Source organism: Lithobates pipiens, unplaced genomic scaffold (assembly GCF_037356315.1).
Source record: "Lithobates pipiens isolate NorthernLeopardFrog02 unplaced genomic scaffold, aLitPip1_a1.2 Scaffold_23, whole genome shotgun sequence".
NCBI classification, from domain to species: Eukaryota; Metazoa; Chordata; class Amphibia; order Anura; family Ranidae; genus Lithobates; species Lithobates pipiens.
In genome coordinates, this window is record NW_027507785.1 from 194,426,951 (window position 1) to 194,715,308 (window position 288,358).

Here is a 288,358-nt window from a genome sequence, read left to right on the forward strand (position 1 = left end):
TCCACTCGTTTCAGATCTACCCAATTTAGAGCGACTGTACTTCCAAGTGCACTTGCAGTGCAAAGTGGATTTGCCTTTCATAAATAACCCCCATTGTGTATATAAATATATATATATATATATATATATATATATATATATATATATATAGAATATAATGTATATTATTCTTGTATATAAGATATAGAAGTATATAGAGAAATCGGTACGTACTTTGCTATAATAGAAGTAAAGATGGCGGATTTCGCAGAGGATTGCTGAAAGATCTGTTCACTTCTAACACTCAGAGAACACTGACTGATGTCAGCTCTGCTCTGCCTAATACCAACTGCCAGCACTGTGACATCACAGTTCACAACACTCAACCAATAGGCATCAAGCTTGAAGCTGATTGGCTGCTGTGCATACTGAATCCTTTTTTTTGTAATGACAGGTCATGTGACACCACTCAACCAATCAGCATCAAGCTTTAAGCTGATTGGCTGCTGTGCATGCTGAGTGCTGTGTGTTTCAAAATGTTTTTTTCCAAATTCTTTTTTCAAAAAAATTTTTCCCCCTTAAATTTTTTTTCATAATGTTTTGGCTGATCATGGGGTTGGGGAAAAAAAGATTTTTTTTGAAAAAAAATTTGGGGGAAAAAAAATTTTTTTTTAAAAAAAAAAATGATTTTTTTTTTGTTTTGTGTTGGCTGATCATGTGGTGGTCATTATTTTTTGGCTGATCATGGGGGATCATAATGTTTTGGCTGATCATGTTTATTTTTTTTTTCAAAATTTTTTTTTTGTTTTTTTCCCCCAACATTTTTTTTCATCATAATGTTTTGGCTGATCATGGGGTTGTCAGCTTTTGTCACCTCCACTCTAATTTTGAACATTTCACCCTTCATTCCTATGGGACCAATTTCGCCGCAAAAACAACAAAATTTTGTGAACCATTCGGTGAAATGTTCCACAAAGTAATAGCACACCAATCGGGAACAATCCGCACATTTTTCGGTATATTACTGTCTAAAAGCTGTGGGAGGATTAGGGTGGTAAATTTGGCTATAATGATAATATAAATGTGAGATAACAGTAAGAATCCATTCACACAGGGCAACACGACTTCCAGCGTGACTTTTGGAGTCAACTTGGATATGACTTGTATATGAATAACAGCGCGACTTGGAGCACTTCAACACTACTTGGGGCAGCCTACAACACGACTTTAAGTCGTGCCAGGCGACTTTGGCCGTGGCCAATCAGAGAATAATCAGCTCTCGAGGGGGAACTCCACGTCAGATTTTAAATAAAAAACGGCATGGGTTCCCCCTCCAGGAGCATACCAGGCCCTTAGGTCTGGTATGGATATTATGGGAACATCCCTACACCGAAAAAACATTGTGGGGGTCCATCCAAAATACATGCCAGACCCTTATCCAAGCATGCAGCCCGGCCAGTCAGAAAGGGTGTGTGGCCCCCCCACCCCAAAGCACCTTGTCCCCATGTTGATGAGTACAAGGGCCTCTTCCGGACAACCCTGGCCGTTGGTTGTCGGGGTTGACGGGCGGGGGGGGCTTATGGGAATCTGGGAGCCCCCTTTATTAAGGGGGCCCCAGATCTGGCCCCCCACCCTATGTGAATGAGTATGGGGTACATCGTACCCCTACCCATTCACCTGGGGAAAAAAGTGTCAATAAAAAAACATACTACAGGTTTTTAAAGTAATTTATTAATCCGCTCCGGGGGTCTTCTTCCGACTTCTCCTCTCGGTTTAGCCTCTTCTCCCGCTCTCCGGTTCTTCTGCTGGCTCCACTATCTTCTTCCAGCTCTTTTGCTAGCAGAGGAGCCCGGTCTCCTCCATCCTTCCCTCTTCTCTCTTCTTTCGATGTTGACACAACGCTCTCTTCTGCTGTAATGGCTTGTGCGACACACGCGGCGACTTATATAGGTATGAGGCGTGGTCACCGGGTGATGTCACTCGGTGACCCCGCCCACTATGACGTCACATCCCCAGCATGCCCTGGGTCTTGATGTCATAAGGGGCGAGGTCACCTGTGACATCACCCGGTGACCACGCCCCATACCTATAACAGTCGCCACGCACGTCGCACAAGCCATTACAGCGGAAGAGAATGTCGTGTCAACATCGGAAGAAGAGAGAAGGACAGAGGAGACCGAGCTCCTCCGCTTTAAAAGAGCTGGAAGAAGATAGTGTAGGAGCCAGCAGAAGAACCGGAGAACGGGAGACGATGCCAAAGAGTGGGAGAAAAGGCCGGACACCGGGAGAAGAGTGCGAACAGAGCGGAGAAGTTGGAAAAGACCCCGGAGCTGATTAATAAATTACTTACTTAATAAATTAAAAACCTGTGTTGTGTTTTTTTTTTTTTAATTGACACTTTTTTCCCCAGGTGAATGGGTAGGGGTACGATGTACCCCATACGCATTCACATAGGGTGGGGGGGCGGGATCTGGGGCCCCTTATTAAAGGTGGCTCCTGGATTCGATAAGCCCCCCGTCTGCAGACTCCGACAACCAATGGCCAGGGTTGTCGGGAAGTGGCCCTTGTCCCTCATCAACATGGGGACAAGGTGCTTTGGGTGGGGGGGGCCTTTTTTGAAGTCGGAGCGACTGCTGTAGTGTACATTAAGACGGCTCCATTCACTTGATTTTCTCAACAGCGTAACTTGGGGCGACTTGGGGAGACCTGAAGTCGGAATCCCGAGTTGCCCCTGTGTGAACCGGCTCTAAGTGGTCTTGCTATGCAAGAACACTTAATAAATAAATTATCAGAGTGGATTTCTGCCAGTAACTGAGCAGGTAACTGACTCCACCCACTGTGATTGTGTCTTGGAAACAGATATGAAGGATATAAAAAAGGGGAGGGGGGATGTTATTGATTATTATGGGATGGTGATGAAGGGTTAATCATACATGTATTGGGAGAGGAGGTGATGTTGTTGATTATTATGGGACTTCCCGCCACTGTCTCTTTAATTACTGAGCAGGTAACTGGCTCCGCCCCTTCACATGTCACTTATCACACAGAATTATAGAGCTGAGCCCCGCAGTGCCGCTCATCTGCCGCTAGGTGTCCTCAGTCAGCGCCGCCCCACCCATTCTAACCGATTACCGACAACAGATACCATGGCAATAAAACCACCCTCTCCTGGGTATCTCTCTCTACTCATTGGCTGAGACAGCAGAGAGAGAGCTGGATGGGTAGATGGGTATGGGTAATGTGTATATAGTAGAAGTATATAGATGTGTATATAATAGAAGTATAGAGATGGGTATAATGTGTGTATATAGTAGAAGTATATAGATGGTATATAGTGTATATAATAGAAGTATATAGCTGGGTATAATGTGTATATAATAGAAGTATATAGATGGGTATATAGTGTATATTATAAAAGTATATAGATGGGTATGTAGTGTATATAATAGAAGTATATAGATGTGTATATAATAGAAGTATATTAGATGGGTATATAGTGTATATAATAGAAGTATATAGATGAGTATAATGTGTATATAATAGAAGTATACAGTTGGGTATATAATGTATATTATATAAGTATATAGATGGGTATAATGTGTATATAGTAGAAGTATATAGATGGTATATAGTATATATAATAGAAGTATATAGCTGGGTTTTATGTGTATATAATAGAAGTATATAGCTTGGTATAATGTGTATATAATAGAAGTATATAGATGGGTATATAGTGTATATAATAGAAGTATATAGATGAGTTTAATGTGGATATAATAGAAGTATACAGATGGGCATATTGTGTATATAATGATTGTGGAGAAGATTTGATGTACAGAATACAGTATGGATAAATTCTGATCTATTAATATGAGAAATATGAGGAAATGCTCAGAGTGATGAGAGACTTTTATAAATAAATTAGAGCGGATTTCCCGCCACTGTCTCTTTAATTATTAAGCAAATAACTGGCTCCGCCCCTTCACATCATCACTTATCACACAGAATTATAGAGCTGAGCCCCGCCGTGCCGCTCATCTGCCGATAGGGTGTCCTCAGTTAGCGCCGCCCCACCCATTCTAACCGATTACCGACAACAGATACCATGGCAGCAGTTCTGCCCTCACCTTGGTCTCTCTCTCTCTACTTATTGGCTGACAGCAGAGAGAGCCGTTTGCTCCCGCTGCAGTCAATCAAAGCCAAATGAGGAGAGAGAGAGGGGACGGAGCACAGCCGCTGCTCCGTGGGTGAATGGGAGGAGCCTGCAGGGGTGTACTTAGCATGGGGGGAGGGGCCAGAAAGAGGGCGGTCGGTGCTGCTCTGTGCAGTAGGGGAGTATAGAGATGTTTTCCTTCTACAATCAATCTGCATATGATGGGCACAGAGGTGGGAATTTATGTATTTTTTGCAGTATTTTTCAGTTTGCACCCCCCACCCACATTTTTTTTAGCACCAGACGTCACTGATATTGTGTATATATTATAAGGTATATAGAGGGTATACAGTATATATAATATAAGTATATAGATGGGTATAATATAGATGGTATATAGTATATATAATAGAAGTATATTGATGGGTATATAGTGTATATAATAATATATAGATGTGTATATAATAGAAGTATATAGATTAAGGTTGTCACCTGTCCAGGATTCACCCGGACAGTTCGGGTTTGGAATCATGTGTCCAGGTTTCAAACTGCCTGAAACCCGGACACATTATTCAGACTGACTATGGCCTCCCAGCAGGGTTGTTGACTCTAGTTGCCTAAGCTGAGAGTGTCTGTTACACTCTTTCACACTGCCCAAAGCCAACACTAACAGATCCCCAACATACAGACGGGAGAGGAGAGAGGGCTCCATCTTCTCCTCTTCCCTCCACGCCTACCCTGCTGTGTCTGCCCCACACTCCAATCCCCGGCACTGTGCCTCAGGAAAGGAAAGTGGGGCCTGTAAATTTGAAGTCTAGCAGCCTCAGATACATCAGGATGAGAGGTGCTGACTGTCAAGGGGTGAGTGAGCTCACCATCCATCTCTGTCTGTGACTGAAGTCCCACGTTATCTCTCCTGCCTATGAGTGAGTACACAAAGGTAAATCAGGGTTCTCAGAGCACCCCTTATATCACAGTTCCCCTTTACACCAGAGGCCAACAGAGTTCCCCCTTACATCAGAGTCCTCTCCGTACATCAGAGTACTCAGTGTTCCCGCTTACATCAGAGTCCTCTCTGTACATCAGAGTACTCAGTGTTCCCCCTTACATCAGAGTCCTCTCCGTACATCAGAGTACTCAGTGTTCCCCCTTACATCAGAGTCCTCTCCGTACATCAGAGTACTCAGTGTTCCCCCTTACATCATGGTTCCCAGAGCATCCCTTATTTTGGAGTCCCCAGAGTTCTCCCTTACATTAGAGTCTGCAGTGTCCTTCCTTACAGTGTAAGGGAAGTGTTCGGGTTTGACTTGAAGAAAAGGTGGCAACTCTAATTGCAGGGTAGGCGGCACTCTGACCCTAACCCTAAGGGAAAGGGGGGTGCAGTTTGGCATCTTTGCCCTGGGAGCTGGGTGGACCTTGTCCCAGCACTTCTAGTAGGGCCAATGTCTGATCCTGTCATGCTTAGGCTTCTCCCCCCAAAAGGCCTGCTGCTGATATGCCTGAGAGCTTCCTCATGGCAGCAGTTGGATTCTGGGGAGGCCTGCTGCTTTAGGTTGCACCAGGGCTTTGGTGAATTCCTCCATGCCATCTTCATAGGTTTGCCGAGCCTGCGCGGCTCTGAGACCAGCCCCCCCCCCCCCCCCCCCCCCCAGGACATGTAAAAACAGTAGCTGGCCTTTCTAAATGTCACTTTTACTTTTACAAAAATGTTATTGACAGGAAGCAAACTGTACATACAGAGAAAGCCAACAGGGGACCACGTCAAAATTCCAAGTAGTAGCAAACGTATACATCAACTGGGTGAGGGATCGGTTTTCCTTCACATGGCTTTTCATGGCTAGTTTGCCCAATCACCAAAAAAAAAATAAGTCTTTATTGACATTTCAAAACAAGCAAAACAAATACAACAAATACAGCTTTTGCTCAGCAAAGGAAAAAAACAAACAGTCCATCATTCTGGTTAACGAAAAAAAAAAAAAAAAGAATGGCTCACCATCGATATACCAGTCCCACACTAGGGTTTGGGGGTTCCCGCCGGTACTGCAAAGGCCACAAGAGGTGAAAAATAAAAAATAAAAATGGGGATGATTTACTAAAGGCAAATAGACTGTTCAGTTTGCAAGTACAGTTGCACTCTGCAAGGGAATTTGCTCCAAGCTTCACTTTGCAATGAATACCCAATAACACGCAAGGGGGGAAAAAAAACTGTGTTTTGCATATGCATGATTGGATGATAGAGGTAGGGTTGCCACCTGTCCAGGATTCACCCGGACAGTTCGGGTGTGGAATCATGCGTCCGGGTTTCAGACTGCCTGAAACCCGGAAACATTAGCTAGACTGGACTATGGCCTCCCAGCAGGGTTGCTGACTGCAGTTGTCTAAGCTGAAAGTGTCTGTTACACTCTTTCACACTGCTCAAAGCCAGCACTAACCCCCCCAAACACACACAGATGGGAGAGGAGAGAGGGCTCAATCAGAACCTCTTCCCCCCCACCCCTACCCCTCTGTGTCTGCCCACACTCCAATCCCTGGCGCTGTGCCTCAGAAAAGGAAAGTTGGGGCCGGAAAAATTGGAATTCAGCAGCCTCAGATACATCAGGATGAGAGGTGCTGACTGCCAAGGGGTGAGTGAACTCACCATCCATCCTTGTCTGTGACTGAAGTCTCTCCCCTTCTCTCTTCTGCCTCTGAGTGAGTACACTTAGGTAAATCAGGGTTCTCAGAGCACCCCTTACATCAGATTTCCCCTTTAAACCAGAGGCCAGTGTTCCCCCTTTACATTAGAGTCCTCTCTGTACATCAGAGTTCTCAGTGTTCCCCCTTACATCAGGCTTCCCAGAGCATCCCTTATGTTAGAGTCCCCAGAGTTCTCCCTTACATCAGAGTCTGCAGAGTCCCCCCTTACAGTGAAAGGGAACTCAGCGAGTTCAGATGTAAAAAGGGGAACTCTGTGGGCTCTGATGTAAAGGGGGACTCTTGTTATTAACTTCATATGATTAGAGATGTCATTTAAAAAGCAAAATATATGTATAGTTTTTACTATAAAACAAAAAATTGGCGTGCTCCGCTAAAGTGTTCGGGTTTGACTTGAAGAAAAGGTGGCAACCCTAATATAGATGAGTATAATGTGTATATAGATGGGTATATAGTTTATATAATAGAAGTATATAGATGGGTATAATGTGTATATAATAGAAGTATATTATTATTATACAGGATTTATATAGCGCCGACAGTTTACGCAGCGCTTTACAACACTGGGGTAGACATTACAATACAATACAATTCAAGACAAGGGGAATCAGAAGGCCCTGCTCGTTAGAGCTTACAATCTAGGAGGGAGGGAATATATAGATGGTATATAATAGAAGTATATAGATGAGTATAATGTGTATATAATAGAAGTATATAGATGGTATATAGTGTATATAATAGAAGTATATAGATGGTATAATGTGTGTATAATAGAAGTATATAGATGAGTTTAATGTGTATATAATAGAAATATATAGATGGGTATATAGTGTATATTATATAAGTATATAGATGGGTATGTAGTGTATATAATAGAAGTATATAGATGGGTATGTAGTGTATATAATAGAAGTATATAGATGGGTATGTAGTGTATATAATAGAAGTATATAGATGGGTATGTAGTGTATATAATAGAAGTATATAGATGTGTATATAATAGAAGTATATAGATGGGTATATAATGTATATTATATAAGTATATATATGGGTATAATGTGTATATAATAGAAGCATATAGATGGGTATTGTGTATATAATAGAAGTATACAGATGGGTATTGTGTATATAATAGAAGTATATAGATGGGTATTGTGTATATAATAGAAGTATATAGATGGGTATTGTGTATATAATAGACGTATATTAAAGTTAATAAAGTGGTTAAAGTGGAAGTGAAGTCCACGTTTTACTTGTACCTAGAGGTAAGCCTATAAAGGGGTTTACATGTAGGTAGAGTGATTATCTCCTATACTGGCACTGTTTATGAGATATTCACACAGCATGCAGTCAGTGATGTTACTGGCGCATGTGCTCCGAAGGGATCGCACATCGCGACCCTGGACATTCATACAGCTGGGGTCTGCAAACCTAGAAGGAAGACCGGGTGAAGATGGAAGCTCCTGGGGGGCCATGACAGTGCTGTGCTGGTGGGTTCCATGTCCAGATAATGCGGTGCATACTAGCACAACCTGCAAGGTGACAGATTTTTTTTTTCTGGCGGTTTACTACCGCTTTAACCACTTAAGGACCAAGCCTATTTTTTTACACTTGTTGTTTAACCACTTGCAGACCGGACCATTTTGCTGGTCAAAGACCAGACCACTTTTTGCGATTCGGCACTGCGTCGCTTTAACTGGCAATTGCGCGATCGTGCGACATGGCTCCCAAACAAAATTGACGTCCTTTTTTTCCCACAAATAGAGCTTTCTTTTGGTGGTATTTGATCACCTCTGCGATTTTAATTTTTTGCGCTATAAACAAAAATAGAGCGACAATTTTGAAAAAAACGCATTATTTTTTACTTTTTGTTATAATAAATATCCCCCAAAAATATATAAAAAAACATTTTTTTCCCTCAGTTTAGGCCGATACATATTCTTCTACATATTTTTGGTAAAAAAAATCGCAATAAGCGATTGATTGGTTTGCGCAAAAGTTATAGCGTTTTCAAAATAGGGATAGTTTTATAGCATTTTTATTAATAATTTTTTATTTTTTTTTACTAGTAATGGCGGCGATCTGCGATTTTTATTGTGACTGCGATATTGTGGGGGACCCATCGGACATCTTTGACACATTTTTGGGACCATTGTCATTTATACAGTAATCACTGCTATATAAATGCAGTGATTCCTGTGTAAATGACACTGGCAGTGAAAGGGTTAACCAGTGGGTGGCAGTGTAGGGGTTAAGTGTTCCTAGGGGTGTGTTACTAACTGTGGGGGGGTTGGGCTTTCATTTAGTGTACACTGATCTCTGCTCCAATCACATGGAGCAGAGATCAGCGTCACTAGTTGCTAGGCAGAATGGAGAAATGTTGTTTATACAGCATTTCCTCCATTTGGCCGCTCCGTGAGACGATCGCGGCGATCGAGTCCGCGGGTCCCGCGACCGGACTCACGGGGGTCCCGACCAGCGCGGGAGCGCGCCGCCGGCGGCGCGCTCCCGATGGCAGGGCGGCATCGAATATTGGACGTACCTGTACGCCAATATGCCTGCCCGTGCCATTCTGTCGACGTACATCGTCGTGCGCTGGTCGGGAAGTGGTTAAAAGTTAAAAAAAAATTTTTTGCTAGAAAATTACTTAGAACGTCCAAACATTATATATATTTTTTTCAAACACCCTAGAGAATAAAATGGCGGTTGTTGCAATAATTTATGTCACATCGTATTTGCGCAGCGGTCTTACAAGTACAATTTTTTTTTTAAAGAATACATTTAAATAAAAAAATAAGACAACGGTAAAGTTAGCCCATTTTTTTTTTATATTGTGAAAGATAATGTTATGCTGCGTATATTGATACCCAACATGTCATGCTTCAAAATTGCACCCGCTTGTGGAATGGCGACAAACTTTGACCCTTAATCTCCATGGGCGAGGTTTAAAAATTTCTACTGGTTACCAGTTTTGAGTTACAGAGGACTTATTTTGCTAGAATTATGGCTCTCACTCTAACGATCGCGGCAATACCTCACATGTGTGGTTTGAACACCATTTTTATATGCTGGCACGACGTATGCCTTTGCTTCTGCGCGCGAGCTTGGCAGGACAGGGCACTTTGAATATTTTTTTATTTTATTTTTTTCTTAAACTGTCCTTTTAAAAAAAAAAATGGTTCACTTTTATTCCTATTACAAGCAATGTAAACACCCCTTGTAATAGAAAAAAAGCATGACAGGACCTCTTTAATTGGTTCCCAACCGGCACACCCCGATGCACGTTGGCCTGCCAGCGGGCTTAGGCCAGGAGTTCCACGAGTCGGGTTGCAGGGCCCGCAGACTCTATGTCCGCAGGGATACCCGCAATGGTCTCACTGCCTAGTGCCACTGATCATAGCTCCCTGTGATCGGGAGCTATGATCAGTGATGTGTCACAGCTAGCCCATCCCCCTACAGTTAGAAACACTCCCCAGGACACACTCAACCCCTACAGCGCCACCTAGTGTTAACTCCTTCACTGCCAGTCATATTTACACAGTAATCAATGCAATTTTAATCGCACTGATCACTGTATAAATGTGACTGGTCCCAAAATCGCACCAAAATTGTCCGACGTTTCCACCATAATGTCGCAGTCACGATAAAAATTGATGATCGCCACCATTACTAATAAAAAAAAATATTAATCAAACTGCCATAAAACTATCCCCTATTTTGTAGACGTTATAACTTTTGTGCAAACCAATCAATAAACGATTATTGCGATTTTTTTTTTTTACCAAAAATATGTAGAAGAATACGTATCAACCTAAACTGAGGAAGAACATTTTTTTATATATTTTTGGGGGATATTTATTATAGTAAAAAGCAAAAAATAATGCGTTTTTCTTTTTCAAAATTGTCGCTCTTTTTTTCGTTTATATCGCAAAAAATGAAAACCGCAGAGGTGATCAAATACCACCAAAAGAAAGCTCTATTTGTGGGGGGAAAAAATACGTCAATTTTGTTTGGGAGCCATGTCGTACGACTGCGCAATTGTCAGTTAAAACGACGCAGTGCCAAATCGCAAAAAGTGCTATGGTCAGGAAGGGGGCAAATTCTTCCAGGGCTGAAGTGGTTAACAAACACCCCCTTAAGTTTACATAATACCCTTCGGTTCACCCATCACTTTTATATCAAAATTGGCATAGTATATCGATTTATATAACATATAAAAAGGGGGGGGGGCAGGTTTTGTTATATGCAGGAGAAGGGACCACTTTACCCTTCATTTTGTAACATTTCTTTCCCTTATCCTCTCATCCAGCCTTCCCATATTTTTTTAAACATTTTGACATTCCCCTTTTATTGCAGACAAATCTTTCCATTATTATTGTTTTGTTAACCTCATCCTCCCATTCTATCTGGTTTGGTAGACTCACTGCCAGCCATCTTCTTGCTATCAGTTTCCGTGCAAGAAAAAGACATCTAATTATTGCTATTTGTTTCCCCCCTAGGCTCCTATTTTTCTCCATACAGCTCAATAAACATATTTTAGGGTCCAAACGGAGAGATACTCCAAATATCTTATTTATTTTATCCACAACCTCGCTCCAGTATCTATTCAATTTGGGGCACCTCCACATCATGCCAACTAAATGTCCCTTTGGGGCTCTGCATCTTGGACATTTAGCATCTATCCTCCACCCATAAAGATATAGTTTCTGAGATGTTTTGTATGCTCTATGTAGTAACATCAAATGGGCCACTGATTGTGATGGTGACAAAGTGCTTAAGGGGCCTATCTCCAAAATATGCTTCCATTGTTCATTTGATATGTCCCCCGAGTCTTCCTCCCAACCCCTCCTATAGGGGGAGCTCCTCATTCCCCTTTATCACTCTGTCACAAATACTATCATATATAAATGAGATCAAACCTCTAGATACATCAGCATCAATTATTTTCCAAAGGAAATTTGCATATGAAGATTTTTAAGTGTCAAAGTTTGTCGCCATTCCACGAGCAGGCACAATTTTGAAGCATGACATGTTGGGTATCAATTTACTCGGCATAACATCTTTCCCAATATAGAAAAAATTAGGCTAACTTTACTGTTTTCTTATTTTTTTCATTCAAAAATGTGTATTTTTTCCAAAAACAATTGCATTGGTAAGACCGCCACGCAAATACGGTGTGACAAAGTATTGCAACGAGCGTAATTTTATTCTCTAGGGTGTCCGAAGAAAAAAATATAATGTTTGGGGGTTCCAAGTTTAAAAAATAGGATCGGTCCTTGAATTCCTTACAGCCAACCGGGCTATACTGGCACAAAAATGTGGCCCTGGACTTCATCCAGACCGGCCCACTTTAATTTAGAAAACACGCACAAAAACAGTATATAAACTATACGCAATTGCACAAAAAAAATAAAATAAGTAAAAACATTCCACTATTGGGCATAGGACAGGGCATAGCCACACCAGTGCCCATTAATGCAGCCTGAACAGTGCCCATCAGCGCAGCCACCACACCAGTGCCCATTAATGCAGCCTGATCAGTGGCTATCAGCGCAGCCATATCAGTGCCCATTAATACAGCCTGATCAGTGCCCATCAGCGCAGCCTTACCAGTGCCCATTAATGCAGCCCAATCAGTGCCCATCAGCGCAGCCACACCGGTGCCCATTGTTGCAACCATACCAGTGCCCATTAATACAGCCTGATCAGTGCAAATCAGCGCAGCCACACCAGTGCCCATTAATGCAGCCTGATCAGTGCCCATCAGCACAGCCACACCAGTGCCCATTAATACAGCCTGATCAGTGCCCCTTCAGCACAGCCACACCAGTGGCCATTAATGCAACCTGATCAGTGCCCATTATTGCAGCCACACCAGTGCCCATCAGTGCAGCCTGATCAGTACCCAACAGCGCAGACACTCCAGTGCAGATTAATGCCTCATAAGTGCCCATCAATGTTTATAACCCCAGTACCTGCTCTGTACAGGTTCTTCTACCTAGGTCCCGGGTGCAGTCCTTGTCTTGCAGGTGGTTACTTTTGAGCTGGGAGCCTGGGCTGTGCACGGCTGGTACATCTGGTCCTCTTCCTTCATCCTCGGCACCACAGAGCTGGGTAACTAGGCCTGGAGGAAACTGAGGGGAGGGGGCAAGGTGAGCAAGCGGGAACTCCCAAATCATGTCCACCAATCAGCTAATCTCCTGACTCCCGCTGTGTAGCTGTTTAGATATAAAAACTTCCCCTGGGTCTCTTTTGTGTGTAGTGGGGGCCAGGGGACAGAAAGTGGACTATTTGCTCACTTTTGGCTTTGGGCAGCGCACTACACAGCTGAAGGCCGGCCTGTACTCTATAAGTACACTGTAACCGGCTGGGAGTGCTGCTGCGGATTAATCTTAACTAAAGCGAAAGTGATCAAATAATCCGCTTTCTGTCCCCTGGCCCCCACTGAACACAAAAGAGACCCGGGGGAAGTTTTTTTTTCTAAACAGCTACACAGCGGGAGATTAGCTTATTGGTGGACAGGGTTTGGGAGTCCCCGCCTGCTCTACTACCGCTGTCACTGAAACCAGCCCACTGAGCCATCGGCCCACCAGGAAACTCCTGGTAGTCCTGATGGCCAGTACATGCCTGAATGCCACAGATTGCAAAATGCTACAATGGCTACTAATCTCACTTCAGGAATTTATCATCTTATCTGATGAGGAGCTGATGCTTCTCTAAAAGTGGATGACTGATATCTTTTCTATAGTAGCCGGCTTTGAGCTTGCCTAAAGTATTCAGTTATTAATTCAACTGAATTAACCAGCTGACAGCTTGTCTATAATACTCAGTAGAAGGGCTGGAATGCATCAAAAACACACCGGACCCCAGTACAGGGAAAAAAAATAGGAAGGAAGAAGAAAAAAAGCTTCTGGAATACATCGGGAAAACGCATCAAAAATGCACATAAACACGGCAAAACGCGTTTTTGTGGTGTGTACTAGCCCTCAAAGTGGAAAACTGTGCCGGAGATTGTGCAGTTATTTTCAGACTCAGAGCTCCCAGCCGGGATGTCCCATCTTTCTCCCGGTCTCTGCTCACTGTCCAAAAAAAAGTTATAACATTTTGGGTACAATGATTCATGAATGAGTAAGGCTAGCCATACATTATGCAAATTTTCTTGTACAAAAAAGTTACCAAAATCATATAATATGTGGTCAAACCTAGACATTTCCAATTTGCATGCAATCAGGCAGGCCCTTGCACTACAGCTATGACACCACAGCCATTTGATGTATTTGCAGTTCAGTTGAGAGCTGACATAAGCACAGTAAATGTAACAGTTATCATTCAAGGCATGCCCTAAATGTAACTGTTTTTGGAAATGGATACACTGTTGGTTTTAGTTCCACTTTAAAAAAGTCAAAGTGGAACTAAGTCAAAGAGGACATCCTATCCTTTACAGACAAGGAAGATGCCATTTAGCCTCTATTTTTATTTGATCATTTGCCATGGTGCTGCACATGTGATCAGTTATGACAGTTATTTGATCAGTGGCAACTGGTGCTCTATCGGTCGGGGGGGGGGGGCAAACAAGCCTGAGAAATCTACCCCCCGGTCGCTCAGTGGAGGCTGCGGCTTCCCCCCTCTGTCTCCTCCACCCAGGTCGCAGCTGCAGCTTCCCCCCTTCTTCTGCTCCATGTCCTGGCAGTTTCTGCTTCTCCTCCCTGCCAATCGAGTCTTCAGACAATGAGGTCTTAGGACCTGCCGCCTGATTGGCCAGGAGGAGAAACAGGAAGACAGTAGCGAATATTAATTTACTAATGTCACACAAGTGGGTGGACTCGGGGCTCAGTGCTCTGCCCTTTTTTAAAGCCAGTTAGAGCCTCAGGCTCTAATCACGTGCTTCAAAAAAAAAAAAATCCATGCATACGTGCCCTACATTGTAGATTATGGTTGGGCACATGGATTAGGGGGGCAGCATCCCTGCACCCTGCATTACGGGCCGCCACTGTATTTGATGGCTTAAAGTGGAACAATACTCACCTCAGCTTCATCTGTGGGGCATCACCAAGCTCCCCACCCAGCCGCTGACATCTTAGGATGGCAGGCTTCTCGGTCTCGATCATCGGCTGCTGTCATTGTTCAGGCGGGGGGATTGTCACTCCCACACATGCGCGGGAGTTCAGTTCGATTTGGCATTGCTGAATTTGTACAGTGAACTGCACATGCGTGGCTCACTGTACAAGGGCCGACAGGCAGGTAAGTAGCTTTAATGCAGAAGAGACAAACATGTCAAAGAAACATCATATACAGAACAGTGTACAGACTGCAGTGGTCAGGAACATGTCAGAAACAGCACAATGTACAGAATGCAGTGGTAAGGAACAAGGTGCAATGGATCGTCACCGATCCGTGATTTGAACGGGTCACCCCGTTCGGATCGGCACACGCCGCGATACGCGAAGCGCTCCGAGGTCTCGGCCTTAGGAAAGGCCGTGGCTTCGGCCTAGTTCTGAAGCGGCGGCCATCTTGGTGCACCCATCGGCGTTTACAATGTGATCCACTTGTAAACAAACCGGCATTGTGATGACGCCAGTTCCTTTCTCCCCTTTGTGTACTGATCTGTACAGTGGAGGGGAGAGATCGGATGGCAGCAGCGCTGTGGGCTGGATCTGTAGAGCCCACAGCGCTGCTCTGTGACAAGTGCAGTCACAGCCATCCCTCCATACTCTTCCAATACTCTGCAATACCCTGCCATACTCTCCTATCCTACTCCTACCCTACTTGTTAACATAATCAATGTTTTTTTATAACTCACTCTATTATCCATGTGTCGTTGAATATTGTAATTTTTTCTATAGAAGCTTAACCTCTTGCTTACTGGACACTTAAACCCCCATCCTGCCCATGCCAATTTTCAGCGCTGTCACACTTTGAATGACAATTGCGCAGTCATGCTACACTGTACTCAAATTAAATTTTTATCATTTTTTTCACACAAATGAAGCTTTCATTTGGTGGTATTTAATCACCACTTGGGTTTTTATTTTTTGCTAAACAAAAAAAGACAGAAATTTAAAAAAAAAAAAAAACATGTTTCATAATTTGTTGTAAAATTTAGCAAACTGGTAAAGACGACACTGATAGGTAAAGATAAGACGACACTGATATGACAGCACTGATAGATGTCACTGATGGGCACTGGTAGGCAGCACTGGTAATGACGATTTATTGGTGATTTATAGGTGGCACTGTGGGCACTGATAAGCGACACTGAGGGCACCCATAGGTGACACTGTGGGCACTGATAGGCAGCACCATAGGCACTGATAAGTGACACTGTGGGCACTGGTAGGCCATGCTGGTTGGCACTGGTAGGTGATGATGGTGACTTTCCATGATTGGGACCGATGTCCCTCTCGCAGCTGCCGGTGATCAGCTTATTTTTCCTCCTCATGCTACCAGTGTGAGGAGGAAAAATAGCGAATTACAGACTCTATTTACATCACATGATCAGCTGTCATTGGCTGACAGCTGATCACGTGGTAAGGGGTCGGGATCGATCTGCGATCAGGTGAGTCTCATAGACTAAGGTAACCCCCCTCCCTGGGAGAGCGCTTTTCCTAGGGGGCTATCTGATGTGAGGAAGAGCTGCCGAGGGACCCCAGAAGAGGACGAACGGGGCCACTCTGTGCAAAATGAGCTGCACAGTGGAGGTAAGTATGACATGTTTGTTCTTTTAAATAAAAACAAAACAAAAACAAAGGTTTACAATCACTTTAAAGTTATTTTTGGGATTGAACCGGTCATATGTCATTTGCAGATTTGTAATGGTCTACAGTTCTCTTATTTTTGATACAATAAATTTAAGATTGAACCAAAAACATGTCATATATTTTGCAGTGCACAGATTGCAGTGGTTAGGAACATAACATGTACAGTGCAATTACAGATTGCAGTGGTCAGGAACATGGCATATGCAGTGAAGTGTACAGATTGGAGCGATCAGGAACATGTCATAAATACGCAATGTACAGATTGCAGTGATCAGAAACATGTCATCTACATTGTAGTGCACAGATTGAGGTGGTCAAGATCATGTCATATGCTGTGCAGTGTACAGATTGCAGTGGTTAGGAGCAAGTCCTACACAGCTTAATGCATAGAGCACAGTGATCAGGATTATATAATATACAGCTTACTATATAGCGTGCGGTGATAAGAAACATGTCATATGAAATGCAGTGTACAGAGTGCAGTGGTCAGGAACAAGTCATATACAGTGCAGTGGTAAGAAACATGACATATACAGCACAGTATACAGAGTGCAGTGGTTAATTAAAGTAGCCTGTACAAACCATGACAGTCATATAATGCATCAGGTATAGAGCAATAACAATCTACATAAAATCATATATCATGGTGGGATCTAGGGGGGGGTGGTGCCCCCCCATTTCATTTGCGCCCCCTTAATGCCATCAGCTTCCCCCTCCCGCCTCTACCACTGACACTGTTCCCAGGCACTGAATTTATTTTCTCAGGGATGGGACAAGGAGGGTGCAGAAGATGCATATGCCCTGGGCACAGCATCTACATGTAAAGGCAGTGGTACATTTGGAGCTCCAGCAGCTCCTTTCTGCCTCTTGTAAGGTTAGAGAAGCAAAAAAAAGGCACAGAAGTAGTGTTAAATTGAAGTACGGTAAATCTTCTCACCTTATAATAAAACTTCCACTGCACATAGCCTTATTCACTATCAGTCTGATTGTGTATGTCAAATCTTGAACTCCAGTCTATGCGGACAGGTCTGACAAGAGGTGAACATTCACTGCACTTTCCGACTCAGCCTTATTTACTGCCTGGCTGACTGTATATCTTGATCTCCAGTCTATGCTGAATGTTGGCTGTACACTGACAGTCAGCCTGGCAGTAAATAAGACTGCCCTACAAACTGCTGACTCTATCCTCTGCTCTCTTGACCCCCTACCCTCTGATTTTTTTCACCGAATTCCCACATTAGACAGACTAGATCTGGCCCTGTCATGTATAAAATACTGCTCTATCAAGTGGGTTTGGACCCCACTATCCCCTCCCTTATTTTCACCCCTGCTTTTAGCTATAGGTTTTCAGTTTTTATCTTGTTGGAAGACCTATGAGCTGCAACTGAAATAGAGCTTTCTTACACTGGGCAGTGCCTTCCACTCCAGAATTGCTTTATTGTTATAAAATTTTATTGCGCTCTGCGCAGATTTAAACCACCTTATGCCAAACATAGCAAAGCAGCCCAGACATGTTTCACAGTAGATACCATGTTCCTTTCTTTTAAAGTTTTGCTTTTATCATCTGTGAACATATAGCTGATGTGACTTGCAAAAAAATCTCATCTGTTGACATTCTCTCAGAAGCATTATAGCTTGTCAATACATGCAATTTAGCACATTTAAGGGTGGCGTTATTCTATTAACCTTTGGGATCTTCTTCATTTGAGTGCACTCTTGCTCAAAACGAGGATAGTATCATCAAACACTGATGTGCTTTGACTTTGGAGTTCAGCTTTTACCTCTTTGGAAGATTTTCTTTGCTCTTATTTTCACTACCCTCCTGTTCAATCTGGGGTTGATTTTTTGCAGCCATGTCCAGGGAGGCTGGCTATACTCCCATGGACCTTAAACTTCCCAATAATATTTACAACTGTAGGCACAGAAATGTCAAGCTGCTTAGAGAAGGTCTTATAGCTTTTACCTTTGACTTGCTGGTCTTTCTTGATCCCCTCAGACAACTCTCTCATTTGCTTTCTCGGGTCCATGTTCAAGGTGGTGCACATGATGATACCAAACAAGAGTGGCTATTTTTCTCTGTTTAAACAGTTCCCAGGTAGCACTGGCAGGCTGGATCATATATACCGTATATACTCGAGTATAGGCCGACCCGAATATAAGCCGAGGTCCCCAATTTACCCCCAAAAAACTGGAAAAAATTATTGACTCGTGTATAAGCCGAGGGTGAGACATGCCTGTCCATCCCTGTGTGTCGTCCATCCCTGTGTGTGTCCATGCATCCGTGTGTGTGTGTGTCCATGCATCCGTGTGTGTGTGTGTGTGTGTCCATGCATCCGTGTGTGTGTGTGTCCATGCATCCGTGTGTGTGTGTGTCCATCCATCCCTGTGTGTGTGCATGCATCCGTGTGTGTGTGTGTGTGTGTGTGTGTCCATGCATCCGTGTGTGTCCATCCATCCCTGTGTGTGCATGCATCCGTGTGTGTGTGTGTGTGTGTGTGTGTGTGTGTGTGTGTCCGTGCAGCCTACCTGTGTCCAGCCTGCCTGTGTCCGTCCAGCCTGTGTCCGTCCCGGCCTGCGTCCCGTCCCGGCCTGCGTCCCGTCCCGGCCTGCGTCCCGGCCTGCGTCCCGTCCCGGCCTGCGTCCCGGCCCGTCCCGCAGCTCTTCGTCGGTGGCCATTCTAGGATTCAAAAGCCGCGCCTCCGTCGGTGATAGGCGGAACACTCAATTTCCCACTGACTGCTGGGAAATTGAGTGTTCCGCCTATCGGATGTCCGTGATAGGCGGAACACTCAATTTCCCAGCAGTCAGTGGTCCGCCTATCATGGACGTCCGCTCATCCTCATACTACGGACGAGGATGAGAGGACGTCCGTGATAGGCGGAACACAGACTGCTGGGAAATTCAGTGTTCCGCCTATCACAGGCGAAGGCGGAGACGGAGGCGCGGCCTTTGAATCCTAGAATGGCCGCTGTCTGTCTGCTCGACACGCTGATCGGGCAGACAGACAGCGATGACTCGAGTATAAGCCGAGGGGGGCACTTTCAGCCTCAAAAAAGAGGCTGAAAATCTCGGCTTATACTCGAGTATATACGGTATGTAAGTCATCAGCTTAGGGGTGTGCCACCAGACAGTGTATTGCGGCTTTTGGTACAGACGGGGTATCACATCGTCGCTATACAATCACATGGTCACAATGTAAACACAACTGGTATGAATAGGTTCAATTCATAACAGCTGTGCTTAGTATTGTGATGCTATGATTGACCCACAGCTATCACATGGTTCCTATGCCAATCACAGCACCCTGTATCATATGATAGCTGTGCACCTATTACAGCACACAATAGCAACCACTGCTGTTATGAATGTGACCCATTAAGGACAGATCATCACTAACAGCAATCAAAGAGTAAAAAAAAAAAATCCCTGATCAACACCACCCACCCCCACCAGTGTCGTACAGTATCACCATGATGACACTACTCTGGTGAAAGTATGTAAAAATATTTATACCATTTAAAGAAGTGAGGTTCCACATTTCTGCCTCCTCTGCAACTTTTGGCACATTATATTTTTTTTTTGGTGGGGGGCAGGTACCTAGTACCGATAGGTACACGCTCCCACTTCTGCCTAGGCAATCTGAGAGGAAGTTCACCCCTCCCCCCTCATCTGCCCGCAGTCTCTTGGAACATGTTACAGGTCCCAGGCTGCTGGACCATTCACAAAGTGCAGTGTGGCTCTCACATGTATAGTGGGAAGCCAGCGATGAAGCCGCACGGAGTGTGGATTCCCACACTAAAAATGCCAGTCCCAGGGACCAAACAACAATGAAGAACCAGCCAGAGTGAGGATGGTGCTGGATGCTCAATAAATATATTTGCCAGCACATCACAGATTTTGAGTCCAAATGTTTTTTTTATTCGTCCATGATCACATCACAAGGAAGAAACAACATCATGCAGGACCCCTTCGTCATGCATGTGATAAGTGTAAAGTAATAGTGCAACATATTTAAAAAAAAAAAAAACATCCACCAATCAAAAAGTGTCACAAGGCCAGTGTAAGCCAGCAACAGTGTGCCTGATCACTGCCACACCAATCCCAATGTCACTGGACCAGTGTAACTCATCAAGAGAGTTCTCGATTGCTAGGCAAACCAGTGACAAGGCCACCAGACCGATGCAGCCAGCAACAGTGTTCCTGATTGCTAGCCACATTAGTGCCAGTGTCACCAGAGCCAGTCAACATCAACTGTGCTCCTGATCACCACCATACCAGTGCAGTGTTGTCTCTGCCTGCCACCTGTACTGTGCCTGACCTGTTTATTGACCACGTTTCTGCCTGCTGCCAAGACTGAGCCTTTGCCTGTTTGCTGACCCTGTCTCTGCCTGTTGCCTGAACTGACCCATCTGCTCGTCCTGCCTGCTTTATTTCTCTGAGACACCAGTCTCAGCCATCTCCTGCAAACAACTGCATTCCTGAAGCCACAGAAACTCTACTGTTTTTGCAGACCCTTCGTTCTGCCTTCTGTACTTCCTGGCCAGTAAACATGATATTCCTGGGGGCATGCACATACCAGTAAGCTTGGCTTGTAGAAATGGGGACTGCTATAGGTGACACTACACTAAGCTATATTCCCTGACCATTCATGCAGAGGGGAGCAATTAAAAAAAAAAAAAAAAAAATACTATTTTTGATACAATTAGAAAAGTTGGGAGCCTGATTCCCAGTTAGGCTACCTCAAAAGTATAGAGAGAGCGATTGGACTATCACGGTACAGCAAAAGACAATACAATTGAAAATTATAACAAAAATATACAAAAATTCACAGATTTTATTTATGCCAAAAGAACAATCATCATTTATAAAAAAACTTAGTAGCGGTACATGAATTATCACCAGTGAGCGATCACAATCACAGCAGTTGATCACAGATGTCATTTTGCTCGACTAGTTTCGCAGACAATAACCGCTTCATCAGGAGGTTATCTGTGATTGGATCAAAAAGCATCATCATAATCAAGAAGTAAAAAGCATCAAACATAAAGAGAATCATAGAAATAAAAAGGGGGGAAAAAGAGCTGAGCTGCTTACCCTTGCCCCAGCGGGAGCCCAGCTCAGAGCGCTGACACCTAAAATACGGTCTCCCGTGGCGACTCGGGGGAGCCACAACAATGAAGACTGGAGTCTGGGGAAAAAAAAAAGGTAAAATAAATGGGTATATTGTAGACTATAGACCCAAATTGTGAAAATGGGTGTAAAGTGAATTTTAAATATGAAAGTGAGGGTGAAAAACATGATGAAAGAATTATATATCAAAAAGGGGGGAATTGCTAAAAATGGGCATATGCAGAGTGAACAAGAAAAAATTATACATAAAGTGTAATGGATAAGTGAGTGGAAAAAGGTTTTAACAAAAGTGATCCGGGTAGGGACAAGGGAAGGGATGAAGGTGAGGAAGGCAAAGTGGTGGGTGGCAATGTGGTTGATATTTGTGGTACAAGATACCTGGTACATAACCAGTCCAATCATTTAAGAAGTAGCACATGTTATCCCCATACCTGTAAGGAGTAGCAGAATGTGCTTTGGGGTGAATTTCTAAGGATGACCATGCTGTTTCTATGAAACGTCTTGTTAGATTCCCATCTTTGTGGGAAAAAAAAATTAATGTTCATTTTCTTTCTGTATTTTTCAAAATTTTGTGGCAAAAAATTAAATCATCAAACGTCCCATTATGCCTCTTAGAATATACCTTGGAGTGCTTGCTTTTAAAAATGTGGTAATTTTCTACTAGATACCTTCCCGCAATTCAAAAGAATTTTGAATCCCTGGATACAATATCTTCATTCCCCTACAGGGCTTTTGCTTTGGTGGCAACTGGGATGAGTGGCCAGGTAGGCTATAGCTCTCTTTCCCCCTTTCCTCCTCTCACTTCCCTTTTTTCTTCACTTTCTTTTCTGTTGCTATTTTTACACGTCTTCTACAACATGTTAACCATCCATCTAGCTGGTGGTTACCAGGTTAGTGGTGCTTTCTGAGCCTTAATAGGCACTTCAAGGTTTTTTTTCTGCTGGGACTCGTTTCCCTCAACTGGAATGCACTCGCAATTTACGTTTCACTTTTCTTCATTACATATTATATAAGCGCTGTTCTACATCCATATGTTGGATTATGTAAAATTGCAACTACATATAATTTTTGTTGTTCTTATTTGCTTTCCTGTTTGACCAATGCCATGGCGCCTGTTGTGGTTTGTGACTTTTATTTTTTATTTTTATTGAACTTTCTAATAAAAATATTGAAACAGAAAAATGTGGTCACATTGTAGGTACTTCTACTGTCCTGGTGCTCCAGGCCCTTCTAAATGTGATTGGTATTCAGGAAATTAGATGCATGATTTATGCCCCTTGAAAGCCTAAATGTGCGCATTGGATATTAAGCCTATGTGACTAGGCAGCAAAAAAAGTCTCACATGTGGAATCTCCATACTTGAGAGATGTAGAAAATATGTTTAATCCAAGGTGTTCCATGGATTTTGGTCCCCTCTATCCAGATAGGCTCCCCAAAAAAGTCTTACACGTGGCATCCCCATACTCAGGAATAGCAGAATGTATTTTGGGGCATAATTCTAAGTGTGCCCATGATGTGTGGTAGAAATATCTTATTCATTTACAACTTGTGTGAAAAAAAAAGAAGAGCTTTCTGCATTGATCCCAAAGGTTGCTGACCCCTGGCCTAGGCTTTATGTTCTCCCTTTCACAGGAAGCATGAGTTATCTTCACTCTGCCCACCTTTGGTTCACTATAAAGGGGTTGCCTTACACTTTCCTGACATGGTTAGAGCCATCAGGGTGTACTTGAATGTTGCCTCTTCCCTTCTGTGAGACTTCTTGTCATCAGAGATAGCTCACAGCTTCTTGTCATTTTCTTGGCCCATATCTTCTCAATTGTATTTCCCTGTCGAGGAAAAGTGGAGTAGAGGCCTGTGGCATTTGCAAAGGATATCTTTTTTTTTTTTTTAACTTTATATCTTTATTAATTTCTTTTCAGTTTAAACATAACATACAACATTCCCATATAAAACAAGCAAAGACACAATACAGGTATTATACAACCCTTTTACACCCTTCCATTCCCCACATTCACCTCCTTCCTCCACTCACACAAACCCACTCCTCACATTGTTTCTTAACCAGCATCCCTTCTACTTTTAAATATAAACACCATCATTCATTTTCTCACACCACAACTTCCATATCTTGTCGAATTTTTTAATACCTCCCTACCTTATATATGCTACCCTTTCTTTAAGGATAACCCTATTCATATTTTGTACCCACTCTCCACTAGTAGGGGGTGTACAGGACTGCCATTTCTGGGCTATAAGTTTCCTAGCTTGGAAGAGGCACCTTAGTTTTGCTAATTTACTGTCTTTGGGGTCACTACCTCCCTCAATCCAACCCAGTACACACCCCAAAGGTTCCATTTCTACTACCATCTCAAATACTTGAGTGATTATCGCCAATACCTCCCTCCAATACCGGTATAGCTTAGGACATCTTCAGAACATATGTATCATATCTCCTTCTGTCCTTCCACACCTGGGGTAAGCAGCATCACTCCTTCTACCAAACTGAAAGAGTCTCTTAGGGGTATAATATGCTCTATACAGCAAAAATAAATGAGAAAGCCTTTGAGATGGAGAGATGGTGCCCATGGTGCCAGCTCAAGAATCCTCTCCCACTGTTCATCCGAAATGCTTCCCACATCCATTTCCCATTTTTTCTTATTTATTTGCACCTGCGTTCTTACCTGGGACTTCTTGCACAAATTTACATAGACTTTGGATATTAACCTATTCCCCGATTCTACTGGGAGTTTCATAGTTTCATAGTTTGTTAGGTTGAATAAAGACACCAGTCCATCCAGTTCAACCTGAGTGAGTGTCTACAATTGTCCCTATCCCTGTATATTGTACACTCACATCGGTCCCTACCCTCAAGCAGCCCACAATCCAAGGTCCCCATTCATATACTAGTGCCAATTTTGGACAGAAGCCAATTAACCTACCTGCATGTCTTTGGATTGTGGGAGGAAACCGGAGTACCCGGAGGAAACCCACACAGGCACAGGGAGAACATGCAAACTCCAGGCAGGTAGTGTCATGGTTGGGATTTGAACCAGTGACCCTTCTTACTGCTAGGTGAGAGTGCTAACCACTACACCACTGTGCTGCCCAAGTATATACTTGATTACTGGCATATCGCACCATTCTATTGCTACCTCTCCAATCTGTTTTTCCAGAGCATGCCTAACCTGCAGATATCTAAAAAAGGACTTTCTCGGGATTGCAAACTGGTCTCTTAACTCTTGGAATTGTTTCAACTTGCCATTCTAGTAAATCTGATGGATAAACTTTATACCACTTCTTTCCCATTCCCTTATTTGTCCTATTTTTAGTACCTCATCCAACTTATTATTAGCCCAAAGAGGGGAGTACTCCGTAAATCCCCTGTATACCAGTATTCTTTTAGTTGTTTCCCACACCTTTATCATCAACCCCAGAGTAGGAATACCTCGCATAGAGATCCCCGACTCTAATGCCACTACCAACGATCTACCAAGAAGTTGTTTAAGGGGGGGCACCATTTTTCCGTCCATCCCCCTCTAAGTCCTCCCCCGCCAAATGTTGTAGCTGAGCCACTAAAAAATAGTTAAATGGGTGTGGGAGTGCAACTCCCCCCCCCCCCCCCATTACTTGGAAGTTGTAAAGTCTTTAAACTGATACGTGGTTGGCCCCCTTTCCAAATCAATTCTCTGAATAAGGAATCCACCTTATAAAACCAGTTCTTGTAGATCCATACTGGAGAATTATGTAAAACATACAAAAGTTGCGGCAGGAATATCATTTTAATTAAGTTACATCGGCCCGCTGCCGATAAAGGTAATTTCTTCCAAATATTAATTTTATGTTTAAATTTAAGTAACAATGGAACCAGATTATTCGCAATGTACTGTTTGGGGTCTTTAGTGATACAAATCCCCAGATATTTCATTTGACTCACTATCTGGATATGTGCAGCTTCACAAGGTAAGGGGCTGTCCAAAGGATCAATAGGCAATATACAGGATTTATCCCAATTTATCTTTAATCCCGCGAGATGTCCAAAGTTTTTAATTCTGTACATTACTTCCCCTATTGAATGCTGTACATCTCCGAGAAGGAGAAGGAGGTCATCTGCAAATAATACTATTTTTTCTACCTCCTCCCTTCTCCTAAAACCTTTTATCCCCATGTTTGATCTAAGGGACACGGCCAAGGGTTCGATCGCCATAGCAAAGAGGGGAGACAAAGGGCATCCCTGCCTCGTACCTCTCTTCAATCGAATCCCGGCCGAATTATTTATTCTTATCTTTGTTTCCGGAGATCTATACAGCATTTTTACCCATTTTATAAATACTGGACCTACATGAAGTTCCTTCAAGACTCTCCACAAATAGCTCCATTCTAGAGTATCAAAGGCCTTAGCGGCATCCAAAAAGAGAACAGCTCTCTGGCCATCTCCATCCGCTGGTATTTTAAGATTTAAAAAGACCCGCCTTATGTTTATACTTGTGGATCTACCAGGAATAAAACCTGATTGATCAGGGTGAATAAGCTTTTCTATCACTCTATTTAATCTAACCGCCAAGACCTTTGCTAAGATCTTTACGTCCAGATTCAACAAGGAGATAGGTCTATATAATGAGGGGTTAAGGGGGTCCTTGTTTTCTTTCGGTATCACTATTATAGTTGATTCCATCATTGAGGACGGAAGCTCCCCTGTTCTTATCGCCCAGTTAACAACTTTTAGCAGTTCCGGGATTAACACCTCACCAAAATGGCGATAAACCTCCACAGGGAGGCCATCTGGCCCTGAGGCTTTTTGTCCTGCCATTTCCTGCACAATACGCTGGATCTCTTCTAGCGTTATAGAACCATCCAGGATATCCCTAGCTTCCTTAGAGAGGCGGGGAATTGTCAATGCTCTAAAAAAATGCATCCATTTCTACCCTCTTCTCGGCCTGGTTAGAATGATATAAATCCTCGTAATAAGCTCCAAATCTCTCTAATATATCTAGCTTATTTGTGGATATCCTTCCCTCTGCCATACTAATCCTTGGTACCATAGATGGTGTTGAATTTAATTTTCACCAGATGCGCTAGCATCCGGCCAACCCTTTCACCTTCCCCAAATTCTAGTTGTTTCTGGAATATATATTTGTTTTCAGCTTTCTCTAATATTATATGACGATATTCCTGCTGCTCTTTTAACCAATGTCCCTGATTATCAGGTGTTGGGGCCTTTATATACTGGGTCTCTGAGTTTACCACTCTCTTTGAGGCAAGTTCTTCCCTTTCCCCAGTCTGTTTTTTAATTTTGGAGATCTGTTGTATCAAAAGGCCTTGAAGATAGGCTTTTAATGTATCCCATACAATCCCCGGCGAGGCCGTACCTGAATTCAAATCTACATATTCTTTTAATGCATCTAGTACTTCCTTTGGTTCTCTCATAAGCTCCAACCATGGGGGGCTAAATCTCCACCCTCGTTGCTGATTTCCCTCCCCTATATCCAAGGAGGCCATCATTGCTGAATGATCAGATAGGCTTCTTGGCATATATTTTATTTTACTTACTAATGCTACTGCCTCATCATTCCCCAAAATGATGTCTATTCTTGACAAGGTTGAGTGTGTGGTGGAAAAGCACGAGAAAGACCGGGCTTTTGGGTTCTGAATTCTCCACAGGTCCTTCAGACCCATTTCTCCCATAAACTGCGATAGGCGGCTTTCAGTTATATCCCCTTGTTGTATCCTCCCATTAGGGAACCTATCCATTATTTTATCAATAAACATATTAAAATCCCCTATTACTATCAATGGGACTCCCGGCTTGCCCAACACAAACTCAACCAATGCATATAAAATATCCATATAAGAGGGTGGTGGTATATAAACATTGGCCAAAATCATAAACTTTTCCTCTATTTTACCATATAGAAAAATATACCTCCCCTGCTCGTTGATCTTAACCTGGAAACAGTTGAAGGGAGTCCCACCTTTGATCAAAATACTAACCCCCCTAGAAAAGGAGGTGTAGACTGAATGGTATTGAATAGGGTACTCCCCCCAGCCCAACTGTACAATAGAAGCTTTTGCGAAGTGTGTCTCCTGTAGACAAAGGAGCGATACCCCATAAGACCTAGCCATTAGCCTGACCGCTGTCCTCTTCTTCAAATCTCCCAAACCTCTAACATTCCAAGAATATAGGGTGAAGCTTCTCCCTTTTAACCCTGTAAATTCACTAATTAATACTTATAGTGCCAATACCTATAATAAAGTTTGTGTAACTCTTCTTTGTTATTTTGTTATTCAGTTTTGTGTGGCTATCTTTTACCCATTGTTTCATTGTGGTTAAATGTGCTTTGTATTGTGCTCTTCTAGTTAAGATGTGCTTCTTCCACACTTCTCAACATGCTACATACCAACCAACCCTTCTATACCCTACCCTCCCTTCTTTCCAATCATATCCATCACCCAGCTCACACCCTTCTCCCATTGCCTCCCTAGGCACCTCCGGGGGCCTTCTACTGTGACCTTCCCATACACACATTAACTGTAAATCTTTCCACCTCGTTCTTCCGTGAATTCATTCCTTACCTCGCTCCCTCCCCTCCACCCCCCCAAAAACCCCCAAACCCAAAATGTACCCCATACAACAAACATCAAAGGAGAGCAACCCGCTAGTCTCCCCATCAAAAAGGGGTATCCGGAGTGCCGCTCCCCTCCTTCTCCATCTCGTCCTCCCCTCTCCCCCCCACCAGTAATAGAAACAACATCATACCAATTATCCCCCCCTCCCCCCCACCAAAGCAAAAAATTAACCCATATTTTTCTCCCCCCCAAAACAGGGAAATGAGGGGGAGGGTGAACCCGAAGAAGAGAACAGACACAGCCGTCCGCCATTACTATAGTCTCTGAGAATGGGACTCCAACCACTCCTCAACACCTCTAGGGTTATCAAATATTATAGTTCCTTCCGGGGCATTTAACCGTAATCTTGCTGGATATAATAAAGCATAAGTCACGTTTGCTTGACGAAGTTTCCGCTTTACTTCCCCAAATTTGGCTCTTCTTGTTTGGAGATCCGGAGAAAAGTCCGGAAAAATCGATACTCGAGAACCATTGTATACAATCTTGCCCATTTCTCTAGCTTTACGAGTAATAGTCTCTTTATCTTTATAAAACAATAGCTTGGCCAAAAATGGTCTTGGGGGAGCCCCAGTTTGTGGAGATCTTGCAGGACCTCTATGTGCCCTTTCAAGAGCAAAGAGTGGTGAAAAAGTATCCTGACCAAACATATCTCTAAGCCATTTCTCTAGAAAAGCTAGAGGGTCTGGTCCTTCGCAATATTCTGGCAAACCCACTATCCGGATTTTCTTCCTCCTCATCTTGTTCTCCATTTCATCCAATTTATTTTCCTGTTTGGTTAGCTGTTCTTGCATCTACCTGATTTCCCATACCAAAGGAGCCAGGTTGTCTTCAACCCGCCCCTCTAGGGCTGTAGTCCTTTCCTGAACTTTTTGAATATCCTGTCTGACATAGGATAATTCCTCCTGGATGGTAATAAGTTGAGTACTCATTCCTCCCAGGGATTCTCTGCATAAATTGACTGCCATCAGAACCTCTTAACGTTGGCTCAGGATCGGGTTCCAATACTCCTTGAGGCCCCTCCTCGAGTGGCCCAAATGCCCCCCTCCAAACTTATACCAGTGATCTGGCCCTGGGTGTTTACCATATCTTCACCTCCTTCTGATGTCATCAAGGGATGATTTAACCCGTGGCTTTTCCTAGTGCCCTTAGCACCTGATAGCCTGCTGGTTTGATTTTGCTGACCTTGAGGACCCTTCGCGGAAGTCTGGCTAAACCCCTGACCAGGGTTATGCACATATTTCTCTAACTTTGCAGCCGCAGCAGCTTGGCTTGCTTTGGTCGCACGATGCGACGGCATAGTGGCTTTACCTTTATTCAGCAATTATAATATATATATATATATATATATATATACATACATATATACACACATATACATACACACACTTGGTTTTCTTCTTAAACCCCCCCCCCCCCCCCCCGAATCCAGCCAGGTAAAATACCAACTGTCCAAAAAGGAAAAAAAGGGAAGGGGGAGGGAGGGAGAAGGGAGGGCATACACAACACGGCAGATATCTCTTCCTCGCCTTTATCTTCTCCAAGCAAGTAATAGCTTGTCTATTTAGCCCGTAGTGGCTTTAATAGCCTGCCTTTTTGTCCCACAATGGATCAAGCCCTAGGGGAGGACAATGTCTCTATAAGTTCAAATGAGTCCAGTTAAAAGACATCTCCAGCCAAAAAAATACAGATGAGCTTTTTAAATCGGGTTCGCATCCCTTCCAAAAAATATAGTTCACAATATTATCTCAGACTAATCTCTTGGAAAAATTCTTATATGTCAGAGTTGGGACAGAGGAGAGGCACCAAGCAAGCAGCTGTATAGGGTGGGAGTTTATGAATCAATTCAACCTCCTTCCACAGCATGTAGTATCACAATTCACAATGCACAGTTCACTAGTTGATGCATACTCACCACCCTGCTTAAGCATTCCGATTCGCTCAGCTCCTTCTCACCGCAATTTCTCATAATTTCCTGTATGCTTCTCTGGTCTCAACATTCAGGTCCCAGGTCTCCTCGATTCCCAGATCTAGCAGCTCAGCGGGAGACAAGGAAAGAGCTATACCGTTCCGCCCGCTGCCGCCGAATCCCGATCACCGCCGCACGGCGGGGTGACAGGCGGGGGGGAGAGAAGGTATCTGCTCGGCGAGGGTCCGCTTCTCAAGCTGTTATCTGTCAGCGTGGAGACTGGGGTGAAGGGGAAAAACTGCTCATGACGGTAACATGGAGGGGAGAGCGAGACGCCAGCTCGCTCACACACACACACACAGCCTCCTCCTCCATCCGGTCACACCCCCCTGCCCAATATTCATCTGCAAAGGATATCTTACTGTGGAATCTTAGGCAGATGTTGCACAAAAGGCTTCTTTTATGAAAAGCAGCCACCATGAGTTCTCAGCACCCTCATGCAACAGTGCAGAAAGAACTACTGACATGTCAAGAACTGTTCGATCTGAGTATGAAGCTTTAAAAACATTTCCGATCTGGATTCAAAGCTGTCTGCTGAAGCAAGCCATCAAGGTATCCCATAATTAGAATGCCCCTAAAGGCATATAGAGGCTTGCATAGGGGCCAGTACCTTGGTAAAAACCTGAAGGACTGACAACAGCCCAAATGTACCACAAACTGTTACTGGTCTTCCAAACTACAAACTGAATAAGCATTGGTGACCGGGACAAAACATAATATGGAGGTAAGCATCTTTAGGTCTATGAAAGCCAAGAAGTCCTCCAGGTGGAAGACAGAGCCTTTAAGTCCAGGATGAATATCCTTTTTCAGACCTATAAAGGAGGATGGAATAGAATCCTCTGAATCTTTCCACATATGGTACTGAAACGATCACTCGGTCATAGGAGTCCATTGACTGCTAATCACAGATCAGCCAAACCTTGGGGGTCAAGAATTTGAGATGAAGATCTGCTCTGGACGAGGGAAGTTAAATTCAAACTTATACCCAGTTGCTAGAATTTTGAAAACCCAAATGACTTAAATATATCTAATCCAGAAATTGATGAGCAACAGAACAAGTCCTCCTACCTTTTTAGAAACCAGTAAGGGCAGACCTTTATGCTCAGGTGGATTTGTTAGCTGACTTGACATGCTTTGGAGCCCTTGGTGGTGTTTCCTTTGGTAATGTAAAGAGTGCCTGTGTAATTGGACTTGAATCCCTGTACTATTTGACTTGTGAATCTAGTCACTTTCTGACTATTGGTATTGGGTGGTGAGGGCTGTAGTCCAGCTCACTGCAGAAGGCATAAAGGCCTGTGGCGTAATTTGCAGGGATGCTGTAAAGAGGTTCCACCCATTTTTTGCATCAAGTGTGAGCGTTTTAAAGAAGCCAGGAACTGATGCATTAAAGACAAGATTCCCTTAAATAAAAAAAAAAGCCATGGTAATTGAGGCCCAGTATGTAGACACTGTGCTAAGGTCCCTGTGGCCAAAAAATACGACTACCACACAAAATGCCAAAGGCTGTAACCCATGACTGAAGAAGGCACTCTAAAAAACTAATAATGTATTTATTTTAATATACAGGAATTTTTGACTTGCCTGTAAATTCCTTATATTGGAGTACAGTGCAGGACACAGGTCTGCAGTTGTAGACCATAGTTTATATGCAGACTACCTTCAGGTGATTGGACACTGGCTAAAAACTTTTCTAGGGCCGCCTATAGTGTATTCTTATATACGCCACCCACACTGTTAAACTCCAGATTTTTTTAGCAAGCAATATGGAATGACCACAGGAAACAGAGGGGACAGTCCTGTACATCAGGGGCCACCCAACCCATGGATTGATGCCAGTCTGTGGCCTAGCCACGCAGCAGGGGTATTTGCAGAAGGGAAGTGAGGCTCGATCTGTATTGGTGGCCGCTAGCTTGCTGCCTGAGCTCCGCTTCTTACCTGGTCAGCGGGGGCGCCCTGTTGTGGGGGTACAGGCAGGGCTATTATGTTCAATTGCCATACAGCAGGAGGTGATCGGTGGGCAAGCGAGTGAAGCTCCACCCTCTGCCAATCAATGACAGCTACTATTCTCCTTCTAAAGCCCCTAGACACAACACCTAAGTAACTGTTATAACCACCCCTTGTGACTGAAGCTGTTGCACAGTAGCCAGTAAATCTGTTCGTTTTTGATCTGATACAGTCAGGTTGGAGGATAAGCGAGGAGGGGGCAGAGTCAGGAAATTGTATTTTTGAGATGACAGATTGGACCCAGAGCTCCAGGATGTCTCAGATCCAGACTAGTGCAAATGGCAATGAAATTCCCCCTACTCTGAAGAGTGGGAAGGCTCCTTCGTTATGAGGAAAGCTTCTGGGTAGGCTTGGTGGACTCAGTGGGCCAGGGCTTGTAACAATAGGAAGGACTATGTCTTGGCATAGCATGAAAAGGAGCCCCTTACACGCTGTTTCAGCAGACCAAGCATTTAACTATAAATCCTGTGCACATGCATAAGATAAGAGACTTTCTTTGAACATGAATTACATTCTCTATCCGCATCCACACAAAACAAAGGCTGAGGGCATCAGCACCAATTGTTCAAGAGAATCACATCAAAGACAGGCTTGGTGTTCTCATAAGTCTCCTCCAGTTTGCAATAGTTTGGCCAATAGATGTGGCGGCAATAGCCGACTGCAGGGCTGGACCTGCTAGGGCAAATGGAGGCTTTTAAGAGGCTTCAAAATGCCCATCAATAGAATCCTTTAAAAAAGTGAACATTCACGTGACGTCATCGTGCCCAGAAGTGAGCAAGCTGCCATCTTAGCTGTTCTGGTCTATGGATGTCCATGCTAAAGCGGGTAATTCCCATGCAATTTAAACAGGCGATCTGTATTCAGTGCACTGGATTATAGAGTGCACCTCCTTTGCGAGTAAATATTAATTTTAATAAAATAGGAAAGTGGTTTTACTTAGTACACTATCAGAGTTTTTATTTTATTTATCCCTGGCTGAGTTGAAAGGCAATGGGATTGTAAAGTGCAGTGTAACCTGGTTCTGGAGCTCTTGAATTGTCTTTTGGAGTATTACTGCGGTGTTTATACACAGGGAACTGGGAAGGCTATGTCTGACCCTACCATTTTCATGGGGGAAGAGGCAGCTTGAAAAGGCTAAAACGATCAGAAAAAATACTCAGGCTTCCATAAATTGGCCACTCAGCGTCCAGTGCACAGACGGAAAACACAGGGGGAAAAAAAGCTGTGAGAGCACATGAGCCATGCTGCTGTCAGGAAACACTAAAATATGTTCAGGCTTCCAGAAAATGGCCGCCAGTGCCTTGAATAGGAATCACATAGAAAATGGCTGCTGAAGCCCAGACAGTCAGCCTGCTCTGCCCACACCTAAAATGGCCGCCAAACATAGTTATGAGGTAGATATAAAAAAAAAAAAAAACCTGCAAAGCCACAGCGCTGCACCATTCACAGCAGACCCTCACAGGCTCCTTCCATGGGCATACCATACAGGTCCCAGTGCCACCGCTATTCAGCCAGCCCCCCCATGTCAGGTGAGAGCCCACAGAGAGCCCCTATATAGACACACACACACAATGCTCAGCCACATACAGCATTCCCCCCGAAGGGGGGAGGAAGGGAAGATAGGGACAGGGGAGAGAAGATAGGGAGGTGAGTGGGCCCCCCCCCCCCCCCCGAATCGACCTCCCAGGGAATGCCCAGCTGCTCAGTCCCATCAGAACAGGGAGAGCTTACCAGTGGCTGGGAGACATTCCATTGTAGATCTACTCCTGATCAGTGCAGGGTAGCTACTGGCCTCGGCATACTGTGACGCAGACATCAGTAGCCCAGTCATATGTATGCCCCGGAGCATAAAAGCTCACGACCACCTCTGGAGCTGAGGTATGTCATGGCCTGCTGAGCCGTAGCTGCAACCTGCACATGCTCGATGGCTGGACTGGGGAGACTACAAGGATAAGTGAACCAGACTGTCACCCAGCCAGCTGTTGATAGAAGATCGCAGGATCATTCATCTTGCGCAAAAACCGAAGCTTCTGCAAAAAAAAAACAAAAAAACACAGACCTATGGGCCCGCAGGGTTCCTAGGTCTGTCTCCTTCACTAGGCAAAATAAAACTGATTACTACAAGGCAGGGTGGAGGGTTGATACCTAGGGGACTGCCCCCTGGGCGGAACTGAAAGTTCTGAGTGTTGTGTTACAACTTTGCCTAGTGTCTCCTAAAAGGGAAAGGTATACAACCAATGGTCTAAGAGAGGAGCTGTGTCGGTCGGTGAATATAAGAGAAACAGTTTTTTTTGTGCAATATGATGGGCTCCCTTAACTCAGTGCATCTTGGTGCATACAGTTGCACATCTGAAAGTATAGAGGGAGGCTAGAGTATTTTTCTGTACTTGCAGAAAATATACTTTGCCTAAAAAACAAACAACCAAACAAAAGAAAAACAAATGTAGCCACCTAATTGAAGGACTGCAATATATTTAATTTTTGGTCTGGGGTTTGGATACACTTCAGATATGGGTATAAGGTATTCTCGCGCCAAACTACGTGCCCTAAAGTAAAAAAATATAATTAAAAGTGAAAGCTATGGTTGCAGCAAAACACCGGTAGGGGTGATAACCCTCCCCAAAATAAGTGATAATAGATTAGTAATTGGTGTTGCGCTCCAAATGAACAGAAAAAATAACAATAAAGCTAAATAAACTAGCTGTAGTGCCTAGGTGTCAATAAATATATATATTTATTTATATTTATATACTATTTATTGACACCTAGGCACTACAGCTAGTTTATTTAGCTTTATTGTTATTTTTTCTGTTCATTTGGAGCGCAACACCAATTACTAATCTATTAACACTTCAGATATGGTTGAAAAGCTGGTGCAATGTCAAATGCCTATGTTGCAAGATGCAAAAAGAATCTTAGCTGAAGCAAAATACTTAACAGTTTTAGATGTTAGTTCAAGGTAATGGCACAATAAAGCAAGTAACTTGGGCACTCCAATGTAAACCCAGTTTCCCATGTGGAGACATGCATTCCAGGCAGAAGCTACTAGAAAACAAAAAGATAATTGCATTTACTAATCATACCAACGTTCTATGCAAGTAGAAAACCATTCACCTGTGCAATAACTTAGACATTTTAATTCATGTGACATGCTTTTATTGAAATAAAATAACTACAATTTACCATGAAAATTTGCATTATGACAATATTTTACAGCTTAGCATCATAAAAAATAAAATAAAAGTTGCATTGCTAAACTCAAGTTGAAATTTAAGCACACAATAGTCTATAGAACAATCAACAGTACTCCATCCAACTGAAATGAAATAGCTCCTTTAGCTTCAAACAGCCAAATAAATGAAATGTAACAGTCAGATAAAAATATCTCAATACGAAACTTTAGAGAGACACACAATGTTGTTGATGAAAATATATTTTAATTAAAACATTTGATGGACATATGAAAAATGGTTGCAAAATTTTTAACATCCAAAAGTGAGTATGTTCATTAGGCTCATTCAGTAAAAAGATGCACAAATATAATGATGTCCAAAGCGAGTGAGCCACACAGACCAGAAACCATCTCTGCCCCATCACCTAAATTGGTTTACTACACCTTGTACATCAATGTTCAGTGCAGCGCTGTATTAAATACACCCAATCCTGTTCAGAAAAACATCCTGCATGTAAAACCTTTATAAAACGTTTTATATAATTGTATGTCTAAGTAAGACTTCTTGTTATAAACCCATATTAAGTATAAGATTTGACTAATCATTCTTTACAAATTTATACACGTTCTGTATCACATTCAAGTTATACTGAAACAGGTTTATTCTGTGTAAAAACACAATGCGAGTGTTATCCTGCAAATAAATAACCCCCCCCAAAGAACATCCATCATATATGCACAGTTGGGGCAGCAACATTGTCAGTAGGCTCACTTTTTTTTATTGTTTATAGGCTCACTTCTGAGCACTAGGAACTTTTGAGATTCATGAAAGATATCCCTAGACATAAGATGTCACTTGATCTGGTCAATTACTATAGATTCTCTGCAGACTCTTCCTGGTCAACTGGTTTCAGGAGAAGAATCTATCATCTGAGTTTTCCCAGCTGATAACTATACTTCAGCCAAGATAAGGCTGGCACCATGGTAGTATGCATGGTCAGCAGGAACAAGCATGTGTGTGCATACATGAATCATTGAGGTTGTATCCCATTTCTATGGACATCTTAAGGAAATAAAAGTTTGCTGAGGCTCCCTTAGAAACAAAATGACAAAGTTTAGTGTTTTTTTTTTTTTTAACGAAAGCAACAGATTATTTGCAGATTGCTAGGGGCAATACAGACACTTATTTTAGATCCATTTTATATACCAGACCCTTTGTTATACAATATCATGAACATTTATTCAACCAAGCAATTATTAGTTGATTGAGTTGGGTTTAGGGTAGATCAACAATTCTTTTCTTTAGTTTTGGAGTGGTAAATTATATGATTCCTTGTCAAATTTGTATTCTTGTCTGTGTCATGCCACCTTTCCCGCCACAGAGACCACCAGGGCATTTTTGGGAGTCAAACGTCTTGTTCCCGGGTCTCAAATGCATTTTTTATACATTCCTATATAGAATTTGTAAGGGGCTTGAGACAGTGCAATTTGCCCTCTAGTGGATTCCCCGCATAAATATACAGAGAATGCATTACAGAGATGGGAAACAGAATTTCTACTTATAACAATGCCTTGCAGGTTAGTAGGAGAGGAAGGGAAGACATGTAAATGAGAACACACACAGTAATAAAAACAAAACAGACTATCTACCTCTCTCACACTCTGGAGGTTTACTTTAAGTGTTAAAACAAAAAAAAAACAACAACTGTGCATTAAAATACCTTTATTGTCATCTCTGAAATAAAAAAATCAGATAGCTATCCCTGTTTTTTTTAAATAAACAGCGATGACTATTTGGCATATTGTTTATACACTTATACAAATGTACAAACTTCAAAAGTGGCCTTAGAAAAATAAAGGAGAATGGGAGAGGAAATGTTTGATGTTTTACTACTAGCCATTGCCAGCTACTCTGCCCAAGAATATATGCAGCTGCACTGATAAGCTAGATCACCACAAAAGTTTGCATCATGAAGATATCCTGCACAAATAAACCCAGCAAGATGCACTTAAGACGTTCCATACAAAGTCTAAGGCCGCGTACACACGCGCGGACTGTTCGCCCAACCTTGTTCATCAAACAGTTTCGGCAAACAGTCCGCTCAAAATTAGCATGGACGGACATGGCCACACACGACGAACGAACAGTTTGCTGAAACCGTGCGCGATGACGTGAACGGCACGTACGACGGGACGAAAAATACGACGTCCTATACACTGCATTATAACTTTCGGCGTGTAAATCCTTTCTGAGCATGCGCGGAACTTTGTTTGACGAACAAGCCTACACACGAGCGAAAACAAGGTTTCAGCGGACAGTTTTACGGAAATTCCGAAAAACCTTGTTCGTCAAACTGTCCGCTGAAACTGTCCGCTGAAAGCCCACACACGAGCGGACTGTCCGCCCAAACACTGTTCAGCGGACAAAGTTGGGCGAACAGTCCGCCCGTGTGTACGCGGCCTAAGGGTTTCACACGGACGATGCGTTCAGGTCCGCCTGTCAGTTTTTCATGCGGACCTGAACGGATGCTCCATAGATGTCATGTCCGCTGACATCCGAGCCGCTCCGATCCAAAAAAGTGCGACGGAGGGAAAAGCTATTTTCTATCCATCATCGGATCGGATGACGACGGTCTGTCGTCACCCGATCTCCCATAGGGGAGAGCGGCACTGTGACAGGTCCATCCCTGAGCAGTGTGCAGAGATGGACCTGTCCTCTGCCTGCTCAGTGGAGATCGCTCCGGCGATCACTGCTGTGCAAGCGGATATCCACGGGGCGGATCATCACTGATCCGCCCCGTGTGAAAGGACCCTTAGACACCTTTCACACAGGTGATCTGATCAGGTCTACCTGTCAGTTTTTCAGGCAGACTTGATAAGTAGGTCCATGCATTCCTATGGATGAGCAGGTATAAATGGGTTTATGACTGTTTACAACTACCTCCAGCAGGTATGAAAAACAAAATGGAAGGGGATTTGTCCTCTTCCATTTAGGTGAATCAGAGCAGAGGGGAGTCAGATGTAAAAGGGACAGCGGAGTCCATTTACTACCAGGCCACACATAGACCAGAGCGGACTCTGTGTCTGCTCTGCAGAAGCAGAGTGGACACAGATGTGTCATGCACCTGCTATGCTGCAATCAGCAGGGGCTTGAAGAGCTGACCCCCTGCTGATCAGAACAGAATCTGCCCCAATGGAAAAGGGCTTAAACTGGCTCATTTCATATAAGCATCTATGATGGAAGCTAGTAGTAAGCTTTTAGGTTGCTCTTGATACATTACTTTAGTGTCATTATATAGTTACTAAAAATTATTCATCAGTTGGTGTGAACGTGGTGAAATTAATGTGAAAGGTCTGTGTCATACAGTACATCTTCCTATGCCACTCCAAACACTTATCAATCCCATTAGCCTTTAACACCCTCTAATACAGGCTAATGAATATTGTGGGCAATACTGCAAAGGAGGAGTAAAACCAGATATTTGGCTGCATCTATTCTCAAAGTAACACTATCAAAAAATCAGGACAGTAACCAAGCAGCAACTCCTGACATTTCCCAGGTGAAAGTCACTGTAAAATGGTCAAATAAATGACAAGTACACAAACATTATTCAGTCTCCATCATTCCTGGCAATAGTACAAGAGGCCCACACAACTAGTATCTGCACAATTCCCTAATATAGATATATATTTTTTTTTTACATAACAATATACAAGCTCATTCAATAAGACAGTATACAAAGGCAATGATAATGTTTCATGTCATGTAACCCATAGCAACTAAAATACCTACATTCAATAAAAGACAGATGATTTTTGATTGGATGCCATAAATTACTGCATGTTGTACATCATCACTGCGTTTTGCACTACCTTGCTGAAAAAAGTATAATAGTGTCTATTCAATGGATTTTTTAAGTAATTTACAGGCACTAAAACACAGACTCATGACTTTCTTGTAGTCATTCCAAGTTCTGTCTAGCTTTGGATTTACTAAAAGTCAGTTAGCATTAATACTGGACAGTCTGGTTAAATTATACATAGACATTACCTGGGTCTAAAAACCCATTCTAAGCTTTGCATATTTAACACCTCAATATCTGTTTCTTGCTCTGTTAATACAAAGTATTTGAAAGCCTGACAAAGATTGTGTATTGCTGTTGGAAGCTCCAATAGTTCTAAAATAAAACCAAAGTACATATACAGTATAGTAAACGAATGTAAACAGGCAGTGAACATTAAAAGTGTATTGAAAATGTTTAGAAAAAAAAGAAAGAAATGGTTTTAATACTTTGAGAAATCACTCCACCTAAAACTGGAAAATTGCAGTATGATGTAGATACTAATCAATTGTTGTAAAGCAATGCACCTGTATTTCTCAAAACAAAAATATTGGCTTACTGGATACTGAAATGATCAACTCTAAAAGCTTCTACTCCTCAGCACTAGGACTAAACACAATCACGTCCAAGATATTTCGCCAAATTCTCACATACATTTGTCAGATTTGCTATTTTGATATGCATATAAAATGTAGTTTAATTAGAAAAGCAAGCAGGATGGCCATATTTGATTAAGTGTTTGCTGAGATCCATCAGACATCTATCAGAAGTCCATAGTCATCCTTCCATCTATCAGTAGGCAATACGAAGTACAATTCTTCTAAAAATGTGCACACTTAGGTCAACTCCTGAAACACGCTAAACTGCAGCTAGAAGGTAAAAAAAAATTCCCAGCCTAAAGTTGACCATACATTATACAATTAGACTGCAGAATCTCCTTTAGATGTATGTGATATGAGGAGAAACCTAAACGGTCCATTACATTAGTAACAGATCAGGCAGGCTCCAGCATTACATAGATGATGGTAGATGTAAAGCAGATGGTAAAAATCAAATGTCAGTATATGGTCAGTTTTCAGATACTCCGAATACAGAACTGTTTACAATCTGGTCAGATTATACAGGCATCAGATACCCACATGTACCTCAACCTAAAAAAAAGATTTAACACATTTTAAAGACAGCACATAGTGAGAAATATGTGGTCAAGTCCAAAAGGTTAAAATATTTGCCCTTCGTTCTTTGGAATTTACATTCATCAATAAAATGTTTGATATTCTTAAAAGTCAATTATTTCCATTTATGTTTTGGATTTTGTGAGTTGATTCACCCTGTAGTTTTTTTTAGATCAATCAAAGACGAGATCTACCTGCAGTTATGCGTTTCTTCATCTCCTACAAGACCTTGCTAGTGAGGAATACAGCTGGGATTGCCCCTCTTTTTTTGGACACCAGGGAAAATCTAACTTAAAAGCTTGCTCCATTACCTTACTGTCCTATGGCTGCAGTGGTTAGGCAACACTGATAGTTTGAAAGGAAGGATCTTGACAGCAATCCCTCTGTTTTAAAAGATGAGAAAGAAATTAAATTTGCCAGAAACCATCTCAGTTTTGGGAGGAGGTATCTTTTGGATACTCTCAGTGTGAAATTCTACCCCCTTCTTCTGTATAAGTTTTGAGCCAAAACATTTAAGGGGCTACCTATAGGAATGATAAAATGGCAGCGAACGTAGCTTAATTCCCTTAGGAAAAAGTCATCAGTAGTACGGCTGGCCTGCAAAGTCAGGCAGGAGATTTGTTTTGTCTATAGAGGGACATAAATAATTTAGCATTTATTATGTTGAGATTGCAAATGATTTTCCGAAATACTATACAGAAAGAGACATTTTAGTTGAAACATTAGGAAGCAAAAATAGCCAATCACACCAATGCTAAGTGGGCTAAATGGTTTACAGTAGCACCAAGATCACATCCTCTTTTTAATTTTCAGTTAAAGTTAGGTGCTAAATTTCTGAGAATAAAGTGCATGTCCCTTTCCCATATACAAAGTAATATTTACTACTGGGTACATATGAAATACACATTGATGTGTCTAGGAATGCATAGCATCTCATTCCAAAAGTGGCAGCCTGATTAAATAAGGCAACACAAAATTGGTAAATAAGCCGCATTTAAAAATGAAAAAAATGCCATTCATGAGTGCTTTCACTTATACCTCTGTAACAACTTAAAAAAAGGTAATTAATATTTAAATGTTTCCAACATGCAGTTTAAACATTAACACCAGATACATAACCTTAAGTGCAGACCCCTTTAATGTCCCCCTCTAAGGTGCTTGGTCATTTGTCTAGGATATTTATACAATAGCAACTAGGTTCAGAAGTGCCATCATTCATATAATCGCTTTAGTGCACAAGGTCAATCCAGAAACCTCTGGGAGGGGATACCTACTACAAATACTGATCTTTTGTATGGATTGTAAAGCCCATAAGAGCTCCCAAGCAACACAAAATGCCAAATGGGGATAAAATTAGGAGTCTATATCAGTAACACATGCAAAATAATGTGGTGTGTGAATATCAAAATTTCTCTGAGATTTATGCCTGACAATGAGATTAACACTGCAGTACCACTATTAAAAATGGAAGAATACTTTTGTAATACTAGCTGAAAATAACAGCCAAGTGTTTGGCAAGAGAATGGAAGCCAACTTTAATGTAACGTATAGTGTTATGTGCTAAATCCACTGTCCAAACTCAAGCATACGTGGAAATGCTTATGACCATATAATTTTTCTGCTCTGCAGACGGCTTTTAATAGCTAAACATGATTTGTGTGTAAATATGATAAAAATAGCCAACAATACTTCTTAACTGCAGTCATACCCAGTTTTAAAAACCTGAATAAAAATACAATCACACTTTTCTTTCATCCTTGAAAGTGCATACACTGAAGACAAGATGGCGGCTTCCTGTCTTGCAGCATTAGTGTTATTCTTTGCAGTCTAATACTCTCATCACTCATAACACTCTTAAGCCTTTCTTTTCAATGGAAGTCAGATGTAATGGCTGGATTCTCCCAATATGTTTAGCATATGTATATTTGTCTAAGTAGAGATTCTACCGTTATATTGAGTGGCATATCTGTCTCCCAAGAGTAGCCAATGGTGTGTTACTCCAATTCATCCAGCAGTGCCCACACCTCAGTAACTTCTCCATGGAGGGCAGCCTTACCTTCCAAATATACAAATAAATTGAATTGCAATTAAGTACTTTGAAATGCTAAACTCCACTAAAATCTTACAAAATTATGTGAAAATATTAAAGTGACAGCAGCAAAAGGTTAAGACTTTTTTTCCTGTGTGAAGGCTCTGGTTCTACATCTAATATAAAATTTTAAACAAAACCAAATGAGAAAAATAATAATAATAATAATAATGTAGTACAATGACACAAGTAGTAGAAAAAAACATATACAGTCACTTTCAGTCATGTCATTTGAATACAAATGCAGAGCATAAATGATAACACTATGCACAATGCATACTGGGAATGTCAGCCAGGACAGTACTTAAATAGTCAGTTCTTTGTAACAATTCACCCTAAAAACAAGTATAATATTAGTGATGCTTTTATCCAAACACATGCTTACTGGCTTTACAATTTTGAGGTAAGCTGGTCCATTTCTCGAGCCTCTCACTGCCATAGAGCTCAGCAACCCTTGCTGAGTAGACGACTGATCCATTCTGGCAGTAAACGGCTAGCATTTTAAACTGGTTACACACTTCCCCAATCAGCAAAACAGAAATCAAATCCAATTGACTCATTGAGCTCAACATCATCTTGCACACACTCAAACACAATTAAAAAAGAAAAAGAAAATAAAAAACATATAAGCCTGGAGATGTCAAGTCATTCCACTCATCGACGATGGACAAAGGTCAGTGCTTCATTGTCAAAAGTTAAAACCGCACGTGCGCTTTAAATGCAAATAAACATACAGCTTACCCTCCAATATACGCGAATGAAAAAGTTTTGTGATAAATAACCTCCCTCCCGCATCCCTTTTCTTTCCCCACCCTTGCCCACCCCTTGTCAATACTGTCCTACATTCCAGTTGTGTGTAGACAGCCATTGGAAGAGTCTGTGTTCATCCAAGAGTCTCATTGGCAATAAATAATGACTCATGTCATCAAAATGTCAGGTGGGTTTTTTCTTTGCCCGTCATTGCTATGCCTTAGGGGAGAGAAGTTTTTTGGGGGTGACAGGTCTCTTAGCCTGCCATAGATGGCTGTGGATGGTCACCGCATCAACACTAGCAGACATGGTTTTGGCTGGAATGTGGCTGAACTGCTTGCGATCAGAATTGTACTTGTAGAGGCCGTCAATCATTTTCCGGGATATGGAGCGTGGCCCAATTCCCACCAGCTTATTAATCTCTTCCGTTTCTGGATAATAGGTGTACACTGATCGGAACTGGCACCCTGAGTCACGAAAGAGGATCAGGAAATTATGGGCGTTTGATTTCTCCATTTCCTGTAATAGCAAGATAAAAAAGGTTACATGAAGTGAAACATAACTGCTAACACAAGTGTCTATATACAATGGTAAAAACTGCAAGTTGATACTGATGCCTAAAAAAGTTTTACCTTAATGCATTCCATTTCAAAACTGCATTAGAACCACTTTAACTGATTGTCACCTGCCCACCATCAAAGGAAAGAGGGATGGTGCGGCTCTCATTCACACTGTGTTGCTAGCACACTGTGCGACCTCAATCTCTGTAAAGAGCCGCCACCCTTTAACCATGTGATCGGCTGGGTCCAATCACAGCCGGTCACAAGTAAACACAGAAGTGCCATGATTCGGCTCTCCTCGTCTCACCCTGACAGAGTGTGTGGCAAGGAGTGCTGATCAGCTGCATCTCCTCACAGAGGAGACCTGGGCAGGTAATCAGGGCACTGATCATCAGTGTCCTGATTACAGGAAAGCCCCAGCAGTGCCCATCAGTGCCTCCCCATCAGTGGCCACCAGTGCAGCATATTACTGCTGCATCAGTGTCACATAATCAGTGCCCATAAGTGCTACCTCATCTGTGCAGCCTCATCGGTGAGTGAAAAAAATTATTTACAAAGTTTACTGACAGAAAATAAGATTTTTTTCAAATTTTTCAGTCTTTTTGATTAAAAACCACCAAAAGAATTTGTGTGAAGAAAAAGATAAAAAGAAAAAATTAATTTGGGTACAGTATTGCATGACCGCACAATCGTCATTCAAAGTGCGACAGCGCTGAAAGCTAAAATATGGCCTGGGCAGGAAGGGGGTGAAAGTGCCTTGTACTGAGATGATTAAGTATTACATTCTATTCTACCTCTATGGCAGGGGTGCTCAACCTTTTGAAGAGTGAGGGCCACTTAAGCGATTTGGTAACCGATTGTGGGCCACAATGAACAGAGCAGGCAGATGACAGGTCCGTGCAGAGTGGACATGGCTACAGCCCACTCTACTCTATGAGTCCTCTAATCCGCCCAGACGGAAGGGGATTGACCCCCCCTTTTTTTTTAAACGAATCAGATTGGAGGTAGGCGGGTGTAAAAGGACACAAATCTGTTTACAGCTGCCATTTCATAGAGGTGAATGTAGGGTCCGATTGGGTCAGACCGATTGTGTGAAAGGGGCTTGTCACACTAATGCAGTGCAGTGCACCTGTGTCTTTCCTGCGGGTTACCTATACTTTGCCATAGACTTCTATTATATCCTGCAGGTGTGGGCAACTGAAAGCTCACCAAACCCGCGGGTAATAACAGGAGCCTATGCCTCAGTGCAGGTAACCTGAAGGTGCACTGCACCTGCGGATCAGTTTGAAAGCAGCCCAGTAAGCACTGCGCAGATATGCCCATATATACACTGTAATTTTAGTAATAAACTGACCTTTAATAACAGTCTTCCATTCTGATATCGCCTGCTGTTGCTGTTCCAGGCAGAGTATTACTCTGCCTGTGGCAAGAGACGGCGCTATACAGGAAGCATCAGCTTATACAGCTCTGCTCCACAGCTGCTTGCTTTGCCGTCTTCATTAACAACACAGATGCTCTGGGATGGAGAGTCTGCAACCCAAGATCTGGGCTTGCCAAACCGCCATCCAAGCCACTGGTTGGGCACCCCTGCTCTATGGATTCCAACACACCCTCTTCCATTGCTTTTTTTTAACCCCCCCCCCGGGGGGTTTGCACCCTCCCAACCTCGCTCTCTGGTTAAACTTTGAAATGCTTTAAAAATATTGTGCATTACAATAAAGCAATACTCTTCCTGGCGATTTGTGCCTGCAAGACTGATATAATACTGCACTTGATGGTTTGCATCACTATAACATCTTTGTTCAGAAATGTGACTTTTTCCATTGTACCCTTTTTTCAATATAAACTATTAAATAAAAATAAAGAAATAAAGCCTTAGATTTATTTTTAAATTTACAATGTGCTGACCACCAATTCTCTGCCATCACCACTGGATGTTCGCAAGAGCTCGCGGATCTTGCTCCTGGCTTTAGTTGCTGTAGTAAGCAGATGGAAGATGAGTTGGTCATTTTGATTTCAAGGATCATTTATGCCCTTCTAAAAAAAACTATGCTGTGATGTTGTGTTATTTGAAGCTATGCATCCTTATATAGTAACCGAATGCATAATATTCATTAAAACCGGACCTTTTCTAAAATATATTAGCTCAAATATGCTAGAATTTTTTTTAAAAGAACCAGTGTTTCAGTTTTCGGCACTGCATATGCTGGAGAGTTATACTCTCTGACAATGCCTTATATTTATTTCTTTGATATTCGATTGGTGCAATTTCGGAAAATGCGCATTGATCATTATGAAGGGGTTCTCACTCTCCCAGTTGGATTTTTAATCTATTTACTAAGGTAAATGAAGGAAATAATGGAATAGGCACAAAGGGATCTAAACTCTCAGGTCTAAAAAAAAAAAAAAAAAAAGAATGGAGGTGAAATGTATGGTGAAGGGTCTAAAAGCAGTATTAAACCCAGAATAATGCAATATATATCAGAGCTTACCAATTATTCAATGTTTTATTTTCTTAGGTTTTTTTCACCTGGTGATCTGGCCAATGACATAACTCCTGAATTAGAGTGCCCCCACTCTGAATGAATGAATACAGGGACACCATTGGACAGTGGCATTGTCAGTCTGGGGGGGGGGGGGGGGGAGTGGAGTGCTAGATGTACTAGAAGATTTAAATAGGCTAACAGAATCTCTGGATGCCATAGTTAATTACATATTATTAAATTATGAAAAGACAATTCTGTATGTGGAAATGTAGTTGGCTTTTCCCTGAGATCGTACTCTGTTAGTCAGGGCCATGCTGGCCACTTGTGCTGTTGTATGATTCTTATGGCTTTTGTGTCATGTTTGTACAATGTTTAAAACTTCAATTAAAAAAGCTATGGGTCAAAGTAGCACCTGATTCTTTCTCTCCCCCCACCCCCATATCCAGAAGTGTCAAAAGTCATGGAGTAACAGGAATCTTAGCAGAACCATTGAGTGCATTCACCAGATTAAGGGTATAACAAAATGAAGGCATTTTGAGGGCTTGCTCAAAAGTCTGCATGTCAGCCAAAGAAAAGGAACCCATCTCCAGGTAGACAGGCCTCGCGCTGACAGGCATATACAAATAAAGTCTTTTGGCGCTAGAATATGCAGTCCATGTACGATCAGATTCAGATCATATCGGAACGTTAATAGGAATGTTAGGTATCTAGTGTAGCTGCCGACCAGTTAGGAGCAAATGGATAAATGAAAAAACAAAAGCAGCGCTCAGATAAAACCAATACTGAATTTGTGCCGTCCAATGCCTTGGACTTGGCAATACCAGGCCTCCCGCCTCTCTCGGCCTCCGCAGTGTCTGTAGGCGGATCCTGGCCGCTCCGTTCTCCCAAATTAACTCCCTGAAAACACTGTCTAGTTTTTCAAACCAATGTTTTGGAAAGAAAGACATTTAATATTGCATATGTTGTATTTCTTTTATATATATTTTTTATTTTTCATTTATTGCCGATATGTAAAAAAATTTTTCACATTGTTTCAATTTTTAATTTTTATATGTATGACATTATATATTGTATTTTTATTCTTTTTTTCTTCTTTGATTTTTATTTGTATTTTTAATTTTATTTATATTTATTTTTATTCTTATTTTTTTAGGCTTAGGGTAGATATGCAATTGCTGACAGTGCTTACATCCATATGCTTATCCTGTGTATAAGGGATTAACATAATTTTGTGCTGTTCCCCTCCCACAGTTATAGAGGTGCCTTTATAACCTATGTTGCCATAAGCTCTCATGACTTTGAGAAGGCGCATGTGCGCGAAACATGTCAGCCACGGTTGTTATGACAACAACAAGCTTTACCATCCAGCCACATCTGAGATGACCTCCATTCTTCTGGGTTCCCTGGCTCTGATTGATCTCGGCTTCCGGTTTTTGGCATGAGTGCTCAGCGGGTCCAGCAGCTGCACTTTTTCCATCGAGGGCTCTCTGTGGGACGCCGTCATAGCCCCAGCCGCCAAACCGGCCTTAGTGTGTTATACACATCCATACCTCGCAACTTACAGCGGGACGGAATACTTTGTAACCAAAGCCATTACCAGGAGCTTAGCCCTTTGTGAGCCAGATCAGAATTTGAAGTCAGCTCATGATGTTAACCCTTTTGTCATCTGGCAGTATCATATATAATCTATGTTAAAGTGGTTCAATTCACACAATGATTGGTGTATCATCTTGAGAATACTTGTCACACTGACAATCGTGTGTTTTTAGACTTAACTTTTTAGAGCATTCAATAAATGAATTTGAACATATTTATTTGAACACTTTTTTTATTGGTTTTATCCGAGTGCTGCTTTTGTTAATTGGTTTCTCGCGCAGACAGGCATTGCGCAGTGTTCATTTAGTTAACTAAAAAAGGCTAAAACATTTTAGTCGACTAAATGAATATTTTAATTGACTAAAATAAAAACTAAAACAATTGAGATGACTAAAATACAACTAAGACTAAAAGCCATTTTAGTCAAAAGACTATGACTTTTCCTAGCAGGGACTAGCTGTTGAGGAGAGCCAGTTTAAAAGGCATTGTTTTAAGGGGAGGATAGTGTGAATAAGACTAATACCCTTAGTATAGTCCAGAGCAGTGACAAGGTTATTTTGCCTGTCAGAGGGAGGACTCCTACCTTGTCCTGTAGGTAAAGGCACTCTAACACCTAGATCGGTGAAAAAACGGAGTCCAGCTCCAGAAATTTGCTCAAGGCAGGATCATCTGGTATTAAAGGAACTATCTGTTCTAAAGATGAGAATCCCCAACATCTCCATGTACATGAAGGAGGAACTACCCCAGTCAACTTGAAGAGGCTGAAGGATCACACCAGGTACCACCTAGTCCATACAGACAGGCCTATTGCTCTGCTCAGAACCTAAGCCAGTAAACCCAGAGAAGGTGGGCTGAAAAGGGCTGGGGGGGAAAAAAACGGAGAGGAGGCAACCACCTTGAGGTGCCAGTGATGGAGGAGAATGGGTGAACTAGTGGAGCCTGGATGGGGCACAGTTCCAGAAACCAAGTAGATATAAGGACTGGAGCAAAGGATTTGAGAGGGAGAAACCCTAGAAAAACTGGGAAGATGCAATAAGGTAAAAAGACACAATTGAAGGGGAGCAGCAGAGGGATAGGATTAGCCTGCGGCTCTGAAGGGCCTCTTTCTACATACAAATAGCAGAGAGGTGATTACGCAAAGACCCACCTTTCCAACTGTAGAAGTGGTGATGTACCTTCATGCGTAATCATTTTTAATGGTGTTAACTTATTTCAGCAAGTAGGGCAGCCTACTGAAATGAATGGACTGCCCTACACGCAGTGTGCAGTCACACAAATGTGAACCGATGGTTTGTTCACATGTGAGGTTAGAGGGGTTGTAAACCCATGTGGTTGATCTGTTTTTACCACTCCCAACTCCTCCTCCTTTAGCTGCAGAAGTAGCAGCTGGGGGTTGTACACATGCTGTAACTGAAGCTGGAAGTATACTCCCAGGTGAATGGGGCTGCACTGCAATCATCCCACCACTGTGTGCACTGAACGTGGTGTGGTAATGCTGCATTTACAGTAGGGGTGCAACAGATCAAAAAAACTCACGGATCGGATCGTTCCTCAGATCAGAGTCACGGATCAGATCATTTTTCGGATCAGCAAATAATAATGGAATTTGCAAAAACCTGTGAAAAATCCACCACCATATAGTCCCCACTGTAATATCAAAGTCATCTCCCCTACTGTAATACTGGCTGGGTAATGGAGTATGGCTGGGTATGGCAAAGGTATGGCTGGGTATGGCAGAGTATAGCTGGGTATGGCAGAGTATGGCTGGGTATGGCAGAGTATGGCTGGGTATGGCAGAGTATGGCTGGGTATGGCAGAGTATGGCTGGGTATGGCAGAGTATGGCTGGGTATGGCAGAGTATGGCTGGGTATGGCAGAGTATGGCGTTGCAGAGTATTGGCAGGGTATTGTACATTGTAAACGGCCACCGGGTGTACCAAGATGGCCATTGCTCCGGAGCTAGGCCGAACCCATGGCCTTTCCTAGGTTGACCCGTTCGGATCACGGATCAGTGACGATCCGTTGCACCCCTAATTTACAGGGTTAAAACAGGCGGCGAGGAGGCATCACATTGTCGCTTTACCACCTGTCAAATGCTTTTGAAAAGAGGTCTGAGCATGGATTACTTTTCAGAAGAGCAGCAGTCCTTGCTGCGATTATGAACAAGCAGTTCTGACAGTACAGGAACAGGGGGTCAGGATTAAAAGTAGCATACATGTACACATACACACACACACACACAGACACAGACACATACAGACACACGTACAAACAGACATGTACACACACACACACACACACACACACACACACACAGATACATACAGGAATGGGGGTCAAGATTAAAAGTAACACACACAAACACACGCATACAGACACGTACACACATATGTAAAAACACACACACACACACACACACACACACACACACACACACACACACACACACACACACACACGACAGGAATGTGGGTCAGGATTAAAATTAGCATACACACACATGCATACAGACAGGTACACACACACACACAGCAGGAATGTGGGTCAGGATTAAAAGTAACATACATACAGACATGTACACACACACACACAGACACAATTACGTACGCACACATACAGAGACATGTACACACACATATACATACAGACACATGTAAAGGACAAGAATGGAGGTCAAGATTAAAAGTAACATACACACACGCACATGTAAAACACACAAACACACAGACACACGATAGGAATGTGGGCTCGGATTAAAAGTAACATCAATACACACATCTAATAAAATATATTAGTGCGCTAAATTCAATCCTAAGCATTCAGATCCAATCAAATATTATTGTGTCTATACTCAATATAAATTCACAATGATCCGAATCTTCACAATAAAATATTATATCCCTGTGCATATATATGCCTTAATAAATAAACCAAATTAATACCTGTGATTAATTTATATATAATGATGCCACTATAAAGTGCTTACGTCCATAAGGATATGTGCAAAAACAAATGAATCCATATAAAGTGCTTGCGTGCACAGGGATATGTGCAAACCAAATTAATCCTCGTAATTAGCTGCATAAACTTCATGCAAATATAAAGTGCTATGAGTGCTTGAAAGGTGGTAAATAACACCCAAAATTAATCCACATACAGACACATGTGCACACGTACATACACACATACAAACACATGTGACCAGCCCTTTAAAACACTGCAGTACAAAACCTTCCCTCACACAGCCGGATACTGAACTCTAGGGGGAGGCAGTGAGCACATTACATTCCTCCTCCCTTTACTTTTACTTTGCCGAGTCTCACAGAGCTCCCGTTGCTGATGTACAGTTTGGCTGGGGATCGGGAGCTCAGGCTCATCTGACAACCTTTCTCTACCATGATCCTGCAGAACCCCTGATTTCCTCTGGTAGCACTCAAATTGAGAAACTCTGAGCAAACCTAGGACTTTGAGCCTTAAAGACCAAGGGAGTCAGGTGCTCTTTGGATGTGTTATCAGTGTTCCAGCAGCGTAATTGGCTTAAGCCTGGTGCTTGTAACAAGCCACAACTGAAGAAAAAGACTATAGACATTTGTTTTGCACTCTGAATTTAACAGGGGTCTACCCCAGAGGTGGAGAGATCCCTTTTGATAGATCTGCCCTAATTTGGCAGATTAGGGACACTGACAACACAAAATGTAGGGCAGAAGTAGCCAGGTAAAACTGGCACTCAGACCCCTTTCACACCACACCGCCCATTGCGTCGCCGGTAAATCTCCGCTAAAAAAAGTTTTACCACCGGATTCTACCCCCCGCTAGCGGCCACGAAAGGGTTAAAACCGCTGGCAATACGCTGCAATAGCGCCGTTTTGCCGGCGGTATTACAGCGCTACCCCATTGATTTCAATGGGGAGCAGCGGTGGAGGAGCGGTAAACACACCGCTCCAAAGAAGCTGCTGGCAGGACTTTTTTCTGACGTCCTTCCAGCGCACCGCTGTAGTGTGAAAGCCCTCGGGGCTTTCACACTACACACAATGGTGCAGCTTCTTTAGGGCGGATTGCAGGCGCTATTTCTAACGCTATAGCGCCTGCAAAACGCCTTGGTGTGAAAGGGGTGTCAAGGAAGAATTCTAGCTATCAGTTAACAGTAGAGCTGAATGATCAATCGTTAAGAATCGAGATTGTGATTCTTTCCCCCTTGTGATCTTAAAGAATTTTCTTGATTCTATGCAGAGTTCTCTGCTCAAGCCGACAGCTTGGCAAAAAAATAAATAAATAAAACAGCCAAGTTCCACAACATTCCTCAGCCACTGAGCAAACTATATACATTGTAACATTTTGTTCTTTAGGTCAAAGGAATGAACTTTGTTCTGTAAATGAGGGAAGATTAACCACTTAAAGATTCAGGCTGGAAACACTATCTTCACATGTGGCTCACAGCAGGTGCGTCCTCGTTCACTGTTTGGGGTCTGATTTCAGCACAAATTTTGGGCTCAATTCGGACATAAAATGAACCAAAAGACAAACAGGGCTCCCACGCAAATTCGCACTGGAGCCGCAGCGGAGATATGTGAACCCGCTCCATAGAGAGCCTGACAAAATCTCCTGCTATTGCGAATTGGATGCGGCTAATCCACATCCAATTCGCAATAGTGTGAACCCAGCCTAAACGTTTTTCTGACACTTGTTTCAAGTTCAAATCATAATTTTTTGCTAGAAAATTACTTAGAACTCCCAAACAATATATATATATATATATATATACACACACACACACACACACACACACACACATATATACACACACACACATATATATACATATATACACACACACATATATATATATATATATATATATATACAGAGACCCTAGAGAATAAAATGGTGGTTGTTGCAATATTTTATGTCACACTGTATTTGCGCAATGTTTTTTCAAACGCAATTTTTTGGAAAAAAAATACACCAATAAATAAAAAAACAAAAAAAACATAGTAAAAACAGTAAAGTTGGCCAAATCTTTTTGCATAACGTGAAAGATGTTGTTACGCCACGAGAATCATGATGCTTATTCTAAGCAAAAAAAAATTGTGATATTCTTTTGACTCTAGTCAATATTTTTCTTAAAGATAAGCACACTTTCCAAGTAGTGGGTGGGTCATCGGCAGAACCAGGTATAGACCAGCATTTAACAGATTGGCTCTCAAAAGGGACCCATTCCAACACAATCTGAGGGGCACTTCCACTCCAAATAGAGTAATACCTTGCATAGCAGGTGTACTGAAAAGGTATTGTTGAGTGCCAGGGCTCTGAAAGACCTGATGAAGGAGCATGCATGCTCCGAAGCGCCGCTTTGCCCAGCCCATCTCCTGAGGACACCGACTCCTTGAACATCGGACTAAAGGCACTACAGCTACCAGCACTACCCTGTCTGCTCTGACCATTCCGAGGAACACAAGGAATAGACCAAAACACCAACCATCGGTCATAAAGTCAGATGCCTGAAACCCTGCCTTACAGCCCTGCGAGTCGCCCCCATGGACATACGGATGAAACATTACATCCCTGATGTGCCTGTACACCACTAATTTAATGTGAGTGTTTTTTAACCATTTTTAATAAATTTTAGCAACTTTATTGCTGCACTTAGAGGGCGCCGTCTCTTTCTCTATTCCATTGTTTCCTAGAGCTACTTCTTGCTTTAAGACTGGCAGCCCTTTAAGGTACAGCCTGTACTGCTGATCCTCCTTATGGACCACTTTGATGATCTACAAAGACCCTGAACTTCTCTTCGAAGATACTGGTGTGTGGATATACCCAAAACTCACACAAAAATCGATATACTTTGGCGATATAAAGACGACCAATACATACAATCTTTATATTAACATTTTGTGATCATATTACAATATATTTTTTGGGATCCCCAGCGAGCGCCATAATACCCTCCTCTGCTCTGAAAGACCCAAGGCTGGGGAGAGCAGGTCGATTCCTCCAAACACAGGGTAGAACACACTGCAACGATAAGGTCTGGAAGTAATTTTGAGCTGATGTGGACTCAAAAACAGTTTCTTCAAAGATGGCACCTCCTCTGCTACCCTATGAACACGGCCAGTGCTGGGACAAAGTCATTTGGTGCCCAGGGCAAAGATGGCAAATTTCCCTCTATGAAAAGCCCTGTATTGTGCTTGTCACCATCACCTGCTGCCAGATGCAACATGTCACTTTACACCTTCACCTGCTGCCAGATGCCACATGTCACTTGCTGCCACAAGTCACTTGCCAGCGTCACCTGCTGCCAGATGCCACCACCATCAACACACTCTTGCATGAGGATTGAGTATTTTGTCAGCCTCCAATCTTAAATGACTTGAGACTTGAGTTATATATATATATACACACACACACACACACACACACACACGTGTGCATATATAAAATTGGTGTGGTAGAGATAAAAGGTTGCATGTAATGGTGCCTAAAAATCCATCCACATTGTTTTGTTTTGGTTGGTTTACTGTTTTGGAATGTTGACACATTCCTCCATATATGTGGCATTTAAAGGAGAAGTCCAGCCTGAGCCTAGGCTGGGCTTCTCCTCTGGGTTACAGGAGTGCAAAACTAATTGCACTCCTGTAACCCAGAGGAGAAGCCCAGCCTAGGCTCACGTTTTCAGCAGAGAGCCATCTGAAGTTAGCTCTTCTCTGACGTAACTGCCATCAGTCGAGGCAGCGCGTCATCCCAACTTCCCAAGTCTGGACCCGCCAGCTGCCTTTATTGATGCCCAGATGCTTAGACGACCGCTCCCCGCCCCTCCACAGCTCATCGCTCCAATGAGCGTGGAGGATGCTGACTAACAGGCAGCATCTCTCTACTCAGCGGTGTTTGGTGGCTCAGTTCTCAGTGCAGAGTCTTTGAATCTCAGTCAGGGTTCACTGGTGACCCAACCTGTTCTAAGGCCCTAAAAAAAAGTCAAGGAAAGACTGTGCAGGGATTGTGCTGAAATTCGCTTAGAGCCTGTGTGATCATTTTCTGCAGAGAATTTGGTGAATTTGGGCAAAAAGTGGTCTTAATCCTACAATATGCACAGTATGTTTTATGATATTTTTTATATTTCTTCATTTCAATCTCACTTTTACAATGGTTACAGCTTTTATAATGTCAAGTGTTTTTGCCACGCTCCCCTGATTGATTCTAAATAAATAAAAATTCTATAATTCGAATAAAAAAACAAACAAAAAAAAAAAAAAACATAACTTGGCTAACCGGGCCAATGCTAGTAAAAGAGCTGGAAGAAGAAAGCAGAGGCCCGGCAAGAAGAAGCGAAGAGCGGGACAAGACCCCCGAAGTCGGAAGAAGACCACCGGACGCGGCGATGACTAAAGAGAAAGCCGGGCTCCTCCACTAGTAAAAGAGCTAGAAAAAGAGCAGAAGATAGCGGAGGAGTCCGGCGAGAACACACCCGAAGACGGAAGAAGACCCCGGAGCTGTCTAATAAAGTATTTTAAAAACCGGTGTTTTTTTTATGTACACTTTTTTCCCCAGGTGAATGGGTAGGGGTACATCGTACCCCATACTCATTCACATAGGGTAGGGGGCCGGAATCTGGGAGCCCCCTTATTAAAGGGGGCTCCCGGATTCTGATAAGCCCCCCGCCCGCAGAGCCTGACAACCAATGGCCAGGGTTGTCGGGAAGAGGCCCTTGTCCTCATCATCATGGGGACAAGGTGCTTTGGGGTGGGGGGGCCGCAGGGCCCCCCTTCCCCAAAACACCCCCCCCCCATGTTGAAGGTACGCGGCCTGGCACGGCTCAGGAGGGGGGGGGGCGCTTGCTCGTCCCCACCCCCTTTTCTGACTGGCCGGGCTGCATGCTCGGATAAGGGTCTGCTATGGACCTTCGGGGGACCCCCACGCCGTTTTTTCGGTGTGAGGGTCCCCATTTAAATCCATACCAGGTGACGTGGCTCGCGAGGCGTCAATCTCGCCGATGGAGACGGCGACATTGACTTCCTTCGCTAGTTCCTTCTACCTGTGTGGGCAAGTCCGTTCATTTCAAAAGTGCGGCGGGTTGTCCGCCGGACTAAGTCCGCTGGATAGACTGATCGTGTGTATGCGGCATAAGACAAAAAAGCTGGACCTGAACGCAAAACAGATCCATGTCCGTAATTCCCCATCTTTGACTTATTAACAGAAAGATATCGGGGTGAAAGACAATTTTCCCGGGAACAACTGTTGGTGACTCAAGTAGTCCCCCTACCAATTCTCTATTCCTGGAATGAAGACTGCTGATAGACAAGGAATGTTGTCTTCTGCCCAAGATAGGATACGATTCACCTCTCTGGGCCACACGACTTCTCGTGCCCCCTTGGTGATTAATACAGGCCACTGTTGTGGGATTGTCGGATCGGATTTTGACAGGACAATTCCATAATTTGAGCGTCCATGCCTTCAGGGCCAGATGTGCTGCCCAAATCGCTAGAATATTGATGGGCAAGGTCATTTGTGATTTGGACCATTTTCCTTGGACAGACGGTTCTTCTAGGACTGCTTCCCAGCCCAGAAGGTTAGCATCTGTTGTTACCACCTTCCAGGTAACTGGTAGAAAGGATTTTCCTTTTTGAAGATTCTTGGATATCAACCACCAACTGAGGCTTTGACGCACTTTGGAGGATAAATGCATTGGGAAGTCCAGAGCCTGGACCTTCTTGTTCCAAGTTGACAGGATACTGTTTTGCAGAAGTCTCGATTGAAACTGCGCATAAGCAACCTCGAATGAAGCCACCATCTTTCCCAACCATTTCATGCAAAGTCAAAAAGAAGGATTCTTCTTTGCTTTGACCAACTGAATCAGTTCCCTTATGGAACTGATTCTTGCCTGGGGCAAAAACACCCTCTTTGGAGCTGTATCTATGATCAGACCCAAGTACTGCAATCTCCTTGATGGTTTTAAAGGAGGATTTCTCTAGGTTGAGAATCCAAACTAGGTATTCCAGGTAGCTGACTGCAGTGACCAAACTTTGGTTTAAGTGGCTGCTGATCGATCTATCAAGAGTAGATCATCTAAGTAGGCTAGCATCATTATGTCTTGAGTCATTATTCTGGATAGAGGAGGGGCCAGGACCTTTGTAAACACTTGAGGTGCAGTAACTAGACCGAAAGGCAGAGCTACAAACTCAAAATGAAGATTTTCTATCTCGAAGTGTAGATATTTCTGGTGAGCGGGAAAAATAAGCACATGGAGATAAGCATCCTTGATGTTGATTGACATTAGAAGCTCTCCACCTTGTAGAATGGAGGCCACTGATCGGATTGACTCCATGCGAAAAAAGAGCGGATATTCAAAAACCATCCCTGCTTGGTTTTGGTACCGTGAAAAGGCTTGAATAAAACCCTAATCTTCGCTCTTCCAAGGGGACCACCGATATCACTTTTTGAGACAAGAGATGATCCAAAGCTAGAAAGAGACTTATTTTTTTCTGGATCTCGGGAAACGTTTGAGAAAACGAGGAGACAGGAATTCTTGGAACTCTAGTTTGTAACCTAGAGATATTGAGGAAGCCACCCATCTGTCGACACTGTTCCTGCCAGACCCTTGAGAACTGCAGAAGTCTTCCCCCCCACTCGACTGAGCAGGGGGGAGCCCCTTCATAAGGATGTTTTAGTATTTTGTTTTGTGGGTTTTCTCCCCCAAGGCCTCTTTTGACCCTGAGGTTAACCTCTTGAACCGGACGGTGGAGGCCGTCTTGACTGCCTGGAGGCTGATGCTCCTGGTACTGGAGAAGAAGCTTGTTTAAAAGAAAAATGCTTAAACTTCTTCTTAACTGGTAAAAGGGAACTTTTTCCATTAGAAATTCTTTGGATGTATTTATCCAGATCGTCCCCAAATAACCGTTCACTGTGAAATGGAAAACTAGCCAAGAGCTTTTTGCATGGCGCTTCAGCTGACCAATTTTTCAACCATAAAATTCTATGCACATGTACCAGCCCTAGCATAAGCCGTGAGTCCTGGAGAATAGAATCTCTCATAGCGCATATTGGAAAACATAACAACCTCTGATATCCCGGCAAATCTTGGGCCTGCTGCTCAGGAATAATCTTGAGTACCTCTTTAAACTGGTCCTTTAAGAAATGAGATAACCCGATCGCGGCTAGCGCAGGCTGAAGCAGCCAGCGAAATATTGTTTTTAAAAAGGAATTCCAACTTCTTATCTGTTGGATCCTTCAGCATTTGAGCATTGTCTACTGGACAAGTCGAGTTTTTGTTCACCGAGGATATAGCAGTGTCAATTGTGGGAATCCCCCATTTCTTATTAAACTCTTTCGCCATAGGATAGTGTCGAAAAAGTTTTTTGAGGCAAAAACTGTTTATCTGGGTGCTCCCACTCAGAATACATAAGCTTTTTTAGCAATGAATGGAAAGGAAAAGCATGAATAGTTTGGGGAGGCTTTAGCGAATCCAAAACAAAGTTGGTCTCATCGACTGACTCTGCTACTAGCAGCAAAAATGTGGAGCGGACCAACTTAGTGAGAGACTGTACCAACAACCTTTCTTGTGAGCCTGATCCTTCCGTATTAGACTCTTCGGAAGAGGAGTCACCAGCCACTTCCTGGTCCCTGCAGCTAGCAGCAGTAACAATGGTGCTTTTTAAAACACAATCTCCCGCACTGGACACCCCCTCCTCTCTTTTTAAAAAGATCTTTCCCGCATGAGTGTGGCCCTCTGATCCTATGAAACAGTGAGGGGGAAAAATGGCGAAGGGCGAGCCTGGAAGCCGCCGAGAAGGGTGGCGTGTCGTTTGTTTTTTCCCCTCATAAAGAGGGAGAGAAAAAAACAGCACAGATTTACCGGAGGTCTGCTGCTGGCTGGAGGAAAGGAAGTTGGTGTACCGGACACAACGTGAGCTCTCTGAGGAAGCATGAGACGGTATGATCTCTATACAGCCTCCAGTTGTGACACATAGGCAAGACAACATTCACTAAATTAAAAGGAGACATTCATAACAAAAATTTCTTAGAAAACTCCACCCGTGTACCATTCAATTCAGCCCAAATGACACCTTTAATGGATCCGTCTGCATAGCTAGCCCCAGCAAGGATTGCTCCAGGTGAGCTCAGCACAGCACACTTTTGCTTGTGACTAACACCTTAGACACTGGCGAAAAAACTGATGTACTCCCAGTAGTGGGAGTGATTATATAGGGAGTGGACTTCTTGTCTTAGGGTGTGCCAGTGTCCATCACCTGAAGGTGGCCTATAACCCACATAGTAACTACTATGACTCTGTGTCCCATGATGTACGATAAGAAAATAGCTTTAACACATGTTACTGTGTCCAGGCCAGGACAGTGGTGTCTAACCGCAGGAAATCGATTGGTGTACAGATGCATGCGAACTGCAATGTCTGCTGTCAGCCTTCCATTGAACATTGTACTGGCTGAGTGTCTGGCACTATTCGCATACATCATTCCAGCCAAAAGTACCCACTGGAATCTGGTGGATGCAAGTAATCGGCCATGTGAAGGAGACTTTAAAGCGGAGCCCCAGCCCCCCACTAAAAAAATTTAAGTCAGCAGCTACAAATACTGTAGCTGCTGACTATTACTATTAGGGCACTTAACTTGTCCAGGGATCCCTTGCAGCTTCACAGCTGGTTTCCTACTGCGCATGCGCGAGTAGCGCTGCACTTTCTCAATAGGCCTGCTGCGGCGAGGGCCGAACTTCCGGCTGACTTCTACCTCTCAAAACCAGAATGTGGAAGAGAGGAGCCAGACAAGTGGAAGCTCTGATTTAAGATAATTGGAAACTTTTTTCTTTTTTATAAAGTCACTTTGTAGATAAGGTGCTGCATATACAATTTAGATAATTTGCTGCGCATACAATGTATTAGTCTTCTTGTTAGTTTCAGGCTTAACATAAGTTTTAATATTTACCTGTCATCTGCACCAATGATATTTACTGTTTTACCACCTGTGAATGTTACACTAACTGCTTCATTAATATCTCTTTAATTGGGAAATCCCCATATAGCCTTTTTAAACTTAAATACATTATCAAACATCCATCCAAATCTATCAGATGTGCATGTGTCAAGACAAACGTTATTTCAACAAAATAAGGCATGCCTCTTTAACTGTGATGTAAAAAAAAAAAAAAAAGATCAACTATACATAACAATGTTATATTAGTTCCTCGCTTATCAAACATCTTCTACATACTGACCTCCAATATCTTATTCTTTTGACCTTCATTCACTTTGCCAGCCAGGCAACAGTGAGAGATAGCATTCTGGATGATATATTTATTGGATTTAGCACTGGGCTCTTTGTATAATTTTGGTCCTGTAGGCAAGAGATAACTGGTATTAACAGAATATATAGAACAAAGAGAAAATCCACATATTCTGTGTATACACATTCCTCACCTGTATATTCTGTTGCTGATGCTACTGAAGAAGTAGTAGAGGCATTCTCCCAATCTTTTTCACCATTACGACTGCCACAGCGGCCAGGAGACAGGAATCCTTCGACAGACTCTGACCTAAATGGGCTGAATAACAATGCATGCCAGTTAGGAGTGTAAGCTGAAAGTGCAATTATTTTCATTTTTTATTTTTGCAGTGTAAGCTTTATGACTAAAAACATAAGAAAAATCAAGCAATCCATCTTTGTCATGCTTTTTTCTAAAAGTATAATTTTGGGATAGTAAAAGGAACAAAATCACAGAATAAAAATCAATATTTTAATAGATACTAGGAGTAAAACTAGTTTTAAAATTATCACAGGTCCAAACTGGAAGTTTATTTTACAACTTGCTTAAGAAAAAAAAAAACCCTTCTTGCAAGAGCAAAAATACTTACCTGCCCATGCCACCCATTTTCACTTTCCTGAATAGATTAGATTGCTAGAGAATTATTATTATCTGACACTTCCTTGTGTGTTGAATGTCTGGCTCCTCACTGTAGATCATTCTGCCAGCCCATGTCTCTACCGTGTCCTACATAAATGGTACTGTACAATCCAGAAGTGTCAGATGCTAAAAAATATTTGAGCAAGTGTAGCTCTTCAAAAGAAGAACCAGCTTTGTCCTACTAAAAGTATTATACATACTTCTCTAGCACACTCCTAGATTTCAGCAGCAGTTGCACTTTATTTGGTTTATTACACTGGTGTGCGCAAGGGTACTTGTTTTCTATACTAATAGAGGTGTTTTAAACGCTGTGAAAAATTGTTACCTTGGTGTTCTTTTCTCTGAGTTCACACTTTCATTGTCACCTGCATTCAGCGAGGCCAGGGAAAAAGCAGACACTGCACAAAAGAAGAAAATTTCATTAAACTTACATAGTATAAATAAATCTTAAGATAAAACCGAAAAAAAAGCTCCAGTGGAAGCGCTATAAATGACCCCAAATGGAAAAATGAAAAAGTATATATATATATATATATAAAAACAAAGATATGGAATAATAAAACTGAGCCCTGTCCGGGAAAAATTCTGGTGAGAGATAAAAATAGACCAAATGAGGGGTAAGACCTTCTCCAGTCAAACCCTTGAACTCTCTAAATTGCCCCAAATAGGAAATAAGCACAGTCTGTGTGGTCAGGAGTAGAGTTTGCAAACCCAAACAAGGGTTAAACACCACTAGTGCACAGGAACATGGAGCTCCATCAGCCAGGACACTGGAAGCTGTAGAAACATAAGAAAAAAGGCAGAGTGCACCGGCTTCTTGTGCAATACAGTTTTATGGGATGACTAAACACAATTAAAAATGTTTTGAATGGAGCAGAGCATTCATGTGGATGGCCACGGCCAGCCTACGAGATGTAATCCTCCGGCCGGGGGAGAGAAGGGATCCAGCTTGCAGCAGCAGACAGGCTGCATGTGACTCACTCCTTTTGGCCAGGAGTCCCAATCCTTGGTGGATCCCGCCTCCACGATCATGTGACTCGGAGCTGTGCCAGCTGACAAATGATGCTTTGAGGTTGCTATGACAATGCGGCGTGGCCACCTTCAAGCCCTGAGACCTTGGGCAGCACAGTGGTGTAGTGGTTAGCACTCTCACCTAGCAGTAAGAAGAGTCGCTGGTTCGAATCCCAACCACGACACTACCTGCCTGGAGTTTGCATGTTCTCCCTGTGCGGGTTTCCTCCGGGTACTCCGGTTTCCTCCCACACTCCAAAGACATGCCGGTAGGTTAATTGGCTTCTGTCCAAAATTGGCCCTAGTATATGAATGGGGGCCTTGGATTGTGGGCTCCTTGAGGGTAGGGACCAATGTGAGTGTGCAATGTACAGGGATAGGGACAATTGTAGACACTCAGGTTGAACTGGATGGACTGGTGTCTTTATATAACCTTACTAACTATGAAACCTCTCCTCAGCCCTTGCACCATCCAGAGGATTACAGCGCATATGCTGGTCGTGCCCATTTACACGAACGTGCTGCTTCATACAACCTTTGCGAGCGTTAATTGCTTTTAACTTAACCTTTAGTCATCCAATAAAACTATTGCACAAGGAGCCAGTGTGCTCTATATATATATATATAGCCCCCCCCCCCCAGTTAGTAACACGCCCCTAGGACACACTTAACCCCTACACTGACACCCCCTGGTTAACCCCTTCACTGCCAGTGTCATTTACACAGGAATCAGTGCATTTGCATATATATATGCAATATATGTTAGTATATGCTATAAATATTGCGCAAACTAATTAATCGCTTATTGTGATTTTTTTTTACCAAAAATATGTAGAAGAATTGGCCTAAACTGAGGAAAACATTTTTTTAATATATATTTTTGGGGGATATTTATTATAGCAAAAAGTAAAAAATAACGCGTTTTTTCAAAATTGTCACTCTTTTTTTGTTTATAGCGCAAAAAATAACCACAGGGGTGATCAAATACCACCAAAAGAAAGCTCTATTTGTGGGAAAAAAGGACAGCAATTTTGTTTGGGAGCCACGTTGCACGACCGCGCAATTGTCAGTTAAAGCGACGCAGGGCCGAATCACAAAAAGTGGTCTGGTCTTAAGCCAGCAAAATGGTCCGGTCTGTAAGTGGTTAAACATCTCAATAGCATAGTTCACTCTTGCAGTTTATGTACCTGGAGGGCCTCCAGTGGGTGTTCTAGGTGATTCAGCCTGATGGTCTCTATGGATAGATTTAGGTCGAGGCTTTTTAGTCTTGCCATGGTTCATTCGAGGTTTTATAACAGAATCCATATCTTGCATTAACTTGAGCTGCTTCCTGCGCATGTATTCCTGTTTGATATACTCCCGTCTGGCCTTCTCATCTTCCTTCTTATTGCGCTCTTCTTCTGATTTTCGCCTGTAGAAATAAAACCTTTTGTCACTTTTGGAACTGTATAAATAATGACCAGCTCAACAGTATATATTACAATGGGAAGAAGGGTTAAGGTGCATCTAAACCTGAGAACACATATCTTTTTTCAAAATGTATTTCAGCTTACCAACTCTTAGATGTGGTGGCTGCAATAGCTTCCCCCCCCCCCCCCCTTTAGTTTCATTTGGTGATCCTGCCAGTAACACACTTATTGTCCTATAGAGGAGCCATGTTGTCACACTAGAACATGAAGTGTGTTAGGACTAAGGAACATATCCCCCACCCCTCATGTAAACTTCATAACATGAGTGGCGTTGTGCAGTCCACAAAGAACTAGGAACAACAGTACAACAGTGACACAGGAAATTACAAGCCAACCAGATTTCTGCAAGGAGCAATGGGTTTTTTTTTTCCTTCAACTTACTGAAAAGGTATAACAAAACACTTTAGATGTTTTATTTCACAGACTAAAAGGAAGCAAATAAGAGAAGTACTCTGTTTAACTGTGTATATAGTTTAAGTCCATACATATCAAAGCACAAATTTGTGTGGTGTACATTAACCACCTCAATACAGGGCACTTACACCCCCTTCCTGACCAGACCAATTTTCAGCTTTCAGCGCTCTCACAGTTTGAATAACAATCACTCAGTCATACAACACTGTACCCATATGAAACTTGCGTCCTTTTTTCCACACAAATAGAGCTTTCTTTTAGTGGTATTTAATCACTAGTGGGGTTTTTTATTTTTTGTGCTATAAATAAAATAAAACGTAAATTTTGTGAAAAAATTCCTTTTTCTTTGTTTTTGTCATAAGTTTTGCTAATTAGTAATTTTTCTTCATAAATTTTGGCCAAAATTTATACTGCTACATATCTTTGGTAAAAATAACCCACATTAGTGTATATTTGGTCTTTGTGAAATTTATGGAGTCTACAAACTATGGTGCCAATCACTGAAAATTGATTACATCTGATCAGATTACATCAGGTGTATCTCATTTCTTGAGACACCAACAAGTCAGGAAAATATAAATACCCCCCAAATGACCCCCTTTTAAAAAGTAGACATTCCAATGTATTAAGTAAGTAGCATGGTGAGTTTTTTTAAGTTGTCATTTTTTCCAACAATTCTTTGCAAAATGAAGATTTTTTTTACAAAATTGTCATATTATCAGGTTATTTCTCACACACAGCATATGCATACAACAAATTACAATCCAAAATACATTCTGCTATTCTTCCAGAGTATGGCGATACCACACTTGTGAGACTTTTACACAACATGGCCACATACAGAACACCAACATTGAAGTAGTATCTTCAGACGTTCTACGAGCAAAAATTACGCATCTCATTTCTCAACCAGCTATTACACTTTTGAAGCCCCTGGAGTACCAGGACAATGGGATTTCCCATAAAATGACCCCATTTTGGAAAGCAAACAGCCCAACGTATAATCTGTGAGGCATAATGAGTCTTTTGAATGGTTTATTTTTTTCCAGAAGTTTTTGGAATATGTGGAAAAATTAAAATGCATTTTTTTTACACAAAGTTGTCAATTTATAACATATTTCTAACACATAGCATGTATATAGCAAAAATGACACCCCAAAACACATTCTGCTACTCCTCCCGAGTATGGCGATAACACATGTAGGACTTTTACACAGCCTGGTCACAAAGAGAGGCCGAACATTGAAGTAGTACCTTCAGGCGTGCTAGGAGCATAAATGACACATCTCATTTCATTCCTACCTATCACAATTTTGAAGGTCCTGGAGCACCAGGACAGTGCAATCACCCACAAAATGACCCCATTTTGGAAAGCAAACACATCAACGTATATTCTATGAGGCATGGGCTGCAAATAGGTACTCGTGTACTCTGGACTGGGACAGGTACTCGGGTACACTGAAGGACCGTGACGAATACTCGGGTACTCTGATGGACCGTGACGAATACTCGGGTACTCTGATGGACCGTGACGGGTACTCGGGTACTCTGATGGACCGTGACGGGTACTCGGGTACTCTGATGGACCGTGACGGGTACTCGGGTACTCTGATGGACCGTGACGGGTACTCGGGTACTCTGATGGACCGTGACGGGTACTCGGGTACTCTGATGGACCGTGACGGGTACTCGGGTACTCTGATGGACCGTGACGGGTACTCGGGTACTCTGATGGACCGTGACGGGTACTCGGGTACTCTGATGGACCGTGACGGGTACTCGGGTACTCTGATGGACCGTGACGGGTACTCTGATTGACATGTACTATGAGGGGTGGTGACAGGTCCTCTTTATTGGGGGGGAGGGAACAGTGTGATTGGTGTACACTGTAAGCGGTAACGAGATGTTACCGCAATCTCCTCCTCACACGCCGCCACCGAAGAAACAGGGATGAGCGCACACGATCACACGCATTCCCCGTTTAAAACGGGAGGACGTCATATGACTCCCTCCCGCCACAATAGGTCCGCCGCCTGCCCGTCATTTGATAGCCGGCGGTCGGGAAGAAGTTAAAGGATATTTTGCTATGAAAGAAAAAAAAAGTTTTATTATTATATTAGTTTAAATATTTTTTTTTTTTTACTAGGAGTCTGCAAAGCATTGTACCTGCGATCAGCAGATTGTGGGTGCAATGCAGGACTCCTGCAGACTGTCCATGTAAGCAGTTTGCTCATACATCATACAGGCAAGAAGTTACAAAATTACAGGAACAAACAAACAAAAAAAAAAAAAACTACCTAGGAGCGCTCAACAGCACCCAACAGCGCCCTAGTAGGTCATTGAGAATTACAAGCTGACAGAATTCTGTGAACAAATGATGTGGCTGGGTGGGCAGTGCCCCGCGTGACCACAATTTTGTAAAAAATGGTGACAGCGAGTTCGAGGAGAAGATCCACAGCTTGCTGTCACTAGAAGCAGCAGTTCAGGGAGAGGCTGCAGCAGTGGGAACTGTAAAAAAATTGAATTTTATAACACCTTACCTGTAAAATACTTTTCTTTGAAGTACATCACAGGACAAAGAGCCATAGTGGTTACTATATGGGTTATAGGCCACCTTCAGGTGATGAACACTGGCACGCCCTAAATTAAAAAGTGCATTCCCTACATAACCCCTCCCACTGGTGGGAGTACCTCAGTTTTGTAGCATAGCAATGCACGTGTATACCAAAGAAGGGAGGGACCTCTGTGTCCCATGATGTACTTCAAAGAAAAGGATTTTACAGCTAAGCTGTTATAAAAATCCTATTTTCTTATCGTACATCACGGGACACAGAGCCATAGTAGTTACTATGTGGTATGTCCCATAGAAATGCCAACTGAAGGAAGGGAGACACAACAAAAGTAGAGCACCAAGACACTAGAGGACTCATACTGCAACCTGCAGTACATAGTGCCCAAAGGCGATATCCTCATGATCTACTACATCTACTTGACATAATCTGTACTAAAGACCAAGTTGTGGCCTTGCAGATCTGAGCCATGGAGGCTTGGTGATGCACTTCCCAAGAAGCACTAACAGCCCTGGAGAAGTGCGCTTTAATATGAAAAGGAGGAATTTGCCTCTTTAAACCATAAGCTTGAACAATCACTTGACAAATCCATTTTGAAATAGCAGATTTCGATGCTGCCTGTCCTCTTTTTAGGACCATCTGGCAACACAAATAAAACATCTGTTTTATAAATGTGAGCAGTCATTATCAAATAGATCTTGACCACTCTCACCACATCAAGAGAATGTAGTGACCTTCTTCCACAGAACAAGGTTCTGGAAAAAATTAAGGCAGAACAATATCCTGGTTTAAATGAAAAATCAATACTACCTTTGGTAGGAATACAGGATGAGGCCGCAATACAACCTCATCCTTAAGAATAAACCAATATGGCTCTTTACAAGAAAGAGCAGCCACCTCAGATACTCTTCCTGCAGAAGATATGACAACCAAGAAAATTATTTTTCCTCGTCAAGAGGATCAAGGAAATATCTCGTATTGCCTTAATAGGCTGGCTTTGTAAAGCCGACAGGACTAACTTAAGTCCTAAGGGTGCGGGGGAGACATAACTGGAAGATTAATCTGCGTTACCCCCTGAATAAAGTTACGAACCAGAGAGTGTGAAGCAAGTGGTCGTAGAAAAAAAACAAAAAACGATTAAGGCCGACATCTGGCCTTTGATAGCACTCAAGGCCAGGTTTATTTCTAATACTATCTGTAGGAATACAAGGATCCTACCTATTACATATTTCCTGGGGTGCCAACCCCTGGATTCACGCCAGGAGACGTATGCCTTCCAGATTCTATAGAATATGACTCGGGAGGCCAGCTTCCTAGCATTCACCAAAAGAAAAAACTACTGAAGCTAACTGCCCAAGATCTTTCAGAATGTGGGTCTCATTAGTCGAACCGCAAATTTTAGCTTTTGTAAGGTAGGATGGAATACCGGACCTTGCGAGAGAAGGTCTGACCATAGCAGCAGGGTCCAAGGTTCCCCTACTGGCATTTTTATGATCTCGGCAAACCAAGATCTCCTGGTCCACAAGAATCACCTCCTTCCCTTCTTACTTGATCCTGCGAGAAGACACGGAAGTAGCAGAACGGGTGGGAATGCATAGATCAATGAAAAACTGATCCCACAGAAAAACCAAGGCATCCATTTCATATGCCATCGGATCCCTTGTCCTTGACACAAAGTTGTTGATCTTGTTGAACCTGGATGCAAGCAGATCCACATCTGGAACGCCCCATTTTTGGCATATTGAAAAAAAAAATGTCAGGATGAAGGGACCATTCTCCCTGGAACAATCGTGGGTGACTCAAGTAGTGCGCCTGCCAATTCTCTATCCGTGGAATGTTAAAATTGCTGATAGGTAAAAAATGTTTTCCCCAAGATATAATATAATCCACCTCTCTCTGGGCCGCATGACTTCTCGTGCCCCCTTGGTGATTGACATAGGTCACAGCTGTGGCATTATTGGATTGGATCCTGATAGCGCAATTCTGTAGTCTGAGCGCCCAGGCCTCCAGGGCCAGGCGTACTGCCCGAATCTCTAGAATTGTGATGGGCAAGGTCATCTCTGATTTGGACCATTTCCCTTGGACAGACGCTTCTTCCAGGACTGCTCCCCAGCCCAGAAGGCTGGCATCTGTTACCACCTTCCAGGTAACTGGTAGAAAGGATTTTCCTTTCTGAAGACTCTTGGATATATGAACCATTCATTGAGGCTCCAATGTACTCTGGGGGATAAACGCATTTAAGTTGACAGGATACCGTTTTGCAGCAGTCTTGGATGAAACTGCGCATAAGAAACCACCTCAAAACCACCATCTTTCCCAACAATTTCATGCAAAGTCAAATAGAAGGATTCTTCTTTGTCTTGATCAACTGAATGAGTTCCTTTAGGGAACTGATCCTTTCCTGGGGCAAAAACACCCTCTTCTTGAGCTATATCTACAATCAGCTGCCATCTCCTTGGTGGTTTTAAGGAGGATTTATCTAGGTTGAGAATCCAACCTAGGTATTCCAGGTAACTGACTGTGGAGACCAAATTCTGGATTTAAGCAGGCTACCGATTGATCTATCTAGAGTAGATCGTATAAGTAGGCTAGTATTGTTATACCTTGAGCCCTTAACATGGCTAAAGGAGAAGCCAGGACCTCTATAAACACTTGAAGTGCAGTAGATAGACCGAAGGCAGAGCTACAAACTGAAAAAGAAGAAAGAAAAACTGCGCTTAAGGTTAAAAATATGTGAATATGTGAAATATATAAAGATGTATAAGGATTTCCTATATACAAGGATGTTCAGCTGCGGCTTCACTATGTCACATACATGCAAATAGGTAAACGAAAAATCATAAGCCGCGCTAAACAGATACAAAAGCAAATACAACCAACTACTTGTGCAGTAATACAAGAATAAATATTGAAATAGATATTATATAGGGTATAACAACCCTATATGTATATACGTGAAACAGGACACATAGGTGTTAAAATTTCTAACCCCAAAATCCCACCACCGCTATTAAACACATGTAATAAGAGTCCATGACATATACCTGTAAAAAAAAATATATATATAAAATATAAACACCCAGTGTATGAACAATGAATCCGTATAAAAAACAGGAAGGGGTTAACATGAGACTGAGTGAAAGTCCTCTGGATATAAACCACAATATTCCTGGGAATCCAAATATGGGAGCAGTTATGTTCAATCCACCACCAACAAACGATAAGATTTACTGCTTACCGGATATAAATGACCCCCCACTACAGAGGGTCACACGGGGCTTTATAAGAATGTACACCACTTCCAACCACAAAGGAAAGGGATTCCTCGATGTCTTCCTGGCCTCGCTGTTTTAGGAAATCTTGGGAAGGAAACTCACTCCCGGACACTCAACTCAAGAGTCCAAAAGGACTCAGAGCCAGGGGCATCAAAACCATAGAGGAAAAATAAACTCAAAATAGTGTAAAACCCTTTTTATTTTAAGGATAAAAATATAAAAATACACTTACAAGTGTGTAAAAGAAAAAGCGCCTTAAGTCCGTGGCGCCGGCCGGACGCACACGGACAGACTCGTTCTCCTGGAACCCGTCACAAACACGAGGTGATAAGTAGCGCACCGCTCAGCCCTACGCGTTTCGCAACAAAATTGTGTCATCCAGGGGCAGCTACAAACTGGAAATGAAGATTTTCTACCTGGAAGCGTCAAAATTTCTGGTGAGCGGGGAAAATAGTCACCTGGAGATAAGCATTCTTGATGTCGATTGACGCAAGAAGTTCTCCCCCTTGTAGGATGGAGACTACTGATCGGATCGACTCCATGCGAAAAGAACGGATACTCAAAAACTGGTTTAGATCTTTGAGATCTAAAATGGGTCCGACATCCCTGTTTGGTTTTGGAACCGTGAACAGGTTTGAATAAAACCCCAAACTTTGCTCCTCCAATGGGACCACTGATATTACTCTTTGAGACAAGAGATGATCCAAAGCTATAAAGAGACTTCTTTTTCACTGGATCTCTGGGAATGTTTGATCTGAGAAAACAAGGAGACAGGCACTCACGGAACTCTAGTTTGTAACCTAGAGAAATTGAGGAAGCCACCCATCTGTCTAGACATTGTTCCTGCCAGACCTTTGAAAACTGTAGAAGCCCCCCCGCCCCCCCCCCCCCCACTTGAGCGAGCGGGGGTGCACCATCATAAGGAGGCTTTAGTATTCTGTGGGTTTCTTTTACCCTGGTCCTTTTTTGGCTATGGGACCACGGACTGCCTGGAGGAAGATGACCCTGGCACTGGAGAAGAAGCACATTTAAAAGAAAAATACTTAAACTTCTTAACCGGAAAAAAAGGGAACTTTCCCGTTAGAAATTCCTTGGATATACTGATCCAGATTGTCTCCAAATAACCGTTCACCATAAAAAGGGAAACTGGCCAAGAACTTTTGTATGGCGCTTCGGCTGACAATTTTTCAACTATAGGATTCTATGCACATGTACCAGCCTTAGCATGAGCTGTGAGGCCTGGAGAATAGAATCTTTCATAGTGATAACTGTAAAACACACTGGGCCTGCTGATCAGGAATAACTTTGGAGTACCTCTATAAACTGGTCCTTGAAGCCTACGGCACATGGAACTCCCAGGCGGTCTCCCATGCAGGTACTAACTAGGCCTGACCCTGCTTAGCCTCCAAGATCAGATGACATTGGGCACTTTCAGGGTGATGTGGTCGTAGGCCTCTGAACGTCAGTGCAGGTTTGAATAACTTAACCTGCGGGCAAAATATATTTTTAAAACGGGAACTCCAACTTGTCTACTGAACAAGTCAGGTTTTTTGTTTACAGAGGATATAGCAGAGTTATTGCTGGAATTCCTTATAAATTCCTTTTTCCATAGAATAAAGTGTTGAGAACTTTTTCAGAGGAAAAAATAGGATTTTTATAACAGCTTAACTGTAAAATCATTTTCTTTGATGTACATGAGCGTACACAGAGCCATAGTAATAACTATGTGGGTTATATCGGACCATCAGGTGCTGGACACTGGCATGCCCCTTAAGGTGTGAACTTCCCCCATATAACCCCTCCCACTACTGGGAGTCCTCAGTTTTGTAGCCAAGCAATCAAAGTGTATAAGAAAAAGGGAGGGACCTCTGTGTCCCTTGATGTACATCAAAGAAAAGGATTTTAAAAAATCCTATTTTCTTTTCTTACATCAGGGGACACAGAGCCATAGTAATAACTATGTGGGATGTCCCATAGCAATGGCAACTGAAGGGGGGGGGGGCAGAATCAAGGAAACAGGAGGCCAGAGGACTCATCCTGCAGCCTGCAGTATATGCTGTGCCCAAAGGCAATATCCTCATGACCTTTAATATCGATTTGATAAAATCGGATAAACGTCTGAACCAAAGACCAAGTCTTACAGATCTGAGCCATAGAGGCCTGATGATGCACCACCCAAGAGGCACTAATCTCCCTGGATGAGTGTGCTCTTAACCTGAAAAGGAAGAGTTTTCTTCTTTAAGCTGGAGCTTGAACAATCACTTGACATATCCATTTGGAAAATAGTGGATCTTGACGCTGCCTGCCCACATCTTCTTGGACCCTCTGGCAGTAAAAACAAAACCTGTGTTTTGCGAACCCGAGTGGTCGCCTTTAAATAGATACTGATCGCTCTTACTACATCAAGAAACTGTAGCAGACACTACCGAAGGTAAAGTAGGATGAAATACCAGACCTTGTTCAAGAAGGTCTGGCTATAATGGCAGAGTCCAAAGGACTCCTACTGCCATCTTTATGATCTCAATCAATTCTTCTGGGACCACCAGAATCACCTTCTGTTTCTGCTTAATCCTGTGGAGAAGGTGCGGAAGTAGCAGAGCTGGAGGAAATGCATAGATCAGTGAAAATTGATCCCCTGGGAAGACTAATGCGTCTGTTCTGCCTGCTAGCGGACCTCTTGTATGACAAAGTTGTCAACCTTATTAATGAATCTGCATGCAAATAGGTCCATGTCCGGAGTACCCCATCTGACATATTGTTGGAAGATGTTGGGGTGAAGTGATCATTTTCCCAGAAATAATTGTTGGTATCCCAAGTAGTACGCCTGAAATATTAAAATTGCCGATAGGCCAGGAGTGTTGTGTTCTGCCAAAGCTAGAACATTATTCACCTCTTTTTTTGGGCTGCATGACTTCTCGTGCCTCCCCTGGTGATCAATGTAAGCCACCGCTGTGGCTCTGTCAGACTGAATCCTGTGAGCACAGTCCCGTAATCTGACCGCCAACATTCTATGGCCAGGTGTACTGCCTGAAACTTTAAACAAAGTTGATAGGCAAGGTCCTCTAACCTGGACCATCTCCCCTGGACAGAATCTTCTTCCAGGGTTGCTGCCCAGCCTAGAAGGCTGGCATCTGTTGTTAACACCTTGCAGGATAAAGATTTTCCCTCCTGCTGGATAACAACCACCAATTTAGGCTCTGACCTATATGTCTGGAGACAAGCGTATTGGAAACAAACAAGGTCTGAATCCTCTTTATTGGAGACCGACAGAATGGTGTCTTGAAGCAGTCTTTGAATAAAACTGTGAGTAAGGGCGGCCCTGAAGGAGGCCACCATTTCCCCTAAAAATCTCCTGCAGCCGAATGAAGGAATTTTCCTTTATCCTGATAAGTTGAATTAGTCCTAAAATGGAACTTATTCATGACTGGGGTAAGAATACATTCTTCTGTATGGTATCTATAACCAGCCCCCAAGTAACCTCGTTGATGTTTTTAAGGAGAATCTTCCTAGGTTGAGAATCCAACCTAGAGATTTCAGATATCTACAGCTGAGATCAAACTCTGGTTTTAGACCTGAGACTGAATGATCTATTAAAAGTAGATCTTCTAATAGGTTAGGACCGTTATGCCTTGAGCCCTTAACCTGGCTAAAGGAGGTGCCGAATGGCAGTGCCACGACTGAAAAAATTATTTTATATTTTAAACCACAGAAATTTCTGGTCAGCAGGAAACGTTGGCACATGGAGATATCCAACTCCCCTCCATGCATGATGGACACAGCCGATCGAATTATGAAAGGATCGGATTTTCAAGTGCCGATTCAGATCTCTGAGATCTAGAATGGGTCTTACCTCTCGGTTTGGCTCTGGGACCTTAAAAAGTTTGAGCCAAAAAAAACCTGTTCCACAAAGGGAATCTCTGATATCACTGACTGGGATAACAGCTGATCCAGAGGCCAGAAAAAGACTTCTCTTCTTTCTTTAGGAGCATTCTTTGAGGAGACGGACGCTCTTGCATAAAGACTGCCGCATCAGCAGCCCCAAGGACCCCACAGGCAGCACCCAAACAGAACCAAAAATAAATAAATAAATCGCAGAAATCCCTCTGCTCTTAACATTGTTCCTGCCAGACTGAGAATCACAGGACCTTTCCCCTCATCCAAACGAGTGGGGGTGCCATTTCATGAGAAGGCCTTAGCATAGGAGAGGCTGCAGGATTAAAAAGGAGAACTGTTTGAACTTCCTTTTACTGGTAAAAAGAGCTTTACCCCTTTTGGATGCATTTATCCGCTCTAAATAGTCATACCTCAGGAAGGGACACAGACTGGCTAAGGGTTTTCCCCTGGTGCTTCGGCTGATCAATATTTCAGCCACGGACCTCTGCAAAAATGCACTAGTCCAAGTAAAAGCCATAGGGCTTAAACGATCAACTAGTGCATTCTGTGAGACACAGTGCGTCAAGTACACCAGCCCCTTGCCGGGCCTGCTGATTGGGCAGAACTTTCAGGTATCTCACACCTGTTCCTTAACCCCTTGGAGTCCACATTCCAATGCATTGGCATGACACAAAATGTGCTCCACCAAAACAGTGGAGCAGACGTTAAAGGGTTAATGGACTGAGCCACTCCAATTTCAGCCAGAACTGCAAAAGACATCTTGTCTTTAAAAGGAAAATCCAACCTTAACTTGCTGGATCCTTTAACATCAGTGCATTATCCACTGGACATGTGAGACTCTGCTCACTGGGGTGATTTCAGCATTAATAGCTGGAACCCACTCCCCCCCCCACCCCCATTTCATTCATAGAAATGTTCCCATTCAGAATGCATAGCTATGCATGAATAGGAAAAACATCCCCAGGTGGGGAAAGTTCAAATGAACCCTATTAGAGGTAGATACCTCAAGAGCCCGTGCTGCAGGAAAAAAAGGGTTAAGTAAGGGAGTAGACAAACACCTGACTTGTGCGGCTACTCCGTCCCTGTTAGCGAGTGCTGGCATCAGTAAATCCTCCGCTCAGCAAGTGGCCGGCCAAAAAAATACTTTTTTTTTTGGTGAAAGAAAAAAAAAAAAGCCAGCTGGCTAGCATTCAGACAAAAATTGCCAATCTGGGGGTCCAGGAAGTGATCAGACCCCACTTCATACCTGAGGGTCTGAGCTGGCTTGAACGGAGAGTAGAGGAGAGTGGAGCTTCTGCTGTTTCCAGCGTTAGAATGGCGAGTACTCAATACAGCCTCCAGTGGTGACACAGACATGACATGACAACACAATACATGGAAGGAGAGATTCCTGAGAAAATCTCCCCTAACTTATCTCGCAGCAGGGTTTATCAGAGACAAAAAAAAAAACCCACAAACAATCTTCGCCCTTCATGGTAGGCTCAGAGACCTTAAAAGGAAACCTTCAGGAACTGGGGAACACTCAGGTTATCCCACAATCCCGGACCTGCGAGAAGACTCTGCCAATAAACTTATATTGACCTTACTACCAAAAAAGTACTAGATCCCAGGGCCCAGCTCTTAAAGCATTCACAAATAAAACCTTGCGTCTTTGGATGAACCATTTAGTCCATTATGGAGACATCAGAACGGATCTGGTCAGGATGGCTGGCTCTCAAAGGATTACTGCCCGCAGAGCTCAGTACAAAACATCCTTACACGTGCCCAACACCTTAGACACTGGCAAAAAAAACTGAGGACTCCCAGTAGTGGGAGGGGTTATATGGGTGAAGTTCACGCCTTAAGGTGCATGCCAGTGTCCAGCACCTGATGGTCCGATATAACCCACAGTTATTACTATGGCTCTGTGTCCCCTGATGTAAGAAAATAAAAAATGTTTATCTGGGTGCTCTCACTCAGAAATACATAAGCTTTCTTAGCCATGAATGGATAGAAAAAGCATGAACAGATTGGGGAAGCTTTTAATGAACCCACAGCAGAAGTGGGCTCATTGACTGACTGCGTTACTGGCAGAAAAAAAATGTGGAGTGGACCAATTCAGTGAGTGACTGAAAACAACCTTTCCTGTAAGCTTGATACTTCGCATCAGGTTCTACGGAAGAGGAGACATCAGCCTTTTCGTGGTCCTAGAGAGAATATTGGCCATCTCTCGCTCCTTGTTCCTCAATATGACGGTCCTGAGCAATGGACGGGGACCTGTTACGCTTTGTCCCACTCTGGGATGTGATTAAAGCATCAAACCTTTACTTTAAGCTTAAAATGGTTGAAGAAAAAAACCTTCTTAGCAATATACAAAGGGCCTCCAGTGTTTAAGAGCAATTTGCAACAATTGACCCTCTATCTCCCCCCTGACGGCTCACCGTGACCAGCCATATTACTCTCAGGGGAGGATGCCAGTCTTACTGGGATGGATTTAGGCTTTTGTGTGACTAGAGAAGTCTTTTTAGAGCCCTTTATTGAGGTGTTTTTACCCCCCTTCTACCATAGCCCGATGCACAAAGCAGAGGTACAAGAAGGAATGCATATAATGCTTGAGCTATAGTTCAGCACCGTTGCTATCAATGCCAGGCCTGATGCAGCAGTTACAACGTGTCAAAAGGAAATGTCTGTGTCACCAAACCAGATACTTTTGTGTCCCTCCACAGCCTGCAGTAGCACACAGTGTGCTTTTGCCTCCACATGCACCTGGTGTTGGAGAATGCGGACGCCATTAGCCCCGGCCCCCCGCGTTGCCTGCAGCTCCACCCCCTATTTCAAAAGGAAGGGTTTTCCCGCGCAAGCTACAGGTCCTCTCAGACCCAGAGCGGGGGGAATTACAAAGCCACCAAGCAGCCGCTGATCTCTCGATTTCCCCCCCTTTTTTTTATGGATCCAAGCGCTTTTACCCTATGGTGGGGGGGGGAATTCCAGCATAGGGGGGAAACAGGTGGGGAGACAAACCCCCCGCTTAGGCTTACCGGAGAATCTGCTGCTCGGCTGGTGGAGGAGGAGGAAGTGTTTGGCTCTTGACACAGCGCTGTTTCCAGTATGAGGCAGTGAGTGCTCAATACAGCCCCCAGTGGTGACATGTAGGCATGACAACATTGTTATTTTTAAAGGAGACATTCATAAGAAAGTTCAAAAGATTTCTTAGAAGATTTCACTTACCTTTCCCGCCACAGGGTTTTCTGTGGTAAACCAACAGACAGATCTTCTCCCTTCACGGTGGGTTCTGTTCTCTTCAGGAGCAGGGGATCCTAGAGGAAACCCACAATCTCGGACCTGTAACAGCACCCTGCCAGTAAAAACTTTATGGCCTCACTGCCAGAAAGTACTGGATCCCAGGGTCCAGCTCTCTAAAAAGAGAAGTATTCACAGGCAAAACCTTGTTTCTACAAGGCCCGGGTACCATTCAACCTGGCCAAATATAAGAAACTTTGAATAGATCCTGTCAGCATGGCTAGCCCCAGCAAGGATTGCTCCAGTGGAGCTCAGCACGGCACATTTTTACTGGTGACCAACACCTTAGACACTGGCGAAAAAACTGAGGTACTCCCACCAGTGGGGGGGGGGGGGGGGGGGGGGTGGTTTATATAGAAAGTGCACTTTTTAATTTAGGGCGTGCCAGTGTCCATCACTTGAAGGTGGCCTATAACCCATATAGTAACTACTATGGCCCTGTGTCTCGTGATGTACAATAAGAAACGGGTAATATGTTCCCAAAGCTGAACTTCTCCTTTAAATATAGTTAAGCCAGCCAAAACTTTAGGTTTTTATGTAGGTTTTGGTTTTGAAACCAACAGTTTTGTTTGTCTTAAATTGCTCTATGCAAGAACTTCTGCCTAGGTGATCGGAGCAGAAGTGGGAGCAGGTACCTGTCAAAATCAGGTACCCTCCTCCCCAAAAGCTCAATTTCACAAACAGGAGCAGGGTAGAAGGTCTAAAGTGGTTGTAAAGCCTAAACATTTTTTACCTTAATGCATTCCTTACATTAAGGTAAAAAGAAAAATGTTTAGGTGCCAGCATCCCCCCTCACCTCCCCTTTTACTTACCTGAGCCCTCATTCTTCAGCTCTACTCTCCCCTCACTTCCGGATCTTGCTGGCTTTGCTGGGGCATTGGGAGCCATTGGCTTCCAGTGCTGTTAATCAAAGCCAGAAAACAAGGGAGAAAGCCGAGTCCAGCTCTCTGTCAATGGACGCAGCAGCGGGATTGGGTGCAGCCACTAGACAGAAGGTAAGGGCCAGGAGTGCCAGCAGGGGACCTGAAAAGAGGAGGTTAGCGGCCACTCTGTGTAATTCCTTTGCACACAGCAAGTATAGACATGTTTGTTTGTTTTCTAAATTTACCTTTACAATCACTTTAAAGTGGAACTTACCCCTTTTGGGTGGAGTTCCACTTTATCTCCAGTCAAAAATTCAATTCAGGAACTGGAATGTCTATATATGAAATTACATACCCAAGGTGTTTGTTTCATTCACACATTATTCCAAAACCTTTGGTGAGAATGTTATGCATGCTTATGTGGTTCCCATCCCTACCTATTGTAGCCAAAGCCATAGAGTATGTACAGAACGGAATCATGGCCAGAGTCATCCAATCAGAAACTCCTTCATTGGTGTGCTAAATCTGGCAGCAATTGCTTATGATATGGATAATAAAGAAAATCTCCTGACCTTAATGCATTCTGCAGTGTTCACTGGACAGTATTAGTATTTCACTGACTTTCTTTGCTTAAATTGGCCCATTTCATTAGAATTGTTAGTCTGCCACAGTCAGAGGTTTTTCAGCAATTCTCAGTAGTCCACTATGCTTGACACTCTAGAGTAGATTACCTGCAAGGGTCTCTAAGGTCTTTAATGTTGTTATGGTGTTGTAACCATAAGGAAAGAGTTACGTTTTTCAAGAAATACAAAGTATATAGAAGTTTAGAGTTTCTGGTCATGTTGTAGAGCAATGGTAATAATTTATATTATATTGCAGGTGCAGGAATGTGTGGAAATCATACACGTTCCAGCACCCACAGCCAAAATGTGCTGCTTTTTAACAGCTCCACGCATTGGAAAATGTGCCACATCTTTTGGTGCATGACACCACGGTGTGGCTGCAACTTAAAATTCAGGATTTTGCCTACTTTCATCGCCAATGATGAGGGCCATTAAAATACAAAGAGAGACAGCCATATAGAACCCCGACTGCAATAAAATGGCACCTGTTTATACACTGCCTCGGCGTATAGTGACTTCCCTGTTTTGTACATACGATTCCGTTCTGCACATACGATTAAGACTATACTGGGCAAACATGTTGGGAGGGGGTTCTCCCACTGGTAGGAGACCAAGCTAAAGCTGTTTCTTTACTAAGAGGAGCTCAGTATATGTGGAGGCAGTGTGAGGACAGGCACTATTTTTTTGTTTTTGTACTCTTCGATACGTCCAACGAGCCAGTAGTCAACCTGATCAGCACCAGCAAACATTGTGACCAGTTGGCTTGGATAACAGATTGAGCGGTATCAATTGTATTTGGTTTTTGATAAAACCTAACTGGGTTGATAAATCCACCCTACTCGTGATGCTTAAAAAAAATAAAAAAGTTTTGGCTGTAAATGCATTTTAATATTTAATGTAGGTAGGAGCCTTTTTTGATGGACATTTACCACATGTAAGGGTCCTCTACACTTACCTGGCCTCCTCTTTCTTCAGCTCTTGCTCCATTTCCTGCTCCAGTTTCTTCTGTTGATTTTCACGCTCTCTCCGCAGTCTCTTCTCCAGTAGAGCAGCACGTTTGGCAGCCATGTCATTTTCTTCTTGGCGATCATCCTATGGCACAGTAACAACTGTTTTATGAGTCCATGCAGCTCTCAAAAATAAATGGTTCACATTTACTGTACTACAAAAACCACACCAGTTTTACATATTTAAAATATGCTAAACAAATGTAAAAATGTCTCCCTTGCATGAAAACTTACATACATTCATGCAGAATACACATTAATATCCTCAATCCCTTTCTTATTTTACTTGTGGAGCATAGTGGCTACATAGTTAGCACTTTTGCCTCGTATCATTGCTTTCTGGCAGGGACACTGTCCTTGTTCTTTCCACGCCTGTTTGGGGTTCCTCGTACCATTTCAAAACATGCTGGAGGGTTACTGTCTCTCACCTAAAACTGGCACTAGTGAGTGTCTTCCAGACTATATTAGTAATACATAAAAAGTGTATATAAAGCCCATAACTTAAAGTTGAAGAATAAAGCCGAGGAATAAAATGACACAAGATCATAATACAGTATATATTTTCATTCCATGCACCACCATATTTTCAATAACCCCAAAAATTATAATTTATGATAATTGTGCCACAGAGTGCATCTAACATAGAAATAATTTACAGAGTATTCTCTGTAAAATAAACACATGCATTCTATGCATTAAGGTGAAAAACCTGGGTGCAGCCATCCCACCCCCACAGCCCCCTTATACTCACCTGAGCACTATTTAGATCTAGTGATGTGCATGAGAGCAGCAGCTCTCCTGGGTGTCTCTCTCCTCATTGGCTCACACAACATGTTATCAATCACAGCCAGTGAGTCAATGAGGAAAGAGCGGGGGGGGGGGGGGGGGCGGACCATGCTGTGTGTGTGAATCGACAATGTCCAAACACCGGAACTTGAGTCAGGAGCGAGCCTGCGTGGTTGCCCCCATAGCAAGAAGCTTGCTTCTGGGGGCACTCAGGAGGGGGGATGAGCCAGGACCACCATTGGGGCACCCAAATAGAAGATGATCTGGGCTGCTCTGTGCAAAACCATTGCACAGAGCAGGCAAGTATAACCGGTTCATTCATAGTTTTTTATTTGTTTCTTTAGAATCACTTTAACCACTTCCACCCAGCCAATGCAAATAAAACGGGTGTGCAGCAATGTGATCTGTAACTGTGTCCACCAGACAGGAGGGCCAATTACCACTTATGGTAGCGGGACACTGAGCAGTCCTGCTTACTTGCTTACTACGGTGTGGTCACAGCAATCACATGGTACCAGCTAGGGCCAGTCACAGAAGCCCTGTTCCGTGCGATAACTAACCGATCAGTAGTAAGCAACGAATTAAACCTTTGAACAGTGTTGAAGATTACTTATTATAGTGATACTCACTTTAATAAGCAAGTGTAACCCCCCCCCCCCCCCACACACACACACACACAAAAAAACACTACTTAGCTACTATGCAACAAAAAAATTCTATATATAAAAAAAATCATATAATATATTATATATACATACATACACACACACATATACATACATGTCTCTATCTATATATCTCTATATTTATCTACACACACACACACACACACAATATTACCAAAAGTATTGGGATGCCTGCCTTTGCACACACACTTAATGGCATCCCAGTTTTATTCCATAGAGTTCAATATTGAGTTGACCCACCCTTTGCAGGTATGACAGCTTCAACATCTTCTGGGAAGGTTGTTCACAAGGTTTAGGAGCGTGTCTATGGGAATGTTTGACCATTCTTCCAGAAGCGTATATGTGAGGTCAGGCACTGATGTGGACGAGGCAGCCTGGCCAGTATCCACTCCAATTCATCTCAAAGGTGTTCTATCGGGTTGTGGTCACCAGACCAGTGCGGTCAGTTAGTATCCCTAATCACCGCCTGAACAGTCATATTATACCTGATCACTGCCACACCAGTCATATTGTCTCTAGGTGTTTCCTTGGATTTTGGGACTCTCTATATGGCTAGGCTTTGAAAAAGCCTCACACATGATATCATCATAATCAGGAGGAGTAGCAGAATGCGTTTTGGGGCAACTCAATATGCCTTTTAGAAAATACCTTGCTTTCCAAAATGGGTTAATTTTGTGGGTGATTCCACCGATTCCAAAAATGTGTTAGGTAGTCAGGAAATTAGATGCATAATTTATGCTCCCTGAAAGCCCTCCTTGGATTTTGGGCACCTGTATGCATCTGGGCTATGAAAAAGTTTCACACATCTAGTATCCCCATACTTGGGATACATAGCAGAATGTGTTTTGGGTGTAAGTGCGCCAATGTTGTGTGTGAGAAATAACTTGTTAAATGCTTGACAACCGTATACTGTACATATATGGCAACAAGGCTGCTTTCCCGTGCAGGATCATGTGCATAGTACATGATCTTGCACTTCCCGGGTCTGGGGTTAGACACAGCGGGAACTGATCTGTGGGTACCACAGACTCGAAGTCTGCCGATACATGCAGATCGTTAGGCAGAGAGTCAGAAGTGTAATCTGCCTATGTAGACAAGGCAGATTACCTTTCTGTCAGTAGGTAAGGCATCACTGCTGTGTTTCTGCAAAGCAGGAACATGGATCAATGCCTTCCCATAAGTAAAAGTAACTCCCCCACAGTGAGAAAACACATTGTTAGGCACACAATTAACCCTTTGATCGCCCGCGATGTGAAACCCTTCCCAGCCAGTGTTAGTACAGTGACAGTGCATATTTTTAGCACTTGTCTGCCGCAATATCACAGTCCCACTATAAGTCGCTGATCGACTTTTGTGCACACCAATCAATTTACGCTTATTGGGATTTATTTTAACCAAAAATATGTAGCAGAATACATATTGTCCTAAATCAATGAAGAAACTTGATTATTATTGGATAGGTTTTATAGCAGAACATAAAACATGTTTATTTTTTTTCAAAATGGTTTTTGGTTACAGCACAATAATAAAAATCGCAGAAGTGATCAAATGTCTCCAAAAGAAAGTTCTATTTGCAGGAAAATAATAAATTTTTTTGGGTACTGCGTAGCACAACTGCGCAATTGGCAGTTAAAAAAAACAGTGCCGTATTGCAAAAAATGGCCTGGTCACAAAGGGGGGTAAATCTTCTGGGTGTCAAGTGGTTAAAATAGAAACTTTGTGGAAAAAATACAAAATAAAAATGTGTTAATTTTTCAAAAATAAGTAACAAAAAATAATCACCATGCCTCTTACTAAATACCTTGGACAGTCTACTTTCCAAAAAGTGGTCATTTGGGTTGCTTTGTACTGTCCTGGCTATTTGGGGCCTGAGATAGGCGGTCAGGACTGATCAATTTTCAAATATAGATAGCATACTTTGTAAACACTAACTCTCATATGAATAATATACACTGATTTCGTTTTTGCCAAAGAAATGTAGCAGAATACATTTGGCCTAATGTTATGAACAAAGATTTATTTGCAAACTTTTATAACAAAAATTAAGAAAATTGTGTTTTGTTTTAAAAATGGTCTGTATTTAGCAAAAAATAAAAACCCAGTGATGAATACCATCAAAAGAAAGCTGTCTAAAAAATAAATAAAAAAATGTAATTTGGATACAGTTTTGCATGACTGAGTAACGGTCACTCAAAGTGTGCTAAAATCTGAAAACTGACCTGTCCAGAAAACAGGTACCGTATTTAATCGGCATATAACACGCACTTTTTCCCACTAAAATCAGGGGGGGGGATCAGGGGTGCGTGTTATACGCTGATCCCCTGCTGTTGCTACCCCTTTCTGCCGTTCTCTGCGGCTTCCGGCCGTTCTCGGCTATCTTCGGCCACACTCGGCCGTTCTCGGCTATCTTTGGCCACACTCGGCCGTTCTCAGCGGCTTTTGGAAAGCCGAAAGCCGCCAATAACGGCCGAGTTTGGCTGAAAATAGCCGAGTGCGGCCGAAAATAGACAAAAGCCGCCGGCAAACACACTGACAAGGCTGCAAATGACACTGATAAGGCTGCATTGATGGGCTTTTAAATGTAAGTTTTTTTTTCCTTAAATTTCCCTCCTAAAAGTTTTTTTCTTTTAAATCCCTCCTGAACTTGGGGTGCGTGTTATACACCGATAAATACGGTAATTACATTATATGAAAAGGCAAAACTTTTTTTTTTGTTTTGGATAGAGTGGAGAGGAAATATAACACCCGTCAGGATTTTATAGCTGTCTGTGCCTGTTAAGGATATTTAAATTCTCCGTTTGGCCTGTGTACAAATATCAGCAAGAGTTAAAGTGAAAAAGTCCCACATTTTGGGTTGTCACCAGAACATAATAAAGGGGAAATTTTCATATGGGGACACTAGTTCTGACAATCCTGGTGACAACTATAGATTTCCTAATTTTGGAAGGCTTTCCTCTCACTTTCTGAGCTGGCTTTGGAACAAAAAGTGAAGGAAAATCTCCTCAATGGGACACAGATGGAAAAAAAACAAAAAACTGACAGGGGTTATAATCCTACCTTGTGCTGCCAAAAATAGAAAAAAGGGATTTTGCTTTAGTTCCATTTTAATATATTGTATTAGACAAGCTACCCTGTGTCACTCAAATCACTTCTCTATAAAGAATGCTGTGTCCCTCTGTCAACTATGTACTCCTTTCATTTTCTGTTAAGCTGGCCATACACCTATAGATTATCTGCAGATTTTCAATGGTTAGATTGAAAAAGTGGGAGATTCCTCCATCCACACAGTTTAGCGAACATGGAGAAATCTGTTGCACTTTTTCCATCTAACCATAGAAAATCTGCAGATAATCTATAGGTGTATGGCCAGCTTTACTCAGTTATCAATCACCACTTTTTTACCCAGACAACCTCTTGGAAAAGGGATCAACAACACATATACTGCTTAAATCTTAAGATCTTTTCCAGTGTTTTGCAGATTAACAAAGAAAAAAAAAAAAAAAAAGGTAACAATATATAGATCCCTCACCTTTACTTTGAGAGAGCACAACAACTGTGCCAGGAGAAATTTGAAGCCCTATATACTGCTGACATCTCCTGAAAATGCTAAATGCCTACCTACCTTGTTGTAAGTGGCTTCAATACTTTCCAGTAACCCAAACCCAGAACAAGTATGTAAATAATGTGAACTGACTTTAACAGCTGCTCTAGGCTTGTTTCAGGTTAGTAGTTCTTGATATCACAGGATCAGTACAGCTACCAGACACCTAGCATTTTTAAACAAAGTCAACAATGACAATCTTCCAATTTCTCTTTGCACATCATAAAAACAATACTGACCTCCAAACAAATTTCCGCAACATGTAATATGACAAGAGATATGAACATAAAAAATATATTTAAAAAGTAAGCCTACTAACCTTAAAAAAGAAGCCACAGCAAACTTTCTGGTCTTCAGTGATGAGATCTTTCTCAGGTTCCTCAGGTGCCTCATCTGGGGGTTGTAATTTTGAGAGTGGGACTTCAATCAGACTTGCATTTTTGGAGGTGGAGAAGCTTCTCTGGCTGAATGTTTCATCATTTGGTGTTACACATACAGTTTCTACAATAGGCTGGGATAATACTTCTGACACTGTTGATTCAATTGGTTTTTTCTTTACTCCTACACGTTTCTCAGTCTGATCAGTATCCAATTCCTTCTCAGATTCCTCATTTCTGGAACTGTCACTAGCAGTTTCCAGATCATCCTTAGCCTCCTGTTCTTGTGAATTAGGACTGTGATCATCTCCAAAGCATACAAATGATCTTGTCTGGGTCTGGCTTGGGGAAAACCTTCGCAGACGAGGAAGACTATCTACAGATTGCGGAGGTGTTAAAGTACGGTTTAAAGGTGTTATTTTAAGTTCATTGGGTCGAGGAGTTCTCTGTGGCTTTGAAGAGAAGGACACAGTCCTTTTAACTGAAGTCTGGGGTGATCTGTGAGTTTGGCGCGGTGACTCCATAGTAAAACAAGGGACTGGAGACCATGTAACAGAGGGTTTTGTGGCTGGTTTTGTCTCTCGCGGTAACTGCTTTTGTGGAGAAGGTTGAGGTGGGGAGATAACCCAGGCCTGTTTCTCCCTCATCTGCATCAACATGTCCTGCTGCAAAGCTAATCTCTGCATTTCCTGCTGAAGAAAGTTCAAGGAGAAATTTAGTTTTTCAATAGATCGTGTATATTCCACTACATCCACCTCAGCCATATTTTCCTCACTTGGACTTGCAAAATTCCAAGCGTTTTCAGTATCTACAGGCGTTGTTGGGGATTTTGGCCATCTAGGTGATTGATCACTGTTTACTTTTAGTCTTACACGCTTTTCATCAGAAGTTCTTGCTTCCTTTGTTTCAAATGTTTCCTGAGTAACCTTCTCATTTTCTGAACATCCTGCTTCCTCTTGTAAGGGAGAGATCCCATCTCCCTTCTTTTTAACCACTGTGAGAAATGCAGTTCTACCCATTTTTTGTCTCCGACGAGTAAATGCAGCCTCTACTTTCTTCTTCTGTGCTTCAATAGCCCTTCTTTTTTCCTCCAATTTCATTCTCAGCTGAACAACTTCAGATGCCAACAGTTGTGTGGTGTCTCTGCCCTGCGGCAAAGAGTTTTCCTCTTGAATTTGGTCAAATGTAACCACCTGAGGTATGTTTAATTCAGAACCTTCAGGGGTAGTTTTTTGGGAACTGCTTCCACTACTCCTGCCATCAGCATTATTCCGCTTTCTAAACTTCTGCTCTGCAAAGCTGGTCATTTTGATTCCAGAACTCGAAGAGGCTGAACTGCCTGCCTGCGATTTGCCACTCACTGAGCTAGGACAGGGACTAACTGCTTCCCTAAGATTGGAGTTGAGATTAACATAGTCCTGGTGAACTTTCACAGGGTCTTCCATGTCAGAATCTAAACTTACAGTGTAATCTTTCAAAGAAGAATCTTCATCCATGGTTTCTGGAATATCTTCTGAAGGAACATGAATTCCAGTATCTACTTCTGTATTGTCCGTAACATCACTAAATGCTTCTTTTTTCTCAAAGAGGTCTATATTAGGGTCTGTAAAACCTTGTGGTGATAGTTGCAGACCTAAATTTACATCATTGCTATGAAGAAAAAACCCATTGTTCATCTGATCTCCTATAATAGATGCCTTTTCTGGGTTGTGAATGATTTCAAGTGCTTCTTCTATGCTTGGGGGTTCTACCGGAGAGTCTAGCTGATCTACATTAACCCTATTTTCAACAGGTCCATTTGGCCTTTTGTTTTGATCACTATCATCGGAGTCCAAGTGGCTGCTGGTTGGTGACAAATCATGGTTTTGTGGAGTATGAATCCATTCTTCACTAATGCCAACTGACTCTCCTTGGCCATTAATTGGCTGGAAGGAAAGATTTTTACGGATGTGTCTGGGTACCCGAGTAAGATTGAGAGAAAAGCCTTCATTGCTAATTGACCTCCGGATTGGTCCACTTGGGGTTGTGACTTTCATTCCATCCTCTTTATCAAAAGATATGTCAAAAGATACACCATGCATTGAAGATCTAAAATGGGAAACATATTTGGAAGATCATAAGCCAATTTTCCGGTAAAAGGTGAACTACAGCTGTATGACAGAACTGGTATGCATCAATCTTCAGTAAGGAAGCAAGTCAACTCTTAACCTGGGATGAAACACCAACTACAAAGTTATCCTGGACTATTAAGCGTAATGTCAGAGTAATCTGATTGCATTAATTGTGATATGTACCAGTGGTAAATTAGACATCTTTTTTCTGAAACCAGTTAATGCCAGTGTTTTAGGTTATAGATCTAAAAGGATTTTTCTTTGCCAATTTGTATGCATAGATACAGTTAGCTTACCAAGGAGGTAATCTCTGGAAGATGTACACCAGTTTGTGAAATTACCATTAATATTGAGTACCTATACAGGCATACCCTGCTTTAAGTACACTCACTTTATGTACACTCTCGAGTAGACATTCCCACGCCGCGCAGCGGAAGTATAGCTTGGAAGAGGCGGAGTTGTCGCCAGTGAACAGGCCACAGGTGAAGAGGCATAGCTCCCACCAGACAGCCCAGAGTTGCTGCCTAAAACGTAAGTGGATTACTGTACAGTACTATAAACGTCACTCCCTGACCCCCCCCCCACTACTGCCCATAGCCCTCCACTATAGGCCACGACCCTCCCCCCCCCCCCCCCCCCGCCTACTACAGCCACTGACCTCCCCCATATCTTTAAGATCTAGAATGGGTCTGACATTTCTGTTTGGCTTTGGTACTGTGAAAAGGTTTGAATAAAACCCCAATCCCTGCTCTTGCATGGGAACTACCACGATAACTTTTTGCGACAATAGTCGCTCCAACACTAGAAAGAGAGACTTCTTTTTCTCTGGGTTTCTGGGTACATTTGATCTGAGGAAAAGAGAAGGGGGGAATTCTCTGAATTCTAGTTTGTAACCTAGAGTTATTGTGGAGACCACCCATTTGTCCCAAAATTCCTCCTGCCAGAGCCCTGAGAACTTTAGCAGTCTTCCCCCACTCGAGCTAGCGGGGGCGTCCCTTCATAAGGAGGCATTAGCGTTTTGTTTTGAAGACCTTCTCCCTCAGGACTACTTCTGTCCCTGGGGTTGACTGAGTTTCAACCTTTGAGCCTGACGGAGCAGATCGTCGTGACTGTCTGGAGGCTGATGCCCCTGGCACTGGAGAAAGAGCCTGTTTAAAGGAGGGGCGTTTACTTCTTTTCTTGACTGGTAAAAGGGTGCGTTTCCCACTAGAGATACTTTGGATATAATTGTCCAAATCCTCTCCAGTCTTGCATCACGCAAGGGAAATCCAGCTTTGAGCAAACTTTGAGCACCGGTTTAACATGGTCTCTCAAATATCGACAGACTACAATTGCTGCCACTGCACGTTGAGCTACTGAACCTGCCAAGGCGAAAACTTTTTTTTATAGAAATTCCAATTTTTTATCAGTTGGATCCTTAAGCATCTGAGCGTTGTCAACAGGACAAGTCAGGCTTTTATTTACGGAGGATATGGCGGCGTCAACCACCGGTATACTGCCACTCAGAATAAATAAGCTTTTCCAGTAAACTATGAGCAGGAAAGGCATGTGCGGTTTGAAGAGGCTTCAGTGAACCCAGGCAAGATGTGGGTTCTTTAACTGACTCAGGTATGGGTAACTTAAATGTGGAGCGGACCAATCCAGCAAGAATTTGCACCAACATCTTCTCATCCTGAGAAGCTGAAGAGAGCCCTTCTCCATCAGATTCCTTAGAAGTGGAATCATCAGTCTCATCCCGATCCTCTGAGGGAGACTCCTCTCCTTTATTAGAGTTCCGCAGTTTGAGGGTCCTGGGTAACAGAGGGTGATCTAGTGTATTTTCTTCCACTGAGCGAAGGTGCGATTAAGGCCATTAATCTGTCCTCTAATCCATTTATGGTTGAGAAAAAAACCTCCTGTGTAATGTATACAGGGGCTGAAGTGCCAGAAGCAGTTGCAGCCCCTGATGGCTCACCCTGGCCAGCCTCCCCGGGTCCTGCGGGGGGGAGCTGCTGCGGGGGGGGGGGGGGGGAATTGCTGCAGGGGGGGTCCTCAGAGCCTGAAGGGGACCCCTTTGAGCCCCTACTCTTCGGGGTATTTGTACCCCTTCTACCAACAGTGCAAAGCAACAAAGGATAGAGGTACCACAAAAAAATGCACTGCTGAGCACTGTAGTTCAGCAACTGCCCCTGCTACCAAGACTCAGTCTGGCGCTTATGTAAATGTTGCCTGGGAATGCCTGTGTCCTCCACACTCACATGCGCCTGTGTTCAGCACTTTGTACTGTATTAGCATGTAAATTCAGTTTTTGGTAAAAAAAAATAAAAAATTGTTGATATGAAACAGGGGTGAAATATTTCCCAAATGGTGCCCTATGGTCAGTGACATTGAACATCTCATAATGACCACTGTTTATACACAGTCAAATATAACATAAAGATTTTTTTTAAAGAGAAGTATGGCTTTACAAAAAAATTTACATTTATTTTCACCCCCGCCACTTAAGACTGAGAAAGGAGTGATAAAAGACCACCGATTGCTCAGTTCTCCCCTCCATTCTGCCACTCCAGACCTCACTAGAGCACCAGGCTGCAGAGTGGTGGGAATGGCTGGCTCAGTCCCCCAGCGGCTAGCTGAGAGGCTGATCTAGGCTTCTGAGCCTGAGGCATTTTCTGAGCCTGGACCAACTCAGCGACGTCAGCCGACAGTGAACTTTAGCCCGCTGTTGGCTGAAAATGGGTCAACGAAGTGTAGAATAAAATGCACTCCTGTGATCCCCAAGAGAAGAATAGCCAGAAAAGCTTTGGCTATACTGCTCCTTTAAATATTAATCCAAATAGAAAACAACCTACAACAAAGTTTGAAGAAAACCCCATGTACATATAAATTAATTAGAAATTTTCTAATTTCTTACCGCTTTTCTTTGGGCCATGTTCCAACCTGTCCATCCACATATGACATAGATGACGATCTTCGAATGACAGCTGAAAATGCAAATATTGAAAACAAAACTGTTACGTGGATTCGAGTGTGTTCTCAAACATTTAAACCTCAAAGTAACCATTCTTTTTCTTCCCTTCACACAAACGCACACAGTTAACACTAAATAAATCTAAAGCTCTTCATACACAACAACCTAGTCATTTGAAATGAGATAACCAGGCTCCATCATATTTCTTTGGTCACACAATAAGCTCAGCCATCATTTAGTGCATCTCGAATGCTAAACTCATTACTGCCATGAGTCAGCACCACCTGCCCCATCAAATCTCCCTCTCTACGTATCAAGACAAATGAATAGAACATATAGAACATTTTTCAAAACTGGCAATTTATTTATTTTTGTAGATGCCACTACAATTATATCATCATATATCATGTAGTTACCTATATCAACCAGAACTCACTTCCTGGAATTATGGGATCAGTTCTGACTGGTCACTTTGGGTGCGTTTTATCTTGCCATCTACTAACATTGCTGAATAGAATATGATCATAATTCTGCCCCTTACGTCCATGAAAAAAATAAACTAATGAACTAGAGCTGCACGATTCTGGCTTAAATGAGAATCACGATTTTTCTGCTTAGAACAAAAATCACGATTCTCATGGCATAACATTATACAAAAAAATTGGGCTAGCTTTATTGCTTCGTTTTTTTTTTTTCATTAAAGTGTATTTTTTCCCAAAAAATTGCATTTGAAAAAACGCTGTGCAGATACAGTGCAACATAAAATATTGCAACAACCGCCATTTTATTCTCTAGGGTCACTGTGTATTATGTAATATATATATATATATATATATATATATATATATGTATACACACACACACACACACATACATACATACATACATACAACAAAGGGACACATTTTCCAATGCAAAAATCGTATATATTATATCAGTTGCTTTCAAGGCATAAAAAGGTTACAAATAGCAGCTATTTGCAACTAAGTTTTTATGCCTTGAAAGCAACTGATACAATATACGATTTTTGCATTGGAAAATGTGTCCCTTTGTTTTTTCCTATTGAAAATTGGTGGAAGTTTGAGAGGCCCCCCTGGCATTGATCTCCACACAAATCATCATAGAAACAGTACAAGTAACCCACCCAAAGATTATATATATAACGTTTGGAGGTTCTAAGTATATTTCTAGCAAAAAATACAGATTTTAACAAATGTCAGAAAAAGGTTTAGTCCAAGTGGTTAGACGGACCTCATTTAGAGAGGGAAGTTGATACTTTTGATCTATTCTAAAAGAACTAAGAGATACTTTGTTTATAGCCATCTCTCAGCTGGCAATTTTGTGAAACTTGTCAGGCTGCCTGTTTTTTTTTTTTGTTTTTTTTTACAGCTGTTAGCCGTGAGCAGAGAACTCTCTGCACTGAAGCAAAGAATTGCTGCGTTAGGATGGGGAAGAGGGGTTGAATCAAGATCGCTTTTTTTTTTTTTAACTATTAATCGTGCAACATTAAATGAGCCTAAAAGAAAAAAAAAATTCAAACTGATAGTCATTCTTGAACTAGCTGATCTGCAATCAAATTAATCAAGCTGGATCCTTACCTTGACCAGGTGATGATGGTACAGCTTGTGGGTTTCTGAAAAATAACAGTGAATATTAGAGGTTTTGTTAAAAGAAGACACAAATTTTCCTTCTTTTAAAATATTCTAGTTCTTTGTATTTTTTTATTGACATAGAAATTACATAAGTATCAAGGGCTATATGTGATTTGGGAGTGATGAATACTGTTATCACTGAGAAGATGGTATTCTAATCGGAAAATCAAAACGGGAACATTACAACTCCATACCCTGCAATGACAGCCCTTGTAAGTAAAATGTTAGCCCATTCGGTGTATAGACTTGTATACCTCAGTGGCAGTTAGGAATATGGAAATTATAATACAGCAGATGCAGTAGGCTATGTCAATGACCCTCTTAAAATCCTGGCATGCAAAACACAGCATTGCTCAGAAAACCTCATGAAACCAAGGAAACGTTCCCTTCGATTTTCTCTACCAACACTATGGGCCTGTTATATAATGGAGCGCATATATTTCTTTGCAGAGGTCACCAGAGGGTTTACTCCACACTGCACCCGCATTTTAGGAGTCATTCATAAAGGTGGTCAGTGGTTATCCCCAAGTCCTCCCCTTACTTTTTTCTTCTCAATTGCCTCTTCCCACCTTCCCCTTTTATTACTTCTCTCTATTTCTTCTATTTATGCACCTTTTTTCTACCTCCACCTGCCCTGGTGCTTACACTGAGGTATTTCACGTCTTGTCAAGTTGAACATTTAAATGTAAAAGTTGGATACCTAGCTAATCCCACAGGGCTTTGTTTAAAATATGCATTTTCATTGGCCACAGAGATCCCCGAGTAATTTTCACTTGCCACCCACTTATTTTACCAATTTTGGTGCTCACTTCCCACTGAAACACTGAATATTGTACATCCCCCATGGGTGTCCATTCTTTTATACTGAATACTGTACTATAGCTCCAATACTATGCTACTTTATTCTCTTTGAAACAGGCTGTAGCAAGGGTATTTCTTTGCTTTATAAACTGGTGCCTACTCTAGAGGGTGCTATACATGCCGACCAAAACTGCCAGCTCTGTGCTGATAAGGCACAGAAAGCCTACACAGTACTGTTCATGGGGGCAGGGGAGATTATTCAGTAATTAACCACTTCAATACCAGGCACTTATACATCTTCCTGCCCAGACGAATTTTGAGCTTTTAGCGCTGTCGCACTTTGAACGACAATTGCTACATGCTACATTGTACCCAAACTAAATTTTTATCATTTTGTTCCCACAAATAGAGCTTTCTTTTGGTGGTATTTGATTGCCTCTGGGATTTTTTTTTCTACTAAACAAATAAAAAAAATTTTGAAAAAAAAAATACATGTTTTTTTGTTTCAGTTACAAAACATTGTAAATACGCAAGTTTCCTCCTTCACTGATGGGCACTGACGGCGCTGCAGTGACAGGCACTGATGGGCACTGATGATGTGGCATCAATGAAGTGGCACTGATAGGTGGCACGGATGGACACCGATAGGCGGCACAGATGGACACCGATAGGCGGCATTGTACTGTACAGTATTGTAGGGATGGATGCCAGTGCCAAACAATGATGCATGGCAATCAGTGATGCTCATTGTGGGTACTGACTGGCATCCCTGGTGGTCTAGGGGGCATACCTGGTGCTGGGCATCCCTGGTGGTATCCCTGGTAGTCCAGTGTGGGCCTCCTCGGGGGGGCTGCAATGATAATCGATCAGCACAGACCCCCCCATGAGAGGAGCAGCCGATCAGCTCTCCTCTACTCGCCTCTGACAGACACGAGTGAGGAAAAGCCGATCACCGGCTCTTCCTATTTACACTGTGATCAGCCGTCTCCGTCAGAGACTCTTTACCGAGATAATAGTTGTGGTGTGTCAGACTGATACCCCACAACAACGATCACCGCTATGCGTGCCCCCGGGACGCGCAGCAGCTTAATATCATGATCATGTCATATGTCAGGTCAGGATATTAAAACCACTTTGCCACCGTCATTTTGCTATATGGCGGGCGGCAAGTGGTTAAATGAAAAAAAAAAAAAAAAAAAAAAAAAAACACAACAGAGTAGAAGGAGATCAAAGGAAAGGCGAGTATATCCTGCAGGGAAGGGGGCATTATTTATATATTTATTTCAGGTATTTATACAGCACTGTCAATTTGCGTAGCGCTATACATACAGTATGTATTATACATTCACATCAGTTCCTGCCCTCAAGGAGCTTACAATCTAAGGTCCCCAACTCACAGTCATACTAGAGCCAATTTAAACACTCAGAAAAACCAATTTCTTTGCCCTACATGGTAAATATACAGGCTTGCTTTAAGGGCAAGCTGCCCATTTAGCAGGCCGAAAGGCTGTAACACACACAGCCAAGGATACATTTGAGTGATTTAAAACAAAAAGCCACAATGTTGTAAAATGGCCCTCTGCAAAGGTGAAGACCAATTCCATGTCTTAATGTTACAAAAATGTGGAAACCTCCACAGGGGTAATAAATTCTGCAAAGCACTAGATTTGAAAATTATTGGCTTGAGCAGCTCAAGGCATTACTAACAGGTATACACCAATCTAATCTGTGATTTTCTTATCCACGCACTATAAGCATATGCAGTATATGTGATATGTACCTGGCATTTGAGGAACTTCCAAGTGTATGCCTCCTGTTAAAGTGCGATGATTTTGAAGACAACTTAGAGGGGTCTGAAAACAAAATAGAAATGTAAAAACCTTAATGAAGCCAAGTTTATTTTAATTCACATAAAAATAACATCCAGAATTACTACCTGCAAAATTTTAAATTTGGTAGATTTCAATAAATTTACGTGTAAAATTAACTTGTCTGTCTGAAGCTCAGATAAAATGGGTCAAACAGCAGCATTATAATAAATACATTAATTAGAACAAATAAAATAAATAATAAAATGTATTATAATAAATTAAATTCCCGCAACTGAAGAAAACTGTATAATTCATAATTTCCTAGTACACAGTGGGTCCCCCTTTATTACCTAGGTAAATGTTTGTAAAATCTGCTGCAACCCGCACCAGAGGTTCTATTTCTCGACTTCTAGCCAAAATACTCTGCCACTCTCTCCTCCTCGCTTTGAAGGTCTGGTCTGTGGCTGGAACCTCAGAGTGCTCACATACAGTGCAGTGCTATTCACCCTCTATGATCTGTGGTGGACACGAGCGTGTGACTATGGCTTGGAGAAGCTCACAAAAAGGAGGCTGTGGTGGACCAGTTGCATGCACTGAGTAGCCTGCTGGAGGATGGAGACGGGAAAGTAATACAACCTCTTCTGCAACCAACTAGACTTAATGAGAATACCCCTTGCTGTGTGTGTGTGTGTGTATGTGTGTGTGTGTGTGTGTGTGTGTGTGTGTGTGGGGGGGGGGGGGGGGTGCCCAGAGTTGGGCTTTAAGCTCATAATAATGAAAGGGGTTACAAGACAAAAAAATATCTAATCCACTAATAAAACATTGTTGCCCGTTTGCCAAATATCACCTGTATGTTCCACAGAACTACGGAAACAAGCGAGAAGTGTGAAGAAAGCACCATGATGAGCTGTTCTTCATTCCCGGAACCTAGCCTTTTTGTATTATTGAGGAATTAATGAATAGATTGTAACAGAAGATTATACAACACAATATTACGGTATTTGAGCTAAAATCAAAAGAATTTGAACATGAAAATAACTCAACACATGGAAGTAAAATGACAGATTTGTCAAAACACTAGAAATTACATTTTTGAGAGTGAGTTCTCAATTACAGTCCAATAAAATGCAACAGTAAACAGCTAGCCAAGCAAAAAATCCCAAAACAAGTAATTTAATTAGAGTGTATATTAAGCTACCCCACCCTCTCACCACAGTGCTAGGTTTGATCAGCAGACACAGAAAGCTGTAGTGTTAAGAATCTAGCCAATAAAGTTGTATAAAAGTTCACCTATTTTTTCATAATGGCAGCATTGTTTCAGCATTGTTCAGATTACATTGGAGACATTCAAGCACAAATCCAAACATTTCTAAAAGGATAAATATCTCACAATTATTTTATTTTTGGACAAGCGCACAAATTGTCAGATGAGATCGAAATGCAGTGCTATTTCTGACCACCTGGGTGGCAAATGTTTGTGTAACTGCCTCACCATCACACCCTGTATGTATTCTGCTCTGCCTTACAGGAGGACCTTTCCAACTTTTCCAACATGAACATGCATACCAGCCCATAGATGTTTATGAAAATTCAAAACAACCAAACATTACTTGGGTTTGATGACTGTTCTACAAGATCTTTTTTTTTTTTTTTTGTATGCAGAAACATTACCTTGAAGATTGAGAACTCTTGGTTGTACAAATGAAGGCTTTACCACTTCGAACCACCAGAAAAGCTCAGCCATGAACACCAAGTAATTGGCCTGTCAAAAAAAAAAAAACATCAGATAGAAGCATGATCAGAAATATGGAAATTAAGTCTAGGATCAATAAGGAAATAAGGCTCTCAAGAAGTCGCTAGTAAGCTGTACAGTCCCTTCAGATCACAAGATGCACTTACTATTGACAGTAAACAATTTTGTAAATATTTAAAGTGCAAGTCCACCATAAAACTAAAATCCATGCATCTACAGACATCCACATTCTAAGACTAACCTATCTAGCCCTGTAAAGAAGAAATCAGAATACATACCTTTTCTGAAGCCGATCCAATTTCCAGCGGTGGAAGCTCTGCAGAGCACACAGCAAACTACGGCTGTGAAATAAATGGGGAGTGACATCACTCATAGACTTACTATGGGGCCTTTGTTGTTGGTTGTGTCCTCTGCACCCGTCTCCACAGCTCATCGTGGGATCAGGTTGGGTCGGATCGGCTGAAGAAAAGGTATGTATACCGATTTCTTCTTTACAGGGCTAGAAAGGTTAGTGTTAGATAGTGGATGTCTTTATATTCAGGGATTTTAGTATTAAAGGTGGACTTCCACTTTAAGTACCATTTAAATGTATTGTAATAATCAGAACCTCTCATACCACACACCTGTGTTAGGCAAAAGTGCAATGTTAATTAAACTGGGGCCACTGCCAGCACTGCTTCAGATGTATTCAGTTAGCAGCACATTCCTTACATGTTGGCTGGAGATAAAAGTCCATTCATTCAGGTATTGAAATTCTCCTAGGAGTAGCAATGAAAAGCATAAAAGCTGGCTGCACTTTCAGCACTGAGATTCCAGGAAGTGCTGCCACCTGGAGAAGGAGGGGGAGAAGCAGCATTCACTTCCACTGTCTAAAGCAGGGGTCTCAAACTGGTGGCCCTACAGCTGTTGCAAAACTACAAGTCCCATGAGGCATTGCAGGGCTAACAATTACAAGACACACACATGACTCCAACAGTCAGAGGCATGATGGGACTTGTAGTTTTGTAACAGCTGGAGGGCCGCCACTTTGAGACCCCTGGTCTAAAGCATCCCAATTTTCATCAACTAGGGTTTCTTTTAACCCTTTCCCTTTCAGGTCTGTAAGCCGTATGGACCTACAGAAGTGCCTGCAGGTGGCCAAGTTGGTACGGACCTATATTCCTGCTCGGTTATAAGCTCATGGTCACTTCAATGACCATAAACTTATATCAGAAATGTTCAGCAGACTTTGCTGAACAAAAAAATACCTCAGATTAGCATCTAACAAGCCACTGAACAGAGTTATTCAGCCAAAATGACACCTCCACCGCCACCTCTCTACCTGTAATTCGCTGCTTCCTCCCCTCCTGCGCTGCCTAAAGTGCCTTCTCTGTCCCCCCAACACTGTCCTCTGCCCAGTACATCTGTCCCCCAGCACTATTTTTTACCCCCCAGCTTCAGTGTCCCCCCGCTAGCACGGATCACCGTGGATCCGTTGCAATTGCCGGCTCCCTCCACTGCCACTCCCACCGGCATTAGTCGCGTTAAAAAATGTTTTTCTTGACTGATGTCCCGCTCCGCTGGCACCACCTTCAGTGCCTCCCCCCGCCTCACTCACTTATCCCTGGCAACCACTCCATGCAGCTCTGCAAGCAGAGGCATTCTCGGCAGCTGCTGCCTGGGAGATTGCAGTGTGTCAAGATGGAGACCGCAGGGGATAGCAGACCCCACCCCTTTCAAGGTGAACATAGTGACCGTTCGGTACTGATCGCTCACTATGTTCAGCTGTCACTGGGGCATAGTAAACAGTGTTTTAATATGGCACTGTTTATGAATGAATGAGAGACGCTATTCAGAGGCTTCCATACATTCAGAAGTATTGCAGCTGAGCCTACAGAGAAAGGGACTAAACTCTTCAGTCCCTTTCTCTGTATAAAAAAAAGAAAAACATTAGATGCCTTTCCAAAGAAACCACCCCCCCCCCACCCAATTAAAAAAGTGTAAAATGTAAAAATAAAAATCATAGCAAGGCCCCTCACACAGGTATCTCCATAGGACGAAATCTGCTTGTCCAGCGGGGGGAACGGTCTGCTAATCCCCCGCGAATGACAGGTCAGAACACAGTCCCGCTCTCCTCTCCTCTATGGGCAGATTGGGTGAAAATGGACCGATCCGTCAGACAGATGGAAAATAGGACCTCCATCTGTCTGTTTTTTGAAGGCAGGATTAAATAGCGTCAGATGCCAACGGACTTGTCAACACTGACATGCGCCGCTCCATAGGAGAGACTGGAGTGTCCGATCAAGTCCACCTGAGAAACGGACAGGCGGACCTGATCGGACAGCTGGTGTGAAAGGGCCCCAAGGGTAAATTTAGACATGCATCTAAATTGCCCTTGCCTCTAAAGCCCAAGGCTACACTCCAGAGGGCTACTGACAGGCTGTGAGGGAGCGATGTGATGCCTCCCCACCACCTGTTTTAATCCCATTTTTGCAAATACACCGCAACTGCTTGCCGCCACCCCCCCCCCCCCCTCCACAACTGCAAGTCTAAACAAAGCCTAAGGCCTTGTTCATGCAGGGCATACCACTACAGGGCCGTGTTTAGCTGCAGAGGGATGCACACGTGTTCTGTTCATCCCCATGCAGGTAGTCCCATGGATGTCAATTTGGACACAATTTGGACACAGCAGCTGCATGGGAATGCACAGGTGTTCCGTGGATTCCTGTGCAGGCAGTCCCATTCATGTCAATTGAAATACAGCAGCTGCAAGGACACGGCCACTGCTCCCAACCTGACATCCGTGTGAGTGCATGTCCCTGAACTCACTGTCTGCATTTGGGTCCATGCACCTACACCCACATGGATGTCAGACTTGTCCTTGCAGTTGCTGTGTCCCATTTGACATGGATAGGACTGCCTGCACAGAATACCTGTGTATCCTCACGCAGGTAAACGTGGCCCTCCATTGGCGTACGCTTTAGCACACCCTACTGAACGAGGCATTAGTAGGAATTTAGCAGGAATTACATATCTATTGTGTTTGTGTGTGCATATAAGGATTTTAGTGTTTTTTCTTTGTGAAAATAGCGAATTGATAAACATTTGTGAAAAAACTGCAGGGCCTTAAAAATCAGTAGCACCTTCTTTTTATTCTACTGGTCAAAAATATATGGATTGGGTGGTCTTTCACAAATTCTGAAAGCTGTAATGGAAAAAATGAAAAACTTCTGATTTTTCGAAAAATTTGGATATTTAAATTTTTGCGTACATTTGATTTTCACCATTTTGTAAAAAGGAGCAATGTAAAAATATTTTTTTTTTTGCTATTTATTAACTTCATACAGGTTAAAGCGGACCTCCACCCTAAAGTGGAAGGTCCGCTCATCTGATCCCTCCCCCCCCTCCGGTGCCACAATTGGCACCTTTCAGGGGGGAGGGGGGTGCAGATACCTGGATAATCTAGGTATCTGCACCCACTTCCAGGACAAGCTAGCTGCAGATGCCGCCCCTGCCCCCGTTGTGTTCTGGGAAACACAGTTCCCAGGACACAGCGGGGACCAGTGGAGACGGGCGCATGCGCAGTAGGGAACCGGGCAGTGAAGCCGCAACGCTTCACTTCCCGATTCCTTGACAGAGGATGGCATTGGGGGCAGAGGAGAGACAAGCGATTGCTCGTCATCTGCCGCCGACATCGCTGGACCCTGGAACAGGTAATTGTCCATTTATTAAAAGTCAGCAGCTGCAATATTTGTTGCTGCTGGTTTTTATTTATTTTTTTAAAGGTGCAGCTCCTCTTTAAGCTTTTATATTTAGTATTTTTTGCGAATATGTTTTGATAAACATTTGTGCAAATACTGCAGGGTTTAGAAAGTCAGTAGCACCTTTTTATTCTATAGGTTATGTGCTTTCAGAAAATATATGGCTTTGGAGGGGGGGGGGGGGGGGGGGGGGGGTCTTTTACAAATTCTTAAAGCTGTTAGGGGACAATAAAAACCTTCAGATTTTTTGAGAAATGTTGATATTTACACTTTGGCGTCTGTTCGATTTTCACCATTCTGCAAAAAGGCACAATTTAAAACATACAAATATTTGCCATTTATTAAAATTTGCTGCGTTTTTATCTGCCAATAATGATTTTAGTGTATTTTTAACGAAAATATTGATTTGATAAACATTTGCACAAATATCATTGTGCTCTAAGAATCAGTAGCACCGTATGTGTATGCTACTAGTTAGGTGGGGGTCCTTAACTGCTTGCCTACAGGGCACTTTCAGCCCCTTCCTGCCCAAGCCATTTTTCAGCTTTCAACGCTGTCACACTTTGACAATTGCGCGGTCATGCTACACGGTATCCAAACAAATCTTTTATTATTTTCTTCACACAAATAAAGCTTTCTTTTGGTGGTATTTAATCACTGCTGGGTTTTTTATTTTTTACAAAAAAATAAATAAAAAAAGACCAAAAATGTTGAAAAAAAATGTTTTTCACTTTTTTTCTGTCAGAAAATTTTGTAACTAAGTAATTTTTCGCCTTCACTGTTGTGTGCTGATGAGGCGGCACCGGTGGGCATTGATGAGGTGGCACTTACGGGCACTGATGAGGAGGCACTAATATGCCGCAATTATGGGCACTGACAGGTGGCACTAATATGTGGCACTGATGGTACTGATAGGCGGCACGGATAGGCGATACTGATGGACACTGATGGGCATTGATGGGTGGCACTGATGGGCGACACTGATGGGCATTGACTGCAGTAATGGGCATTGATGGGCAGCACTGATAGGCAGCATTGATTGCCAGCATTGACTGGCATCGCTAATGGGCACTGATTGGTGGCACTTCTGAGCAGTGGTGGGCACTGATTGCTGCCACTGGTGGGCACTGTTTTTTAGACTTTTTTTTACTATTGTAATCAGGGCACTGATGATCAGTGCCCTGATTATATTCCTAAATGTTCACTTGTGAGGAGATGCCGCTGATCGCCTCTCCTCGCCACACACTCTGTCAGTGTGAGGCGAGGAGTGCCGATTATCGGCACTTCCTTGTTTACATGTGACCAGCTGTGATTGGACACATCCGATGACATGTTTAAAGAGCCGAGGACTCTCGGCCCAAAACAAGCGCTGCACCGCTCCGCTGTCATATGAAGGTGGGCGGGCAGCAAGCAGTTAAACTCAGAAAGTCTGTAAGGGGAAAAATAAAAAAGCAATGGAAAAACTGCAAAAATAGCCTGGCCACCTGAGTGTAAAAATGGAATGCAGGGCCTGGAATTGAAAGGGTTAATGTGTATTTCCACCTTTGAAGTCAAATTGGGATAACACCCATTTTATATTTGTTACATGTTCCCAGTCACACAGTATAACTTTTAAAAAATATTTTAAAACTGCTGTTTACCACTCGCTGACCGCCTAACTGTAAATGTACGTCATTACATTGGATAGCTGTCATAATTATTATTTACAGCAGATAAAAATGGTACAGCGGCACGAGATCACTTTTATAAGGCCGAGAGAGAGGTGCCCCTCCCTCACCTCTTCCCGGTGTTTCCCCGAGCTTACAGTACCTGTCTGTAACCTAGGCAGGAAGCCCAGTGAGGGCAAGATAGCCCCCACTCGGCTATATGCCCTTGGAGGACCGGAGCAACTTCAGACGTTACTTCATTCTCTCAGCCATGAAGGGATGTTTTTTTCTCCCTCTTTTCCCTCTTAAAAGGCAAAATGTCTTTTTTTTTTTATTATTTGTTTTTAAGGTCTCATATGCATCTCAGATGTTTTTGGATGTTTTTACAGCTGCTGTTATTGGCTTCAGACGTTTTTTTCTAGTCGAACTCTCCAGCATGTTATCCTATGTGTCTATGCACACATAGGCTGTTATCAACTATTTTGGGCTGGGGTTTTTTTTTTTTGGTTTTAAAAAACCCCCAAAACTAGTGGGTTCCAAGAGTTTTTCTTCTGTAAAAACATTCCGCCAAAAAACAACTATAATGCTAAAAAAACACTTAAAAACTCACTGTAAAGCTACTAGCGTCTTTATAATGTTAATATAACGTCCAGTGTGCATGAGGCCTGACAGAGCGAGAATGGGGATGTGTGTGTGTAAACACACAAATCCCCGTTCTATCAGGGGTGAGGAGACTCATCTGTTGTTCCTAGTATATAGGACCAATGATCGGTCTCCTTCCCAAGTCAGCCCCCCCACAATTAGAACACACACTGAGGAAACACATTTAACCCCTTGATCATCCCCTAGTGTTAACCCCTTCCCTGCCAGTGACATTTATACAGTAATTCCTGCATTTTTATAGCACTGGTCCCTGTATAAATGTCAATGGTCCCAAAAATGTGTCAAAAGTGTCCGATCTGTCCGCTGCAATGTCGTAGTCCCAATAAAAAATGCAGATCGCCACTATTACTAGTAAAAATAAATAAAAATGCCATAAATCCATCCCCTATTTTGTAGATGCTATAACTTTTGCACAAAGCAATCAATATACGCTTATTGCGATTTTAACCAAAAATATGTGTAATATATATTGGCCTAAACTGATGAAGAAAAGCGTATTCTGTTTATTCAATGAGGAGCTGTGTCAGTCGGTGAATATAAGAGAAAACATTTCTAAATTGACGCTCTTCTTTTGTTTATAGCGCAAAAAGTAAAAAACCGCAGAGGTGATCAAATACTGCCAAAAGAAAGCTCTATTTGTGGGAAATTGTCAATTAACGTAGTGCCGTATCGCGAAAAATGGCTTGGTCAGGAAGGGGGTAAATCCTTTTGGGGCTGAAGTGGTTAAAACGTCGCCTATGGAGATTTTTTAAGTACAGTAGTTTGTCGCCATTCCAAGAGGATATGCAATTTTAAAGCATAACATGTTAGGTATCTATTTAATCAGCGTAACATCGTCTTTCACATTATAGAAAAAAAATTGGGCTAACTTTATGGTTTCGTTTTTGTTTAATCCATTATATTATATATATATATATATACACACACACACACACACACACACACACACACACACATATATATATATATATATATATATATATATACACACACACATACACACATTATATATATATATATATATATATATATATATATATATATATATATATATATATATTATACACATATTATACACACACTCTAGGAACGGTGTATACACTGCTCCTACAGTGCTACAAAGATGCTGCTTGTAGGACTTTTTCTTTTACCGTCCTGCAAGCGCACTGATCCAGTGTGAAAGCACTTGGGCTTTCACACTGGAGTGAGAGGAAAGGCTCTTTAAAGGCGCTATTTTAAGTGCTGTAGTGCCTGTAAAGCGCCTCGGTGTGAAAGCAGTCTTAGTATTCTGCTATATTATTAGGAATTACACCTGTGCGAAGTACCATCTTCGTCCACTTGTGATGCACAGGTTTTCTGTGCATCCTCATGCAGACAGTCCCATTCATGTCTATCAGGTAGTATGGGTTTTGCCGATAAAGAAGCTATAGGTATGACTTAGCAGGGAGCTTGATAAGAAGGGTCTTTATTTACAGAATGCTGGCAGAGGACAGGACAGGCTTTTCTATGCAGGCTGAAGCTGCTTTCTAAAGCAAAACTTGGAACACCCTTTGTTTTGATTTACTTGGAATCTATTTAGCAGATGTAAACTGACAGTTCAATTAGGGTTTTAATACATAAATGTAAGTACTGACCTTAATTGAGGATGAAACATATAACATGTCTTCCAAACTAAAATGACAGCATCCATTCAAGTACTCCTGGCAGAATTCCTGAATTAACTGGAGGTTATAAAGACTGTCAGCCAGGGACATAGATTCTTTGAAGCAGATATCTAAGAGAAAAAAAAAAAAAAAATTGTTAAAAAGGTATTACTGTTAAGATTTGTGTAATTTAGTAACCAAAATCCAATGTGAAAAAGTTTTCTAAATGCAAGTACAGTAAAACTTTGATTTGAGAGCGTTTTGCAAAACAAGCAAAATTTTTAAATAAATGTTGACTTGATATACAAGCGATTTCTTGGTAGCATCAAGTCACAACTGAGTATAAGAGAGAAGAGAGGTGCCTCTAAGTGCAGCAATACAATTACATTTAATGAAGGTAAAACATTTAGAAACTCTCATAGTTGATGATTAAAACAGGCACAAGTCTACAGGCATCCGGGGTAAATCTGTCCACAAAGACCATCCTCCTCACCACTATTGACGTTCACCCTTCCATGCTGCGCTCCATGAGCTGTTTAAGCTGTGCTTTCAGATTGCTCTACTGCAGGGTAGTATTCCCGGTCGTGATTGCAGACTAATAGCGGTGAGAGCCGGTAGTCTATGTGGAGCGCTTTAGCCCGGATGCCTGCATGCTTTATATGTGCATCTTTTAATCATCAACCACGTGAGTTGCTAAATGTTGGACCTTCATTAAATGTAACCATATTGCTATACTTAGACCCACTCTCTTCTCTTTTATACGCTCTAGCTTCACCGTTGCTTCTAATCCCCTAGTGGAGGTTTCCATTTGTGGATGGACATTTTATGGTTACACAACCAATCACAATGCTATAATATTTTTATATGGACTATAAACTGAAGGAATTATGAATAAATAAACTGCATTGCTCACCAGTAAGTGTTACAGCAAACTACCACACTGCCTGCTTATTTGAACCCTAGATGGATGGTGAGGAAATATAGTGACATTGTGGCACTATTGGTGGTGTTGTGTTAGGTCATCACTGAACGTGTGGCTCCTTTTTAGGGCTGCCTGAATACATTTTTTCTGCCACAGCACATAGTAGTCCAAAACTAAACATGTTAATCGAAAAACACATTGGCCACATTTCTTTGACATCTCATACCAGATCCTGCACATCCTGAACCAAAGAAACAGTCAACTGTACTCTTCTTTAGACTGTATTATGTTTTAAGAATTTCCATCCACGGATGGCAAATAAAAGTTTTTCTACAAACCTTTTTTAAAACTGTTACAAATTATTATTCAACTCCATAAGGCTCCGTTCACACAGGGGCAACTTGTCCAGGCGACTTCGCCGCCTGACAAGTCGCGATCCGTTCTGTACTATGGAACCGTGCTAATAGGAGCGACTCAAGTCGCTCCGACTTAGAAAAAAGGTTCCTGTACCACTTTTGGGGCGACTTCAGGCGACTTGCATTGACTTCTATACAGAAGTCGTTTTGCAAGACGCCGCTGAAGTCGTGTGCAGGTCGCGCCCTGTGTGAACCGAGCCTAAAGACACATGTAAAGTCCAACTTTGCTTGTTCTTGAATTTACTAGGTACGGTGCCTCTTTGGAGTCATAATTGTTTCACACCCACCCCCACCCCTATATATAAATATGGCATTGCCTGTCTTTCTCCACCTGTAGGATTCCTACATAGACTCAGTCACTAACCAGATATACCGCTCCATTTATTTGGATATTTCCTACGAAGAATAAATAGTATAGGAATTCACATAAGTATAACATACACCGACCACCAATAACATTGAGACCACTGACAGGTAAAGTGAATAACATTGATTATATTGTTACAATGGCACCTGGAAGTGGGTGGGTTATATTAGGCAGCAAGTGAACATGTTATCCCTGAAAATATTGTGTTTGTAAACAGGCAAAATGGACAAGTGTAAAGATATGAGAGATTTTAACAAGGACAAAATTGTAATGGCTAGATGACTGGGTTAGATCAACCCTAAAACTGCAGCTCTTGTGGGATGTGGTCCAAGGAGGAAAAAGAAACTGAGAACCAAGGACAGGGTCATGGGTGGCCAAGGCTCATTGGTGCATGTAGGGTGCGTATGCTCACATATGTATGCTGAAGAGTATAGAAGTGACTAGAAGAGTTACTGTAGCTCAAACTGCTGAAAAAGTTAATGCTGGTTCTGATAGAAAGGTGTCAGAACACACAGTGCATCGCAGTTTGCCGTGTATGGGGCTATGCTGCCGCAGACTGGTATGGGTGCCCACACCCAAAAGTGCCCACACTGGTAATGTGAGCATCAGAACTGGACCACTGAGAAATGGAAGATGGTGGTCTGGTCTGCTGAATCACGTTTTCCTTTACATCATTTGGTTGGCCAGATGCGTGCATGTCACTTACCTGACGAAGGGATGGCACCAGGATGCACTATGGGAAGAAGGCAAGCTAGCAGAAACTTAAACTATCTGTTACAGCAAGCTTGGTGCCAGATACCACAGAACACCTTCATTGGTCTAGTGGACCTGAGAACTACAGACCAGTTAGCCTAACATCAATAGTATGCAAGGGATGATATATACACAAGATTTTAGTAATGAAATATTAGCAGCAATCAACATGGATTCATGAAAAATCGTTCTTGCCAAAAAAAAATCTACTAACCTTCTATGAGGAGGGGAGCTGACATCTACATGAAGGCAGGCTTATAAATGTAGTGTATCTGGATTCTGCAAAGGCATTTGATATAGTTCCCCACAAACGTTTACTATACAAGCTAAGGTCTGTCAGCATGGACCAAAGGGTGAGTACCTGGATTGAAAACTGGCTACCTGGGCGATAATCTCGGTATTTGCAGATGATCACTAAGCCAAGCAGGGCAATAGCTTCTCTGCAGGATGTGGAAACCTTGCAAGAAGATCTGAACAAATTAATGGGGTGGGCAACTATATGGGCAAATGAGGTTTAATGTGGAAAAACTTAAAATAATGCATTTAGTTGGCAAAAACATGAATGTAATCTGCTCACTGGGGGGGGGGGGGGGGGGTTGAGAACCTCTGAGGCAATCAAGGACAGAAAAGAACCTGGGGGGCCCTAGCAGATGACAGGCTCAGCAACAGCATGCAATGCCAAGCTTCTGTAAGCAAAGCTAACATAATATTGGCATGCATTAAAAAGGGCATTAACTCCAGAGATAAAATGATAATTCTCCCACTCTACAAGACTCTGGTCCGGCCGCACATGGAGTATGCCATCCAGTTCTGGGCTCCAGTCCTCAGAAAGGATGTGCTGGAAATGGAGAGAGTACAGAGAAGGGCAACAAAGCTAGTAAAGGAACTGGAGGATCTCAGATATGAGGAAAGCTTACAAGCACTAAACTTATTCTCTGAAGAGACACTTGAGAGGGGATAGGATTTCAATGTACAAATAATGTACTGGTGATCCCACAATAGAGATAAAACTTTTCAGTGAAAGGGCATTTAAAAAGACTCACTGCCATCCACTAAAATTAAAGTGATTTAAGCAGAAACAGCGTAGAGGGTTCTTTAAGGTAAGAGTGGTAAGAATGTGGAATTCTCTTCCACAAGCTGTGTTTTCAGCAGGGAGCATAGATAATTTCAAAAAACTTTTAGATAGACACCTAAACAACCACAACATACAGGGTTATACAATGTAATATTGACCTAAAAGCACGCATGTATGAAGTACCGTATATACTCGAGTATAGGCCGACCCGAATATAAGCCGAGGTCCCCAATTTACCCCCAAAAAACTGGAAAAAATTATTGACTCGTGTATAAGCCGAGGGTGAGACATGCCTGTCCATCCCTGTGTGTCCGTCCATCCCTGTGGGTCCATCCATCCCTGTGTGTGTCCATGCATCCGTGTGTGTGTGTGTGTGTCCATGCATCCGTGTGTGTGTGTGTGTGTCCATGCATCCGTGTGTGTGTGTGTCCATGCATCCGTGTGTGTGTGTGTGTGTGTGTCCATGCATCCGTGTGTGTGTGTGTGTCCATGCATCCGTGTGTGTGTGTGTGTGTGTCCATGCATCCGTGTGTGTGTGTGTGTGTGTCCATGCATCCGTGTGTGTGTGTGTGTCCATGCATCCGTGTGTGTGTGTGTGTCCATCCATCCCTGTGTGTGTGTGTGTGTGTGTGTGTGTGTGTGTGCATGCATCCGTGTGTGTGTGTGTGCTTTTTCCCACCTTAGTTTGATTGGTTCATTAATATATCAAAATTGCCCTAAGGAATTAGAAACAACTGTCAAATAGGCTACTAAGGAATAAACCAGTAACACCAGTAATAGAAAGGTTTTACATTGCTGTTGTTACAAAAGCACTATAATAAGCATATGTGTATGTATATTATTTGCTAAACATTGTTTGATCATCATAAACACCAGTCAGAGGAAGTAGCCATTGAAGTAATGGGTTCCATATGGTACAAACTGAAAGAAAAATGGAATAGGGCACATGCATTGATTTCTTCATTTCCAGGAGAGGCACAGTAAAGACACAGTAGAGCCTACCTGTGTCCGTCCAGCCTGTGTCCGTCCCGGCCTGCGTCCCGTCCCGGCCTGCGTCCCGGCCCGGCCTGCGTCCCGGCCCGGCCTGCGTCCCGGCCCGGCCTGCGTCCCGGCCCGTCCCGGCCCGTCCCGAGCCGAGCCTCCGTCCTTCAGCTCTTCGTCGGTGGCCATTCTAGGATTCAAAAGCCGCGCCTCCGTCGGTGATAGGCGGAACACTCAATTTCCCACTGACTGCTGGGAAATTGAGTGTTCCGCCTATCGGATGTCCGTGATAGGCGGAACACTCAATTTCCCAGCAGTCAGTGGTCCGCCTATCATGGACGTCCGCTCATCTTCATACTACGGACGAGGATGAGAGGATGTCCGTGATAGGCGGAACACAGACTGCTGGGAAATTCAGTGTTCCGCCTATCACAGGCGAAGGCGGAGAGGGAGGCGCGGCCTTTGAATCCTAGAATGGCCGCTGTCTGTCTGCTCGACACGCTGATCGGGCAGACAGACAGCGATGACTCGAGTATAAGCCGAGGGGGGCACTTTCAGCCTCAAAAAAGAGGCTGAAAATCTCGGCTTATACTCGAGTATATACGGTAGTTGTTCAATTCACAAAGCAGTGTACTGCCTACAGTGTGTTTATTAGTGATATATGCTCCACACTTTAGAAATACAGTATTAGGCACATACTCAATGAAAAAAAAAATGTAAATAAAGTTAGGGGATTGAAAAGTATTACTCGGAGGAGGAAAATGGACTAAACATATTTATCGTGTTAAAAAAGCATGATCACACATTCGATACCAATGGTACAGTAAGCTTATGGAAGTCAAGAGTTACTGTATATGACGGTGACAAATGATAAAGTGTTCTAATACTTTAATACTGTATGGTTGTAGGATTACAGTGGATATAAAAGGCCTACACACCCCTCTTAAAATGGGGGGGGGGGGGGGGGGGAATAAAAACAAAAAAATGGAAATAATGTGGTTGCATAAGTGTGCACACCCTCCTATAACTGGGGATGTAGCAGTGTTCAGAATTAAGCAAGCAATAACTCATAATAAATAGGAGTCAGTACACACCTGGGATAATTTAAAATGCCTCTGATAAACCCCAAATAAAAGTTTAGCTGTTCTAGTAGGTCTTTCCTGACATTTTCTTAGTTGCATCCTACAGCAAAAGCCATGGTCCACAGAGAGCTTCCAAAGCATCAGAGGGATCTCATTGTTAAAAAGGCATCAGTCAGGAGAAGGGTAAAAAAGAATTGCCAAGGCATTAGATATACCATGGAACACTGTGAAGACAGTCATCAAGTGGAGAAAATATGACAACAGCGGCATTATGAAGAACTATACATCCCTCCAAAATTGATGAAAGGACTAGAAGAAAACTGGTCAGGGAGGCTGCCAAGAGGCCTACAGCAACATTAATGGAACTGGCAAGTACTGGCTGTGTGGTACATGTGACAACAATATCCTATATTTTTCATATGTCTGTGTGGTAGAGTGGCAAGACTGAAGCCTTTTCTTATGGAAAAAAAAACATCCAAGCCTGGCTAAATTTTGCAAAAAAATGGAATTACGTACCGGTAATGTCCTTTTCCAGGAGTCTTTCAGGACAGCCACCTTAGAGAGACACCGGCTCCTCCCCTCTGAGGAAACACCGCCTTCAATTTCATAATTTAAGCCTCCTCCTCCCTTCGTTCCTCAGTTCTTCCAGAGTACCTCCGGCCAAACTGGGGAGACACAAGAACACGTCAAACAAATAAACTTTTTAAGTCTTACCTGACGGTCTCATGTAATGAGTTCCCGATGATCTGCAACAATTTGGGTGGGAACCGGTGCTGTCCTGAAAGACTCCTGGAAAAGGACATTACCGGTACGTAATTCCATTTTTCCCCAATCGTCTTTCAGGACAGCCACCTTAGAAAGGATAAGCGAGTATATTACCTTAGGGTGGGACTACTGCCTGTAGCACCTTACGACCAAAGGCTTGGTCTTTGGCTGACAGAAGATCCAGTCTATAGTGTCTCACAAACGTAGAAAAACTGGACCACGTTGCAGCTCTACAGATCTGTTCCGGAGATGCACCAGCCCACTCTGCCTGAGAAGTTGCCACGGCCCTGGTTGAGTGTGCTCTAATCCCAGCTGGAGGATCTAATCCCCCTGCCACGTATGCCTGCCCAATGGCTAACCTTAACCATCTAGCTATGGTACGTCTAGAGGCTTTGGAACCCTTCCTGGCCCCTGAAAATAAAACAAAAAGTGAATCAGTCTTTCTGAACTGACTTGTGCAGTCTAAATAATAAAGAACACATCTTCTAACATCTAGTCTGTGAAACATGTGTTCCTGTTCTCTAACTGGATTTGAACAAAATGTAGGTAGCACAATCTCCTGCATCCTGTGGAAACTAGAGGCTACCTTAGGCAAAAAGGCCGGATCTATCTTCAAAACCAGACGATCCGGAAAAACCTGAAAAAAGGGAGCCCTGATAGAAAGGGCTTCGAGTTCACTTACTCTTCTTGCTGTAGTGATCGCCACCAAAAACACAGTTTTGAGAGTGATCAGCTTTAATGAGCAAGATTCTAACGGCTCAAAAGGTTCCCCTGTGAGAACCTGTAAAACTAAAGAAAGATCCCAAACTGGGAAGGGGGAGCTTGAAGCCGGCCTCTGCCTACCTAGGGCCCTGAAGAACCTTACGACCCAAGGATCTGATGCTAGATGTTTCTCTAAAAACACGCTCAAAGCGGAAACCTGAGCCTTTAGTGTTCCAAGCGCTAACCCCTTATCTGCCCCTGCCTGTAGGAACTCTAGAACGGCTACAGGGCTGTGCACGTTGAAGGAACCCTCTGAACACCAGCTGTTAAACCGTTTCCATACCTTTAAGTAAATGGACTGGGTTTCCTTTTTCCTACAGTTTAGAAGAGTGGCTACCAACCGGTCTGAGAAGCCCTTGGCTTTCAGCAATTCTTCCTCAGAAGCCACGCTGCCAGGTTCCATCGTCCTACCTGAGGACAGAACACCGGACCTTGAGACAGGAGATCCTCCTGCACTGGGAGAATCCAGGGGGGTTCTACAGACAGGCCCTTCAGGATCGAGAACCACGGCCTCCTGGGCCAGTGAGGTGCAATTAGAATGAGGGTAGTGTTCTCCACTTGAAATTTCCTTAATACTGCTGGAATGAGCACGGGAGGGGGGAAGGCATAGCACCTGGAGAAACCCCAACTCTGTGCTAGTGCGTCCACCGCCAATGCCCCGTCCCCCCTGTTTATGGAGAAGAAAGTGGCTACCTTCGCGTTTTCCCTTGCGGCAAAGAGATCTATTGCAGGAATCCCCCATCTCCGGGTGATCATTTCGAATATTTCCTGCTTGAGAACCCAATTGCCTTCTCTCAGAGTTCTCCTGCTGAGAAAATCTGCCACCTGATTTTGTTCTCCCTTCAAGTGGATTGCTGAGAGGGACAGGATATTTGCTTCGGCCCATCTGAGGATGGCTTCCGCTAGGGCCCATAAGGACTTGCTCCTGGTGCCCCCCTGTCTGTTGATGTAAGCTACCACCGAGGAGTTGTCCGACCTTACCCTTACGTGGTTCCCCCGGAGCTCCTTCTGAAAGGTTCTGAGAGCTAGATCTACTGCCCTCAGCTCCCTCCAATTCGAGGATCTCCTCGAGTCCCTCTTTTCCCAAATACCCTGTATTAATCGGGAGTTTAGGTGTGCCCCCCAACCTGAGCTGCTTGCATCGGTCGTGACCACCCTGGAGGTTGGCATGACCCACTCTAGACCTTGGGACAAATTTGCTCCCTTCCTCCACCACCATAGGGACCTCTTTACCTGATCTGGAATTGAAACCAGAGAATCCAAAGATCCCTGGCTGTGATCCCAAATTTTCAGCACAAATAATTGTAGAGGGCGGTAATGTAACCCTGCCCACTGAACCGCTGGAAGAGCGGATGTCAGCAACCCTAGCGCTGACATGATCTTCCTTATGGAGATCTGGTGGTTGTCCTGAAGAAACAACAGAGCCCTGTCTATCTTTTGAATTTTCTCCAAAGGAAGAAAGACCCTTTGTACTGTTGAGTCCAACTCGTACCCTAGGAAAGTGACCCTCTGGGAAGGGATTAAGTTGGATTTCTCCAGGTTCAGGAGCCAACCCAGGCTTACTAACAGGTTTCTTGTGACCTGTAAATCCTGAATTAACTGTGCTGGGGAAGGGGCAAACAGAAGGAGATCGTCGAGATATGCGATCACCGAGATTCCCCTGAGACGCAGAAATGCCAGAACTTCTGCCATCACTTTGGTGAAGATTCGGGGGGAAGAGGATAGCCTGAAAGGAAGCGCTCTGAACTGAAGGTGTAGTACTTCAATTGGAGTTCTCACTGCCAGTCTGAGAAAACGCTGGTGGGACTCTGCGATGGGAATATGCAGGTATGCATCTTTCAGATCTATTGATGCCATGAAGCAGTTCGGAGGAAGGAGTGCTTTTACTGAGTAAACCGAATCCATCCGAAACCTTTTGTAGGTAACTGAGACATTCAGGGGCTTCAGGTTCAGGATGAGCCTGAATTTCCCCGAAGGCTTGCGAACCACGAAGACGTGAGAGTAGAAGCCTCTGCCTGTCTCTCCTACTGGAACCCGTACTACCACCTCCTGTTCTTCCAACTCCTGAAGAGAGGAAAGAAGGGCAGATGATTTTTCTGCGCATTTTGGCAGCTCGGTGAAAAGGAACCTCAGAGGAGGGAGTTCCGAGAACTCCAAATGGTAACCTCCTCTGACGATCCCCAAGACAAACTGATTGGAGGAAATCATTTCCCACTGTGGGAGGAAGGCCCCCAATCTTCCTCCCACCGTGACCCTGTCACTGAGATTTTTTGGGCTGTTCAGGAGGGCGAAAAATTGCTCCCCCGGGGCCCTTGCTTTTGAGTCCCCAACTTTTCTTCTGCTGAACAGTACGGGGTGGTACAACCCTTTTCTGGGGACGAGTCTTTCTTTTGGCTTGTTCCCCAAATTTCCTTTTAACAGGAAAGGCCTTTCTTTTGTCTGCTGTGCGATATAGCACTGCTTCAAGACCTGGTCCAAACAGTAGATCTCCTGTAAAGGGGATTCCACAAAGTTTAAGTTTGGATGCATTGTCTCCAGGCCAGGTCTTCAGCCATAAGGCTCTCCTGGCAGAGTTGGTCAAGGCCAAGGACATTGCCGACATTCTCACGGATTTCGCCGAAGCGTCCGCTATGTAGGCTATCCCTTTAAGAAGCATGGAGGATAGAATAGTCTCCTTTGCTGTCCCTGCTTCAATGTGTGCGCTAATCTGGGTGAGCCAATACTCCATGTTGCGGGCCACCACCGTGGTTGCCATGGCTGGCTTAAGATTTCCCTGTGATGAATCCCAGGCCTTCTTAGGAAGGTAATCCATCCTTCGATCCATAGGGTTAGAAAGTACCCCCATATCCTCAAAGGATAGATCAGTGTGTCTGGACACCTGGGAAAAAGCAGCGTCTAGTCTGGGAGATTTATTCCAGACGAGAGTCTCCTCCTCCGAAAAAGGAAACCTACGTCTTAATGCCCCAGAAAAGAAAGGTTTCCTTTCGGGATCCCGCCATTCCTTCTTGATGGTATCGATCAAGACGTTATGCACTGGGAACACCCGCTTCTTTTGTTCCCCCATGCCCTTGTACATCCGATCATGGAGTGACAATGTCTTAGTTTCTTCTTGAATGCCTAAAGTGGTATGAATCGCTCCCAAGAGCTCATCCACATCCTCCAGGGAAAGCTTATACCGCGAGATTCTGTTGGATTCCCTGGGAGTCTGAAACGACACTGTCAATTTCTTCCTCAGCTTCCTCCCTGGGACCCTCTGGATTCTCTCCCCTTGCAGGAGGAACGTCCACAGGGCTGGATGGTACACTCTGCTGCGCTGGTGTAGGAGTGCTCGGAGGCTGGGGCCACTGAAAACTGGAAAAAAAGTTTTGGAAGGACTGAAAGGTACCAGAGAGTTCCTTCATAGAAGCTACCAGATCTGCACCCTGCTCTGCTGCCTGTTCCTTAAGTAAATCCTCAATACATTGTTTGCAAATAGCTTTAGACCAAGAGTCTCCCATAGACGTTCTACATGAAGGGCACTTCTTCTTAGAACCATGGGGGGACTTGCTCGTGGCTTTCTGAAAGACACAAAACACAGGAAGGGGCAGCATGAGCCTAAAAAAAAAAACAGCAACACCAGCGCTACATAGAGGACCACCGGGAGTGCCCCCCCTAGGATCAACCATCACCAGGATCCCAGACACACTACCCTTCCCCCCGACCACCAAGGAGGAACACCAGTGGAGCTACTGGATACAAGTAAGGGAACACCTCCCCAGGTTTCCTCTTACCTTCGAGTGGCTGGTGCTGTTATCTCCAGGAGTTTTTGAAGCCTCTGCTTCGGACATTCTCACATTGAGGAAGCGTGGTACGAACGTGCCTCTAACAGCTACCTGTGCAACTGTGAAAAGAGAGGCTGCAACAGCCGAACGCTAGGTTCCCCTTCACGTGCCGCGTCCGGAACCGGAAGACGCGGATCGAACGAAGGGGTCCGCCCCCACCGGAACTGACGTCGCCCGCCTACCGGTCCGGCTTCCAGCTCCCAGCCGGCTGCATACAAAGGGGGGCCCTGGACGCCTTCGTTCAGTGCCCCACTGGGCGAAACGCAGGGATGAACCTCCCCAAAGACTTCCTGCTTTCCCCAAGCGAAGATTGGAGTGCGTGTAAAGGTCAGTCGAGTATTCAGCTTCCCCAGCCGACTGGACTGTTTGTTCTGTTGAAACACCCGCGGGTGAACGAACGGACGACCCCATAAACTTCCTGCTTTCCCCAAGCGGAGTTTAGGGTATATGGACAGTACGAACACTTCAGCTCCCCGCTGATAGGACTGTCCTGGACCGACCGGTGAATGGTCGGATAGCCGAACAGGGCCGGGGCTCCGCTCGGATGGCTTCAGTTTCACCAACCGAATTCAGCCTTAAGGTTCCTTGGCGGTGTCTCCCCGTCGGAGGAAACACCATAACTGAGGAACGAAGGGAGGAGGAGGCTTAAATTATGAAATTGAAGGCGGTGTTTCCTCAGAGGGGAGGAGCCGGTGTCTCTCTAAGGTGGCTGTCCTGAAAGACGATTGGGGAAACACATCTGAAGTTTACCAAAAGCACGTGGGAAAATGTGGTATTTCCAAATTCCAAAAGATATGTTTGGAGGAAAAACACCACTGCACATCACCAAAAGATCACTATATCCACAGTGAAGCATGGTGGTGGCAGGATCATGCTTTGGGGCTGTTTTTCTTCAGCTGGAACAGGGACCATAGTTAAGGTAGAGGGAATTATGAACAGTTCCAAATATCATTCAATATTGGAACAACACCTTCAGGCTTCTGCTAGAAAGCTGAACATGAATAGAAACTTCATATTTCAGTATGACAACGACCCAAAGCATACATCCAAATCAACAAAGGAATGGCTTCACCAGAAGAAGATTAAAGTTTTGGAATGGCTCAACCAGAGCCCAGACCTGAATCCAATTATAAATCTGTGGGGTTGTGCACAGGAGATGCCCTCGCAATCTCACAGATTTGGAGTGTTTTTGCAAAGAAGAGTGGGCAAATATTGCCACGTTAAGATGTGCCATGCTGATAGACTCAAAAAGACTGAGTGCCGTAATAAAATCAAAGGTGCTGCCACAAAGTAGTAGTTTGAGGGTGTGCATACTTATGCAACTATATTATATTGTTTTTTGTGTTTACTTCCCTCCGCCAAAACTATTTCAGTTTGTTGTTTTAACTGAGTTGTACCGTTCATAGGTCACATTAAAAAGGTGGAAAAAGTTTTGAAATCATTTAGCTTTGTCTCATTTTTTTACATCATTGAAACCGGACAAGGGTGAGTACACTTTATATAAAATAATCGTCAACAGCCTGCATTCCCTCTACTGTCATAGAACTGCTCTCTCATCCCCTGGCTGCCTAATGGTAACTTCAATACAAACCAATCCTATTACCAAAAGAGCTTTCATACACACTTGAATAATATTCTACAGGCTGTAAAAAGGGGAGATTGAGCTCATCTGTGTAGTTAAAATTGGGGGAAACTGATGCATTTCCGGCCAAATGCTAACTGCCTTGCGTATGCTTTGTCCTTAAAGGGTAAGTTTGGATTCATTAAAAGGGAGCCCTCAGACTAGTACAGGGCTAAGATACATCCTTAGCATCTCCAACTTCAGAACAAAGCCCCATACAAAAGTCTATGAGGACCTAATGCTGTCAAACTCAGTAAGCAGGAGTAAGCATACATTATTACTCCCTTTAAGCCGGCCATAGATGGCTAAAATCTTGGCCGGTTCAGTAAGGACCGGCTGAGATGTCCGATTGTACCCAAGTTGATCCATTGATTGACTTGTGTACAACCAGCATACTGGATTTAACATGCAATTATTGCCAGCTACTATAGCTGCTAGCAATAATTACTGTATTCTCCTGGCAGGGACTGCTCCCTGCATCAGAAGTACACAATAGCACAATTATTAGTGATATTCCCCCATCAACACAGTCAATGCTGAATTGACCTGCCTTAGAGGTCAGTCTCTTGCCTGCTACAAAAACGAATAATACACACATTTTCTCTGATTTTCCTTTGCTGCATTTGATGGGAGTACTATGTATGCATAGGGAAATAGCATTTGTCAGGGGGAACAGGTGATGGAACAACATATTTCTCTCATGATAGGTGTAGTTTAAAATGGAATGTTCAGATTACAGCATAAATGACTTGTGTTGGGCTGCATTGCACATTCCAGGCTCAATGCAATAAACAAGCCAAAATCCCTTAGATACATTTTGTTGTATGTATACAATGAGAATAAAAGTATATCTACTACAATTTAAATTAATTGTAAATAAAAGCCAACTACTGTAAGCACCTATCAGTGTTAGTACCCTTAAAAAATATAAATATATAATATATATATATATATATATATATATATATATATATATATATATATATATATATATATATATATATATATATATATATATATATATATATATATATATATATATATATATATATATATATGGATCCTGTTCCTTTAAAGCATGAACAGCACAGCACTTGTGCTGTTTAATTTGACCCCTGTATCACCTGAAATACCTGGCTCATCCTGCCTGGTTCTGCTTTCCCCTTTGTAAACTGAACACAGTTTATTATGGCTGCTGAGCAGACACCATGGTCAGTTTACGTGCCTCAGTCATCCGCAGCCCTCCTCTGTGCTCTCCTCCCCTCTTTGCCTGTCAGCTCCGTGTCCGTATCCACCCCCACCCTTCCTGCTGCTGAAATTATTGTTCATTTTCCACACTATCCTCTGTTTATGAATTTAACCCCAGTGCCTGTGCCTTATAAAAAATAAAAATAAATGCAGCTATATACCTATTTTCAGAGTGCCACTCACGTGACTGGCTGCGTCTGGCTCTCTTCTCCCCTCCTCCTGACTAATGTCAGCGTGGGATCCTCGGCCCAGCCCAGTGCAACTGTCAAGCTGAGATAGGAGAGGCAGCGGGTCAGGTGAGTGCTGAGCAGCGCTCTGAAAACAGGTATATAGCTGCATTTTTTTATAAGGCACAGACACTGCGACAGATTACATTAATAAACAGAGAGGATAGTGTAAGTTTTACATAACGGGTTAACAACCACTTTAACCACCTCAATACAGTGCACTTGCACCCCCTTCCTGACCAGGCCAATTTTCATCTTTCAGCGCTCTCACAGTTTGAATGGCAATTACGCAGTCATGCAACACTGTACCCATATGAAACTTGCGTCCTTTTTTCCCACACAAGTAGAGCTTTCTTTTAGTGGTATTTTATCACTAGTGGGTTTATTTTTTGTGCTATATATAAAATAAAAAAAATGTAAATTGTGAAAAAAAAATGCCTTTTTCTTTGTTTCTGTCATAAAATGTTGCCAATTAGTAATTTTTATTCATAAATTTTGGCCAAAATGTATACTGCTACACATCGTTGGTAAAAATAACCCACATTAGTGTATATTATTTGGTCTTTGTGAAAGTTATACAGTCTAAATACTATGGTGCCAATCACTGAAAATTGATCACATCTGATCAGGCCTTCAGTACATCAGGTGTATCTCATTTCTTGAGACACTAACAAGTCAGGAAAGTACAAATACCCCCCAAATGACCCCTTTTTAGAAAGTAGACATTAGATATTAAGTAAGTAGGACAAGGTATTAAGTAAGTAGCATGGTGAGTTTTTTTAAGTTGTAATTGTTTTTCCCACAATTCTTTTAAGATTTTTTTTTATTATTTTCATTTTGTTTTACAAAATTGTCATATTATCAGGTTATTTCTCAAACACAGCATATGCATACAACAAATTACACCCCAAAATACATTCTGCTACTCTTCCCGAGTATGGCGATAACACATGTGTGAGACTTTTACACAGACTGGCCACATACAGAGCATCAACATTGAAGTAGTACCTTCAGGCATTCTACGAGCAAAAATGACACATCTCATTTCACAGCCACCTATTACACTTTTGAAGGGCCTGGAGTACCAGGACAATGGAATTGCCCATAAAATGAACCCATTTTGGAAAGCTAACACCTCAATGTATAATCTGTGAGGCATAATGAGTCTTTTGAATGGTTCATTTTTTTCCAAAAGTTTTTGGAAAATGTGGAAAAAAAATGAAAATGCATTTTTTTTTTTTACACAAAGTTGTCAATTTGTAAGATATTTCTAACACATAGCACGTATATAGCAAAAATGACAACCCAAAACACATTCTGCTACTGCTCCAGAGTATGGCAATACCACATGTGTAGGACTTTTACACAGTCTGGCCACATACAGAGGCCAAACATTGAAGTAGTACCTTCAGGCGTTCTAGGAGCATAAATGACACATCTCATTTCATTCCTACCCATCACACTTTTGAAGGTTCTGGAGCACCAGGACAGTGGAACTGCCCACAAAATGACCCCATTTTGGAAAGCAAACACCCCAAAGTATATTCTATGAGGCATGGGCTGCAAATAGGTACTCGGGGACCCTGATGGCCTGGGTGACAGGGATCCTGATGGCCTGGGTGACCCTGATGGCCTGGGTGACAGGGATCCTGATGGCCTGGGTGACAGGGATCCTGATGGCCTGGGTGACCCTGATGGCCTGGGTGACAGGGATCCTGATGGCCTGGGTGACCCTGATGGCCTGGTGACAGGGACCCTGGTACTCTGATGGCCTGGTGACAGGGACTCTGGTACTCTGATGGCCTGGTGACAGGGACCCTGGTACTCTGATGCCCCCCCCCCCCCCCCACACACACACACACACACACACGTAAACTGGCCCTTTGTTTGGAAACCCCTGGTCTAAATCTTAAAAAATAAAACTAACAATCAGTCACCCCATCTAAAAATTGGAAAATTGCAATTAGACATGTGCAATTTGTTTAGTTCAGATTTCATACAAATACGTTAATTCAGAAATATCAGAATTTCTCCAAATATTCATTTATTTGAAAAAAATCTGAAAGTTGAATCCGTAAATCCAAAAATTTGAATGAAAATTTGAAAATTCAAAAAACTGAAATAACTAAAAATAACCAATACTATTAAATTATAGGTATTGGAATTTGCTTTCAAATTTAGCTGTTAGTGAGCATAACAAATACGAATTTACGAATTATCCATAGTAACGAATGCCATATCTAAACGAATGGAATGTAACAAAATAATAATAATAAAAAACGTATTATTATTTTGTTCTGTTCCATTTGTTTCGATGCAGCATTCGTTATTTCAGATCATTTGTAACTTCAGATAAATCTGTATTCATTACATTCACCAAGCCAAATTTTAAAAGGAAATTCCAATACCTATATGATAATATATTATAATTTAATAATTATTATAATCAGAAAATTCAAAATAACTAATATTAGTCAGTTATTATTTAGAATTTTCCTTTCTTATTTCCAAATTCAGAATTTTTGAATTCCGGGGGAAAAAAAAAAAAACCCGAAAAACGAAACACATTTTTCAGGATTGCACAATGTCTAATTGCAATATAATAGATTTTTGTTTTTGTGTTTAATGCCGCTTGAAAAACAGGGTGGCACGTTCTGGTGGACAAAACTGCTCTTAGTACCTTCTAATCTGATCACATCTGGGCAGTAGAAATGGATGAGAGCAGCTATTGCACAACCATCAGTTGCATCCTTTAGGAGGTTCTCCATTAGAGGAATATATGGTAATTGCTTGTATAGAGACTGTTCCTTCCTGTATCTTGCCTGTAGAGGGAGAGAAAAGGAGAAATTTAACAAAACATCTGAAATAAGCTGGCAGAAAAATATATGTTGTTTACATAGACTGTCTGAACTTTCTAGACCACCACTTTCAAAACTAGATTAGTAAAATGTGTTTTTCGCATGCCACAGACTACCACAAAAAAAGGGGAACCTTAGATGTAAAAAGCATGCAGTAGTATCTTACAAATATTCAGGAAACATTGAAAAATGTAATATTTTTCCCCAGTAAGAAACCCAAGGCAACCAATTAAAAAGTTCCAAAATCCACAACAAAACTGAGGATTGTCAACAGGGCCTGTACTCTGTGATATCTGGTGTTCTCAATCCAGGCTTCACTAGTAATGTATTGAATTGAGCAGATTCTACCACTTGGAATTCTAACTTGGAATAACTGAGACTCCGTTTAATAGTTGGTGTTTAGAAAATGTTAAATACATTATCAGTACACAGGGCTCTCAAAAACATTAGATAACTGCTCAGCCTGACAAATTCAGTGTCTATGGGTACATTGCATCAGTAGCAGGCACTTCCAGCCGACTGTACTTAAAGCGATCTTCAGTCATTTTTTCAACTTTCCATTAGAGCTGCACAATTAATCGAGATAAGATCGTGATCTTGTTTCCCCCCCCCCCCCCCCCCTCTGCGATCTCCAGGCTGGATGACCCGTGATTTTCGGATATCACGTAACCAGCGTGGAACTCAAATGGCGGATATTGGAACCGATGTCAGCAACCAGAACTGACATCAGTCATCAGATAGCATGATGCGGCTCGCAGCTGGATGTCGATGATGCCTGGGTGGTACAGTGGACATATTCGGCGACCCATCGTAGTTTGCTATGGAAGGGACGTTCCTTCGCCGCAATCTTGCTATACCCCACACTTGTCCACAGTAAGGATACACTAAGAAAGGGGAAAGCGGACATGTTGTTACACCCACCAGAGTTTTGCATTTTACACGTATAACAGTAAAGTCAGTTTATATAGTGAAATACAGGACTTAGAACTCTGTATGACTACTTAGATCTTGAATTTTAAAAGCAGCGCCAACCCTGCTCATTCCACATGTTAGCTCATCTGAATGAAGTTTGCTGCTTTTAAAATTCAACACCTAAGCCGTCAGAGTTGCAAGTCCTGTATTTCACTATATAAACTAACTTTACTGTTATAAATACATGTAAAGATTCAAAAATCCGGTGGGTGTAACAACATTAGTGTATACTTACTGTGGACGAGTGTGGGGTGTAGTAAGATGGTGGTGAAGGAACATGACTTCCGTAGCAAACTGCGATGGGTTGCCGAATATGCCGTTACACTGGGAAACAAACACACACACAGCACTGCGTGAGTGTGCACAGATCTGATTTCCAACACGTGAGTGAGGTTCCTTCCTTCCGCCACTAACTGCTGTCCCATATATATATATATATTTTTTTTTATTATGAATATTACCCACCACAGTCTGTCTGAGTCAGCTTGCTAGTGCTATCGTACCCATATTATGAATATTACCACAGTAAAATTTTGAGAATCGCGATTTTCATTCTAAGCAAAAGAATCGCGATTCTCATTTTTCCCCAGAATAGTGCAGCTCTACTTTCCATCCATTAAATCTTCTGCCTGTGTTGTTTTAACTTTGGATAGTAAAACATTTTTTTTTCTGCCAGTAAATAACTTATACGGCCCACTTCCTGTTTCTTGTCTGGTCATTAGCCTATGCTTATGACATCATGCACAGCTCTCTCTCTCAGGCTTGTGAAAGTTTGCCAGGAAGGGAGGAGGGGCGAGTCATAAGAGGGCCAATGAGAGCTGGAGGTGTGCCTCTGTGTAAATCCAGGAAGTGAACAGGCAGTAGTTTCAGCTGCCCACAGTTAAAATGGTTGTAGCCAAACTGAGTAGAGGGAGATTTCTGCAGCATATTTGAAAAGTACAGAATCACAGTATTATATTATACCCGTACGTGCCTGCCTTCCAGCGGGTGGGGGGTCCGATCGGACCCCCTCCCGCTGGCTGCGGCGGTCCATTTCGCTTCAGGAGCGATCCGGGATGAGGGGATGGCCGTTGGTTTCTGGCCATCCCCTCTCGATCGCTCCTGGTGAATGAGAAGCTTCCCATGCCTGTGTAGTGTAAACACAGGCAGGGGGGAAGTAATGCCACTCTCCTTGGGGCGGTCTTTTTGACCGAACGGCGAGGAGAGAAGTCATCACAGTAAGTGCACCAACACTACACTGACATGTGGGTACACATAGGCACACTTAAACCCCCAGTCACCCCCTGATCACGCCCCGCCCCCTCCCAGTCACAGTGTCACCGGCGGGTGATATCAATTAGGTTTTAGGGTCAGATAGGGTATGCGTCGCCCCAGGCAGCGCAAGGTTAGTGCCAGTACCAATAACATCCACGCGCAAAGCATACACCTCCCGTAGTGGTATAGTATCTGAACAGAACAATATCTGATCTATACTAGCGTCCCCAGCAGTTTAGGGTTCCAAAAAAATGCATTAGCGGGATCAGCCCAGATACCTGCTAGCACCTGCATTTTGCCCCTCCGCCCAGCCCACCCAAGTGCAGTATCGATCGATCACTGTCACTTACCAAACACTAAACACATAACTGCAGCGTTTGCAGAGTCGGGCCTGATCCCTGCTATCGCTAACAGTTTTTTTTGGTAGCGTTTTATATTTAAATCCTGAAGGCGGTGCTTGGTTTTGGGGTCCCGTACGTGGCTAGGCTCCCAAAAAGTCCCCCATATGTGGTATCCCCGTACTCAGGAGAAGCAGAATGTATTTTGGGGTATAATTTCACATATGCCAATAGCATGTGTGAGCAATACATCATTTAGTGACAACTTTGTGCAAAAAAAAAAAAAGTTTGTAATATTCCCGCAAAATGGCAAAATATAAAATATTCCATGGACTCAACATGCCTCTCAGTAAATGGCTTGGGGTGTCTACTTCCCAAAATGGGGTAATTGGGGGGGGGGGGGGTTTGTGTTATTTTGGCATTTTATGGCCTTCGAAACTGTGATAGGTAGTGAGGAGTGAAATCAAAAATTTTCACCCTTAGAAATCCTGAAGGCGGTGATTGGTTTTCGGGGTGCCGTATGCAGCTAGACTCCCAAAAAGTCCCACATATGTGGTATCCCCGTACTCAGGAGAAGCAGCAGAATATATTTTGGGGTGCAAGTCCACATATACAGTGCCTTGCGAAAGTATTCGGCCCCCTTGAACTTTTCAACCTTTTGCCACATTTCAGGCTTCAAACATAAAGATATAAAATTTTTATTTTTGTGAAGAATCACCAACAAGTGGGACACAATTGTGAAGTGGAACAAAATCTATTGGATATTTTAAACTTTTTTAGCAAATAAACTGAAAAGTGCGTGCAAAATTATTCGGCCCCTTTACTTTCAGTGCAGCAAACTCACTCCAGAAGTTCAGCGAGGATCTCTGAATGATCCAATGTTGTCCTAAATGACTGATGGTGATAAATATAATCCACCTGTGTGTAATCAAGTCTCTGTATAAATGCACTTGCTCTGTGATAGTCTCAGGGTTCTGTTGAAAGCCCAGAGAGCATCATGAAGACCAAGGAACGCACCAGGCAGGTCCGTAATACTGTTGGAGAAGTTTAAAGCCGGATTTGGATACAAAAAGATTTCCCAAGCTTTAAACATCCCAAGGAGCACTGTGCAAGCGATCATTTTGAAATGGAAGGAGTATCAGACCACTGCAAATCTACCAAGACCTGGCCGTCCCTCTAAACTTTCAGCTCAGACAAGGAGAAGACTGATCAGAGATGCAGCCAAGAGGCCCATGATCACTCTGGATGAACTGCAGAGAACTACAGCTGAGGTGGGAGAGTCTGTCCATAGGACAACAATCAGTCGTACACTGCACAAATCTGGCCTTTATGGAAGAGTGGCAAGAAGAAAGCCATTTCTCAAAGATATCCATAAAAAGTCTCGTCTAAAGTTTGCCACAAGCCACCTGGGAGACACACCAAACATGTGGAAGAAGGTGCTCTGGTCAGATGAAACCAAAATCAAACTTTTTGCCCACAATGCAAAACGATATGTTTGGCGTAAAAGCAACACAGCTCATCACCCTCAACACACACTGTCAAACATGGTGGTGGCAGCATCATGGTTTGGGCCTGCTTTTCTTCAGCAGGGACAGGGAAGATGGTTAAAATTGAGGGGAAGATGGATGCAGCCAAATACAGGACCATTCTGGATGAAAACCTGTTGGAGTCTGCAAAAGACCTGAAACTGGGACGGAGATTTATCTTCCAACAAGACAATGATCCCAAACATACAGCAAAATCTACAAAGGAATGGTTCACAAATAAACGTATCCAGGTGTTAGAATGGCCAAGTCAAAGTCCAGACCTGAATTCAATCGAGAATCTGTGGAAAGAGCTGAAAACTGCTGTTCACAAACGCTTTCCATCCAACCTCATTGAGCTCGAGCTGTTTTGCAAGGAAGAACGGCCAAGAATTTTAGTCTCTCGATGTGCAAAACTGATAGAGACATACCCCAAGCGACTTGCAGCTGTAATCGCAGCAAAAGGTGGCTCTACAAAGTATTAACGCAAGGGGGGCGAATAAATTTGCACGCCCCACTTTTCATTTTTTTATTAGTTAAAAAAGTTTCAAAAATCCAATAGATTTCGTTCCACTTCACAATTGTGTCCCACTTGTTAGTGATTCTTCACAAAAAATAAAAATTTTATATCTTTATGTTTGAAGCCTGAAATGTGGCAAAAGGTTGAAAAGTTCAAGGGGGCAGAATACTTTCGCAAGGCACTAACTATGGCATGTGTGAGCAATATATCATGTAGTGACAACTTTTTGTAAACTTTTTTTTTTTTGGTCATTATTCAATGACTTGGGACAAAAAAAAAAATATTCAATGGGCTCAACATGCCCCTCAGCAATTTCCTCGGGGTGTCTACTTTCCAAAATGGGGTCATTTGGGGGGGGGGGGGGTTTGTACTGCTCTGCCATTTTAGTACCTCAAGAAATGAGATAGGCAATCATAAATTAAAAGCTGTGTAAATTCCAAAAAATTTACTCTAGTTTGTAGACGCTATAAGTTTTGCGCAAACCAATAAATATACACTTATTGACATTTTTTTTTTTTACTAAAGACATGTGGCTGAATACATTTTGGCCTAAATGTAGGACTAAAATTGAGGTTATTGATTTTTTTATAACAAAGTAGAAAATATCTTTTTTTTTCCAAATTTTCAGTCTTTTGCCAGTTATATCGTAAAAAATTTAAATCGCAGAGGCAATCAAATATCATCAAAAGAAAGCTCTATTTGTGGGAAGAAAAGGACGCAAATTTTGTTTGGGTAGGACATTGCATGACTGAGCAATTACCAGTTAAAGCAGTGCAGTGCCAAATTGTAAAAAGACCTCTAGTCCTTAGGTTGACAATTGGTCCGGGGCTTAAGTGGTTAAATAGTTTGTTTTGACAAAGCTGTCCAAATGAACCATTTCCTTCACCAATTGATGCAACAGCTGTCAGCACTGTATGAAATTTATGTGGCCTCAGCTACATACAGTATACAGCGCTGCGTTTCGGCAATTGGATTTCCCATCCTACTCCTGAAACAAAATCGTGTTGGCTGATTGCTGCTCAGCAATAAGCAGAAAGTTTTGTATTTAATGAATACAAGCTTTCATCTGACTGGCTGAGGCAGCAGACAGGCATGCATGATCTCAAACTCTGCCAATCATAGGCAGCTTGCGTGCCAATAAAACAGACAGGCAACACACGTGTTTAGAAGGGGTAAGTAATGACAGTCCCTCCTTTTCACATGACAGGATTTTGTTACAGCAGTTCTAGAGTCAAAAGGTTTTTTACTTTAATGAATTATATGCATTAAGGTAAAAAAAAATGTTTTAAAAATTTCACTACCTGCTCCTTTCCCCTGTCCCTAAACACCTACACAAGTCCTCTCTCAATTAAGTCAGGTTGTAGTATCCTTTAGTCCCCATCTGCAGTACTGCTGCTCTCTTCCTGATCCCGCAGGAGACGTCAATGGATGCACACCGCCCAGCTCAGGAGCATGCCTGTACAGGTGCTCCTTTGGTACACTGCTTACTGAGGGGTAATCGCAGGGAAGAGAGGAGCAAAAAGTGCAGGCAGGGGACTCTAGAAAGAGCAAGTGAGGGAAGTAAGGAAGTGAGTGCAATATCGCCACACAGCGCAGGTAAGTACAACATATTTTTTATTGTAGCTAAAAAAATAAAATAAAATAGAGCTATAGATAGAGCTATATACATACATACATACATACATACATTATATATATATATATATATATATATATATATATATATATATATATATATATATATATATATATATATATATATACACACTATATATATATATATATATATATATATACACACACACACATATATATACACACACACACACAATATACATATATATATATATATACACATATACACACACACACACACACACACACACACACACACACACACACACACACACACACACACACATATATATATATATATATATATATATATATATATATATATATATATCTCCTTTAATATTTCTTAACACCATTCTGTTTTTAAAAACGATAGAGCCTAGGTTCAGACTAGTGAGATGCGGGAACCAGCGCCGGTTCCAGCATCACTCCTCTCCCACAGGCGGTTCACACGGCCTTCTGCGAACTACATTGTTAATGACACCCCCAGATTGGTTCACAGATCGCAGTGCGAAATGCGACCTTGCACAAAAATCCAATTCTGTGCAAAGAAGAACACCCATGCGATCCGATTTCAGTGTGGCGAAAAAAGTGCCCGCACTTTTTTTCTTGCGAATTTAATGCGAGTTCAGCCATACAACTGTATGCTAGTGTGAACCTGGGCTTACGGTAAAAAAACACCTGCCATTAATTAGTAAATTTGTGCCAATAATTATGCATCTCTTGCACAAAATTGCTCCCTTGATGGTATTTTAAATAAAAATATCAGGATTAGATGCTGTACTTAGCAAAGAGACAACAAGAAAATATTTCTCTCTTTGGTTTTTCATGGGCATTAAGACATTTGCCTTATCAAGTCTCTCTCACCATCAACATACTCCTGGTTTGTATCCAGCTTGGCATTTTCTATTTATTTTTATGGACTGAAGCTCTTCTAGACTGTCACTACCGATGTACTATTCGTTAACGTGCATTCTTTTCAAACACTGGTTGCCGCTGACTGGCTGGCTGCCTTTTTGCAGATGGACCACTTCAGGGCTTACATTGGATGCGCCTGTACATGAAAACCACAGACACATTTTCATTCATGACACGTTTCAGAGAACTAGTATGACAGCACACACCTTTCCACTCCAGTCCCTTACATACACAATGCATGGGTCAGCTGTCTGCAGGCTTGGAAATCCTTCTTCTACCTCACTGACAAAGGATTTACAAGTGAAATCAATTGGATAACACAGCTTTCACCCGATTTCACCTGGTCATTCTATTTCCAGAAAAGAACATGCATCCTTAATGCCATGTACAATGAGGGTAAGTTTAGCCCACACCTTCTGTAAGAACATGACCCAAGCCAGACATACAGCAAGTCTAAATTTAATTTCTCAGAAATCCTAAGATTCAAGGCCGACTCGGGTACATCTGTGAACTGCCAATCCTACTGCCTATAGACAGGACACCATTTTATACACATCTGCCAAAGTTAGGAAACTGTGACCATGTCATCTGAACTTTAACACAAGGTTGTATGCTACTGCATTTGTGCTCTGCAGTCTAACAGCATTATAGTAGCTAGGGAGCACCTCAATTCCTGATCAATGGACTGACCTAAACAATAGGCCATAAAAAAATGTGTTTATGTGCAACTGTCTGCATAAGTCCAATATATTTCAAGTCTGGGTTCGGAAACAATGCATTTAATTTATGAGGATATATATACACCAGTATAAAGAGGTGTGTGTGTATATATATATATATATATATATATATATATATATATATATATATATATATATATATACACACACACATACACACACACACAGTATTGGGCCTGCCTTTACACACACAAACTTTAATGGCATCCCAGTCTTAGCCCGTAGGATTCAATATTGACACCTTGATATACTGACAGTCTACCTAATTTCCTGAGAACTTAAAAAATGCCTGCACAATACAAATACCACCTTAACCACTTGCTGACCAGGCCATAGCCATCTACAGTGCAGTCAGCTAGTTCTGGGAGAGTGTCCAAAGATGTCCTCCCAAACTCGCGCTTCCCGCACGCCCCCTGGTGTGCGCACCTAGAAGCATCCACGATCGCCAGGTTCTCTTGACCAGGCGCATCACGGATCAGGGTAAAGGGCCAATGACAGCAGCCCTTTACCATGCGATCGCTCCAATGATGGAGAGATCTTTTGTCAACAAACCGGCACATGTCCAGTTGAGCTCTCTCCCCTCTCCTCACACTAATCGGTACAGAGTTTAAGGAGAGGAGGGAGCCGATGCAGCAGCGCTGTGGGGTGGGTCTGAAGTGCCCACAGTGCTGATCTGTGCCAATTCATGCCTCATCCGTGCCCAATATGTACCTCATACGTGCCCATTTGTGCCCACCCATGCCACATCAGTGCTCACCCGTGCCTTCTAGATTATATGTTGGAGTATTTTCTTTCCAATATAGGGTCATTTTGTGGGCGTTTCCATTGTCCTGGTGCTTCGCGGCCTTCAAAAGGTTCAAAATGTGTCATATATGTCCCTAGAACACCTGACTATGCCCCCTGCATTTTGGGCCTCTGCATGTGGCCTGGCTGTCAAAAAGTCTCACACATGTGGTATTGCCATACTCAGGAGGAGTATCAGAATGTGTTTTGGGGTGTAGTTGCAAGAATGCATATATCATGTGAGAGAAATAACCTGTTAATATGACAATTTTATGGAAGAATCAAAAAAGAAAGAATTTGAATTTTGCAAACAATTGCAAAAATTACAACTTCAAAAAACTCACCATGTCTCTTACTAAATACCTTGGAATGTCTACTTTCCAAAAGGGGTCATCTGGGGGGGTATTTGTACTTTCTTTGTTGGCTTGTTAGTGTCTCAAGCAATGAGAAAGGCCGTCAGTGATCAATTTTCAGTGACTGGCACCATAGCTTGTAGACTAACTTTTACACAGACCAAATAATATGCACGGATTTTGGTTATATTTACCAAAGATATGTAAGCAGTATACATTTTTCCCAAAATTTATGAAGAAAAATTACTAAAAGTTGCTAAATTTTATAACAAAAGAAAAAAAAATGTTAAACTAAATGTTGTCTTTTTTCATTTATAGCGCAAAAAAACAGGTGGTGATTAAATACCACCAAAAGAAAGCTCTATTTGTGTGAAAAAAAAGGACAAAAATTTCATATGGGTACAGTGTTGCTTGACTGAGTAATTGTCATTCAAAATGTGAGAGCACTGAAAGCTGAAAATTGGCCTGGTTAGGAAGGGGGTATAAGTGCCCAGTGGGGGGGGGGGGGGGTCAAGTGGTTAATCACCATGTTAAAATGCATAGATATGAACTGTTGGGGAATGGCATACATGTAAAAAGAGACAGATATTCAGCCTTAACTTTATTACCAACTCTAACATACCCCAGTAAGGAGGAAGCTGCAGCTTCCAGCTTGACCATAATCTGGGACAGGCATGGCATGCACTACATGAAAATTAGATGAACATCTAAGGCATATAGGACGATGGTCTGCTGTAAAATGGGGTGAATGGTGAGGACAAAAGAGCACGATATGGTAGACAAGCCACTATAAAAACATCCACTACACATTAGAAGCTGAGCGGCACTTACAGGGACCAGTTTCCAAAACCATTTGGAAGAAGACTTCATAGGGAGCAGTGGGAATTACAGAGAAAGCAAGGCAAGGAAAAAGCAAACAGAGAAAGAATGAATTAGATTTAGCTACATGAAGCAGCCTGAGCCTGAAATGTCAACAATCTGTATCACATGTAGTAATTATGCAAAAACTTAAAAAGTCTATCTCTAGATAAAGCCTGTTTTTTGTTTTTGGCTAAAGTGGGTAAGGGTCAGACCCTCTGTCAAACTCAAGTTTTTACTGCTGTCTGTGTTCCCTTTGCAGAGGTTCGCTCCCCCTCTATTTGCACTGGTGACCTTGGTCACTGAGAAAGAGTGGGGGGAAACCAAAATTTTAGAGTTGTCCCTGGATCAAGAGGTAAAAGGAAATCTTTCAGTACAGGGACCTGTTCCTGGGACGTGTCTAACGGGGCAGTATCCCTCATTTTGGGAGATTTCCTCTAACATCCCGTTGTGTCACTAGGACAAGAAGTGAAAGGAAATTCCTCAAAAAGGTACAGACACAGAAAAAAAAAAATACCCTGGCAGATGTGTTAACGCTTTCCTACTCTAAATTAAAAACGGTTTTGGCTAAACACTTCATAACTAACCTTCATAAAGCGGAACGTCAAACAGAAATTAAAGTATGCATATATTTATTTCTTTCATTACCCACTCAGATTCAAGAGTTTTCTCCTTAAAGCTCTCAGCACATCCTGTAAAGAATCTGGAAACTCTTAGCATGGCAATATGCTATGAGTGGTTCTCGATTTTGGTTTAATGTTGTCTATTAATCAACCACCATTAGGGTACAGTCCCAAAAACGCTGTGCACCAAAGCTCCAATGATATGTTTCATCACACAAAATTCTACAGTCCATTGCAGAGAAAAATAAATATGTAGGCAGGTTCGAATTCCTGGAGGACAGCACACAATCAACATGGCCTCAGATTCTCACAGGAGAGCAGAGGAATGCAGATAGGCTGTGCAAGCTAATGAGGTTTGTGTGTGTCCTCAAGGTGTACTGAATAAAGAATGGATGTCTTTAAGGTCTGGTTTAACAATCAACTATCCAGCACTCAACTGAGGGCTGAAACTAAGGAGGTTGATTTACTAAAACTGGACAGTACAGTATTACTTAATATTACTTAATAGTAATATTTGGTGCAGCTGTGCATAGACACCAATCAGCTTCCAGGTTTATTTGTCGAAGCTTAATTGAACAAGCTGAAGTTAGCAGCTGATTGGCTACCATGCACTACTGCACCAGATTTTGCACTCTCCACTTTTAGTAAATCAACCCATATGTTTCATTATATACCCAGTTACCAGTAACTGAAATATCCAGTGTTCAATTTCTTTTGTTTAGCATATATAAGGCTGGGTTCATATCTATGCGTTCTATTTGTAGAACATTTTAATGTGCTCATTGATGCAAAGTAACATATGTCACTGTGAGCTTGCATGAATATTCTTGCACTTTCTTTTGATTTCAGTGGGCTACGCAAGCTGTATCAACATACATAACACACAGGTGTGAAGCCAGCCTACATGAGACCTTGTGATCTCCGGTGGGAAGATTTTAAACCCATTATTCACTACTAAGGATGAGCTCAGGCGTGTTCCCAGTCCATATTTCCGCACCCACTAGGAAGCTGACACTGCAGCGCTAATCACAGGTAGTGAGCCATTTCCCGAGCTGTGCAGCCGTGGAGCGGGAAATGTCTCCCTGCCTGCGATTAGCGCTGCACAGTGTCAGCCTCCTGTCGAGCATGGGCACGTGGACTTGCAAACACACCTGAGCTCATCTTTATTCACTACCACTATATACAGAAACACAAAGCCAAAAAATGCAAAACAAAAAGCAATTAAGTTGTTGGGAGGAGATTCCGATAAACAGTGTGTTCAAAACTCAACCAGGTCTGTTTATTTGTAATACACTTTAAAAATTCAGAATCCCAGCATACCTTCTGTGTAGTGTTTAGGTCAAGATCCTGCTGCTCTTTTATTCGTTGCTCTTGCTCCAGAATTCCTTTCAGGTGTCCATTTACCTACAATAGACAGAAAAGATTTAACACTCCCATTATAGTAGGTGTTATGGTATACTCGCATACAAAATCTCAATCAAGGTATAGCGTAACGTGCAAATACATCCTTGGCAACTAATGAGAATTTTTTTCTACATTAAACATCATCTCTGATTTCAGACCTGCGAGGGCTTCAGCCAGGCAGATATCTTACAGGGAACAAAGGGTCCAAGATCTGCTATTAAATAAGGACCTGATGTAGAGTCCGCCATAGCAGAGGAAAGAGCGGAGTGCACATTCAAACAGTGTACAACCATTAAGGGTGGGCTCAGGCGTGTTTGCAACTCCACGTGCCCGCACCCGCCAGGAAGCCGACACTGCGCAAAGCTAATCACAGGTACGGAACATGCTTGAGCCCATCCTTAAAGACCATCTGTTAGCTCTCTTGAGCTCACACATGGGCTAATAATTTTAAACAATGCTCAAAACTGGGAGCAGGATTTGAAATTATTGAACCATTAATGACAGTGGCCACATATGGGTTTGGGGGTTGGGTTTTATGGGTTCGACGCCTCTGCATTGAGAACCAAGTGATCGGACATCGCCGTTGGCTCAGTTCTCAAAGCTCCCCAAGGGGAGAGCTGCTGACTGTCAATCAGCAGCTCTCCGCTCCTCCATGCTCACTGGAGCGCTGAGGTGTGGAGGGGCAGGGATCTGCCATTTCAGCCGCTCAGTGGCTCACCGAGAGGCTAAGACGGGCATCAGTCCAGGCACATTGCAGATCCAGGCTTCCATTTTTGGGATGATGTGGTGCCTGGACTGATTCCTTTGACATCAGCAGAGAGCGGACTTCAGTCCACTCTCTGCTGAAAGAGTCACAGGATTGCAAAATGAATTGCACTCCTGTGACTCGTAGGAGAATTCCAACCAAATGAGCTTAGGCTGGACTTCTCCTTTAAGCTTCAGTTAATTTAAGCTTATGTACAATATACTAAAGGAACTTGGGAAGGAAAATGACATACAATACAGCATGAGTTTTAATTAAGTGTACCCCCACAGGTTTCCTACCTTATTAATCCAGTACATGACAGCATCTTCAATGTCATAAGGCAGGTCAGCAGTCTGAAAGAAGGGGGAATATTTGTGGACACATGCAATGACCTTTTCAATGCTGACCATCTCCACTGTGTACGCCATCATCAAAGTGTCAAGCATTGCCAGATGAGCACTCTGCAAAAAATCAACAGATAAAAGTATTACTAACTAACCATAAAGACAGTAGTATGCAACTCAATATTCATGACATTCTGAGAGTAATAGTTCAGAGCTTATATATTTTAACAATTTTACCAATAATGTTAGATTGGCTGCACATCACCAACTATTCAGCTTTAGGGTTGAAGAGATATTTCCCTTATTAAATACCACCCAGTAAGCAGTCAGAGAGACCCTTACATTTACTTTATTATTTATGCGGCCAAAAGAGACTGGAAATCAATTCACAGAACATCACTATAATTAGACTGGCGACAAAATACTGAGCTTCATCTTTAACCAGTTTCTGGAAATGGCAAAAACAGAAGTCAGATTCTTATCAAAGCAGATACAATGTGACCTTGCAATGTAAAATAATATTGTTAAATTATTTTGGGTCCATTCACACTTGTGGCCTGTGGCAATGCGCACCGTAACACACGTTCTCACAACGTATGGCAAAAACTGCTCTGTGGGGTGCATTGCGGAGCTGATATATTGTGAATGGCGGCCCAACTAATTGACGAGTACAGAGCAATGCATTACTGTATGCTGTGGTGTACTGCCTTGTTACAAAAGGGTTGTGCACTTATGTCAGCCATAATGAATAGGCTGCCTTAAAGCAAGGTATAGGAAAATGTACATTACCGTACTGAACTAATCTCATAAATATGAATAGGCCCTAAATGTCTTCAGAGTTTTCACTAGGCTGAGCTATTGTAAATCTTCATGTGTCTGGACAAGATGATTAAAGCATAATCTCACTAATACTTTTGTTAGGGTTTTAAGTACATGTCAAAGCAGTACATAGGACAATCTTTCTCTCACCTCCCAGTAATCTGCCTGGTTGTCCTGACACTGCTCTAGAAACAACCATATTTAAGAAGAAAACTAAACGAGTAAGTGGCCTTAAACCTAACATTCAAGTTGCACAAAAATGAGGAAATAAGCATGTATTAAGCATTAAGAGATGTATTGCATTAATTTTAATATGGCCAAATACTTTAAAATACAACGTTTAAAATTTTTCAGATTTGATCAAAGTATAATGAAAAAAACAAAAAATAAATAACTTTCAGCCAAAAGTTGTGTTAAAGTTATGACTGCGTTTTTAGTTTAATTTAATTGCAAAGCTGCAAATTTTAGTAGTTTTCTGTCCAACACAATTAGAGGCTCAGGCAGACTAGAAAACATTAATTATAGTTATTATAGGGTCTTGCTGCACAGAATAAGTATAACTCCAGACAATTAAACAATGGTAATATGTCTGAGAGATTCATGCATTTATCAGGAGCTGTGAAAACACAGACATATAAATTACAAATTACCTTGTCTGAAATATAGATTCTCCACAACATGCATAAAAAGATAAAACATTATGGGGTTGATTTACTATAAAAAGTAGAGGCTGTTCACTTAGAAGGTGAACAATCATTTTGTAAAGTGTAGGTTCACAGTTAACAGTTTATTAAATAAAGAGAAATTGTGTTCACTTCCACTTATGTGCAAGGGAAAACATGATTTGCTTACACTTGACTGGACAACTGAAGTAGCCTTTCATTTTGCAATGTAAAGTATTTATACTTCTAGTAAACCAAAAAGGTAGAATGAAGGAAGGTGAAGAAAACACCATCAACAAAGGAAAAGAGTCAATTTAAAATATTAGTTAAAGAGGCTGTAAAGACTAGATTTAAAAAAAATAACATGCACGTTATACTTTTTTTTAGTTTAACGTAAAGTTTAGTCAAAACGTAAAAGAAAAAAATACAGTAACAGAAAATTCACGAACAATAATGGCAGGCACAGAGATTGGCAATGAGAAATTACAACAAAATCTATAGGTCACATTTACATGTCAACAGAACCACAGTATTAGAAAGGGGAATATACCAGTATACAAACATAGCCTACAGTCTAAACCAGGGGTTCTGAAGAGCGAGGCCCTCTTAAAGTGGCTGTATAGTCAAAATTTGAACTTTTACCTACAGGTAAGCCTATAATAAGGCTTACCTGTAGGTAAAAAAAAAAAATCTCCTAAACCTGTATGGTTTAGGAGATATTCCCCTCGCAATGAGCCGCTGACTGCAGCGGCGCATGCGCAAAGGGGATTCTCGGCTGAAAGACTCTGCCAGAGAGAAATCTCCCGACGACGTCGCAGCTCCGGCCACTCACAGCACCGGAGCCGCGATACCCGGAAGACACGCCGAGGGAACATGTCAGCTCCCTCGGCGTGGATCGCGTGAGATGTCAGGGCCTCGTTCTAAGCCAAGTATTTCATGAGCTAATATGCGGTGCATACTAAGCTCATTATGCCTTTCAGGTGTGTGTGTATATATATATATATATATATATATATATATATATATATATATATATAAAAAACGTCAGCGGGTATACAACCGCTTTAAGTGATTCGATAACTGATCGAGGGCCACAATGAACTATTGGATTTTACCACCCCCAAAAAACACAAATTTTAACAAACCCTTTTGTCCTGAGCTCCCTAGAAGGCTGCTTTCACACTAACGAGCTGCAGTATACCAGCACTGCGGGTGCAGCACAGTGCACCTGGGGCTTAACTGCACTGAGCCATAGACTTTCTATTTTTTTCATATAATTTATGGTGCACTGCCTGAAAGCACACCAAAACTCCTGCATTTGGTGCACCTGTGGATCAGTGTGAAAGCACCTTAATAATCTATTAGTGTTAATATGCCAATTGCAAAAGTGCAGTGTATGTGACGTTTAATACACTGACCTTTTTCTCAAACAGCATCTGTTGACATCGCTCTCCAGGCTGCTAGATAGGTCCCAGGCGAAGTGCACTAAGTATCACCCCGCCTGAAGAAGGGAAGAGAGAAAGAAAAGGGAGTGGGAAGTGGTATGATTGAAAATGGGGGGCAGGCCAAGGGTAAGTGAGGATGAGACCAACGGAGCTCCAGCTACCGAGGGGGCACAGCATAAAGGAAACACCAAACAGCTTGACTCCACTAGCTCTATAGTGTTAAATCTCTGGCTTTAACCAATGCCTCCCAAACTTTATGGAATTTCTGAGGGCAATTGCAGCCACCATAGGTAAGCTTATACAAAAAGGCAATTCACGATTAACCAGGGACTGACACTACTGCACCGGGGGGGAACACCTTCCAATTGAGAAGGATGAATTTTTTGGCATAGTACAGCGCATAGAAAAGAAAATCTTTTGTGGTGGGGGGTATAAATTGTATCACATATCCCCAGTAGTAAAGAAAAAGAGAAAAAGATTCCACAGGTACCACCAAACCACTAATAGCCCCAACCTCAGCCACCACATCCTTCCAAAATGTCTGTAGAGGAGGGCAAGGCCAAACCATGTGAATAAAAGTGCCAATTTCGTTATGGCATGTAGGGCAGGTTGAGTCAACAGTAGTGTATATATTAGATAATCTCCAGGGAGAGTAATATGCTCTTTGCAAGAATTTCAGATGTATCCACCTATCTCTAGCCGAGATCATCTGAGGAAGATACTGTTGGATACAAAGATGACAAAGTGATAAGTCAATGCATCAAATAGTGAATAAAGTTGGATTTTTGTCACTCTTTCTTGAAAAACACCACTGTGCACTACCCTGTGGAAGAATACAGGTATCAGTTGTCTTCCAAACCAAACAGAGCTTTAGCCCAGATCAATTATCTCTCAAAGGTCAACCTCGTGGATCATACAGCCATTCCAGCTCAAGGGAATTAATCCCATATAACAGCTCAAAGGGAAAACAGAAACATCCAAAGTGTTCATACATTTTATTCCATAAAATAAAATTTAGGATTAAAAAAGCAGTACAATCACTTGCATATACAATCCTTTGCTGTTTATGCAATGGATGATACACATTCAAATTACATGTCCCTCCACGCAGTCATAGCAATACCCCTCCCTTAAAAACACCAAGCTCAGCCCAAAGAGTTTCCTCCTTACTAACGTCATCAGGGATATGATGTCAGGCGAAACATGTTGGGCAGAGCTTGGTACCTAGGTATTTCTTTACGCAAGTGTCTCCATTTGGGTTGTAGGGGTTTCCCTCTATAGAATATTTGGACATTTTCATCTTTTATTTATAGTACCTGATATTTATCATCATGGTTCTCTTTGACCCAACTGCTATTGACAGACAGTATATGGATTTAAGTTAGTCTGCTGGATTGATTTTTTTTATCCCTTTTTATCCCATTTTCTATGACTTTCACTTTACTTGCTTTTGCTAATAATCCCCATTTTGAGTTTTGTTAGACTATTTAGAAGGATGCAATGTTATTCAAAAATTGTGTCTCTCTGCCCTAGAGTCTCCCCAGTGGCAGTTTTGAGTTTGCTTGACTCCTCCTCCCCATCTGGCATTGGTTGGGGGGCCATTTTAAGAAGAAACACTTCTATTTTTCTGGTATGACATCAAGTGGAAGGAAAATGCTAAAATGGTTGTCAATTTTTTTTTTACAAATAAATATCTGAAAAGTGTGGCGTGCATTTGTATTCAGCCCCCGAGTCAATACTTTGTGGAACCACTTTTCGCTGCAATTACAGCTGCAAGTCTTTTTGGGTACCTCTATCAGCTTTGCACATCTAGAGAGTGAAGTTTTTGACCATTCTTCTTTGCAAAACAGCTCAAGCTCTGTCAGATTGGATGGAGAGTATCTGTGAACAGAAATTTTCAAGTCTTACCACAGATTTTCAATTGGATTTAGGTCTGGACTTTGACTGGGCCATTCTAACAATATGCTTTGATCTAAACCATTCATTGTAGCTCTGGCTGTATGTTTAGGGTCGTTGTCCTGCTGGAAGGTGAACCTCCGCCCCAGTCTCAAGTCTTTTGCCAATTTTAACAGGTTTTCTTCTAAGATTGCCCTGTATATGGCTCCATCTTCCCATCAACTCTGACTAGCTTCCCTGTTCTCGCTGAAGAAAAGCATTCCCACAACATGATGCTGCCACTACCATGTTTTACAGTGGGGATGGTGTGTTCAGGGTGATGTGCAGTGTTAATTTTGCACCACACATAGCATTTTGCTTAGAGGTTAAAAAGTAAAATTTTGGTCTCATCTGACTAAAGCACAATCTTCTATGTCCCCCACGTGGCTTCTTGCAAACTGTAAACGGGATTTCTTATGGCTTTCTTTCAACAATGAACCAGTTGAAGAGAAAATACCAACCAGTCACACCACCTCTGTCCAGGGAGCCTCCAGAGTTGTCACCCCACAGGGGAGGGAGCTAAGACACCAGCTTCACAAACTCCTCAGAGTTGAAGAATTTGTGCCAGTAAAAACCACTTTGAGGAATTTCTCACGTAATCCTCTCTGTGGCCACCAAGTGCACCATTACATTAATGTCCGCTACTTTCTTCAATCAGATGGCTACCAATGGCTGTGTCTGCTTCCAGAGTACGGGGATGCAGCTTTTTGCAGGTGCATGCAGGAGACGCAGTATGGATCTCCTATAAATCTTAATAAGAATCCCATGATGATGCAGAAGGCAGAATTCGGGGGTCCATGGTAACCGATCAGTGAACTTTTGAACTATGTGATGCACCTCCGTCCAAAAGGACTGAAGGATGCGGCAAGACCAGAAGATGTGGAGAAGCAAACCAGTCGCCTCCCCACATCTCCAGCACAAGTCCATACTCTGAGGGAACATCTTTTGGAGCTTTTCCAGTGTGTAGTATCACCGAGTAAACACTTTATATCCCACCTCTTCGTGTCCAGCGCAGATAGAGGTTTTGTGGGAAAAAAGGGAGGAACCGGTCGACCTGTGTCTGTAAATTGTAATCCCAGCTTGCACTCCCACTTGGCAATATAGGGAGGTCTCAAGTCCGGAGGATATCAATAGTTGGTAAGTCAAGGAAATCGCATGTCTCAATGGAGACTGCTCCAGGCTGATCAACTCAAAGGAGGTTAGATGACTTGTGAAGGCCTCCAGGGAGGGCAAAGCAGCAATAAAATTAACGAACTGTAATTTTTGCCAGAATGAGAGCCCTGCCAGGGCTCGGTCGCTTGATTGCCTATTCTTCCACTGTCCAGTCGTGAGGAAGTGTCGGACCTGTGACCTCTCGACCGACTTCAATTTCAGAAATCTACAATCGTTGATCATATATTTTGGCAGTGCCCACAGATTAAAGACTTTTGGAGGGGAGTGACGGACACCATACAAACAGTCCTTTTGGTGCCGATTCCTCTTACGGTCGCGGTTTGTTTGCTGGGGCTGGTGGAGGAGTTGGCTCCTAGAAGGGCACAAAGGACTATGATATCTCTGTCTTTGTTCTATGCGCGTAAAGCCATCCTGTAATGTTGGAAAAAACCTGAACCACCTACTGTGTCATATTGGAAAAGCCTGATTAACAAAGCACTTCCACTTTACAAGGCCACGTACCTAAGTAGGGGATGCTCCAAGAAATTTGAGAAAGTGTGGCAGGGCTGGCTAGACGCCAAAGATACTTTGAATTAGTTTGCTGAGTGGGGAGAGGATTCCTTGATAGCCAATAGGTGCACGGGGCAGGTTGATGCTATGAGCTCTATGGGTCTTTCTGTTGTGCCTTCAGTCAGGGTACATCATTACTTTTTGGGGAGCTAGTTTTTATCTGTGGGTTACGGCTGATGAACATGCTCTGAGATCTGATATCGACTGGGGGGCTGCACAGGGGTATGGGAGGGGGGGGGGCTCTGGGTCATGTGTTTGTATGTGTTGTTTGTGTTGAAAATCTGTTAATAAAAACAAATTTACAAAAAATTGACAAAAAAAATAAAAAATCTACAATCGTTGAGTCCAGGACTGAAAGCCAGATTTCCAACAATAGAAGTGAGCAAGGACGGGATTGGTGCGACAAATAAATTGTGCAATGCCTTCTGGGAGATCCGCAACGTTTCCCCCACCATGGGGTGATCCAATATCCTACTTGGCCAGGGCAATACATCCAACTGGGCCCCCGCCAGGGTTTGCCCTACTTGCAACCATCGTTTCAGAGAACCGTGCCAACACCAGTCCAGGGTACGTGTTAGATGACATGCTATGTGGTAGAGATTAGCATTCGGCAAGGAAATCCTGCCCCGCAGTTTTGGAAGTCTCAGAATAATTGAGCATACCAGGGGGTTTCTGGGCCCAAATTTTCCCTATGCCACAACGCCCAACCCAAGAGAACAGACCATGCTGCCAGTTCTGGAGATCCTTCTTTATGGCTGTCAAAAGGGTCCATCAGACGTATGGAAAGGATTTTGGTGAATATTTTTAAGATCCACATTTAACAGGGAGATCGGCAAGTAGTTATGGCAATATAAGGGATCCCTACCCTCCTTTGGAATCACTGTGATATACGCAAGCAATGCGTCCCCTGGGAGGACAGTCCCTTCTCCCGCTGCATTATCAGTAGAAAGTGTGGAATCAAAAGATCTCCGAAGGTCTTGTAATGAAGGAGAGAGTAGCCATCCGGCCCGAGGCCTTGCCCAGTTGCACTTGTGCCATCGCCAGGGCCACATCATCTGCTGAGATGGGTTTCTCTAAGTCGGTCAGCTCCTCATCTGAAAGATGAGCAAGTCCGACCTTTTCAAATAGTCCTGAATGGTCTTTCTTCTGGAGGATTTCTCCCGCTCAGTTGTCGTTACACTTATATTGTAAGATCCTTGAGGGCAGGGACTGATGTGAATGTACAATATATGTACAGCACTGCGTACATTGACGGTGCTATACAAGTATCTGAAATAAATAATTTTATGAAAGGGTCAGATTGCGCAAGAGCTTTTTCATTAAAATAAGAGATATACCATATGTATACCGTATACACTACATCTGTGCTCTGTTAAAATAAATCCATCAAGAGAAAAATAAGTAGAGTCGCTTAAAAATAAAAAATGACTTGGCTGTCATGCTGAATCCCTGGCTTTAATAGTTTGAGTCAAACAGGAGCCAAAACTATAGATCAGGAGTTTCAACTTCACATGCTGCATTTCTGTACTAAAGCCAAGAACTAGGATTTTGAAAACAAGGCCAGCAATGGAAACCCATGTACTCATTAGAAAAAAAATGTATTAAAAGAAAAACAGAACTTTGCCTGAAAGTTTTCAGTTTGGCTGATCAGACTTGGGGGTGTTGGCGGTGTCACAAAATCATCCTGTCATATGACAAAGGAAAAAAAAAAAAAAAAAGGTAAAAACAACTACAAGAAAGGCATGAATCACGAAGATGGAAAATTAGATGACTTGTCCATACAGCAATGTAAAAGGTCACTCATGGACAACACAGGCAGAAAGCAGTATAACAGAAGGGGTTATATAAAAAACTGCCAAGTACTGCATTTAATCTCCTTTTATACATTCCAGTTTCAATGCAGAACATATAAAATGGAGATAGGATGTTTTAAAACGAATGCAAGAGATTAAAAATGGCACTTCTGTAAAAGCAGAAGTCTTGCGTTCTCATCAAAACGACCAGCGAGATGGGTGTTACTGACGATTCCAAACATACCACTGTGCCTGCCCAGGATCTTACAAACAAGCTCCCTCCGGCTGTTCCACAATCAGCAGAACTCTGCTTATTAACCCATTAGTGGGCAAAACTGTATCCAACCTTTTATTTTCCCAACTGCATCTCGACTAAAGATTAGGAAGCTGCGTCATGCACAGCATATTCTTGCTGACATGGGAAATCATTTGCATATTTTAGAATTGAAATAAAACATTCTATTACATGTACCAACGCCTTTGAAATCTCTCAACACGTCAACTTTTATAGAGGTTATAGCTTCGGCACTTTTCAAGATAGTGCTTATTAAATTAAAAACACAAAAATTACTATATATACTATATAAATAGTAAAATTATAAAATAGTATACAACACTAGCGTCTGATTTCGTCTATAAAATCTTAACTCAGCCCTCAGTCCTGTATATTCTTGCCTAAAAATCCTGTATATTCTTGCTGCACTGAATATTCACCCCAGGCCATCTAAAAAGCGGTTATTTCACATTCTCTTCTGTGACAGGTCAGCGTTTCCATCTAATCAGCAATACTACTGTGCACATCTGTCTGTCTAAACATAGTGGGCAGGAAACATACAGACCAACTCAGTAATTCTACAGATCAGACTGAACTCCACAGAGGGAACGGGATATGTCTAACACGTAATCATGGAACTTCGCAGCCTCAGTAATAAATTTCAGATTATAAATCTTTCTCTCTCTAATTTCTGTGTTTGTAATGCAAGTTATCTGAAGATAATCTTTATGGCTAATACTTAGAGTACTATAAATGAAAACATGGCCTAATAAAAATTAGCAATATTAATCCACACAAGCAAATAGTTAAAAATAAGGAAAACCACAAACCCTGAAGCTGGAACCAGCTGTGCGTCCCTGTTCCGTTTCAGGGCCGAATCTATGCCTGAATTTGGCCCTGAAATGGAGCTAAAGATGCAGTGCGCTCCGCAGCCGCAAGAGATATGTGAACCGGCTCCATAGGGAGCCAGTCACATTCTCCTGCTATGGGAATTGGATGTGGGGAATCCCGCATGTAATTTGCATAGGTGTGAACTTGAGCTGCCACGACGCGGCGACGTAATCGACTACGTCGACTAAGAAAATACATCGACGTGCTTGAATGGCGTCAACGTGTCACGCACGTGTTATCTCAGGGGTAAATGGTGGTAATGGCGGCGGCGGCAGCTGCTGCTCCCGGGAATGGGGAAAAAAGTTCCGGTGCAGCACGAAAATCCAGACCACGACTTTCAAAAAGGTATGGGAATTCTTTAAATAGAGGCCAGATAAAATGGTCCTTTGTTCCCTCTGCAAAACCGAACTGGCGTACCACGGCAGCACTATTGCGATGCACAAGCACCTCAGAAGAAAACATCCTGGCGCACTACGGCCTCAAACGGACGAGCCATCTTTGTAAGTACTTACTACTTACTTACTAGCATTTTGTTCATTTTGGGAGACAATGGGAGTAATTTGTGGTCAATCTTTATTAATATATTTGATATGCTCATGCTGCTACTGCTAGTAAGTAAGATACATCATTATTAGTGCATGCTCAGGGGCCAGGGGTACATATTTGTTGCTGTGCTGCTTTGCTAATTTCTTTTTTTTAGTGGCCATCTCATGTTTTTTTTTTTTATGTTTCACATTCACAAGGCACTTTTTGCACTGTAGCCCTCTTGCTGATCTGGGGATCCTTCAGGGCATGGTTGACATTGACAACGACATTGAATTTGACATGTCATGCTTTTCTTCCAATACACAGAGCAGCAACAATATAATATTAATTTAATTGCAGACAGACATTTACTACACTACCCGTACCCTCTTTTAAATATGCAGTACAAGTACATTATTAGCAGCATTGAGCATTCATGTTGGTTAAACTTGGTTCAGGTTCCTAAATGTTAATTATTATTGTGTGTCTTTTTTGTTTTTTTTTCTCAGGAAGAGGCAAAGCTGTGTACAGGAGTTCTTCTTCCATAAAAAGGATGTCACTGTTTGCACACCCCAAATGGCCGTTGCATATACCAATAGCATACTCAACATGATTGTAAAAAAGATATGAGACCTCTTTCCATTGTAGATGGTCAAGGATTTTGTGAGATGATCAACACGTTTTACCCAAGATACACACTTCCCTCCAGGTCCCATTTCACTAAGCTGATGGAGAAGAAATATGAGGAGAATTTTGAAGGATTGAAAGCATCACTCAAAGATGTGAAATCAAAAATAGCTCTCACCACAGACGCATGGACCAGCATTGCCACAGAGGCATACTTGGGTGTCACATGCCACTTCATCAATTTAGACTGGAATCTTACATCGTACAATCTGACCACTATGCCACATGAAGATCGGCACACAGCTGAAAACATTGCTAACTAGGTGGAAAAAGCAGCTGAAAAGTTTGAGATATCCATGGCCAATGTAAATGTAGTTGTCCATGATAATGCTGCAAATGTTGTCTCTGCTCTGCGTATTTTGGAAGAAAAGCATGGCATCTCTTCTCTCAGGTGTGCTGGTCATACATTGCAGTTAGTTGTCAACCTGAGGGATCCCCAGATCAGCAAGACCCTGAGGGCTGCAAAGTGCCTTGTGGAACATTTAAAAAAAAAAAGCTGGCCACTACAAAGCTTAAAGCAAAGCAACAACAAATGGGTACCCCTGAGCATGCCCTAATAAATGATGTATCCGTAAGATGGAACAGTACTTTACACATGATCAGCTGCCTGCATGAACAGAGGTGGCCGGTGACTGCAAATCTTTCCAATCCTGATGTCACACCATGAGGGAAGCGTTTCCTAGATTTAAAACATGATCAGTGGAGCTTACTTGAGGAAGTGGAACAAGTCCTGAAGCCATTTGAGTATGCTACTGTTTTCTTGAGTGGAGAGTCCTATGTGACTGCTTCCGCTCTACCTCCTCTGGTAAAGGGCCTCCAGAAATCCATACAGAGCACAATTTGCGAGACAGCAGCAATCAAAGCTTTCCAAAGTGTTGCTGCACAGGAGAGGACATCAAGATGGGAGCGCGAAACTAAATTCAGAGATGATGGTGGAGAAAATATATGTCTTATTGCAGCAGCCCTGGACCCCAGATTCCGCAAACTAAAATTCCTGCCAGCAGAGGACAGTTTAAAAGTTCACCTCAAGGTCCAAGCTCTTGCTCTTGAAGTGAAAAGAAGATATGAGGAAGAGCAAACGCAACATCGATGTGAGGAACAACGGTCAACCAGTGCAGACATGAAATTTTCTGAGAAGAGGCAAGTGTCTCTATTAGACACTTTGCTCAGTTCTTCAGATTCAGATGACCACCACAGTAATGGCGAGGATGACACTGGTCACATCCAAGATCAAGAAACCCACAGTGAAGTTGTGCGGAATGAGATACACATGTATTTCAGTGAGCAGGCTATTCTAAAGGAAGAAAATCCGCTGAAATGGTGGAAGGAAAATGAAAAGAGGTTTCCCATCTTGGCCATGCTGGCAAAGAGTTACTTGCCTGTGCCTGCAACATCAACCCCATGTGAAAGGCTTTTCTCAGTTGCTGGCAACATTGTGACTAAAAAAATAGCAAGCCTAACATGTTGATATGCTAACCTTCCTCCATTGCAATGCTAAAATATAGCATTGTAATGGAGGCAGTAACACAGGCCCCCAACCTTTTGCACTTGTCATGACTGTGTTGTGTTCTGTTGGGCTGTATTAGTGTATTTAGTGTGTTGAGATGGCTCATGGCTGCCTTCAGTGTTGTATTGGCCATATTTTTGCACAGCCACAGTGTTGAGCAGTACTTTTGGTGGGCTTGGTTCCTCCTTGCTTCCTTCCTTGAAAACGGTTACCTCCTTTTACATTACAATTAAAGTAACACACCACAAAAATACTTCTCAATCAGCACTCTGACTCTACAATAACACTATGTATTCAATCATCAAGGATTACAATTACATAGTGTTATTGTATGTTGACCAGCATTTTTGTGGTGTTAAACAACAACACTTTAGGTCAAGAGGCATAATGCCATATACATTTTGCCTAACACTTTGCAAAAGATGCATTCTGAAGGCATTATGTGTGGTTGAGTAGTAAGGTTACCACACAGTACAATGCCTTCCGAATTCATCTTTTGCAAAGTGTTAGGCAGAATTTATATGGCATTTTCATGCCTCATGCCCTAAAGCATTACCTTTTTATTTTTGGGCACTTTATTTTGGTATATTATGTCTTTCATGTGTTTTGTACACAGTGTTGAGCATGAGCAGCAGTGCAGAGCAGCAGTGCTTTTGTAGCATTTTTATATGGCATTTTTTTAATGCTTCAGGCTCTGAATTAATGGCAATGCCATAACCATTATTCGTGACCTGATGATAAAGTGTTGTTTACATTTTATTTTTGGCACTTTTTTATACTGTAAAAACTTTACCACATTGAAGTACTTTTTGGAAAAAAATTTAATAAGAGTTGAAATATTATATTTAGAAGTTGTACGTATCATTTTTTTGTAAAGTTACCCAAAGGATTATTATCTAATCACAAAAAGAACACACTAGATTCATTAAAAAAATAAAAATAAAATAATAATCGGATAGTCGTTGACTAATCGAAAAAATAATCGATAGATTAGTCGACAGACAAATTAATAGTTAGTTGCAGCTCTAGTGTGAACCCAGCCTAAAGAGAGACAAAAGTAGCATACTGCAAGGCAATTCATTAATTAAATCTTCACTTTACAGTGACACTTTGAAATAGCAATGGTCTTTGCTACAGAAGCCTTTTTGTAAATTAAAGTGGATGCCTGGGCTCGATCCAGCGATGTGCACGAGAGCCGAGGATCCCTCGGTTCTCTCCCTCCTTATTGACTCCTGTCAATCACAGCTAGTGACCAGGGAGTGGGGGCGAGCCTCACACTGTCCCTTATTGACACACAGAGCAGGGCTTGGGAGCGAGCACGCACCGGTGTACCCATAGCAAGTGGCTTGCTACGGGTGCACTCAGCAGGGGAAAAGAGCACTGGTCAGGGGACCTGAAAAAAAGGAGGTTTGGGGCTGCTCTGTGCGAAATCATTGCAGAGAACAGGCGTGTAAAAATGTTTTTTTTTATTAAAATAACAAGCTAAAACGTTTTATTAAAAGTTTGATTTAAAAAAAAAAACAAACAAAAAAAAACATGTCATACTTAACTTTCTGTGCAGTGATTTTGCAAAGAGCACCCCCGATCCTCTTCTCGGGTCCCCCGCCAGCGCTCCTGGCTCCTCCACTTTTGCCATTGCCCACAATAGTAAGCTGCTTGTTATGGGGGCAATAGTGCTTGCTCACTTCCGAGTCCTGACCTTTGCGACTAGAAGATAAGGAGCCGCGGTTCAGCCCTGCCCTCCACTCGCTCCTCATTGGCTCACTGGTTGTGATTGAGAACAGTAGGAGCCAATGCCTGCCACGGCTGTCTCAGTCAATGAGGAGGAGGCGGCAGTCGAGGCTCCTGTGCACATTGCTGGATCGAGAGGATGCTCAGGGGAGTATTAGAGGGGTTGTGGAGGGGAGCAGAACACAGAAGGTTTTTTACCTTTATGAATAGAATTCATGAAGGTAAAAAACCTTTACAACCACTTAAAAAAAAAAAAAAAAAAAAAAAACTTTCTGCCTTTACAACCACTTTATCTAAATGGATTTTTTGCATTAAGATGAAAAACCTTGTGTGCAGCAGCCCCTCTCAGACTTACCCGAGCCCCATCTAGATCCAGCGATGTTGTAGGAGTGACTTGGCTGCCGGGGTCTCCCCTGCGCATTGGCTGAGACAGCAGTGCATCGCCATTGGTTCCTGCTGCTGTCAAAGTCAGTCAGCCAATGAGGAGAGAAAGGGGGCAGGACCGGGCAATGGCTCCGTGTCTGAATGGACACAGGGAGCTACGGTTTGGCTCTGGTGCCCCCATAGCAAGCCCTTTGCTGTGAGGGCACTCAACAGGAGGGAGGGGGGCCAGGAGCACGAAAGAGGGACCCAAGAAGAGGAGGATACAGGCTGCGGTTTGTAAATCCACTGCACAGGGCAGGCAAGTATAAAAATAGTTTTTCTTTTTTTGTTAAAAACTAACAAGGAAAAGTAAACTTTTGAATCACTTTAAGCTTTACAATCACCTTAAAGAATATCTAAACTCAAAACTAAAGCACATAATATTTTGTAGATAAAAATTAATTAGATGTATTTGCTGCATTTATTTATTTTGGGCTCGCTCTGTATTTTCACCTGCTAATCGTGTGAACTTCCTGTTCCTGGGTTGCTACATTCACTCATCCACTGTATCTATGGACGAAGCCATGGTTGTCATCTAGGTAGCACTTCAAACTTGTCGACCTTTGTTCAACTGCATTGCATGGAGGCAGATGTGATTAGTAGTTTACATAAACGAATGAAGCCACTACAACTAAGGACTGGCAAGCTGCTATATGTATATATATTACTAAGAGGCACGCTAGACCCCTTTTGTCAGAAAGCAAAGGAGTCCAACCCATCTAGCGAGTTTGGATTTCTACACTACTCCCAGGAGGTAGATACAACAGGGAGCACTTTAGCACCAAAGACTGTTTACTTGCACCAAGTTATGCACTTTAATGTCACTTAATATTGTTTACTACAATGTCTCATTTGGTTCACAATTATGTATGTAAGCAATGACTTGGTTAACATGATACATAGCTACGTGCTACACTAATCCATCCCAGGTATTAATTATCTAGAAATTCTATACGGGTATATTCATTAGAGAAATTAATGCTAAGGAGGAGCAAGCGCTGTCTGTCCACCATTCATATAATATATTGGTTCTTGAATTTAAATATATGTTAATGTTATAGAAAATACCTTACCATTACTATCAGCAAACCAATCCAGGTTGTCAAAAAAATTCTAACGTGGCTTCCTTGTAACCATGATATCAATGGGAATGTTCTGTACACATTCTGTGTAAAGAGCTGATCCATAAGAGCCCTTTCACACTGAAAGCATCCGACTGTAAAGCATGCTATTTTTAGCATAGTTTTAGCTGCACTATTCGGCTGCTAGCCGAATTTTAACCACCTGCTAGCAGCCGAAAAAAGGTTAAAAACACCCACAAAACGCCGCTGCAGCAGCGCTGTGCTGGCGGATCAGCGGCACTGCCCATTGATTTCAATGGGCAGTGGTGAATTTAGGAGCGCAGTATACAGCGCTACAAAGAAGCTGCTTGCAGGACTTTGTGACGCCCTGCCAGCTCAACACCTCAGCGTGAAAGCACTCATGCTTTCACACTGGAATTGCAGCTGATGCTTTTTTCAGGTGCTACTTTTAGCGCTAAATCGCCTGAAAAACTCCTCCAGTCTGAAAAGGGTCTTAATGTAATTTCCTGTTCATCTGATCTGTGCACTGCTTTTCTCAGCAGCTCTTCTCTTAGGCCCCTTTCACACTGGGGTGGGAGGTGTGTCGGCGGTAAAGCGCCGCTATTTTTAGTAGCGATTTACCAGCTCCATTCGGCCACTAGCGAAGTGGTTTTAACCCCTGCTAGTGGCCGAAAAAGGGTTAAAACCCTCCTGCAAACATACTGCTCCAGTGTGAAAGCCCTCAGGCTTTCACACTAGAGACAGCAGTTGTTTCAGGGCGCTTTGCGGGCAGTATTTTTAGCTCTGTGGTGCCTGCAAAGTGTCCCAGTGTGGATGGGGCCTTACTACAATACTGGGACTGAATTGTGCCTATAAAGCAGGCAGACTCATTGGTAGGATGTGACTGCAAGAAGTAGGGGGGTCAGTGCCAAATAAAACTGAAATAATCTGCAATAAAGTTTGGTAAAATCCAACGTATTTGATTGACTGGGAGAGAATTTTTTCGCCAGAAGCATGTGAAAGTTATAGTGGTTCTAAAAAGGTAGAAGTTTTTTTTTTACCTTAATGCATTCTATGGGGGCACTCGGTATGGGGAGGAGCCAGGACCACCAGCAGGGGACTCAAAGATGAGGATTGGGGCTGCTCTGTGCAAAACCATTACACAGAGCAGTTAAAGCATTTGTTAACCCAAAAAAAAAAAAAAAAAAAAAAAAAAAAAAACCCCTAAAAAAAAAAAAAAAAATACAGATCCTGTTCCCTTAAAGCATGTTATACAGCACAGTGCTTTTGCTGCATCGTTTGGCCCCCCTATCACCTGAAATACCTGGCTGATCCTGCCTAGCTATGCCCTCCCAAACAGACCACGATAATCGTGGCTGCTGAGCCCCTGATATCGTGGTCTATTTGCATAATTTCCGTCAGCCACAGCCTGCTCTTCTGTGTCTGTCTCTCGTGTCCTTCTCCCCCCTCTCTGCTCCTACAATGTGCCCCCCCCCCCATTTCCTGCTGCTCTATTTGCTAGTTTTTTTACCTTAATGCATAGTATATGTGTGTGTGTGTGTGTGTGTGTGTGTGTGTGTGTGTGTGTGTGTGTGTGTGTGTGTGTGTGTGTGTGTGTGTGTGTGTGTGTGTCTCTCTAAAATTATTGTGTGTGTTTTATTTTTACATTACTTTATCGCTCCCAACAATGGGACACAATTCCTACCAATGACACCAAACAGTGGGGCACAGTTACCCCCAATGACACCAATAATGGAGCCCAGTTACGCCAGTGATGGGGCACAATCTTTCCCAATGACACAAACGATAGGGCAAAATTCCTCTCACTGACACCAAAGATCAGGCTTTTTTTTACCCCACTGATGGTGGGTCATTTTCTACTCCCAATGGCCACAGTCCAGCTCCACCTGAAGAACAGTAAACTGGCTTTTTTTTTTAAAGAAAGTTTTCTCCAAGTTAATATTGCGAGTTCAAACAGATGACACGCTTATGCTTAAAAAAAAAAAAGCTCAATAAAAACATGCAATTTGAGCTGCAGTGTGCAACGGTGCATGACCTCTTAGGGCATTGCCCCTTCACAGATTTCTGTGACCGAATACATCTCACATTGGTGGTAAAGGCTTTATTTATTTTTTTTTTCTATGACAAAACCAAGAATATAAGCCTTTCACTAAATTTCAGTGCATGGGAAATGTGATTTCCCCTTGCTCAGCACAATATAATTTAAAAGCATGTAAATTAGTGTTATATTACAAGTGTTATTGTTGGCGTACAGGTTGCAAATTAAAGTGTTACTATACCCACAACAGTAAAATCAGTCTGTATATGAAGGCATGCTGGTTGTACGAACCTAAGGGGTTAATCATCTGCATTGTGTAAAAAAGCTGTTTGATCCTGTATACACAGATGATCCTCTTCTTCCACTGACTCCAGAACATGTCCGGATAAGACAGAGCCCATGGAGTCAGGATGCACATGCTCAGTTTGGTGTGTATTGCTAAAAAGTTTTTTTTTTCCTTCTTGGGATGTGATCAGCACAGAGACAATCAGCACTGTCCAGAAATGTCCAGACAGGGGGGTCAGGAGCCACGCAGCCTTATAGGACGGCTAGGTGCTGTATGAAAACTCATCCTACAAGCTTCACCAAGAACTGATAGAAATTACAAGACTGCTATATACTACAGATCAGAAAAGGTATTTAGCAAAATAATTGCATTTTTCATGTTTTGTGTACTGTGGGAGACCACATATAGTGAATGCAGGCTTCTCGTTTTTTTTTTTTTTTTTTTAACTAAAAGACGAAAGATACATTGTATAGGCGGGAATAAGATTACATAGCAAAATGCACAAAATGAAATGTCTTGAAAGGTAAACTGTGCATCTCTGAACGTGTACACAGGAATGATAGGTTTGGGAAACCCTGATCGATAAAGTTATGAAGGTTGGAATTTCCTGATACTAGCAAAGATTATGTAATGGAAATACAGGTGAAAAATAAAAAAGTAATTAAAAAGCCAGAGACTTGAAGCACACCCTCACAAGGCCACCCACACCAGGCAATGGAAAAGCAGAGCAGAGTCCAGTTTCCATGGAAACAGGGCAGAAAAGGGAATCCTGCGAATAATTGGTGTGACGGGTAGCCAGGACGCAGAGTAACAGAATGTCCGTACTGATGATATATTGATTAGTGCAAGGACAGCAATGTTTAAAGTAATCCTAAAGGATTTTTTTTTTTTTTTTTTTAAAACACAACAAAACATGTTATACTTACCTCTTCTGTGCAAGGGTTTTGCACAGAGCAGCCCAGATCCTCCTCTTCTAGGGTCCCTCAGCAGTGCTCCTGGCTCCTCCCCTTCTTGAGTGCCCCCACAGAGAGCCGCTTTCCATGGGGGCACTTGTGCAGGCATGCGCCAGAGTCCTGCTGCTGCATCCATTGACACAGACAGCAGGACTCGGCCCCGCCCCCCATGTCACTGAATTTGATTTACAGCATTTTACCGCTGCTATTAGTCTATCCAATGAGGCCCTGAGACAGGGGCTGGAGCTGCTGTGCTCGTTCTCTTCATTGGAAAAATCGGGCTCAGGTAAGTAAAAGGGGGGTTCTGCAGCATGGAAGGTTTTTCGCCTTAATGCATAGCATTAAAGGTGAAAAACACAGACTTTACAACCCCTTTAAGATGTAAGCTAAAGACCAAAACAAACCATCAGGGTATTCAACATAGAGATATACAGCATATCTGCCTGAAAAACGTGGGGCTCTCGTAGGTCAGCTTTAATTGACTATGTGCTACATATCTGATTAATCTACACATTAAAAACACCATTGCTATTGTAAAGTCACCCAAGAAAGAAAAATGTGTAAAAAGAACAGAGTACACATTTATCATTCCTGCCACCCATGCTGCCAAACTCTACTCAATCCCACAAAGTCTGCTAGGAGCACAACATATCCCAGCAGTGTCAACCACCTGGGTCGCCCGGCACTCACTGGTTCCTTCTGTGGACATTGATGTCTCCAACGTCTTCTGGAATGATACGAAGGTCAGCAGGAGGAAAGAGCTGAAAAGGACCCAGGAGGTCAGTACGCTCATAAGGGTCAGTCTCTTAGCTGACTTTGGGGGACCATTCCTCATTAATCTACTGAAAACCAGTTCGACTGAAAATCTTTTAAAACATTTTGCTACTGGGTCCTCAACAGCTTTCACCCATGCCTTTTGCAGGCCTCCATGTACCTGGGCACATACTTCCTCAATATGTTAATACCACTTGGTGCACTTTCCAGCCCCATCCAGCTGAAGCAGCTTTCAGCCTCTCCAAGTTTCAGGCTCCATGCACACTAGATGCTCAAAAGCCACATAAAAAATGCTGGAAAAAAAATGTTAATATTAGCATTTTTTTTGCCAGAAATTTTTGCAGTAGTTTTTTTTGTTGAGAGGTAAATTGTGGCCACTTGCTTGTAATCACTATGCATGATCAACTGTGAGCGATCGGCCCTGGAACAGACAGTCTGCATCTTGGGCCAATCACTCACAGATGATCGCCACTTATCGATTCCATGCGAGCGGCAACAAATAGCTGCAGGAGTCAGCACTCTCCCACTGCCTTCAAAAGGGCTGCCTACCGCAGCTAATTGTTGGGAACGCCTGCTGGGGTTCTTACATGTACACACTGTCAGGAAAAAAACTCAGGTGTAAACGTGGCCAAAATTAATCAAATGCAGGAGGCTAGTGTCAATGTAGCTTTAGGCCCCTTTCACACTGGGGCGGTGGGGGGCGCCAGCGGTAAAACAGCGCTACTTTTAGCGGCACTTTACCGTCGTTTTAGTGGCGGTATGCAGCCACTAGTGGGGGCGGTTCTACCCCCCTGCTAGCACTGTGAAAGGGTTAAGACCACCGCAAAGCGCTGCTGCAGCGGTGCTTTGCCGGCGGTATAGCCATGCTGCCGCATTCATTTCAATGGGCAAGAGCGGTAAAGAAGTGGTATACATGCCGCTCCTTCACTGCTCCAAAGATGCGGCTAGCAGGACTTTTTTTTACCATCCTGCCAGCGCACCGCTCCAGTGCAAAAGTCCTCGGGCGTTCACACTGGAGTGTGAGGGGTGGCTCTTTCAGGGCGCTTTGCCGGCGCTATTTTTAGCGCTGTAGCATCTGCAAAGCACTCCAGTGTGAAAGGGATCTTATAGTTTTTTGTAAAGAACACTTATTATTTAAGGAAGCTTACAGGAATCATTTTAGCATATACTTTCTATCTAGGTGACAGGGTCACTTTAAAATAAAGACAAAGGCTAAGGGCCAGTTCACACCAGACGCAGTTCCGTTCGGTTCTGTGAGCTTTTTTCCTGCACTAAAAATGCATGCACAGTTTTTATGTATTCCAATGGCTCTAGTTCACACCATGCATTCAGTTTCTGGTCAATTTCCGGTCAGTTTCTGGTGCAGAAACTGACCGGAACTGACTGTATTGGTTCAGAAAAAACGGAACTGCATCTGGTGTGAACTGGCCCTAAGGCTGGGTTCACACTGCAGCGGTTAGGAGAACCGGATGTGATTCGCACCGCACTGCAGTGCAAATCACATCCAATCTCTGTGCGATGCGAGTTCAGCCATACAGATAGTATGGCTGAATTCGCAACGCACACGGCCCAAACTCGCACAGGACCCTTTTTTTGGTCCGCAGCAGAATCGGATCGGTGTTCACACCATGCGATCCGATTCCTGTCCGAGTTTGCAGATCGCACTGCGATATGCGAACTGATCTGGGGGTGTCATTAATGTTTCACTGACACGCCCAGCAGTTTGCATAGGGCAGTGTGAACTGCCGCCGGGAGGTATGCGATGCGGGAACCCGCCGCGGATTTGCGGCGTTCCCGCATCGCTTTAATGTGAACCTAGCCTAAAGGTACATTGAAACTAGCCTCCTGCATTTTGGTCATTTAGGCCCTGTTCACTCCTGTGTTTTTGTATTTACATCTGCTAGTACTTCTAACCCCCTCTCAGACTGACAATGCTGCTGTCCAAATGTTCCCCCTGTGCACATTCATCCAGTGTGGGTATACTACAAGTGGTGTGTTACAGACCAGATCATCAGGTGAAAACAGAGAGGATAAAATACTAAAAAATAAAACAAATGCAGCCACCATATCTAATGACTGATAAGCTGCAATATATGACATTTTTGGTTTTAGGTTTAATACTGCTTTAAAATCATTGAATGCATTTATACGTGTTTAGCAACATCCAAAAAAGAGACGCAAGTTATTGCGCCTTTGAATGAGGCCTAAGGCTCCATTCACATTTGGCATCTCGGCCAGAATTGAGGCTCCCTTTTGGAGCTGACAAACTTGGTGCTCCATAAATTTTTCTGCTGGACCACTGACGACATCACCAACAAGTCATGTGCTTTGTTATTGTTAACGCTGCCATCCCTACAGCATTAAAAAAGTGTCATAATACTAAAGGACATTTACATTGCTGAAAGCTAAGGCAACAAACATTTTACAGTTAAGGTGGTGATGTAGCCTTCCCAGGGGGCAGCTGCGAGGCCCTAGCTATATCACAAATGCCTCAGTAAAAGAGAATTGACTATACGATATTTTGATATTAGCATGCAGGGATTCGTGCACCAATGATTTATTCTGTCGGAGAGAAAGGTCCACTTAAGCAAAACAAAAAAAAAACCTATTTACTTTTTGGGGTTAAAGCAGCTATAAAACCTAAAAAGGCGGGTGGGGGGGGGCCTCACCAGCTTGTTGGCACAGAGAAAGTAAAATTACAAATGATATAGAAATTTGTTTCCAGTTCACCATCTATTGAATAGCTCTACAGTACAAGCGTAAATTTGAGAGATAAAATGGACTACAGTGAGAGCAAACGTTAGGTCTTCGCCTGCCTCCCTTAATTACACTGCAGTTTGTGTTGGTATGCAAGACAGAAAGAAAAGAGCCCATTTATCTTGTAGCTTCACCCGTCACACAGCCTGCCCTTACTGTGCCAGCAGGCGGCTGAATTCAGAGGATTCCCACTAAATGGTTACAACGAGCCGTGCCAGCTCTTACTCACTGCATTCAAAGCTGTCTTTGTAACTGCGGCCCAGCTCATATTTTCCAGCCTCACTCGAAACTGACTTCTCGGCAGAATTAAAGGGCAAACCCCTTTATTTACATGAACTCCTTTCTTCAAACGACTGTACAGTGAACTGCTTCTTCTGCGGTCACACTGGCAAACTAGCGTAAATAGCGAAAAAATATTGATGCTCAAAGAAGCTCCTCCTTTCACTCATTAAATATAAGCATTTCAAGTCTTATTCCTTTTTTTGTGTGGTCGTTGGCAGAGCCAAGGTTTTTTTTTTTTTCATTTTTTTTTTTGTACAAATGCAGACTTTAAACAGGCAACAGATATATATTTATTATAGGTACTTATATAGCACTGTCAATTTACGCAGAGCTTTACATATATAATGTACATTCACATCAGTCCCTGCCCTCAAGGAGCTTACAGTCTTCTAAAGTATATACTGCATTGCTATCAATATTTAAGGCCTATGTCCATCTTTTGGACCACGATGTATGAATACATAAGCTAAAAATTCCACTGTGGCAGACAGATTTAGTCTATTGACACTTCCTCCAGCTCTCCAAGACCCTTTTCACACTGAGCCGCCCTGGGCGTCAACGGTAAAGCGACACTATTTTTAGTACCGCTTTACTGTCGTTTTATCGGTGCTATTCAGCTGCTAGTAGAGCGGTTTTAACCCCCCGCTAGCGGCCAAAAAGGGGTTAAATCCACCCGCAAAATGCTGCTGCAGTGGTGTTTTGCCGGTGGTATAGAAGCGCTGCCCCATTGCTTTCAATGGGCAGAGGCGCTTTAGGAGAGGCGAGTTCACCGCTCCTAAGGCGCTCCAAAGAATCTGCTGGCAGGACTTTTTCTGACAGTGTGGAGTGAATGGGCACGATTTTTAACGCTATAGCACCTGCAAAGCGCCTCAGTGTGAAAAGGGTCCAATTGAACCTTGACATGGACAAAGAGGAGTCTTATGCCCTGTACACACGGTCAGACATTCCGACCACAAAATCCGCTGGATTTTTTCCAGTGGATTTTGGCCATAACTTGTGCTGCATACACACAGTCGCACAAAGTTGTCGGAAAATCCGATCATTCGGAACGAGGCGACGTACAAAAACATACGACGGGACTACGTAGGGGCCAGTAGCCAATAGCTTTCGTCTCCAAATTTTTTCTGAGCATGCATGGCCCTTTATGCGTCGGAATTCTCTACACACAATCGGAAAAAGTCCGATTGGATTTTGTTGTCCGAAATTTTTAGATCCAGCTCTCAAACTTTTTCCTGTCAGAAATTCCGACAGGAAAAAATCCGATAGAGTCCACACACGATCGGATTTTCCGACAACATAATCCAATTGGACTTTTTCCATCTGAATTTCCGACCGTGTGTATAGGGCATAAGAGAGTCTTCAGGAGCCTGGCTTTGCACCCGATAATTTGCGGATTACGGTTGCAATGCTTTTCAGGCTCAATTTTGCTATAAATATACGTGCATGTATTATTTTTGTATAAAAAGGTGGACTAACCCTTTAAAGTATATGTGAACCCTCACCTTGTAAAACAACCCCTTCAGTCTAAAATAGAAAGTCAAAAGATGTGTGTGTGTGTGTGTGTGTGTGTGTGTGTGTGTGTGTGTGTGTGTGTGTGTGTGTGTGTGTGTGTGTTCACACAATAGATTTATTCTTTTTGTAAAAGTCAGGGTGCCAAGCTCAGTTTCTTGGAGGGCGGCATCAGCATTATGGTTGCCCTCAAATGGCCAGTTGTATCTGTAAGACCTTACCTCCTAAGAGCCCTTTCACATTGCAGCCGCTAGCGGTGCTTCAACGTCATTTTAGCAGTGCTTTTCACCCCACTAGCAGCCAAGGAAAGGGTTAATGGCACCCGTGTAGCTCCGTTGCCAAATCGTTTTTGCAGCAGTGCCCATTAATTTCAATGGGCAGGAGCGGTGTATATACAGCACCAAAAGGTGCTGCTAACGTCCTGCCCGCGTAGCGCCCCAGTTTGAAAGCACTCAGGCTTTCAAACTGGGACTGCAGATGAGGCATTTTTAGGCACTTTACAGGAGCTATTTATAACGCTAAAGCACCTGAAAAACACTTCCAGTGTGAAAGGGGTATTACATCAGATGTCAAAAGCCCCCACTATCAGAAGTCAAGAGTCACCCACCCTCCCTTACCTTGCACTGCTGTTGGGAAGAAGTTGGGGGCGGACTGGGAAGGAAAAAGTACAAGGTCTGGAAAAGGACTAGAGGAGGACTGGAGTCAGCTGTCAGAGTCTGCTGAATGCAGAGACCAGCAGAGGTAGAAATGAGGGAGTGCTGCGGCTGTACAAGAGATGCAGGATCTGGTGGAGGATATCCGTCACCCTCTCTGCTCAAGACTGCTGAGACAAGGCGGGGTGAAAAGGCCACATTAAATGGCCTGGTGGGCCAGTTTAAGTGCATGGGCCTTGCGTTTGACACATGTGGTATAAGTGATCATATGACCTCTGTTCCCAGCTGCATAAGGGTCTTAGAGAGGTAGGGTTGGAGACTGCAGGCGGGCGTGTCAGCAGAGAAAGCTGTGCGAAGGGGGCATGTCAGCACAAGTCAGATTATTGGAGGACAGACAGGCTGTGCTCCCAGTACAGACAGAAAACTGACCATGCGGAGATGGACATGCTCTCACGCCGAGGGACTGGCTGGATCATCAAAAGAAGAAAATACAAAGAGAGAACAAGATACCTTACATACATACACACTTACTGAGGAACACATTCCGTCTCTAAAAAGCCATAAAATATATCTACTAAACTATATATGTTAGGGAGCAGGAATATTTGCTTTGCCAATTATTGTATACAGACACCTTGCCCTGATCTAGTAACATGTCACCACTTATCTTCAAATGTGTTTCAAGGTGTTTACTATTCAGCTTTTTCTTCATACCCAGGAACAGTGTTTTCAGTGGACAGCATGCTGTGATGGGATGGGGGAGTCATGGATACATGCTGGTTGTTGTGTGTGCTGCAGTTGGTGGCAGAGACAAGCTGTGCTAACACTAGGAGTCCAGATGGCTCAAATGCTGTCACTGAGAAGGCCATAAAACTCTGCATCTCCAGGGTTACCATGGTAACAGGGGCAATACATTACATCTCTAATCTGTGTAGTAGCAGGAGGACTGTGAAGAGCCAGCTGATTGCAGCAATTTGTTGTGGGATTATTGTGAGGACTACAGTGCAAAAAAAAAAAAAAAAAAGTAAAAAACACAGAAAATGTTTGTGTATATATATATATATATATATATATATATATATATATATATATATATATATATATATATATACACATATATATACACACACACACACACACACACACACACACACACACACACAAACTGAAAATAGGCTCACAAAAAACAAAACTAAAAACAAACACACACACACACAAAAAGGGGTCTGCCAATTATTCAGGGTCCACGGCAGACCCCTTTGACCAATGGGCTGCCACTGACAAAGCACCACCCGTACCCGTACTTAAGAAGTTCTATCTACCCAGGTACCTGGGCCACTTCCCGCAGAGCCATGAAAGTACGCTTCATGAACCTTACAGCATACACAGAAAAATCCCCAACTCCAAGCAATTTTTTATTTTTACAGTTTACTTCCACTTAAAGTACTTGCTGGCAGCTGCCTCATTAAGCTACTTAGGAGATTTGAATTAACTCCATCATTATACTAGTGAATAATCCCAAAAAGAAAAATGAATTAGATTATATGAATTAGATAGACGTCACACTACTTCAATTGGCCGGCATTGGACCAGTGTGCAGTCCATCATAGGAGCCGGTCCAGGAGGTGGGACTTTGTTTGACAGTGGAGATCTGTGTGATCAGGCGGCACTCCTCATCCTCTCCTTTCCCGGCAGATTGCAGAATCGTCTTCCATTTAACCCCACTTCCGATATGCTGCTCACTCAACTAATTTCCACTCGCCAAATGTGACCAGGCAAGTGGTAATTTTGAGGGCTGCTGTTATGATACACAGTATAGTATTTTTCATAGATGTAAGCATTTGTGAACTTGAAAACAATTGCTCTGCATCCAAGACCTGAAGAACCGTTCTACCCGTGAAAAGCGCTGACTCTTGTGGACGCATGTGATTGCAAGTCCTTTGCTGTAACATACTTAATTATTTTTTAGAAGTATGCTTAATAACAGTGGTCAATTTTAACATTGTTTGTAAAATATGTTTACACTCAGTATAGTTTGGTAACATTAATGACAGCACTGTGCAGTGACATCCAGTGTGGTGTGCTATAATGCAGACATGCAGGGGTTAAATACACTGCTCTGTCCTTTCCTAGCCACTTGACACCAAATCATGTACCTGGTACTTAATTTGACTTCAAGTGGTTGTACAGGGGTGATGTCCTCCAGGCATCACCCAGGTTCAATTTTTTAGAGCCGACAGTCAGCTATTTTGTAATAGCAATTGAAGCGGCTTAACTAGGCGCTCGATTGTGATTACAATCAGCAGGTGGGGAGTCCCCCCTCTCCTGCGGCTTGCTTGGGTTCTCCTTTCCCACTGCACAGAGCAGGCAAGTATGACAGGTTTATTTAAAACATTTAAAAACATGGGTTTACAATTACTTTAATGGGTGCATGCATGTACTTTAAGCAGTTAAAACAAGGCCAGAAAATATCTGGGTCTTTGCTCACAGGAGATAAGATCTACATCATTATTTACTTAAAAGAATATTTTCTAGAGAGCATGTTGGGGACCTCGGGAGCAGACCGCAGAAATTGAGAAAGAATTACAGGAGTTTTTTCAGGTCAAGAAGTCGGACACGTCCCCTACAACAAATTGGGCAGTGCACAAAGCCACTATACGGGGTAAACTTATTCAAATGGCAGCCAGGGCCAAACAAATCCGGGAACAAACGATCAAACAATTTGAAGCAGATCTACATAAACTCATAAAAAGAACAACATATGGCCACACGGACTGACATTAGGCATAAAATAGATGAGGCAAGATCGGCACTAAATCTAAGCCTGACCACACAGGTAGAAAAACATATTCGCTGGTCTAAACATAAGTACTAAACAATGGGAGATAAACCAACAAAAATGCTAGCTAGAAAAATTAGCACCCAGAACATATACGCCAACATTGCCTAAACTGAGACCAAATAGGGGACACCGCACACAAAACCCTGAATTTATAATTTGGGAATTCCACAAATTCTACGGCAAACTGTATACTGCACCAATTCAATTCTCACTCACAAATGCGGACGCATTCTTCCAAGACATTATATTGTTGCCCCAACTTAGACAAACTCACAAGGAACTTATGGATAAGGAATTCACAGAATTAGAGAGCAGAATGGCCATAACAACTATCCATCCCTCTAAAGCCCCAGGTCCAGGTGGCTTCTCACGACACTGTTATAGAACATGGCAAGAAATCCTAGTCCCTCATTTGCGTTCCTATTTTAATGATCTGAGACGGGGAAACACTCCTAAACACGAGAACGCAGCATACCTACATGTTATACTAATACCGTGTAAAGATCATGGGGATTGCACCAACTATCACTCAATCTCCTTGATTGACGTGGATTTAAAAATAATGACAAAAGTACTCGACCTAAGATTAAACGCTTTTCTCTCACAATATATCCATCTTGACCAAGCGGCCTTTGTCCCAAATTGCCAAGCATCAGATCAGACCCATAGAATCATAAATTTAATCTCAACAATTCAATCAGACTGGAACTGTAGAGGACTCAGACAGGGCATGCTGCTCTCGGACATCCGGAAGGCGTTTGATTCCCTATCCTGGGAATATTTAATGTGTTACACCGATTTGGATTCGGCGAACGCTTTCTGACTCTCCTTTCGAACGCTGTATAACACCTCGACTGCATCACTGATGGTTAGGGGATACTCCTCCCGACCTCTTGATATTCAAAGGGGAACCAGGCAGGGATGCCTACTATCCCCGTGGCTATTCGTTCTAGCAATGGAAATACTATCAATAAAGATCCGCTCCTGTCCAGACGTTAAGGGCATAGAATGTGGAGACAAAGAACACAAATGCTTACTTTTTGCCAATGACCTCCTGCTGACTTTATCTTCACCCATCATCTCCCTCTCCAAACTATATGCAATTTTATGACCGTTCTCAAAAATATCAGGTCTTAAAATTAACCATGGCAAATCAAGAGCATTGAATATCTCTCTATAGAGCTCCACTCAGAGCGCTCAAACAAACTTATCAATTTAAATGGAAGCCAGAAGCCCTTCCTTACTTAGAAATATGCCTGACCCCCTCCATATAAACCCTATATACCCATAATTACCGTGCTTTGTTTGGGCGCTTAACTGGGGACCTAGCTAGATGGCAAACTCATCCTCTATCGTGGTTCGGCAGATTACATTCCATAAAAATGAATATCCTTCCAAAAATCCCCCCCACCCACCCTTTGAGTGGTGGTCCAACAAGGGCTTCATATGGATAGCAGATCTCTGCGACCACAAAGGTATGCTATTCAAAAGGTTACTAATAACGAAACATCAGCCACCAAACTCTGAATACTATAGATCCACCCAAATACACCTTTATGTACAAACCTTAGCATGCAAGGGAGACTTAGCAACAATGTCTCCCATGGAACACATGAGTCGACAATATGATAAAATTAGAAGTCACACATCAGCAATATATGCAATTTTGACATATGTCTCGGTAAAATTGACCTATATGGCTTAATGGGAACAGGACTTACAAGAAACCCTGGACCTGGAGGAATGGCACGCAATAGCAATGGCTATTCTCATTAAGTTTAGTTAATGAGAAGTGTGAAGCGTTCTATAGATTTGCTCAACTGGGGCTGCTGTCTTTCCATTCAGGTGAAGAAAACTAGTACCGTGTGCTCTGGTGTTATGGTGTGGGGTTTGCTATTTTTAAAGTTGACCTCTCAATAATAATTGATGTAATATATCAATAAAAATTGTCTTTTGAGCTCCAGTGAAGTGACATTGTCTAGGCTGGGATATCAGCCTCTTGTCCTGCTGATCACGCAGCAACATTGTTGCTTTGTAGCAAGTCGCCAGCAAAAGGCTGTAGCAAGGGGCTGATTTGTGTCAGACATGGCTGTCCCCTCTAAGCCAGCATCTCAGTCTAGGTGGAGGCTTACTGTTAATGATACCTGTACAACTATGGAGCTGTTAGGTAATGTTTTCTTTGGTTCTGTAAACACAACTGCGGCACCTGCTTACTATCACTGATGTGTGTTTAGTCCTTTTCATTTTAGATTGTATGGTCATCAAAAGGTTCTTCATGACTAGTTCAATACTAGCTTTGGGTATCTCTTAAAGACTTGTGCTGTGAAATCTCCCTAGCTAATTTTTGTTCTTCACCTCGGTGTCTTGCTCATGCTACAATGTAGAATCTGACGTTCCTGATGCATTTACATTAACAGAAAATATTTTTTACATTTTCAATGTTTTTTATTGAAGTTTTTTCACAGTACAGGAAAAGACCTTGGCATCATTTTTAACAACTTACAGTTTGCATAATTTTTCAAACACATAATATAGGTATGAACCGTATATATTTTTTTTCTTTTTAAGGCAATTTTTACTAAGGTTCTGGTAACAACTTTCTTATCTACTTCATCTGTTGTGGTTTATATAACAGACTATACTGTGGGTTCTCTACCTTGAGCAGTATATTATATTCTTGTAGGCTTATGTCAGTTTCATGATGTAGGTCCTAGTGCACCCCCTCCGAGCCAGGAGACGCTCATCCCCAGTAATCATCTGGGTGGGCCCGGTTCACCCAACTACGGAGGGACGCCCTCCAGATCCCACAATGCCAGGGTCCTACGGAGGGTAAAAGGGAATAGATAATAGGAGGGAGGAAAGATGAAGTTGGAGGGGATGAGAGACAGGATTGGGGGGGGGGACTCCACGCTCCTGGTCATGTTATTCAGGAAGGGTCATGGTTGGTAACTGTCCGGGGTTATATGTCAAGTATCTAATCCATGGGTCCCATATTTTATTAAACATCTTCATGTTATCCTGCATGATTGCCGTTAGTCTTTCATTTAGCCTAAGCCAGGACATATTGTGATCATTTAGACACTGCAGCACTGTGGTCATCTCCTTTCCATAATCTAACAGAAAAATACTAAGTCTTTGTACTGCAGCTTGTCTGGGAATACTTGGCATTCTGTGAGCCAAGAAATATGAAAGCTGCAGGTGCAAACTATCTTAATATCTGTGCTGAAAGAATGAAAATGTATTACCAAAAACAACGGCTTAGCATTATGCATTTTGTTTTACTATTTAAGAGACAAAAATGTCAGTACAAATGGAGAAATACATGATTTTATATAATGCTCTTGAAATGATTATGCATCTCTTTTATGGTTAGATGTTATACATCCCAAATAAGACAACCCTTGCAAAAGAGCAATCAAACAGATGATTTTTGTTACTGAAACAATGACAGTGACTATCAATTCAAAATAATTATCTGACTTACTTACTAGGTATTGTTGCTGCATCTTAACAGCTGAACTCAGTCCAGCATTCAATGTAGTCACTGCCTTCCCGCTGACAAACTGTCCATTATGTAGCCAGTCCATAAGCACTAGAGGACACGTTGTGCATTCATCTGTCACCCAACAGTGCTCTGTGCTGACTAATGTATTGCAGCAATAAATATTACACCTATGGGGTGCCTTCCTGCCTGTTCTCAGACATGGATCTTCACTCATTGTCTGTAATTATTATAGCTACATTGTTCCCAAGGGCCCACTTCATCATTCATTATTACTTATTAATATTTAATAAATAACTTTCCCTATGCAGCTATAAATAACCTATTTAGCCCACATTCACATCGGGTCTTTTTTACGTGTGATTTGGCACGTCAAACCGCCAATGGCATTGTCTGAAACGATGCGATGCCGACTTTGCAGCGACGCACTGATTCCCAAAAGTAGTTCCTGCACTACTTTTGCCAACTTTGGGGGGCAATTTGAATAGACATCTTAGCATGTGAATGGGCCCATAGACTTTAATAGAAATAAAAACAGTGCTACGCAATTCATTAAATGTCAATATGACAGTCCGAAATGGTGCACGTAGAGACAGGATAGTTAACTGATTGGTGCGGTAAAACACAGTAAAGAATGATAGGTCCGGTGACTGTGATCCCTCCACCACAAATAAAGATGGCCTCTTACCTAAAGCATTCGACCCGAAGCGGGTCACTGTGCAGTGTATATAGATTGCTGAACACACAGATCCTCATTCCCAAAATTGTCCTCAGATCAAAGTCAATGGGCAATTCAATCACATCTTGTAATGATGGGCCCACATGTTGTGGCTACAGTTTGTACTGTCATGGCTGACATTACAATGCCTGCTTGTGTATGTGTCAGATCCAAATACTGTTAAGCTCTCACTTTTTGTCTCGGATTCTCTTCATAACCCTAAAATTTGAAGTTAATGCTGATACAAGCACTGCTGCTATAGCAGTGCTTGCATCAGCATTAACTTCAAATTTTAGGGTTACGAAGAGAATCCGAGACGAAAGACAAAAAGGTGTGAGCTTAACAGTATTTGGATCTGACACATACACAAGCAGGCATTGTAATGTCAGCCGTGACACTGACATTAACCTTGAGTGTCTGCTGGCAGTTTAATTATTTTATTTGTGTGTCAGCGCTGAATATTTGCCTATTTTATTGATTCTTATTTACTTCAATAGAAATGCCTGACTGGAGTAGAAAAACACTAGTAAAATATGCGTAATATGCTCAAATAGCAACTCTCCACACCTAATTTCCTCTTCCTCACCTCCCACCTAGTGCTTTATATTACTTAAAAAAAAAAACACCTGAAGCTGTAAAAAGGCTTGTAATACACTTCTAAATCGCTTTAAAAAAAAAAAAAATAAAAAAAAAAAAAAACGCAGGTGTGAATGGAGCTTTAGCCTTTACAACCACTTTAAGTGGGCCTGAAAATTGAAGAACAATCAGACGACCTGTAAAAAAGCAAGCTGAATGCCATTGTTACCTCTGTGATAAATCTTCACCAGAAAAGTCCACAGTGCATCTCCCCTGTCTCCATCTATAGCCTATACATAAACAGTCTCATATTGCACTTGTTTTTCTCTATGGATCCAGTAGTTGGCATAGTTTGTCTCAGGATGATGGGATTGTGCCTGTATAAGGATCCATACACACCATCCGCTGCACTGTAACGCAGCCACTGCTGTGTGCAGTGTGGTCCAGCAGGATCGCTGCACTGTTCATTTTTTAACAAACTTCATTAAAGCGGGAGTTCCGCCGTTTTTTGTTTTTAAAAGTCAGCAGCTACAAATACTGCAGCTGCTGACTTTTAAAATATGGACACTTACCCGCCCAGCGTGCCCACGATGTAGGCACCCGAAGCCGATCTCTCGATCGGCTCTCGGGTGCTGCCGCCGCCATCTTCAGTATGGGAATCAGGAAGTGAAGCCTTGCGGCTTCACTTCCCGGTTCCCTACTGCGCAAGTCGTGCTGTGCAATAAGGATGATCCCCGCTGTCTCTGGGATCCGTGTGTTTCCCAGCAGACAGCGGGGGCTCCGCAGGAAGTGGCGTAAATACCTGCAGAATCTGCGGCTATCTATATCGGAAGTGGGTGCAAATACCTGTATTATACAGGTATCTGCACCCCCCTCCCCCTGAAAAGGTGCCAATTGTGGCACTGGAGGGGGGGAGGGTTCCAATGAGCGGAAGTTCCACTTTAGGGTGGAGCTCCGCTTTAAAATGCCACACAGACATAACATAAAATGTAACTGGCTGCTGTGTGGTGCGGCATGCTCTCTTTCTTTCAGTGCACACTGCCCGCACACTATTGCAACGCAGTGGTGTGAACCAGGAACACAAGAGACAAGGCATCTCGCCTGGTCATGTGGTGGGACTGCGCTGGAATAGCCGCCCCACACAGTCCCACCTCTTCTGGTGTGAATCGATCCTAAAAAATAATATAATATATGTTTACCTATCCAAAAACATTCCTACTGACTGACCAAAATAAATTTAGCGAGTATCTGTGAATCTTACCATCTGAATAGGCTTCTTTCTCAGGTCTCTCTCTGTAACAAGCTTTTCACGATCAGTAACATAGAGGCCACGCTGTGCCAAGGCTTGGATGACTGCATCATGGCCCAGAAGAGGCTTGGCGGTGTCACTCTTAAGAATAAGGCTACCAGCTCGGCAGTACAAGTCAGCAGAAAGCAGAAGGTTCACTACTGGAGGCTTCATATGCTCCTGGTCATACTGATCTGTGTAGAAAGGTTCCTGAAGTTCTTTTGGGACATTTTCTGCAAAACAGCAAAAAAAAAGTAATCAGATTTATTTTTAATAAAAAAATAAAAAAAAGAAGGTTAAAGTGACTGCAAACGTCAGACATGAAACTTTAACAAAGCACATCCTACTATAGTGTGCATTAATCTGAATCCAAAGTACAGAGTCTGGATTAGGGCTGAAACAATGAATCGATTAATCGACAACTAATCAATTATTAATCGATTACTATTTTCATAATCAATTAATCGGCCGGTAACAAAATGGGGTTATTTTGCCCCTATAATAGTATATGCAGTATATATCCCCTCTAATAGTATTTACAGTATATCTCTTCTGTCTGTTATTCACAGAGTGGGTTAGATATTTCGCTCCATAACCATACAGTTGGTTATTTATATTTATCACTGCATATAGAGATATTTAAGAATAAATTGCCTTTTTTTTTTTAAAACTTTACATATTAACTAAATTATACACCACACCTTTTTTTACGGTTATTAACCGATTAATCTAAACAATAATCGGCCAACTAATCGATTATCAAAATAATCGTTAGTTGCAGCCCTAGTCTGGATCCTCTCCGTAGTATCTGCATGACTCATTCCTAATATAATAAGGGGGCATCGCACAGTGACTGGTGTGAATTAGCCCTCAATATAACAACTCTACCTACTGCAAAACGCATATTATGTTATAAAGGGCAGCAGGGGCAACTATCACAGGGTCCAAAAGCTTGTTTTTTTTTTTGTTTTTTTTTTTATGCAACATAAGAGTGCATAATCGTTTAACACATGACAAAGGATTACCAGGGCACTACAGGTTATCTAAAAAAGCAGCAGATTGCCTTTGTCCCATTGTATCTACAACTTTGGACTGAGCTGCCCTGCTGGCTGGATGGAAGACTACAATATGAATATGTAATGTTTTACAGAGCTGAAAAAAAAAAAAAAAAAGTCTTAAAATTATCTTTATATTATAAATCATATTAAAAGCAACAAATACAGAAACTATAGCTGGAGTTCAACTTTAATTATGCCTTTATCTAAAAGGATTCAAAAACCCACTGTAAAATTTAAAATATACGAGGAATTCAGCCGATGTGAAAGGTATAGAATCATACATGCCAACCAACTAAATACAAGCCACAGTGCCCCTCACGTGTTATCTGGAATAGAAAAGAACATCTGTGTGTGCATGTGGAAAATAAACAGTGAATGCACAGAGCATGTACAGTATATTCTGAGTCCTATTACCCTACATGTTATGCATTAAACGTTTACAGACAAAGTGAACATTTCCCTTTAAATGGAAATTAATTATAGAAAATTAATAAATAAATGCTTGCAGGCTTTTTAAGGCTGATTTCTGGAAATCCGGATAACTTTTCTAACAGAAGTAAGTCTGATTTGCAGACATGGGCACCCGCTTTAAATATTCCCAGTAATTACACATATCTGTCAGAGAAGATTAAGAAAGCCGTGAAGCCTTACACAGCTCCTGGTTGCACAGTAGTCTGACTTATTCACAGTAAAATAACCTCAGCAGATATTTCCGCTCTTCAGTTCAAATTTCTGAACTGCTTTCGGCAGTGAAAGCAATCCAGTGAGGACATGCCAATGCAGGCCTTTAGAACCTGCAGGTCAAGGCCTAAATGCAAGTCACCAAACTGTTCTGAAAAATTCAAGTGCAGCAACAGACGTATTTTGTGCAAGTCCTATTTTCTACTATTTATGGTTTAATAGTAAGTACACCTAGGCAACATGAGCGTATGAAAGCGCCAAAAACATGGGTTACTCAAAACAGGGATTATGGCCATTTGCCAGTTCCACTGAACTGCTCCCTTCTCCCAGACTTGTATTTCTTAAAATGCCATATACTTCTCTTTTTTCAACAAAGTCTAGTTGGCCATCTGGTGATAGCAAATAAGCTTCTTCAGCTTTCTTGGTAGCAGTGAGCCTTCCTCCTGCATGGGGCAGTGATCACGTAGCGACACGTAAGCACTGCTCAGCCCTACAGTACTTTGAGCCCAGCCTGCATGATGACATATGGCCCGGGGGTGTGTCAATGACAGGCTGCGAAAATGGGCAAAATGACATGACAATCATTCTGCCTAAAGAAGATCGAAGGTGCTACACTCAGGAGGAAGGATGGAGTAGCACTAGAGCATGGAGAGGGTAAAAATAAATAAATCCAGTTACTGAATTTGACATATCAGACTTTAGTCATAACCAGGGTTATAACCATTTTACTATAGAATCCTGGATATTAAATAAAGACATTTTTACTATTTTGGACAATGATGGTGGGTGCTGGTGTTTGGAGATTGTGAAACTGCATGGGGAGAGATGTTATCTGAGCACCCAACCACAATGGCCTGGATATATGAAGGTGTGATTTATCCAGACATTGATGGACGCAGCAGAATGTGTTAAACAGTTGTACACTAGTAATCTGAGATCACCCAGGTCCCACAAGCATCTGGTAGTAAACATCCCCTAAAGCGGACTTTATCGGTACCAGGGAAACTCCAACATTTAAAAAATCACAAAAAAAAAAAAATGCAAAAAAAAAAAAAAAGGAGTAAAAATACCTTGAGTCAACAATCCCTAGTTGTTTTTTTTTTTTCGCCTTTCTCTGGATCAACTGTGGGTGAAAAATGATGTATTATATGATAGTATGGATTCATCTTTTAATTGGTTGAACTAGATGGACTTTTTTCAACCTATAACTATATAAAAAGAGTCACATCTCTCATGGTAACAATATATAGTGTGAATAGTTCAACACATAATTTCATAACACAGCAATCCAAGTAAAAGGTTGACGAGTTTTGCATAAATGCCTCCCCAGGGCTTTTTCAATATGTTCACAAAAGATTGATATCGTACATGAAAGACTGAAATCGCACAGGACTTCCTTTAAAAATCGCACTGCAGCTGGCTTGCACATATGTGAACAGGCTGTAAAAACGTATGGGAAACGGAGGTCTCTGCAAGTGAAATCTGTGCAGTTTTCATGTATGTATGGTGTGAACGGGCGCTAAAAAAATTATTTTATTTTTTTTAACTGTCACATGACAATAAAAATAGGTATCGATAATTGGAATCGGCGAGCACTTGAGAAAAACTATTAGTACTTGTTCTCGGTCTTAAAAAAAAAAAAAATAAACTGGTATCAGTGCATACCTAGTTTAGATAGAATGGTTAATACTAGTGTGTCATTCTGGAGGGTTGGAAGTTATAGATTGTTTATTTTATCATACTCAAATTGGCCTATTTGATTAGGTAAAAATATATGTGCACTGTCCATTACTCTGTAAAGACCAATCAGAAGTTACGTTTTACTGATCAACTATACTCTCCAATTACAAATAAAATGATTGATAAAAGTTTACCCAATTAAGTCAGTATTAACTAAAACTTGGGATGACAGTGCTGTCTCCTTATTTACATCCTGATGACGACGTCCAAGTGTTATGCCTGCTACATATGGGCCAAAAATCCTCCAGTTCAACAGAACTGTTCAGTTTCTGCAGAATGGGCATGGCAGAAAAACATCTGCTGACTAGCATTCAATCAGCGCTAGTAGCCAGAATGAAAAAGAAAAAAAACTCAGTGTGTACCAGGCATAAGTTTTATTTGCATCCCCGGAGATCAGTTCTTTACAGGGTCTCACAACAAACAGATAACCTTAAAGTGGTTGTAAACCCTTACAAACCACTTTGACCTACAGGTAAGCCTAGATTAAGGCTTACCTGTAGGTCCGAGAAATATCTCCTAAGCCTACACGGTATAGGAGATATTTACTAAAAGACCGCGACAGCTGTCTATGGCGCATGCGCCGTAGACAGCGACGAGCAGGCGCACTATCGCCGTTAGCAGCATGCCGCTGCTAACGGTGATATGCCGTTAGTGGCGGATCCCATGCGCATGAGTGACGTCATCGCTGCTCCGGTGCTGTGAGTGGCCGGAGCAGCGATACCCGAAAGAAGATGGATGCTCCGGACTACAGGGGACAGCGGTGACATCGCTCGCTCCTGTGTCAGGTAAGCGACACATATTGGGCTACTATGCAATGCATAGTAGCCCATTATGCTTTACCTTTGCAGGCAGACAAAGAGGAAGTAAACCCATCAGGGTTTACTTCCTCTTTAATTAGGACTGCAAATCTAACCACCAAACCTAACCCTTAGGAAAGAAGAACTCCATGCTTACTGTGACTTTAGGATGTTTGTTTGGACCAGCTTTATTCAAATGAATGCTCATCTTTGAGGAATGGTCCAGCCGCTGCAGCAGCTTGTGCTAAATAAGGTGAGCTGCACTGGTTCCTGCTGGGGTACTAGATGCTTTCCTTCTGCTCCCACTAAGAATTGTTGGTCATATGGCATCACAGCCATTCAGGCGGCTTGAATTTCATAAAACAACACTAGGTGCCCTCTGACTGGCACGAGGTGGAGGTCATCCGCATGCCTCACCTTGGCCAATCTGGGAATGCCTTTGTACTTTTATCAACTAATACAAGGTTTCTCCTGAATTGCTAAGATGCCGTATGATCATCCATTTCTTTTTGCGCACAAAGAAAAGGTCTTGTCCTTGTACAGGAAGGCAGCACCAGCTCCAGTGTATCTATAATGGCCAGTCCATTCTTCAAAAAAGTCATTTGAACAAAACTGGCCCAAACAAAAAACTTTTAAAGTCACAGAAAATCCCCTTCCTGCCCAGGCCAATTTTCATCTTTCAGGGTTGTAGCACACTTTGAATGACAATTGCGCAGTCATGCAACACTGTACCCATATGACATTTTTATACGTTTCTTTTCACACAATTCAAGCTCTTTTATTGGTATTTAATCACTGCTGTGTTTTTTTTATTGTTTTTAAACAAAAAAAGACAGAATTTTTTATTTTTTTTTGAGTTGGTTGCAAACAGGTAATATTTCTCCGTCACTGATGGGAACCGGTAAGGAGGCACTGATGAGGCTGTACTGATGGGCACGGATAGGTAGCACTGATGGGCACTGTTGGGAGTGCATTGATAATCAGTGTCAAGGTACCTTTAACACAAGCTGGTTATTGTCTCTCTTTCTCTGTCAGCATAAGGAAAGAAAAGACGATAAGCAGCTTGTTTACTTCGGTCATCAGCTGTCTTAGGACGCAGCTGATCACGTGGTAAAGGGCCATTGTGATTGGCCCGTTATCCCATTCTGGGATCTGAAGAACTCCATGATCACAGAGCGTGAGGGCAGTGCGATTAAGGTAGGACTTCTATGTACACTCTCCCAGCAAATTAAGCCAACATTGTAGCCGTCTTTCAGCTATAGCGTGGGCGGGAAGGGGTTAACTGCATAAATTCTGACCCTAACCTACTAAACTAAAGTGCCAGTCAATGTCTGTCGGAAAACTGTCAGTCAATATTCGAGTTACTGGAAGACAGTTCTGTCCTACACAGATACTGTGCTCATAAGTTTATATACCCTAGCAGAAATAATTTCTTGGCCATTTTTCAGAGAAAATGAATGATCACACAAAAACTTTTCTTTCACTCAAGGTTAGTGTTTGGCTGAAGCCATTTATTATCAACTGTGTTTACTCCAAGTCATAATCACAAAAGAAACTACCCAAATCACCCTGATCAAAGGTTTACATACCCTGGCGATTTTGGCTTGATAACATGCACACAAATGGGTTTAAATGATTATTTAAAAAAAAGGTAACCATCCTCACCTGTGACCCGTTTGCTTGTAGTCAGTGTGTGTGTGTCTGTATAAGGCTCCTTTCATACAGGAAGGATCATCAATTATCCGCCCCGTGATGATCTGCTTGCTCAGTGGGGAATCGCTGAGCCGGCGGATAACAGGGCGGTCCCTGCACACTGCAGGGACCGCCCTGTCAGCTCTCCTCTATGGGGGAATCGGATGAGCACGGACCGTCCGTGGTCATCCGATCCGCTCTGCAGACGGATAGAAAAATAGGATTTTCCTCCGTCTGCAGAATCGGACAATTGCGGAGGCGGATGATATCGGGTGTCTGCGGATGCTCATCCGCAGACACCCGCTATCCCATAGGCTTGCATGTATGTCCGTATTTCATCCGCAAACGGATGGATGAAATACGGACATAATGTCCGCATGTGTGAAAGGGGCCTAAACAGTCAATTCATTTCTGGACTCCTGACAGACCCTTGCATCTTTCATCCAGTGCTGCACTGATTATTCTGAGTCATGGGGGAAAGCAAAAGAATTGTCAAAGGACCTGCAGGAAAAGGTAGTTGAACTCTATAAAAACGGGAAAGGAATATAAAAAGATATCCAAGGACTTGACAAAATGCCAATCAGCAGTGCTCAAACTATAATCAAGAAGTGGAAAAACGAGGGGTTCTGTTGAAACCAAACCAAATCACGGTCAGGTAGACCAACTAAAAGTGCCAGGAAAATTGATCAGGATGCAAAGAAAAACCCACAAATAACTTCAGGCGAAATACAGAACTCTCTGAAAACATGTGGTCTGGCTGTTTTAAGGTGTACAAAAAGGAGACACTTAAAGATGGGCTGCATGGTCGAGTAGCCAGAAGAAAGCCATTACTACGCAAATGCCACACAGTATTCCACTTACTAAATAGGCCAAACAGCACAGAGACAAGCCTCAAAGCTTCTGCCACAAAATAATTTGTAGTGATGAGACCAAAACTGAGCTTTTTAGCCACAACCATAAACACTATATTTGGAGAAGAGTAAACAAAGCCTATGATGAATATGTACACCATTCCTACTGTGAAACACGGAGGTGGATCGCAGATTTTTTGGGGATGTGTAAGCTACAAAGGCACATGAAATTTGGTCAAAATTGATGGCAAGATGAATGCAGTATGTTATAAAAAAAATACTGGAGGAATACTTGCATTCATCAGCCAGGAAGCTGCGCATGGGTCGTACGTGGACATTCCAACATGACAATGATCCAAAACAAGGCCAAGTCGACCTGTCATTGGCTACAGCAGAATAAAGTGAAAGCTCTGGAGTGGCCATCTCAGTCTCCTGACCTCAATATCATTGAGCCACTCTGGGGAGATCTCAAAACGTGCATTTCATGCAAGACGGCCCAAGAATTTCCAGGAACTGGAGGCTTTTTGCCAAGGGGAATGGGCTGCTTTACCATCTCAGAAGATGAAGAGCCCCATCCACAAATATCACAAAAGACTTCAAGCTGTCATTAATGTTAAAGTGGGCAATACACTGTATTAAGAACTGTGGTATGAAAACTTTTGATCAGGGTCATTTGGGTAGTTTCTGTTGAGATAATGATTTAAAAAGAGTAAGACACAGTTGATTGATAATAAATGGCTTCAGCCAAACACTAACCATGAGTGAAAGAAAAGTTTTTGTCTCATCATTCATATGCTCTAAAAAATGGGCAATAAATAAATGATAAAAAACAAAAGTTCTTGGCGCACAAATGGAAGAAACCTTTTGTAGAGAACACTTTATCCAAATATTAGGTTAATTGTTGTCATAGAGGGCCTATAATTAGTCTCAATGTGCAGCTGCTAGACCACTTTGGACATGGTGGAAGAAAGCAGAAATTGAACCATCACAAGAACAGCGCATCAGAGAGACTCATAGTCTGATGTGAAAAGCATAGAAACAATTTATTAAAATGAAAAAGAAAAAAACTCGATAAAAGACGTCTGATCCTCCAGGGATCTTAAAACCTTTACATCAGTCAATCACGACAATAAAACAACAGTTGCTTGATGATAAATTAACCCTGGGATCTTCTACTCGTAACTTTGAGATGTTGGTAAAAACAGGGCTGTGTTGCTAGTGTAGTCTATTGTACACGTAGATTGAATGATTGTGGGTGATTATCTCCCAGAGGCAGGGGGAACCAGTGAAGTTCGTATATAGGTGTAAATAAATGATTGGAACAGAGTTCCCAAAAGACACTCACTTTTGTTAATGGCTGGACTGTAGGGCTGGGGCGCCGTCACGCTGAGCTGGAGGAGTGGAAGAAAAAGGGTCAATCCTGCTCCCTGTGCTCCGGGACGGATGTGCAGTAAGCGCTGAAGGATGTTAATCCAAGTTGGACACAAGGTGGCGTCCACCTTGTGTGTTGGAGAGGCTTGGAGCGCAGCGCTTCGCTTGCCCGAACGGTTGCGGGTCACTATTGGTCACGTGGAAGGCTCCGTAGCGAGGGGGGTTGTCATGCCGACCGGCCTGCTAACATGTTTCGCGCGCATGCGCTTTATCAAAGCTGAGGCGGCATGTGGTACACATAGGGATATATAGCATCGGGTTGTATGGAGGGGCGGGGAGTACCGGAGTGCACTAAATTAACCCCTCATGTGTCAAAACGTATGTTTTGCTTGAGACTTGTGGAACAATGATATCTATTGGTGTGTAGACTTAAGGGACACCGATAACAATGGATTCGGATTCGATTGAGATATTGAGTGGGTGAAAAGGGATATGAAAATCTAAGGAGAAGTGTGGGGATGGGGAAAAAGAGAGAAAATTATGTGAAAAAAAGGGGGAGGGGGGGGGGGGGGGGAATGTATAGGAAAGATGTATATTGGATATAGCGACATATCTTTGGTAAAAAATTGTAAATATATGGAACGTAAAAAATGTAAAAAATGTGAAAATAAAAAGAAAGATGAATAAAAAAATATATAGAAATATATAATAAAATAAAAAAATAATAAAAAATAAAAATAAAAATAAAAATGAAATGTAAAATGTATATGTACATATGTATTCACCCACTCAGATACATGATACAATGGGGGGGGGGGGGGGGGTGGGAAGGGGAAAAAAAAAAAAAAAAAAAAGTATAATAATATATTGGGGGATAGCGGGCAATGGGTTATGTTTATGTCTGACAGATGTGTATCAGGAGGTTATGCTGAGGATATCGATGTCTTCGTTGAGGCCTTCTGGTGAGAGGGTACCCATGAGATATATCCAAAAGGTCTCTCTACGACACAGAAGGGAAAATCTTTCGTTATCCGTTAGGGTACCCTTTGGGATAGACTCAATTGCAAGAACCTCCATTTTTTTAAAATCTTTATCATGGAACTGGCGAAAATGGCGCGGGATGCTGTGTTTAATGCAACCCTTTTTGATTAGGCGGCGATGTTCGCCCACCCTAATACGTAAGGCCCGTATAGTACGGCCTACATAAAGGAGGCCACAGGGACAACGTAGGACGTAGATCACATATTCGGTGGAGCATGTAATGAACTGTTTTATCTCAAAAGTTTTTCCTTGAGGTGTGATAATGGTGGATTGGCCATTAGGGATGGATTGGCAGGTAAAACAGCCTCTTTTGCGACATTTATATATCCCATGTCTATTGTCGAAATACATCCTGATATCGGAGAATGTTTTATTGCAATTTTTACCTGATTTAGTAAGTTTGCTAGGGGCGATAATATTTTTTATTGTACGGGAACGTCTGAAGGTAATTTGTGGTCTAGGCGGAAGGGAAGAAGCCAGGATAGGATCTAGCTTAAGGATATCATAATGTTTGAGAATTATTTTTGAAATATGTTTATACTGTGTATTAAAAGTGGAAATGAACCTGACTGTGGGGCTGTCGTTTGTGGAGTCTTTGGGACGCTTTTTGGTGGGTGAGTGCTTGGTTGTGTATTTCCTGAAGGCCTGTGTGATTAGGTCATCTGGGTAGCCTTTTTCTAAAAACTTTTTAGCCATCTGCTGGCCTTGTTGTATGTAATCATCAGTTAGGGTGCAGTTTCTACGTAGCCTCTGGAATTGGCCGCTGGGGATGTTTTTCTTCCAAACTGGGTGATGACAACTCTTATAATGTAGATAAGAGTTGCCTGACGTGGGTTTGGAATGGTTGCTAGTGGTGACATTTTGCTCATTATGGGATAAGACAAGATCCAAAAAGACTAACTGGTTTTGGTCAATAACTGATGTAAAGGATAAGCCCATAGGGTTGTTGTTACAGAAGCTGACGAAGGAGGCAAAACTGTCCACGCCTCCACTCCATATGAGCAAAATGTCATCTATATATCGACCATAAAATACGATGAATTCGGCAAAGGGATTGTTTGTCCAAATGTTTTGTTTTTCCCAGAACCCCATGGTAAGATTTGCGTATACTGGGGCAAAACTCGTTCCCATGGCTGTGCCTTGGAGCTGAAGATAAAATTGATCAAGGAAAGTAAAATAATTATGTCTCAGACAAAATTCTATGCTTGATAATAAGAATTCGATTTGTCTAGAGTTCATGCCTTCATTGATACTCAGGAAATGTTGAACTGCGGTTAGTCCAATTTCATGGGGTATGGAAGTGTAGAGAGAATTAACATCCAGAGAAGCCCACATGTATTCATCAGACCATCTGTAGTTGTCCATGATCTCGATCACGTGGCTGGAATCCTTGATATACGAGGGAAGTTGTACTACCAGGGGCTGTAAGATGTGATCTATGTAAGCAGATAGTCCACTGGTAAAGCTGTTGGTACTAGCCACTATGGGTCTTCCTGGGGGATTGGTGGGGGACTTGTGGATCTTGGGGAGATGGTAGAAGTAAGGAGTGCTACAGACTTTAGGCAAGAGAAAACGCTTTTCTTTGGAATTGAGCACCCCATCTTTATGGGCTTTCTCAACCATGGAGGTTAGGTCACACTGGTACGTAGGGAGGGGGTCGGTTGTAAGTTTTTGGTAAGTGGTCGTGTCAGATAACAACCGAATGGCTTCGCCAAGGTAGTCACCCATGTCCTGTATGACTAGACTGCCTCCTTTGTCAGCTTGTTTGACTACGATATTTTTGTTGGTGGTGAGATTTGTAAGGGCCTGTTGTTCTGGTTTGGTTAAATTGGTTTGTTTTTTATTCTTGTTAGTGATATTACATAGCTCGATAAAATCTTTATAGACTGCTTGATAGAAAGTTTCAATATAGGGTCCCTTGGATTGGGTTGGGTTAAAGGTAGACACAGGTTTCAGATGGGTGTGTATAACCGCAGGCTCTGTAAAGGGATATTGTGTCTGACTGGAGATGTTGCTCTCACTCCACAGCTCTTCGAGAATTCCTAGGATATCGTCGTGTGGGGTGACATTTATATTAATTTTATCTAGTTCTGGTGTCGGATCACATTTTGTGTTGTTAGTTGTTATTTTTGTAAAATGTCTGTTTAAGGTGAGGGATCGGACGAATTTGTTTAAATCTTTGAAGAGGCCAAATTTGTTGGGTCCTGTGGATGGTGAAAAGCTTAGACCTTTTTTCAATAATGTTAATTCGTAGGGAGTTAGGGTATGTGTTGATAGATTGAAGATTTTTATGGTGCTATCTTCTACTAGATCTCTACCCGTTCCTTTTTGTTTTGTCTTGAGTTTTTGTCCTCCTCTACAACCTCTTCTAGTTTTCTCTTTTCTTTTGCAAACGTGACTCCCTTTGGAGAAAGGACTAAAAAACCTTCCTCAAAATTGGGAGGGGTAACTATAGTCCTATCTTTTGTCTTACTTACATCAGGGGCACTTATGCTGTCATTCAATTTGGGGCGAGCTCCTTCTTTGATATACTTGTCAAGGTCCTTTGCTAAGGGGCTATACTTATTTGCTGTGGCTACTGAAAAGGTCGGTAATTCACAATCAATCACATCCGATTGCTCAGGGGGCCTGTTGGAGACTGTGGGCACCCTGGGTGGGGTGCCTATTGTGGGGGGGTTGGTCAACGTGTGTGGGTTAAGATTTACACCCTTCGTTGTGTCCTGAATGATTGGACGTTCCTTTGAGCCCCAACAGGGGGCAGAGGTGTTGTGTGTCTCATTATGGTACCCGAATTTAGCATTCCTGGCCGGATTGGGTCCCCCATTCCTGTTCGCTCCCTTCTTGGTAGTGGGGTTCTTTGTTTTGTGGGGCCTATTTTTCTTGTTATTTCTAAAATTGGTCCTGGTGGTATTATATGAAACTTCAGTGTTTTGATGTGTATGGATAGGGTCCAATCCCAACTGATGTTGGGTATGATGTGTAGGGGGGGTTGAGTTTTTCTTTTTCCATTCGAATATGTGACCTGATCTATAGTCCCTGATGTCCCTATCTAGTTTGCTGTTTTTTTTACTAATCATTGCATCTTCATCTTTCCTGATATTTTTGTCCTGGACTTCCATCCATTTGGTAAAGAGACAGGATGTACTGAAATCCTGAATCGCCTGTTCTCTTACCCTGACTGTTTCTTCCGCTGATCTAAGTTTACGTTCACGTTGTAGTACTAGTATTTTTATCCATTTAGTCGTGCAAAATTCGGAAATCATTTGCCATTCCTTTAGGAGGTCTTCGTCTAAGAAACTACATTGTTTCTTTATTCGCAGGCCCCTAGGGGTGATGCCTAGTTCCAAGTATTTTTGTAAGAATGCTAAATCCCACAATCATTCAATCTACGTGTACAATAGACTACACTAGCAACACAGCCCTGTTTTTACCAACATCTCAAAGTTACGAGTAGAAGATCCCAGGGTTAATTTATCATCAAGCAACTGTTGTTTTATTGTCGTGATTGACTGATGTAAAGGTTTTAAGATCCCTGGAGGATCAGACGTCTTTTATCGAGTTTTTTTCTTTTTCATTTTAATAAATTGTTTCTATGCTTTTCACATCAGACTATGAGTCTCTCTGATGCGCTGTTCTTGTGATGGTTCAATAAATAAATGATGACAGGGTATGTAAACTTATGAACACAACTGTATATAGTGTTATATTTTAATAATCAGACACTCGCCTGTCTCACGGCCCAGCGATGCGGGTGAAAGAAGCCTCGCTCCCCCCCCCCCCCCGCTCTCCAGCGCCAGCATTCTGACTGTGGGCGCCCGCCTGTGTCTTCACAGCCGGGTACGCACCGCATGTATACACACACACACACACACACACACACACACACACACGATTTTTTGCATAGTATATTTACAAAAAAAAAAAAAAAAGTTTTGACAATTGTTTGCAAGCAGTGTGTTTTAAGCTTCAATTCTCCTTTAATTTTTTCTTTTTGGGGACCTGATGCAATATTTGCTGGACCTAAAAATGACAAGTCCTGCTCAGGTTTCCAGTTATCAGTTTGTTCAGTTTGCAGAGTAACATATGTGGCATAAACCAACATATGAAGGGATAAAAAAAAAAAAAAAATGAATGGTTGTATGCCAAGGGAAGAAATTGTGTCTGTTTGATCTGATATTGGCAGGATCTGACCAAGCATAACACAAGCAGTGTCAATGTTAATACTCAGACAAAACTCAGGACTCAGCAACAAGAAAGATGAGGATATGTGGATGCAGAAAGTTTGAAATGAGAAATCAAACACAGCTGAGCTTGCTAACTGTATAAGCAGCCAAAAAGCCATTCTCTGAATAAAGGCGACATGGTTCCCTTCAAAAGGGAAGCTGCGGGCAGGAGTTTTTTTTAAGTGAGGCCGCAGCTTCGGCCTAGTCCGCGGCGTCTGGCCACGCAGACTAGGCCACAGCCTCACTTAAAAAACTCCTGCTCGCAGCTGCTCAGGACCGGCGCAGTGTCAAAAAAAAAAAAAAAAAAGGAAAAAATTGATTTGCTGAAAATTTGAATCGATTTGACCTCTCGACTCAAGATTCAAATCGATTTTTTCCCCAGCCCTTCCCATAACCTGTTCTCAGCTAAAGCCTGCTGCCGGCTGATGTCACACAGCCAGCCAAGGCTCTGCAATGATCCTGACAATAATATCTGGATCTGCCCAGAAGACTGACAGGCAGCTGGCTTGGCCTCCCAGTGCACCTGTGAGCGCTAGAAGGGCAGGGCAGAGCAGAGAGCCGGTGAGTGACTCTCTGCTCAATGAAGACTGAGAACTGAGCGATTAGCGGCCTTTGATCACTCAGTTCTCAGTGCAGAGGCAACAGGGGACAGATGCAGCTGGGATTGGTACTGCAACCATCTAGGTGAGTATGATTATTTCCACACTAGAAATAAGTAAAATAAATATAATGTGAAAAATATAGGATTTGAATTTTTTACCATAAATAAGCTGAGTTTGGAAGTATTACATGTGTCATAAAAGAAGCTAAACCAATAAGCAGGTCAATGCTACTGAACAGCAATGAGAACAAAACATTCATTAGAAAACACAAGCGAAAACAACATTACTTTTTCAATTTACTATAGTCTTGAGTCATGCGACATTTAGAGTATAAAGGAACATGGATTGTAACGTGTTCTTTCCGCTGGTAAAATAAATGATGTCAAGACAATATGCAGCGAGGGCTGCAAGAGAGGCAGTGAAATGACCAGTCATCAATTCCAGTCCACAGTCACCAACATGTCAGTGGGCGGATTTGCTATAAAGTCAAAAGCAGCAAACCATAGCAAATAGTTGAATGTACAAGGATTATATATATACACACATATATATATATATATATATATATATATATATATATATATATACACACACACACACACACACACACACACATATACATATACATACACACACACACACAGCTCCTAAAGCGTCCCAAAGATGCTGCTTGCAGGACTTATCTACCGCCAGTGCCCCAGTGTGAATGCACTTGGGCTTTTACACTGGGACTGCAGATGGCGCATTTTTCAGGCGCTATTTTTAACATAAAAGCGCCTGAAAAACGCCTCCAGTGTGAAAGGGGTCTTACTGTAACAGGTTTAATTCATTAGTCAAGTCTATCTAAATCTGCTAGTGCATCTAAAGCTGGGTACACATTGCTCAAAAGCCAGCTGGTTAGGCAGGGACCAGTCGAATTTCGATCTGTGTGTAGCTCTCCTGGTTCGACAGAACCGATTGATAGATGGCTTATGTTGAACAATTGGCTTCAGTCGAATGGTCACGCTGGAAAACCTCCTACGATCAGCGGTCTGCAGTGCATTCTGATCGCGGCAGAGTCCCTGCTGTCAGGATACAACAGTAAGGGTGCAATGGATCAAAAAATAAAAATAAAAAAAACTCACGGATTGGATCATTTTTCAGATCAGAAAAAAAAAAAAAAAAAAAAAGGGGGAGAAGCCCCTACCCATTCACCTGGGGGAAAAAAAGGTTTTTAAAGTAATTAGTCAGCTCCGGGGGTCTCTTTAGACTTCTCCCGTTCTCTGATTCTTCTGCCGGCTCCTCTGCCATCTTCTTCCAGCTCGTTTGCTAGCAGTGGCCCAGTCTTCTGCATCGTCTTCTTTAGAGGTCGACCGATATGGGTTTTTCTCTGGCCGATGCCGATGCCGATATTTAGAAATCATGGCGGCCGATAGCCGATATATGATGCCGATTTTTTTGGGCCGATATGTTAGGCCGATTTTATTTTATTTATTTTTAATCCCCCTTGATCTAACACACCTTTCCCACTGGGGCGTTTTTTAAGGCGCTTTTGGGCTAAAAATAGCCTGTAAAGTGCCTGCAAAATGGCTCCCCTGCAGTCTGTGTGAAAGACAGAGTGCTTTCACACTGAGGCGATGCGCTGGCAGGATCTTAAAAAAAAAGTCCTGCAAGCAGCACGTTTGGAGTGGTGTATACCGCTCCTCCACCACTCCTGCCCATTGATATGAATGGGCACCACTGCCGAAGCGCATGCAATGCGATTTGGCAGCGGTGCTTCATGGGCACATTTAACCTCTTCCTTGGCCGCTAGCTGGGTTATATGTGCCCCACTAGCAGCCAAATAGCACCGCTAAAATGATGGTAAAGAGCCGCTAAAACTTGCGTTTTACCATCAACGTCTGCCCGCTCCAGTGTGAAAGCAGTCTTCATAAGTGATACAGAAAATTTCTTACACTTAAAGCGGAGGTCCACCCTAAAATGGACCTTCCGCTCATCGGATTCCTCCCCCCCTCCGGCGCCACAATTGGCACCTTCAGGGGGGAGGGGGTGCAGTTACCTGGATAATCCAGGTAACTGCACCCACTTCCGGGCTAGCTCTCTGTGGAAAGGGGCGTACATTACGCCCCTTTCCGCAAGTGCCCGCCTCCTTCCGCAAGTGCCCCGCTGCCTGCTGGGAAACACACAGATCCCAGAGGCAGCGGGGACCGTCCTCATTGCGCAGCGCGGCTCGCGCATGCGCAGTAGGGAACCGGGAAATGAAGCCGAAAGGCTCCATTTCCTGATTCCCATACCCAAGATGGCGGCGGCAGCACTCGAGTGTCGATCTAGAGATCGGCTTCGGGTCCCGACATCGCGGGCGCGCTGGACAGGTAAGTGTCACTATTTTAAAAGTCAGCAGCTGCAGTATTTGTAGCTGCTGGCTTTAAAAAAAAAAAAAAAACGCGGAGTCCCGGCGGACTCCCGCTTTAAACATTTATTAAACAAAACAAACCTCCAATCAGTTTACTTGTATGTATGATCTAGATTAAAAAAAAATAAAAAAAAACCTATATATTAAATAAAAACGGGTAGTCAAAACTTTTGGACAAAAAAAATAAATAAAAATGGGCTAACTTTACTGTTTTTATTTTATTTTTATTTTTTAAATGGTGTATTTTTTTCCCAAAAAAATGCATTTGAAAGACCTCTGTGCAAATGCCGTGTGACATAAAATATTGCAACAACCGCTATTTTATTCCCTAGGATCTCTGCTAAAAAAATATATATAATTTTTGGGGGGTCTAAGTGATTTTCTGGCAGAAAATACAGGATTTTTACTTGTAAGCAACAAGTGTCAGAAAAGATTTAGTCTTTAAATGGTTAAACTGAGAACTTATACACAGAGATGACTTCATTCATTCAGAAGTGTAAACATTGTATCATTTAGTTCTTTTCTTGGCAGTCTGCCCAGAGAGGAGGAAAGTGTTGCTATGACGACTCAGGCAACTCACACTGACTTCTTACAGAAGTCATTTCAAAGTCCCGCTGTAGAATCGTCAACACAATCGGCCAATGCCGATTATTTAAAAAACGGCAAATATCGGCCGATATATCAGCCGGCCGATATATCGGTCGACCTCTAGTCTTCTTCCTGCGATGTTGACACGACGCTCTCTCCCGCTGTAATGCCGTGTGAACGGTGTGCAGCGACTTATATTAGGCATGGGGCAGTCACTGGGTGATGTCCCACCATGCCCCAGGACTGTGACGTCATACGGGCGGGGTCACCATGTGATATCACCCAGTGACCACGCCCCATGCCTATATAAGTTGCCACGCACCTCGCACGTGGCATTACAGCGGGAGAGAGCGTCGCGTCAACATCCGAAGAAGAGGGAAGAAGGACGGAGAAGACCGGGCCACCGCTAGCAAAAGAGCTGGAAGAAGATAGCGGAGGAGCCCGGCAGAAGAACTGGAGAGCGGGAGAAGAGGCCGGAGAGAGCAGTGGAGTCGGAAGAGACCCCCGAAGTCGGAACAAGACCCCCAGAGCTGACTAATAATTTACTTTAAAAACCTGTAGTGTGTTTTTTCGTTGACACTTTTTTCCCCAGGTGAATGGATAGGGGTACGCTGTACCAAATACTCATTCACATAGGGTGAGGGGCTGGGATCTGGGGGCCCCCTTATCCCGATAAGTCCCCCGCCCGTAGACCCCAACAACCAACGGCCAGGGTTGTTGGGAAGAGGCCCTTGTTCACATCAACATGGGGAAAAGGTGCTTTGGGGTGGGGGAGGCCGCAGGGCATGTTGAGGGCATGCGGCCTGGTACGGTTCAGGAGGGGAGAGGGGCGCTCACTCGTCCCCATCCCTTTTCCTAACCGGCCAGGCTGCATGCTCGGATAAGGGTCTGGTATGGATTTTGGAGGGATCCCCACACCATTTTTTTTTGGCATAGGGGGTTCCCCTTAAAAGCCATACCAGACCTAAGGGTCTGGTTTGCCTTTGGAGGGGGAACCCATGCCGGTTTTTAATATTAGAGAGGCGACATTGTCACTTCAGTATAGATGGAGATCCAGCTCAGAGGCGACTTCCATTGAAATCAATGGGTACAAGTCGCCTAGAAGTCGTTTTGAAGTCGTACAGGAACCTTTTTTGAAGTTGGTGCGACTGCTTTAGTGTACATTAACCACCTTCAGACCGGACCATTTTGCTGGTAAATGACCAGAGGTCTTTTTACAATTTGGCACTGCGCTGCTTTAACTGGTAATTGCGCGGTCATGCAATGTTGTACCCAAACAAAATTTGCGTCCTTTTCTTCCCACAAATAGAGCTTTCTTTTGATGGTATTTGATTGCCTCTGCGATTTTTATTTTTTGCGATATAAATGTAAAAAGACCGCAAATTTTGAAAAAAAATGATATTTTCTACTTTTTGTTATTAGAAAAATCCAATAAACTCAATTTTAGTCATACATTTAGGCCAAAATGTATTCAGCCACATGTCTTTGGTAAAAAAAAAGTCTATAATTGTATATTTATTGGTTTGCGCAAAAGTTGTCACATCTACAAACTAAGGTACGTTTTCTGGAATTTACGCAGCTTTTAGTTTACGACTGCCTATCTCATTTCTTGAGGTGCTAAAATGGCAGGGCAGTACAAAACCCCCCCAAATGACCCCATTTTGGAAAGTAGACACCCTAAGGAAATTGATAAGTGGCATGTTGAGCCCATTGAATATTTTATTTTTTTGCCTCAAGCGATTGAATAATGACAAAAAAATTTTTTTTTTTTTTTATTTTTTTTTTTTTACACAAAGTTGTCACTAAATGATATATTGCTCACACATGCTATGGGCATATGTGAAATGACACCCCAAAATAAATTCTGCTGCTTCTCCTGAGTACGGGGATACCACATATGTGGGACTTTTTGGGAGCCTAGCCGCGTACGGGGCCCCGAAAGCCAAGAACCGCCTTCAGGTTTTCTAAGGGCGTAAATATTTGACTTCACTCCTCACTACCTATTACAGTTTTGAAGCCCATAAAATGCCAAGATGGCACAAAACCCCCACAAATGACCCCATTTTAGAAAGTAGACACCCCAAGCTATTTGCTGAGAGGCATGTTGAGTCCATGGAATATTTTATATTTTGCCACAAGTTGCGGGAAAATTACAAACTTTTTTTTTTCACAAAGTTGTCATTAAATGATATATTGCTCACGCATGCCATGGGCATATGTGAAATGACACCCCAAAATAAATTCTGCTGCTTCTCCTGAGTACGGGGATACCACATATGTGGGACTTTTTGGGAGCCTAGCCGCGTACGGGGCCCGAAAACCAAGCACCGCCTTCAGGCTTTCTAAGGGCGTTACAGTTTTGAAGGCCATAAAATGCCAAGATGGCACAAACCCCCCCCCCCCCAAATGACCCCATTTTGGAAAGTAGACACCCCTAAATTTAGGGGTACACTAGTGAGACTAGGTAATAAATGGCGGGTGCCCTGAAACTATAAAAAAAAATAACTAACCAACCAGCGTCACCTGTAACAGTTATATGGTGATCACTGGTGAAAGGGTTAACTAGGGGGCAATCAGGGGGCTTTATGCGGTAGTATATGGGGGTCCCTGGCGCTATAAAAAGCTGCGGCGAACCTAAATACCTACCTGCCTAACTAGCGTCACCTGTGACACTAATACAGTGATCAGAAAAACGATCGCTTATTAGGCTGGGTTCACACTGGAGCGATGCGGGAACGCCACGAATCCGCGGCGGGTTCCCGCATCACATGCCTCCCGGCGGCAGTTCACACTGCCCTATGCGAACTGCTGGGAGTGTCAGTGAAATGTTAATGACACCCCCAGATCAGTTCGCATATCGCAGTGCGATCTGCAAACTCGGATCGCATGGTGTGAACACCCATGCGATCCGATTCTGCTGCGGACCAAAAAAAAGGGTCCCGTGCGAGTTTGCGGCGGGTGCGGCGGGTGCGACACGAATTCAGCCATACTATCTGTATGGCTGAACTCGAATCGCACAGAGATCGGATGTGATTTGCACTGCAGTGCGGTGCGAATCACATCCGTTCTCATAAACCGCTGTAATGTGAACCCAGCCTTAGTGACACTGGCGACGGGGGGTGATCACGGGGTTAAACCTTTATTGGGGGGGGTTAGGGGGGTACCTTAGAACTAAAGGGGGCTAACCCTAACTGCCCTAACAGTTACTACAGTCACAAATGACACCAATGCAAAAAAAAAAAAAAAAAAAGCAATTGGTGTCACTGTGACTGGGGGGGCAGGGGTAATTGGGGGGTGATCGGGGGGTAAAGGGGGGGTGTGAGTGTGCCTGGCATGTTCTACTGTATGTGGGGTGTGTTGGTGCAACTCACCGAACCTCTCTCCTCGGTGCCGGAACGAAAACTACCGACACGGAGGAGAGAATACATCACTTCCTCTCCTGTGTTTACATTACAGGAGAGGAAGTGATGTCACCGGACATTTTCATTCGCCGGGAGCGATCGCGAGGGGGTGGCCATGAATGAATGGCCGTCCCCTCGTCCGGGATCGCTCCCGAACGAATACCGACCGCCGCAGGCACCGGGCGGGGGCCCGATCGGGCCCCCGACCGGCGGGCAGGCAAGGACGTACATGTAAGCCCTTATGCCTGCCCGTGCCATTCTGCCGACGTACATCGGCGTGCGGCGGTCGGCAAGTGGTTAAGACGGCTCCATTCACTACAATTGATTTTTTTCAACAGCGCAACTTAGGGCGACCTGAAGTTGGATCCGGGGTTGCCCCTGTGTGAACCGGCTCTAAATACAGTATTTGTAAATCCGACGGACTGTTTAGATATTAAATTTTAAAAGCTGCAGCAAACCTGCTGACCTTACATGGTTGCTAATGTGACAAAACACCTCTGATTTTCTTCAATTTCTTTATTTTAAACTTGGCCAGTATGCAAATACATAACAATTCATTAATCATATATTTCGGACATATAGAGACCAATGAGATCCAATAGTAATCAAAAATACAGAATAATCCCATCTTAAGTACACCAACAACTTTTATATTAAAGTAAACTAAAACACCTCTGATTTTCACATTTAACCATTAGCAACCATGTAAGGTCAGCAGGTTTACTGTTGCTTTTAAAATTTAACATCTAAACGGTCCATCGGATTTACAAATACTGTATTTAAACATATAAGCTCCGTTGTGTGTTGAAAATAACTGTGAAATCTAAAACTCCTGTGGGTGTAACAAGATGTCCGCTTGCCCCCTTCTCACTATCATTACTGTGCAGGAGTGTGGGGTGTGGCAAGATGGAGGTGACGAAATGTCACTTCCTGACGAGACAGTGGCCGCCGGTTGTGCCAAGATGGCCGCCGCTCCAGAGCCAAGTCGAAGCCTTTACTAAACCACGAGATCGGTCCGCAGATTGCGTGGTGTGCCGATCCGAACAGGGTGATCCGTTTAGATCACAGATCGGTGACGATCCGATGCACCCGTATACAACAGCACACCTTACTTGTGTGGATGCAGGAATGTTTTTTTTTTTTTTATTGTTCAGCCCGATGAATGAGCCTGGGTTCACACTAGAGCAATCGCAGAGATTGCATTTGAGTGTCACCCGCACCGCAGGTGCCTATCACATGATCTCTGAGTAATGCGAGTTCAGCCATACAGTTGTATGGCTGAACTCGCATTGGATTCGCACAGTGCAGGGTCTTGTTTTCCCCCACACTAGAATAGGATCACATGGGTGTTCTCACTTATGTGATATGATTCCTCTGCAAGTTCATAGTTCGCACTGCGATCTGTGAACTGGGGGCGTCATTAACTTTGTTAATGACACCCGAAGCAGTTCGCAGAAGACAGTGTGAACTGCCTGCGGGAGAGGAATGATGCGGGAACCAGTAATCGCACTGGTTTCTGCATCGCACATATGTGAATCCAGGGTGAATGAAAAAAGAAGAAAAAAAAAAAAACACGAACTGTGTACCCAGCTTTAAACTACCATCTCACCATGTTGACAATGCTGCTGTCCATAAGGGTTCTCTGTTGCTCCTCCTTCCAGAGTGGAGACACCCTATGACAGAAAGTATAGTAAAGGCTGGATCAGTAGTAGAGCTGCACAATTAATCGTTAAAAAAAATCGTGATCTCAATTCACCCCACAATCTATTTTGCTGATTCTTTCATATAACAAGTGGAGAGACTATCTGCTCACTCAGCTGTCAAAAGAAAACATCCAGGTCAGTCCGCCAAGTTTACAATATGAAACATTGTAAATAACCTTCCTTCTTGGATCAAAGGGATACACTTGTTTGTAAAAAAAAAAATAAATAAATAAAAAAAATCCAGGCAGTCTGCCAAGTTTTAAAACAACATGTAAAATGCAGGAAATTTAACCACTTAAAGTCCAAATTTTTTTCTGACACTTCTTTCTTAAGTTAAAATCTATATTTTTTGCTATAGAAAATCACTTGGAACAGAAAACAGAAAATCCCCAAAACATTATATATTTTAGCAGAGACCCTAGGGAATAAAATGGCAATTTCTGCAATATTTTATGCCACACTGTATTTGCCCAGCGGTCTTTCAAATGCAATTTTTTGGGAAAAAATACACTTCAATGAAAACGCTGCGAGAATCGTGAGAGAATTGGATTTACCTTCTAAAGCAAAAAAATTGTGATTCTCATTTTGGCCAGAATTCTGCAGCTCTAATCAGTAGGAGGAAATAAATGCAAAAAAAAAATAAAAAGCCTAAATGAAAAGGAATCAAGCCAGAACATTAAAGATTGGTAATCTGCAATAGTCAATGTAAATACCGTATTCACATAAATATAAAAGTCAATATAAAGCTGCAATGTAAAGTCAGCTACATATACAATGCTTGTAACATTATTTCTTTCAGAAAGCTAGTTCTGGCAAGATACAGTACATAGCGATTTTCAGTTTCCTAAACCTTTATTTTAAGCATTGAGGTTAAAATGGTCTGTGAACAACTTTATTTATTGAGAAACAAAGAAGCAATATATGTAACATTCACAAGTCACAAGTAACAGAATTGTACGAAGAAACACTTAGAATTGGACATTCTGTAACAAAGCAGTCCAGTGTTTCCAGAGCAGTTTATTAGGAATCTTCTCTTTTCTTATAGCCAGTCTGACAGCAGTATGTCATATAGCAGACCTGAATTTACACTGGTGGTCTCATCTATTTCAAGGGTAGACAAATGATTGTATATCTCTGGAACCTAAGGCCTGTACATACGATACGAAAATCGGAAGGTAAATTGTGTCCGACGAACGACGTGCCGATTTTCAGATCGGTCGTATGGTGCTTTCGACAGCAGATTCCGATATTTCGTAAGACAAAAGCTGGACGTGCAGCCTTTGTTTAATTACTACGGTTTTCATCCAAAAAAAAATCGTAAGAGCAAGACTACGCATGCTCAGAAACTAAAGAGTACATACAAAACCAATGCAACACATGACATCACTTCTGAAGTTGAATTCTGTCATACAAGAATTTTCGTATGGTAAGTAAATCCTTCACTTTTGACACAAGACTACCAGGCAACAAAAAAACGGATGATCGGATGAGTTTTTATTGCTGCCTGTGTCCCCATTAACCACTTGCCTACCGGGTACTTTTACCCCCTTCCTGCCCTGACCAATTTTTCAGCTGTCACACTTTGAATGATAATTGCGCAGTCATGCAATGCCGCATGACCGGGCAATTATTTTTTTCCCCCCACAAAAATAGAACCTTCTTTTGGTGGTATTTAATCATCACTGGGTATTTTTAATTTTTTTTGCTAAAAGAAAAACAAAAAAACTACTGATAATTAAAAAAAAAAAATAAAAAAAAAAAAAGAAGAACCTTTTTCTAAGGCCCCTTAAAACACTGGGGCGGTGCGGGCGTCGGCGGTAAAGCGGCACTACATTTAGCGCCGTTTTACCGTCATTTTAGCGGCAGTATTCAGGCACAACGGGGCAGTTTTAACCCCAGCTTGCGGCTGAAAAGGGGTTAAAAACGCTCGCAAAGAGTCGCTTTGCCAGCGGTATAGCCGCTCTTCCCCATCGATTTCAATATTTGAATACACTGCTCCAAAGATGCTGCTAGCAGGACTTTTCTCACCGTCCTGCTAGCGCACCGCTCCAGTGTGAAAGCCCTCCGGCTTTTACACTGGAGTGAAAGGGGCCTTTTTTTCAGGCGCTATTTTTAGCAATGTAGTGCCTGAAAAGCCCCTCAGTGTGAAAGGGGCCTTAGTTTCTATTATAAATTTTGCAAACAGGTAATTTTCCCCTTTTTCAGGTAGCACTGGCTGCAGTGGTGGGCACTAATTTTCAGCACCGATGAGTACTGTTGGGGCTGCACTGATAAGTGCAAGTGTCCCCTTTAACACCAGCTGGTTACTGGCTCTCTTCTCAAGCTGTGACAGCATGAGGAAAGGAATGCTGATAACAAGTGTGTTTACACCGTGATCAGCTGTGATTGGACACAACAGACCACACTGGAGGACATAGCGAACACAGAAGGACGTCATAACACCCTCCCAGAACTGGCCGACCGCATTGTAGCCATCAGTCAGCTATAGCGCAAACAGCAAGTGGTTAAAGAGATTCGCCCTCTCTATTTGTCCTGATTACCATCATCAAGAAAAGTGAATGTAAAAGAAAAAAAAAAGATTTTTTTTTTCCCGCACATTTTGGGTTGTCCCCAAATAATTAATATTGTGTAGCAGAGCATCCCAGAGAGAGCCAGGAAAAGCCATGTTCGGGGTTTATACCTCTCCCAGGCTCCTGTCATACACATTCAGGAATCTGTGATCCGTGATCCAGTTCGGGTCTTGCTCCTCTTCCCCAGGCCAATTTAGGCTCACCTGAGCAGACAGCCTTTGCTCTCTGCCTGGGACATTCACACGAAGTTGGTCTGTGAAGAGAGTGAGGTTGGTAGAACCTGTAAAGCAGTTCTGTGTAGAGACTGACAAGCGTTAGCCCCTGTACAAACGGTCGGAGATTTTGCCAACCAAATCCGTCGGATTTAGTCCGACGGATTGTGTCCGAAACTGTTGCATACACACGGTCGGGCCAAGTTGGCGAAAAATCCGATCTTTCAGAACGTGATGGCGTAATTTCTTTACGATGGGACTACATTCAGGCTAGTAGCCAATAGCTTTGATGTAGGAATTTGATCTGAGCATGTGTGGCACTTGGTCCGATCAAAATTCTCTACACATGATCGGAATATGTCCGACCAGCCCAGTTGGTCAGGAAATATTTCCAACATGTTGGAAAATTGGGTCAGACGGAATCAGTCCGATGCATACCACACACAGTCGGATTATCCGACGACACGTTCCGATAGGACACATTCCGACGGATTCTCCAACCGTGTGTACAAGGGCTTAGGCTTGTTCAGCCTGGTAGTGAGGGCCTGCAGATTGTATAGCTAGAGCCGTGACACTGCTAGGTCTTTTGTGTTTTGCTACTTTGCCGTTTATTTTGTTTTTCTGGAGCACTGTACAGCACCTGTATATGGACTTGTATATAGCACAAATAAACACAGCACTGTTGGTCACTTCATCTCTGATTTGGTATCTGTGCCTGAGAAACTGCTCATCCCAGGGAGCTTTGTACCTGTTACCTGTCCCCCAGGTTACAATTGGGGAAATCTTCCAATGGGGATACTAAATCTGGTGATTTGGGGGTCCCCAAGGAAATTCCCTTAGCTTGCAAGGATTTCCTCTCACTTCCTGTTTGGCTATGGGACAGGAAGTGAAGGAAAATCTCTACAATGGGACAGAGATGGTGAAAAAAAAAAAAAAAATCAAAAAAAATCTGACGGGTTATAAATTGAGATGCTTTTATTGACAGCGAGAATACCCAATCAAAAGGTTGTCTCAATCGTGATGTTTTTGACATGAATAACCTGGCTACTGAATCTAGTACAACACTGTCGTCCACCACCCCCCCCCCCCCCCCCCACCCATATGTTTTACCCAGGATTATAGGACAATTTCTTTATTGTAGTACATCAACAGCTGATCAACTGGGGGGGGGGGGGGGGGGGGAGGAGGTTTCTAATAATTAGCAAAAGCACACAGGCTGCAATAACGGATTTAACTGAGGCCTGTGTATACTTTTGCTGCCCTTCTGACATGGCTTCAATTTCATCCTATTTCTGCTGAATCAGTCGAAATTACAACTGTGGTTGGCTCTGTCGGTACCATCCAGCTCAACAAACTTTGATCCCAAAACCAAAAAGGAGCTGGGCAGAAAATTTGAACAGTGAATGCAGTCACTGTTTGGATGTTTTGATGGCAGTGAAAACCGTGACTGTCAGAATACAAAGGCCGGCAGGGGAGATTCCTCCAACCACACGGTGTAGCGTGGATGGGGAAATCTATTGATTTTGCATGTTAAGCCTGTGGGGCTGAACATGAGAAATTTTGAATGTGTATGGCTAGCCTTACTTACACAAAGGCTAAATTTACACAAGTGCAGGCGTACATTCCGCATTCGCTCGGGTATGGCAGCCTAGTCTAATGAATGGGCTGCTGTGCCACGTGAAGTACAAAAAAAAAAAAAAAAAAAAGTGTAAGCACCTTTTTAAAAACATGGCTGCAGGGAAAACGCATGGTCTTTTTGACCATGCGCTCTCTCTGCAGTTCCCACATCCATGATCACGCTGCTGGCCGAGATGCGTGCGGATGCCATTCCAGCGTGTCTCGCAAGACTAGTGTGAACCGAGCCCAAGTGTTAGCACAGGGTCATTGAAAACTAACCAGAGCCTATAAAATAAAAGACTATACTTACTTTTCCTGCAGCCCATCTTGAACTCTGGTGGGGGTAGGTATTCAATACCTGGAAATGTCAAATACCTGCAGTGAGCAAGGAAAGGCAGAGCACTGGGCACAGGCTCAGTTTAGTTTAGTTTACAAATAGCCCTGTAGGTCACCTTAAAGCAGAACTAATGTCCCGCTCTTAAAGAGAACAGGGAGGCTTTTCTATGGCAGACAAGGCATGCAAAAGATGCTAAAGCAAACTTGTTGCTTCACTCTACAGTTGCAAGGTGGAGTTTACACAGAGCTTATTTTCTTCATTTGGGACAGCTGAATGCAGCAGAGTGTTGTTTTTTTTATTGCACCTCATTAGCACTTCACATGTTCACTTTAAGGCCGGGTTCACACCGCTGCGATGCGGGAACGCCGCGAATCCGCGGCGTTTTCCCGCATCGCATTACTCCCGCCGGCAGTTCACACTGCCCTATGCGGACGGCTGGGAGTGTCAATGATATGTTAATGACACCCCCAGATCCGTCCGCATATCGCAGTGCGATCTGCCAACTTGCACAGGAATCGGATCGCATGGTGTGAACCCCCATGCGATCCGATTCTGTTGCGGACCAAAAAAAGGGTCCCGTGCGAGTTTGCTGCGGGAGCGATGCGAATTCAGCCATACTATCTGTATGGCTGAACTCGCATCGCTACGGAGATCGGATGTGATTTGCGGTGCGAATCACATCCGGATCTCCCCCCGCAGCAGTGTGAACCCAGCCTCAAAGTGGAAATAAACTGTATCTGAGCACCACAAAACCAAAAACACAATTCAAAAGTTGTTCTAAAGGCTGAAGGTTTTTTGAGGAAGGTGAAAAATCTACCAAAGCTCCCTCTAGGGCTGAAACAACTAATCGATTAATCGACAACTAATCGATTATGAAATTAATCGATTACCATTTTCATAATCGATTAATCGGCCAGTAACATAATGGGGTTAAAAAAAAAAAAAAAAAACTAAAATGAGCCCTTTATAGTACAAAGAGTAAATAATCACTACTGTAAATATTACTTTCATCGTTCTACAGTAAAAAAATGAACCCCTTACAGTAGTGATTATCTCCTTTTTTGTTTTTTACTATAAAGGGCTAATTTTAGTTTTTTTTAACCCCATTATGTTACTAAACATTTTAGGCCTAATTCACATCTATGTGTTTATTGGTGCTTTTTGCAGGAAATGCAATACAGTTCATTTACATGGCTTCCTATGGGACACGTTCACATCTGAAAGGGTCAGGGACTTAACGCAAAATGGTCCTTTATTGGTTCAATATACTTCAATGGAGAAGCTGCAGAAAAGCGTGTGATGCATTTTTGCAGCAATTTGTGTTTTTCAATCTGCCCAAAAAAATGCAAATTGCAGTAAAATCGTGAGAGCAAAAATCAAAACGTACAGCAAAAAGCACTGCAGAAACAGATCAAAAGCAAACTGTATAGGTGTGACCCCGAGCCTTATGCTGGTCACACAGATCCGTTTTCAGATGAGAATATTCAGACGAAAAGTCTTTGTACATTCGCTGAATGAAAGAATTTTGTTTGAAATTTTCACTTGTTTTTAAAATGAATGTCATTTCTAAAAGAAAACCACATACACTGTCTGAAAATTACTTTGACTAAGAAGTTTTCTATCATTTCCAAATATTCCCGTCACTGTGGTTGAAAATGAACGTCAATTTGACCCACTTATTTTTTTTTTTAAGGTTATTAACCGATTAATCGGCCAACTAATCGATTATGAAAATAATCGTTAGTTGCAGCCCTAGCTCCCTCCCATCCAGCCGATAACCTCTATAGGGACTCTCCCCCCTCATTGACTGAGACATCCAGTGAGCCAAGGAAGAAGAGAAAGCAGGGGGAGGGGCCTGAACCGCCACTGTATGTGTCTTATGGACGCAAAGAACAGCAGTTCAGGAGCGAGCACGCAGTGGTGCCCCCAGGGCAAGCGGCATTCTCTGGGGGCACTGCTCGGGGGGGAGGAACCATGAACACCTGCAGGGGACCCGAAAAGAGGATTGGAGCTGCTCTGTGCAAAACCACTGCACAGAACGGGTAAGGATAATATGTTTGTTATTTAAAAAGAAAACAAAACTAAGCTTTAATATCAATTCATTTTTTTTTTTATATTCATTACACTCATCATCCATCCATGTCTTCATGCTTTATTTAGTTGACAAATCATTTAAAAAATAAGAAAACCCCATCTCCTCTCCTCTCCTCCAGATGAAAAGAAAAAAAATGCCCATTGAGACTCTTGGGGTGTATGACATCATTTTAGCCTAGGCCAAAAAACAACTAAATATATGTAAAAAAATAAAATAAACAAAAGAAAACCCACACTACACACTTTAACTGGCACTCCTACAATTAGATTTTTTTAAAGCGGGAGTAAACCCAGTTTCAAAAAAACACTTACATTCCCGGCATGCCGGAAATGCTAACTTTCACATTGGTTGTGCTCTCAACCAAACTTTCAAACTATCCAATGGCTGGTGTCATAACTGATCACATGTGCAGCATTATGGCAGTTGAATAATCATTAGAGGCCAAGATGGCAGCTTCCTTGACTGAAAATTATAGAAGGGTTTAGTTCCACTTTAAAGAGGAAATGCAGTCTGCTCACATCATTTGTAATAAAACCATCTTTGCCATTCTGAAGCTTCCCTCCAACCACTTTGTATATTATTTTATATATACTTTTATTCTGTACTTTCCAAATATGCTGCATAAATCTCCCTACACCAAGTATGTCTGCATCCAATTTAACTGTGGGCAGCTGAAGCTGCTGCCTGTTCACTTCCTGGATTTACACAAACACAAAGGTCACACCTCTGGCTCTGCAGCTCTCATTGGCCCTCTTATGATTCATTCCCCTCCCTTCCTGGCAAACTAATGAGAGTGAGAGAAAGATCTGTGCATGATGTCATACGCCTAGGCTTATTACCCGACAAACGGTAAGTGGGCTGTAGAAGATATTTACTGGCAGAAAAAAAGTTTTACTCTTCAAAGTTAACTGGTTCCCAACTGGCTCATGCCACTATATGGTGGCAGAATGGCACCACTGGGCAAAACCCCATACCCATACGTTGTGTGCTCCCACAGGCAGGGGGCGTATTTGTGCCCCTGATGATTGATTCCTTCCAGAAGTGATCAATCTTCAGGTCCAGGCCAATGATTTCTGGCCTGGACCTGCTGATAGGTTCTGGTTAATGAAATGTTTCCCCTGCCTGTAAGTGTAAACACAGGCAATGGAAGTGATGTCATCTTCCCTCCTGGAATTATTTTCAGTTCCAGAGAGAGGAGAAAGGACATCTAACTGAGTTGCACTAACACTACACTAACAGAGTACATGAAGGCACACTTTTCACCCCCTTATAGCCCCCCAATTAACCCTTTATCCCCGTCGCCAATGATCACCGTATTAGTGTCACGAGTGGTTAGTTTTTTACAGCATCGGAGTACCCGCTGTATATTACCCAATAAAGGTTTAGCCCCCTGATCACCCGCCGGGTTTTAGCATCAGTTAGGTTCAGCGTTAGCTCCAGGCAGTGTCAGGTTAGTGCCAGTAACGCCTATGCACGTACCATACACCTCCCTTAGTAGTATAGAGTCTAAACGGATCAATATCTTTGATCTGATCAGAACTACATTAGCGTCCCCAGTAGTTTAGGGTTCCCAAAAAAACGGCGTTTGGGGGGGGGGGGGGGCGCTGGGGGAATCAGACAAGATACCTGATAGTGCCTGCGTTTAGCCCCTCCGCCCAGCCCAACATCAATTGATCACCGTCACTTACAAAACACAACACACATAACTGCAGCATTCGCACAGTCAGGCATGATCCCTGCGAACGCTAACAGTTTTTTTTTGGAAGCGATTGAAGCAGGCTCTGACAATCAGGTTCTCTTTTTGCCTGTGAGTCACACTAGTTGTACTAATAAATTTAGAGGCCACAATGTCCAATCAGAGGTACACTAGTGAAGAGGCCTACACTTTTCTGAGCATGACAGATGAGAGTAAAGTGGAAGTCACCCATCTATCAGATTCAGGCTTAGAATACGAACCGGTAGACAGCAGCGGCACCCTGACAGATAGCAGGGACCACTACTCTGTCGGAGCCAAGGTCAGGCGTACCCGACCTCCTCCTTCTGTTGAGGTGCAAGAACCGCAGGCCTCTCGTATGGAGCAGAGCCAGTACTAGTGCCGCTCATCCTTCTGGTGAACTGGCAAGCACCAGCGGTCTAGTACATCCGTGTCATACATCCAGCACTGCAGTAACACGTGGTGATGTGGAGAGTCCCATAAGTGCAGTGGCTAGCACAAGAAGTGTACCACAGCCACCAAGATGATAAACACAGGCCCGTTGAGCTCATAGTACCCTTGTCGCTATATATGCCAATCCTAATTGGGAGCCCACCACTTCTGCAGCACCTGCACTTACCCCATTCACTGGCCAACCCAGAATTTAGGTGGAAACTGTTGATTTTACGTCAATTGATTTTTATTCTCTGTTTTTCACGGAAGATTTCTATAGATCTATTGTGGACCAAAGCAATTTGTATGCTGGTCAATTCATCACCGCTAATTCCCAGCTGACCCTTGCCAGGGATTGGAAACCAATTACGGTTTCCAAATTTAAGACCTTCCTGGGCCCATCCCTCCTCATGGGCATAACTAAAAAAAGTGAGGTGTGGTCATATTGGTCCACTGACCCAATTCACCATATGTCCGTGTTCCCTGCCTCCATGACCAGGACACAATACGAGCATACCTTGTGGTTCACGCATTTTAATGAAAATTAACTCTGTCGTTCTCAGGGTGACCCCGGATACAATCGGCTCCGCAAAATTCGGCCCCTTGTAAACCATTGCAACCGGTTTGCAGCCTTGTTTACTCCTGATCAAGTTGCCTGCATTGACGAGTCCCTGATTGGGACAGTCCCTGATAAAGTTTTCTGACTGCTTATCATTTAAAAATTATCTTCCCAGCATGCGTGCCAGATATGAGGTCAAGATATATAAGCTCTGTGACAGGGCAACAGGCTATACATACAGTTTTATGTTTTACAAGAGGAAAAGACAGTCAGTTACACGGAGCCCGAGAACTGCTCAGACTACATAGGGAGGGCTGGCAAGTTTGTTTGGGACAAACACTGGGGTTTACCCCAGTGGCTTGTAGAGTGCCGACTTGCTTGAGAAGTAATAATTTGCTAGTAGTGAAGTGAAGGGATAATCGGAATGTTTCCGTTCTGTCCTCCCTTCACTCAGAACAGTTCCAATTCCAACAGTGACTGGTGCTATGGAGGAACCCCTGTGTCCACAAATATAACCTTAATATGGAAAGGGTGGACCTCAACGTCCAGTTGATGGCGCCGTACTTAAGTGCCAGTAAGGCCAGACACTGGTAAAAAAAAAACAAAAAAAAAACACGTGTGTCTGTATACCCATTTCAATTGGCCCTGCTGAATGCTTATGTGCTATACAAAGCATCAGGACAAACTGGAATCTTCCTTAAATTCCAGGAAGAGATCATCACAGCCCTTCTGTTTCCAGGTGGTGCTGTGCCCCAACTTCCCAATCCAAATGCAGAGAGCCTGCTGCATGAGAGGTATTTTCCGTATGTCCTCCCTGGTACCGCTACCAATCGATCACCCCAAAGATGATGTCATGTCTGTGGAAAAAGCAGATAAGCATGATACTCGCTATTATTGTCCTGGCCAATCTGGTTTTTGCATCGGTGAATGTTATGAACGCTACCACACACTAGTGGAGTATTAGCATAGGGTACAGCACTGCACAGACCACGGCATATTTTCACAGGGTCTCCAAAGATGTCATCGCATTTTGAGAGACCCAAACCTGAAAACGTTAGTTACAAATAAAAGCGTTTAAAAAAAAAATTCAATAAAAAAGCCAAAAATAGTTGTCAATTTACTGTTCTCTCTCAAATGTTCTGCTCCGTTTTACCGTATTTTTTTTAACTGAAAAGTTTTGTTGTTATTTGTTTTCATGTTTGCTTTTCAGGTATGCAATACTTTTATACTTTAAGGTTTACTGTGTTTTATTGTTCCATTACTTTCTTTTCAAGTATGCCATTCAGCTGTAGCTCTAATTTATATATCTTGACAGCAACAGCGTTTGCTCTCACGATACATAAATCAGCGACTCCAGCGATGTAATTAAAATGTGCATGAAAAAAAAAAAAAAAAGGAAGAAAGAACATTACAATATATGCCCAGCAAGGACCAGCAACAAACTGGTATGTTGCTGGACTTTGAGTGGTTACACCAGAATGATGCCTGCAGGTTTAGTTATCATCTTGGTATTGTTCTTTTCAGCCAGCAGTCAGCTTTCATGTAAAAGCAATCCTAGTGGCTGATTAGCTGCTAGACTGCTTTTACAAGCAGTGGGAGGGAACGTCCCCTCCCGCCGTCTTTCACAGTTTTCTCAGGCTCTCCTGTCCCACTGGGAACCTAAGAATGCAGCCGGTGGTTCCACCAGCTGACCATAGAGCTGACTGAAGACCAGAACGGCTCCAATCATCTCTCTGGCCTAAGAAACCGGAAGCTACAAGCATTTCATTACTTCGTTTTCGCTGCATATAAACAGGACCATTGGGAAATTGATCTTGGTGTGGTCAGATGCTTTGAGGGCAGGAGAGATCCAGAGTCTAATAGACCCCAAAAAAATAAAAAAAATAAAAAAAAAAAAAAAAAAAAAAAAACGAAAGGAGCAGTGTAGAAATAAAATAAAAAAAAGCTAAATAAAAATTTAAAGCACCCCTGCCCCACGTGCTTGCACGCAATGGCGAGCGCAAGCATCGGTCTCCTGTCATGTGTAAACAGAAATTGCACCATGCATGCGAGGTACCACAACGAACGTCAGATCAAGGGCAGTAATTTTAGCAGTAGACCTCCTCTGTAAATCTAAAGTGGTAACCTGTAAAGGCTTTTAAAAATGTATGTAGTTTGTTGTCGCTGCACGGTTGTGCGCAATTTTAAAGCATGTCGTGTTTGGTATCGATGTACTCCGCATACGATCATCTTTTATATTTTACCAAACATTTTTTTTTATGAAAATGAAGAAAGAAAAGAAAAACTTTTTTTCTTTTTTCAATTTTCAACATTTTGTGACAAAAAGCGAGATCTGTAAAATACTCAACATGCCTCTCAGCAAATAGCTTGCGGTGTTTCATTTTCAAAATAGGGCCTTTTGGGGGGGGGGGGGTGCTATCTGTACATTTCATGGCCTCTGAAACAGTGATAGGCAGTGAAGAGTGAAATCAAACCTTTACGTCCTTAGAAAGTCCAAAAGGCGGGGATTGGTTTTGGGTCCTGTACGCGGCTAGACTGCCAAAAAGTCCCACACATGTGGTATCCCTGTATTTAGGAAAAGCAGCAGAATGTATTTTGGGGTGCAATTTCAAATATGCCTATGGCATGTTTGAGCAATATATCATTTTAGTGATGACTTTTGTAATTTTTTTTTTGGGCTACTTTCAAAAATGCGCTCATTTGGGGGGGGGGGGGGGGGGTGTTGTACTGCCCTGCCATTTTAGCACCTCAAGAAATGGGATAGGCAGTCAAACGAAAAGCTGCGTGAATTCCAGAAAATGGACCCTAGTTTGTAGATGCTATAACTTTTTTGCGCAAACCAATAAATATACGCTTACTGAATTTTGGAGAGGTAAAAATATAATATTACACATACACACACACACACATTATATAACAAAAACACGCAACATGCACCACACACAGTTTTCTCTAGAGGTCGACCGATATATCGGCCGGCCGATATTTGCCGTTTTTTAAATAATCGGCATCGGCCGATTTGTGCTGATAAAAAGCCGATTTAGAACTACAGCAGGACTTTGAAATGACTTCTGTATAGAAGTCAGTGTGAGTTGACTGAGTCTTCATAGAAACCCTTTCCTCCTCTCTGGGCAGACTGCCAAGAAAAGAACAGAAAGATACAATGTTTACACTTCAATGAATGAAGTCATCTCTGTGTGTAGAAGTTCTCAGTTTAACCATTTAAAGACTAAATCTTTTCTGACACTTGTTGCTTACAAGTAAAAATCCTGTATTTTCTGCCAGAAAATCACTTAGACCCCCCAAAAATGATATATATTTTTTTAGCAGAGATCCTAGGGAATAAAATAGCGGTTGTTGCAATATTTTATGTCACATGGTATTTGCACAGAGGTCTTTCAAATGCATTTTTTTGGGAAAAAAATACACCATTTAAAAAATAAAAATAAAATAAAAACAGTAAAGTTAGCCCATTTTTTTTTTTGTCCAAAAGTTTCGACTACCTGTTTTTATTTAATATACACACATTATATATATATATTTTTTTTTTTTTTTTTTTTTTTTTATCTAAATCATACATACAAGTAAACGGATTGGAGGTTTGTTTTGTTTAATAAATGTTTAAGGCCTCTTTCACACTGATGTCCCGTTCAGGCCCGCCTGTCAGTTTTTCAGGCGGACCTGAACGGGTGCTCCATAGAGGTCTATGGAGCGTCGGATGTCAGCGGTGACATGTCCGCTGACATCCGACCCGCTCCGATCCGAAAAAGTGTAACGGAGGAAAAAGCTATTTTTCCATCCGTGATCGGATCGGGTGACGACGGGCACTGCGGTCCGTCGTCATCCGATCTCCCATAGGGGAGAGCGGCGCTGTGACAGGTCCGTCCCTGCGCAGTGTGCAGAGACGGAGCTGTCATCTCCCTGCTCAGCGGGGATCGGCGGAGTGATCCCCGCTGAGCAAACGGACATCCACGGGGCGGATCAGAACTGATCCGCCCCGTGTGAAAGGACCCTTAGTGTAAGAAATTTTCTGTATCACTTATGAAGGCCGCTTTCACACTGGAGCGGGCAGGCGTTGAGGGTAAAACGCAAGTTTTAGCGGCTCTTTACCATCATTTTATCGGTGCTATTTGGCTGCTAGTGGGGCACATATAACCCAGCTAGCGGCCAAGGAAGAGGTTAAATGCGCCCATGAAGCACTGCTGCCAAATCGCATTGCATGCGCTTCGGCAGTGGTGCCCATTCATATCAATGGGCAGGAGTGGTGGAGGAGCGGTATACACCACTCCAAACGTGCTGCTTGCAGGACTTTTTTTTAAGATCCTGCCAGCGCATCGCCTCAGTGTGAAAGCACTCTGTCTTTCACACAGACTGCAGGGGAGCCATTTTACAGGCACTTTACAGGCGCTATTTTTAGGCCAAAAGCGCATTAAAACGCCCCAGTGGGAAAGGTGTGTTAGATCAAGGGGGATTAAAAATAAATAAATAAAATAAAATCGGCCTAACATATCGGCCCAAAAAAAAAATCGGCATCATATATCGGCTATCGGCCGCCATGATTTCTAAATATCGGCATCGGCCAGAGAAAAACCCATATCGGTCGACCTCTAGTTTTCTCCATACGTTTTTTCTCTGGTTCAAGGAAGTCTACCCTTTTTATAGCAGTCTCTAAAATAGCATAAGACATTTTAGAAAACACATGCAAAGAAAACACATGCAAAAAACAAAACAAAAAAAAAAAACAAAAAAAAGGAAAGCAATATGTGTGTGCTACTATTGACTTTCTTCTGAAAATGCTAGCTACCTGGTTGTCTCTTCAATACTTTTATCACTGACCTGGATTTATAAGTGAAGTCAGCACTCTTGAATTGCATGTTTGTTCTGGATCAATGACAGTCAAGTCAACTAGCATTTTCAGAAAAAAAGTTGAGCAAAAATGTCCTGCAGACTTTCCTCTGCACGAGGATCTATTGTTTAGCTTCATGCACCAGATAGGAACCAGCTGAAAGGCTGCCACAAAAAAAAAAAAAAAAATTCATAACAGAAAGCCACATGTTGCAAACTAATAGCTGGGACTTGCAGACCTAGCTGGAGCCAGCAACTTCCTAAAAATGATTTATTAGGACTATGTAAGGATAACGAAATGATAGCCACTTGCAATAGTATATAGGCAACACCACCCAACTGAGAATATTAGCCAACACTGATCTGTACACCATGAGCATAACGTGTGCAATGACAGGGGTAGTAAGTGTGGTGTCATTTAGAAATAAAATGACTTTTTCTTCTTCTTTTTACATTGTTTTGTCATTAGTATAAAATGCAAGGTTTGATTTTTAAGATTAGATTGTGTTTTTGTTAATATACAAAATTTCAAAATGAATTGAATAAAAAAAAAAAAAATAAATAAAAAATAAATCAAGAACACTGTATTTGACTATATCAGCTGCTCCAGTGAGAGGTCTTTCAACAGCAATGCTTTCCCTTGATGCTGCAAAGAATGTGTTGTTGCCTGAGGCATGTGAATGGAATACACAACGCCACTCAATATATTCCCATCGCCCACGTTCCTGGAGAAGGCCCGGAGTAAGTGGGTGCTGTAGCAACGGCCAGCATGTTGGCCGCTGTCAGCACATGAAAAAAAACAATACATATGTCACCAGCACACTGCGGATCCATAGTAATTGGTCCAAACGTTTATTGCAGCAATTTTATCAGAAACAGTGTCAGTGCGACATTTCAACGCCATGCCTGACAAAGAGGTCCTGCACTGATACCACTGCTTAACGTTTGCATCAGCTACTACGGATACATGGGGTGCTTGATATGCTCTTTTCTGAACACAACACCACACCTAAGTGGTAGCATATCCATCCACATGCTTGGGACACTCATACCAGGTACTAATATGGAGCCCTCCACTGCTGATCTTTCTCTTTGATGCAAATGCTTTTATCCTTTTTTAAATCACCAGCATGGAACAAGCAGGCAGATTGGAGATTCTGGCTTTCCTTAGACCTCACTAGCTGTACGCTTGTTCCAAGTCAGTGATCCAAAGTTTGGAGGCATTTCCAGAAGGAGGTCAGCACCTCTGTATTGCTCTCTAAATAGGTTTCCTTTAAAGTGGTAAATCACCTTTGAAAGCCAAAACCTACATTTTACATGAAAGTAACAAGGGTACCTGCATATTTCCATTGCACATAGTTTATATTCTTTAGATGCTCCCGATTTCCCCCAGTCTGCATATCAATCTCCTAGATACCATGGCATTGCTCTGTTATCCTCCTGCATACAACATGCTTTGATTGACAGCACAAGGGAAGGATGGAAGTCCACTGGACTTTAAGGTCAGGCTTTGCAAAAGGTAAGCAAGCCAGTGCAGTGCGTGCCTCCTAGAAGGTCCAGCACATGTCCATTTTTAAAGGTACATTCACACTCGCAAATGCACCTACAGTTCAATTACGTGCGAGAACCCCAGCAGGGGTTCCCATGATTAGCTACTAGAGGCTCCCCTACTGAAAGCAATGGGAAGTTGCTGGTTCCTGAAGCTAATCGTGCCCACTTACATGTAATCGCTCATGCAGCGATCACATGCGGTGATCAGCCCTGGACAGAGGCTGTAAAAAAAACAGTAGTGCAGCGCTTAATACAATAAAATAATATTGAATGTCCATATAATTCATATGAAGAGCAATCGGTGAGATGTTCAGTGACAAACTGATAAATCACGCAAGTGACTTTGTGGGAAAAACCTCCACCAATGGTTAAAATGGCTGCTCACCTAACGAAATTGGACCCTTTAATTATGGAGGGTCAGACACACTTTCTTAAAACAGGGTATAAACCCGGTGGCACATCCAAAATAATCCTTCTAAAAGGTGGTTATTACCATCGGCATCACAGATCTCATAGCATATGGATCATGCAAACAAAATGCAATGCACAGTGCTCTCCGTAGAAACAATATATTTTTTTTTCAAAAAGTTTTATTAGTTTCAAAAGAACAAAATACAGAGAATTACATCCTCATGTCATACATTCATTATGAAAAGTTGACAAGTATCTTATTGTTGCTCTGCTTGCAAACATTCCAACATAACATAATTGCCGATATGAGTAATGCAAAGTACAAGCAAGATCAATCTATTGTTCTGCATAAAGACGGGGTATGAACTCTATTAGTATGTCCATTGATATGCTGTTTTGTTTAAATTGATAAAATCAAACATATATATATATATATGTATGAAGGGCAGAGATGAAAGGGAGGTAAGGTAAGATGGATGTTTGGGGCTCCCATTCAGGATGCGTTCACATCGTTTGAGGAAGGGGGGGGGGGGGGGAATAGGTAGGGAAAGGGTGGGCGTGATGTTTACAGAGAAAGAGAGAGGATTGGATGAAACCATATAGTAATTTAGGAACTGGGATAGGGACATAGACACTCCGCCACTCGCCGTCCACAGAATCTGGCTTATGTGATATGGCTATCTATAATTCCTTAGGGGAAAGCAGATGTATCAAGTACTGAGGGGTAAACTATTTTCTCTGATAGGAATAAAAAGGTAGTAGGTGTATCCAGACATTACTGACAAACTATGCAATTAGGTATATTGTTGTGTCATGGCGTGGAAGGCATCAGTGGTCACGAAGAGTTGCCAAGGAGCCCAGTTCGAGCCAAATTTAGTCGGCGTGTCTTTATTGATATGGATTCGTTTTTCCAGATTTGCAATTTTGTCTACTCTTTGTAGCCATTCTTTAGCGGAGGGAACATTAGGAGACTTCGAGTGGGTCGGAATGCACTGCTTGGCAGCACTGATGAGATGGAGCGTTAATGATTTGCGGTTAGAGGTTTTAAGGGAAATATTGTGGTGTAAAAGGTATTGGGCTGGAGTAAAGGGTACGTCTGTGCCTGAAATCTTTTTAATTCATTCATGTATTTTCTGCCAAAAGAGTTGTATGGCTGGGCAGGACCACCACAGGTGTAGGAGTGTGCCGCGGTGGCTTTGGCATCTCCAACAGGTATCAGGGGTTTGAGGGTCCCAAGTGTGAAGTAAAACAGGCGTTCGGTACCAGCGACATTGAATTTTGTACCCGTTTTCCTGTGTGGAAACATTTAGTGTGCCTTTATGAATGTTGAGAAATATATTTTCCCATTCTTCACTGGAGAAGGATGTTTCCAGGTCTTTTTCCCAAGCCAAAGAGTTCGTAGGGTTGTATTCTTGAAATAGGAGAGAGTGTGTCAAGGAAATGAGATGGGTTATGGGTGTCTTGGAAGAGCAAAGTTTCTCAAAGGGAGTTAGTGGTCTAGAATAAACTAAGTGTTTTGCAGAGTGTTGTATAAAGTGTTGAATCTGTTGGTAGATCCACATGGGTATAGGAGGTGACCGCATATCTATCGCTAGCTGGTTAGCCGTGAGCATTCGTCCATTTTTGTAAAGGGATTTCCCCAATATTGGTTCTTGTGACCAATGTTTAATAAGGAAGGACTCGCGCATGCCTGGTGGAAAGTTAGGATTCATTTTTAGTGGAGTCATGGGTCCTGCTATGGATGAGATGTGATTTTGCATGCATGTAGTATAGAAGCACTATAGAGTGGGAGCAATAAGCGGGTGGGATTTAACCGCAGGAGATAGATTAGAGTGTTGTATCCAAGGCAGAGATTGCAGTGGAGAATCTGTGAATGAAGCTTCCAGGTCCACCCAGTCTTTAAAGGGCGAATGAATATTCCAGTCAATTATCCTGGTCATATGAGTGGCTTTATAATCATTTTTGATATCTGGGAGGCCTATGCCCCCTTTGTCTTTAGGAAGAGAAAGTTGGGAGAAACTGATTCTGGGTCTGCGCATACTCCAAAGAAAGTTGGTACATGTCTGCTTGTATGATGTAAAGAAGGCTAGTGGAAGTTTTATTGGCATGGCCTGTAAGAGATATAGGATGCGTGGGAGAACATTCATTTTTAAAATGGATGCTCTGTCAAACCAGGAAAACATTGGTTTATTCCACAGTTTTAGGTCCAATATGATCTTATGCAAGATAGGTAGATCATTTTTTGCATATAAGTCATCTAAATTTTTTGTAATTTGAACGCCCAAATATGTGATGGCCTCATCAGTCCATTGAAATGGGAAATCAATTTTACATTGTTCAGCCACGGCAGAAGGTAGAGAGATGTTGAGGGTGTAAGATTTACCAAAGTTTATTTTGAGGTTAGAAAAGTGTATTGAATAGACGGAATTGTTTTAATAGAGAAGGGATCGTTATAAGGGGGTTAGTGAGGAACAGTAAAATATCATCCGCGTATGCGGCAATTTTATATTCTTTCCATTTGGATTGGACACCATTGATATCTGGGTTCTTCCGTAAACTATCTAAAAAAGGTTCCAGAGTAAGGATGTATAGTATTGGAGACAGAGAACAACCTTGTCGGGTCCCGTTTTGTATGGAGAAGGCATTCGATAGGGTGTTGTTCACTCTGATCCTCGCTCTTGGGTTTAGGTATAAAGAATTAACGAAGCAAAGTATCTGAGGTCCCAAACCAATGGTTTGGAGAACACATTGCATGTAGTCCCATGCTACCCTATCGAATGCCTTCTCCGCGTCAAGTGAAAGGAAGAAGCCTTTCTGTTCAGTAGAAACAATATTTACTGATAAAATAGGTAAATTAAAAACTTACAAGTATGGCACTTGAAACCAAGTGTATACACTGAACACAAACAACGATGGCCATGGGTGACGTCACGTGACTTCCGTCCGGACGGAATTCTTTTATCAAAAAACGTGACACTTAGGCAACATTCACACCTATTCGTCACATTTTCAAGCTTTTTTTGGAGCACAATTGCACATTTTTGCAGCTTTTGTCAGGACTTTTTACGGGCATTTTTCAAATGAAGGTGTGGAGTGTTGATAAAAAAGTGGTAGAGAGCTGCTGTCTATACAGAAAATGCTAGGAAAAAAAAACACTCAAAGAAATCTCATGTCGCGCTTTTCAGGCGATTCCATTGAAGTCTACGAGGAGAAAAAACGCTCAATTCTGACAAAAAAAAAAAAATAAAAAAAAAAAAGTGTATCTCATGTACTGAGTGACGCGTTTTGCTGCAAAATGACAGGATGTCCAGACTTCAGTGAGGGCTATTGAAAATAGGTTTTTGATTATTGAGCATTTTCTAAATCAATAATGGAAGAACCGTGCAAGAAAATTTAAAGTCAAGGAAAGAAAAGAAGATTCCCAGCCACGAAAATTCTTTTCTGTACCAACATGAGGTGAAATTAAAGGCTTGATTGGTCAGATTTCAAAATCAAATGGTGGCACCATCAGATCGCAAAACGCTCAACATTTCCGATTTTCAAAAGAAAGTGCTTTTAAAATTTGACCATGTATGCTTTAGGTGCGAATGTAGCCTCAACCAGGAGCCCTGAGCAGAAAGTTGTTACATTTATTAGAAGTAGTAGTGATACGGCTACTAAACGTTTCAACTCGTAAGCCTCTTACACACGGTACGATTGTTGGCCAACCGAACGTCTGATTTTTGTTAAAAGGGAGTGTGCCAGGATCTCGTCTTGCATAACAATGGTACACAATTGTCGTGCAACAAACATGAACGCAGTGACGTACTGCGAGCTCTAGAGCACCACCCTTTGGGCCCCTTCTGCTAATTTTGTGTTTGGTGAGCATTGATTCCAAGCAAGCGCGTTTGTACTTTCGACTTGCATGTTGTGTACTGATCATACAAAAATCTGACGTCAAACCGTTGTCTGTCGAAAACTTACTAGGCTGCCATCCAGAATTTTTTGGACGAAAGTTGGACAACAACAATTGTAAAAAAGGAGCTTACTAAAAAAAAGGTAAAATTTTAGGACAACCGTCTTAACAGACAATCCCCTGCCAACAATCGCACTGTGTGTACGAGGCTTTAGGCTAGCCATACATGGTCGAATTTCGAAAAATCTGAAATTGTGTGATCCAATGGTGCCACCATTGATTTCGAAATTCAACCAACCAAGCCTTCAATTTCACCTCCTGTTGCTACAGAAAAGAATTTCCGTGGCTGGGAATCTTTTCATTGTGGGGGGACTTTCTTTTGTACATGTACATTTCTTTTTCGATTACATTTGTCGCACGATTCCCATCATTTATTAGAAAATTGTTTGTTTTTCAAAAAATTTCTCAACGTGTCCGATTACTCAAATTTCTATGGTCAAACAAAAATCGACTGTTGCTGCAGCCCACTAAAATCCTTAGATAAGATTTTCAAAAGAAAATTATTTCGACGTTTGACCCATGGACCTGGAAGCTCCCGCAGCTGAACACCAATTCATTGGGCGGTTTGCACAGGAATCTCCATACATTTTGTACACAGTGCAAAGGCTTCCCTCATTTCCCTGTATGTAGAATATTTTTAGCGTATTGTGTAGAGGCCCATACACATGATATGAAAGTCAGATGGAAAAATTCATACGACGAGCTGACGATTTTTGGATCGTTAGTACGGAACTTTGACAGCCAATTTTGCTTTTTCTTCAGACAAAAGCTGGATGTGCAAGTTATAAAGTTTTTGTCAGATGTGAAGTTAACGTCCGATTTTCGTACGAAAAAAATCGTAAAAGCAAGACTACTATGCATGCTCAGAAACGAAAAAAATACATACAAAACTTCTGATGTATTCTGTCATCTGAAAATTTTCGTAAGGTTAGTAATCTCTTGACTTTCAACACGAGACTAGCATGCCACAAAAAATGGACGTTCGGTCGTCCAAAAATCTAAGCGTGTGTACGAAGCCATAGCCGATTTTCTCTTTTGATTAATGCTCTTCAACTCCTCTGGATGAATGTTTGAACATTCCTGTGTTATTCCTGTGAATAAATGTTAGGGAATGCTACATTGACATTATAAATTAAATTGGTATTATTCATGACTTTTGTGCAAATGCAGAGCCATTCATAAAGCACTTTTTTTTTTTTATATATACATAAGCCCCATAGTATAGATGGATATGTCCATTTCTTCAGTCAGAATATCCTTGCCCTCGAAATTTGATATGGTGGGATGTGAAAGTTTATTTTCACGTCAAAACAATGTTGCCGATTCTAAACCTGTAACATTACATAGAACAGAGTTCATTACTTAAATCAGGCTCACTTTTGCATAGAAACCAATCAGCTTCCAGCTTTTATAACCAAAGCTTAATTGAACAAGCTGAGGTTTGAAGCAGATTGGTTTCTATGCAGAAGTGAGCCCGATTTTGCACTCTCCAGCTTTAGTAAATAAACCCCAATGAAGGTCTGAAAAATCCCAGTCACAGCATTTAAGGTTCTTGAGATATACACAAATCTGGATGAACACAACCCTGGGAAGCTAGTAGTGAATTCAGACTGGAACAAACAGACTGGATTGGTTTACAAAAACATTCCTGCATTTGTTTACCGTCTAACTGAGGGCATTACAAGAACCGCTAAACCACAAGCCTTGTAATTGATGCCAAGCCATATATAGAATATCTAATAAGGAGCAGCAATATGTGTTTAACACATACACGTGTGGATGCAGCACTACATATGGTGACTTGACTGTCTCCCAAATTTTCTGTGCGGGAGCAATCAACTATATTATTATTACACCTGCCAGTAGAAAACCACTGAGGCTGCCACTGCAATACTTTCTTCAGAAAATGCTATTTGCCTGGTTAGATTTTAGTTCTATGCCAGCAACTATGGAGCAGATGAAAGAATAACATTTATCTCTAAATTTATTCCAGGTCAGTGACTAATGGCACAAAATCTAAAGAATCAGCTTACCAGCCAGGGAAATGGCATTATCATAAGGATTTAGCAATGGTAGTCTACAGGTTTCTCTTATGAGAGATTGAAAGTAATTGTAAACCCTTAAGTTGTACCCGTTTACCTGCAGTCTTCTGTACGTGTGTTCAAAGTGCAGTATTTAGTTTGTCTGAGTTGTGAGGGTGGAGAGCTGAATTTATACTCCTCAGAGCTCTCCTCACTGAGCTCTGCAAGCTGATTGGAGGAGAGGGACACATCTCTCTTCACACAGCACACAAGAACAGGCCGTCAATCAGCTGGAGGCCCCTCCTCATCGCCTTTTTTTCTCTTGGGTGTCAGGAAAACTTGTCAAAAGTGACTCATTGCAGATAGCAGAGGAACAAAGCAGCAAACAGAAATGATACTTGGTGCTCTTAATATATTTCATATATGAGGTTTACTTTCAAGCTGATCTCTGGCTATAAACTATTTTTGTCCATTTGCACCGTCACAATATATTAACATGAATGAAGCCAGTGCAATGTGCTGCTGCATTCCCCCCATACAGTACAGTCAACGCCAACATACAATTACAGCTGGAAAACAGTTTGTTCTGCAGCTCATCCATTCCAAAAACGTCTAGCATTGTTTTTAGGGACTGCAAGAAGTTGATTAAAGACCAGTACACACCGTAGACATGCAGTCCAGATGCTTTTCTGCATGCATGTTTTTGATGCGTTCCAGTGCATTTTTTTCCCCCTTTTCTTAACCTTTAATAAGAAGTGCGTTTTAGTACAGTCCAGTACAGGAAAATGCAGCATGTTCTACTTCTTTTTCTGGAACTGGAACTGCAAGCACTGGTGTGAACTATGCCATTGAAAACCATATAAATTACTTTCCATGTGTTTTTGATACAGAAAAAAAAAATGCACTGGACTGCATGTGGTGTGAACTGGCCCTGAAGAAGGGAAGATTACTATGTGCATCCACCCTACACCAATCACAGCATGGCTTGCATTTATTGATGAGAATGCAAGATGTTGTTTTTGGAATGGTCGAGGTGCAGAGTGAGCTGTATACTTCAGCTTGAACGTTAAAGCGGTTCTTCACCCTAAAGGGGAAGTTCCGCTAGTATTATCCCTCCCCCCCCTCCGGTGCCACAATCGGCACCTTTCGGGGGGGAGGGGGTGCAGTTACCTGGATAATCCAGGTAACTGCACCCACTTACGGCCAGACCGCCGCATGGCTCCGCCCCCCCCCGTTGTGTTCTGGGAAACACACAGTTCCCAGAGACACAGCGGGGAACCAGCGCAGCGCGACTCGCGCATGCGCAGTAGGGAACCGGGCAGTGAAGCCCTCTTGCTTCACTTCCCGATTCCCTGACAGAGGATGGCGGCGGTGGCTGCAGCGAGACGAGCGATCGCTCGTCATCTGCCGCCGACATCGCTGGAACCTGGGACAGGTAAGTGTGATATTATTAAAAGTCAGCAGCTGCAATATTAGTAGCTGCTGGCTTTTAATATTTTTTTTTTTTTGTGCAGCTCCTCTTTAAGTTTCAGTGCCTGGAAACTGGCACTGACTGTACAAGGGAGTATTACATTACCCAGCAGTGGCAGAATATTGCACACACCTTATTAGTGTTGATTTTTTATAGGGCAAATAGCCAAAAATTGTTTTTGGATAGAATTCAGCTTTAATTGAATTTATGTTAACAAAAAAAGTGCTCTGTAAAAGATGAGAAGTATTTGTATGTCTGCCAAGCAATGATGCCAATCTTCACGTTCTTGCACAGCCATGGCCACTGCAGGACAATGAAGTGACGTAGCAGACAGTGGATGGAACCACAGCATACAGAGGGGGACATGGCACCCAACACACCGAGACCTCGGTTCACATATGTATGAACATTGCCATCTTTCAAAGTCCAGTGCGGTTTGTTTGGTTCACCAGTTCAGATGCAAATTTTGTTAAAGAGGAAGTCCAGCCCCCCCACAAAAAATGTTAAGTCAGCAGCTACAAATACTGCAGATGCTGACTTCATATATGGACACTTACTTGTTCAGGGAGCCCCGTGATGTCAGGTGCAGGCGCCGCCATTCCTGGTAAGGAGAACCCAGAAGTGAAGCCTTTCAGCTTCACAGCCGGTTCCCTGCTGCGCATGCACGAAGCGATCTGTGCTTTCTAATTGGTCCGTGGCGGAGGAAGGAGCTGAACTTCCAGGAGACTAGGTCACGGTCCGGTCTCTAGAAAGTGGGGAACAGTAACTGTCAAAAACAGGTACCTGTTCCCCCCTAAAGGTGACAAATCAGGGGGGGGGGGGGGGGAAATCAGATAAACAGAAGTTCCCACTTTGAGTGGGACTCTACTTTAAGTATAGGACACTTGAAATTACACCTGAACGGGACCTATAATTGTACAGGACTCTTTTAAAAAACGCACTGTGGGTCGGCCTGCAGATATGTGAACTGGCTCCAAAGAAAGATGGTTTTGTTCACATCATGCAAATTGGATGTGGTTCATGATGCATCCAATTTGCATATGTGTGACCCAAGCCTTATGTCCCGTACACACGATCAGAAAATTGTACTAAATATACCGAATGCGAATCGACCATACAATCTGATTTGTCAATGCACAGCTTTCGAGAGCCCATCGTGACAGTTCATGATCCGATTGGACGAGCACAAAAAAAAAAATAAAAAAACATTTCGGACGATACCAGATTGTACGTTTCTCATTTAATCAGTACAGTTGTCATTCAGCAATACGAATACACTACAACACATTACATCACTTCCACATTTTTATTTTGTCGTACAAGAACTTTAGTAAACTCTTCATTTTCAATGAGACTAGCATTCAAAAATAACAAAAACAAAACCCACAGACGATCATTTGTCCGATAATCTCATCGTGTGTACCAGGCACTAGAATCACTGGAATCAAATGACAATGAGTAGTAACCAATTAGAAGGCATATTTAGGTGGTCGGCTTCAGCGACTGGTTGTTCTAGATTTCAATTGTAACCATCATTAGGATTTACATTTTTGTTCCCTGAATTACCACTTGGGCTCATCCACACCTGTGTGTTTGTGACGTAGTTGTGTTTTATTTGCAATTTTCAATGTGCGTTGTAATGCAGTCGGCATTCTCATTTTCTTGTATTTCAATATGGAGTATTTATCAGTCAGCTTGACACATCTGGCAACAAATCACAACACACAAATGTTTTTTTTTCCAAGCATTACTACAGACCTCACAACACAGTAGATCAGAAAACAAAAACAAAAGAAAGAAAAAGCCCCAAAAAAATAAAAAAATAAAAGAAAAATGGAAAGAAAAATCAGACAGGTCACATTTTCCAAATTGCACTGCAAATGTGGACATCACTAATTGATAATGTGTTGCAATGATATAGTGTGAACAGGGCTCATGAGCAAGTAACCAATGAGAAAGGGCTCATTGACACCAGTCCCATTGAGCTGCATGCGGCAGCGTCCCCAAACGCATAGCAAAAAGGTCATTTGCCCTACATCCTACGGTTTCATTTCACACCAAAATGTGTTGGTGTTCTGAAAAAAAAAAAAACGTAGGATAGGATGCATTTTTACGCATGTTGTAAACAAACCACACTGACATGCTTCAGGTAATGAAGTTGAATGAAATTTCATTTTTGGACATTTCAATAAAGAAAAAAAAAAAAAAAAGTTGTGTTGAATCATCACATGCCCTACCACAGTGCATACCAGCGGGCATACGCTATACAAAACATAATGAGCACCTGCTGTTGTGAATTGGCCCTTACATGTACAAAGCAAATAATCACCGTCATACAAATTTGTGACAAGAACAAAAAAAAAAAAACATACCTGCCCCATACGCCTTGGCGACCAGCCAAGCCAGATTACTGGCCACCTTGGCCCTGTTGAAGTCATAGTGATCGAAAGGTTTGATGGCGGGGACTATGAAGGTCTTCTTCACCTGTGCGTTTTCTGCAACGTCTACCATGGCTGAATCTTTGCGTCTTCCGCAATTTACATGATTCGCACAACGAACGGCGGTTAGTGGAACATTCTATAACACCACGCCAGGCTATGTACCATTGTTGGCACCCCACATGGAATCCCCTCGCCCTTAGCTCACCCCTCTACCGGTCTCCTACGGCTGAACGATATTTACATCCTATTCTTCCAATATCGGGTGGTTGATCAGCATCCTCAGCCAAGTGCCTTAAAGAGTCTTAAAGGAAGCAGCAGCCAAATGATGGATAGGCAGTAGGAGTTGCAATATTGTAGTGTTTGGCTGTAAATCACATGAGTACAATGATAAAACACAATGTTTGTGGTCTTTGTGGGTGCAGGATTGTGGAATGTAGTGCTGATCGGATTGCAGAGCTCAGGTGATCATGTGATAAGTGAAGACCCCAATCCTGCCTGTCATCAGCATGCATAGTGTCTCCATGTCATCCTTACTATGATCAGTGCAATGGGGGGTGACCGCCTGTCACTGTCAGTGGCAGCAAGAAGATCCAGATCCCGTGCACTTATCCCCCCAGCAGTAGATCCCCGGTGATCCGGTGAGTAGTGTCCGGTGAGTAGTGTCCGATGATCCGATGTGTAGTGATCCGGTGAATAGTGTTCGGTGAGGATGCGCACACAGATGATGATTCAGCCGTCATGGGGGCTCCGCTGTGTCTCATTCAATCAGCGCCATGCACACACCGCTCCGGGCTCTTCCCAATGCGCGGTGTCCTCTCGGTGTGCAGGCCCTGCCGGCGCTGGAGTTCTGGTTCCGTTTGAATGTATGAGCACTCCCTCCTCTTCCCCTGTTTATTCCTATGTTCTTTATCAGCCCCCTCCACCCTCTTCCCCGTCTCCCTCCCCCGTTTCCTCTCCTCCCCGCCCGCCGCCGCTGCGGGTTTTCCTGCCGCACTGGATAGCAGCTAGGTGTCACTGCAGCGCATGCGCGGACTGCAGGAGGCGGAGTGGTGCGCCTACGTAACTCGGCGGCCCAGAGGGCTGGTTGTACGCATGCGCTCGCAACGAGGAGGAGACGGTGGAAGGGGGTCTGTGAGGATCTCGTGGAAGAGCTTGTAAAAGTAGAGCACTAAAGCAGATGTTTATGTAGCGCAGTACTCAGAACTGCTGTTTGTTAGGGATGAGCTGAACACCCCCCTGGGTCGGTTCGCAGGAGAACATGCGAACAGGAAAAAAAATGTGTGCGAACACCGTTAACCACTTGCTTACTGGGCACTTAAACCCCCCTCCTGCCCAGACCAATTTTCAGCTTTCGGCGCTGACGCACTTTGAATGAAAATTGCGCGGTCATACAACACTGTACCCAAATTAAATTTTTATCATTTTTTTTCCCCACAAATAGAGTTTTCATTTGGTGGTATTTAATCACACCTGGGGTTTTTATTTTTTGCTAAACAAACCAAAAAAAAATGGCAAATTTGGAAAAAATCATGTTTAATAGTGTGTTATAAAATTTTGCAAACAGGTAATTTTTCTGCTTCATTGATATGCACTGATGAGGCTGCACTGGTGGTCACCGATAGGCTGCACTGATGGGCACTGATAGGCACAGATAAGGTGGTACTGATGGGGACAGATAAGGCGGCACTGATGGGCACAGATAAGGTGGTACTGATGGGGACAGATAAGGTGGCACTGATAGGCACAGATAAGGTGGTACTGATGGGGACAGATAAGGCGGCACTGATAGATGGCACTGATGAGCACTGGTAGGTGACACTGATAGATGGCACTGATGTGCAGCACTGTCCAGGCACTGATTGTGGGCATTGATAGGTGGTACTGTGGGCACTGACATGATAATGTGGGCACTGACAGGTGGCACTGAGAGCACTGACAGGTGGTGCTGTTGGGCACCAGGTGGCACAGGTGGACACTGAGGATCCGGGATTAATGTCCTGCTCACTGCCGCCGGTGATCAGCTTTTTTTTTCTCCTCACGCTGTCAGTGAGAGTAGAAAAAATAGCCGATTACCGGCTGTGTTGACATCATGTGATCAGCTGTCATTGGCTGACAGCTGATCATGTGGTAAGGGATTGAGATCGACCCCTTACTCCAATCTGTGATCCAGCGAGTCTCATAGACTCGCTGATCACAGAGCATGCTGCGCTCGGCCTTCAGTGGGCGCGCAGGCCGCTCGTGCACGGGACAACGTCAATAGACGTCATCCCGGCAATGCAGGTCCGTGCTGTAGCTGTCATTTGGCTATAGCAGGGATTATTAGAGGTTAAAGTCTATGGGACGCAAACGTGAAAAAATCAAAAGTGCTTATTTTAAAGGCTTATATGCAAGTTATTGCCATAAAAAGTGTTTGGGGACCCGGGTCCTGCCCAGGGGACATCAATGCAAAAATACGTTTTAAAAATTGAAGTTTTTTCGGGAGGAGTGATTGCAATAATGCTTAAAGCGGAGTTCTGCTTAAAAAAAAGAAGTCAGCAGCTACAAATACTTCAGCTGTTGACTTTTAATAATTGGACACTTGCCTGTCCCAGGGTCCAGTGATGCAGGGGATCGAAGCCCCATTGATCACCGCGTCTGCTTGGCGGTGCCGGCATTGTAACTCTGAAGCCACAGCCGGGCACCCACTGCGCATGTGCGAGCCGCGCAATCATCTGGGACCTGTGACGTGTCCCGGATGATCTTCCTTCCGGCGCCAAAGGAATTGACGTAAGGACCCGAGGTGAGTAAGGAGGCAGATTATGAAGGACCCCCCTAGCAACAGGTATTAAGAGGTCAATAAAAAAAAAAGTTTGTTTACAAATTTTATTAATCGTTTTTAATGCAGCTGAAAAATGGTAAAAAAAATTTAGGAGTGGAACTCCACTTTTAACTCCTTCAGATCCGCGATATAGCCAAATGACGGCTACAGCATGGATCTCCTTTGCCGGCAGGGCATCAATAGACGTCCGCCCCTTTGCATGCTCGCCACGCCCCCCTGAAGGGCGTGCGTGGCATGCGCTGTGATCACCCGAGTCAATGAGACTCGGGTGATCACAGATCGGAGTAAGGGGTCGATCCCAACCCCTTACCACGTGATCAGCTGCCAGCCAATGACAGCTGATTAAATTATGTAAACAGAAGATTGGTAATCTGTTTTTTTTTCTTCTCACGCTGACAGCGAGGAGAAAAAAAAGCCAATCACTGGCTTCTGTTGAAGGGACATCAGTCCCGAAGAGGAAGAGGCGAAGCCGCCTGATATGTGCCTACCAGTACTGCCTGCCAGTGCCACAAATCAGTGCCCATCAGTGCCATCTATCAGTGCCCACCAGGGCCACCTATCAATGCCCACCAGTGGTGCCAATCAGTGCCACCTAGCAGTGCTGCCTATCAATGTCACCTACCAGTGCCCATCACTGCCACCCATCAGTGCCCATCACTGCCACCCATCAGTGCCAGCTATCAGTGCCACCTACCAATGCCCTTCAGTTACCGACTATTAGTGCCCATCAGTGTCCACCAGTACATCAGTGGTGTCTCATCAGTGCCGCCTATCAGTGTCACCTACCAGTGCCCATTAGTGCCAGCTATCAGTGCCACCTATTAGTGCCCTTCAGTGCCACCTATCAATGCCCTTCAGTGCCACCTCTCAGTGCCCACCAGTGACACCTCATCAGTGCCCATCAGTGTCGCCTTATCAGTGCCCATCAATGCAGCCTATTGGTGCCCATCATTGTAGCCTCATCAGCGTACATCAATGAGGGAGAAAAATTACCTGTTTGCAAAATTTATTAACAAAGTATAAAACGGTTTTGTATTTTTTTTTTAATTCATCTCTTTTAATTGTTTTTAACAAAGATATAAAAAAAAAACCCAGAGGTGATAAAAGACCACCAAAAGAAAGCTCTATTTGCGGGAAAAAATGATAAAAATGTAATTTGGGTACAGTGTGACAGCTCTAAAAGCTGGAAATTGGTCTGGGCAGGAGGGAGGTTTAGGTGCCCAGTAAGCAAGTGGTTAAAGTGCAACAATAAAAATGAAATATTCTTTTAACCACCTGCCATCCGCGCTATAGCTGAAAGTCGTCTGCAGCGCGGACTTAATTTGACAGGAGGGCGTCCATGGATGTCCTCCCGCCACCCCACCGCATCTATGAGACTCGGCTAATCACAGATTGGAGTAAGGGGTCAATCCCGACCCCCTTACCACGTGATCAGCTGTCAGCCAATGACAGTTGATCATGTGTTGTAAACAGAGCCAACTGGTAGTGTGAGGAGAGAAAAAAAGGCGATCACTGTCGGCTGTGAGAGGGACATCAGTCTTAATCGTGGAGAGCCTCTGCGGAGGCTTCTGTGCCACCTACCAGTGCCCACCAGCACCACCCATCAGTGCCCACAGGGCCACCCATCAGTGCCCACAGTGTCACCTATCAGAGTCCACAGTGCCACCTATAAAAGTCACCAAAGTGCCTCATCACCAGTGCTGCCTATCAATACTACCTACCAGTGCCCATCAGTGACATCTATCAGTGCCACTCATCAGTGCTGTCTTATCAGTGCCTATCAGTGTTGATTTATCTTTGCCTATCAGTGTCGCCTTATCTGTGCCTATCAGTGCAGCCTCATCAGCGAATATCAATGAAGGAGAAAAATGACCCATTTGCAAAAATTTTATAACAAACTATGAAACATGTTTTTTTTTTTCAAAACTGTCTGTCTTTTTGTGTTTGTTTAGCAAAAAATAAATAAAAAAAACCCCAAGTGGTGATTAAATACCACCAAAACAAAGCTCCATTTGTGTGAAAATGATGAAAATGTCATTTGAGTACAGAGTAGCATGACCGCGCAATTGTCATTGAAAGTTTTACAGCGCTGAAAGCTAAAAATTGGTCTGGGCAGGTTTAAGTGCCCAGTAAGCAAGAGGTTAAATATCTGTCTGGGGGTGTCCTTAGTATGCCTGTAGAATAGCGCATCTTTCTCATGTTTATAACAGTGCCACAGCAAAATGACATTTCTAAAGGAAAATCAAAATATGTATTATTCAGATGGGCGATTAAAGTATGCTTTTGGCTTTTAAAGCAGCTTTTTTTGGTTCTACTTCTCCTGTAGGTCACAGGAGTGAAGATCATTCTGCACTCCTGTGACCCGTTTTCAGATGACAGCAGGCTAAAGCTAGCTATCAGCTGACGTCACTCAGCCAGTCCAGGCTCAGAAAAGCCTGATCCGGCAGATAGATTGTTGAGCCAGCCACTCTCACCCCTTCACAGCCTGGTCCTGGAAGGGCAGAGCACAGAGCTGGCGATTGATAATCACTGGCTCTCTGCTCAGAGAAGACCAAAAACTGAGCAATCAGCGTTCTTTGATCACTCAGTTTTCGGTCTTAGAAGCGGCTGTGGACAGATGCAGCATTGGATCAATGCTGTATCCACATCACGTTTAAAATGACACCCGAACATTTCTTTTAAGCCCGTCCTCCATGCAGAGCTGCTGGCAGATACCTTTGCATCCACCTTGGAGCTGCATGCAGGCAGCCCATAGAAATAGATGCATGGGATCTGCATTCCGATCTGTGCACCGGCTCTTTGACATGCAAATTAGTTTGTGCAGCCACTGCGCTTCCATTCAGTTCTAAGAGATCCCTGCATAGAGCTCAAAAGTGGATGCACTCGCATCTGATGTAAACTCAGACCCTTAGGGCCCTTTCATACGGTAACGCTCTGCTTCATTCAGCAGGGGATCCATGAGCAGTTCAAAGCTGAACAGGGCAGATGTCAGATTTTTACATCTGTGCCCATTCAATTTGTGCCCGTATGTGCAAGCAGACAGGGGCAAGCCCAAGGGGCATGAAACAGTCCTGTTTCCATTTACATCAGGCTACCTCCAGTCCATTAAGTATAGGCTTGGAAAAAGAAATAGGGTTGTATTTTTTTTCCAGACCTCGATGAACTCAGGTGGGTGGGTGTAAACCTGCCCATAGACTCACATGGAGCGTCAAGTCAGGTCTGCCATTTGCCAGAAAAACGAACAGGCAAACCTCATCAGAAAGCCTGTGTGAAAGGGCCATTAAGCTTTGAAAATAAAAGATAGAAGTTGATTGGTTGCCATGTACAACTTCTCTGGTTTTGATAAATCTCCCTTTTATTTAAAAAAAAAAAAAACTTCCTAAGCAATTGTGGAACTGTTGTATGCTTTCCAACCCCTCTCAGCATCTCTGATGCTAGATTTTCGGTAAATATGTCATTTACAGACCCCTTCATTTTCTGAATCACCACAGTGAGTGATCAGTACCAATCACCTCTGTGTCCATGCATTACTGAAGCATAGTAAATTGTGTTTATTATGCTTTAGTTTCTGAATGAACAGGAATCTGCTCAGTCCAGAGCTTTCCCATTTATTTGCAGTTCAGCTGAGGCTGCGGAGAAAGGGATCGGGGAATCTGGGGAAAATAATAATCCTGCCCCCTAATTACACACTGCCATTTAGTTCAGCACAGCTCAAATTTTATTCTTATTTTTTTTCTTATAATTGACAATTTTGTATTGAATTTTTTTATATTTTTCAATACAAAAAAAGAAAAAGATAACTTTCACTGGATAGCATGCAAGCTTCCATTAACAAACTGAGGGAGGATAGAAACAGCCAAAACAATATACGAAGATCTTAGGTATAACTCAAGAGACGATTACATAACACTGTAGTCAAAAAGGTGTGAATACCACAACCTAAAGCATGGTATCAGTATACTGACAGTTTGCATTATCATAGCCAAAGAATCCATGGAAAACAAAGATAAAAAGGACAAAAAAGAAGAAAAGCAAAAAGTATAGAGAGTAGGTCAACAAACAGGCTTGCCATTCCTGGGCCAGAAGGCTCTACTTTTTGCACAGAGAAAGAGCCCGAGGTGTTCATGGGGGATCTATCCTGAGGTTCCAGGGCTGGTGGGGTAAAATGCACTTTCACATGTGTAGAAAAAATATCCTTAAATATTCCCATTCAGGTTATGAAAGGAGGCATTTTGCCCACATTTTGAACAAATGCCAAGCACTCTATTTTGACATCCATAGGCACACAACATAAAAACTAATTTAAAACACACATGGGCATTTTGGAATGTACAGTTAGGTCCATATATATTTGGACACCGGCACAATTTTATTTATTAGATATTTACCAAAACATAGTCAAGCTATAGTTATATAATGGATATGGGCTGAAAGTGCACACTGTCAAGTTTAATTTGAGAGTATATACATCCAAATCGGAGGAAGGGTTTAGGAATTATAGTTCTTAAAGCGGGATTCCACCCTAAAGTGGAACCTCCGCTGATCGGAACCCCCCCCCCCCTCCGGTGTCACAATTGACACCTTTCAGGGGGGAGGGGGGTGGAGATACCTGTCAAAGACAGGTATTTTCACCCACTTCCGGGCATAGACTCCCACGAGAGTCTACGCCATTTCCTGCCCTGCCGCGCTGTCTGCTGGGACACACACGGGTCCCAGTGACAGCGCGGAGATTTCCTATTGCGCGGCGCAGCTCGCGCATGCGCAGTAGGGAACCGGGAAGTGAAGCCGATTCGCTTTACTTCCTGATTCCCTCACCTCGAATGGCGGCGGCAGCAGCCGAGGCCCGAGCGGTCGATCGGCCTCGGCTGCCGGCATCGCTGGAACCCGGGACAGGTGAGTGTCCATTTATTAAAAGTCAGCAGCTGTAGTATTTATAGCTGCTGGCTTTTAATATTTTTTTTTTTGGGCGGAATCCCTCTTTAAGAATAGCCACACCCTTTTCAAAGGACCAAAAGTAATTGGACAGTAAATTTAAAGCTGTATCATGGCCAGGTGTGGCTGCTCCTTCATTATTTCTTCATCAATTAGGCATGTAAAAGGTCTGGAGTTGATTGTAAAGCCCCATACACACTATTAGATTTTCTGCAGATTTTTGTCTTCACATTTACCAAAACCATGTAGTGCAAGGGCCTGCCTGAATGCACACAAATTGAAACTCTAAAGCCCCATACACACTATCAGATTTTCTGCAGATTTGTTCCTTCAGATTTACCAAAACCATGTAACATGAGGTCAAACCTTAGGAGTTTCAATTTGTATGCAATTAGGCAGGCCCTTGCACTACATGGATTTGGTAAATCAATCTAAAAATCTGCAGAAAATCTGATAGTGTGCATGGGGCTTTAAGGTTTGACCTCATATTATATGGTTTTGGTAAACCTGAAGAAAAAAATCTAATGAAAATCCAATAGTGTGTATGGAGCCTTATGCAAGTCATACATGGTTGAATTTGGAACAAATTTTCTTTTCAAAATCAGAAAGTTTTTTTTTTTTGTGATCCAATGATGCCACCATTGATTTTCGAAATTCGGCTGGCCAAGCCTTCAATTTCACCTCATGTTGCTGCAAAAAATAATTTTCGTGGCTGGGAATCTTCCTTTCTCTCCGTAAATTTTCTTTTCTCGCATGATTCTCCCATCATTGATTAGAAAATCATTTGTTTTTCAAAAAAATTCCAACATGTCCGATTCCTCAAATTTGATTTCCGCACAAAAATCGGCTGTTGCTGCAGCCCACTAATGGTGCGAAATTCGTTTGAAAATTCTTATGCCGCGTACACACGATCGGAATTCCAGCCAGAAAAACACAAATGAGAGCTATTCATCGGAAAATGCGACCCTGTGTATGCTCCATCCGAACTTAGCTGTCTGAATTCCCACCAGCCAAAAATTGATAGCATGTTCTCAATTTTCCAGACGGAAAAACTTTCTATCGGTAATTCCGATCGTGTGTATGCAATTCCAACACGCCAAAAATCACGCATGCTCAGAATCCAGTATGAGACAGAACCACTCGGTCTAGTAAAACTAGCGTTCGTAATAGAGATAGCAGATTCTTCACACTGCAAATTTTTTAATTGTTCAATGCCGCGCATTCTCTTCTTTATATAATGCTAGAAAAATGAAGTTGTTTTGCTGCTCGTATTCACACAGAGTTATCACAAACTTATTTTTTTTATTATTTCTAGGTATCGCCTGAATAATCTTTATTTTAATTTAAGACATATCTACATAATATATATGTTTTTTTTTTTTGTAAAGTCCTTTTTTTTTCATTAATATTATTTTTTTGGATTATTGTATTATTTTCTCATGCTCTCCTTTTTATTTTTTTATGTCATGTTTCCACAACACCATTATTATGCTGTATTTGTAAACCTGTTTGTTGTTTGGCGTTTCTTGGTAATTTTGACATTGTATTTTTGAAAAGTACCTGCCTACTCATCCAAAAAAATTTATATTTGCTATTTCAAGAAAAACACCTAGGCAAGTATTTTCTGAAAAAAAAAAAATCACAATTTATTTAACATAATATTACCAAAATAAAGATGAAGGCAACGCTGGAGAAAGTGCTTGAATTTGCGAAGCGTTTGGCCCCCAAGACACACATCAACTTTGTGGCTCAAAAGCTTGGTAGCTTGAGAAGTCCATATACAAAGGAGGTCAATCTGGTCCAGGAATCCCAGAGAACAGGAACAGCAGCAGATGACATAGGTACCCAGGCTGTGGTACTACAACAAGCTGTGTGTTCTGTCAGACCAGACTGAAGGCAGGAAATCACTTTCTTGTCTTCCGTACAGCCTTCCCTGCAGCCTTCCCTGGAGGCTGTGGCTCTGGAGGTGGACTTGTGGCAGGAGGAGGAGGATGGGGGAGTGCACACAGGTGGTCGTTGTCAGTTAGTTCACCACTCAACCCCTTGTGGATGGTTGTAAAAATGATTTTTTCACATTTGCGCCGTTGGCTCTCCTCCATTTGCTGTAAATTGGAGGCTATGTAGATGCCATAGTCCTCTACACCATCGAGGGGGGATTTCAGGGCATCATTAGCCTCCTTGATGAGGGCCAGTGCTGCCTCCTCTGTTTTAGTCCCCTTCCTGGGCCTTTTGTATGGAAGAAAGAGGGGAGGCACTTGGGATTGAGTGTTACTGGGCCCTGCCACCTCCTGGCTGACACCTTCCCCCGCCTCCTCCTGTGTGCCACTTACCAGAGCCTCGTCCTGGCTGAGGTCTTCCTGTGTATGAAAAAGGGACATAGTTTTAGTTTTTTGTTCATCAAACACACAATTTTCTGCTCATGACTGTTGCAAATTTAATGTTACTAAAAAGAAAAGACTATGATTCTGAGCCCAGCATTTTTCATTCTTGCCTCAATCATTTTTGGCCACTACTGTCTATTGATATGTGAAACACTTTTTGTTAAATCATTAATTTATTATCAATAATAACATCTAGTTACCAACAATCATTTTCACATTAAAAATATGTATAAAAATCCTATACCTGGCACCAACTGAGCTCCTCAATCTCCTCCGGGATGGAAGGCCCAGTTTGGTCCATGGAAGCCTCAGCTGGGGTTGAAGGAAGGCTGGAGGGAAGGGGTGCTGGAAGAGTTGAAATTGATTCCCTGCCCTCAATCTGGTCCTCAAGAAAACGCATCCTGTTATAGTACCACAGACTGGGTACATACAATTGATCTGCTGCTGCTCCTGACCTCGGGGATTGCTGGACCTTCTGATACTCCTTCCTGTAGGTGCTTCTCAAGCTACCAATTTTCGTTTCCAGAGACCTTATGTCTGCATTGGGGGCGCAGGTCTTTACAAATTCAAGCAGCTTCTCCAGCGTTGCCTTCCTAGCTGCTTTATTGTGATATAACGGGTTTTTCGCCTCCCATAAATTGCACATATCACAATATTTATCCAGGAATTCACCCAGGAATTCTTGGTCTTTAAATGGATACATTTTCTCTGCAAGACCAAACAAAAGACAAAAACACTCATCTCGGGATAATCGTAAGAGCCAATATAGGCTTCAATCTAGATTCAGTATAGTCCGCTCATGTCACCAAAGCTAAAATCTTACCTTCGTTATAACGTTCGTCGCTTCCGTTCCTCCTTCCTCTGCACACAGAATGTAGTTACGACACACACGTGCTTAAGCTTTATATACACTGCGTATGCGTGAAACTCCGCCCGCGTCGCCTGCCTCTGACATTCTTTCTAGAATATTCCCACCCTGTCTCTTTCGTCGCAATGGGAGAGGAACATGGTGGAGACACACCAGGTGCATAATAATAGCAGTAACGAGGAGGAGGAAAGCCCGGAACCAGGAGAGTCCCGATCCCGGAGGAGATTTAAGGCCACAAATATGTCCTTTGCTGAGATGTTGGAGATGGTCGACATCTTGAGGAGGAACGACTATGACGGGAATTATGGTCCATACCCAAATCCAAATCTGAGAAAGGCCAAGAACATGACTAAAGTTGTGAAGAGTCTGTATAGGAATTTTGGGGTACGACGATCCAAGGATCAATTGAGGAAACGCTGGTCGGACCTCAAATTAGGGGAGCAGGATCAGTATAGAAAGATCAAGAACGTTCTTTGAAAAAGTAAGTATTTGTCGTGTGTTCCTATTATTATTAATATTGCATGCTGAGCCATGTGTTTCTCTTTATGGTGTTGTACATGTAAAAATGGCTACATATGCACAGTAATCGGTCATAGTAAACATCGTTCGTTTCCCAAATAAATACAATGTTTTCCCAGATACCTGATTAAATACATTTGTTCATGCTAATTTTGAATTTTATAAAAGAGGTTTAGGACATTGTAGACTAGATGTGTTGGAACCTAGAAGGAATAGCAAACTAGATTCAGTGTAATGTATGGAGAGGACACTCAGCAGCTGTTTACACATCTGGACTCAGGTGCACTAGTGTGGAATACAAGAACAAACTTTTTAGGGTGTCAAACACAGGTACTCCATTGGATACTTGAGGGTCCAAAAAAGGTAAGTATTCCTGCTTTAGTAAGGGAATAAATCATGTCTTCAGCTTGGAATTCTGCCCAAACAGACAATTGTACCCCACTTCCAAGCAAGTTTATCATTCATATTTGTTGCCTCAAATATCTGTGTGCTAAGTATACCCTTTGTTTCATTCTCATAGGGGAGCAAAGAATCGGGAAATATGAGGTCACCAGGGACCCCCCACCTCAGGACGAAGGGGAACAGAGGTCACAACCAGAGGATGTAGAGGAAGGAGAGCTGGTCGAGATTGAGACCACAACAGGTGAATGTCTGACACCCTAGTTTCAGGTAATAAGAGATGTATGCTTGCATATTTATAATATATGGTGTGTTTTTTTTATTTTTAGGTGATGTACAGGTTGTGGAAGAACAATCAGATAATTTCACCAGTGACGGTGCCCAAAGGCTAATCCAGGACATCATGTGGTGTTGTCAGGATTTAGAGATTATCAAACTAAAAACTATGGATATTGAAGTAAAACTTAAGAACATGATTGATGTCCTTGGAAGAATTTAATTTTCAAAAAAATTGGCACCATTTTGTGTTTTTTTCCAAAATTTTGACAACATTTTAAAAAAGCCTAATTTTGAAGATGCACACAGTATGTCAACATGTGCTATTTGCCATCAGGGGATATCAATGTATGCGTTTTGTGTCTGCAACCCCTTCCTCAAAACTCAATTAGGTGAGAGGAAGGGGTTGCACCCCCAAAACACGTCCATTTAGCCTCCATGATGGGAGATAGCACATGTTGACATTAGGCATGGGATCAGAATGTAAATCCACAGTTTGACTCCCAATTTGTGTGCATCTTCAAAATTAGGCTTTTACAGGGGTGACTTTAACCCATCTGTTGAAGGCAAGATCCACACATTTTGGACAATGTAATGTGTGATCTTGCCTTTTACGTTTTTCAATGTTGAACTTTGTAAGCTCCAGAGTTGCGTATGTTCTGTTTTGAAACATGGCTGTTTATGTAACCCTAAAAAAAAGTAGATAACTCAAAATTTTATACTTTTTTACAAAGAAAATGTTTTACAACGCACATGTGAATGTGTACGGAGTAAAAGGATTTTTACTCAACAATGTGTGTTTTCTTCTTTCAATGATCAATACCATTTTTTGTGTTTAAATTGGCGTTCACAGTGTCAATGGGTGATAGATAATAATGTACAAACCACTTGGCACTACAAGTGCACTAGGAGACAGAAAAAAGAAACACAAGCAGGAAATCAAAATCCAGATTTTTGCAGATTAAATGTAATAAAAAAAATGTTTTGCATTTTTTTTTTTCAAATATACATTTTTATTCATCTCCGGTTAGGGCAAGGCCCCACAATACAAGCAGTAAAACAATTAGAGCTATGAGTACAGAGATCAGTGTGGCTTAAAAGAGAGAAAAAAAGAGTAAAACATATAACAGTATTAAAATAAACAGAACAAAGCAATTAACAAGTCATGGTATATTAGGCGGATATATAAAAGGCCACTGCTCCTGTAGGGAGTAAAAAACAGTGAATGTCAAAGCTCATTCAAGTGGTACTGGAGCGGGGTTTGATCTCTGCGCTCCCTCCCTCCAAATGAGGGGAGGAAACCCAGAGTTGCCGGAGGAGTGTGGGGGAGAGGGGGGAGGATTTAGGAGGGAAGGGAACAGAGAGAGGGGGTAGGCGGAGAGAGAAAAAAAAAAAAGGGGGGGGGGAGACAGAAGAAAGACTAAAGAAGGACAGACAGATAGACATGATGGCGGTTCGGGTCGCCCTCTCCTCAGAGGGGACAGGGGGAGGGTCAGGACTCCAACAAGTGTTGGCCCTCATCTGAGAATATGAACATACACCAGATGTCCCAGGTCTTTTTAAAGACTTCCTGTTTGTGTTGTGCAGTGAGGATTAGGTCCTCCATTTTCCTCATGTCTTCCACTTTCCGTAGCCAATGCGCCACGGTCGGGGGGGAACGTTGTTTCCAGTGAAGAGGAATACATGCCTTAGCTGCATTAAAGAGGTGGCAGACAAGTGATCTCTTATATTTTTTAATGGGGGTTACTGAGAGATGAAGTAGAAAGAAAGCGGCCTCATCTGGGACAGGGTAATCCGTAAATTTCTGGGAGATGCTACGGACCTCGTCCCAAAACACCCGCATCTAGAGCAGGACCAGAAAATATGGAGTAAGGTACCCTCTTCCTCATCACAGCGCCAGCACCGATCCGAGGACGAGGGGAAGCACTTGCTCAACCTGGAGGGTGTCAGGTACCAACGGGTAAGGACCTTGAAGTTGGTTTCCTGAATTTTGGTACAGGGAGAGGATTTAAGGGCCAGGGTGATAATACGTTGCATTTGTGGCGTTGAGAAATTATGGTTAAGGTCTTTCTCCCATTTGGTTAGGCAAGGTAGATGTGGCGGGTCTTTTGGCGTGGATAACAGGGCGTAAGTCTGGGAAAGTATGTGAGCTAACGGGTCAGTTGTCGAGCACAGTGTCTCAAATGGAGTCAGTTGGTGTGCGAAGTCCCGGGGTCGCGGTAGAGATTGAAGGAAGTGGTGTAATTGTAAAGCTTTCCAGAACGAGAGTTGGTATATTCCTGATGAGTCGGTGAGTTCAAGTATCGAGGGCCACTTCCCACCAGTTATAAATTTGGCAGAATGGTCTTGGCCAGAATCGGTAAGAGATGCGTGTTCAGCGTAGCATAGACCCGGTTCGAAGCTTGGATGGCTCAAGATTGGAAGCAGGAGGGAGACCTTAGAGATAAGGAAAGCTCGGGTGGCAGCACCGTGGCTATGTTTCAGGGTCGTACCAATGAGGGGGTGCGTCTTCAAGGATGTTGGGCGTTCAAGGGTATGTGGACTTGCTCGATTTGCACCCAGAGTTTGGACACCTTATTGCGCCTTCAATCAATTATCCGTCCAAGATGGGACGCTAGGTAATAGCAACGTATGTCAGGAAGTGCTAGGCCCCCCACAGTTTGGGGATTGTTAGTTGCGAGTGGCGCAGTCTAGGTTTCTTACGTGCCCAGACAAACTTGGTAAAGAGGGACTGCAAGTGTCTGAAAAAAAGGGGTGGAATATGAATGGGCAGGGCCTGGATGAGGTAAATAAATTTGGGTAGGATATTCATTTTTAGGAGGTTGCACCTCCCAAACCAAGAGTGAAGTCCTCCTTGCCCCCGCTCGAGAAGTAAACGGGACTTGGTCAGTAGGGGTGGGAAGTTAAAGTCGAACGTTCGGGCAATGTTAGCTGGGATTTTTGTGCCTAAGTACATTAAAGCTGTATCAGTCCATTTGAATCTAAAATTGGCCTGCAAATCAGAAAGGGTTCGGGGCGGAACTGCTATACCCATGGCTTCGGACTTAGTCAAATTTTTTTTCAGGTGGGAGATCGCCCCATATTGCTTGAATTCCTTGAGGAGGTTCGGCAATGAGATTCTGGGCTTCATCAGAGAAAATAGAAGGTCATCTGCATATGCGGAGATTTTGCAGTGGGAGTTACCTGACCGGAGCCCTGAGATGTCAGGGTTAAGCCTGATAGTGCAGAGAAACGGTTCTAGGGAGAGGGCAAAAAGTAGAAGGGGCAGCCTTGTCTCGTCCCGTTCTCAATGGAGAAGGGACTCGAGAGGACTCAATTTGCCTTAACTTGAGCGGTAGGGGCTGAATAGATGTTGGTAATCCATCTCATCATCTTTTCCCCTAAACCTATGTGTCAGAGGACAGAGAACATATAGGTCCAGTTGACTCTGTCAAATGCCTTCTCGGCATCAGTGTTAACTAATATGCAGGTTTTTTTTGGGCTCCTGCTACATGGAGTAGATTCAACACCTTTATGGTCTTGTCTCTTGCCTCTCTAGTGGGTATAAACCCCACCTGGTCTAGATGGATAAGGGACTGGAGGTGATGAGCCAGTCTGGAAGCAATTATTTTGGAGAACAATTTCAGGTCTAGGAGGGAAATTGGTCTGTAGCTACCACATTGGCTTGGGTCTTTCCCTTCCTTAGGGATCAGGGAAATATGCGCCCTCAGAGTGTCTTTCTGGAAGTTGGTGCCTGAACCTAGTGCATTAAAAAAGGACACCAGGCGCGGGCCCAAGATTGGAAAGAGGGCTTTATAATATTGGGCTGTAAAGCCGTCTGGCCTTGGCGCCTTATCCGCCTTCAGTGCGTTGACTGCTACTTGTAGCTCCTCTAGTGTTATTGGTTCCTCTAGCAGTTCTTGCATCTCCGATGGGAGTGAGGGGAGCAGAGAGTTAGTGATATACTCATCTATTTGGGACTGGCTACGGGTGGAGCTCGGCAGATTGTATAAACCTGTATAAAAATCGCCGAAGGCTTTAGAAATTTGTTGTGGGGTGGAAACCCTCTGGCCCTGCGAGTTTACGACTTGTGGTATATATGACACCGATTTAATAGCCTTAACCGACTTGGCCAACATCTTCCCGCATTTATCCCTTGTTTCATAAGATATCCGTCTGAAAAATTGCACCGCCGCTTTCACTTTGTAATGGAGGGCCTCGGTTATTTGCGTGCGAAGGGTCAACAACTCAGTCTCCAGAGGCTGTGTGGGGGCATGTTTATGTTTCGCTTCAGTAGCGGCTAATTTGGTGAGCAAGAGAGCAAGGTGTTAATTTCTTTTCTTTTTAATGGTGGCTCCATGTTTAATAAGTGTCCCTCGAATAACCGTTTTGTGGGCCTCCCAGAGTATCCTAGGGTCGCAGCCTTGTGTGTCATTGTCCCTGAAATATAAACTAAGTTCTCTAGTAACATCCGTGAGGACTTCAGGGATTTGCAGGAGGCTCTCATTGAGCCACCAGAATAGAGATCTAGGCGAGGGATGTTCACTATTAGAGTAAGTCAGATAGATGGGGGCATGGTCCGACCAAGTAATCTGACCCAAGGAGGTAGAGGACACCAAATGTAGTTGATCATGCGGCACTAAGAAAAGGTCTATTCTGGAATATACTTTATGTGGGGTGGAGTAAAAGGTGTAGTCCCTCTCATTGGGGTGTTGAAGCCGCCATACGTCCCACAGTTGGGCGTCATGCAAGGTTTGAGCAATACGCTTCCTGCAGGCGGGCGATGTAGAGGAGTTCCCTGAGGACATGTCTGAGGGGGGGTCAACGGGATGTTAAAGTCACCGCCCAGGATCAGCTGACCCATCTTAATATCCATTAGTTGTGCTAGTGTGCATCTGAGGAAACTGTCTTGGTGTTCGTTAGGGGCATAAAGTGATGCTAACGTGAATTGCACCTCCCCGAACAGACCTTTCAGGAAGAGGAAACGTCCCTCTGGGTTGGCTGTAACCGCCTGGCATTGCCAGGGCAGTTTGCTGGAGATCAGAATGGACACCCCCTGGATTTAGAGGAAGGGTTAGTTGAGTGCTATACCCTGGAGAAGTGCCTATTCTGGAGCAGGGGGAGTTTGTCATTTCTAAAGTGTGTTTCTTGTATGAAGGCGATATCCACATGAGATTGTTTAAGGTCGTGGAGCAGCATACTTCTTTTCTCGGGGGTATTTAGTCCCTTAGCATTCAGAGAGATTATCTTGATGGAGTCTACCGCCATGTCTTAGAAGGGGGGGAAGCAAAGGTGTGAGGAGGCTGTAAAGTAGATGGGAGGAGGGCCAGGAAAAGGAGGGAGGGGAAGAGGAGGGGGTAGGAGAGGGGGCGTCAAGTAGGCAGGGGGTCGGAGTCACCTACCACCTCAGCACCCCGGGGGGGGGGAATAGGGTAACTGTCTAAGGTGAAGACTCGGTCTTCAGGAGTGTACAACCCCGAGGTTCCGGGGGCACACAGCGGCCTACGGGGGGCAAAGGTAGACAGGAGACCAGTGTCGAGATCCCGGTCTCCTCGTCCACCCCAGCATGGTATAGTAAAACTTTCAGTATAAGTCAGTGAGGCAAAAAGAAGAAGGTCCTTAAATGTAAAATTTATTCAACATGTGCTTAAAGCAATGGCCCCCCTCCCCAAAAAATATTGCAAATAATTTTGTTGCACTTCACGGACGCTTTGGGGGTGGCAAGCCAGGACGGGCCGCTTCCAGGGATGTCATTGTTTGCTGAAATCCGGCGTCAGGCACAACTGTGACCACATAATTTGGGTTAAGATAAGACGATGGTATTAAGTTTGTATTCCGCCATATTAATGGCCGTTTGAAACAGGCGGAACCGGCTGGCCAGAATCCCAAATGCCTTCTCCACAACTCTTCTGGCTCTGGCCAGCCTGTAATTAAAAACACTCTACTCAGGGGTGAGGGTCCTCTGGGGGAATGGCCTCATGATATGGTTTCCCAGACCAAAAGCCTCATCTGCTACGAAGACAAATGGCAGTCCTTCGACATTCTCCTCTGGGGGTGGCAATGCCAAGCCACCACTCTCGAGATATCGGTAAAACTTGGTCCGGGTAAATACTCCTCTATCCGACATCCATCCATTCCTCCCCACGTCCACATACAGAAACTCATATGCTGCCGACACTACCGCCATCAACATGATACTATGAAACCCCTTATAGCTAAAATAGTATGACCACGAATAGGGTGGTGGGACGATGTGGACGTGCTTCCCATCGATTGCCCCTCCGCAGTTAGGAAAATCCCACCACTGGGAAAACTGGGAGGCCACAGTGTGCCATTTATGTGGCGTTGAAGGAAACCGTGGAGTCAAACAAGTAAAATCAAATTAGTAATTTTGCACAGAAACATTACAAGCAGATTAGACACAAACATTGTTGGCCAACATCAGTATAACATTTCTTGTAAAGAGTATTTAAAGGCTAAAATATAAGGTCCACTTATCAGATTCATCACCGCCTCTGATGGCCCCTTGTAAATATTTTAGGGGGGGGAGGTATGTTTTGTACAGGTAACCACCCTCTCCACTATGTAATGGAGTAACAAAGTAATGTGTGTTACTTTGGCCAGCCCCTCCTTAATTACACTATTGGCAGACCACCGGACAGGTAATAAGAAGTGGCATCAAAACAAATTAATAAATGGAAGCACATTTGTAGATTCTGCAATTACCTATCAAGATAATAATAGGAGAAGAAAAAATTAAACAGTAGCATTTTAAAGTATTGAGGCAGGCCCTTGCACTACATGCTTTGAGAAATTCATCCATAAATCTGACCACAAAAGAGGTAGGTATAGTGTGTATTGGGTTTGGCAAAGTTTAGCAGATAGAGGATTGCTATCAGCTTACTTAGCGGTTGGGGGGAGGGGGGTTCCAAATGATTTTGGGCCCCCCAAAAAAAGCCTCTGGCACTCTGCATGAATTTAAGGACAACAATAACATTTGTACACATTTTAGGGGGTCTTTAGTGTAAAGCATTATAATGGAGTTGACAAATTACATTGTTAATTGACTAGACTAGGAGTATATGGGCCCCGGATAGCCTGCTGGGGGGAGTTAGTGAAGGCAAATATGCATGAAGGACAAAAAAGGAGCACACAAAAATCCAATATGCATTAGGACAAAGAGGACATTCATTCCCAGCTTATTACAATTATTTTAATTATAGAATGATGAAAGAAATACAATACATTAGCAAACAGTAAATAAATATAATGTGATGTTAAAGGATAAAACTTACCCTCTGTGAGGGGTTCGCTCGGTAGCGGGTGTGTGTGACCCCCTGGATGGGTTCACAACACAAAGTCAGGCACAGCAGACAGCGGTGTAGGTGCAAAAAACAAAAGATCCGGTTTATTTAGGCTACATGCAGTGATACATATAACAGCCAAACAAAATAAAACAAGAAAATAAATCCTGGTCAGCTTGACCTCTAACTACACACGTAGACTCCCTGTCTAACAACTGGGTGCAGCCTTGTGCTGCCCCAGTCCCTGTCTCTATTGTAGGGGTTTGCCACACAGGCGTTAACTCACCGCACAGAACAGATCTCAGACTCCCCAGTCTATACACACAAAACTGGTTCCAGGATGGAGCATCTCCCTATGCATGCTGGGGTTTTTTGTAGAGGCCTTAATGAGCCCACTTACTTCAGCTGGGCTCATTAACTCTTCCCCTCTAATTGTAAAAGTCTGCATAAAGCCTGAATCTAGGACACACATATTTCCCATCCTGAATACAACCAGGTGATTTTACCTGCTGCCACACCTCATATATTCCTTCTGCAGGACCTGAATGATGGCAGAACAAGTCTCTGGGATAATGATCCCCAGAGCATGGGGGGAGATGCCTGTCGAGAACTTGAGGTCCTGAAGGCTTCTCCCAGTCGCCAAGTACCGCAATGTGGCAACTAGCCTCTGCTCCGGAGTGATGGCTTGCAGCATAAAAAAGGGGGTCCATCATCTTGAGATAACTCCTGAAATCATCAGGATTATTCTCACGGATCCCACGCAGCAAAGGCATATGAAAGAATTGGTTGCGCTGGAGCAACCAATTCTTGGTCCAAGAACTCCTCCCCACCCTGTTCATGGACTGGGCTTGTGTCAAAGTAAGAACCCCAACACCAAGCCCCCGCACAGCACAAACTCTACGACGAGTACGTACACGCAACATGGCTTCAAAACGGTCGGCTGGTCAGAACGGACAACAGAAAACACTAATAAACAGCAATGAAATGCAAATCAGCAACGAGCGGACAATAAGCACTGAAATTCAAAGTGTACTATACCAAGATATAGGCCGGAATGACAAACAAATACGAACTGACTACATGCACTGATAGACAGATACGCACCGACAAGCACAGACTGTAGAGCAGGAACGATCTGTAGCACAAAGTCTGAAAATCGCAAACCGTCTCTAACCAAACTTCTACTAACACACGAAAGGGTGCCGTACATGGTGCTGAACCTTCCTTTTCTAGTCCCGTCGTACGTGGTGGACGCCACCGCATTCTTGGCGGTCGGAATTTGGTGTGACCGTGTGTAGGCAAGACAGCTTGAGCGGAATTCCGTCGGAATTCCATCGGGAAAACCATCAGAGCTTCTTCCGACCAGAATTCCGATCGTGTGTACACAGCAGTAGATACGATTTTCGAAAGAAAATTCTTTCAAAATTCAAACTGTGTATGGCCGGAATTAGTGTGGTATTTGGATTTGAAATCTATTGCTGTGAACCTACATCATGCATTCAAAAGGGCTGTCCATGCAAGTGAAATAAGCCATTGTAAGGCTTCAAAAACAAATCCTTTAGAGAGATAGCAGCAACATTAGGAGTGCCCAAATCAACAGTTTGGTACGTTCTGAAGAAAGAAGAATGCACTGGTGAACTCAGCAACATAAAAAGGCTTGGATGTCCACCTAAGACAACAGTGTTGGATGATTGCAGGATCCTCTCTATGGTAAAGAAAAACCTATTCACAACATCCAGACAAGTGAAGAACACTCTCCAGGAGGTGGAAGTATCATTGTCAAAGTCTACAATCAAGAGAAGACTTCACAAGAGCAAATACAGGGGGTTCGCCACTAGGCGCAAACCATTCATAAGCCGGAAGAATAGAAAATCCAGATTAGACTTTGCCAAAAAATATCTAAAAAAGCCAAACTAGTTCTGGAAAAGCATTCTTTGGATGGATGAAACTAAGTACCAGAATGACGGGAAGAAAAAAGTATGGAGAATGCTTGGAACAGCTCATGATCCAAAGCACACAACGTCATCTGTAAAACATCGTGGAGGCAGCGTGCTGGCATGGCCATGCATGGCTTTCAGTGCCACTGGGTCATTGGTGTTTATTGATGATATGACAGAAGACAGAAGCAGCCAGATGAATTCTGCAGTGTTTAGAGATATACTGTCAGCCCAGATTCAGCTAAATGCAGAAAAGTTGATTGAACGGCACTTCACAGTACAGATGGACAATGATCCAAAACACACTGCAAAAGCAACCCAGGAGCTTTTGAAGGAAAAGAGTTGGAATATTCTGCAATGGCCGAACCAGTCACCTGATCTCAACCCAATTGAGCATGCATTCCACTTGCTGAGGGCAAAACTAAAAGGCAGAAAGACACACAAACAAAGAACAACTAAAGACAGCTGCAGTTAGAGCCTAGCAAAGCATCAGAGAAGAGGAAACACAGTCTCTTGTATTGCCCATGGGTTCCAGACTTCAGGCAGCCCTTGCCAGTAAAGGATTCTCAAAAAAATATTAAAAATTAAAATGTTATTTATGATTCATTTATTTGTCTAATTACATTTGAGCCCCTGAAAATGGGGAGACTGTGTAAAAATAATGGTTGCAGTTCCTAAAATGTGTACTTGATATTGTTCAACCCCTTGAATTAAAGCTGAAAGTCTGCACTTCAAATTCATTTGGATTGCTTTGTTTTAATTTTATTCTGGTGGCATACAGAGCCAAAAGTATGAAAATTGTGCCTGTGTCCAAATATACAGTTATGCTCATAAGTTTACATACCCTGGCAGAATTTATGATTTCTTGTCCATTTTTCACAGAATATGAATGATAACACAAATACTTTTCTTGCACTCATGGTTAGTGTTTGGCTAAAGCCATTTATTATCAATCAACTTTACTCTTTTTAAATCATAATGACAACAGAAACTACCACAATAACCCGGATCAAAAGTTTACATACCTCAGTACTTAATACCGTGTATTGCCCCCCTTTAACATCAATGACAGCTTAAAGTCTTTTGTGGTATTTGTGGATGAGGCTCTTTATCTTCTCAGATGGTAAAGCTGCCCATTCCTCTTCACAAAAAGCCTCCAGTTCCTGTGAACGTCATGGGTTGTCTTGCATGAACTGAGCATTTAATATCTCCCCAGAGTGGCTCAATGATATTGAGATCAGGAGACCGAGATGGCCACTCCAGAACCTGCATTCATCTTGCCATCAATTTTGACCACATTTCCTGTGCCTTTGTAGTTCACACATCTCCAAAACATCAGCGATCCACCTCCGTGTTTCACATTAGGAATGGTGTACCTTTCATCATAGGCCTTGTTGACTCCTCTTCAAATGTAGCATTTATGGTTGTGGCCAGAAAGCTAAATTTTGGTCTCATCACTCCAAATTACTTTGTACCCGAAGGTTTGAGGCTTGTCTCTGTGGTGTTTGGCGTATATTGTAAGCGGGATACTTTGTGGCATTTGCGTAGTAATGGCTTTCTTCTGGCAACTCAACCATGCAGCCCATCTTTCTTAAAGTGCCTCCTTATTGTGCATATTGAAACAGCCACACCACATGTTTTCAAAGAGTCCTGTATTTCACCTGAAGTTATTTGTGGGTTTTTTCATTGCATCCCGAAAAATTTTCCTGGCAGTTGTGGCTGAAATTTTAGTTGGTCTACCTGACCGTGGTTTGGTTTCAACAAAACCCCTCATTTTCCACTTCTTGATTAGAGTTTAAACTCTGCTGATTGGCATTCTCAATTCCTTGGAATTTTTTTTTTATCACTTTCCTGTTTTATACAGCTCAACTACCCTTTCCCGAAGATCCTTTGACAATTCTTTTGCTTTCTCCATGACTCAGAATCCAGAAACATCAGTGCAGCACTGGATGAAAGATGCAAGGGTTTGTCAGGACCCCAGAAACTCATTGACCTTTTATAGACATACACTAATTACAAGCAAACAGATCACAGGTGAGGATGGTTACCTTTAATAGCCATTATTATTTTATTATTATTATTCAGAATTTATATAGCGCCAACAATTTACGCAGGGCTTTACAATATAAAAAGGAGACAATACAGTAACAGTACAATAAAATACAAGAGGATTAAGAGGGTCCTGCTGAGAAGAGCTTACAATCTATTAGGGTGGGGCAGGTGGTACAAAAGGTTATAACTGTGGGCATTGAGCTGATGGAAGTGGTAGGAAATTAGTTGGAGACATGATAGGCTTCCCTGAAGAGATGAGTTTTCAGGGATCGCCTGAAGGTAGCAAGAGTAGGGGATAGCCGGACCAGTGAAGGTAGTGAGTTCCAGAGGATGGGAGAGGCTCTGGAGAAATCCTGGAGACAAGCATGAGAGGAGGAGACGAGAGAGCTTGAGCGGAGGGGACGATTTGGGTGATATTCGGAGACAAGATTGGTGATGTAGCTCGGGGCAGAGTTGTGAAGGGCTTTGTATGTTGTGGTTAGTATTTTGAATTAAATTTGCTGGGTGATTGGGAGCCAGTGTAGGGATTAGAGGAGAGGTTTGGCAGACACTGGGCGGTTGGTAAGGTGGATAAGTCTGGCAGCAGCATTCATGATAGACTGAAGAGGGGATAGCCTATGGAGAGGCAGGCCGAAGAGAAGGGAGTTGCAATAGTCAAGGCGAGAGATAACGAGGGTGTGAATGAGGAGCTTGGTGGTTTCATTTGTTAAAAAGGGGCGAATTTTAGAGATGTTACGGAGGTGAAGTCTACAAACTTTTGACAACAATTGGACTTGGGGCTGAAATGACAAGTCAGAGTCTAGGATTACACCCAGTACCCTGGCGTGAGTGGAGGGCTTGATGGTTGCATTGTTGATTTTGATGGAAAAGTCATGGTGTCACGTACCTGGTAGAGGAGCCCAGAATGCAGGAAACGGCCTCTCGTAAGCCACTGGCACGAGAATCCCTGGAAGTGGGAACAGGAATTCTAGAGTTCAGAGGGCACAAGTGCCGAGCTGGTGAAGGACAGATCCGGACCTTGAGCTGACAGCAAACAACAGCAGGCACAGGTGGTCAGACTGGAACAGCTGGTAGCGGGCAGCAGACTACAGCAGGCACAGGTGGTTAGACTGGAACAGCTGGTAGCAGGCAGCAGACAGCAGCAGACAGGTGGTCAGACTGGAACAGCTGGTAGCAGAAGCGAGGTAAAGGTACAAGCCGGGTCGGTAACAGGCGGGCAGTAACGGTACACAGGAGAAGACAGAAGCGTGGTCAAACGGTCCGGAGGTCAGAGGCTGGCAGCAAGCAGGCGTCGTCAGGAACCGGCCGGGTAACAAGAATCAGGAACAATCAGGTAGGCAGAAGACAGAATAACCGGACACGCTGTAGACTGGACAGCACAGAGGCACTGTAACAGGTTCCTTAAGTAGCCCTTTGTGCGCCAAGAACGATCGCACGGCGTGTCTGCGCGCACCCGCGTGAAACCGTGCAGCCGTTCGTGACCCCGCGCACCCGCGTGCGCTCGTTCGTACCATCACGCACCCGCGTGCGCTCGTTCGCAACATCGCGCACCCGCGTCCGCCCGTTTGTACCAACACGCACCCGCGTGCGTCCGTTCGCGCCAACGCGCACCCATGGATACTTGTTAATTCTCAAAGAGGGGATTCCGTGGGCAGGCCTTCCATAAGCCACTGGATTCCGGGGACGACCATGACACATGGAGGGGGGCATGTGCAGAGGGGAATATTAATAGCTCAGTTTTGGAGATATTTAGTTTAAGGAAGTGGTGTGACATCCATGCTGATATGTCAGTTAGCAAGTTAGTAATGTGAGAGGAGACTGAAGGAGTGAGGTGAGGAGTAGACAGCCAAAATCACCAAGGTATGTAAACTTTTGATCAGGATAATTTGGGTAGTTTCTGTTGTCATTATGATTTAAAAAGAGTAAACACAGTTGATTGATAATACATGGCTTCAACCAAACACTAACCATGATTGAAAGAAATATTTTTGCGTTATCATTCATATTCTCTGAAAAATGGCCCAGAACTCATAAATTCTGCCAGAGTATGTAAACTTATGAGCACAACTGTATATGGACCTAACTGTATACTGAGATCAGGCATGTTTTCAGATATGTAGGTAGGGAAGAACACATACATGGCAATATACAGTGCCTTGCGAAAGTATTCGGCCCCCTTGAACTTTTCAACCTTTTGCCAAATTTGAGGCTTCAAACATAAAGCTATAACATTTTTATTTTTTGTGAAGAATCACCAACAAGTGGGGCACAATTGTGAAGTGGAACGAAATCTATTGGATTTTTGAAACTTTTTTAACTAATAAAAAAATGAAAAGTGGGGTGTGCAAAATTATTCGGCCCCCTTGCGTTAATACTTTGTAGAGCCACCTTTTGCTGCGATTACAGCTGCAAGTCGTTTGGGGTATGTCTCTATCAGTTTTGCACATCGAGAGACTGAAATTCTTGCCCATTCTTCCTTGCAAAACAGCTCGAGCTCAGTGAGGTTGGATGGAGAGCGTTTGTGAACAGCAGTTTTCAGCTCTTTCCACAGATTCTCGATTGGATTCAGGTCTGGACTTTGACTTGGCCATTCTAACACCTGGATACGTTTATTTGTGAACCATTCCTTTGTAGATTTTGCTGCATGTTTGGGATCATTGTCTTGTTAGAAGATAAATCTCCGTCCCAGTTTCAGGTCTTTTGCAGACTCCAACAGGTTTTCATCCAGAATGGTCCTGTATTTGGCTGCATCCATCTTCCCCTCAATTTTAACCATCTTCCCTGTCCCTGCTGAAGAAAAGCAAGCCCAAACCATGATGCTGCCACCACCATGTTTGACAGTGGGGATGGTGTGTTGAGGGTGATGAGCTGTGTTGCTTTTACGCCAAACATATCGTTTTGCATTGTGGGCAAAAAGTTTGATTTTGGTTTCATCTGACCAGAGCACCTTCTTCCACATGTTTGGTGTGTCTCCCAGGTGGCTTGTGGCAAACTTTAGACGAGACTTTTTATGGATATCTTTGAGAAATGGCTTTCTTCTTGCCACTCTTCCATAAAGGTCAGATTTGTGCAGTGTACGACTGATTGTTGTCCTATGGACAGACTCTCCCACCTCAGCTGTAGTTCTCTGCAGTTCATGCAGAGTGATCATGGGCCTCTTGGCTGCATCTCTGATCAGTCTTCTCCTTGTCTGAGCTGAAAGTTTAGAGGGACGGCCAGGTCTTGGTAGATTTGCAGTGGTCTGATACTCCTTCCATTTCAAAATGATCACTTGCACAGTGCTCCTTGGGATGTTTAAAGCTTGGGAAATCTTTTTGTATCCAAATCCGGCTTTAAACTTCTCCACAACAGTATTACGGACCTGCCTGGTGTGTTCCTTGGTCTTCATGATGCTCTCTGAGCTTTCAACAGAACCCTGAGACTATCACAGAGCAGGTGCATTTATACAGAGACTTGATTACACACAGGTGGATTCTATTTATCACCATCAGTCATTTAGGACAACATTGGATCATTCAGAGATCCTCGCTGAACTTCTGGAGTGAGTTTGCTGCACTGAAAGTAAAGGGGCCAAATAATTTTGTACGCACCGCTTTTCAGTTTTTTATTTGCTAAAAAAGTTTAAATTATCCAATAGATTTCGTTCCACTTCACAATTGTGTCCCACTTGTTGGTGATTCTTCACAAAAAATAAAAATGTTATATCTTTATGTTTGAAGCTTGAAATGTGGCAAAAGGTTGAAAAGTTCAAGGGGGCCGAATACTTTCGCAAGGCACTGTAAGTCATATTTTCAATTCCAAATGTATTGAAATGAATTATTTTAAGGAGCAGATGAATAAAATGTAATTATTTTAAAATACTAGTAGGCATTATTGAATTACATGTTATACTATACCAGAGTCTCCCACACTACTACACAAATTGTGAATAAAACTTCAGTAAACAATATAAATGATTGCTGCAGCTGTTGTCATGTGTTCCCACACCAAAAAAATGCAAAAAAAAAAAAAAATACAACCACAATACTACACATAGCATAGAAATCTCTTTTAAATGCAAGAATAATAAATCTGTGTGACTAAGAAAAATATTATCTGAATATCTTCCATTGCAAAATATAAAGTGCCAAGTCCAAAATGCAGTGTAACATTCACTTATATACTTTATATCTTAATAGAACACCTCCTTTTTCTTCCACCTCAGTTTGAGTCCATAAAAATAAAACGTGCACCAGTGAGTATACAACAGGTATTATAAAAAATTGGATAATATCCGCGCTCAGAATTTATAACACACACAAATAGTATCTAACAGCAGCTAGCATAATTATTGTTTGCAATATATAAATTGTGGCAGCACGCAGGTAAAGTCACCTGGTTGTATCCAGGATGGGAAATATGTGTGCCCTAGATTCAGGCTTTATGCAGACTTTTACAATTAGAGGGGAAGAGTTAATGAGCCCAGCTGAAGTAAGTGGGCTCATTAAGACCTCTACAAAAAACCCCAGCATGCTTAGGGAGATGCTCCATCCTGGAACCAGTTTTGTGTTGTATAGACTGGGGAGTGTGACACTTGTTCTGTGCGGTGAGTTAACGCCTGTGTGGCAAACCTCTACAACAGAGACAGGGACTGGTTCTGCACAAGGCTGCACTCAGTTGTTAGATAGGGAATCTAAGTGTGTAATCAGAGGTCAAGCTGACCAGGATTTATTTTCATGTTTTATTTTTGTTTGGCTGTTATATGTTTCACTGCATGTAGCATAAATAAACCACATCTTTTGTTTTTTTGCACCTACAACGCTGTCTGCTGTGCCTGATTTTGTGTTGTGAACCCATCCAGGGGGTCACACACACCCGCTGCCGAGCTAACCCCTCACAGTTGGTGGAGAATGCGTGCAGTTTTTTTTAATTTTTTTTGTTAAGGCCAGCATGGAGGAGATACTGAGACAGCTGGCTCTAGCAAATGCAGCCCAGCAGCAGACAAATGCAACTTTGCAGCAGAGTCTGGAAGCTCAGAAGAAAGCTCACCTGCAGAGTTTGGAAGCTCAGCAACAAGCCCAGCAGCGATCTGAAGCCCGCTTCATAGACCTGTTGCAGAAGCAAGAGCAGAGTTTTCAACGGCAAATAGAGACATTAATACAGCAACGTCCGCAGACCAATGAAACAAGTGGTTACAATAATACCGCATCCTTTGGTGTGAGCCGTTTACTGACAAAAATGACTGGAGAGGATGATCCGGAGGTGTTTTTGACCACATTTGAAAGGACTGCTGAAAGGGAAAAGTGGCCTAAGGAGCAATGGGCTGGACTGGTGGCCCCTCTGTTAACTGGGGAATCGCAGAAAGCTTATTATGACCTAGAGCCTGACCAAGCAAAAGACTATGTGGTGCTAAAAACAGAAATATTGGCACGGCTGGGTGTCACCCTGGCCGTCCGGGCTCAGCGTGTGCATAATTGGACTTTTCAGGTTGGAAAACCACTCAGGTCTCAAATGTATGATCTCATTCACCTGAGCAGGAAGTGGCTGCAGCCAGAGATTTTGACCGCACCAAACATTGTGGAACGTGTTGTTATGGATCGTTTCCTGAGAGCTCTTCCTACTGCCATCCAAAAATGGGTAAGCCATGGAGATCCAGAAAATGCAGATAAACTTGTGGATCTGGTTGAGAGGTACTTGGCTACAGAGAACCTGACCACCTCTTCCAGGGACTCACGGACTTTCCACCCTAAGACCAGATCATTCCCAGTGGCGGGTAAGATGACTCCAAGGGGTGAGGGTGGAGAGAGTGAGAGGGTGGGAGTTCTACCTAAGGTCTGGCGGGAGCAGCCCAGGAAGCCCATGCTGCAAGAGGCAGCGAAAAAGATTATTTGCTACCGCTGCCGGCAAGAGGGACATATTGCAGCCAATTGCCCCGTTGTGGATGAGCCTATGCAATGTGACTTTATAAGGGAGAGACGTCAGTCGCTGTTTGCGACAGTTGCATGCACTGCCATTCGGGGGCCTGAGAAACATTTATGTAAAATGTGTATTAATGGTAGAAATGTTGATGTTTTGCTGGATTCAGGTAGCCTGGTAACATTGATAAAAGCTGAATTAGTTACTACAGAGGTCTCTGGGAAGAACAGGGTGGCTGTTATTTGTGTGCATGGGGACACCCGAGAGTATCCTGTAACTTCAGTGTTTTTTGAGACCCCCAAAGGTAACCTCTCTCATCAGGTGGGGTTAGTGTCTCACTTACCACATGATGCTATTGTGGGAAGGGATTTTCCAAAATTCTGGGAACTCTGGGATTGTCCTGAGCCCCCCACTGGTGCCCCTATAAACCAGGAAGATGACCAGAATTCCTCTGGGAGTGGTGAGGACTCTCCTGAATTTCCCTTGTCCGTATTGGCGGGGGAAACTCGAGAAACTGGGGAGGAGCCAACATCCTCAGATGAAAACATGCAGTCTGTGGAGTTTTCGGATCTTGAGGTTCACAGGGAAAATTTTGCCACAGAACAGTTAAAAGACCCCACCCTAATAAAGGCACGGGAAAATGTGGTGAAAATAGATGGTGAGTTAGTGAACCCAGATAAGACTTGCACTTATCCTTACTTCACTATGGAAAGGGACCTGCTGTATCAAGTGGCTCAAAGTGCAGAAGAAACCATTGAGCAACTTGTAGTGCCCAAACCTTACAGGAAGTTGGTGTTAGAATTGGCCCATGGGCACATTCTGGGAGGTCATCTGGGGGCCGAGAAAACCAGAGAGAGGGTACTGCAGAGATTCTATTGGCCTGGGGTCATGAAGGAAACAGAAAATTATTGTTCCTCCTGCCCTGTGTGTCAGAAGTCGGCACCTATGCCACATTTCCGTAACCCGCTGGTACCTCTTCCTATCATTGAGGTCCCCTTTGAGAGGATCGCAATGGATTTGGTAGGTCCGATAATGAAGTCTGCTAGGGGGCATCAGTACATTTTGGTTATATTGGACTATGCCACCCGTTATCCGGAAGCAATTCCTCTTCGAAATACCTTGGCCAAAACCATAGCCAAAGAGCTATCTCTTGTTTTTAGCCGCGTGGGTATTTGTAAGGAACTGCTTACGGACCAAGGTACACCCTTTATGTCCAGGGTTATGAAAGAATTATGCAAGTTGTACAAAGTGACACAATTGCGTACATCTGTGTATCACGCTCAAACAGATGGGTTGGTTGAAAGATTCAACAAAACCCTAAAACAAATGTTAAAGAAGGTGGTGGATAGAGATGGAAAGAATTGGGACTGTCTAATACCCTATCTGATGTTTGCCATTAGGGAGGTACCCCAATCCTCTACGGGTTTCTCACCCTTCGAGTTGCTCTATGGGAGACACCCAAGAGGGCTGCTGGATATCGCCAAGGAAACTTGGGAAAATGAGAGTTCTCCTCACAGGAGTGTGATTGAGCATGTCGCCCTGATGCAAGATAGAATTGCACAGGTAATGCCAATCATAAAGGAACATTTAACCCAAGCGCAGTTAGCACAGCAGAGAGTGTACAACTGTGGGGCCAAGACCCGTACTTTTTCCCCGTGGGATAGGGACTTGGTGCTAGTCCCTACGGTTGAAAGCAAATTTCTGGCCAAATGGCAAGGTCCATACGAAGTAATTGAAAAAATTAGTGAGGTGAACTACAGGGTTAGACAGCCAGGAAGGCGAAAGCCGGAGCAGATCTATCACGTCAATCTGCTGAAAGCCTGGAGGGATAGGGAATCCCTAGTCGCAGAGACTTTGTCACAAGCACAGCCTGATTGCTTAGTTCCTGAGGTTGGAATAGCAGACACCTTATCGAAAGCCCAACAACAGGAGGTTAAAGAGTTTGTACTTCGTAACAAAGAGATTTTCTCTGAGCTGCCGGGACAAACATCTGGTGTAGAGCATGACATTATCACCCCGCCAGGAGAAAGGGTAAAACTAAAACCTTATAGAATACCAGAGGCCCGACGGGAGGCAATACGTGGGGAGGTTCAAAGGATGCTGGAATTGGGTGTGATAGAGGAGTCCCAGAGTGACTGGTCCAGTCCTATCGTACTAGTGCCCAAACCTGATGGGAGCTGGCGGTTTTGTAACGATTTTCGACAATTGAATAAAGTTACAAAATTTGACACCTACCCCATGCCGCGCATAGACGAGTTGATTGACCGGCTGGGAACAGCCCGATATATGACAACTCTTGATCTCACCAAAGGGTATTGGCAAATTCCCCTGGCCGAGTCGGCCAAGGAGAAAACTGCGTTTGTAACCCCAGATGGGGCATTCCAATATAAGAGAATGCCGTTTGGGTTACAGAATGCACCGGCAACATTCCAGCGGAAAATGGATAAGATTCTGAGGCCCCATCAGAAATATGCTGCAGCTTACCTGGATGATGTGATTATCCATAGCACAGACTGGGTCTCACATTTGCCAAAAGTACAAGCAGTCCTAGACTCTATCCGGGAAGCTGGATTTACGGCCAATCCAAAGAAGTGTACCATTGGACAGGAGGAGGCCAAATATCTTGGGTACACTATTGGGAGGGGGGTGATAAAACCCCAAGTCAATAAAGTCGAGGCCATACAGAGTTGGCCACGTCCCAACAGCAAGAAACAGGTACGAGCCTTTCTGGGAATCGCTGGCTATTATCGACGATTCATTCCCCATTTTGCTTCTCAGGCTGTGCCCCTCACCAACCTGACAAAAGGGAAAAAGTCGGTCATGGTTAAATGGTCCCCAGAGGCTGAAGAAGCATTTCAGTCCTTAAAAACAGCCTTATGTAGCCAGCCAGTGTTGTACTCACCAGACTTCTCTAAGGACTTCGTGGTACAAACTGATGCATCAGACGTTGGGTTAGGAGCAGTGTTATCCCAGGTCTGGAACGGGGAAGAGCACCCAGTCATTTACCTCAGCAGGAAGTTGAAGTCCCATGAGGTAAATTACTCCACGATTGAGAAGGAATGTTTAGCAGTGAAGTGGGCTCTAGATTCCCTTCGGTACTATCTGCTAGGTAGGCACTTTGACCTGGTGACTGATCACGCTCCTTTAAAGTGGATGGCTCAGAACAAGGAGACCAATAGAAGGGTAAATAGGTGGTTCCTGGCCCTACAGGAATTTAACTTTACAGTTAAGCATCGCCCTGGTGTTAAAATGGGGAATGTGGATGCTTTGTCTCGGATACATGCGTATCTGACTGAATGAATGAATGAATGAAATACTTATATAGCGCACAATGCGAACTGAATCGCCTCTAGGCGCTGTGGCGAGCTTTGATCATCTGCTAAAAGAGGAAGGTCTTGAGTTTTTTCCTAAAAGCCAGGCGATTTTCTTCCAGGCGGATGTTGATTGGTAGAGCATTCCATAGCCGAGGCCCTTGAACAGCGAATCTCCGATCCCCCTTGGATTTATACTGGGCTTTGGGCACGAGGAGGAGGTTTTTGTTGGCTGATCGAAGGCTGCGGTTTGGTGTGTAATGATTTATTTTCTCAATTAGGTATTGCGGAGCTTCTCTATGCACGCATTTGTGGGTGAGGCAAAGGGTCTTGAACGTGATCCGATTTTTTACGGTTAGCCAATGTAAGCTCCTCAGTGAAGGAGAAATGGATTCCCAGGGTTTTTTTCCTGTTATCAGCCTTGCCGCCGTGTTTTGGATTAGTTGTAATCGCGCAAGTTGATATTGTGGTAATCCTATGTAAAGCGAGTTTGCGTAGTCCAGTCGTGAATTAATGATTGTTCCAACTACCACTGCTTTGTCATTCTTTGGGATAAAAGGGATGAGTCTGCGAAGCATTCGCAGCAGATGGTGAGATCGACTGACTACAGATCCTATTTGCGCATCCATTGACATTTGTGCGTCTAAAATAACCCCGAGACTTCGCTTTGGTCTTTGGGGAGATAGTCTGCCCAAAGACGGTTGGTGGAGACCAGGAGGTTTTGGTTGCGGGCTTATGATTTGGGTGTAAGATAAGAAGCTCTGTCTTTGATTGGTTCAGCTGGAGGGAGTTGGTGGTCATCCAGTCCTCTATTGATTTGAGGCAGTTTTCAAGTTGTTGTTGGTGATCTTTTTTTCCATTGATCCGGAAATAAAGTTGCGTGTCGTCAGCGTAAGAGTGGAAGCAGAGATCTGAGCATCTGATGATTTGAAGGAGTGGGTGAATGTAAATGTTGAAGAGAACGGGTGACAACGGAGAGCCTTGAGGGACTCCGCAGGTGACTGCCCGAGTTTTGGAGAGGAATTTTCCTAGTTTCACTGTCTGTGACCGATTTCCTACTGCTTGTGTTACAACTCCAAGGTTGAAACAAGAGGGGGGGGGGTATGTGGCAGCACGCAGGTAAAGTCACCTGGTTGTATCCAGGATGGGAAATATGTGTGCCCTAGATTCAGGCTTTATGCAGACTTTTACAATTAGAGGGGAAGAGTTAATGAGCCCAGCTGAAGTAAGTGGGCTCATTAAGACCTCTACAAAAAACCCCAGCATGCTTAGGGAGATGTTCCATCCTGGAACCAGTTTTGTGTTGTATAGACTGGGGAGTGTGACACTTGTTCTGTGCGGTGAGTTAACGCCTGTGTGGCAAACCTCTACAACAGGGACAGGGACTGGTGCTGCACAAGGTTGCACTCAGTTGTTAGATAGGGAATCTAAGTGTGTAATTAGAGGTCAAGCTGACCAGGATTTATTTTCATGTTTTATTTTTGTTTGGCTGTTATATGTTTCACTGCATGTACCATAAATAAACCGCATCTTTTGTTTTTTTGCACCTACAACGCTGTCTGCTGTGCCTGATTTTGTGTTGTGAACCCATCCAGGGGGTCACACACACCCGCTGCCGAGCTAACCCCTCACAAAATATAAACTAAAGTCTGTATGCTGCGCTAAAAGTAGATGAAGGTGAAAAGTGAACGAAGGAAGCAAGATCCTCACACCAGCTTAAATGTATGTACACCACCGTGCTCACATCTAATCTTCTTACCAGAAAGCCAAATGTTACAGGCATTTGGGTATATAACACATCGAGTGTCTCCACTTCACAGCGTCATCCACTCTCACACTGTAATCAGCACGGATGATTTCTAGGCATAGGATCCACTAAAGCCTCCACTGTCCGATCATATACAGCAGCTCCAATCACATCAATGGAATGAATGCGCCCCAAGAAGGAAAGTAAAGAGGCGCATAGTGAAGCCCACACAAGATTATCCTTAAAGGGTTTGTAAAGGCTTGTGTTTTATCACCTTAATGCATCCTATGCATTAAGGTGAAGAAACACCTTGCAGTCACCGACCCCTCACCCCCCCCCCTCGTTTTACTTACCTGAGCCCCAAATTTCCATCTGTCGTTATCTCCACGGGGTCCCGACTCTTGTTTGGATAGATTGATAGTAGCGCAGCCATTAGCTCACGCTGCTGTCAATCAACATGAATCAACATGATGCGGGTGCCGGAGAGCGGGGCCGAGTCTTGCATTCAGCCTCTATGCGCGCCCAATGCTGGACTCGGGAGTGCGCCCACAAGGTAACCCCATCAGGAGAATGCTTCTCCAAGGGGGTTATATAATGCAGGGAGGAGCCGCAAGAGCCGCTGAGGGACCCCAGAAATTGATGTTTTGGGCTACTCTGTGCAAAACGAGCTGCACAGTGGAGGTAAGTGACATGTTTGTTATTTAAAAAAAATAACGCATACACAATAATCAATACACACACGGCCGGGATCTTCACAACATGATATGCATCATTGGTAGTACGTCCAGAACTGCTCACTGAATGCGTTACAAAACCCAAAAATGTCAGATGCAAATACAAACAAGTATATCAGGAAGGAAAATGCGCTATTAATCAAAAACATCATAAAATCCCACAGCAGATCATTCGTTAATTAAAACATCCAAACATCGCATATTAAGTGAAATATCATTTAAAAAGGCAACAAGAGATATATGTGAAGTTACTCAGAAGGAAGTATACCTCCACCTAGTGGCCAAAAATAGTACATACTATATCTCATACAGAATACATTGAACATACTTTAAATGTACTTTTATATATACTTAATTCTGGCTAAAAATATAAAAATGGAATCACAAAAATTGTATAAATATCAATAAGAATACAACATATAATTAAAAGAAGGACAAAAAGTATAAAGGACTATAAACCACCTATAAGCCACTAACATATGGAACTCATATTAGCTGTTGTTAATAGAACAATTAACATCCCAATCTACATTAAGTCCATGGGGCACATAACATTTCATCTCATGAATAGAGATTCTCCTCTCCCGTCTGTGTGGATGGAGGGGTATATGTTAGTGCTGGCCTTGGGCAGTGTGAAAGAGAGTGTAACAGACACTCGGCTTACACAACTGCAGCCAGCAACCCTGTTGGAAAGCCATAGTCCTGTCTGAATCATGTGTCCGGGTTTCAGGCAGTCTGAAACCCGAACGCATGATTCCAAACCTGAACTGTCCGGGTGAATCCCAGACAGTTGGCAACCCTAGGGGTGAGCCTGTCTATGGCCACAAAACTAGTACCTGCTGAATCTTTATTATGACATTCCAAATAGATACATTCCAAATAGTATCTGGACACATTGTGATTGGGAAAGTCCTGTCTGATATTAGCTACATGTTCTTTGATACGAGCATTCATGGCTCTCGTAGTGCAGCCCACATATTGAAGGGCACATGGACAAATAATCAAATACACCACATATAAAGAGGTGCATGTGATAAAATTGTCAATATTGAACGATTTGGTGGTGGTAGTTAATCAATGCATCTGCTCTTATTTTTATTGAGGAGACAAACACTACTTTTTTTACAGGGTAAATAACCTTTTAACCTGTGAAAGAAAGAGACCCTGTTGGAAGCATCTAAAATATTAGGCGCCACCTGAAGTCTTAACCTCCCTGGCGGTATGATTCAGTCTGGAATTAGGTGCTGAAAGCGGTACAATTATTTTGCACGGAAATCTGGCTTTTATTTTGTAGTCCTGTAATTCTTAGTAATAACGCTCTTAAATCTGTTCAAACCAGAGTCTAGCAGACATCCCGGGTATGATAAAGTTTATAATATAATAAAGAATAATAAAAAATATTCAATAATGTAATAAAATCCTAAAACACTGAAAAATTGACACTTTTTGGTTGCTATGGACAATCTCCAAATTCCAGGCAGTAAAAAACAGTATTTATAATATAAAAGTGCATGCAGGGCATTGCACAGACCACTAGGGACAAAGGGGGTGTGTATTTTTTAATACAGCACTGTAATCTGTAAGATTACAGTGCTGTGTGTGTTTTGTGTGTTTTAACTTTTTTGAATTTGCCGCCGTTCTCCGCTCCCGTGCGTCGTAACGTCGCAGGGAACGGAGCTCGGCGGCATTCGGCACTGTGAATCGAGCGGAGGACAGCTCGATCGCACAGCGCGGCGGACATCGCTGGATCCAGGGGACAAGGTGAGTAACGCTCCCTGTGTCCTCCCCTGCATCAAGTAAAGCCATCCTGAGTCTGGCTCGGGGTTACCGCTCCTGTCAGTATATTCCTACCCCAAGCCAGACTCGGGATTACCGCTAGGGGAGTTAATGGAGGTACACCTCTAAAAAATTACATCAAGAATTTACAGGAACTGAAGGATTTTTGCCAAGAGGAACGGGCAGCTTTACTATCTGAGAAGATAAAGAGCCTCATCCACAAATACCACAAAAGACTTCAAGATGTCATTGATGTTAAAGGGGGGCAATACACGGCAATACATGGTATTTGATCAGGCCATTTGTCTAGTTTCTGTTGTCATTATGACAACAGAAACTCCCTTTATAAACTCCCTCTAGCTCTAAAATTTCATCAATACAATTCTGTGTATTAAATTGTATATGCATCATATATATACAAAACCCATTGTGACATGTAATGGGTGTATCATGTCATAATGGATAGTTTTGGCAGGCTGCTCTAAGTGTTAATCTGCCTTGTGTGTCTTGGCTTTTATGTCCACTTGATTTTCTGCAAGATATACATTGTTACTCTGTATAGTGTATTTTGTATTATTTGCAATTATATGATGCTTGTCCTGAGGGGTTGTTGACAGGCAGGTGGCGCTGTGCCGGTCTTTGGGCGCTGTGCGGCCGGTAAGCACCACAGAAAACTTCCTGTAGGCGCTTAGGGAGCCCCTCCGCTGGTCGACGGTCCATCTAGTGTACCGGCGTATGGGCTCCTCCTCCGGCGGTGTCCTTCGCTGTCTCTTGTCCCCCATGCCTGGCTGTGCTCTGCGCAGGCGCTTTGGGGAGTGGGCGGCGCGGACGCGACACGCGCCGGAGCTCTTTTGGCCGGCCCACATGATGTCACTGATTGGCTGATTGCCGATCGGGTGACGGTGGGCGGGTCAGACACATTTAGGCAGACGCCGTGCGAGCGTCTCCTCAGAGACTCTTACAATCCATCCCCTCCAGGTTGTTTGTACCCTGGCGTCCTGTATTCGTCTGAAACAACAGGTAATGATACTGTTGCTGACTACATCCACTGGCATTATTTGCAATTCCTATTGATATACTAAAATTACAACTTTATACTCTGCAGATATCAGCTTTCCCCTATTTTATCTGGCTGTGTTTGTAAGTCAGCCGTTTACCACTGATGCTGAGTGATGCGATACCATCATTACTTGCATTGGACTACTCTGGAACCAATGAAGTAATTATTGGATACTGGTGAGCCTTTTCTCCCTAAATATCAGTATTGTGTGTGCCATTCACCTTAACTAACTATAATACATATAAATAGTATATAATGTACTGCTACATCACGCAGCATTTATATAATATAATATATTTCTTTATTCCATTTTTTAGTTTGATATCCCTGTATCCCATATCTACACACTTACACGTCACCTAGGTACTCGCGCCATCCCTACAAGGAATTGGGGTAGTGTATAATTAATTCATCAATTTTATACCACTTGTTAGCCTATAACTCACATCTTGATACAATATTGTGCATTCCCCCACAGTGCTCCTATGTGACTGTCTTTTTGTGCCTCACGTCTGCATCATCTCCTCTCGACAGGCATCATGATTCAACCTACTTTAAAAATTCTCTACTAAAATCTTTTTCTATATTGTTATTGATAATTGTAATACTGTATTGCACATTGTAATATTCGTCCTTTTTCCATTTTCAAGAGTTTTTATTGTGCCCCAGAAGAAGCGTCATTGGAACACGAAACATGCCGGGCATAATCATGGGATGCTAAATCAGCACATAATTTCAGTGAATACACTGGTGAATGTTTATCTGGAACGGGTTATGTTCTATGGTATTATACACTTACCATCATATTGTGCTGTATTGTGATGCTATTGCTGATGTAGGTCCCATTGAATGAACAGAATCTCTGTTTATAGTTTTTAATCATTATTTTGTATCTTTTTGAATAAATTTATAAAAATTAGCTTATTGTATTTTGATTTATCCTGGTGCCTTTAAAGTCCCCAAGTCCCGTTTTGTTTTGTATTTGCATGATTTAAAAAGCGTAAACACAGTTGATTGATAATAAATGGCTTCAGCCAAACACTACCCATGAGGAAAAGAAAAGTTTTTTTGCTATCATTCATATTCTCTGAAAAATGGCCAAGAAATCATAAATTCTGCCAGGGTGTGTAAACTTATGAGCACAACTGTATCTCCTGTGTTTGGGGGGGGGGGGGGCGCCATAAGCAGAGCGTTGTGCCTTGTCCCTCCAGTGAGATGTCTCTGTCGGATGGCTTAATTGAGGATCCGTGCAGTGACGCATGCATGCCAGCTTCAGTTCAGCATGCACGCCTTAATCGGCACCATCGGCTACTAATGGAGGTGGAGGGGGTATAAGGGAACACAAATTTGCGGAAAAGTACCAGTTACTTACCGGTAACTGTCTTTCTGGGAAATCTTCCAGGACGGCACACCTGAGAGATGAGAGGCTCCTCCCTACAGGAAACACAATCAATCGACAGCTGTTTTAAGTCCCCACCCTTCCCCTTGATCCTCAGTTTGTAGAGAAGTAACTCCTGAACCAGGTTCACAAGGGAAATCATTCCTCATAGGTACTCACCTTCTAGTGTTCTAGAATTTTCCCTCCTCCAACGGGCGGGAAGTAGGCCTGCCGTCCTGGAAGATTTCCCAGAAAGACAGTTACCGGTAAGTAACTGGTACTTTTCTCAAGTCATCTTCCAGGACGGCACACCTGAGAGGATAAACAAGTACCTCGGGCCTACCTTAGGGTGGGGCCACTGCAAAACCCTCTTGGCGAACCTTGGCTCTGCAGTGAGCTTTACCTCCACTCCATACGCTCATATGCTTGATGAAGGCATGTTAGCTGGATCATGCGGCTGATCTGCAGGTCTGCTCCACAGATGTTCCTGCCTTTTCCGCTTCAGATGCAGTATCTAGGTGAAATGGGCTCTTAAAAATGGAATCAGAAAACATGTTAAACTTGTAGGTTAGCAATGTTGCCTATCTCACACATCTAACAACCATGGCCTATTATGCCTGTAGGTGCTACTTAGAACCACTAAAAAGATAAATAAGAGACCTGTGTAAGACAAGGACACTACATTAATCAATAAGAGGGCCTGTCTTAACACTATCCTGTTGAGGGAAATAAAACTGCTTCCTTTTTATCTTTATGTCAGCAAAAGACTAAAGGGAAGCCTACTTAAGGGAAATAGATTAACAGAAGCTTGAACCCTGGGTTTAAGGCATGCCCAATCTATGTCCTTACTTACGCCTGAGAGCCTTCTTCAGGAGATTAAAGTCCCTAGCAGGAGTAGACTACCCATATTGCTATGTCTAGTTTTGCTAAAAGGGCAAAATGAAGGCCATGCACCAAGCCGAAACCTATTCGATCGGGTATACATCTTTATACTTCATCCTCAGGCCCTAATACTCCTCTGAACAGAACTCTCCAAGTTCTTACTAAACAGGGCGATTCATTATCCCCTTCCTCCAGTGTCCCATAACCCTACAGGGCTTCAACCCTAGGAAATGGTTCTGGCATCCCTGAATGCAAGTGGTCAAGGTTTTCTGACATGTGGCAGCTGCAGCCCGAACTCCTGGCCCCTCCATGGAAAAGAAGGCTGAAATACAAAAGGTGATACATGCATTATTAATATCACAAATAAAATGATCATAGATTGTGGGCACGGCACAATAGATTTAGACAGAAAGGACACAAGCATAGACAACAATGTTGTGTGCCTGAGTGTGACTAGCTAAACCAATATATCAAATATGGGAAGAGACCCAAATCTGAACCTCAACGTAGACAAACAGTCCTCATAGTCTGGTTTTCTGATGTGCTGCCAAGACGTAAAAACATTAAGACTCAAGCAAACCCTAAATGCTGCGTATTTCTTTAGTGCAGCTAGCTAGGTCATAACTGATATATAAATACGGAAAGGACAGGAACCCCCTTTACTGTTGTGCTTTACCTATGTACAGCAAAACAAGGCTATAAAGACAGAAAGACCCAAACTTCTATGTTGTGTATTTCTGACAAACCACCACAGTTATAAGATTAATATGAACACCAACTCCCGTGTTGTGCATTTCTGCTATGCCACAGGGAAAAATATGGAACACAAGACAATCCTTTCTGTCATGCACTTCTGTAGTGTAGTTCAGATAGAACCAACACTGAGAAAGGACACGAGCAACCTGCAGCATTGTGTTTTTCTGAAACAGAAAGCACCAGCAAGCTTCAATCTTGAGTATTTCTGCTGTGCAACAACATAAAAGCAGACACTGAGGAAAAAGACAGACAGCCTTTACAGCTGCAATCTTTCTGGTCTGCTGCAAAATAAAACAATAACGCCATTATGAGTATTCCTGCTGTGTAGCAAAACCTCAATCAGAAGGGACAGATAAGTTTAGGGTTCCCACACCCGTGCGACCCAACCTGCGACTTGGGACTGCAAGACGCATGAGAAGTCATATACTATGGCTTCCAATGGGTACCATTTGTGTCTGTGCGACACCAGCAGTCCCTGATTCCTGGATCCACAGACCTCAAGATTACACAGGTCGCAGGGAAAAAAAAAAAACAAATAGCAATTTTCAGGTCGAACCAGTAAGGGGTCCCCAATGCTGTGACTCCCTGGAGGATTGCAGCCAACAAACCCCTGCTGTGTATCCCTAAGATGCAGAAAGGTAGATCCATGAGAAACACTGCTTAGCCTGATATACAAACGATAAGGCAGTAAATATAGGACATACAGGACACAAACATTCAATCTTTGTGTATGTCTGATGTGTAGTAATATACCAATACTGAGCAGAGAGGCCACCATCCTCAATGTGTCTCTCAGCTGAGCAGCAAAAACAAAATCAGAAAAAGACAAGCAACCTTCACTGCTGTGTCCTTTCTGATATGCAGCCAATAAGGCAGAATATGCAAGACATAAAAGGACAGACAACCTTCAATCTTGTATATGTCTGATGTGCAACAATATAACAATTCTGAATAGAGATAGCACATGCATATTGAAGCGATTTGGCCTTGCGACTCAACATGTCAAATCGCATGGCTAAAATCAGCACAACACCACTTTGTGGTGCTACATGGATTACCAAAGGCAGTATATGTACTACACCTGGCAGGGGTTCAATTTGTATTTCTACTATGTAGCCCAACAAATTCGAACCATCAATTTTCACTGCTGCCTTTCTGATAAGGCAGTAGTAATACAGGACACAAAACCTCACAGACCTTAATGCTGTACAAATCTGATGTGCAACAATAAAACACTATGAATAGAGATAGCACATCCATATTGAAATGATTTGTCATGCGACTCAACATGTCAAATCGCATGTTTAAACTCGGCAGCCATTGCTGTTAATAGCACTGTCTGAATCAGCACAGCGCCCTGCAAATCAGGACCATCAGACTTCACTGCTGCCTTTCTGATAAGTAACCAACAAGGCAGTAAAACAGGACACAAAGCCCCACAGACAGACCTCAATCTTGTGTATGTCTGATGTGCAGCAATATAACCATTATGAGCAGAGATGTCACCAGACACAATGATGTGCATTTCTGCTGTGCAACACAAAACCAGAAAGTACAGACCACCTTCACTGTTGTATTTTTCTGATCTGTAGCCAAACAAAGCAGTACCTTTAGTATATAAAGGACAGCAAACAAGCTTCAGTGCAGTGCATTTCTGATGTACAGCAATATAGCCCTTATAAGCAGAGATGTCACAAATCTCAATGTGTATTTCTGCTGTGCCACAAAAACATCCCAGCAAGCACAAACCTTCACTACTGAGGTCTACTGGTGTGCAGCCAATGAGGAGTCATGGTCTATCCCTTTATGAAATAACCAACAGGCAATTTATTTCATAGGCATAGCCTGGGGTGTAGATACTAAACCTTCACCACCAGAGAAGGAACAGATCCTAAAATGGTTGGACACCCTACTATTAGTAGTAGTTGTTGTCCTACCTTACCTCCATAGACTGAGCAAACGCTAGCCAGCACATATCCAGGTGGTGCTGATTAGCAACTAAAGTCTCAATGAGCCCAGCCCTAGAGACCAATTTAAGACCTCTCTAGAAGAGGTGGTTACCAGTTTAGCCTGGGAGGTAAATAGCTATTTGCAGGCTTCAAACAATTAATTATGTAGCTCTTGCATAGGTTTGCACAGAAAATCCTCAATTAAAAGGATGTAGGGAGCGATCTATGGTGAATCGCCTTTAGATCTGCCACTGCGTGGATTGTAGCCCAAACCAATAAAAAAAAAAGTTTCTTCTTACCTCCTACACTATAATATAAACACAGTGTAAAGGTGGAGTGGGAGGTTGGAGCTTATGAAAGTTAACTATAGCAGGCAACCCCCAAAAGGAGGATCTGTGACAAGGGAACCCCTACTGTGCCACACAGTAGCTTGGTCTCTGCCCATCCTTGAATGTTAGGTCAGCTTTTAAACATTGTGAAGCAACTTCAGATTCCTAGCAGCTGGGCTAATAGGGCCGGTAACCTAGTGCACCTGCTGACCAGGGGAGCTTCTGAATCCACCAACCACTGCCCAATTAATAACCTGTTCAGTGGTATACCTGGCCTGTAAGTAACTTTGTATCTACCAGGTCCCCTCTGTACGCTATATTCATCCCTACTAAATGTACCACAACTGGGCATGTAGGGAGAGGCTGGCAACCTACTGCTGCGATAACCACAGTGTCTCTGCTGTAAGAGGGAGCTGTGGCTGGTGGTTTTAGCAGTGGCGTCTGCGCTATTTGTATCCCGACCCCAGGTTCTGCACTGCACCAGTCAGTATATACACGGGGAAGGGGGAGCAATGGCCTACCTACCTCTTTCTCATCTGAAGTGGTTTAGGCACACTCGTTCCTCTGCACCACCTGTCCACCATACAGCTTCTCTGATGTAAGAGGGAGCTGCGGCTGGTGTTTTTAGCAGAAGCTTAAGGGCTATTTGAATCCAGACCCCAGGTGAGATCTCAAATGCCCAGGAACCCTCTGGCTGGAATTGGGGATTTTGCAGCTAAATTCCCACGGCAAAAGGAAAGTAAAGTACTCACCGTTGTCGTCTTCCTCTTTTTGCCACAGCCAGCGGGCTTGCTTTTCCATCCTTATGGTCCACACGCAAGGAGGATAGCCGCCAAAGTGCTCCCCCCCCCCCAACTGCTGTCCCCATAGGGAAGTCAGTCTATATACATGGGGGGGGGGGGGCAATGCCTTCCATTCCTCATTCCCATCTTCATATCTGAGGTGGTTAAGGCAGACATCCACCGTAGTAAACTGGTGCCTCCTCGCTTTAGAGAAAGGAGGATGTGGGCGCCTGCTCCTACTGACTCTCAGCCTTCCCTCCTGGGTAAGAACGCCGCTGCCATTTTCCCGAAGTTTGAAAATGACGCGGGTGCTTGTTGCCACGCCCTCTCCGGCAGCCCACGCGAGCTACCGGGGACCCAGGAGTCGGGGACAAGCCCCCTGGAAAGAACCGATGGCCAGCACCCCCGTCTGAACAGCCACCTGTACAGGTAAGGAGGGGGGAGACAGGATAATGGCCCCTGAAGTTCTGGGTACACCACTGTACCCAGGGTCCTTCAGCTCTCAGGGGGGCTCTTCCAATTTCTGCTGCCCGCCCTGAGGAAAAGATAGGGGAACCCCCCAGGAAGGACAAGAATATCCTACCAGACCCAGAGGCTTCCCAGGCTTGTGGTCCGGCTCCCAGGGGGAGACCACCAGCCCCAGGCTTCGGGTCATTTGGAAAAAAACAAACAGTTTCGCTGTGTAGGGAGAAACACAATCAAAAACTGAGGATCAAGGGGAAGGGTGGGGACTTAAAACAGCTGTCGATTGATTGTGTTTCCTGTAGGGAGGAGCCTCTCATCTCTCAGGTGTGCCGTCCTGGAAGATGACTTGAGAAAAATGCTGTGGCTCAATACTGAAGAGGAAGAGATAACCAGTGTATTTTACATTGCAAGGTAAGGACTCCTTGACTCAGAAGAGATTTTGTCTGAAGTTACCACTTTGTGTTCTGTTGTAATTAGCTGCCACTATATGTTTTTCATATAGGATTGATGACGGTTTTCTCGGACAGTGTGCTCTGGTGAAAACAGTTTCCCCCTCTTTTCTTCAGTTTGGGAAAAGGAAATAGCTGGGAATCTTTGGATTAATTATTTAACAATCAGGATTCTGATACTGCTTACTGTTAATACAGGTAGGCAGGAAATCAATCATCCTGTCCATCTTGATTTCAGTCTTGTAATGGTCACTTACTTTATATTGTAATTTCCCTCCCAGATGGGCCAATAGGGTGCCTCTTTATGCCTCCCTCTGTGATTTCACCAATTGTCTATATCTATATACCCCTGTGGTTCTGGAGCCAAACACTTATTGGATTTTATAATATTCAGGTAATGGAGATCTAAAGAATAATGTACAGACCTGTACACATTCGAGATATATGTAAAATATTTTTGTGTAAATGCATGTTATGAGTTAATTATTGCTATTTATACATTTTGTCTAAATTATGTAATTTTTTATTTATAGTGATCATATATGTAGTTCCTGATAAAAGTTCCCTAGAGGAAGCCATCGTTTGGCAAAACATGTAGAGAATAGAATGTGCTGCATTTGTTCCATATATCATATGGCTATATACTGTATATGACAATAATTTGTTTTTTTTAGAATTGATTTCTAAAATAAATTTTGTTTTTTTTATACATGTATGCTGTTGCGTTTTAGCACCTTTAAAAATCCCATACTTTTCCTTTTTGCTATGTATTTATCAATTAAGGGAAGTGGTGCTGATGACTCTCAGACATTCAGCAATTTTCTCTTTTAAATTTTAAATAATTTCAGATGTCATTCGTCAACTCATTGAAAACTTTCGTACAGGTGTTCATTAGGGCAGCATAGTGGCTAAGTGGTTGTCATTTCTGCATGGCAGCACTAGGGTTGTCAATTCAAATTCCTACCTGCACATAGTTTGCATTTTCTCCCTGTGCCTGTGCCAAAGACATGGCGGTAGGTTAAATGACTGATATCTAAATTGGCCCTAGTATGTGTATGTATGACTGTAAGTTAGGGGACTTAGATTGTAAGCTCCTTGAGGGTAGGGACTGATGTGAATGTGTACTACATATGTAAAGTGCTGTGTAGATTGATGGTGCTATTAAAATAAATAAAAATAATACATTTGAAAATCTACTACTCTATGGCCAGCTTGGCTCAGGCCAAATGTTTGTATTGCTAGGTGCAGGAGTTGAGGACGTATCACTGTAACAGGATTACTAGCAAACAGAAAATTAAAGACAAAGATAAGATACAATACCGCACTGTTGGATGAATTTTGAGTAGCCCCCATTCACACTTGTGAGTGTAGTCAGGTGATTTAGGCCGCGTACACACGCGGGGACTGTTCGGCCAACTTTGTCCGCTGAACAGTGTTTCGGCGGACAGTCCGCCCGTGTGTGGGCTTTCAGCGGACAGTTTCAGCGAACAGTCCGCTGAACAAGGTTTTTCGGAATTTCCGAAAAACTGTCCGCTGAAACTTTGTTTCAGCGAACAGTTCCCTCGTGTGTAGGCTTGTTCGACAAACTAAGTTCCGCGCATGCTCAGAAAGGATTTACACGCCGAAAGTTATAATGCAGTGTATAGGACGTCGTATTTTTCGTCCCGTCGTACGTGCCGTTCACGTCATCGCGCACGGTTTCAGCAAACTGTTCGTTCGTCGTGTGTGGCCATGTCCGTCCATGCTAATTTTGAGCGGACTGTTTGCCGAAACTGTTTGACGGACAAAGTTGGGCGAACAGTCCCCGCGTGTGTACGCGGCCTTAGAGTCTTTTTTTGTGTTTTTTTATGTATAAACTATAGTATAGGAGCAAAAATGTACATTGTTGGCTCCTTAGACTTTTAAATGGAAGTGACAAGTAACATAAACACACGTATTGCAGGAGCTCCCATTAACCAGTTGCCGACCAGCCACCGTCATTATGCTGTGGGAGGTCGGCACAATCCCAAAAGCCATCGTAGCTGTATGTTGGCTCCTTTAAACGGGTTAGCAGACGCACAAACGCCCGCTGCACTGTGGGGGTGCCGATGCTCGTGGCCGGCAGTTTGCGATGACAGCGGGCCACAAGCAATCGCGGGCACGAGAGCCAGAATAGGGACGTGTGTGTAAACACACAAATCCCTGTTCTGTAAGGAGAGGAGAGGCAGATTGTGAGTTCCTATTAGCTAGGTACAGTAATCTTTCACCACCTCTAGTCAGAAAAAAATAATAATACAATGCCATAAATCTATCCGCTATTCTATAGAAGCTATAACTTTTGCGCAAATCAATCAATATACGCTTAGTGCGATTTTTATTACCAAAAATATGTGGAAGAATACATATCGGCCTAAACTGAGTTAAAAATGAATTTTTTAAAAACAAAATTGGGGAAATTTATTATAGCAAAAAGTACAAAATATTGTGTTTTTTTTAAATTGTCGCTTTTTAAAAACTGCAAAGATGATCAAATGCCACCAAAAGAAAGCTCTATTTGTGGGAAAAAAAGGACGTAAATGTTGCTTGGGTACAGCGTCACATGCCTGCACATTAGTCAGTTAAAGCGACGCAGTGCCTTATTGCAAAAAATGGCTTGGTGATTGAGCAGTCAAATCTTCTGAGGCTAAAGTGGTTAAAGTACATCGGACCACAAAACATGCAATTTTGTTTTTTAAACAACCAAAACGAGAATAAAATTGTGTCTTCCATATTTTTGCAGGTTAAAAAAAGTGCATTTATTATTGTGTAGCACCCTCTACCTTTAGGTAGGTACTAAAATAGGATTTTTCTGGGTTTAAGATAACAGTGTAGGCAAATTTAGACAGGCCTGTTTGTGTTGATTTGAGGCTGGGAGTATTTAGTGTAGTGGTGGGTGCGACCACCTGTGCTCTGACTCAGAGGCGCCTCCCCTGCTTTCAGGAAGATTGTTCAGGAACGGTGGTTGGACCTGAAGTTCGAGTGACAGGCAGCTCATGTGAGGAGCCCTGGCCAATTCCCATTCGGTATTGCCAGGGGGCAGGCCTCCCATATGAACTGGGGTCACATGCTGTTAGGGGAGTCTGACGGAGCAGGAAAAAGGACAATGGAGTTTTAGGTAGCTGCAGCAGGGCATCCCCAGGTGGGGGGCGTGCCGAGCGCGGAGGAGGGCTGGAGGAGATGCCAGGTTGGATTCCTGGATAAAAATCTTCACCATGGAGTTAGTGTAAAGCTGCTGTGACGGGAACACAGGACTTGCACTTTGGAGAAGGTCATTGTGGAAGAAGCCAAAGGAGGATTGTTGAGAGTAGTTGGGGAGAGGCACCGAGTATCTCTGACCTGGTAAAGCACTCTGGTGAATGAATGAATGAAATACTTATATAGCGCACAATGCGAACTGAATCGCCTCTAGGCGCTGATGGTAATACCATCCAAAAGACTATGTCACTACCAAATTCACTGAGCCATCGGGGAGAGGTAATGTATTTCTCTGGCTTATTGATTTTCTAAAGCAACACCATTCAAGAGACTTTATTACAGTAACAAAGTACAGCCAGCAAACTGGGGTTATTCAGAGTGATCCCTCTTTGTCTTACTGGAAGTGATGAGACAGGAATCCAAGCCCTTGTACACACGGTCGGAGAATCCGTCGGAATGTGTCCTATCGGACGGTTTTGTCGGATAATCCGACTGTGTGTGGTATGCATCGGACTGTTTCCGTCTGACCAAATTTTCCAACTTGCTGGAAATATTTTCCAACAAACTGGTCCGATCGGACATACTCCGATCATGTGTAGAGAATTCCGATCGGACAAAGTGCCACGCATGCTCAGATTAAATTCCTACATCAAAGCTATTGGCTACTAGCCTGAACATAGTCCCATCGAAACGAAATTACGTCATCACGTTCTGAAAGATCGGATTTTCCGACAACTTTGTCCGACCGTGTGTATGCAACAGTTTCGGACACAATCCGTCAGACAAAATCCAATGGTTGTTGAAATGTCCGACCGTGTGTACAGGGGCTAACAGTTTTGCAATAAAGGATTTGTACAGGAGGAGATCGAGGTAGTGATACTCTGCAGGAGTCAGTGCAGAGGAGGAAGAGGAGCAATAGTCTGCAGTGGAGATATGCAGGAGAACAGACTGTGAATGTTAGAAGTGTATCATTTTCAGGGCTAAAAGCTGATAATCAATGTTCTACAAATGTGAGTTATATAGTTAGTAAGGTTGAATAAAGACACCAGTTCAACCTGAGTGAGTGTCTACAATTGTCCCTATCCCTGTACATTGCACACTCACGTTGCTCCCTACCCTCAAGGATCCAACAATGCAAGGTCCCCATTCATATACTAGGGCCAATTTTGGACAGAAGCCAACTAACCTACCTGCATGTCTTTGGAGTGTGGGAGGAAACCAGAGTGCCCGGAGGAAACCTATGCAGGCACAGGAAGAACATGCAAACTCCAGGCAGGTAGTGTTGTGGTTGGGATACGAACCAGCAACCCTTCTTACTGCTAGGCGGGAGTGCCACTACGCTGCCCGCCCGTGATGACAATTCAATAAGTGCTATGGGCATCCCATATCTTCCTTTACCCCCAACCAAGTTTTATCACGCAATAAACGCAACAAAACTACACAAACAACTGCTCATTGTCTCAGAGGTGATATATGGGGATCTGGCAGCAGGGTGATTTGGCAGATTGTTGTCAGTAGTGCTAACACCATGGCTACAATTGCATTCCCTGCATTAAGGTAAAGGTTTTACTTTACATAACAGTATTGTACCCTCCCCCTTATACTTACCGAAGACCTCACTTCATTCAGCACTGTGCCCATCTCTAGTGGCTCTCCCTGATCTCACAGGCTTTGCTGAGAGCAGCGGAAGCCATTAGCTGAAAAAGTTACCTGCTCCTGGAAAAAAAAAGTGGGGTGGGAGAGCAAATGTAGGGCCCTTTCACATGAATGCATTTTTGCTGCATTTTAACCTTGCAAAAAAAAAAAAAAAGAAGAAAAATGTTTCCCTTTAAATCCTGTGAGACTCTTTATGCCATGCAGGTCCCCATTGAAATAAATAAAACATGCAGTGCCATGCACCAAAAACACAGTAAAAAAACGAACCTGCATTGTGGTGGTGTTGGTGCTTTTTTTGATTCACATGTCAAAATTTTGCAAAAGCATTCTGGGTAATACACACCGGTGTCCTGTCTGGACTCTATATGTCACAAGTCGCAACACCGGCAACATCCATCAAAAACACATAAAACATGCGTTTTTGATGCATTTTTTTCAGCAGAGCAGCGTTAAAGAACGCTTTTTTTTTAGTATCTCATTATTTTCTACTACAGTGGATATTCATTATCTAATAAACAATATCCTCTGTGCCTCTAGCCACTGCCAGCAAGTCTGACAGATCACCAGTATAGAGGATACTAACATAGGAATTTGATGCCTGTCAACCCGAGAGTCTTATCATATTCTTTGGTAATTCATTCAGTCCAAACAATCCATAATACGATAGAAGAGTAGTAGCTGAGTTTTATTAGATCGTGGGGACAACCGAGGCTTTATGTACACACGTGATTACAATTCAAAAAAACACATCTCTATGCTCCATCACGTGGCCTTGTGTATACGGAAGTGGAACAAGTGACCTCATTACTGAGCGCCGGTGTAGTGTCACAGTTTGATGCCTATCACAGGATGGTGCGGAAGTGACGTTGTTGCGTACTGCGCATGCGCGATGCGCTCCAAACGCTCGCGCCGTGCGTTCCAACATAGTTTCGGCAATACAGTTCAGCGAAACCATCACATAATGTTACGGAAGTGATGTTACACACAACACAAACACGGGCCACGTTGTTGCGTACTGCGCATGCGCGATGCGTTCCAAACACTTGCGCCGTGCGTTCCAACATAGTTTCGGCAATACAGTTCAGCGAAACCATCACATAATGTTACGGAAGTGAAGTTACACACAACACAAACACTGGGCCGTTCGTTACAACACTAATACTTCCCTTGTTACCTAGTAGGTTTTGCATTGCTGGGACTTGTAGTGCCTATCCTGAGCTACATGCTTCAATGTTCAGTGTCCTCATCCCTATCCCCATGCTTCAATGTTCAGTGTCCATCCTTATCCCCGTGCTTCAATGTTCAGTGTCCTCATCCTTATCCCCGAGCTTCAATGTTCAGTGTCCATCCTTATCCCCGTGCTTCAATGTTCAGTGTCCTCATCCCTATCCGCGAGCTTCAATGTTCAGTGTCCTCATCCTTATCCCTGTGCTTCAATGTTCAGTGTCCTCATCCCTATCCCCATGCTTCAATGTTCAGTGTCCTCATCCCTATCCGCGAGCTTCAATGTTCAGTGTCCTCATCCTTATCCCTGTGCTTCAATGTTCAGTGTCCTCATCCCTATCACCATGCTTCAATGTTCAGTGTCCTCATCCCTATCCGCGAGCTTCAATGTTCAGTGTCCTCATCCTTATCCCTGTGCTTCAATGTTCAGTGTCCTCATCCCTATCCCCATGCTTCAATGTTCAGTGTCCTCATCCCGATCCGCAAGCTTCAATGTTCAGTGTCCTCATCCTTATCCCTGTGCTTCAATGTTCAGTGTCCTCATCCCTATCCCCCTGCTTCAATGTTCAGTGTCCTCATCCTTATCCCCGAGCTTCAATGTTCAGTGTCCTCATCCCTATCCCCATGCTTCAATGTTCAGTGTCCTCATCCCTATCCCCGAGCTTCAATGTTCAGTGTCCTCATCCCTATCCCCGAGCTTCAATGTTCAGTGTCCTCATCCTTATCCCCGAGCTTCAATGTTCAGTGTCCTCATCCTTATCCCCGAGCTTCAATGTTCAGTGTCCTCATCCCTATCCCCCTGCTTCAATGTTCAGTGTCCTCATCCCTATCCCCGAGCTTCAATGTTCAGTGTCCATCCTTATCCCTGTGCTTCAATGTTCAGTGTCCTCATCCCTATCCGCAAGCTTCAATGTTCAGTGTCCTCATCCTTATCCCCATGCTTCGATGTTCAGTGTCCTCATCGAAGCAGGGGGATAAGGATGAGGACACTGAACATTGAAGCTCGCGGATAGGGATGAGGACACTGAACATTGAAGCACGGGGATAAGGATGGACACTGAACATTGAAGCTCGGGGATAAGGATGAGGACACTGAACATTGAAGCACGGGGATAAGGATGGACACTGAACATTGAAGCATGGGGATAGGGATGAGGACACTGAACATTGAAGCATGTAGCTCAGGATAGGCACTACAAGTCCCAGCAATGCAAAACCTACTAGGTAACAAGGGAAGTATTAGTGTTGTAACGAACGGCCCAGTGTTTGTGTTGTGTGTAACTTCACTTCCGTAACATTATGTGATGGTTTCGCTGAACTGTATTGCCGAAACTATGTTGGAACGCACGGCGCAAGTGTTTGGAACGCATCGCGCATGCGCAGTACGCAACAACGTGGCCCGTGTTTGTGTTGTGTGTAACATCACTTCCGTAACATTATGTGATGGTTTCGCTGAACTGTATTGCCGAAACTATGTTGGAACGCACGGCGCGAGCGTTTGGAGCGCATCGCGCATGCGCAGTACGCAACAACGTCACTTCCGCACCATCCTGTGATAGGCATCAAACTGTGACACTACACCGGTGTGTGAGGAATAGGAGATTATTGGCTGGTACAGAGCCCATGTGTGGCGAAGAGAAGGAGATGATTGGCTGACACGGCGCCGGGGACACCGGTCTAATTGCAGTGGCTGACAGGCAGGAAGTTGTGCTTTTGTGTCAGATGTGATGATCGGTCTTGCAGGTTGTGGTTATAATGTTTTTACCGAGAGCTGTGAAGAGGCGGACAGAGACTGAGAAGAGTGCGGGGAAGAAGAGAGCCACCGATAGAAGCCATGATGCGGTGTCACATAACTCCTCTACTTCTATTACTGCTCTCATTCCACCATCGCTGCCCATTGCTGAGTTGCCACACTTATCGCCTACCCTTATTGCTGCCTCTTCTAACCAGCCCTCAGTGACCAGCACTTCTGCTCCTCCTTCCCTCACTTCCTCAGGGGATGCCATTGGGTTGGCACCTGCCTCTTCTAACCAGCCCTCAGTGACCAGCACTTCTGCTCCTCCTTCCCTCACTTCCTCAGGGGATGCCATTGGGTTGGCACCTGCCTCTTCTAACCACCCCTCAGCGACCAGCTCCTCTGCTCCTCCAGATTCTCCTCCTTCCCTCACTTCCTCAGCGGATGGCAGTATTTCAGTATCTGCCTCCAGTGAAGTTGATTCATCTGTATTTTCTCCTGATGCACCAGCTGTGGTGTCCAGTGGTCCCCCTTCAGCACCATCCCCCTCTTTAGATACTCTCTCTGCCCCCTCTTGTGTTTCTTTGCCATCCTCTGTAGAACTATGTGTTTTAGAAGATGAACCCATCAAATCCTTCAGCAAACTTCAGCGTTGGCCCGTTTCGGGAGAACCAGTGTGTGTTGTATGTGGGCGATATGGAGAATACATATGTGATCAGACGGAGCATGATGTTTGCAGCTTGGAGTGCAAAGCAAGGGACTTATTACAAGCTCAGAAGAGCAGCACCCAGAGCACAGCCGGTCCACTCGAGTACCAGGTGATGGCAAGTACTGATGGAGGACAGGTCCATGTATATACTGCATCTGATATCATACCTCAGCCATACATGTCAATGGAGTCTTCATCCTCTACAGCTACTCATAATGATACCTCTTACTCCTACACTGAACACGATTTTATAGCCCAGCTTGGGCAGGATCAGATTGACCATCTAAGACAGCAGCTTGGCTTATCTGTGCAAGGTCATGAGGTGTGCAAACCTATCGTAGAGTTTGAACATTTAGGCTTTCCCTCTGCACTCTGTGCAAATTTAAAAAGGGCCGGATATGAAGTTCCCACTCCGATCCAAATGCAAATGATCCCTGTTGGACTGATGGAGCGAGATATTTTGGCAAGCGCAGACACTGGCTCAGGAAAAACAGTAGCTTTCCTTCTTCCAGCCATCATCCACTGTCTCAAACAGGTAGTGCCTGGTATTAAAGCGTTTCTTATGCTAACCTTAACTACACGTGTAAGAGTAGCTAATTGTGCAATAAACTGTGTGTGTGTTTATGTCTCTGTGACTGAGATACTGTGACAGACAACTTCCCCCCCCCCAAATCATCTTCCAGGACAGCTACTTGAGATGATTGGCTCCGCCTTCAACAGAAAACACAAACCAGAAAGATGAGAAAGACCCCCCCCCCCCCTCAGTTTTGTGCTTCAGACTATCCAGGCGCTCGCTGTCATGCTTGTTTTGTTTCCCCTGGCTTTGATAATTGTGTTTTTTGGGACCCCCCTGGTGTGCCTGTGATCCTGATCTGTTTACTTACCTGAGGGTTTTTTCCCCTGATCATATACACTGGACCTTGCTGCTTGACTGATGCCAGTAACTTCTTCAGCCTGTGCCCTTTTTTTTTTTTTTCCCTGGTTCTTCTGATGTGATAGTGGTGCTGATGGTCATCGGGCCCCCCTGGGGTTTTTTTTTTCCTGCATTTTTTTTCAGGAGAGAGGACCAAGGTGGCTCCAGCTCTGTTCCGGCATCGGATGATGGGTGGCATGTGCAACTCTGCACAGCACCCATATTCCAGCGCCATCCTATTCAGGGCTTTGAGTGCAGAAAGTGGGTTGCTTTGGCCAGTAAACACTACAGGCTGCAGGAGTGGAGAACATACTGTGTTTGGGTCTTAGGTTGTGTGTAAGCTCCAGCAAGCCTCCTAATAAATCCTCCCTTGATAGAGTGAGGTAGGGAGCAATGGAGCCTTCTGGACAGGCTAGATAGGGGTCCACCTCTACTTTCAGAGCAGCACCTTTTAAGATCAGCCCATACAAAGTACCTTGTGGTTATAGGTTACCGGACCTGTGTGCTTTGGCTAATCACAGCATGCTCTTCTGTGAGAGCCATGATTGGCCAAAGGCAGGGTGCTTTTGGCCAATGATGGCTCAGGGGGCTAAGTCCACGCCCCACACTATGTAAGGCTGCTTGCATAGCGGCCGTAGATATAGTGTAATGAATGAGAGCAGCAAAATTTCTAAAGGAAAGAGTCATTTAAAACTGTTCACGGCTGTAATGTATTACTGGATCCTGGCAATAAAGATAAAAATCATTGAAAAAATGGCGCAAGTCCCCCCCCCCCCCCCCCCAGTCCATTAACAGGCCCTTCGGGTCTGGTGTGGATTTTAAGGGGAACCTTGTGCCAAAAAAGCATGGGGGTCCCCCCAAAATCAATACCCTACCCTTATTCGAACAGGCAACCTGGCAGGTCTCCTGAACCGTACCAGACCACATGCCCTCAACATGGGAAAGGTGCTTTGGGTCCCCCAAAATAAACCTTGTTCGCTTGTTGATTGGGGGGGCGGGGAAGGGCCTCATCCCCACAACCCTTGCTCAGTGGTTGTGGGGGGCTGGGGGCTTATCTGATCCCGGCCTCCCCCTATGAGAATGGGTATCGGATACATTGTACCCCTACTCGGTCACCAAAAAAGTAAAAATGGCAGGAGACAGTCCTTAAAAAAAAAAAAAAAAAAAAAAAAAAAAGTGTCCTGCGATGTGCATCCATCTTCGATCACAGCGCGACAGACTGAGAAACAGAAACTCCGCCTCCATGGGAGGCGTCCTGCTGATTTTTTTTTTTTTTTTTTTTTTTTTTTGAAATGTCGTTTTGCTGTGGTACTATTATGAACATGGGAAATATGCTACTTTACAGGCAGACTACAGGCACAATATTTAAAGTAATATTTCATTTTTGTTTCACTTTAATCATTATTAAAATCACTGCTCCTGAAAAAACTTTTTTTTTTTTTTTTTTTTTGGATTGCTACATGTCCCCTGGGGCAGGACCCGGCTCCCCAAACACTTTTATGACAATAACTTGCACATAAGCCTTTAAAATTTAGCACTTTTGATTATTTATGTTCGTGTACTCTTTCCATTTTTGGATGATGAATTGAACAGTATTCAATGAGATGTTCAAAGCTTGGGATATGTTGTTATAACCTAACCCTGCTTTAACCGCTTGCCAACCAGCTGACGTCATTATACTGCGGCAGGTCGGCGCGATCCCACGAACTGTTGTAGCTATACGTCGGCTCGCGGGATCAGGATAGCAGGAAGGCGCACGTCCCGCTGCACAGTGGGGGTGCCAATGCTCGTGCCTGATGGTTGCGATTACCGCTGGCCTATGAGCGATCGTGAGCAGGAGACACAGAACAGGGACTAGTGTGTGTAATCACACGCTTCCTTGTTCTGACAGGAGTGACAGATCATGTGTTCCTATTAGCTAGGAACCACGACCCGTCACTTCCTATAGTCAGTCCCCTCCCCCCTTCAGTTAGAATCACCTTCCAGGGAACACAGTTAACCCCTTGATCGCCCACTAGTGTTAACCCCTTCACTGCCAATTACATTTATACAGCAATCAATGCATTTTTATAGCACTGATTGCTGTATAAATGCCAATGGTCCCAAAAATGTGTCAAAATTGTCTGATGTGTCTGTCATAATGTTGCAGTCATGATAAAACTTGCAGATTGCCGCCATCACTAGTAAAAAAGAAATAATAATAAAAATGCTATGGATCTATCCCCTATTTTGTAGACGCTATAACTTTTGCGCAAACCAATCAATATACGCTTATTGCGATTTTGTAAAAAAAAAAAAAAAAATGTAGAATACATATCGGCCTAAACTGAGAAAAAATTTGCTTTAAAAAAAAAAAAAGGGATATTTATTATGGCATTTTTTTTCAAAATTGTCACTATTTTATTGTTTATAGCGCAAAAAAATACAAAACACAGAGGTGATCAAACACCATCAAAAGAAAGCTCTATCTGTGGGGAAAAAATGAGCATCAATTTTGTTTGGATGCAGCTTCGCATGACCGTGCAATTGTCGGTTTAAGCGACGCAGTGCCGAATCGCAAAAAATGTCCCGATCATTCTGCAGCCCAATCTTCCGGGGCTAAAGTGGTTAATCTTCTCCACAACTTTATCGCTGAGCTGTCTGGTGTGTTCCTTGGGCTTCATGATGCTGGTTGTTCACTAAGGCTGGCCATACATTGTACAAAAAAAAATATTGCATAATTTTTTCCTTTTTAGATTTACCAAAACTATATAATATGAGGTCACACCTAAATACTTTGAATTGGTGCAATCAGGCAGGCTCTTGAACTACTTAGTTGAAGGTAAATCTAAAGGAAATTGAACAAGAAAATTGTATAATGTATGGCCAGCCTAAGTTCTCTAACAAGCCTCCTGAGGGCTTCACAGAACAGCTGTATATACTGAGATTAAATTGCACACAAGTTGACTCTATTTACTAATTAGGTGACTTCTGAAGGCAATTGGTTCCACTAGATTTTAGTTAGGGGTATCAGAGTAAAGGGGGCTGAATACAAATGCGCTCCACACTTTTCATATATTTATTTGGAAAACATTTTGAAAACCATTTATCAATTTCCTTCCACTTCACAATTATGTGCCACTTTTTGTTGGTCTATCACATAAGATCCCAATAAAATACATTTGTTTTTTTTGGTTGTAACATGGTAAAATGTGGGTATGAAGTATTAACCTGTGCAGTGCCATGTAGCATTCCTTATGTTTCAAAGAACCAGAAATGTTCGACACTATAAACAAATGGCGCCATGGATGTACGTATTAGACAGGTGTAAGGTAGGTAGATTTATATTGCCTTGGGGAGAGGTCAGGTTTGGGGTAGCTCTTTGCTACCCCTAGTGATCAGTAAGATCATCCAGGACCAAGCAGTTATGTTGATAGCTCTACGGGTCCAAAAAGGAGACGAGTCTCGGCTCTGAAGTCTCTGGCAGTCAGTTCTCCCTGGACTCTACAGAATTTTCTGAATTTATTATGACTGAGAATGTTCTTGCATCTGCATTCCTGGCTCTTCCACCAATGGCCTGGAGGCTGGCAGGAGAATTCTTGAGAAAAGAGGATTTTTTAAAAGGAGTATTAACGCCTTTCTTGCTATCTGTAAAGTGAATACTTGTAAACTATACACTAAAGTTTGGAGGACATTTTTTTTCCTCACAAAAAATTTACATACATTCATATTCAATTCCTACAGTTCTGGATTAACTCCAGGGCGGTGTTAAAGTGATTGTAAAGGATAAGATGTTTTAAAAATAATTTACATGTCTTACTTGCCTGCTCTGTGCAATGGTTGTGCACAGAGCAGCAATGACCCTACCCTTTTAGGGTTCCTGCTCTTCTCAGTGTGCCTTTTATTGAAAGCCACTTCCTATCGTGGCACACGTGGGCTCAATCCCAAGCCTCACTGCCTTTGTCAATAGACACAGATAGTGTGACTCGGCCCAGCTCCCTTGTCACAGTGTCTGACAGCAGCAGGAGCCAGTGGCTCCCGCTGCTATTAGTCTCAACCTATGACAGTGCTCGACAAAACCCGGTCGCCAGGTCGCATTGGCGACTAGAATCAGCGACCTTGCGCCTGGGGCAGCATAGCTGGGGGTATCCCGTCTCCGTGGACCCCCCCCCCCCCGCGCAATCGGTAATTGAGCCCCCGGGTTTGAGGCCTTCTGTGATCCTATGGTTCCTTCTGGAATCTGGCGCCCTCTTGTGGTGGCCGTTGGAATTACAACCAACAATGCTAATGGGATTGCCTGCCAGTCTTTCTCCATCCCTTTACTTAGAACAAAACAAACAAACAAAAAAAAAATTATATATATATATATATATATATATATATATATATATATATATTTTTTATTATTTATTCTAACACCCTAGAGAGTAAAATGGTGGTCGATGCAATACTGTCTGTCACACCGTATTTGCACAGCGGACTTACAAGCGCACTTTTTTTGGGGAAAAATTTTTTTTTTAATAAAAAAAAAAGACAACAGTAAAGTTAGCCTAATTTTTTTTTTTTTTTATATTGTGAAAGATAATGTTACGCCGAGTAAATCGATACCCAACATGTCACGCTTCAAAATTGCGCCCGCTCATGGAATGGCGACAAACTTTTACCCTTTAAAATCTCCATAGGCGACGTTTAAAAAATTCTATAGGTTGCACGTTTTGAGTTACAGAGGAGGTCTGGGGCTAGAATTATTGCTCTTACTCTACCGATCGCAGCGATACCTCACGTGTGGTTTGAACACCGCTTTCATATATGCGTTCGCTTCTGCACGCAAGCTTGGCGAGACAGGGCGCATTTAAAACATTTTTTTTTCTTATTTTAACTTTTATTTAAATTTTTTTTCACTGTTCTTTTAAAAAAAAAAAAAAAATGTGTGTCACTTTTATTCCTATTACAAGGAATGTAAAAATCCCTTGTAATAGAAAAAAGCATGACAGGTCCTCTTTTATATATGAGATCTGGGGTCAGAGAGACCTCATCTCATATTTACACTAAAATGCAATTTAAAAATGTCCCTCTAAGAGCTATGGGCAATGACTTGGAGACAGGTGGGGGGCTGGGGGCTATCTTCCCCTCACTCGTCTCCATATGTCAGGCCAGGGACAGGTCCAGATCGCTGTCACGGACCTGGCTCCTAACTTTTTTAGCTGGCTCCTAGATTCCAAGCAAATTTGTCAACCCCTGACCTATGAGAAGGGAGAGAGCTGCTGCTCGGGCACAGTGCTAGACTGAGATGCGGTCCAGGTATGTATAAAGAGGGTGAGCTGCACTCAAGGTAAAAAAAAAACTGCCTTTTTGAACCACTTCAAAAAGAGTTTGTTACTCAGTACCCTCAAGATACAAATGGTGGCCCTTTTGGGTTTTCTAGAAGTTTTATTTTGACAAAGATTTATCCAATGTCTAGTCTTTTATACAGTGGACCTGTCCAGGGCTAGGTGCTGCCCAGAGTATCATGGCCTGATGGATTGCTATTATTTCAGCATTCATCAGTCCTTGTCAGTTACTACTTGCTAGAATCCACGGGGTCGATGGCTACATCTGGAACAAAGATGGCAGGTACTTCTTAGGAAGAAATCTTTAGGACTGTGGTATGGATCTCAAGCCATGCTTTTAGGAAGCACTACCATTTGGAAATGTTGTCCAGCCAGGACTTGTCCTGTGGAAGGAAAGTGTTGAAAGTGTTGCAGGCATTAGCATTAGTTATGGAAGATGATTTGGGTAAACCATGGTTACAATTATTGGTAATGGTGTTTTCAAGAATCTTCCAGGACAGTGTCCATATTCCCACCCAGGTGTTGTTTTGGTTTAAAGTGATGTTTGAAATTGTTGCATATTTATCTAACTATAACCGTTGTGTATATTGGAGTGTTTTAAGGGGGCTTTTTAATCTCTTACTGGTTTGTGTTTCTGTGTCTCTGATGGCGGAGCCAATCTTTTCTTAAAGGATAAGTTCATTTTTTGTTACACTCATACACGGGGTGTATCCTGTGTATCCTGTTATGAATGGACTGCACCCCCCCCCCCCCCCCCATTTTTAGTCTTTCAACTTTATTTGCCTAGGCCAATGATGTAGGGTCTCTAATCATGTTGATTCCTGGGATATCCTAGTCACAAAGCCCAGGAGTCTTCAGGCAGAGCAGCGAGGAGACAGGACGGCAGTGTACAGGCATGGCACTGGGGTGTTAGGGTGCAGGTATGACTGCAGGGTGTGAATGGGCAGGCGTGGCCAAGAAGTGCATAATTTTCTTGCATGAAGGACAGAGAAGCGGTTGTTTCCCCTGGAACAGAACGGGCACTGGCTTCAAATACTCCACATAAAATGTCCACTGTCAGAAAAGAGGTGTGTGCTGTAATATAATATAATTAGGACTGGGAAAGTCGCATGCTTTTTATTAATGAAATGGGTGTCATAAACTAGGGGTCTCCAAACTTTCTAAACAAGGGCCAGTTTACTGTCTTTCAGGTTTTAATGGAGTTAGACTGTGGCCAGTGGGAGTAGAAAATGCCCCAGCACATCACTGGTTTATTGGGAGGAATAGTGCCCCATCGTTGATGTCAGTGAGGATAGTGCCCCATTGAAGGCGCCAGTAGGGAGAATGGTGCTCCTTCATTAGTTCCAGTTGGTGGGATAGTGTTCCAATGGCCAAATAAAGGCAAGTAAAGGTCCACATGCAGCCCCTGGACTCCAGTTTGGAGACCACTGTCATAAACATACCTTTTAATATTATGAAGGCTTTTTTTATTTTTATTTTTTTTTTCTCTTTTTTTAAATGTATGAGCCTTGACTGATGTTCCTCTTTAAGCCAGTGTTAGACCCCTTTCACACCAGGGCGTTTTGCAGGCGCTATAGCGTTAGAAATAGCACCTGTAATCTGCCCTAAAAATAGCGCCGTTTTTTTTTTGTTTTTTTTTAAAGCTCTGGTGAAGGGGGAGTGAGTGTTTTGGCCCTTGACATGTGTTGGCTCTCTTCTGCTATGAATCAAATGTTTATCATTGAAAACCTTGTACTCCTCTTGGATGGATGTTTGGCACTTTCACTGTTTTTTTTATTTTTTGTCTGCGACACCCTGGGTAGATTTACCCTCTCTATTTGACCTGATGACCATTCCCACAGAGTCAAAAATGTATGGGAAATTGAAGATTTTATTTTTCTTACCAAAACAGGAGGTGCTGATAAATCTTCTAATGGGGGCATCTGTTCTGCTGACTGCTATCTAAGAGGGAAAATGCCCTCCCCAGAATGTACCTCTCGTTTTCTGTTGCTTTTTGGGACAGGAAGTGATTTGATCCGTTTTGAATCAATCCAAACTACCCAAAACAAAACTAAAGTTTTGACTGTACATATATTTGGATATGAATGGTCTGTATACTCTGTGATGTGTTAGGATGCTTATTGTCGCTGTATAAATAAAATCTTTTGTTTTTTTTCTTTGTTAGAAAGATGCTCCAGTTGCTTTGATTTTAACTCCCACCAGAGAGCTTTCTGTGCAGATTGAGAAACAGGCCCAGGAGCTAATGTTTAAAATTCCTCAGATGAAGACTGCTTTGCTTGTTGGAGGGATGCCATTACCACCTCAGGTCTATAGGCTAAAGCAAAATGTGCAGGTAACCCAACCCTGATACTCCATACATCCACTATAAATAGTCATTTTATGTATCTAGACAATAACTTTATTTTTAAATATTGTCAAATATTAAATCTAATCTCCACACCAAAGAAACAATTATGCCATAAATCACCTGTGGTAAAACTGTCACATTTGCAAATTAGTCTTTAAAGTCATGTTTGTTATTTTTAAACAAAAAACACAAATTATACTTCCCTGCTCTGTGCAGTGGTTTTTGCATAGAGCAGTCCAGATTCTCCTCTTCTCGAGTCTCTCACTGGTGCTCCTTCCCCCCCCTCCCTCCTGCCGAGTGCCCCCTTAGTAAGCAGCTTGCTATGGGGGCACCTGAGCAGGGTCACGCCTCAGCCACTGCTCTGTGTTCGTTCAGACACAGAGCAGGCCACGTCCCCTCTACCTCATTGGCTTACTGACTTTGATAAGAGCGGGAGCCAGTGGCACCCGCTCCTGTCTCAGCCAATGAGGAGGGAGGGAGAGAGAATATGAATAACAAGCTTCTCTTTATTAGAACTTTTTCATGAAAGTAATCTTTGGTATATTTAAAAATAATAAAAACATGTTATACTTGTTCTTTGCAGTGATTTTGCACAGAGCAGCCCTGATCCTCTTCTTCTTGGGTCCCCAGTCTGCGCTCCTGGCTCCTCCCCCTTGAATAGTGACCCCCCAATAGTAGCTGCTTAATATGGGGACACTGGTGTGTACTTATTCCCGAACCCCGCTCTATCGTCCATAAGACCCATAAAGCTGTGACTTGCCCCCCCCCCCCCCCACACTCTTTCCTCATTGGCTCACTGGCTGTGATTTACAGCAGTGGGAGTCAATGGCTCCCGCTGCTGTCTCAGCCAATGGGGAGAGAGGGACCCGGGACAGCTGAGGCGCCTGTGCACATTGTTGAATCAAGAGGGGCTCCGGTGATTAGTAGGGTGGGGGCTGTGGGGGGGAAGCAGCACACAAAAAAGTTTTTATTTTTTTATTTTTTTTTACCTTCAACCTTTACAAAAACTTTAATTCTCCTGTTGAGTTTGTGCACATGTGCCATTAAAAACACCTGTATTTAGAGAAATGCCACCTCTCTGTTGTCTACAACCTTGGTACTTTCAACACAAGGACTGATTCTTTGACGATGCAGTGGATCCCTTCTTCCTTTTTTATCACTGGCATTTGCTCTGTCTACAGAGAAATATATTACCGTATTTTTCGGACTATAAGGCGCACGTAAAAGCCTAAATTTTCTCCCAAAAACGACCGTGCGCCTTATAATCCGGTGCGCCTTATATATGACCTGTTGACATCGCTGGAGTTCTTTGTTAACAGTATCTGTCAGATGGGCGCGCATGGAGTCACAGATCAAGTCTCTTGACGTTAACCTTCGGACTATAAGGCGCACGTAAAAGCCTAAATTTTCTCACAAAATCGACCGTGCGCCTTATAGTCCGATGCGCCTTATATATATGGAAATATCCATTTTATCAGCCGGTCGTTGCTAGTGCGCCTTATAATCCGGTGCGCCTTATAGTCCGATGCGCCTTATATATGGAAATATCCATTTTATCAGCCGGTCGTTGCTAGTGCGCCTTATAATCCGGTGCGCCTTATAGTCCGAAAAATACGGTACTAGAGCTGCAGATTAATTAATTGTAAAAACATTTCAGCCTGCAAAAAGAGGACAGATTTCTGAAATATATTTGCTTTCTGCATATCTTCAATAATCATAATCAGTCATTGTTAAGACCAGTGCACAGCGCTAAATATATCTATATCAATAATAATGACATAGCAGCAAGACAAAGTGCAAAAGAAAACGATATAAGTGGCATAACGTCATCTTTTTAAATAGTTCAAAATTGTGAAAAAAAGACAAAAGTTCATGTTCAATGGTAATTATGAAAATGGAAATCCAAAAGTTGACTTAAGGAGTCACCATGACGAGTGCATCCACCATTCTGAAGAGGAGATTGAATACTCTTACCATAAGGTAGTTGTAGCCAAGCATGTAGTAATGGTCAGGATGGTAGTCACAGGAATGGTATCCAAGAGTTGACCTCAAGGTTCTGCACACCAGCCGGGCCACTTGTCAAATTTATAAACTCCGACATCCATAGAAAACAAGAAACCTCCACATGGTGTAAAACGGTGTGGTCATGGATTTTATTAAAAGGTAGAAAATTTAAATAGTTCTCGAATAATGGACATCATTGAAAACCTCTTCTTGTAGTGATCACATAAGCATTGAAAAAGGAAAAAAGGGGTGCGGTGACATGGAGCGGACTCATCAGATTGATGCGTTTCATTCACAAAGACTTCAACTGGACCAAATGCGTTGGATCTAATGTGTCCACTCCATGTCTTTGCTCCCCTTTCTTCCTTTTTCAATGTTTATGTGCTCACTACAAGGAGATATTTTTAATGATGCCTATTATTCAGGAATCTATGTAAGTTTTATACCTTTTAATAAAATCTGTGGCCAAACGGTTTTACACTATGTGGAGGTTTCCTTCTTTTTTTTTTTTTTTTAAGGCTGTCTAACAAGTGGCCCAGCTGGTGTGGAGAACCTTGCAGTGCACTCTTGGATACCATTCCTGTGACTACCATCCCAACCATTACTACATGCTTGGTTAAAGCTACCTTTATGGTAAAGCGTATTTAATCTCCTCTTCTGGGTGGTGGATGCAATCATTGTTGTGACTCCTTAAAGGGGGGTGCCCCCTAAAGAAAAATGTAAAGTCAGCAGCTACAAATACTGCAGCTGCTGACTTTTAATAATCGGACACTTACCTGTCCCATGGTCCAGCGATGCGGGGGACGAAGCCCCCCCCCCCCCCCCCCGTTCCCCGCTCCGCTTGTGGCGCCGGCATTCTTAGTGTGGGCACCCGGCTGTGGCTTCACAGCTGGGCACCCACTGCGCATGCGCGAGCATTGCCGGGTGCCTTGATACGCCGCACAGTCATCTGGGACACGTGACAGGTCCCAGATGACTGTGCGGCGCGAGGGGAAGTGATGTCACCAGCCCGGGCATTGAAGAAGGCAGACTACGAGGGACCCCCTAGCAACAGGCTTTTAGAGAGGAGTAAAAAAATTCACACAATCTCTGTTGGATTGTAGTGATGGCTGCTACTGTTTTCTAGTATAGTGCAGTAATTTTTTCTGAACATTTCATTTTTAAGACCAGTGCCTACTTTGAGTTTGTATTATATCTAAACATTAGCCCTTTCTAAAAGATGTCACTGACCCAAAACATACACCATAAATACAGCAATTGTCCTGATCTACCTATTGTCCTGATCTACCTATTCTACCTTCAGACAAGTAATAACTATTTCCACAGAGGCCAACAATGGCAACTTGCTAGATATTTTAGCTTGAAAATACCACAAAAGTATATTATTGCATAATACCCTTCTATACTGTGCGCAGCGCTTTTTGTTGCTTATCGATCATTGTAATCCTGCTGACCCTTTTACCCGTGATGTGTTTATTTTTTGTTTGTTTTTCTTTTAGATTATTATAGCAACTCCTGGAAGGCTTTTGGAAATACTTAAACAAGATTCCGTAAATCTTGCTAAGCTAAAGATTCTGATAGTGGATGAGGTAAGTGATAATGTTGTTGTATAATATTAAATTACGACTGGAACTACGTCCTCAGTTTTTGCATCCTGCTCCAGTGTAAGTTGAGCTGGCCATAGACAGTTACAAATTTGTCCTGTCCCTGCTGAACCAGACAAATTTTTATCATTGTGTGGTTGTCTTTGCTCGAAAGCAATTTATTGTGTGATATATTTTCTGTAGAAGGAGAATGTTGGGAAAACTTTTCTCGCTCAATGCCTGCATTCATTGATCTGTGTATTGTGACAACTGCGAGTCCCACTGTCAGAATAGAATGTCCTGGTGGGGTAGGGGATCCTTCTATCTATGATCTGGAAAAAGTTTTGTGTGTGTGTGTGTGTATGTTTGTGTGTGTGTGTGTGTCGCTCAGGCTCCGTAGAGAGGGGGTATGTGAATGGTGCATCCGCAGCTGCTGTTAGAGTGCTGACAGGGGATGGAGCCAGTCCTGGCTCCTGCAAAGGTCTAGGAAGGGGGCCGCGGGCACCTGGTTCCCACTTCCTGCTCAGTTCGCCCCTCCCTCCTTCCCCCGCAGCCAGCTCATTCGCAAAGCACAGCACAGCTGTGCGCAAGTGCAGTAGGAAACACCGCAAGGCTTCACTCCCGGTTTGCCTTAGTCAAGAAAGGGGCGGAAGGCACCACATAGCAGATTGAAAAATCGTCTCAAGTGAGGATACTGCTGGATTCCTGGACAGGTAAGTTCCCCAATATTAAAAGTAGGCAGCTACAGTATTTTTGTATCTGCTGACTTTTTTTTTTGTTTGTTTACTTTTTATGAAGGAGCCTGGAGCTACTCCTTTTTTAATTGAAGGGACCAAATTTACTACACTTGCCTCATATGTATGTATGTTCTAGAAATGGAGTTGGTGCTTAATCAATGGGCATGTGCATCATTTGGCTTTAAGGCTACTCTCACACGCGGGCGGGCGTTGGCGCTGCCCCATTGATTTCAATGGGCAGGGGTGTATACACCGCTTCTACAGCGCTGCAAAGATGCTGCTTGCAGGACGATTTTTACCATCCTGCAAGCACACTGCGGGCTTTCACACTGGAGAGGCTCTTTCCAGGCGCTATGCAGGCACTGTTTTTAGCCTGTAAAGCGCCTCAGTGTGAAAGAAGCCTAAGTAGTTGTACTGGGATGATGTCTGCAGCTACATCCATCATCCCAGTATTATTGTTTTTCTACCAACGGATGACTTTTATGTAAATTAGCTGCTGAATGACTTGGGGCTCTTTCACGCGGACGTGTCAGTGTACGGAACCGGCTCTGCTCAGCAGGGGATCGCTCCATCGATAACCGCTGAGCAGGAAGATGACAGGTCCGTCTCTGCACACTGTGCAGGGACGGACCTGTCAGAGTGCCTATGGGGGATCAGATGAGGACAGACAGTCTGTCGTCATCCTCTCCGCAGACCGATGGAAAAGTAGGTTTTTCCTCCGTCACCCTTTTTTCGGCTCGGAACGGGTCGGATGTCAGCGGACATGTCACCGCTGACATCTGACGATCCATAGAGTTCTATGGAGGGTCAGCTCAGGTCCGCCTAAAAAAACTGACAGGCGGACCTGATCGTTCGTGTGAAAGAGGCCTTACAGGAGGAGGGAGGGGTGACATGTTGGGTGGTATCTATTTACTCAGAGCAACGCCATCTGTTTATTTTAACAAAGATTGTGTATTATCTTGTGTCTGTGTTCGTTGAAAAACCGCTGCGTAAATACCGCGTGACATCAAAAATTGCAAAACCCACTATTTTATTCTCTAGGGCCTCTGCTAAAAATATATATATATATATATATATATATATATATATATATATATATATATATATATATATATATATATATATATATATATATATATATATATATATATATATATATATATATATATATATATATATATATATGTTTGGGGATTCTACATTTTCTAGCAAAAAATACAGATTTTTAAACAAAAGGTGTCGGAAAAAGGCCTGGTCTTCAAGTGGTTAAAGATGTGTTTTATTTACATGGGTAAACAAAAAGACAAAAGAAAATGCAATCTCTTGTGTCCCATTTTACAAGGATGGATAGTTATGCCATAATATACAGTACTCTACAGTGCCATTAAATCATTGAGAAAAAAACAGCAGGGCAATTAAATGTACACACAGAATTGGTTCATGTAAAACCTGGTTCCAGAATGGTAAGGTTGATGGGCATGTTTAAGAGATATTACCAAGGTAGGATATTAGTTTAGAATGGCACAGTACTGGAACTTCATTGAGGCGGCACCTGTTGTACGGAGGGGTGAAACCCAGAACTGCTCAGTAATTGAAACCCGAATCACAAAATTTGTCAATGTGGATATGACAGTTTACCGTATATATACTGTATATTATTGGTATACAAATCCTGATTCTGGAAAAAAAGAAAAATGAGAACTGACTGATACCGTATGTGAATAGGGTTTGATTTTGTTCAACTTTGTTGGATAGATTTACTAGTCTGTTTTCCATTTCCAGGCAGATACAATGCTAAAGATGGGATTCCAGCAGCAAGTGCTTGAGATTATTGAACAGGCTCCACAGGATCGTCAAACAATCCTAGTGTCAGCCACCATTCCTGCCAGCATTGAAACATTTGTCCAGCAGCTTTTAAGGGATCCTGTGCGAATCACTGTTGGTGAGAAGAACCAACCATGTCCTAATGTGCGTCAGATTGTACTGTGGGTGGAAGAGCCTTCAAAGAAAAAGAAACTCTTTGAAATACTGAATGTAAGTATAAAAAAAATGCCTATTATCTATGTTTTGAGGGTTCACGTGTGAATGTTGAACTGTTTTGGAACTCTAAATGATGACTGTGTGTGAACTGTATGCAAACATTAATTGTGTGAAAACATACTGAAAAATTCTATTCAGATTCCAAATACTTGATAACTGCTAACTCATCTTCTATTATCCAAAAAGAGGACCTGGGTGGGCCTTTCTTTATGAAACAGGTAAAAAGGTTCCTTTCTGTATATATACAGGCAAACCTCTAAATCCAAAGTTTAAATATGTAAAGTTTATAGTCTGCAATAGGATTTGTCATTTTGTTCAACTAGTCTTGTGATTTTTGCATATTAACTGGTTCTGATTTTTACTGTATCCTGGTTCAGCTTTACTTCTCCATGAAACGCCTTCTTGCTCATTTAACAGAGGTGATGATTTAAATGTTGCCCAATGAACAAGCTGCAGTCAGGTGACATGGGCTGAGTTGCTGAACTAGGAACTAAATGGCTGTGAAGTAGGGCTTAGGTCTGTATTCACAAGATTGGCTCTGTAAGATTACAAATGAAACATCTATGTAATGCAGCTGTGTTTTTAGTTGTTCGCCTAGGGTTTGACTTTAAGGCTCAGTTGACTAAGCTGCAAGTGAAGTACCTCAGTCCCTGTCTGGAGCCTAACGCCTCGGGGCATCAGGGTAAGGTCCTTCCTAAGGAGGACTAGTGTAACACCCGTTGCACGTTTTGTGTCACCTCTCTATGTGTGTGCACTTTTTTTTTGGCACTGGGTGTAGTTTTTGGGTGTGTTTCACATGCTACGGGCTTTTCAAAAAAGCTCTAATGATTGCTAGTTACTATAATAATTGTTTTCAGAAATCAGCAAACCAGAGCTGAAACTACTGATTGTTATACGATATAAAGAGTAAACCGCGCTATTCAAAAAAAAATTTAAAAATATAAATTCCCTACAAGCAGCAACCCTAATCGTAATACTCCGATAATAGACTAAATAGGTGAAAAAAGTGAGCTGCGCTTAAAAAAAACTCTAATCAAAAAAAATGTATCCAATCACAAAAATTCGTCAGTAATCACAAGGAAAAAATAGTGACAAAAGGGGATACAAACAATTAACTTAAAAAATTAAAGAAAATGAATTATATCAGTGAGTAATATCTTTTAAACATATAAGTGACAACAAAAATTTAATCAGTGCCCATAATATAGTTAGCATAAATTGCATACCCCTTATATATAAATCACATAAATTGTCAGTATTAAAGAAAATAAACCGACACACCCCCAAATTAGTTGTAATAAATGAACAAAAAAACCCAACAAAAAAAATTATTTTGTTAAAGAAAAAATCAGAAAGAGTCCCAGAAATAATATCCAAAGGATAGTGTTGATTCTTCCAAAGTGAAAATATGGAATTAGCACCCACAATGTTCTGTGTTAAAGAGAATCCAAGCAATCACCTCCACCAGTGAGAAGGGGGGCCGCTTACCAGAATTATATATCTCAGTGTCAATGAGATCAACAGGGCAAAAGCACAGGAGTTCTGGATGACCCGTCACATGAGCCACACAGCCTTTATCCTTGATGCAAAGACTGTGGGGGGTGACATGGAGGACATCCCAGGCTCCCCCTATGGTGGTCGGTGTTTAGGACGGAGACACCTTCTCCGTCCTGAACACCGACCACCATAGGAAGAGCCTGGGATGTCCTCCATGTCACCCCCCACAGTCTTTGCATCAAGAATAAAGGCTGTGTGGCTCATGTGACGGGTCATCCAGAACTCCTGTGCTTTTGCCCTGTTGATCTCATTGACACTGAGATATATAATTCTGGTAAGCGGCCCCCCTTCTCACTGGTGGAGGTGATTGCTTGGATTCTCTTTAACACAGAACATTGTGGGTGCTAATTCCATATTTTCACTTTGGAAGAATCAACACTATCCTTTGTATATTATTTCTGGGACTCTTTCTGATTTTTTCTTTAACAAAATAATTTTTTTTGTTGGGTTTTTTTGTTCATTTATTACAACTAATTTGGGGGTGTGTCGGTTTATTTTCTTTAATACTGACAATTTATGTGATTTTATATATAAGGGGTATGCAATTTATGCTAACTATATTATGGGCACTGATTAAATTTTTTTGTCACTTATATGTTTAAAAGATATTACTCACTGATATAATTAATTTTCTTGAATTTTTTTAAGTTAATTGTTTGTATCCCTTTTTGTCACTATTTTTCCTTGTGATTACTGATGAATTTTTGTGATTGGATACATTTTTTTTTTTAAGAGTTTTTTTTTTAAGCGCAGCTCACTTTTTTTCACCTACTGATTATTATAGCAGATGTCTATTCATTGTATATTTAATTATGAATGTATCCTTCAATAAAATATCTATGGGATCATTAATTCCAGCTACTTGTGGTTGTGCACATAGATATGTAGCAATAATATATTTTTTAATAAAATGAAAATATAAATACAGTACTGCACAATTTCTTTATATTATGCAGTTGCATTAATGCCAATTTTTCATATGCATATGTTTTGAAAGCATACCATTCTTCAGATATTTGTGCTTTATGCTTATCTCTCTCCTTTTTAGGATTCCAAGCTGTTTCAACCCCCTGTCCTGGTATTTGTTGATTGTCGATTGGGAGCAGATCTCTTGAGTGAAGCTGTGCATAAGATTACAGAACTAGAATGTGTTTCCATGCATTCTGATAAATCCCAGTCTGAAAGAACTAAGATACTCAAGGTAAACTAGGTCTAAAACATTACATTTTATACTTATGAGTGTGTGTGCTTAATTCCTCCATTAAGATAGTTCCTACTTGCTTCATGAGTTCAGTGCACCCTTTTTTTTGTGTGCATTTAGTGCGACTGCCCAAAGTTGAATCCAGGCTACTGGCTATCATATAAAGGACTATAAGGATGAATATGAAGAGGACTGTTGAGTCCTCTTCATATTGCACTTGAATATTTGTTGAGTAGCTGCATGCAGAATGCATTGAAGGCACATGGTCATGTTTAGTGTTCACAGCCTGCGTAGCACCTAGGGAGCAGGGGCAGTGGGTGTGGCCAAATAGCAGCGTTTTAACAAAGAATCCCTGCCTGCTGTCACCAGGAGGGAATTGGGGGGGAAGAGGAGGTATAAGCTTGAACATGTTACATTTTTACCCTAAATGCAGGGTTGGAACATGTAACCTGTTCCAAGATCCTTTTAAAGTTTACAATCATTAGATGTGGTGGATACATTAGGTTTATTTTTTTAGGCTTTTTTTTTTTTTCTCTTTTGTTTTCACCTGGTGATCTGGCCAGTGACACGCCTGCTGTATTAGTGGGCCCCTAGTTTGGATGGAGAACAGGGGACACAACAGACAGCAGCATTGTCAGTTTGTGGGTGGGAGAGTAGTGTTAGATATACTAGCAGATGTAAATACACTAACAAATTGAAGCCAAACACCAGCTCACACATATAATCAGTTACCGTAAACAGTTTTTATTTTTTTCCTTTTGGGATAAAGGTTTTACATTAATAAATAAAAGCTGATCATTTTAAGCACCCCTGCCAGTGTTACATGGTTTGTGTTATCCCTGTAAACTGATGCATCTGGAAGAGAGCTTGTTCTTTTGAAAAAACAGACTTACTGGATGGATCACCAGATAAAAATAGAAAAAAATTAAAACTTAACCACTTCAATACTGGGCACTTTACCCCTTTCCTGCCCAGTCCAATTTCCGGCTTTCAGCGTTGTCACACTTTCAATGACAATTGCGCAGTCAAACAAAATTTGAATCATTTTATTTTTTTATTTTTTGAGACAGAGCTTTCTTTTGGTGGTATTCAATTGCCACTGGGTTTTTAATTTTTTTGGAAAAAATTATTTTTCTTGTTTTTCGGAAGAAATTTTGTAAATAAGTAATTTCTCTTTTGTTCATTGAAAGACACAGTGCTCCATTATTCAGAACCATAGGGTTATATCGCCCCCTACAGGAGTAGGACACTAGGCAGAATAAAAACTGTTACGCCTATGGGCAGTCCTGGGTGATATACACCCCCATCTCTGCTATAGGCTTTCAGTTTTTTTTCTGCCTAGTCAGGAGTAAGGAGTTCCCTGCTGGTATCTCTGGTCCTGGCATTTATTTTTTATTTTTGCTTTTTAAGCTACTTTTATTCTCTTGTTGTGTGTTTTTTTTTTTTTTTTTTTTTTTTTTTTTTTTTTTTTTTTCTACAATCAACTGCCGGACTGGGCACTAAGATCCAGTGGTCTCCCCGGACTGGCCAGCAAGCGAGTGCAGAGTGCAACTACACGCTAGGTCAGCCGTTGGCCCTGCGAGCTCTATGCCTTGCGAGGTCGCATACGACCGGGTCTAGGCCTGTGTCACAGAGTTCCTCATGGCCAACACCTCCCCCCCACTAAGGTGGCGAGGAGGATCTGTCTGGGAGC

At 42.9% G+C, this 288,358-nt stretch overlaps 2 protein-coding genes, 1 long non-coding RNA gene and 1 pseudogene across 5 annotated transcripts in view; 2 read left to right on the top strand and 2 right to left on the bottom strand.

Moving 5' to 3' along the window:
• Positions 1-35,725: 35,725 nt before the first annotated feature.
• On the bottom strand, positions 35,726-216,392 carry CAMSAP2 (calmodulin regulated spectrin associated protein family member 2). Of its 3 annotated transcripts, XR_013262371.1 has the most exons (19): positions 215,391-216,392; positions 167,062-167,321; positions 133,370-133,531; positions 132,242-132,325; positions 130,272-130,304; positions 120,227-120,368; positions 103,498-103,637; positions 95,733-95,823; positions 94,031-94,103; positions 91,396-91,430; positions 89,741-89,810; positions 84,679-86,824; positions 79,235-79,371; positions 63,080-63,303; positions 61,207-61,279; positions 60,397-60,521; positions 60,195-60,313; positions 37,942-43,855; positions 35,726-37,510 (listed from the first exon to the last, which is right to left on the bottom strand). XR_013262371.1 is itself a non-coding variant. In XM_077452723.1 (18 exons), the coding sequence occupies exons 1-18, from the start codon at positions 215,527-215,529 to the stop codon at positions 43,550-43,552; spliced, it is 4,359 nt and encodes a 1,452-aa protein (XP_077308849.1). In that variant the 5' UTR covers positions 215,530-216,392; the 3' UTR covers positions 35,726-43,549. The 3 variants fall into 3 exon arrangements, 2 of the variants coding, with proteins under 2 accessions (XP_077308849.1, XP_077308850.1); XM_077452723.1 differs by having other exon boundaries at positions 35,726-43,855; XM_077452724.1 differs by lacking the exon at positions 130,272-130,304 and having other exon boundaries at positions 35,726-43,855.
• Positions 70,955-71,073, bottom strand: LOC143928957 (5S ribosomal RNA; annotated as a pseudogene).
• Positions 216,393-253,286: 36,894 nt separating the features above from the next.
• On the top strand, positions 253,287-254,491 carry LOC143927014 (uncharacterized). The gene is made up of 4 exons (XR_013262204.1): positions 253,287-253,407; positions 253,493-253,623; positions 253,765-253,840; positions 254,098-254,491. It is a non-coding gene; the product is annotated as an uncharacterized LOC143927014 (long non-coding RNA).
• A 13,656-nt stretch (positions 254,492-268,147) lies between these two features.
• Positions 268,148-288,358, top strand: part of DDX59 (DEAD-box helicase 59) — a 31,580-nt gene continuing 11,369 nt past the window's right edge. The window contains exons 1-5 of the mRNA XM_077452725.1: positions 268,148-269,509; positions 277,361-277,528; positions 281,047-281,136; positions 283,650-283,901; positions 286,513-286,665. Coding sequence (XP_077308851.1) covers positions 268,286-269,509; positions 277,361-277,528; positions 281,047-281,136; positions 283,650-283,901; positions 286,513-286,665 — 1,887 coding nt within the window. The 5' untranslated portion in view covers positions 268,148-268,285. The remainder of the gene's footprint in view (positions 269,510-277,360; positions 277,529-281,046; positions 281,137-283,649; positions 283,902-286,512; positions 286,666-288,358) is intronic.

Bases quoted from the DNA above. Each gene is read 5' to 3' on its own strand.
- CAMSAP2 (XM_077452723.1), bottom strand. From the start codon at position 215,529: ATGGTAGACGTTGCAGAAAACGCACAGGTGAAGAAGACCTTCATAGTC. The intron at 103,638-120,226 runs GTACTAAGAGCA...TTTTTCTCTTAG, and splicing joins AGATGTGATCAGATTAGAAG to ATATCTGCTTCAAAGAATCT. The intron at 60,522-61,206 runs GTAACAATTTTT...ATTGTTATTCAG, and splicing joins TCAGAGAAAAGAACACCAAG to CCCATTTAGGTCAGAGTCTG.